The sequence below is a fragment of the Tamandua tetradactyla genome, chromosome 21 (genome assembly GCF_023851605.1).
Source record: "Tamandua tetradactyla isolate mTamTet1 chromosome 21, mTamTet1.pri, whole genome shotgun sequence".
Lineage (NCBI taxonomy): Eukaryota > Metazoa > Chordata > Mammalia > Pilosa > Myrmecophagidae > Tamandua > Tamandua tetradactyla.
In genome coordinates, this window is record NC_135347.1 from 46,129,896 (window position 1) to 46,418,253 (window position 288,358).

At 35.4% G+C, this 288,358-nt stretch overlaps 1 long non-coding RNA gene, 1 other non-coding gene and 1 pseudogene across 4 annotated transcripts; all 3 read left to right on the plus strand.

Annotated features, from left to right (window-relative positions):
* The first annotated feature begins 11,720 nt into the window (after nt 1–11,720).
* Nucleotides 11,721–137,075, plus strand: LOC143665361 (uncharacterized). 3 transcript variants are annotated; one of them, XR_013166910.1, is made up of 5 exons: nt 11,721–11,857; nt 34,708–34,782; nt 85,455–85,546; nt 118,041–118,140; nt 136,983–137,075. It is a non-coding gene; the product is annotated as an uncharacterized LOC143665361 (long non-coding RNA). The 3 variants fall into 3 exon arrangements; XR_013166909.1 differs by lacking the exon at nt 85,455–85,546; XR_013166911.1 differs by lacking the exon at nt 85,455–85,546 and having other exon boundaries at nt 11,721–11,852.
* Nucleotides 137,076–220,426: 83,351 nt separating this feature from the next.
* On the plus strand, nt 220,427–220,877 carry LOC143665204 (protein FAM136A pseudogene; annotated as a pseudogene).
* A 49,151-nt stretch (nt 220,878–270,028) lies between these two features.
* LOC143665832 (U6 spliceosomal RNA) lies at nt 270,029–270,133 on the plus strand. The gene has a single exon (XR_013167230.1). It is a non-coding gene; the product is annotated as a U6 spliceosomal RNA (small nuclear RNA).
* The last annotated feature ends 18,225 nt before the right edge of the window (nt 270,134–288,358 follow it).

A 288,358-nucleotide genomic window follows, 5' to 3' on the forward strand; every position in this document is an offset into this window, starting at 1 on the left:
TTTAAAAATATAGACAGCTGGGTTATTGTTGTTAGGCAAACAAAAAATTACATAAGATATACCTGTAATATAAGACTTTTGACCTACAGAACCATCTCCTTTGAATTATGAAGATACTGATATAGAATTTTAAAAAGTAGGATTCAGTTATCCAATAAGAAAGCCTAAAGAATCCGTGCCACAGGCTAGATTCTTAAGCAGTTTTGGTCAATATTCACCAATCCCAAATTGCTTGGGATGATTAAATTACATTCTGAGTGTACCAGTGTACCGACATCTTTCTAACACAGGAGATTTAACTAAGTATGGACATATTTAAGGAAGTCAAAGCCTGTGTAATATTATGGCATTATGAAATCTTTGTATTTTCAGCATTTTTAATTTTAAGAAAATATTCCCTATTTGAGTTTAGTTCATAATGCCAACTGAAAATGAATCTTTAGTTAGACTTGTAAGTGTATTGATTCATCAGATTATTTCTTTTTCACTGCAGAATTTACATACAGTAAAATACACAAATCTCAATTAATTTTATCTGCATTGGTGTAATTACCACCAAGAGCAAACAGTAAAACATTTCCATCCAGGAAGTTCCCTCAAGCCGCTTCTCAGTTAATACTGCTGGAAGTGTTCACTATTCAGAATCCTTTCACCATAGATTAGACAGGCCTCTTCTTAAATTTCTTTTAAGTGCAATCATAAAATATATACTCTTATGATTATTTCTTTTACAGGACCTCTGAGATAAATTAGTTCCCCCCAAAAATATATACAGACATATTCAGAGTAGTTTCATTAATAATAGCCCCAAACTGGAAAAAAGCCAGATATCCATAAAGATTTAAAAAATAATATGGTGTATGTATATAGTAATATCAGAGAAATAAAAATGATCAACTAACATACATTTTAGAGTAATCTTATAGATTTGCTCTTTGATGTAGAAACTTACTAACTTGCTTATGCCACTATGTATTTAAGAGACTTTGTTTCACCATATTTACAAGTCCAATTTATAACATTTATAAAATTGAGTTCTTGAGGAAGATTTTAATGAAAATATTTAAAAGTAATTAGACACTTTAAATATATAAATACGGTTGGAAATGTTTGATAGTATGCATGGTTTGGTAAGAGCTTAAACACTTACCAAAAGCTTCCTAAAAAATGATTGTTAAGTTGTTAGTGCCACAAACAGAATAAATGTTATATATTGAATCTAGGCTTAGATATCATAATTTCAACCAATTAAAATTTAATTAAACTCAAGAAAACCCCTGAATGCTGATTTCTGCTAGCTAGGCTTCCTGACAGGGTACGTAAAAACAACAAAACAAAACAAACACACAAAAAAATCCTCTTAGATGCAACAGCAAGCATTAAACATAAACTCAAGTTTAAGATGAAGAGAGATCACATTCTAATGGTCCCTTGGATTCTAAAAAGATTTTATCGGAAAACACTTTGCCCTGAAATATTGCTTAATGCTCTATGGGAGCCAGGTCTTTAGAGTTCTATCTCTTCTAAATTTTTTGTGCCTTTTATATTTTATATTCATAAATGCACAGATAATGTTGCCTGCCTTATTGCCACAGACTGTGTACAGTTTAACAATTATGCAGTTTGCATTCTGCTCTGTCTTACAGTTATACGCTGGGATTTTTTTTTTCATGTTATCTTTTCTTTCCTTCTAGTTTATTTCTCTCCTTCTCTATTCTTGTATGTGATACAGTAAATAAATCTAAGTACTAATGGGATCAATTATTTCCTTTTATTAGTAGCATTTTTAATATTTTTACAAAAGCATGGGCTTCACCAAAATATTGTATTTTCATAGGTTATTTTCATAAACTTAATATTCATCTACCAACAGTCTGAAGACAGAGGATGAAAAGGGAAGGAGGGAATCTGAAAGATGAGTTACTGTTAATTATCAGTATGTTTCTGCATGTTTTTCTGCTTACTTTCCATCTCCAAGATTCATAATTTTATGATATTCCATGATGAGTATGAGTTTCTATATTCTCCAGATATAAAGTTGTTTCTCTTAGCAATTATAATAAAATTTTAAAAAGGAAATGAAACAAAAGCTTTAAAGCGGAATTGTTTTAACATTCCTAGAGCTCCCTGGACTCCTGTTAGCGAATCTTATTCTTAGATAGTATCTGCTATAAAAACACATTCCTTCCTTTTTTAATACATTTTAAATTTCCATTACTTCCTTTAAACAATTAAATCACAAAGTAAGCAAAGCCAATTCAATGGTGACTGAACAGCCACCTCCACTACACAGTATTAAAAATTGAAAATGAACACTGTTTAGCTTTACCAGCTAATTTAGTTAGGTATCACCCTAAGGCAGCAACACCATTTATCACTATCACTGTAGCCTGGCATGTAAGCACTATCACTAGTAGCTTTTACAAAACAAATTAAGAATTTTGCTCAGGAAAGGAAAACAAACATTTAACATCCTTTATATATAAGTCCTTTGTGTTTAACTTCAGTGTTGCAATTAACCTTCACATGTGGAGTTAGATGTTCGGATACAAAGATGTGCTGCGGTTTATCAGTTTTTACGGTCCCCAGATTTGTGATAATGAAGAAAATAAAGCATATAAAAGGCTATATTTCTGTTAAAATTTTGAAAAATAGGATTATGTTCTAAGAAGACAGAAAGGAAACTATATTGCTGTGTCTACTATTTAGCACGTAAATGCCTTTATACATCAGTTTTTAAATTATTTTTGACACTTATAAAATCAGATATTGAATGCAGAAAATTGCATTCATTTTTAATATGGTATGACGATTAAGCATTTGAGTTAGCAACACAAAACTGCAATCCATTCCCATAGTTAAGATTTAATAGCAGATTTGAAGTGAGTAGAAGCAGATCATGATTTTTACAAACCATTTACTATATCATAGAAATGCATGATCAAAGCCAAGTTTGGAAAAATAAAATTGTCTCATTCAATGCTCTTGCTTTACAATAAGGAAAATGAAGGGCAAGAGAATTAAGAGACTTGAGAGAATCTCAAATTGCCTAGTTCTGATTTGGAGCTCCTAATTTGATGTCCATTCTATTGTAAAATGTATACTTATTAAAATATATTAAAAAAAAGAAACCTTGACTATTCCAAAACCCTTGACAAATGCAGAGTAAGGGGTTGATCTTCCTTGGCACTATAGAAAATGAACAATTTAGAAGAAAATATTAGCAATTTTCATGCAAGCATTAACTAGAGAAATTGCACCTTTAGCCAATGAGCTTTGATACTTTTATTTGCATCCCGTAACTTTGAGATGGATGCCAATGGTTGTAGTCAGTGGGTCTGTATTCTGCCGGTATGGTTTACAAGGGTGATAGTTATGAAACTTGGATGCATCCAGCTATCATGACCTCCATTTTACACATGTGACTTTTCTAACGCCAATGTTCTGATTCCATGTTTACTCAAAACACTTTGACTTGCCGGAGGGTCTGTCTGTAGAAAAAGAATAAGATGCTCACATGGTCATCCTCAGCCCCCTGATGGTTCTTTCTCATTGTGAATGAAGAGATTGGCATTTTTCTGTCTAAAAGATTGTCTTAGACTTTAATTTTGGGAACAATTTTCTGAGCCTCCAAAGTTGGGTTAGTCTGACCTTTAAGCACTATCCTAGCACCCTGCCAATACACCTACCTCTGTCCCTCCCACAACATTGATCATTTGCTTGTTTATTTGTTGATCACCTCCAATAAACTCTATGTTCATAAGGCATAATCATAGTTTTATATATTTTTTATGACCAGTGCAAAGAATATGACTGATATTACCAGTGCATACACTTTCACATAACAGATTCTCAACAAATATTTTCAAATTCATGAAACACATATTCATGGAATTCTATATCCCAGAAGTATGAAGTTTCTAGAAGACTAACATAAAATAGTTAATATTTTAATTTAAATATCTTGAGTTATTTTTACAAGATACCAATTACAGATAATCAATTCACATTGCAACATAAAATTTTTAAAGTCCTAAAGTGGAAAAGCTGGTATTGAAGTTAGATAGGTAGAAACAATACCGGCTAATGCAGTGTTTAATTTCAAAGCCTGGGCTATGTTTTGTATATGTTTTATGTGATGTGATTGTCTTTATGGGCCATGGACCTCAGTAATAAAAACTTTTTTCCCAGAAAGTTAGGAACTGAATGCAAATATTTTCCTTCAGAGCCTTATTTATCTTTGATGGGTAAATTTACTACTACTTTTCTTACATAAATATATAGTGATTCAAAGTATCAGGACACATAAATTCCAGGTTGAAGTGCAAGTTACAATATGCATACAATTACATCTTTCTGCAGAAAATGTTAATCTAACTCTGTGTATCCGCATTTACCCTGTATAGATCTTTTAATCATATTGCCTTGCTTTACTAACTGTACTGTATGGAAAACATGATATATCACATGTGAAAAATGAACAGAAATGCACACTTGCATACCTATGCATATGCACTAAACCCTTTAACGTGTTTCATTTCTCTTTATCTTAAGTTATAGCATACAATCTCTTTTGGATGGTAACCTTTATCTGTTTTATTATCCTCTATTTTATTTCTGTCATCAAATGAGGACTTTTTACTAAGTTTAAATTCCTCCATCACAGACATTCATGAGCTCATAGATGCCTGATAACTATTAGTGCCTAGTGAGAATTTTTCAGAATAACACATACATAATGATTACTAACACAGGAAAAATGTGAGGAACAATATCTAATCAATATGTATCATGTATCTTGCCAGTATATGTTCTATGTCAATAACTAAACACCCAATATTTGACTAGGAAATAAAGCAGATAACTCAGCACAGTTGAAATTGTCACTACCATTATCAAATAGTTTGTAAGATTTTCCAAGCTCTAAGGTACTTTCTGAATACTACATTAATTCACCAAGCCCATCAGAGTCCTATTCAGTAAGTAATTGCTTCACTCTATTAATTTTTGCCTGAATTATCAAAGGAATCTTATCAATAAACATTGGTTAATGGCATTGAATTCATGCTGTTCCTCTATAATATTTATTGAATTCAGATGCAAAAATGGGATTTTCTGTGTGGGCCATTTGAGATTGATATGTTCATGATTTTAATGTAATACAGTTTCTTACTTTTATTATTAACTAGCTCATCAGTAAACAAGGCATTTACTGATGGATCCTATAAACTCATGAGGCCTTGAAATACATATTTTACTAATCAAAATTATGTATATACTAAAGTCTCAAGATATATCTAAAACTTCTTATTCTAGCACTAGCTTTCAAGTGGGAAGGTTACCCTGATTCAGGGACCCTGAATCACACATAGTCAAGTTCCAGGGCACGAAAGGTTATGCTGATGAATATTTTCTAAGCCAGCTGGGCAGAGCAATAAGAAACCCTATCAAAAAAGAAACATTAGGTTTCTTTCTTATGCTAAGTAATCTCATTAGGTTATCCTTGCCTTAGCAACTGGCTTCCCAAGGTAAGATGTAGGCATTGAATGATGGACATAGTCTGAGAAAGCACATGGCTATTCTATTATTATTTGAGTACAATCTCTGCAGTAGGTTCAAACTCATTTTCTACAGGCCATGCTGCTCTCTACCTAAGATTTACATTAAAATCCAATTGTGTCTATCAAGCCAGAGGCTAAATAAAATACACTTATGATTTCATAAATCTGAATTTTGATGACAGCCAGTTTTTCAGGTACATTTGTGAGGAGATAGATATATCAAAGAGCAATCTTCAAATGCATCCATTTAAATATATTCGAATAAAATAAGAATCAAATGCTTATAAAATCTCTGTGATTTTTAGAAAACAGATCTACAGATTTACAGTTAAATACAATAATTTGGAAGAATCACATTTAAAATATCTACTGCCTTAAAATACATGTTATTTATATTTATTATATAATATCACTTTCTATATCAGCTTATAACAATATGTATGAATATAAAAAATTATTTTAACTTTAGTTAAATAGATATCTATATCTTAAATTTAGTATATTCTTTCAAACTCCCAAGATGAGTGTCAAAAAACAGTGCACCATTATTTAACTCATTCTTTCTTCACCTTCACATTTACCTAAATGTTTTCTTCCCAATGATGATATACCTTTCCATTTTCATCATTCAGAATTCAATCAAATGAACAAAACTACTAGAATAAATGTAACATAATTAATAAGGGTTATGCTACAGGAGTCTCACTTTATAAAATTTTGGAAGCTAGTTAAAATTCTCTAAGAGTTTAGTTTTCCCATTTGATGCTGGAGCTCAAGACTGCAGGAGAAGCAGATGGAAAAGAAAGATCAATGTCAGGAAGTGTAAGAATAAACTGGAACTCATGCATATGAACTAGAACCTACAGGAATGTATTAGAACCCTTTTGTCTCTGACCATGATGACGTGGGTGTCCTGCAGGAGAAATTGCCTTGCTTCGGGATGGAGCTAAACATAACTGCCCAGGAGCAGGAGTAGCTGAACCAGGAAGGAGAGAGAGGAAAATATAACAATCACAAGCCTGGCTGCTCACCCATGTAAAGTAAGCCAGCAGAAAGCAACCAAGTGAGAGCTACAAAAGTACCTGATGAACTTGCAGCTACCTTCTATGAACAAAAGTCCATGATTGTTACTTCGTTTCTACCTCCCAAATCTTGTGCAAAAATGCTTCTTATGGCCCATACTAATAAAAAGCACAGGTAAAGGAATTCCAGGAACTGTAGTTTAACTGTCCTAAATTGACACATTACAAGGTCGACACAGTCGACCTTTTGTCACTTAGTGTCCATCCACATCTCTTTAAAGCATATAAATTTTCAATTAAAGGAATAGCAACTCTATCTAAAATGGATACAACTATAGCTCCCATTTAAAATGATACAACTATACAAGATACTACCAATTACACTCTAATTCTTTTTCCAAAAGAGGATGCAAAATTCCTTTTTTGTCCTTTGGTGAAGTTTATCCTTCTAGCTGATGCACACTCTCTTTAATACCCTATAACTTAAATACTAAGATATTACATAAGTACAATTAATATCTCTTCTATTAGGAAATGGGACATGGGAAAAAAACTAAAGTAATTGGTAAATATATATGCATATACATTCCTAACAAAATGAGGAAGCTCTCCTAACTATTACAGTTCTCATGTCTGTAACTAGTTATGTGGCTATGGCTGGCATATATAAGTGTCTTCTTCTACTACTAATTCCATATGTCTTTGGTTTTCAACAAGCACTTCAGCTGTTCATAGTTTCTGCCTGGTGAAATAACCCAATTATTCATTCCTAAGGCATATGGGCCTCCAGTAGTTCTGCCAAAATTAAGTTATGTCTTTCATTGACTTTAATCACAGAACTTGGGAGCACTATGAGACAATCCAAGAGATTATATGCTTCCAGACTTTGGGGGATTGAATCATGTACCCCAAAAAAGACACATTCAAATCATAAGCTGTTTTTCTGTGGGTATGAACCCATTTCTAAGTAGGACATTGAAGATGTTATTACTAGTTAAGGTATGAACTCATTTGTGAATAGAAATTCAAAGATTCCTTTCATATGAGACCACACTGAATCACAGTGAGCCTTAATCTATATGATTAAAGGTCTTATAAAGGAAAATGAGACAAAGTGTCAATGGCTGAGAGATTCCAAACAGAGTTGAGAAGTTGTCCTGGAGGTTATTCTTATGCAGTAAGTAGGTATCATATTGTTATTCAAGATGTAATGGAGAGGCTGGAGGGAACTGCCTGAAAATGTAGAGCTGTGTTCCAGTAGCCATGTTTCTTGAGGATGATTGAATAATGATATAGCTTTCACAATGTGACTGTGTAATTGTGAAAACCTTGTGTCTGATGCTCCTTTTATCTACCTTGTCAACAAACGAACAGAACATATGGGATAAAAACAAATAATAGGAAAAAAATAAAAGAGAGAAAAAAAGTAGATGTCAGAATCCAGAAGAAACCAAAGAGAAGAGCAAGATTGCCATGTGATGGAGGACTGTCATCCCCAGAACTTCACCAGCCCTAGGGGAGAGCACGGCCTTGACGACATCCTGATTTGGGACTGCTAGCCTTCAAACTGTGAGACAATAAATGCTTCTTATTCAAGCCAACCCAGTGTATGATATTTATCATAGCATCTCTGCCAAACTAAGACACAAACATACTCCTCTGAAGCCACACTTTGTAGTAGAAACTCAATCTTTCCCTCGATTGTCAAGTTCGATTACCAGGTAGGAATGCAGCTATCCATACTTTGCTTGCTTATTCACTGGCATGAGGAAACAAAAGGGTTGGGTCTCAATTTCAATTTCCAGTTAAATCAAATCATTACTTTATTCCTTGGTGGGAACATTCCTCACACTGTAAATAAGACATTTATTCCTATAAAGTCATAGGAACAGGAATTTTTTTTCCTACTAAATCCCTCTGTCAAGGAAGTATTTATCATATTCACCCCTTGATTAAATAGACTTATGATTCTTGGCTATGTGGGAAACACCATTTATAGAGGCTACTAATTGAGAACATATACCACATCCCAGAGAACATTGCTCCAGTTTATCAAAGGTCTGCCAGCTAGACATAAACATAACTAGGTATTCAAAAGACTGGTGAATTGTTTTGTTGGCGAGTTATGTTAAGATAATGAGGATCACGTATCTCCAGTGAATTCCAAAAGTCTGGACCAAGCCATACTTCATTTACTATGGAATAAGTTGCTTGAACAAAAGTAGTGCTTGGTTTTAGTCCCAACACAGTAAATATGGCATTGTGCATATACATGGATAGTGATTTGGGGGAAATTTGGGCAGGGAAGACAAATCCATCTCCAGATTAGGTGTCTATTCCACTTAAGAACAAAGTACTATCTTTTCACCAGTTAAGTTGGCTGTTAATCTTAGGGAATGGTATGTATCTGGGGTTAAGTGTTGTTTTTTGGTGGAATTTGGGAATTTGACAGTGACTGTGTTGTGCTTTGGTGAGTAGAAATCCTACCTCTTCATCCCATGCATAACCTCTATCACTGCTTCAATGGTCACTTTGTTAATGAATCAACTGGGCAGTGGCAGGAGTGGCTGGTGTCTAACATTCATAGAAATGATCATGTTATGAGTATTCATAAAGAACACAAATATCTTCATATTCTGTGGCAATTCAGAGAAATATATCTATCTAACTCTCTCCCATGGATCATGTGCTCTGGGAGAATTCCAGACTTTTGGAATTCACTGGATATACTTGATCCTCATATCTTAACATAAGCCAGCTGCCATATCTTTAGGACAATCCAACAGCTCAATGGATTGCTTATTGACATTTAGTATTTGTCTTGATCCATTAGAATGCAAACTCCATTGAGGGTAGGGTTCATTGACCAATTCGTTCACTGCTGTATTCCCAGCATATAAAACAGTACCTGAAATATGATATATACTCAAAATATTTTGAATGAAAAAAATAAAATTTAAAAAATAACATATATTGCTATTATTTTATTATTAATTAATAAATAAGAAAAGAATGCTACAAAGCTGTTGTCACTTGTCAAATGCCACTCATCTGTCAAGTGATAGAGCTGGAAATCACTCCCTGATTGTCTGTCTTATAAATTGTACTTCTAACCTGTATGATATATTACCTCTAGCTTTGAAATATTGGATTATGTTTATGAAATAGAATAGTCTCAGAAATAGTTTTCTGTTTTGAAATTTTAGTGTGACTGTTGCATGGAGTCATAGCTGTGACAGCTTCTGGAATCATGTATGATTTAAGAAGAGGTGATAAAGTACTTGAACCTACCTATGGAGGTCCCTACAGCCTGGACAGTGCCAATGAGATGAAATTTGGATTTCAAGATATGTCAAGACCATAAGACAGTAGTAAAAATACCATACTATCAATTAGGACTCCTGGAGAGCTACTTGGTAGTAGATAAAAACAAAGTTGGACCAAGTTTTAGAAACCTGCAGCCCAACCACCAAACATCTTAGTGTGATTGGATTAAGGTGAAGTGTTCCCTCATGGAGAAAGATAATTCATATAAAACCTACATGGTCTTGCATTCAGTCAAATGTCATCAGGCATATTAAGAAAAAAAGAGCCAAAAGAAAACCAAAACATATTACAACAAATATATATAGTGAAACAGACATGGTAATGAGCCAGTTATTACAGTTCTCAGAACTAGATCTTCAGTTAGTTGTGATTCACGTTTCTAAGAAAGTAGAAGACAAGAATTACTTGCTAAAGGACAGAAAACTATGAAAAGGATCAACTGAAAATTCTATTACTGGACTTCAGAAACCAACGTTTGGTTTTAATAGCAGATTGGAAAGGAAAGAAGAGAGTATTAATGCACTAGAAGACAGATCATTAGAAAATATTCAAGATGAAGCATGCAGGGGAAAAGGGATGGAAACTGTAGAAGGGAAGGAGAGACAAAGAAAACAGGCCAGAACTATAACCAAAGAATTAATGCCTGAGAAATTCCTTTCACTGTCAAAAACACATGAATTCAGATATTTAAAATCATTATGGAATACAAGTAGGAAAACTATGAGGAAAAACGCAACTAAATATATCATACAAAGACTGCCAAAAACCAAATGAAAATACAAAAATATCACAAGCAACCAGAAAAGAAAGAAAACTTTCAAATGCGCAAAATAAGATTTCTAGTTGTTTTTTCAATAGAAATGATGGAACTCAGAAGAGGAATAAAGATGGGTGACTAGTGAGGGATACTTTCTAAAGCTACAGAAATTGTGACTGTGTGGTTAAAGATACACAATAGATAAACCAGTGAAGCAGAAGAGTGATACCAGAAATAGATCCACACAATATAGTCCCCTGATATGAAGAAGACCTCATTGCTATGCAGTTTGGGAAGACATTATTTTCAGGAAATAACATAGTCAAATGAATATTCCTATGGAAATTAAAAGAACAAAATACAGATGAATTGCACACACATCAAAAGGTGAAATGTGAAACTATAAAAATTCCAGAAGAAAACTTAGCCTAATATCTTCATGAGTTATGACAGTCACAAATTTCTTTAAAGACACGCAAAGCTTGATAAAGTGAACTATATTAATAACTTCTGTTTATCAAATGACAATGTTGTACAGTCTATGAATTGAAAAACAGTAGACTATGTACAACTGAAATAACTTAAATTTAAATATGTAATTTTTTGTAAATAAAAGCTAAAAAAATGGTAAAAATTTGAATAGATATTTCACACACATATGCAAGGATATCCAATGGCCAATAAATCTATCCATCTCTCTCTCTCTCTCTCCATCTATCTATCCATGTGTGTATATAGACTACATATATACACACACACATATATATGTATGTATTCAACAGGGAACTGTAAGCTCAAATGATAATGTATTACTGTTATTCATAAATAAAAGTGGCTAAAATGTAAAAATAATGTACTATTGTCTCAGAACTTTTCAAAAGTCTCAAGGTCAGAAATGCTTAATGACATGTCACCACATTTTAAAATGAAGTGTAGTCACATACTTTAAAGACTTACTAAGGAGTAGTCATCAATCCCAATTGTTGAAGTAAGAGAAGGCTAGCAATGTAATAGAACAGTAGATTCTTTAAAGAAATTCCAAAATCCGTAGCTACTCTGTTTTGTTTTCTTTTTTTAATTTCCCTTAATTATAGGAGGATAAAAGAAGGCTGTATCTCCTATAATTGAAACCAATTAAGAGGGTCCCTAGAGATGCAGTTATGGAGATCCTGATGGTTTACAAGGGTGAGGTAAACATCCTACTGTTTAATTGAGCTTTAGAGATTCCTAGGACAAACCAGCTAGTGCTGAAGTGGGATGTGAGAACGATTGTGATTAGCATTCAACAAGTGTCCTTGGGTATTTGTCAGGGCAGGTGAAAACACAGAGATTGGGACCTGAAGGATGGCAAGCCCATGAGAAAGGGTGTAGCAGCAGGAACAGATACTTTCTGAGGTAGTGGGGTAAGGGAGTATTATTTCCCATGCTGTAAGTCTATGCCATGAAAAGTAAATTGAGTTATCTTGAAAAGATGTTGCTCAAGTGGCTATCTTCTGGGTAAAGAGATAGCAGAGTGGTTGTGTAAGAAATTGAAAGAGTGACATAGGAACTCAGCTGGAGAATACATTGCCTGTGTTGGAAGGTTTTACAGTCCAGCAGGGTCCCCATGTATTGTCTCTGAAAGAGACACTAACATTCCTCAAAAGAGCCAGCTTTTGAATAAAGTATATTTGACTAAGCTGAGAGAGAGAAATTCAAAATTCAGAAGTCAAATTAATAGGCCTCCATTCTTATTCTTAAATTTCTCCATGCTGCTCAATCCTGGAGGAGATAAATTCAACAGATGTGGGTTATATACAGAAAAGGAAGGGGATGAGTGAACAAATAGATCATGTCCTCAGTTTCCTACTTCTCCTACTGAGTCACAGATCAGGCCTACGGTCTTAAGAATTGAAATACCTATTCAATTTTTTACCATTTTTTTCTGAGTTTTTATTTACATGAGATTAAAATTCTGGTTCAGAATGGATAGTCTATTTTAAATCTAGAAAATGACAGTGTTTGGTGTTTTGTTTTTTTTAAATATAAGAGAGTGACCTAATGGCCAGATGCTTTTATTTTCACGTGGTATTTAAGTCAGCATTCATCAGGGAAGCAGAAATAATAACATATATATATTATGAGATTTATTTTAAGGAATTTGCTCAGTGATTGTAGAAATTGGCAAACCAGAGATTTGAAATTCTCCTAAGAGTGATCTTGCAGTCTTGAGTCTAAAATTCTCAGAGGAGGCTACCAGGTTGGAAGTTCAGAAAAGAGTGGATGGTATGGTCTTGAAGCAGAATTTTCTATTAATTCTTTGCTCTTAAGTCCTTCAGCTGATTGGATGAGGCTTACTCCCAATATTGAAAGTTTAAACTTTATTTAAAGTCAACTAATTATAGATATTAATTCCATCTACAAAATACCTCCTCAACAGCATTTGGGCCAGTGTTTCATCAGATAACTGGACATCAGAACCTAGACAAGTCAACACATGAAATAACTATCACTCATGTGGTGGTCATATACTTTATATACTGTTGCCATGGCCATCAATAGTGCACTCGTTCTTCCCAACTCACCTGTTGAGGCTTACTAACGTTTTATATCCAGTAGTAAGAAAATGAGAATTTAGCCCAGTCTCTTTATGAAGAATATTTATTTTTTTCTGCCCCCTTCAAAAAGTTCTCTTAATTTAAACATTTTAATTTTCCCCTTTGCTACTCCTATAGATGCTATGGTAAGTTAAGTTGGGGAGGAAGAATCCATGGACAATTGTCAGAGGGTAAGGTGGAGAAAGAGGACAATTGCTTCAATTTAATCTTGTATTTTGAAGATTATCATACAAGTATTCAAATGGCTTATATATATGAAATTTTGTAATTGCAAGGTGAATATAAAGTCTTCAACTTTGCCTTAGAATTTCTTACTTTTTCCCATTTTAATTGTTTTAGTAGCATGCACTTGTCTTCTAGAATTTCCCTTCTCCACACTTGTTTTGGTAAATTTATTTTACATTTACTGGGTTTAAATTTCATCTCACAGTAAACTTAAGTTTCCTGTACAGAAATTTAGTTCACAACTATTATATTTAAATTTTTCTATAGTAAACCCTAAATGTTGGAAAGAATAGCTGAGTCTTTATGCTATTATTTCCAGCTCCCAGGTCACGCTATTAGAACTCTGAGCTGCTTAGATTTCACAAGTTGTTAGCACCATCATGAGAGGACCTGCCTTTGGCTATATCAAAGAGACATTTAATTAGAGATATTTAGGTTTTAAAACTATCTAGTGCACATGTCTATAACTACTTGTAATGTTTTTTTTAATCAGAAATATTTCTTCTGAAGTTGCATAGAACACATATAGACACAGAAATTATTGTTCAAATAAAAAAATTCATAAAAAATAATTCATTATTGTTTCCAAGAAATATAGAATCATATATCACAATGACTTTTGTCTAACATTGTGAAGTTTATATTGTCTGGGTGAAAGACACATCTATGTCAGGAACTATTTTCCATGCCTTTAAAAATGATCTCGTCTGTTCTATGTGTCCTAGACTTATTTTGGAGTGTCTTCTAAATCCGCATTTCCAAAGGTTTTAACAAAATTCTCAGCTTGCTGATCCGCTTTGCACCCTGACAGTTGGACTGTACTGTGAGATTTGTCACCTGCCACAGCTGACTTATTCAGACACCTGGTTGAAGTCAGGCCAATCTTAAACTTTGTTACCATGAATTTGGAATTGAGACAGAGTAATTTTGGATAGAGAAATAGGACAAAGTCGGGCTGAGACAGCTTATTTGGCTGAGGACACACTAAAATGCAAAACAATCCAGGTGTCAAGGGAGAGGAATGAAGCACTAGTTTGGAAATATTCAGAGCAAAGACACCATCTGGCCCAGAATTGACAGAAAAGCAACATCATTTTCTGATTCAAGAATTTCTGGTTTCAGTTCCTGGTAAGACTTAACTCCCCTTCCTACCTTTGAGTTTCACGAGGATTAGCTATTTGACTGTCATTAAATTATCCTCTTCCCCATCCCTGTTTTAGTAGAATAGGAGTGGATTTCTAATATTTTCATCCAAAAGATCTTTCACTTCACCCTAATGTCTTGACATGGAATGATCTGTTTGTTATCACTACCAATATCAGAAAAAACAGACTGCTTATAAAAACAGGGTCAGGATTTACTTAGAATAACAGAATATTAGAGATGAACTAGACCTCAGAGATAATTTATGGAATGACCTCATTTGCCTTCTCCCCACTCACAAACAGTGAGACTAAATCACAGAGGTGCTACATTCATTTTTCACTTTTTTTTACAATTATTATTGAGTTCACCATCACAGTATATTAGAAATTAACTACTTTCATGGAATAGGAAATAATATTTGCTTCTTTGAAAAATCATAAAAATAAACCTTTTCATCTTGGGTATATAGCTAAATTACATGCCATTTATCACTCTTGAAGGATACTGTCTTCTTCATAAAATGAAAGTATTATTTCCATTCACAAATTGGACATACTTGTGATGAGGAATAAAGTGAGGTTTTGTACATGGATAGTATGTGATCTGATGACATAGATATATTACTGTCTGGGGTGTAGAAAGACAATCAGAAGTGAAAATTGTTGAGTCTTTACAAGAATTTAAGAAAGGAGAGAGGAAACAATAAGAGCTCACTTGAATCCAGTTGGGTCAAGTTGATTGAAATAAATGAGTATTATGATATGTGATGGTGTGTTAATATGTCAACTTGGTGAGTTGATGGTGCCCAGTTGTTTGGTTAAGCAAGTGCTGGCTTGATTATTATTGTGAGGACATTTCATGGACTTAAATCCTCAGTAAGTTGATTACATCTATGACTGATTTCATTTGAAGTCAATGAGGAGATGACCTTTAACAATAAACCAAATCCCATCCGATCAGTGGAAGACTTTAAAGGACAAGTGATGGTTTTCCTCATTCAGAAGACAGAATTTTCATCTCTTCTCCAGTCAGCCAGCTTTTTCTGGAGAATTCATCAAACTCCTCCCTCAGACTTCCCAGCTTGCAGTCACCCTACAGAATTTGGGTTGTGCATCACACAGTCATGTGAGCCAGTTTTTATAAAATCTCATATTTACAGATATTACCTGCCAGTTCTGTTTCTCTAGAGAAACTTGATGTTCTAGTTTGCTAGCTGCTGGAATGCAATATACCAGCAATGGAATGGCTTTTTAAAAAGGGGAATTTAATAAGTTGCTAGTTTACAGTTTTAAGGCCAAGGAAATATCCCAGTTAAAGCAAGTCTATAGAAATGTCCAATCTAAGGCATCAAGGGAAAGATACTTCGATTCAAGAAGACCAATGAAGTTCAGGGTTTCTCGCTCATCTGGAAAGGCACATGGTGGACATGGCATCATCTGCTAGCTTCCTCTCCTGGCTTCCTGTTTCATTAAGCTCCCTGGGAGGCATTTTCCTTCTTCATCTCCAAAGGTCACTGGATGGTGGACTCTGCTTCTCGTGGCTACATAATTCTGCTCTGTTGTCTCTGAATCTCCTGCTTTCTCCAAAATATTTCCTCTTTTATAGGATTCCAGTAAAATAATCAAGACACACCTGAATGGGTCTCCACCTAATCCAGCTTAACAACCACTCTTGGTTGAGTCACATCTCCAGGAAGATGATCTAATTGTAGTTTCTAACATACAGTACTGAATAGGGATTAGAAGAAATGGCTGCCTTTACAAAATGCAATTAGGATTAAAACATGGCTTTTCTGGGATACATACATACTTTCAAACTGGCACACTTGAATAATACAGCTTTGCTATCATGAAGGAGTACTGCTATTTCAGATAAAAATTTTGAAAAATACTTCATAATTAGTCAGGAAGAAATGTGAGGTGCTTGATAGAAAAGGCCCAGATTGCTTTGAAGAAACTGTAGAAATATAGACGGTAACAGTACTTCCAATGAGGCCTTAGATAGAAATGATTACTGTGCCATCTCAATCTGAAAAAAGTGACCTATTTTAGTTTGTTAATGCTGCCAGAATGCATTATAGCAGAAATAGGTTTGCTTTTATAAAAGGGAATTTATTAAATTACAAGTTTACAGTTCTAAGCCCATAAAATGTTCAAACTAAGGCATACAAAGAAAGCTATCTTGACCCAAGAAAGGCTGATCATGTTTGGAACACCTCTGTCAGCTGCAAAAGAACATGGGTGGTATCTGCTGGTCCTTTGGCTTCTGGATTCAGACAGCTTCTGCGGGGCATTTTTTTTTTTCTGGATCTCCAAACATCTCTTTCTGTGTCAGTTCTAAAGCTTTTTCTAAAATTGTACCCTGTCAAAGGAATCTAGTAAATGGATTAAGACTCACCTTGAATGGGTAGAGACACATCTCCATGGAAACTACTTATTCAAAATGTCCTACCCACTATTGGGTGGGTCACATCTCCATGGAAACAACTTAATTAAAATGATCCCACCCTAAACAAGTTTTATTCACACATGGTGCAATCCATCCTAAGTAAATAATCAAGTTCCTGGTATAATCACATAATTATTCGTTCACCACCACAATCTATATGAGGATATTTTCATTTCTTCCACAAAGAAAGAAGAGGAAAAAAATGAAGAATCAAAAATTTAAAAATAAATAAAGTAAAAAGGAAAAACAACACCATCAGAAATATACTCCTCCCTTATATCCCTCTTTTATTACATTTAGCTTTGGTGTATAGACTTTGTTACATTTAATGGACGCATACAACAGTGTTACTGGTAACTCTAGACCTTAGTTTGCATTGATTGTATTTTTTCCAAATATTATGCCATAGTAGTTGGGTTCAGGTATTAGATTAGTCAGGTGATGATGTCCATATGTTTCATTGCTGTGGAATTAAATCGTCAGCATGTGAAATTAATCTATGGCTGATTACATCTGCAGTCAGCTTAAGGGGAGTAGACTTTTGCAATGAGTGATATCTAATTTAATTAGCTGGAGGCTTAAAAGACAGAGGTCAAAAGGGAGTTAGCTGCTCCGTACAGGTCAGCACAGCTCAGCACAACCAGCTCACAGCTGGCTCAGACCCAAACATTTGGAGATGTAGAAGGGAATCACCCTGTAGAAAGTTGTTTGAACCAAGAAGTTGGAGGGAAGGCGAGCAGATGCCACCATATGACTTCCATTGTGACAGGGAAAGCCTTTCCTCTATAGAACTGCAAATCTGTAACTAAATAAATCCCATTTTAAAAAGCCAGTCCATTTCTGCTGTATGCAGCAGGTCAAACATATTTTGGCACCAGAGAGGTGGGATGCTATCATGTTTGCAAATACCAAACATGTTAGAATGATTTTTTTAAATGAATAAGGGGAGGATTCTGGAAGAATTGTGAGGAGCTTGATAGATAAAGTCTAGATTGCTTTCAAGAGACTTTTGGTAAAAACATGGATTCTAAAGATACTTCTGTTGAAGTCTTAGAGGAGTGTGTTGTTGCAAGTTGGAAGAAAGGCAACCCTTGTTTTAAGATGCTAGAGAATTTGGTAAAATTGAATCCTTGTGCTGGATGGAAAGGAGAATTTGAATGTGATGATTTTGGATACTTGCATGGGACATTTCCAAGCTAAATGTGGAAAATGTAGCCTGTTTTCTCCTTGCAGCTTATAGTAAAGTACAACAAGAAAGGGATAGGCTGAAGACTGAACTTTCAGGTGCAAAGAAACCATAAACTGATATTATGGAAAATTCTTGGCTTCCAGAAAATGAGACCCCAGAAAGTACAACCCCACATGAGGATTTAGCCAAATGTGAAACAGTCAGCCATTACAAGACAAGTTAGGATTGAAAATGGAGTTATCCAGAAATGATTTATGCAAGATCCTATGGTATGATGGCTTTAATCCCTGAATGTTACATGCCACATCAACTCTTTTTTTGTGTGAGACCTTTATAAACAGAGCTACTGTTGGTCTGAACAGGAAGGGACAAAAAATGGACAGATATAAAGAATAATAACCTCAGAGACAAAACCACGGAAGCTAAGGTTTGAAGCTAAGAAAACTTGGGACGGGAGAATGGATTAGTTTGTATGCGTGGAGGGGGTGAGTTTGCTCCAGAGGCAGAAGGCAGGCCTTCTACCTTAATGTTTGGGAAGAATTCTGGTGCCCCATGTCTTGGAGAGGGGGCAGCACATTCCCCAGTGATTTAGGGAAGCCTGGCTGCAACCCCATTATTCTGAAGGAGTTGAGCATGTGCCCTAGAGATGGCAGAGAATCTGGGTGCCACCCAGATACATGAGGAGAGTGTGGCTGTGTAAAAGATGGTCTCCCCAATGTTCCCCAATATTACAAGCCTCATATCAGTGTTTGGAGAAAACTCTGCAGTGGAGGGCCACTGCATAGGCCTGTGGAAAGGGTTGGACTGCCACTTTCTAAAGCCCTGATGATGAATGACTCTCAGAATTTGAAATCTAATAGAGTTTTCCCTTAAGATTTTCAGAGGTGTTTAGGTCTGGTGACCCCTGTTTTCCTTCAAATTTCTCCCTATGGCAATGGGATCATTTATCCTATGACCTTTTCTTCTTTGTATATTGGAAGCAGATAATTTGCTCTAAGTTCTCAGATTCACAGCCAGTGGACAATTTTACTTTAGGACTGATCATGCCTGTAACTGATTTTGATGAGATTTGGCACTATTTTTTAGACGGTATTGTATTCGTATTGTTATTGAAATGATTTAAGGCTTTTGTGATATTGTGATTAAATGAAGTTTTTTCTTTTCTTTTTTTTTTTTTTTGCAAAGGCAGGCACCAGGAATCAAACCCAGGTCTCCGGTATGGCATGCATTTTTTATATGGAAAGACTTAGTGCATTGCATGCAAGACAGATAAACATTGTTGGGTGAAAAAAAATATGTCTTTTATGATTTTCTATTTAGAGTTTGTGAAAAATATTTCTGTTATTGTTTTTTATTTAGAGAGTAAGTATGGTTTAAGGTGATATGTATAGGTGTTACACTGACAAGGGATGGATTCTGTAGGAGTTAGGACCAGGTGTCAACATGGCCAGGTGATGGTGCCTAGTTGTTCTATTGCTGTGGACTTACATCATCAGTATATGAAATTCATTATGGCTGATTACACCTGTGGTCAGCTAAGGGGAATGTCTTCTGCAGTGAGTAATATTTAATTTTATTAGCTGGAAGCTGAAAAGAGAGTTTATAAGGGAGCTCAGCACCTCACTACAGTTCAGCTTAGCCCAGCACAACTCAGGTATTTTAAGATGCAGAAAGGATTCACCCTGGGGAAAGCCTTTGGTACCCAGAAGTCAGAGGGAGGGCCAGCAGAAATTGCTATATGCCCCCCTATGTGAGAGAGAGTCAGAGGAAAGCCAGCTTCCTTTCCCCCAAAGAACTATAAATTTGTAACTAAATGAGTCCCCTTTATAAAAGCTATTTCATTTCCGGTGCATTGCATTCTGGCAGCATTAGCAAACTAAAACACATCCCATTTTCAACACCTGACATTGGTTGACATTCATTTGTTCTCCTTCATGTAAAAATTTTATTATATCTGTACCTTTATTCATCATCGTTGTCCACTCTTGTTTCATTAAGTTATATAGTCCCAGTCTTTATCTTCTATCTTTTCTTTGGTGTCATACATGTCCTTAGCCTTTGTTAACTATAGTCACACTCATTTTTATTCAGTGTACTTGCAATATTGTGCCACCATCAGATAGTATTTACTGTTCATTTCTGTATCTTTATAATCAATCCTGTTGAACACTCTGTACTCATTCAGCATCAAATGTCCAAGGTCTGGCCTCCTTCTATCTCCTGATAACCTACTTTCTCAATGTTGACTTTCAAATTTCACTCATTAACGTTCTTTAATATTAGTGAATATATAAGGAATACAATATGTGCCCTGACTAATTTCACTGAAAACAATGTCCTCAAGGTTTACCCACATTGTTGCATGCACCATTACTTTATTCTGTTGTATCATATTTTATTTTCTTCTCATTTTACCATTACTGATAGTCTTCATTCATCTACTCTTCTCCAGACCTCTCTCTCCTGAGTTTTCCTGTCTGCATATAGTGTGTACATTATTATTTCTTGTAGACAGGTCACTTGTTCATAAATTCTTTCAGGGCTTGTTTGCCTGAAAATATTTTAAATTCACCTCCATTTTTGAAGGTCAGTTTTGCCAGATACAGAATTCTTGGCTAGCAGCTGTTCTCTTTCAGTATATTAAAAATATTATACTGCCTTCTTGACTCCTTGGTTTCTGCTGAGAAATATTCACATAGTCTCATGGAGCTTCCCTTGTATGTGATGGATTGCTTTTCTCTTGCTGCTTTTAGAATTCTCTCTTTGTCTTTGACATTTGACAATCTTATTAGTAAGTGTCTTGGAGTAAGTCCATTTTGGAACTATTCCGTCTGGGGACACTGTGCTTCCTGGATCTGTAACTCTATGTCTTTGACAAGAGATTGGAAATTTTCAGTGATTGTTTCCTCCATTATTCTTTCTGCCCCTTTTCCTTTCATTATCCTTCTAGGACAACCATAGCACATATATTTGCATATTTCATGTTGTCATTCAATTCCCTGAAACCCTGTTCACATTTTTCCATTATGTATCCTACTTGTTCTTTTATGTGTAGGATTTCAGATGTTCTGTCCTCTAATTCATTAATCCTTTCCTCTCTCTTCAAATCTTCTGTTGTCTCGATTTCCTTTTCATGTTTTCTGTTATGCCTTTCATTCTTGTAAGCTCTGCCATTTGTTTTTACAAGCCTTCGAGTTCTTCTTTATAATCACCCAGTGTATTCTACTGATCCTTCATCTTTTTTGCCATATCTTCCCTCAACTCATTGATTTGATTTGTGAATGTATTTAGCATGCTTGTTTGAACAACTTTAATTGATTGTTTCAACTCCTGTATCTTATTTATAGTGTTAGTGTTTTCCTTTGAGCCACATCTTTTTTTTTCCAATTATGGCTCATAATTTTTTGCTGGTGCTCAGGCATCTGATTTCCTTGATTAGAGTATTTTGGAGGTTGCTTTTACTCTGTACCTAGGATTTTCTTGTTGATTGGCATTGCACTCTTTCTGGTCTTTGGCATTTAGTTCAACTTATTCTAGACCTCTAACACAGCTCCTATTTAACTGATCAGATTTTTTCAGCTCTTGTTTTTCTGGTTCTTGCCCTGCTTATACGAAACCTTTTTCTGAGGAACACTTCCCAGATATGATCAACTCCAATCAGATTTTCCCAGGTATTGGCAGGTCCAGGCCTCTAGAGAAGGTGGTATCAGTATCAAGTTTCCCTAAAAATGAAACCCAGCAGGTTGCCTGCCTTTCCTGTAGAGCCTATAATTCTCTGCTTTTCTTATCATGACCAGCAGGTGGCTCTAGTCAGTCCACAGCTCCCCACTGGCATAAAGTGTAGAGCCTTCAATTCTCAGTTTACCAGGGACGTGGTTGAGACAATGACTGAGGTGGATGGCAAGCTTAAGTTGTTTCTAATTCCCGGCACCTTGGGTCTGAATTCTGTGAAGGAGTGTTGCTACTTGAGCTGGTCTCCTCCTACCTTTCTCTTGGAGGAAGGTACACACTTTACAGAATTTTCTTTTTATTTGACTTGTTACTTAGTCTCTTAGATCAGTCTTAACTCTGCTGTTGCCTAAGTCAGCACTGAATATTGAAAATGCCTGAGGCATTCTCTGAGCTATTTAGAACACTTTTTAAAGGGCTAATAATAATAATAATAATAAATAATTAAAATAAAATTCTTTTTCAGAGCCACTGCTCAGTCCCCAAGGTTTGCCAGTTGGAGCTGGAGTCGGTACCCAGCTGTATGTACCTCTTTTGTTGGGGCACAACCTTTTTCCAGTATTCTGAATTTGGCTGATTCCAAAAGCCTTCTTTTTCTTTTTCCTTCATCAAACCCTTCTTCTATCTGCTAGGAGAGACCTCAGTGTTACATTCTTGTTTATTCTTGGTTTATCTTATGCCTAGAGCTTGCTTTCAGCAATCCAAATTTGCAAAATAAAACCTCAATTGGAGCTTGGTTGTGCTATCTTCCCTTGCTCCCAGTAGAGAATGCTTCTCTTTCCAATGGGGAACTGTTTCCAACAGCCTGCTGTGCCAGTGGGGGAGGAGCATCAGGTCCACATAGTTTAGGGGCTTTACTTAGTTTCTTGCTGAGATCTTGGCCCTTCCACCCATTCAGGCTGGTGTACAATGTATGCCCCAAACAGTTGTTTCAGAGAGTTCCTGGCTTTACTAGCTGCTCTGGAGAACTAGGTAAATTTCATACCTCCCTATGTCACCATCTTGTTCTGCCTTCTCCTGGGGAACAATTTCTTGCTCATGCATGGTCAACCCAGAAGTCAGGAGAAAGAATTATGCTGCCTGTGAAAAGTCTACTACTGACAAATGTAGGATGGAGGCAAAAGGATAAGCATTTATTCTGATTCCTTGGCAAACAGTTCTGTGATTCAAAGCAGTAGACTTTTTAACAAATTCTCAGGAGAAAAAGCACTAATAATTGTGACTGACATTCCCTCCTCTTGGTGTTACTGCCCTTGTATCTCGCTTGAGCATATGGATTAACTTCCACATAGACTATTTAGTAGTAAGCTGCTTTCAGCCTTGTCATTCAGGGAAACTGAGAGTGATAAAGTCAGTAGCTAGGGGTGGAACTAGAAAGCAGATATTCATACACTCATAATGAGATTGTGGCACTAGATCACTCATAATGATCCTGTTGCTAATAGTAAGGGAATAATCCCTAGTAAACAACAGCAACACAATTGCTAAATAATCTCACTTGCTAGGTTGGGATAATGTATAGGTAGAAGAAAGATTGGGTTAGGTGGCAATTATAGATCTTGAACGGTGTGGGGAAATACTAAAATGACTTTCTCAATTGTCTGTCTTTTGTTCACTACTTATTCTGTTAACCTGGAAAAGAAAATGATAGTGTCAGATGAGCAAATTATTGAATCAAGAAATGCTGTGAAAGATGGAGGGCTTCCATGATAGCATTTAATGAGATGTACATAGATAAACAGGGCCAAGACCTCATTGTAGAAGAGGAAGGATATAAAGAACCCTGGAATTCCAGCTTTGGCAGGTCACTTATGTCAGACCTAGGACTATGGAATTTTAAAAAGTGAGACACTAAGGGCTAGGATGAAGCAGAGAGCTTGATAAACTTATCTTCTTCACTACCTTCCTCCAAGAAAAGTCAGACCACTTGGTCAGATTGGAGGTAGCATTTCTCTAACTTGACAATACTTCTTTTATTCAATCTCAGGGAACACTAAAGACTGCAAATTTTGATGTAATCTAAGACTATAAGAGGGTTCAGTAGTAAATTCAAGTTTCTTGACAATTCAAGCCATATAAACCAAAAAATCTGAGTGGAGTAAAAGTGTGAGTGGAAATAAGAATCTTTTACTGGGTATCTTGTAGCCTGGTAGGAAATTCTCAACACAATTACCTAGGGTTTCCTAGGGTTCTGGAGTCATCATGCCACTTAAAGCTTTCTACTTGATAAAAATGACTCCTCACATACTCTAAAGTCCTAATAGTGACTAACTATCTGAACAAAGAGTCTAGACATGTGTCCAACATGAACTTAATACTATCAGATCCACTGAGTAATAAGGTCAGGCAGGCATAGCAGGCATTCATCCCACTGTGGAAACATGAAGTTAAAACTGGTCAAGATCAGGACTACAAGGCATAATTAAATAACATAAAATAGTGCATTCTTATGGGACCTACTTCTATTGGAGATCTGAGCCCCTACCTCAGACCATGCCCTATGAAGTAATCTATAACCAACTGACAGAGAGAGAAAAGCATCAAGCTTGCTTCACAGGTAGCCGGATCAATATTGTGGCATTAGATATAATCTTGCAGGAAGTCTTAAAGTACTGCAGTGAAGGGAAGGAATGGATAAGACCTCCAAGGCATTCATTTTGAAGGGGGAAGCAGTACGAGAAATCAATATACATGAAACCCAGGCAGTGAAAAATGGCTTGGTTGGTTGGGTAGGCATCTGGAAGGAGCAATGCTAGGATATCAGAGACATTCTTCTCTAGGTAGAAGCATGTGTGTGGTCCTATGGGAGCGGGTCAGAGTGTACAGATCTTTGTCTGTTAGGTTAAGGCCCACCAGAAATTATCTATAGCAGAGGAGTCACTCAACAATAAAGAGATATTAGTCAGCATCTCTTCTCAGCAACTTCAAAGCAGGTAAAATGAGCCCTTAAGAGAATGGCCCTGGTAGCATGGATGGAGACTATAAGGGGCATCAACATCAAGGGTATTTACTCTTCTAATATAATTCAGCTTCTTCTACTGCTGAATGCCTAAACTTCTCAAAGCAGAAATCGATTCTTCACCCTTACTGTGGCACTGTTACTTAAGGAGACCAGCCAGCCACAGGGTTGCCTGATTTCACCAGACCACTTATACCTAATAAGGACAAAAATGTGTCCTTATTGGAATTAGCACATACTCCAGATATGGGTTTGTCTCCTACCTGCAATGCTTGTACTCATGTCATTATCTGAGCACATAAAGAATATATGGTGTCTTACACAAAATTGTCTCAGAACAACAAAGCAGTTTTACAGTCCCTGATTATTGGATCCATTTACAATACAAGGAGCTAATACTAATAGAACCATGAAATACTCTAAATACCAGCTCAGAGACATTTCTTTTTTAAAATATATTTTTTTATTTTTATTTTTTCAAGTGCTTTCACTGAAAAATCTTCATACACATTCATTCCATACATGGTGTACAATCAACGGCTTGCACTATCATCACATAGTTGTGTATTCATCACCATGATCACTTCTAAGAACATTTGCATCACTCCAGAAAAAGAAATAGAAAGAAAAAAGAAAAGATTCATACATACCATAAACTTTACCTCTCCCTCTCATTGATCACTAGTATTTCCATTTACCCCATTTATTTTACCCTTTGTCCTTCCTATTATTTATTTATTTTTATCCATTTTTTTAATTCATCTGTCCATACCATGGATAAAAGGAGCATCATATACAGGTTTTCATAATCACATGATCACATTGTAAAAGTTATATTTCTATACAATCATCTTCAAGAATCAAGGGTACTGGAACACAGCTCGGTAGTTTCAGGTACTTCCCTCTAGCCACTCCAATACACCATGAATTAAAATGGGATATCTATGCAGCACATACGAATAACCTCCAGGATAACCTCCCAACTCTGAAATCTCTCAGCCACTGAAACTTTATTTTGTTTCATTTCTCTCTTTCCCCTTTTGATCAAGAAGGCTTTCTCAATCCCTTGATGCAAGGTCCCAGGTGGACATGGAGATTTATACTCCTGAGAGTCATGTCCCATGTAAGGGGATGGCAGTGAGTTCAACACCCAAGTTGGCTTAGAGAGAGAGACCACATCTGAGCAACAAAAGAGGTTCTCTGGGGGTGGCTTTTAGGCCTTATTGAGGCCTATCCTTGGCAGGAAAAATTTCCATAGGGGCAAAACTCAAGAACGAAGGCTTGGCCTATTGAGTTGGCTGTCCCCACTGCTTGCAAGAATATCAGAAATTCAGAGTCATTTCTTTTGCTTAGAAATTATACTTTTGAATTCAGGTCCAAGGAAATAACCTCAAAGATGAGAAATTGTTTTTCACAGAAATTGTCATAATGATATTCAAAATAGTGGAATATTTAAATTTACATGTATTATGCTGTAAGGTGACAGATAAGCAGCTTGAAATTTCATGATTAAAAATATATTTATGAGTGTATATAAGCAGAAGAATTTATTTTATTTTAATTTGAAATAATGTAATGTAAATTATATATGCATCAAGATTAAAATGTTATTCCAAAAACATTTGTAAACTGATGTTCTCAAATATTAATGCTTATAAATGAGTGTGTTGTTTTTCTTATATGTTTATTATTGTTCAAATATCCTTAATGTATAGATATTACATTTATACTAAAAAAATAAGAATGTAAAACAAGTAACTCCATTTCCATATATGTCACTGGAAAAGGAGATATATAGGCATAATAAGTCCAAATACATTTTTTTATGTGGGGTCATATAAGTTTTTCTCTAAGAATATGATGGTCATAATATCACAGTTTTTTTGTTAAGAGAAGAGTTGAGGCTACAGAAAGGAGGCAATGTATAAAAGGGATTTGGTAAAGAAGCCTCTAGAGTAGAGGTAAATAATATGTTTCCTTAGAAATTGAGAATTTTCAGAAACCTGAGAATATTTTCTCGTGAAAAATCAAATAGCATCAATAGCTATATAACCTGGGTTAGTGAGGATTTTATAATTAGTTCAGGAAATTGTTAATTACCAAAGTCATTCTAAGACTAGATTTACAGAGAGTTTCCTCAGAATCATGAGGGAATATGAAAGAACATGTAGGCCCCTTCCACAATGGTTTTGGGAAACTTTGTTTACAAAGTAGAAGACAAAGATGTCTCAATAATATTTTATGAAGTCCCCTTCAAGAAGTAAACAAGCCGCTTCATCAAAAGTTATTAGAATTTTTTAGACCCACTCGTACAGTTATTGGAAGATCTGTGATAATAATTAAGCCCTACTCCATTAAGAGCCAACCTTTCTTTCTTAGGATAATTCTGTAAAGTTTTAAAATACATTTCTTCAAAAATGTGTTTTTACAAACAAGTCTGCTACCTTGTTACTAACATTATTGATTTGCCTCCTGAGTTTGGAAAAGAGGCTAGGAATGCCCAAATTCCAGTTGTTCTAGTTGTGTGGTGTCATGGTTAGGGACAGGTGTCAACTTGGCCATGTTGTGGTACCTGTTCGTCTGATTGGGTAAGCACTGGCCTGTCTGTTGCAATGAGGACATTTCATAGGATTAGGTTATGATCACGTTAGCTACATCCACAGCTGATTCCATCCAAAGGGGAGTGTCTTCTGCAATTAGTGATGCTAAATGCAATCATGGGAAGCCTTTTAAGGAGGACTCAGAGGAGATAAGTTGCATTCCTGCTTTGGCTGGCGAGCCTCTCCTGTGGAGTTCATCCAGGCCATCCATTGGAGTCATCAGCTTCGCAGCCTGCCCTGTGGATTTTGGACTCTGCGTTCCTACGGTCACGTGAGACACTTTTATAAATTTTATATTTGCAAGTGTTCCCTGTTGATTCTGTTTCTCTAGAGAACCCTAACTAATACATCTTGGTACCAGGAGTGGTTCTTAAGGAACAGAATCTTAAAAATGGGTTTTTATGAATGGTTTTCTACTCTGACTGGGCTCAGAGACACTAAGGACTCTGATTCCCATAATCAGAATGACACTCCCAATCCATGGACTGAGTTGGCAAAGGAGATAGTCAAAATATCATCATTCGATTCTCCTAATGCTTCACTTGTACGAAGCCAGACTCTGGGGGATAATGTTCTTGACACCTTTACAGAGTTTTGTAGAAATAAGAGTTATAGAGATGTTGGTTGGTTGTTGTTAGATACACTGTCTGCATTAAAGGGTGAAAGGGATGGGCTTAAGGCTTCAAACAAGAAGCTTAAGTGCCGTCTGAAAGATGTAGAGGTTTCTATGAGTATCCTCAAGGAAAATTTTATTTCCTGTAGCCGTAGACTTGAGATCTCTGAAAATCAGACTCAGAATCTTATTGTTAGAGTAGCAACTTTACAACGTAAACTGAAATCTCAGTCTTGCATGGTGTCTGCCGTTAAAGTGAGGGCATTGATTGGAAAGGAGTGGGACCCTGAAAAATGGGATGGTGACATATGGATTGATAATGATGTTGGGGGTGAGGTTGAAACCCTAGACCATGCTGAGCCTTCTTTAGATAACCCTGTAATAGTCTGCCCTGAGGACATAGCCGCCCCACCTTCAGCCTGCCTTGAGGAATTGGCCACCCAACCTCCTCCTGAAGGGATTAGCCCTAGAGTTATTAATCCTGTTTCACCAGATGAAACTGCAAATGAAAGCCCTGAAGCAAATGGCTTGGAAGATATTTCTAATTCTTTTCATGACCCACCCCCACCACCCCTCATTTCTTCTAGACCTATAACTAGACTAAAGTCCCAACAGGCCCCTAAAGGTGAGGTACAAAGTATCACACATGAGGAGGTACGTTATACTCCAAAAGAACTGTGTGAGTTTTCCAATTTATATAGACAGAAAACAGGGGAATATGTGTGGCAATGGATTTTAAGAGTGTGGGATAATGGTGGGAGGAATATAAGGCTGGATCAGGCTGAATTTATTGATATGGGCCCACTAAGCAGAGATTCTGCATTCAATGTTATAGCTAGAGCAGTTAGAAAAGGTGTTAACAGCTTGTTTGGGTGGTTGGTTGAAACATGGATCAAAAGGTGGCCAACATTACCTGAGGTTGAAATGCCAGAACTGCCCTGGTATAATGTAGATGAGGGGATCCAGAGGCTTAGAGAGATTGGGATGTTAGAGTGGATTTATCATGCAAAGCCTGCTCTTACACCCCAGGAATGTCCAGAAGATGCACCTTTTACCAGAACAGTGAGAAATAAGTTTGTGAGACTAGCACCATCATCCCTCAAGAGCTCTGTGGTTGCAATTCTCTGTAGGTCAGATATTACTGTAGGAACTGCTGTCACTGAGCTGGAATCCTTAAACACAATGGGGATGACAGGATCCCGAGTTGGCAGAAGCCAGGTGGCAGCACTTAATCACCAAAGACAGGGTAGACGTGGGTATTATAATAGACAACAAACTCAAAGGAGGCATCAAAATTATATGACACGCAGAGATTTGTGGCATTGGCTAGTAAATCATGGGGTGCCTAGAAATACAATAGAAGGGCAGTCTACTAAATTCTTGTTGGAGCTGTATAAACAAAAGAGTTCTAGGTCAAGGGAACAGAAGTCTAACCTGAATTACAAAAACACAGAATCACGGCCCCTTAATCAATTTCCAGACTTGAAACAGTTTACAGACCCTGAGCCCCTTGAATGAAGGGGAGGCCAGGTCCCTATGGGGAAGAAACCTGTTACACTGCCACAAATTTATACTGTTGACCTTCCTCTAAGTCTTCCTCAAGGAGACCGACGGCCTTTTACCAGGGTAACTGTGCATTGGGGAAAAGGAAATGATCAGATATTTCGGGGATTATTAGACACTGGTTCAGAAGTGACATTAATTCCAGGGGACCCAAAACGTCACTCTGGACCACCAGTCAGAGTGGGGGCTTATGGAGGCCAGGTGATCAATGGAGTTTTAGCTCAGGTCCGTCTCACAGTGGGTCCAGTGGGCCCCCGGACCCATCCTGTAGTTATTTCCCCAGTTCCGGAATGTATAATTGGCATAGACATACTGAGCAACTGGCAGAATCCCCACGTTGGTTCTCTAACTCGTGCAGTGAGGGCTATTATGGTGGGAAAGGCCAAGTGGAAGCCACTAGAACTGCCCCTACCAAGCAAAATAGTAAATCAAAAGCAATACCGTATTCCTGGAGGGATTGCAGAGATTACTGCCACTCTTAAGGACTTGAAAGATGCAGGGGTGGTGATTCCCACCACATCCCCATTCAACTCTCCTATTTGGCCTGTGCAGAAAACAGATGGGTCTTGGAGAATGACAGTGGATTATCGTAAACTCAACCAGGTGGTAACTCCAATTGCAGCTGCTGTTCCAGATGTAGTATCATTGCTTGAGCAAATCAATACATCCCCTGGTACCTGGTATGCAGCTATTGATCTGGCAAATGCTTTTTCTCAATAGCTATTAGTAAGGACCACCAGAAACAGTTTGCTTTCAGCTGGCAAGGTCAGCAATATACTTTCACTGTCCTACCTCAGGGGTATATCAACTCTCCAGCCCTATGTCATAATCTTGTTCGCAGAGACCTTGATCGTTTCTGCCTCCCACAAGACATCACACTGGTCCATTATATTGATGATATCATGTTGATTGGACCTAGTGAACAAGAAGTAGCAACTACTCTAGATTTACTGGTAAGGCATTTGCGTGTCAGAGGATGGGAGATAAATCCAACAAAAATACAGGGGCCTTCCACCTCAGTAAAATTTCTAGGTGTCCAGTGGTGTGGGGCTTGTCGAGATATCCCTTCTAAGGTGAAGGATAAATTGCTGCATCTGGCCCCTCCCACAACCAAAAAAGAGGCACAACGCCTAGTTGGTCTTTTTGGATTTTGGCGACAACATATTCCTCATTTGGGTGTGCTACTCCGGCCCATTTATCGAGTGACCAGAAAAGCTGCCAATTTTGAGTGGGGACCTGAACAAGAGGAGGCTCTGCGACAGGTCCAGGCTGCTGTGCAAGCTGCTCTGCCACTTGGGCCATATGATCCAGCAGATCCAATGGTGCTGGAAGTGTCAGTGGCAAATAGAGATGCTGTCTGGAGCCTTTGGCAGGCCCCAGTAGGAGAATCACAACGCAGACCCTTAGGATTTTGGAGCAAAGCCTTACCATCTGCTGCAGATAACTACTCTCCTTTTGAGAAACAGCTTTTGGCCTGCTACTGGGCCTTAGTAGAGACTGAACGCTTAACCATGGGCCACCAAGTTACCATGAGACCTGAGTTGCCTATCATGAGTTGGGTGTTGTCTGACCCACCAAGCCATAAAGTTGGGCGTGCACAGCAGCACTCTATTGTAAAGTGGAAATGGTATATACGAGATAGAGCCAGAGCAGGTCCTGAAGGCACAAGTAAGTTACATGAAGAAGTGGCACAGATGCCCATGGTTTCCACTCCTGCTGCCACATTACCTTCTCTTTCCCAGACCAGAGCTATGGCCTCTTGGGGAGTTCCTTACAGTGAATTGACTGAGGAAGAGAAAACTCGGGCCTGGTTTACAGATGGTTCAGCACGATATGCAGGTACCACCCGAAAGTGGACAGCTGCAGCATTACAACCCCTTTCTGGGGTGTCTTTAAAGGACAGTGGTGAGGGGAAATCCTCCCAGTGGGCAGAACTTCGAGCAGTGCACCTGGTTGTTCATTTTGCTTGGAAGGAAAACTGGCCAGAGGTGCGTTTGTATACTGACTCATGGGCTGTTGCTAATGGTTTGGCTGGATGGTCAGGGACTTGGAAAGACCATAATTGGAAAATTGGTGACAAAGAGGTCTGGGGAAGAAGTATGTGGATAGACCTTTCTGAGTGGGCTAAAAACATGAAGATATTTGTGTCCCATGTGAATGCACACCAGAGGGTGACTTCAGCAGAGGAAGATTTTAATAATCAAGTGGATAAGATGACCCGTTCTATGGATACCAGTCAGCCTGTTTCCCCAGCAACTCCTGTTATTGCCCAATGGGCTCATGAACAAAGTGGTCATGGTGGTAGGGATGGAGGTTATGCATGGGCTCAGCAGCATGGACTTCCACTCACCAAGGCTGACCTGGCTACAGCCACTGCTGAGTGCCCAATCTGCCAGCAGCAGAGACCCACACTCAGCCCCCGATATGGCACCATTCCCCGAGGTGACCAGCCAGCTACATGGTGGCAGGTTGATTACATTGGACCACTCCCTTCATGGAAGGGGCAGCGATTTGTTCTAACTGGAATAGACACATACTCTGGATATGGGTTTGCTTTCCCTGCACGCAATGCTTCTGCCAAAACTACTATCCGTGGGCTTACAGAATGCCTTATCCATCGCCATGGTATTCCACATAGCATTGCTTCGGATCAAGGAACACACTTCACAGCAAATGAAGTGCGGGAATGGGCACATGCTCATGGAATTCTCTGGTCTTACCATGTTCCCCATCATCCAGAAGCAGCTGGATTGATAGAACGGTGGAATGGCCTTTTGAAAACTCAATTACGGTGCCAACTAGGTGGCAAAAACTTGAAAGGCTGGGGTAATGTTCTCCAGGAAGCTGTGTATGCTCTGAATCAGCGTCCACTGTATGGTGCTGTTTCTCCCATAGCCAGGATCCATGGGTCCAGGAACCAAGGGGTGGAAATGGGTGTGGTGCCACTCACTATTACTCCTAGTGATCCACTGGGAAAATTTTTGCTTCCTGTCCCTGCTACCCTGAGTTCTGCTGGTCTACAGGTTTTAGTTCCAAAACGGGGTGTGCTTTCTCCAGGAGAAACAACAGTGATACCACTGAACTGGAAGTTAAGATTGCCACCTGGCCACTTTGGGCTACTTATGCCTCTGGATCAACACACCAAGAAGGGAATTACATTATTGTCTGGGGTAATTGACCCTGACTATCAGAAGGAAGTAGGACTGCAACTACATAATGGAGGTAAAGAAGAGTTTTCTTGGAATATAGGAGATCCCCTGGGGCGTCTATTAGTACTACCATGCCCTGTGATTAAAATCAATGGAAAACTGCAACAACACAATCCAGGCAGGACCACTAATGGCTCTGAGACTTCAGGAATGAAGGTTTGGGTCACCCCACCAGGCAAAGAACCACGGCCAGCTGAAGTGCTTGCTGAGGGGAAAGGGAACATGGAATGGGTAGTGGAAGAAGGTAGTGATAAATATGAACTTCGACCACGTGATCAATTACAGAAACGAGGACTGTAATGCTGTTTTGTTTGTGTTATACTATTTAAGTTGTAAGATATCAAGTTTAAGAATGAATGTTGTCCAAGGATTTGCACCCTATTCTGGAGAGATTTAATGTGTTTCCAGTTATATGCAGGACAGTTGAGTATTGTCAGGTAAAAGAAAAAATGTGTGCTTATTTTTGTTTTCATTTGGAAATCTAAGGTATAGGTGCCAAGTTGACAAGGGGTGGACTGTCATGGTTAGGGACAGGTGTCAACTTGGCCATGTTGTGGTACCTGTTCGTCTGATTGGGTAAGCACTGGCCTGTCTGTTGCAATGAGGACATTTCATAGGATTAGGTTATGATCACGTTAGCTACATCCACAGCTGATTCCATCCAAAGGGGAGTGTCTTCTGCAATTAGTGATGCTAAATGCAATCATGGGAAGCCTTTTAAGGAGGACTCAGAGGAGATAAGTTGCATTCCTGCTTTGGCTGGCGAGCCTCTCCTGTGGAGTTCATCCAGGCCATCCATTGGAGTCATCAGCTTCGCAGCCTGCCCTGTGGATTTTGGACTCTGCGTTCCTACGGTCACGTGAGACACTTTTATAAATTTTATATTTGCAAGTGTTCCCTGTTGATTCTGTTTCTCTAGAGAACCCTAACTAATACATGTGGTAATGCTACAATGTAAAGGGAACAGGGCAACAGAAGACATGAGAGAAGTCATAACAGCATAATATCAGTGCAAAACACTGGCTGTTTGAAATAAGGTGCTAACTTATAAGTCAAAGAAATCAAGACCTTAAACATTGTCAAAGTTATAGTGAGAGATTAGGGGATTCTGGGAACTGTAAATGGATAAAGGAGTTAGAATAGTAAGGAATTTGGTTTCTGAAGAGAGCTATGGACTTTGCCCTGGCTCCTGGGAGGTAACCCATAATATCCTGAAATTTCCTGGGTAATAGTGTCTTTGTTACTTGTGGTGGACATACACCAAGAGTAACAAAGTTTATGCTAATGAGGTTACACAGGCTGGCCAGGCCAGTGAGAAAAGCCATGGTTTTAGAGGGTGGGGGTTCTGTGTGATATGATATCAGGCCCAGGTGATATCTGGGTAGGGGTGGCTGCAAATTGACTTCAGCCATGAGAGCAATAATTTGGTGACTATTTAATGAAGCCCCAATGAAAACTCTTGGGACGAAAGTTTGAATGAGCTTCCCTGGTTGGCAGTTCTCTGTTACTGTTGTCCTTCTGTCGGGAGAGTGAGGTGTCCCTGAGGACAACAGAGCTTTGAATCTCAAATCCTCCCGGACTTCATTAATACAAAAAAAATGAGACTGTAAAACAAGAACATACATTTCCCTTCCTTTTTGCTTTCCCTAGAGTACATGTGACTATTAGTACACTGGCTTTCAGTGAATTGTGTGAGTCTTTCTAGTAAGTTATGAAACCTGAAGGTGGTTCAGTGACCCTCTCCCCATCCCTGTGCTTGCAGTCGGTGCTGGAAGTCTTGGGCAGTCTAGACAGTCTGGAAAATTGTTCCCTTCCCAAGGAGTTCTGTCAACTACAGGTAAGATAGTGCAGCAAATTGGATAAGAGTATGGGCTCTGGCATGACAGATCCTGAGTTCAAATCCAAGTTCTTCCTAACCATATGTACATGGAAAAGCACTAATTATCTACAATTTGACAATAAAATGCACCGCTCGATAACTAAATACTCGTTATGTATTAGTGAGTCAAACTATTGAGCAACTATGAAGATATAAGATATGGAGCGATACCTCTCTCAACCATAAAAAATATAGCAACTGCCACAAAATCATAACAATTAATAGCTTCAGTTAACTTCTGTTATGTTTTAATGAGTATTTCTATAGAAACAAGACAAACGTTTTTCTAAACAGCTTTCTGTTTACTTTTTCTAATGTTCTTCCTTTAAAAAAATGAATGCATTTACTGTCACACCTAAAAATATTACACCAGGCAAAGAAATTTAAAAAGCAATATGTAATATTACTGTATTATTATATAAAGATTGTATATTTTAAATGAAAGTGAGTACAGTGTTTTTCTCAGGGTTAAATTAAAACTTTTACTAAAATAAATTTCATAAACATGAAATGTCTTTCGGCCTATGAATTAATCATCTATGGTTATTATTGATTTTATCGCATCTTATAATCAATCCATGCACGCATTTATAAATATTATTTATGTTTTAAATCCACAGGCAATAAACAAAATGTCATGTCAATACATATAATCCCTATTATGGTTAACATAATGCTTCTTTAAAGAAAGAAATGCATAATAGTGAATAACACATGCAAGTATTTAGCTACTGAGAACTAAAGGTACTGAGTATGACAAGCAAAAGTACCAGATTTTGTATGAAGATGTCAAATCTTGTTCAAAAAGAACAATATTTTTTGGAAAAGCACTTTTCAGCTGAAGGCATTTTTACTATGCCTCATTTAACAAGTCTTATTATGACTCTTTAGAGATGTAACAGTGGCAGGTCATACATTTCTTTTACTTAATATCTATAGTTTATTAAAATATGCAATTTCTATGAAATCTTTTTGAAAAACAAAGTTTCACAGCTAGGAACAGAAAATCATGGAAATTCACTGCACATTTTACAGTTCATTTCAAATTTATTAGAACCTGGCTTTAGCTTTGTAGGGTTGCCAAATTATTGCTAGAACACCTGCATATGAGTCTAGAAGAAAGAACCTCCAACAGCTGCAGGTGTAATCCTACTGAACCAGCCTCAGCACAAGTTCTGTTTGGCAAAGCAAAGATCCAGCAGGTGGATGTAGATTCTTTGCTATTTGCAAGAAGTTTGTAGAACCTCACAGGCTTTCTGAACCCATGGTAACTGCAGGCTTCCTCAGACAGCCCAAAGGAGCCCACTGCTAACTTGGTGATAAGATGATGGGCCTAAGTCACTGAGCCATAAAACCTGAACAAGAACTTCCTTAGAGTAATGTCGCAATGTCCTTTTGAGTCAATGACTGACACAACATGATGTGACAGGAAATGTCACACTGTTGAGAGCTTCTGGTTATTATCTCACCTCTCACCATTTGTGGACTAAATTCACATTGGAATAACCCAGATGAGAAGGAAATCACTCACTTCTCTCATTTAAAGTACTTTCCTATGCTCTTTTCTTTTCGTGAAATATACTCTAACATCAATAATCCCGCAACTTTTAAAGAGAATCTTCTTGTGGAACTTCTTTCAGCCGCTTTTCAAAAGCAACCAGATGTTCCCTACTGCATTTTCTCCTTTAAGAAATAAAAAAGTGTGATGTTCCAAGTATTTATTTCTATGATACCTACAGGATTCCTCAGAAATCCATTTTTAATATTATATTATACTCATTGTATTTTATACCAATCAAGAATGAGATTTTTAAGTACACAACCAATTTGTGCCTTAGTAACTCAAAGAATTAGGCAGGCTGTTCTTGGGTCTTCATGGTTTCACCTGTTCTTTTGTTATTAGTGCAGCTTCAGGTTCTGGCTGAGCTCTTCGCAGATCCTTAGGCCCCTCCCAAAGCCAAACCTTTCCCCTGTGCCTCAGATTCATCCGACTCAACATTAAGTTAAACTGCAGCCTGAGACTTCTGTTCTTGGCAAAGATGGAGAACAGTGACTGGATCTATACTTCACCTGAACCACCAAAATAGACAAAATCTACAAGACACTGGACATCACATGACAAAATCAGTGATCTCTGAGAGATGGGGAACAAAGTAATTAAATCTTATGACTGCTACAGATACCTAGATTCCTGCCTGAAGTGCCCTGGCACAGCTGATTATCTGGAAATACCAAGCTTAGAATTCTTAAGGCAGAGTACAAGACAGAAAAGAGTTACATGGGCAGAGAATTGCAGAAATACACAGAAGGACCTTCTAAGTTTTCTTATGTTACAGATCAAGGCTGGCATGTGAAGAAACTACCCGAAATCTGGGAAGGAATTACCTGAAAGAATATGAGTAAGACAAGATTTTAGACTACACTGGGAAAAAAATATGTTACTACCAGCTAATGTGGAAAACTCCATAATACAGTGCACTTTCCCAAGGATTTTATTTTAGTAGTGGGCTAAGGATTTTCTTTTAGTAGTGGGCCAAAATTAATCTTAGATCAAATGCTATTCTGGTCCCATCTGGCAAAGCTTAAAAGCAAGAACCAAAAAATCAAACTGTTTATAAGTAACATCAGAGAGGAAAGGGTAAAGATTTAAATAAGGACATGGAAGACAATTTTTAAATATCTAAATAAGATTTGTAGAGATGAAAATTACACTGTCTGACATGATAAATGTACTAGATGGTATTATCAGAAGATTAGAAATTGGACAAAAAATAAAGAAAATTAAGATACAAAAGTAGAAATTACTCAAAATGAAAAACAGATGGGCAGAGCTTGCTATTAAGAAAGCTCCAAGCTGCATATTACTGGAGTCCCCAAAGTGGGAGAACAAACAACTATTTGAATAAATAATGACTTGGAATTTCTCAAATTTGATGAACTCTATAAACCCAAAGATCCAAGCATCTCAACAAACCCCAACCTGAAGAAACATGAATGAAGGTGCACCAAAGCAAATCAAATTACTTAAAATCAGCAGCAGTGACAAGAGGATATCTTCTCAGAGGAAAGAAAGCTGGCATTGGGGTTCCTCTGTCACATGGAAAGCCACATGGCGATGTCTTCTGTCTTCTTCCAGCTTCTGGTTTCAAACTGCTCTCAGGTTCTTGTATGTTCTAGGGTATCTTCCTTCTGCATCTCCGATTGTCTGTATCTGAGCTTTCTCCAAAATGTCTCCCTCTTAAAGGACTCCAATAAGCTGGCTGAGACCCACCTTGAATGGACAGTGTCATATCTCCATGGAAACAACCTAATTAAAAGTTCCCAGCCCCCAGTAGGTCTACCCCCACAAGATTGGATTAAATTATGGCTTTTCTGGGGTACATAACAGTTTCAAACTAGCACATTTCATCCTCTGGACTCCCAAAAGACATGTTCATTCCATATGCAAAACACGTTCATTCCATCACAATATCAAAAAAGCCTTACAGCATTTCAATAAAAATACAAACACAATACCAAGTCAAAAACAGTACAAAATCTCATCAAATCAGCTATAGGCATTGATCGTAAGGCAAAATTATTCTCTGGCTGTGGACCTGTGAAACTTATAACAAGTTATCTGCTTCCAGAGGGACAAAAGAGGGACCGTTATAGGTTATACATTTCCATTTTCATAGGGAAATATTGAAAAGAAAACAGGGGTCACTGGACCCAAACTGTTACTAAAACCTGCAGGGCATACTCCATTAGATTTCAAAATTTGAAGTCATTTATAGAATGATGTTTTATCCTTGGGGCTTGGGAGATTGGCAGTTCCATCCTTTTCAAGGACTTACACAGTGGCATTGCTCTCTCCAAACATTGGGATGAGGTTGCAACATTGGCAAGCATTGGACCCACTTGTTCTTGGACCCATTCTCCTCAAACATCTGGTGGCACCCAGACACTCTGCCATCTCTGGGGCACATACTCAACCCTTTCAGAACAGTAGGGTGGTGGCCAGATTCTTCCTAGACCCCAGGAAGTGAGTTCCACCCTCTCTGAGGCCTGAGGTAGCAATACCTTTCTGTGGGCTTTCTGTATGTGGGGAACATACCCTTTCCATGTGTTTGGGTGTGTACATTCTCCTGGCTCTATGTTTCCTGGATCAAGACCTTAACTTCTGTGGTTCTGCCTTTGAAATACATTTTCCTTCAATCTGCCCCTTTTCTGTCCCTTTTAGTCCAGATTAGAAGTGGTTCCATTTATGCAGATCTCAGAAAAACTTTGTTGACTTAGCATGCAAGATATGAATCCAAATTCCATAGGCAGGACACAAGCTGGCAACAATGGTGAAAGTCACTGATGAATTCCCAGGACAGGGTGGCTGCCTGAAGTAGAGATGAAAGTTCTCTCTTCTGATGCTGAAATTGCTACCTCTACCTTAAAAGTTCTTCAAACAACCAGATTGAATTAGATTAGATCAAGCTAATTGGATTCTCTTATTGCAGAAGGCAGTTCCCTTAGTTGATCATAGATGTAATTAGTCACAGATGCAATCATCTGACTGATTATTTTTCCACAAAATGCCCTCACTTTAATGGTTAAGCCAGTGCTTGCCTGAACAGACAACTGGACACCATCAGCTGTCCAAGTTCACAATGCAGACTGTCACCACATCAGTAGTCATGTTCACTGTAAAAAGGTTAAACATACCAATAAAAAAGAAGAGACTACCAGATTTTATAATGAAGCAAAACAATAAAATACTGCCTATAAGAATCGCATATAAAATATAATATGTGAACTAGCTTAAAGTAAAAGAATGGAAAAAAGCTATATAATGTTATGAATAACTAAAAGTATGCTAGGGCAGCTATTCTAATACCAAAAAATTTTTGAGAAGAGCATATTGCCAGGAGTGAAGAAGCACATGTCATAATGATAAGTTTCACTTTATCAAGAGAATATAAATATCTTAAATGTTTATATGTTTAATAATAGGAGTTCAAAAAAAAGCAAAAAGTGATAGAATTTCAAATGGAAATAGACAAATACACAATTATAGTTAGAGATTTCAAAAATGCTCTCCCATTGGCAGGTATAAGTGGTAGACAAAAAATAAGTGACCTTGTAGAAAACTAAAAAATATTATCAACTAACTTGACCTAACTGAAATGTGTAGAGCACCTCACCCCAAAAAAGCAGGACACTTACCAAGATGCACTACATTTTGGGCCATAAAAAAAATCTCAATAAATGTAAAAGGCTTTAAGTAAATCAAAATATATACTCTTATCACAATAAAATTAAATTAGAAAATGAAATCTCTGAAACATCTCAAATATTTGGAAACTAAAGAACACTTATAAATAACCCATAGGCCAAATAAGAATTCAAAACAAAAATTAAAAAGTATTTTAAACTAAATGAAAATAGCATAGCATATCAGAATCCATAGGATGACATTAGGGCAGTATGTTTAGGGAAATTTATAGTTCTTAATACTTATACCTAAAAGGAAGAAAGTTTCAAATCAATGAGCATCCAGCTTGAGAGAAGAAATAGAAGAGCAAAAGAAACTCAATAAAAGCAGAAAAAGGAAATAATATGGTCAGAGTAGAAACTATCTAATAGAAAAGAGAAAATAATGAAATAAAATGGATTTTATGAGAATGTAAAAAATTGATAAATATTTAGCTAGACAAATGAGGAAATAGACACAAGTTATCAACAACAAGAATTAGAAATGTCCCTACAAATTCTTCAGACATTGAATGAATAGTGGAATATTATCAAGAACTTTATGCCAATGAATTCTACAACTTTTTAATAAAGTGAATGAAGTCCTCAAAAGGAAAATTAAGCTATAAATCTCACTAACAGAGTTACAAATAAAACTTTTAATAACAAAAACTACAATCTCAGATTGTTTTTCCAGAGATTTCTGCCAAACATTGCAGAAAGAAATAATACATACTTCTTCCTAATTCTTAGAGAAATTTGAATATAGTTGAATCTCTCTCAAATCATTATTTAAGTTCAGTATTACATTAATCAAAGCCAGACAAAGATGATATAAGAAAAGAAAATCACAGACAACACCTGTTTTAGTTTTTTAAAGCTGCTGGAATGCAATATATCAGAAATGAAAGGGCTTTTAAGAAGGGAAGTTATTAAGTTGCAAGTTTACAGTTCTAAGGCAATTAAAATGCTAAAACTAAGGCATCCAGAGAATGATACCTTGATTAAAGAAAGGCCAATGGGACCAGAACAACTCTGTCAGCTGAAAAGACACATGGTGACATCTGCTAGCTTTTCTTCCCAGCTTCTTGTTTCATGAAGCTCCCCCAGGGGCATTCTCCTCCATTTCCAAAGCTCTGGCTGTGTGGGTTCTGTTGGCACTGCAGGCTCTGAAGTTTTTTCCAAAATGGTTCCCTCTTAAAGGACTCTAGTAAACAACACTACCCTAAGTGGGTGGAGACACGTTTCCATGGAAACTGCCTAACCAAAGGATACCACCCACAATTGGGTGGGTCATATCTCAATGGAAACAAAGATATCCCACCCAGAAATATTGAGTGAAGATTAAAGAACGTCCCTTTTGTGGAGTACAAAACATATTCAAATCAGCACAATACCCCTCAAACATATAGATACAAAAATTTTTAAAAACATTTTCACAATTCAAATCCAATTATATACAAAGATGATAATATTCATAACTTAGAATTACCCAGGAATTTAAAGTTGCAATGCACACAAAGTGTGTCAATAAAATTCACTAGATTAGCAGACTAAAAAATAAAAACCATTCATGATCGGCCTTTCATTTTCCTCACCTCTTTCTTGTGAGAGTACCTGCATGTGCTCTTACATGTGTTCTCAATAAATTTTCTGTCTACTTACTCTTTGGCCTGTGCCCTTGAACTCTTTCCTATGGCATGGCCAAGAACCTGGAAGCCGAAATCCAGCAACATGTTTTGGCGAGCCAGTCAAAGTGAGTTCTCTTTTCTAACCATCCTGGTTGGTAAGTCATGGCATAGACTGGGAGGCTTGACCATGTGCTGTCACTTTCCTTCTTGCTTAGCTCATTGTTTTCTTCTTCTGTGTCCTCATGCAATTTTATGCTGTCCTGAAAGGGTGCAAACATTTTCACTGCTCTCTCTAGGAATCTAGGGGATCAAACGCAGCTCCCCTAGGACATAAATTTGGTTCACCCTGAGCCACCAGCTCCCTCTTTGGTGGTGACGGGGCCCAATTTTCCATGCCAGGTAGATCCAAGGAGGCTCACGGCATTAGGTGATACCACACTTTGGGACCTGATTCGGGGCTTCTCCCAGTGAATCCAGTGGGAGCTGATCGAGTCTCTTTCTCTCTCTCTCTCTCCTCAGCTCTCCAAAACTACCCCCACTCTCTTTTTCCCTCCTCTCTGAGGATCTAGACTCTTCCTCCTACTGAATCTGTCCCTTTTTTTTACCTCCCCCACAGAAATCCTCTGTCTTGTCTCCATAGACTCTCCTTTCTTCTCTCTCTGACTTTCTATGCCTTCTGAGACATCCCATCCTTTATAACACAAATTCTGAGCTAAGGATTCCTGTACCCAATAAAAATGTTGTTTGGCACCACAAGGTGTTATCTTTTTTAAAAAGTTGCCTCTGGTTTAGGCCTGAGAAAATTGGGTAGTTTCCAATGAAAGTGCAACACCCCTCCACACACACACACACACTAAAAGCCAGAAGTGAAGTTTGCAGGGTAAGCAAAATCCCTGGCTATCCTGATTGTAGTGAGCTGAGCCTGTAACAGCTGGTAAGCCCCTGAGCATGCGGGCCCTCTTGCTTCTGCTCACTCATGGCTTCACTCTGATGGCTGGCTTCTCATTTTTTCTCTCCAGGTCTTTCCATCTCTTTGTTTGCTACTACATCTGGAGTCCCCGTGTGTTCTGTTATTAGCTCTCTTAAAGGTTTCACTCAGTGCAGAAAGAAACCATTTGCTAGGGATTATAGGCTGCTGGCTGTGTGTTTACGTTCCTAAAAATGATCTGTGTTTTATAGGATGGAAGAAGACTTACTCCTGGCCCTGCCCTAAAATATGTCCGTACCTAGACCCTTCTGATTGCCTGAAAAGCATCCTAAGTCACATTCTTAAAAGGAGCCCTGTTTTCTTGCTGCATGTTCTTTTCCTCTAGCTAGATTATGGCAACAGCCTGAGCTGGTGTCTAGGAGATCCCCTCCTTAGTTTCTTTGTTTGTGGCAAATCCTTTCTACTTTCTTAGGCAGTAATCAAAGCAGTAAATTGAAAGCAGTAAAACCGAAGAAGACAAACGTGTTGGCTCAGCAGCTTTAGGATGCTACTGGGCAACCCATCTCCAGAGTCTTCGAGGACCCTGGGGACATCCAGTGACAAGGAGCCTGATCCCATGGCACCAAGGGATCAGCACCCAGAAGGGTAGGCCAGTGACCTGGGACACCAGGCACCAGTAGGGAATCTGCCTTTACCTTCTCTGTCTTCCTTAAAAATGGGTGCTGCTCCCAATATTCTGCCTAATAATCCATTGGGCTGTCAGCTATGAATTAGGCAAAGGGGCTTAAGGGTGTATTAGATTTGGCATCAAAATCATGACTTAAAAAAAGGCAAACTGGAAATTATCATAATCTGTTCTTCACTTAGCATTCTTTTCTCATATTTGCATCTGATTATACATCTCAAGTCTCTTACTGCTAAGATTTTATTTCTCCTGGAAGCAGCTCCGGGGAAGGTCTCATTTAAGAAACCTTCTGACTGGTTTTCTCTTTCACAGTCCATGGGAATCATTCATGCATGCTTTGCCTTGATAAACTATGGCAATACTGAGTGCAATCCATCCATATATCTCCTTGCTCTGTTATTCAAACGTCTTGCTTTTATAAACATAAGTTTAACATTAACTACCTGGTCCCCTGGACTCAGGGAACATAGGATGAGCTCTATAAGTAGTCATCTCAGTGTCATTTTCAGGAGACAAACTGAGAAATAACTCCTTTCCTTCTTCTTGGAATGGGAGATAAAAATGCTACCATTCAAATTTGGTTTCCAAAGAAATTTTCTCTCCCATTTCCAAACTTTGTTTTCTTCATATTCAATCCTTCTATGTACTTGAGTGGCAAATTTTTATTTTCACATTTTTTTTTTCTTTTTCATATAACTCATTATCATAATCTATATAAGTGTTGTTGAATATCATGGTGTTTTGTTTTGTTTTTTTTCTTTCTATTGTTTTGTACTCAGCCTTTGGTGGCCTCACAGAAAACAGGACAAAATGTTACTTCATTCAGCATTAGAGTAAAAAGAGTCCTCTGCCCATTGACCAAGTTAACCTGATGAGATCAAAAATGAAGCAGAGAAAAGGGACAAATCAAGTTACATCTAAGACCTCAGCTTAGGTAACTAGACTGATGATGAGGTCATTTGCTTGTATGGAAAAACTGAGCACTAGCTCAGGTAAGGGAAAGGAACCTGGAAAAGTTATACCTTGGAGACTTGATATTTGTTATTTTCTTAGACATCTGTAAATGAATATTTAAAAAGATAATTTGATTCAAGTAAAATGAGGGAAAAGAGGTGGCCATTGGCTGCGTCTACAAAGAAATTGTTGAAGAAATGAAAGGTTTAAGATGCAACAGTTTAAGGATTTAAGACACTTGTTTTAAGAACAATAGCTTGATAGAAAAAGAGATCATAGAGGTTTTTATTTTTTTTTCCTGAATCATGGGCGTTGCCATAGTATAGTTGCATCCTGATCAGAATAACGTAGGAGAGGGAGATGCTGATATACAAGGGGAGAGGGTGAATAGCTGCAAAAGCTGAGTCTTAAAAAGTCAATAGAGTAAGATTCTGACTAAGTTACAAATTTGGTTCAACCAAATTTGATTGGTTCAGACACTTTTAGCCCATTGCAACAATGGAAAAGAAAAAAAAAAGATACGGGTTCAGATGCAGGGGTTTGTATATGGTGATAAAAGGAAAAGGAGGAAGGTTCTTTCCTACTTATTGCATTTTATCAAATGAGTATGAGTTAAGACCATCAATTTAAAATGATGCTTGACATGATAAAGATGTAAAGCAAGACAGCAAGGTAAAAAAAAAAAAAAACTAAAAAAACAATTAGATCAGGGAATGGAAAAGCTAATTAGTTGAACATACAGGAAGTTTAAAATGTCCAACGATATTTATAGTCTTTATCTTAAAATAAAAACAGTCTGAGAGTTTTTTATTTTTTCCAATATTTCTTGAACTAATGCAAACGAAAGATAGTTATCTTGTTTAATCAGTGTTAGAATTTTGCCAGACATATGAAGAGGGAAAAGTGAGCTAAAATCCTTTCCAAAGTAAGTATATGGATGTACATGGAGTTCATAGTTGATAATAGGGAAGTGAGGACACGAGAGAAGTTGATGGGCACTGGAAAAATGGTGGAGTCAATGAATAAGAAATCTTACTTTGGTTGAAGAATTTTTGGAAAGTGGGGCCTATAAAAGGGAGGAGGAAAGATATAAGATGTTGGCTAATTGCATACAAGATTTAATAGAATAAGTTGAAGTTGTACTCACACAGGGAGGCTACTGAAAAAAGGGGAAGGTGGGTAGGCCAAAATCTTGAGAGTTTATTTCTTGGTTGAACTATCCACATTTTTTACTTAAGCTTCAGAGAAAGACAGAAAAATATAAAGAGAAATAGTAAGCCTCTATAGATAAAACAATAAAACTATTTAGCTCTTTGTTGCTAAATCCAAATGACACTCGAAGATAACAGGGAAGAAATTAGAAGTAACTGGTTGGGAGCAATATGAAGCAATGGTATCAAGGGATGTTCATATTTGTAGCCCTTACATCTTGACTTTGTATCTAGGCCCTTGATTTTTCTGGGTTAACTCAATAGATTTCCTATTTTGGGGGGCTGGGAGGTGGGGGAGGTATGTGGTCCAGACATCGAACCTGAGTCTCCCACATGGAAGGCCAGCATTCTACCCCTGAACCACCCATACACCCCAATGTCCTCATTTTTAATATCCAGTTGCTACTTTATTTTCTACTCTTAGCTGGGTCTTAGTATAGTGCTTAGTTCCTGAGAAAGGTGTGCTGGCCTTCCTCCATAAACTTTTATCATAATCAATGGAACCCTAGCCTCATGGATACTTTTTAATAGATAGGCTTGGCATGAGGCAATCTTCCCAGACCTTTATCTATTGCCTGTTATTCACTTATGCAACATACACTTATTTAGTGTCTACTATGTGCCACTATATACTCTCAGCTTATCTGGGAAATTAGGAAAATATTCTTGCTGTTTAACATTTAAAATATGCTTATCCTTTATATCAATAGACCTTTTCGAAAAATGAGTTGAATATCGGAGTATGAACCTTCTTTGATTCCCTTCTCAAAGCAGAATGTTATGCATATACAGGAAATTTAGAGAGTCCAGGCAAGAAAATAACCAGCATAATACTTGTATTTTTTAGTATTATACAGACTTAAGATCTCAGAAACTATGAACAACTCTGGACCTGGTGTGATTTATCCCTTCTGTCATTTCTAACATTGAAAGTAGGGTCTATATGGTTATTACTTCCTTTATGTTTACAATGTCTACATTTGTAACAGTATTTATCATGTTTGTGCAACCAGTGATTTTGTTGGATTTTTACCAAGTTTCATGGTGTTAGTTAATGTCTTTCTATAAATCTCATTTTGTGCTGTTAGGAAATTTTCCACTTTAAAAAATCACAAACCTCTGGTTGAAAGTTTATGTAAAATCCACTTTGATCAGAAGAGCATGCTTTCAACACATCCGGACAGAAAAATCCTTAATGTTTGGGCTTTAAATACCATTTACAGGGAAGTCCTTTAAAAAGAATGGAATAGAGACTATTGGATCATTTTAGTAGTAAATTGCCTTCGTCTTATGCAGGATGTTTGGAATATGCCCTTTATTTGAGTAAGTATATCTTAAAAGGTAGATATGATTTTTTATTTTAGCTAAAACAATTCTTTACATTAACATTTCTTAAAATCTTGTAATTTTCCCCATATTTAGTGCATGTGTTATTTACCAAATATTTTATATAAAGTGATTTTCCTTCTGTTCCAAATCTCTCATGTAAAAGCAGAAACATGGGCTTCTACTAAAAATTTTAGAAAACATTTAATAGTTTATATGCCTATGAACTATGCAACTTAATATTTGAATACTTGTACTTCATTATGTAACTGATGAAACAATGATGTATATTAATGCTAGTTCAACCGTTTATTTATAACATCTAGGAATATGTAGTTGTAATTCTTTAGAAGAAATAATTTGGTAGTGTTGGCCAGTTTGTAATAACTTAGTGCAAGGGCTTAAATATATAAATAGATCATGAAATGCAAAAAGAATAAAAATGGAGGGAAGCTAGAACACTAATCTTTAAAATATTATGTAATAGTGGAAATGAATGAGATTAATTCTAGCGATATTCAAGACAAGTGTCCATGATAGTTTACTAAAAGAAAAGAAAATCAAGTTTTGAAATAACTCTGCTTGAGAATTGATAAATATACTGTGATTTTGTCATGCAAAGAAAACTATCATTCCATAAGACTCAAGCAATTATTTCCATGCCAAAAAACATAGATGACTCTCACAAATAGTAATATTGAGCAAACAACACAAAAGATATTATGAGTCCATGGGTGTCAAACAATAACAAATAAAACTTTTGAAGTATAGTATAAGTTTTGGCCATTTAAAAGATTCTCTGTTTTTTTTTTTGCTTTTGCAATTCTAATTATATACATATATATGGATATATATAAATATCACCCTTTACCCATTCACACATGAATATATATATATACATGCATTCATATATATGTTATATATATATTTTCATGTATTCATATACAACATGTTACACTGATTAAAGAGGTAATTTTGCTAGATACTTGATGGATATTTATGTTTAATGATGAAAATATGAATCTTTAAAATGTTTTACTGAAAACTAGAGAAATGTAATGTCTTCAACTATATTAAAAGTAAAGATAACTGCATTGACCTTGATTTTCCAATTCCTGCAACCTCAGAAATACATTCAAAATAATAAAACATTATTATAGCCTCATTTATGCAAATTTTAATGTTCAATATTTTATAACCAGAGAAGAAAGTTATTAAGGATTTATACTCTTACCATAAAAGCTATAAGAATTATGTACTGAGTGATAAGAAAAAAATTCACAAGGAATTAAAAATTTGGAAACAAACTGATTTGTTGAAATATATCTATTTAGAACTACTGGCATTGTTTGATCTGTAGCATATTTCCTAAATATGGTAACAGTATGCATGTGTGTGTATATGTATTTTGAAGAGAATATCATATAATATAAAGCATAATAATGCTGTGGTTTTTGTAAAAGAAATTACAAGCTTTTTATTAAAACAAAGATTATGCAAAATTTAAAGAATAATTTTAAAATATCATAAAGATTACAACAATTCTATAATTTAACTTAACACTAAAATGGAAACAATACTATTGGTTTTAATATACATATTTTTATGGTATGTAACCTACATAAAGAAAATCTTATGTGTATGTGTCCATGAAGGTAAGCAACTTTGTAACCAGCACTAAGATCAGGAAAGAGAGTCACCTTAGAAGGCTCTTTTACATATCCTCAAATGACTGTCTTGGTTTTCAATAAGATAGCTTTGCTTATTTTTGAGTTGATATATATAGTTCAGCCTTCATGAAACCCTTTCTGAATGACTTTATTCGTTTAATATTTTATTTGTGACAATCTCCCAAAGTTTTGTGAGTAGGAAAAATTATTTCACTCTTCATCCTTCATTTCTATGAATTTTCTACAATTTTGTAGATGACAATTTATTAGTTAATTTTGAAACTGGCAAATATGTCAATGTTTCTGGGAATTTTGCTTGTTTTCATTTTTATCTCATTTTTATACATTGCAAATGCATATTTCTTTTAATAGATACATATCTATTTCTGCTGTATATATAACTACAAGTATAATTGCTAGGTTATGATCTATGTGCATATTTAGCAAGATTATATACTGCTAAGATAGTTTTCTAAAGAGGTTGTGCCATTTTGCATACGACCAGTGTATGGATGCCATATGCTCCATATTCTCAATAGAATTGTCATTGCCCTTTTTATTTTACCAATTCTGATGTCTGTGTAGAGGTAAAATATTTTCATTTTAATTAGAATTTATCTAATGACTAGTAAAATTTTAGCATCTTTTCTTGGTCATTTGGATATTCACTTTTATTTGAAGTACAGTACAAGTTTTGGCCATTTAAAAAAATCTCTGGTGAGTTTGTGTGAGCATTTTTTTTTGTCTTTCTTTTGTTTTGCCTTCCAAAAATACTTGGAAAAGATTATTTTTTTAAGCGATCTCGGCCTGCTTTCTTTTGAGGGGGAAGGTCTTAACAAGCAACATTAATTTAAGAGACATACGACTCAGATATTTTATTTTTTCTTATGTCAGTGTTCCCTATTGTACTCATGTACTTAATGTAAATATACATATGCCCATTCTACTGTTAATAGACATTTGGGTTGTTTACAATTTGGATAAATTACAAAAGTTCAGAATTTTCTCATTCTATATTTGTTTTGACTTCTAGATTAATTTAATTTCAGTCAAAGATAAATTTGGATGAGTTCAGTCTTCTTGACTGTTCAAAGATTTTTTTTTTGAGCTGGTTTTTCAGTGTACCCTTGAAAAATATTAATCCATGTACTTTGGTGCAGTATTCTACGTATGATAATCAGATGATTTTAAAGTGTGTTTTACAAATGTTCCGTATCCTTATTGTTTTTTACTGACAGCCCTATAAGATATTGCAGGAAATGGTTAAATCTCCAACAATTTAAATCAGTTGGCCTATTATTCCCCTAAATTCTGTCAATTTTTGCTACATGTAGTTTATTGCTATGTTACTGTTTGCACATACATTTAAAATTGTTTTATCTTCTTAGTGGAGTGATTACTGTTTTTAAATGTAATGTCTCTCTTTCTTACAATGATCTTGCTTTTGCCCGTTTTGTTTCATGTTTTCTTAGTAGAGCTACAGTTTGGTTTCCTGGCTGCTAAAACAAATATCATATAATGGCTTGGCTTAATGAAAGGATTTATTGGCTCACAGTTTCAGAGGCTTGAACACTTGTTTCCTCCTAGGGTTGTTGTTTCCTGGCAGACGAGCAATCTTTGGGGTTCCTTGGTTTTTCCATCACGTGGCAATGCCGGTGAAAGTATCTTTCCCTTTCTCTTTCTCTTCCTGAGCAGCTTCTGGCTGCTCTCTGTGGCTTCTCTTTTGATGTCTTCATTTTATTCTGTTTACAAAGGATTAAAGCCCAAACTGATTTTGTTGGCCACAACTTAACCAACAATAACATCTAAAATAGATCCTGTTTATAATGTGTTCCCACCTACAAGAATGGATTAAAATTCAGAACACGTTTTCCTGAGGTGCATTACTGTTCCAAATGAGTTAAGTTATACTGAGTCTGGGTATAGGTCAAACGTAAAACAATGAGAAACTCAGGTCATAATTCATGAGAACAGATAGCTGCTTCTCATGGGTCATGGAAAGAGAGGAGTGCCTTGATGGGTCAACAGAAAATATGATGAGCCCAGGTGTCACAACAAGGACTTGGGAGCATATAAGCACAGCAAATGAGACCCGTGGGTTTCTGCCTTTATTGTGGTCCAGCGGTGGAGATTAGTAGACTTCCCATAGGTGTTAAAGATTTGTGTATTTAAAGAAAATACACACACTGAGGGGAGGGAACTGGGGTTCTGAGGGTGTAGCATATCATCAGTGGGTTTTGGGTGAGGTGTGTGGGCCATGTGTGGTAGTCACAAATGTGGGTCTGGACTCTGGAAGAGTTTATACCTCAGTGCTGGAAAGCTGCTTATTATTAGACCAAAAGTCAGAATTGAAGTATGTGACTTAGCCAAAGTAGGATGGATGCCTAGGCAGTACGCAAAATTTTTTATTTATTTTAACAATAACAGCAAACTATCTAGTCTGCCTTCTAGACTGTAGAAAGACATGTTCTTCTCACATGCAAATACATTATTCCATCACAACATGGCAAAGCCTTAAGTGATTTCAGTAACTATGCTAAGTAGAAAGTTTCATCAAAATCAATTATGAGTGTGCACTACACTAGGACAGCAGTCATGTTTCTGATGGACCTGTGAAACTTAGAAAAAAGATTATCTGCCTCTAATATAGAATGGAGGAAGAAGCATAGAATAAAAATTCCCATTCCAGAAGGGTGAAATTGAAAATAAAACTGGAGTCAAGGGTCCCAAACAAGACCAAACCTAGCAGGGCGAATTCCAAGAAATTTCAATCTGAGTCATCTATGGATAAATGTTTTGTTTTATGGGCCTAGTGGAGCACAGACCAACCTTTCAAGTGCCTGCACAGAGACCATGCTTCTCTTAAATACTGGGATGAAGTCCCCATCCTCTCTGAGCATTACGATGGAAGCCTTGCTCTCTGTGAAAGCCAGGACACATACCCTGCTATCTCTGGAAGCATGCTCCTTGAAATATATGACACAGGCCCACCCCCTTCAAGTGTCTAGGAATATTGCCTGTCATCTCCAAGCACAGGGTTGTGCCTGCTTTCTTGGTTGGAGGAGATCTTTTGGTTGAGATACTTTCTTTCATGGTACCACCATTTGAAGACATTCCTCCTTCAATGCATACCTTCTCTGTCCCTGTCAGTCCAGGCTGGCAGTGGATCTGCTTATACAAATTTTGCAAAAACCATCTTGGCTTGGCATGCAGTTCCAGAGGGTCCAAATCTTCAGACTGTGGAACTTTCCAGTGTTCCTTCCTGGATAACTACATATCCAAACTTGGCTGGATGCATGTTTAGTCTCACACTTTATTCTATGGGAAAAAGCTCTTATGCTACATAGGTAACATATTCCCATGTACTGATGATCAAGGCATGGGCATCTTTTGGGCCATTATTCTGCTAATCCTGTGAACATGACCACACATATATACATGTGAAGTGTTTTAAGTGGTTTTATACTGATCCTACATCTCCAAGTTCTCCCAATCACAGGAGTCCTTTATATTAAGATAATATAAACGATCATTATGTTACCGTTAATAGCATCAAAAATTATCAGCATAACAATTAAAATATAAAATTCTTTAAGGTAGTTTACTTACAGGAAATACCTGTATCGAGTTTGTTTTTGAAGTGTAAGTATGAGTCCATGGTAAATTTTCTCTTTTTGAAAAAATGCAAAAACATTAGTATTTCCTAGCTCAGTTGAGTGAAAAGGCCTAGAAAGAGTGATTAAAGCCATCACAATGAGCACTTTTATCATCAGATTATAATCTCTACCTAAAAAGAAACAGCCCTTTGCAGGGGAGATAGAGCCCATGTTTGGAGTAGGAGTTTCATGAAATGAGCATGGAGTAGCTTGTCATTCCAGAAAGAAAGGAAGACAAAGTTTACTAGAGTCATGTCAAAATGATCTAAATCAGAACCTGAAAGGCCACTTATGAACCAAACATGGGACACTTGAGCATCAATAAAAATAAAAATTTCAATGATGTCAAAATTCATTAACTGTTCCTCTTTGCAAAATGCTAGAGAAGCTGTGAAACAGTTAATATCCTCATTCTAATGGAGTAAAGCTAAATAGACTTGGAATTCAGGATTCTCGAGACAGCAAGGACTTGAGGATTTAACATCTTACTATTCTGGACTATAGTAAAAAAAAAGAAATAGTATCTCATGGTAACCAAAGAATTGATAGACTTTCTCTATAGAAATGTTCTAGCTGAAAATGAGTAAAAGTGATTTAGAATATCACAATTTGGCTAACATGTTACAACATTATGAGTCTTGACAATGATTATCAAAGCCTCAATATCACAAAAGGTGGTAAAGTAGATATCATGTGCCATTTTATGGAAATATGTCTCCCAAAGATGTATTCTTGCCAAATAAGGAATATAAATAATATTAAGCTCCTAGTTCATATGGTAATGGCCAATACACAAGTGAAAATTTGCTAAATCTTATTGTTAATAATAAATTCAAAATAAACAACAATGAGATATTCCTACGACTTTAAGTTTGATTAGAAGTAAAAAGAGCTGATAATTGTTTCGATAAGAATGTAAATTACTTCAGATTTTCAATACACTGCTGGTGGAAATAAAATTTAGTACAACTACTTTGGAAAAATGTTGGGAGATAACTACCAAAGTAGAAAATGAAAATACAACTCTTAAATTTCACTCTTAGGAATATAGAAAATATTTTCCAATCACTGGAACTGCCATGAAAACTCCAAGAACTCTACAGGACTATGGATGGTTTGGTAAAATATTTTTTGAATAAACATTTTATTATGATGGAAAGTAAATTAGGAAGGTATACAATCTAAGGAAGGAGGTTAATCAGTTTTTACAGTGTGGAAATATCTGCACCAAAATATATATGCAAGTATGTTCTTACTGGGAATGTTTGTAACAGCAAAATCCTGGAAGCAATTGTAGGGCCTATTAATATTAGAGTGGATAAATAAATTGGGAAATATTCATTCAGTAGAATGCTATGCAGAAAAGAGACTGAACAAACTACTACTACACATAACATGAGCATATGTGAAAAGCTAAGTTTTGAGTGAAATAAGCCTGATACAAAATAGTTCATTTTATAAGACAGTTCATAAATGTAAATTTAGTATACTTTTATATAATAAATTTAAATGTAATATAAATTCAAAATTTAAAGGGGGATAAAAACTCATCATTGACATTAGATGTCAGAAGAGTAGTTACCTATGGGAACAAGAGGAGACGACACAACAAGAGGAATGGGGGAACTACCAGGGATGGGGTATGTTCTGTGTCTTGATCAGAATGATGGTTTCAATTTCTAAAAACCAAGTAAGCTGCCCATTTATGACTTATATACTTCCATGAATTTACTTTACATTTAGTAAAAAAATTTTTAAAATATTTGACCAAGCCTTTCCTAATCCTGTGGAGTTCTTCGAGTTTTCATGGCAGCTGCTGTGATTGGGAGAGCTTGGGAATGTAAGGTCAAAACACAAATAAGAGATTAAGAAACATCCACTAAATGCCGCCTTTGCTTTTTATTTGGATTCTGATTCAAACAAACTGTTTAACTACAAACCTTTTATATGTCATCAGGGAAATTTAAACAGTGACTGGATATATCATGATAAATAAGTACATTTCAGTTAAATATATATATATAGGTTATAAGTGTACTATGATATCTATTAATAAACAAATTATATGTTAGTTTTGAATATTGACCTATCTATGGATGAAATTATATGGTGCATGGGATTTGCTTCAAAATCACACAGTTTGTGGGGAAGATAGAGGTGAGAGGAAGGCTGTGTGAGTATAGATGAAACAAGATTGCCCAAGAGTTGATTGTTGTTGAGACTGTAGTTTCCTTATAATAATAATTTCATTTTTTCAATTAAAATTATATAAAATTAAAATTATCCAATAAAATTTCTTTAAAAACAAGCAAGTATTAAAATACAAGGAGGGAACTATTAAATGAATTGCATAACAATAGCCTTACAAGGTGTAAATGCAGTATTCATGAATTCAGATGTTCAAAAAATTTGAGTTTCAGATATTAAGATTGTAGAGCAATAGGACAAGCTAGTAACTTGAAGCAAATGAGCTTTAATTTATGCTAACTCTTCTCATATAGATATCTTCCTACATATTCTTATACATTAACTGAGAAATACCAGCATTTTAAGCATAAAACTTTTAAGAGTTTTCTAATTTAATGTTACTGAAAGCTCAAAAGTTCCACTGGTCACGCATTGAAATAAAATAGAAAGATATCAGTAACCTTTAAATGACAGCTTCATGGAAGGATATGAAGACTGCTGTGGGTTATTTTCCTACATAAAAAAAAAAGATTCCTCATTTAATTCAAATTCATAAAGAATTAGCAGCAAAATTTCAATAAAATATTTTAATGACAAATTACTTAGAGTAACATATTTTACCAATGGTTTATAACTTTTTATCACATTTTCTACCAAAGTTCTCAAGGATTTATTCAACTTGTAAAACATTGTAAAATTCTTTATTTTAAGATTAACACATTTATAATCATTCTATTACATTGCTTTGTAAGTGGAACAAGACTATAAAGCTTGTGCCAGAAGACAAGTGATCATGAGAAGGCAGTAATATGATGTTTAACAACCACATTTTCTAGTCATCGACTTCCTATTTGATAGAGTCTGTGGCAGAGTTTTACATTTCTGAAAAACTCCACTACAACTAAAAAGTTGAAGGACAAAAAAGCCACTGTTGCAAATAAATGTAGTACATTTTCCATTTTGAGGGATTCTCTGAAAGTTGTGAGACAATTACAGCATCATTTCAAGATTAAACTGGCTATATATACATACACACACATCAAATTTCTATATATATATATAAGAAATAAAATTATTTATCCAAGAATTTTTTAAGCCAATTAAATCTAGATATGATATACTTTATTTTGTTATTTTTTTCTTAAAGCATTTTTGTTTCCTACATCACCTGACATTGAATAGAGTAAACATGCATTTTCATTACTTGGATAAATCTTTTTAGGGAGATAAAACTGTGTGTTTTATTATAAATACTTGAGCAGATGTTAGTGCTGTATTTCTATTACAATGAGACTCAAAAATATATATTAAAACCATAGATGTTAAAAATCTTATTTAACAGACCAAAGCAGACAAGCCAAGTCATTTGCATCTCAGACACCCTAAGATTGTACTGGATACTCCAGCTGGAAATAAAGGGGTCAAGAACATGCAGAAAAATACCAAAAGTATTCAGTCCCAGACATGAAGTTGACAGATATTACTTCTGTTCAAATTCTATTCATATAACTATAGTCATGTCTGCCTACATGAGTGGCTGAGAAATGTAGTCCAATCGGGTTGCCTGTCACATTTCTATTGCTGTTATGGTAGAGGAAGGAACAGATATTGCTGGACACCTTGCAGTCTCCTCAATGGTTAATAACTCGAAGTAGAGGTCAGGTATGTTGGATTAAGAAATGGAAATACAGGGTGGGCCGCGGTGGCTCAGCGGGCAAAGTGCTTGCCTGCTATGCCGGAGGACCTCGGTTCGATTCCCGGCCCCAGCCCATGTAACAAAAACGGAGAAACAGAATACAATAAAACAAGAAAATGTTTAAAAATGTTTCCCTTTCTTCCTTCCTTCCTTCCTTCCTTCTCTCTGTCTTTCCTTTAAAAAAAAAAAAAAAAAAAGAAATGGAAATACAGAAGTGAGTAGAGTGTAAAGTGAGTAGAGAGTCAAAGAAGCATGAACAAATGGGAATAATTTTTTACATAGATCTTTTAGTCCCTGCCACTAACTAAATGAAAGACCTTGATAAAGTCATTTTATGGATCCTACTTCCTACATCTGTAAAATAATCATTTTATAGCTTGTCCCAAATTTCTCAAGCTTTATCAAAGCAAAATCAAAAACCTGCATGTGTACGACTGTATACGTATTTATGCATATGTACATAATAAATCTGGGAACCTGGAGGTTCTAACAATATTTGTTAGATGGGTGGATGAATCTAGGGATGCATATTTTTGATAATTTTCCAAAACTTCTCTAAATTTCTCCCTTAGGATCAGGAATAATACAAGAATGCCTTCATAAACAGGTGTTATTCAGCACAGTACTGGAAGTTCTATACAAAGCAATTAGGAAAGAAAAAAAAATTATCTCAAATTGGAAAAGAAGTAGTAACATTTTCTCTAATTTCACATGGCGTATTCTATTTATAGAAAATCCTGAAGAAACCCACAGCAAAGATCCTAGAGCTAATAAATGAATTCAGCAAAGCAGCAAGGAATAAGATCAAGATTCCCAAATCAGTAGTGTTTCTAAACAACGAAATGAACAGTCAGAACAAGGAATCAAGTAAAAACAACCACCATTTATAAGAGCAACTAAAATAATTAAATATCTAGGAATAAATCTAACCAAGGATAAGTAGGATTTGTGTAAAGAAAAGTATAAAGCATTGCTAAAAGAAATCAAAGAAAACCTAAGTAAGTGGAAGTACATTCTGTGTTCATGAATTGGAAGACTAAATATTGTTAAGATGACAATTCTACCCAAAGTGATTTACAGATTCAATGCAATCCCAATCAAACTTCCAAAAGCTTTTTTGCAGACATAGAAAAGCCAATCATCAATTTTATATGGAAGAGTAAAGGGCTCCAATAATCAAAGCTCTTTAGAGAAAGAATGGAGTTGGAAGACTCATAGCTCAATTTTAAGCTTACTAGAAAGCCACAATAACCAAAACAGCATAGTACTGGCATAAAGACAGACATATAGACCAATAGAATTGAATTGCAACCCTCATATTTATTGCCAAATGACTTTTCACAAGGGAGCAAAGACCACTAAATTGGGAAAGAACAGTCTTTTCAATAAATGGTGCTGTGAAAATTGAATCTCTGTTCAAAAAAGAATGAATGAAGGAGATCCCTATATCACACCATATACAAAAATCAACTCAAAATGGGTTAAAGACCTAAATAGAAGAGACAAAACTATCAAACTCCTAGAAGAAAATGTAGACATGCATCTCCAGGATCATATGTCAGGCAATACCTTCTTTGACTTTACACCCAAAGTACAGGCAACAAAAGAAAAAATAAATGGAATTTGATCAAATTTTAAAACTTTTGTACCTCAAATGACTTTATCGTGAAAGTAAAGTGATAACCAACACAATGGGAGAATATAATATGGAAATGACATATCCAATAAGAGATTAATATCCAGAATATACAAAGAAATACTTCAACTCAGCACCAAAAATACAAACAACCTAATAAAAAATGGGCAAAAAACTTGAATAGACATCTCTCCAAAGAAGATATGAAAATGACCTAAAACACACATAAAAAGATGCTCAGCATCCTTAACCATTAAGGAAATGCAAATTAAGCAACAATGAGATAACATTTCACACACTTAAAATGATTACTATTAAAAGAAATAGAAAATTACAAGTGTGAGAGACGATGTGGAGAAATGGGAGCACTCATTCTTTGCTGGTGGGAAGGTTGAATGCTGCAGCCACTGTGGAAAATGGTTTGGTGGTTCCTCAGAAAGCTGAATGTGTAGTTACCATGTCACCTGGTAGTTACGTTTTTTCATATATAACCAATTGATTGAAAGCAAGGACTCAGACAGATATTTGCACACTGAGGTTCATAGCAACACTATTCACAACTGCCAAAGACTGGAAGCAACCCAAATTTCCATCACCTGATGAATGTATTAAAAAGAATTGGTATATACACACAATGGAATATTATTCAGCTGTGGAAAGGAATGAGGTTCTAATTCATTGGACACATTGTATGAACCTTGAAGACATACTGAGTGGAGTAGACCACCATAAAAGGTACAAATACGGTATGATCTCATGATATGAAATCATTAAAATAAGAGAATTCATAGAGTCAGAATCAAGAATATATGTCACCAGCGGTTGGAATGGGGGTAGGGAATTAGCAAATAGGCAGTTGACCTATTTGGACTGATGGATATGTTTGGCAATGGATAGTGGTGATGCTATTACAATATTATGAACATAAATATCAAAACTGAAATATATATATGAATGTGGTTAAAAGGAAAATGTTAGGTTGGATATATGGTACTAAAATAAAAACTTTTTAAAAATATCAATGACGCTGTACAGCAAAAATAGTGATCTCTAAGTTAAATCATGACCTCTTTTTAATAAAATACAGTCATAAAAATGTTTTCAACAATTGTAAACAAATATACCACATCGATGCATGGTGTTAATAATGGGATGTTATATCGGAATCCTGTATTTTATGCATGATTGTTCTATAAGTCCACAACTTCTTCTAATAAAAAAGAGGCAGTATAATGGACTAAAGCAAATATTATACCAATGTTTGAAAATGGAGAAAGGTGGCTTCTGGAAATTACTACCAATCATACAGGATAAATTGTTATATTTGCTTATCATAAAATTATAAACTCTTTATCAAAAAGCACAAATTAAAAGTAAAAAGACAAGATACAAAGTGGGGAATAGAATTAAAACACCTATAACCAACAAAGGTTTAATATCCTGGATTGTCTCTATCTTTCTATCTCTCTCTCTCTCTCTCTCTCTCTCTCTCTATCTATGTATCTATCTACCTACCTACCTATCTACCTATCTGCATACCTATTGATCTAACAAGAGAAAAAAAGCCATTTTTTTCATAGAAAAAATGAAAGATAATAAAAATTTAGAAATAGGCAAAAAACATAAACCAGTTCCTTAAAGAGTAATTCCTTAACATTCAATAGTAGACAAGTAATATTTCATCTGGAGGCCACTTTCATCCATTTATCAACATTGATATAATATTACCCTGAATCAAGTATGCTGCTCCTTTTTGTTCTGCATCATGTTTAAATAGCCAATGAACCTATGAAAATTTTCTCAACATTATTAAAAGTCAGGGAAATTTAAAATAAAACCAATAGATTACACATCCAGCAGATTGGCAAAGTTTCACATATTTAAATAATACCAAGTGTTGGCAAAGATGCAAAGCAATAAAACATTTTGTACACTGCTGTTGGGAATATAATATAATATTTCAAAATCAGTTTGGCATTGTCCAGAAAAGGTGACGGTCTTCATTATACATGATTTAGTCACATATCCTAGAGAAAGACATGCACGTTTGTACTGAGGGACATGTACAACTAGCATTGCTCTAAATAGTCAAATTTAGGAAGTCCCCAAAAGTCCATCAACACATCTGATTCTTACCAAAGACATTAACAAACATATAACAGCCATCCTTATCAATATATATTTGGCTGGCAATACTAAAAGGAAAAGGGTAATTGAGAGTACAGGGAATTAATTTTCTACTTAGTTTAGATGACCTGAAATTATGAAAGCATTATTGACTAAGAAGAAAGTAGAGCAATGTAAAGTACCACATTTAGGCGCAAAATCTATTAAATACTTGTAGTGTAATCTTGACTCATACATGCCTCCTATGAAAAGCTTTGGTGGACCACTATTGTAATAAAAGTCAACAATGTACTATGATGTCAAATAAGTTCTGACTAATATATTTCAAGTTCTGTTTAAAAAGGCCAAAAGAATCAGATTAAGGAATATAACAGTTGTCTTTTTCTCTTGTCTGGCTCGTCTATATTTGGAACAGCAGTTTCAGTTAAAAGGTCACATTTAGAGTTGCATTGACCTAACACTTGAGGACTCTGGGAATTATAGGAGAAAAGGAACGTCTGAAGGAACAAAAAGATATTTAAGCCAACAGTAGACACTCAAATGTCTTCAGTGTCTTCATAAGTAAAGATAAGGTTTTGTACGTAGCATGTATCATACAGAGCATGAGCAATTTAATAATGGTAAATGCATTTTTCTACCCTTCTACACCTATCCTTCAATGGACAATTAGTTGAGAAGTTTTTTGGCATTTGTAATATTGTACAATCACACCAGAAACTGAAACTTGATGTGAGCTGTTGTCTGCTTTCATGAGGTAGGCAAGATAAGTATGTGAGAGTGTCTAAATTGAAAATTTACTGGAGATTCCCAAAGAAAGTAAATTTTCTTCCTTCCTTTTTTTCTTTCTTTCTTTCTCTCTTTCTCTCTCTTTCTTCCTGTCAGTAAGAAAGGCTGAATAATTAGAACATTCTAATGGAAAATATAGATTTTATCTGTTATTGTAAATGTTCAAATGAAGATGAAATGATCAATTCTGGTGCATGTTTCAGTACCAGAGAAAAGTTTTATTGAATCCTGTATAACTTACCTTTACCTCATAAATTCTATCACTCAGTTTTCCAAAAAACAAGAATTTATATAGTTTTTTTTTAATGCTCTTCTTTAGTTATAATATTAACTTCTTAAAAAGAGTGTGATTATAGTTGTGATCAAAGGAACAATATTTTAAGAAAATAAACATGATTTTATCTAGCAATATTAATTTGCATCATAGTGCCTATGTCAGAAAGATTTTTTTAAAAAGTATGTTTTTAAGCTCTGAAATTAGTTCCATGATTCCAGATAAAATCTCAACACAAATGTATATTCATTTCCTCTCGATTATGGACTATAGAACATAATTTGGTCTGTTTTTAAGTGGGAAGTACAGAGCTACTCATCTGAATGTTGCATTTTAGATTTCAGTTGCTATTTTGCCTATGGTCAAAGCAAATGCTAAGACTTTATCCCAAGTGATATAAACTGTAAGCCAATGATAATTGCACCTAAGTGTTCTTAATTTGATTGAAGTAGAATCTTCAGGTGCTTTCCTTCTAAACCAAATGTAATTGAGATTTAATGTTATTGACTTCAGATTTAGGATCATGTACTTAAGGAGATTAGTGTCATATTCATCTCTACATTTTAAAGTGATTTAAATTTATGAGTAAGTGTTATTTTCTTATGGAGATGTAAACTTTATGCGATTTGTCAGCAGAAACAATTGCATTAAAGAATAATAGCGTAATACATAATGGATAGGGCATTTTAACCTTAAAGCTCTGTTTCCTATTAATTCTCAAAATTTACAATTTTTTTTAGTAAGATAACACAGTGAGCACTTATTAAGTATCAGATATGCTTCTAAAGAGTTTTTGTAAGCTACTTCAGTTAATCCTTCAAATATCTATGAGTAAATAGTTTGTTCTTTTATTCTAGGACTTTAAGCAAACTTTATTAAATATCATTCATAGATCCAGCTTTGTTTATTTATGCTGTTGACAACAGCCCACGTCAAGTTTCAGTTTCTGGTGTGATTGGACAATATTATAAATGCCAAAAAACTTCTCAACTAATTGTCCATTGAAGGATAGGTGTAGAAGGGTAGAAAAATGCATTTACCATTATTAAATTGCTCATGCTCTATATTATACATGCTAGGCTGATATATGCACAAAGAAAGGACATGTGGCCGAGGAATATTAGCATTCATCACAACAGTGACACTCCCGTGTGGTAAAAAATGGAAGTGTAGCTCATTGTTACTACAATGCATTGGATAGCGTACTTCATATGGTTCATCTACTTCTAGAAAAAGCATTTGCCATTATTAAATTGCTGATACTGTTGGGAGGCTATGTCCCATTAAAAGAACACGTGGCCAAGGAATATTAGAGTACATAACAACAGGGATGTCCTTGTGTGGTATAAAATAGGTGGGTCTCTCATTGCTACCGCAATGCCTTGGGTATTCTAGGTGCATACATGTAAACATGCTTCAAACAGCCTGCCCTTTATTAGAGGACAGTTTTATGACCGGGAAAGAAGGTGAATCAATGCAGGACTGCAGAGGTAAATAGATGGCTGGTAGAAAACATAAGGTTGTAGAGATTTAAGGGCCTAAATAATTCTCAAGAATGTAACCCAAAGTAAATTAATGTACACATTTCACAAAATAAGAATGAAAGTTCAGCCTACCATCCCAATTTTTCTGTAAAATATAAAATTCTAAGAAAGCACTCTAACTTGATGTGATTTCCATTCAGGGTTGTTTTTAATAAATCCTGGCACCTATTAAGCAGATTTACAGGTGATCGGTGAAAGGGAATTTGTACTGCCACACATTAACAGAAGGTGGAGGGTAAAACACAGCCCAAGTCTTAACTTTTTGACTTTATAGTATTGAAACTCTTTTAAAGCTGTTTTAAATTTGCTTAATTTCATCCCCCCATTAATTTAAAAGAACATAAAGTCCAATGGTTTTATAGTCACATTTTATTTGCCCTCTGTGGACCTCTATTTTAATTCACATCATGGTAGTTTTAGTCCGGCAAAACGGCTCATCATGCTACACCTCAGTGAACTCACCAATCACTGTGTCACCTGCTAAAATAGAGATACCTGATTTCCCTTTATTTTACTTTGCTCCCATTCTTCTTAATATGCGTAATGGATGCAATAAAAATCAAGGCAGAGAGAAATGCAGTTTTTCTGTATTCTACTTTCAGGCATGCTGTGAATGACTCAAACCTTTCCATCTAGTGGTGAGGGTTAGAAGTGGGGAGGGAACTGATAAAAGAAGGGGCAAGACCATAATTGCTTCTCCCTCCTCCAAATCAGAGGGAAGCTATATGTAATTTATTGTTAATCTCCAAGGAAAGATTACTTACTAATAAATTAGTGACTTCTCTGGAATCCAGGCTATTTGTAAGCAGTATCCTGAGAGTTTTCAGTCAACCTCTGAGGACATAAAACACTTTGGAATTCATTCTTTACTGTAGGACCTTCATTAATGGAGGGTTACATCTACCTGAGATTTAATCTGGTAAATCAGTTACCTCTTTTTTCTGACAATGTTTCTTAAAAGATAACTTGCAAAGAGAATCATGTTTCTTTTCAATCTAGGGGATGTGTAGTCTTTCCATAAGTAACATGTATCTATTAGGATTACAATAGTAGTCATAAACTTTATAGACACTGTACTTTGTACTGAGTTATCACCAAGGAATTTATACATAGTTTTGTATTCATTTCCCACAGTAAAGATATTATCTTTCCATTCTACAGAGTAGCTGTGGTAGTTAGGTTCAGGTCTCAACTTGGCCGCCAGGTGAAGGTGCCTAGTTCTGTTGCTGTGGACATGAGCCAATGGTACATGAACCTCATCTGTTGCTCATTACATCTGCAGTTGGCTAGGAGGTGTGCCTGCTGCAATGAATGATGTTTGATTTAATTGGCTGGTGCTTAAATGAGAGAGCTCAATGTAGCACAGCCTAAGCAGCTCAGCATACCTCATCTCAGCACTTGCAGCTCAGCCTAGGCCTTTGGAGATGCAGAAAGGAGTCAGCCCAGGGAAAGTTGTTGGAACCCAGAGGCCTGGAGAGAAGGCCAGCAGAGACCACCCTGTGTCTTTGCATGTAAGAAAGAACCTCAGTTGAAAGTTAGCTGCCTTTCCTCTGAAGAACTATACCTTAACTAAATAAATCCCTTTTTATTAAAAGCCAATCTGTCCATGGTGTGTTGCTTTCCGGCAGCTAGCAAATTAGAACAGTAGGAAAATAGCATGCAGAATTTCCTGGCTCTCTTGGAGATTTTCTTTTGTAGTTCCTAGGCATCTTCAGCAGCAGCCTATCCCACTAGTAAATCCAAGACTGCCCTATTACCTGTTTCAACAATGACTTTATAGGGGAATGTTACCCCTGAGTTAAGCAACGTTTGAGGCAATCTTATTCCTCGTAGGCATAATTTCTTATCCTCTGGAATTCTTTCTGCAATACTTTTCCCAGGAAATATTTGAATCTGTCCAATAAAATATAATGAAATGATTTAATATAGGTCTCAGATAATACCCCTTAACTATGATGATTCATCTATACACTGGGACAATCCTTTGTAAAATAGATAAGTGGACTCATCTGCAGAAGTAATCAGGTCATAGACATAGTTAAGGAGAAATCTAATTAATTTAAAATGCATAATTGCTAAAACCTAGTAACCCTGTACTTTTTCTTTTAAATCAGTTGTCTTTTTGAAAATTTTCAAACACTTTACACTTTTTAGCATATTTCAAATTGTTCACTTACTTTTAATAGGTCACATGATACAGATTTTTTTTAAAAAAGCATGTCTAGAAATTTAAAGTCATGGGGTATATTTCAAATGAAATCTAAAACACAGGCTGCAGTATGGCTGAATGTGAGTGATAAAATACTAAGTGAAAACAAATCTCAAAAGTTTACATTCAACAGGATACCCATCTCATAAATGAAAAAAATACAACTTTAATACATTTACTATTTAATAGATAAGAAAGTGAGGAGATAATGAGCAATGGGTTAGGAATGTTGCTGACCTCAATGGAAGAAACACAAGGTATGAGATGGAGGAAGACAACCTAGAGAGATTGTTGACAGCTTAGCTTCTGTTTCTCTCGGTAAGTTCCTAGGTTCTTATTGTATTGTAATACAGACAAAAATAAATACATGCAGTCATACTTTTAAAAAGTAAATTTAAAAAGCTATTTATATGGACCAATGATCAGAGTTTCTCGTGAGGCAAAAAGTATGGTTAACCTAAAGATTTCTACCTGAGATAGCAACAACAACGAAACATACATAAATGTAGGACATGAAATATAATTCTAGTTTAGACATTTGCTAGCTGGAACTTCTTGGGGAAGTTATTTAATGTGCCTGACCCTAATTTACCTCATTCATAAATATGTGGGTTGAGCAGTATAAATTATAAGTTGTTATAAATTATCAATCATGCAGATTATCGCACAACCCACATATTGCAGTTATCTTGTTTCCAGGTCAAAGTAAAAAAGTTACTTTCTTTTCTCTTTGAAGAATTTATGTTACTCAATTCTGAACACAATTGTTCTAAAAGACGTATCCAGCTAAAATCTCAAAGTGTTAAAAACTTCCCACAATTTTATCTATTGTGTTTCTTCTATGAGTTGTTCTTCTTTAAGTGAATTCTCTGCATAAATATATCAGATTGTATGAAAGTAATTTATCACATAAAATAAATAGGTGAAAATTCATAATTAGATAGCATTTTGAGACTAGAAACTAAGAAGTAAAAAAAAAAAAACTTCTTACTTTTATGAAACCGAGTCCTTTTGAAAATCATATTCTATATGATATCCTGTAAAAAATTAGCTCGCTTCTACTGAATTCTAAATAGGCTTCCTTTCCTGGGCACGTTTACATATTCTGGAATTATCTATTTTTATCCCAATCAAAATTCCTGTTCCTACATCAAATTTTATAATACTTAGATGTCTTACAAGAAAAAAGTGATAAAATAATTCACGCACAAGTAGAAGGTATTGATACTTCTATGTTTCGTTTTCCTAAGTAAAGTATTTTTAAAAAGAAAATTTGAATCGAATGCTTATAAAAGAATGAGGATGTGTTATGATGTTAGGGATTTTGATAGACTAGTTCGATATCAAGAAAATAGTCAAATCACAGAAAATGACAGTTTAAGTATTTCAGGGTGGGTATTTTTCTATTTTTCAAATTTGCCCTAATGAACAAGCATTACTTTTGTAATTGGCAGTGAAGGTAGGTGGGAAGTGCTTTTTCTCTTTTAGTTTTTTCCATAAATTCAGTCAATCTCCATCTAACATCTCCCTCATTGATATATTTTTAAATTTATTTATTAATTAAAAAAATAAAGAAACAAAATAAAACATACATAATCAGTAATTCACAATATCATCACTTAGTTGCATAGTCATCATTTCTTAGAACATTTGCATCGATTTAGAAAAAGAAATAAAAAGATAGCAGAAAAAGAAATAAAACGATAACAGAGAAAAAAAAGTTATACATACCGTACCCCTTACCCCTCGCTGTCATTGATCACTAGCATTTAAACTAAATTTATTTAAGCATTTGTTCCCCCTATTATTTATTTTTATTCCATATGTTCTCCTTTGTTGACAAGGTAGATAAAAGGAGCATCAGACACAAGGTTTTCACAATCATTGATATTTTGAGAAATATTCTGATTGAAAGCTAACTATATGATGTTAATTAGAAGCAAAGCATAGGGCATAGATTAGTTACCAGAGCAGTGACAATGTGATGGAATAACTCACAATAGAGTAGCACTGAGTGATCAGCTACCCTTCTTTGATGTATTGAGTCATTCCACAAAGCCTTACTGAACTTTAATATGTGCTAAGCAGTATGTGGTACTAGAGATACAAAAGTTTTAATATAAGGTCACCATTTCCCAAAAGTTTATATGCATTGGGGAAGAAAGGTATATGAAATATAAATTCTACATCTAACAAGTGGCAGACGCTATTCACTCTCAAGTAGATACGAGGGCCTACATTAATTAAGATTTGATGATGAGGAGGGTGCTATTAGTAGGACATTACCAGTATACAATTGTGCTGGTTTGAAATTATTGTGTAGCCCAGAAAAGCCATGTTCTTTAATCCTCATTCAATATTGTTGAGTGGGATCTTTTTTATTAAGTTGTTTCCGTAGAGATGTGACCCACCCGATTCTGGGTAGGACCTTTTGATTAGGTGGTTTCCATGGAAATGTGTCTCCATTCATTCAAGGTGGGGTTACTTACTGGAGCCCTTTAAGAGGGAATCATTTTGGAAAAAACTTCACAGCTGACATAGACAAGAGACATTTGGAGATGCAGAAAGAAAATGTCCCTAGGGAGGATTTTTGAAACAAGAAGCCAAAGATCCCAGAAGATGCCAGCCATGTGCCTTACTAACTATCAGAGGTGTTCTGGACCCATCAGCCTTTCTTGTGTCAAGATATATTTAACTGGATGCCTTAGTTCGGACATTTTTATAGCCTTAGAAGTGTAAACTTTCAACTTAATAAATTCCCTATTAAAAAGCTGCTCCATTTCTGTTATATTGCATTCTAACAGCTTTAGCAAACCAAAATACCAACCATCATGTGCTTTTCTTCTCCATCCTGGACACCAGATGACAACCTTCATGAAGTCCTTATAGTTAGATGCAGTCATGTGATTAGTTCTATTTTATGGGCTATGTAAGAAGTGATGCATATAACAGCTAGGCCAAAGCACAGAAGAACAGGGGTGAAACTTACGTGTTCTTTTCCTTAAACCATGGTGGCATAGATTTACACTGAGATAGCAGAGCCTACAAAATCAAAGCACACTCATTGGAAGAAGGAGAGCAGCCAACCAGAAGACTTGGCCAAACTTAAAATGAACATTCCATGAGAAAGAAACTTTCATTGTACTGTCACTGAGATTTGGGATTGTTTGTTATTGCAGCATAGATTAGTCTAACTAGACTGATGCAAATGATTGCCCTTGTATTTTGAAAAATAATGCCCAAGGGATGCTAAGATGTTAAAAAGACTGTAGGACTAAGGAAAAGGAGGCAGGAATATGGGTTCTCATTTCCTGTAATGACTTGCATGTCTTTGGGTAAATCTTTTTGCTCAAGTGATCATCTCTAAAATGACAATATTTTATTATATACTTAAGGTTTATTCTAGCTCTAATAGCTCATAATAATACAGAATATAGTCTTTGAAAATTTTAAAATGGTAGACGTATGAAAAATGTTTTTGAGAGAATGGACATGACCTTTTCTCCTCAAGATAGTGAAGGATATAAAAAAGAATTATCTGAGTTTAATAGCTTTGAGTGCTTTGACAAAGGAGGTAGAATAAATGGTTGGTTATATGTAGTGTGTCCCTATTCCTTAGTTCAAATGAGAGATTAATATTTGACTTAAAGCATAAATAATTCTTGTTAAAGTTATAAAGATTTTTTCCTTATGATAAATCAAATATACTAAATTGCTTGCTATTCAGTGCTTGGTAATAGCTTACATCCACTTCTTAGAACATGCTTCTTACAATATGCTTTATAATTCACTATATAATTTACTAAGGTTAGTAGCTGCATATACTAAATTTTGTTACATTATGAATAGAATTTTATAGATGATACTACAAGTCACCAAAATATTTTGCATACTTTGGTTTGGCAAATTTCTGTTCAGTAACTCCCATTATCTCACAAATATAATAAATAGGGCAAATCTCAAGTAAAATATTTTTTCATAAGTGCATTAGCCTAACTTCCGTGTCCTTCTGGGGAAAGAAGACTCTCGTCTTTGCAGCTAGAGGAAAAGACACAATATTCTCTCTTCCATTTCTCTGCTTCTAAAAACTATGCTTGCAATGCCCACAGAGACTCAGAAATGCAGAATGACAGAGCTGGGCCTAAGTGAGAGGAGGCAGAGAAAGAACAGTGTCTAGAATTGCTATCTCTTTCTAGCTGCTTGGAGCAATCGTCACAAAGCCCTCCACCCCTATTTACTCTTGTGCACAAAATGTATATAGATCATATCTATAAAGAAATAAATCCCTGCATTCATTAGAAGCTTTCTTTATTGTAAGACATAATAGAAAACACTGTTAGCCATTTCCATATGTAGCCTTGAAGCAATTTAGCATCTTTTCAAAGACACCAAGGTCAGCCAAAAATTTTCCTGTCATGTCTATAAATGAGTCTCTGCTGTTTGCGATATTATATTCAAAGACTTAAAACAGGAAAGGAAATATTTTTTCCATTACCTAGCATTGTCAGTAAATATTATTTCCAAGCCAGCTTTTAAAATAATTTTTACATTTTTTTCATTGGACCGTAAATAGCAAGTAGCAAGAACGGCATTACTCTGTACTCACTATAAAATCTTTAAAGTTCATGTTAACAGATTTTTCCTTCTATTTTTTCCAAGTTGCAAAAGGGCTAAAAATGTTGAGAAATTCTCTGTCTCTCTTCAGTGACGCAGGTATCGATTTTAGTTCATCTGAAGCTGAACAAGTGTGTGTGGAGGTTTATTTTTTAGTGTGTGTATGTGTGTATATATGTGGGGAGAGGGAGGTTGTGGCTGCATGTGGGTATGCGTGCTGGAGGTTAGTTGGCAGAAGTACAATTAACTCACTTCACTGTGTTTTTTTTTTTTTTTTAAACATGGGCAGGCACCGGGAATCGAACCCGGGTCCTCGGGCATGGCAGGCAAGCACTCTTACCTGCTGAGCCACCGTGGCCCACCCACTGTGTTGTTTTTAGAAAGCAAGGTATGGAAAGAACTTTTATTCTCTGCCTAAAATATAACAGAGCTAAAAGTGCTAAAGAAGACAGGAACTCTAACAACTATCAGCTTATTCTCACAGAGTTGACTGACAAGCTTTTCACAAAACTAGCTTAATAACACGTTAGCACATACCCAGACTTCTTTAATCAATGATGATGTTTAAATTGCAAACCAATCTAAGCCAAAAATCATTTTTCTTCTCCCTTTATTTACAAAGCTTACTTATAAAAAACCCTGTTTGGTAGAATTTAATGCCACCCCCTTAATTTTCATGGGTTTGTCATTATAATAAGATAACTAAAGGGACATGCATAAAGCAATACATTATTTAAATAACTCAAGTGAAAACCAAAGGCTTGAAATGTTCATCAATGTTTAACAATGTTAAGCAATGTTCATTATTGTTAACCATCTACATGGCTAAACATATTTGTAGATATTATGATCATTTCAAGTGAAGTTGTAAGGAAAGTGAATAGTCATATGCAAGAACTCATGCCTTTTGAAGTCTTAGCTATTTTATTTTATTTGACTCATTTAGTTTGAGAGTTCATGGTCCAGGAATCAAACCCAGGTCTCCCACATAGTAGGCAAACAATCTAAACCACCCAGAAAATTGCCACCAATAAAATTGCACCCAGCAATTTTATTTTGTTAAGCATTTTCCCAGTAATAACTATGGTCACTTTATGTGTTTGAGGAATATAAAAAAGATGAAAAACACTTACATCGTTATGATGAATTTCAAAATGTTAAAGAATCATTCTTTTGTCCTGCCTTTCAAAGTGCCATTTAGATTTGGAAATATCAACTTTAACCAACAAAATTCTTAATGCTTTAAAGCTAACAATGTATTTAGTATAAATTTGAGTCTTCTGCTTTGAAATTCTCTAAACCTTCAAGAAAATGAGTAGAAATGGTAACTCCTAAATATTTTGTAAATTTATTTATCCATATGATAATTCCTGACTCTGTGAGATTCTATTTCTAAATGAGATGAACACCTACTGCTAGCACAGATTTAATAAGGGTTGGGAAAAGGGAGATGGGGTTTAAACTTGATCTGTTATCTTAGGGTCTTGTACCAATCCCGAGTAGAACCTCATAGTGCAATACATATATGGAATAGAAAGAAATCTAAGATGTCTATTATTCTTATATCCAGGCCAGATAAGTTAAAAAAAAAAATTACAGGTTAGCATACTTTTTAAGACAGCCATATATTGCTTCTTTGCCTTTTTCTCCTCCTTTTCATTGGAACTGCACTATATTTTCAATAAAGATTGGTCAACTGGCACTGCTGCATACATCGCTGGTCTTGTTACCCACAATTTGAAGGTAGAAATTATGTACGCAGCCCCTCCAGTTAAAGGAGAACCTCACATTAGGCCTGACACTGAAGGATGCATGAAGAAGACTGCCAGGGTTCAAAAGGGAGATGCCTAAACTTCTTTTGAAAGGTCAGAGAAGATTGTCAGAAGGTGGTACCAGTTGGAAAAGCAGGGAATGTGAAGATTTCTGTTTGAAAATATACAGCTTTGCTTAGTGGAAAGCTTCCTTTACCCCTCTATTTTTCAACTCTCTTTTCCTATGGAACCTACACCAAAGCCCTCTTAAGAACTAGAAAAGTTAATTGATAAAATTTAGTAGATAATTTAAAATAGCTATTGAACCAGTCCTATGATGTGAAATAAATTTCAAAATAATTGAAAGTGGGTAGGTAAATACACCTTTTGAGTATACTATTGTTACCTGACAAAGGCCATGGATTCTTTTCCTTGATGCACTCAATAACCTAATTCCTGAGACACCAGGATTTCAAAGGGAGAAAGAATTTATTACTAGGCATGTAGTAGGAGGGCACATGGCCTATTGGCTCCAAATCTGTCTCCTGAACTGCAGGAATTCTGATAGTTTTATTAGAGAAAAGGTGGGCAGGATTTAGGATAATGAGCACAGTGGCCCCAGATGGTGTAATTAGAGGTATCTGATTATTGAGCATGTGCAGACTGAGTTTATCCTTGGTCACAGAATGCATGAAAGAAAATGGCGGAATGAAGTTTAGGTGACTTGTAGGTTAAAGTCTGAGCTACTGTGCATGCCTGGCAGAACCACTCTGATAAGATCCAGTCTCAGTCATCAAGATAATGCACTTGGGGTGGGTTAGTTCTGGGCAGACCCAAGACCCTTCATTAGTAAAATTAGGGGCTATCTTTGGTGATTACAAGACTCTAAAGTTGAACAACTGGATAAATAGGTACAAATGAAGGTTAGTCACAAAGTTTTTACAATCACAGGACACAAGATAAAGACTATACAATCATTATCAGAGACCAAGACAGCTGGATTTCAGTTCAGAGATTTCAGATAGTTTTCCCTGTCTATTCTAATACACCTAGAAAGTAAAAAAGAAATATCTATATACTGATTTAGCAATCATAAGCATTTGTTAATTCTTAATTTCATAGTTACACTATTACATACACTGACTTTTAAATTTTTCTCATTTTCAGCAATGCTCTATTTCAAAGAAAAAAATTATTAACAGTACTATTGATTTTTCTCCCTGTTTAAGTGAGAGTCAGTCTTGAATTTATACCATGGGCTAAGTATGCTTCCCAGTGCCTGGGATGAATATATTTTGTGATGGTCAAGAGCTTCCCATGTGGCTGAAAGCACCTTAAACATTTTGAATATTAATATTCATCTTATGAGAATATTAATGTCTTTGCTTTTAGAAGAAATACAGAAGTAAATAGTGATATCAATTTTAAAGAGGCATCTATTTATTCATCAGTGCTTCATCCAAAATATATGCAGTTTTTCCTTCTTTAATACAGGTTGTTTTTATTTGATACCTTGGGGCCCCTCTTACAATATGTAACTGGTGTAATAACAAAGCAGGGTTGAATGTGTAAATGGTACCAGACAAAAGCAGTGGATTCTCCACCTCATGCCGTCAAATAGCCAATTCCTGAGACCTGGGGTTTTAAAGAGAGAAGAGCTTATTGCTATGTGAGAACCAAGAGATTAGATGGCCTATTGGGCTAAAAAATCTGTCCCCTAGAGCCTAAGGAGTTCAAGGTTTTTATGGATTTAAACAACGGGATATGGAGTCTTTACCATTTAAACAGCAAATATAAGCAGAATGGAAGGGGGATGGGGTCACTCCTGTCTCAATAGCAAATATAAGGAAACACTTTACAAATGTAAATGAGGGGAGCTGTGCTAGAGCCAAGTTAATGGTTAGTTTTGGACTGATTCAAGTCCCTCTATATGGGTTGCCCTTTTGATTACAAGTTTCTAAAGTTACTGAAAGAAAAGAGAGTGAGCCATGGTGACTCAGCAGGCAGACTTCTTGCCTGTCAGGCCAGAGACCTGGGTTCGATTCCTGATGCCTGCCCATGCAAAAAAAAAAAAAAAAACAAACAAAAAAAAACAGGAAAAGAAAAGAAAAGGATAAAGGGAGTACAATAAGGATCATGGGTCAGTCACCAGGTTTTCATAATTATAAGGTCACAAGATGAAGCTGTGCAATCATTAGCAGAAATCCAAGCAGCAGGATTATAGTTCAGAGATTTCAGGTGTTTCCTTCTGTCTACTCTAATATACTAGAAGTAAAAATGAATATCTACATAATGGTTCAGTAATTATAATCACTCCCTAAATCCTAACTTCTTCTTTACAAAAGCAGCACAAAGAGACTATTGGCTCACTTTAGCGTTACATAGACAGTGAGTTTAAGAAGCACAGATCTAATCTGCATTTACATGTAAATCACAACGTAGACTTAAAAATTAATATAATCTGTTGAGGAAACTTGCCAATTAAATGGAAACAATCATATGCAAATATAATGACTCTAAGAAACAAATACACATATGTTTTAAGTATAGGTTTTTAAAATATCTAAATCATTTTAAGTTTATTTTAGCAAAGGAAATGTATGAAATTTCTTCTTGTTTGGTCAGTTAGTTATATATGATTCCAATTTAAAGATCAGTGCTTTTAACATCTTTTCCTGGCCCATGATCTCTGAGAAATAATATATTCTCCCATCAGCTATAAGGGTGTGGTTTTCAAAGTGAGGCGTGCTGTCATCTCAAGTGCACATGGCAATGGCGGATAAGCTCTATAGAGATGGTATAACTGAGAAATCAGGATTTAAGGGATGATTTTGATTACTGAATCATTATGTAGATAATCCTTTTCTTTTTCTGGCATATTGGCGTAGACAGAGGGAAATTCCTGAAATCTCTAAATTGTAATCCAGCTGCCTTGATCTCTGATAATGATTGCATAGCCCTTATCATCTGCCTCTGTGATTGCAAAAACCTGTGACTAACCTTCCTTTCTACCCAGTTATCCAGTTTTTAAACTTTAGAGTCTTGTAATCACTAAAGACAGCCCCTATTATTTATTAATGAGGGGTCTTGGGTCAGCCCAGAACTAACTCATTCCAAATCTAAAGTTATCTCGAGAACCAAGACTGAATCTAGCCAAAGTGGGCCTGCCTGACATGCGCAGTAGCTTAGACTAGAACCTACCAGTCAGCTTTACCTCTCCGCCATTTTCTTACACACATTCTGTGACTAAGCGTGTAATCAATGTGAGCATACTTGATAATTAAATCACCTATAATTTCATCATCTAGGGCCTGTGCTCATTATCCTAAACCCTGCCCATATTTTTCTCTAATAAAACTATCAGAATTACTGGAGTTTGCGGAGACAGATTGTGGGCCGTTAGGCATCTGCTCTCCTGCTACATGACTAGTAATAACTCTTTCTCTCTTTGAAACCACAGTGCCTCAGGAATTGGTTATTGAGCTCATTGAGCAAAAGAATCTACAGCCTTTACCATAACAATCTGGCGACCCTCTAGGATGAAGGCCCAAATCTCTGGAGCCCCAGCGGGGCAAGTAAGCCAGGTAACCAAGCCTTTTGTGACTGCTGGGCCGATTTGGCAACCACGGTTTCTCTTTCCTGCTGGCACTCCCAAAGCTTTTGATGCCTCAAAAAGCTTCAGAGCTAGAAACTGTTTCCAGTTCCATGTCCCAACATCTGAATGGGTGAGTGGGTTGGGTCATCAGGGTAGAAGTGAATCGGGGAGTAAAGAGACAGTTCGAGTTCCCTTGACCAAGGTGTGGGTCATACTTCCAGAATGATCTCCTTTGCTCTAACCCCTACACCATCTGTTTTTTGGGTACTGTACTATACAGTGGTTTGAAGCCCTGAATTAATCCAACAATTAAGTGGTGTTCAATGAAATTAAGTAGGCCTGCTAGCCAGTGTGTTACCTGGTAAAGTAAGAGTTAACGTTTCTTTAACTGTTAATCGGTTTGCTAAGCATTAAGTGCCAGTTTAATGGTTAGTTGGTGTGTTCAGTCTCGTTATTAATTAGTGTGGTACTTAAATATAATAAGTGTTAAGTGTGTGTTTAAATTTGTGGTTTAGTATGTTCCTGCATTTGCATTGGTCAAATGTTCTTAACTGGTTACTAATTATGGAAATTCTTTAAAAAGAGAAACTTTTGGCTGTATAGGAATTGAAGAAGTTTCAGTTGAGTTTATAATGAAGGCCTCATTTCTGTAACATAATCTGGCCTCAATGATTTAAAATGAAAATACTGCCATTACAATTAAATTAAAAGATATTACAGTTACAATTGTCCTATAAATAAATTAATAGAAATAAAAAATATAAAAAAGGGTGGACCACGGTGGCTCAGCAGGCAGACTTCTCACCTGCCATTCCGGAGACTGGGGTTTGATTCCCAGTGCCTGGCCATACAAAAAATAGAAAAAAAAAATAGTTCCGCAAAAAGACAAAAATGGGTTGAGATAATATACACAATCCTTTATTTTTCCTTTTCAAAAGTATTTCTGTGTTTCTGTTTCTTGTGTAACTAACTTTTATCTGCCTGTCTGCCTGTTCAATGTATATGCTCATACCTCAAGACGGTAATAACAAAGTAGCAAAAATTCTTTCAAAAAGCTCTACTGAAATTGCTTAAGAAAGAAATAGTGGTTTTATATAAATTTTATATAAGTTGGTACTTCTGCAGTAAAAGAGTAATAAGAAAAACTCTGAATGGCAAGATTCAAAACCTCGGTTTTGGAATTACTGTAAAACAAACCTGGATATTGAAAATAAAGCACCACTGGAATTTCCTTAAGGCGACAGAAAGCTGCCTCTGGAAAAAGCAAAGATCTTTTCCAATGGTCCTGACCACAGCTTTTAGTAAAATAAATCTAATAATTGGAAATAGTTAAAGGGCATATGGAACTCTCAAAATTCCACAAGCTAGGCTGCATTATGTCTGTGCAACTTATCCTTGTCTGAAGGTCTAACAGCGTAAAGCAGTTATGGGGGAGGGACAGCACAGAAAGATGTGGAGAGGTGTGGTTTAGCATTCTTTTTTACTGGGGCCTGGAGATTAGGAATGGGCAGCATAAAAATGCTATAGATCCCGGTCCAGGTACTTCCCCAAAAAACAAAACAAACAAGAAACAAACAAAAATTCAACAAATGGTGCTGCAATAACGGGATGCTCACATGGAAAAAGAATAAAATGTGACCCCTCCTATAAAGCATGCAAAAAAAAAAGTGCTATAGAATAGGCTATGTTTGTTAATAATATTTTTTCCAATAATACCTTGCAATGGTAACTAGTAATCAGATAATTATCAAAATATAAATAGCCTTGGGATAGGAGTAACTGAATAAACTCTAACTACCAAATTTCAGTAAGTAAAATTAAAGATTTTTGAGAGATAAGGAAAATTTTTCTGGATTTAGGCTTGGAATAAATAAAACAATTGCAGTATATTTTCCAGAACTTGATAGTCAATATACTTTTAAAATGGAGATTTTTTCAACTTTTGATAAAAGGAATTTTATGATAAATTTTGAATTGAACAAATGCAATTTTATTCTGTTTGAGTGTGTCCTTCCTAAATCTATATAAGCTTACTGATAAAATAAGTTAGTATTATAAATACATTCTCAAACTTCCTCTTCACATAGTCTAATTAGGGTACACAGTCCTGCAGTGATAGAATGTTCGCCTTCCATGTGGGAGAACCGGGTTTGATTCCCAGACCAAAAAATTTAAAAAAAAGAAAAAAACATAGCCTAACTAGATAAGTTAACTTACATAATTTGAGCAATGTACCTGGTAATAGTAGCACTTATATAAAGCATAATAAAATTTAAAATACGCTAATGTTTCAAATATACTCCAAGAAATCAGTTAAGTTTAGTAAGAAATATAAATGCAATATTTTTTATAACCTTGATTAGGTGGATTTCAAAGAATCTGTCTTATTTTTTTGGTTACTTGACCATTTGTTACATCATTCATGTGGATGAATTGTATTTGCAGTGGCTTTGTTAATGTCAATCAGTATATTTCTGCTAGTAAATGCTGTCATAAATAAGGAAAAGCTAATTCTTAGCTTCAAAAAGTTTACATTCTAGTTAGAATATATATGTGCTAGGGTATCATATAAGACAGGGGTAATAAGGAGTCAAAATGCTGGAAAATTTAAAGAGCAGATAAATAAAGAATGACCGAAGAAGACCTCATAGAAGAGATGACACTTGTAAGTCCTCTAAATAAGAAAGAGGCATTTAAATAAATAGAGCTCTGAACTAGTATTTTTAGAAGTCATAACTTAACTTTGTAAACTAATATATCACTGGTATAATTTAGCAGTTGGAAACAAAGTTATTGAAAATTTGAGCTTTTTTTCTAGCTATAAATCTCTTAAATATCAGAAAGCTGATTTTATTTCAAACTTGGGACTTTTATGACCTCTGAAGGTACTGCTGAATTGGACTGAGAGATTTTAGGCATATTGTAAATAATCACTTGTGTATTCTGAATATAAAGTATATAGATGCCTGGCTGTGTTCTAAATCCAAGTATAAATTTCTTTCTTCTTCCTTTATTTTGTGGTAGCTCTGTCTCTTCTCCTCTTCATGAATACTGTGATTGGAAGGAAGTATGCAGGTTCAAAAGCTTTCTGTCTGCATTGTCAGTGCTGACCAAAATTTAATATCTATTTATCATACATTTCAAAAGAGAAAGCTTTGTGTCAAACTCAGTATTCATAGAAAATTAAAGTTTCGATTTCTCCCTGTTAAAATAATGTGGATTGTTTGTCTGTTCTTAATGTAAAGTTTAAGAAAAAAAATGTTTTTCTTAATCATCTGACTACCCTGTCTAGAAAACAAAGATTTGTTAATGTTTATATTGGCATTATCATCCTTTACTTCAGAAAACTAGTTTTCTCAATGTTAAGGGAAAAACTTACAAATAACTTCTTCCTTCACCTTCTATAGGTAAGGTGCTAAAATAGTTTAACCTATTGCATAGGAGGTATTTGGGAAATATTACAGTGCTTCAAAGAGATTTTCTATCTTGTTGCTGATTAAATTATAGTGATAAAATAATACTAGAATGCATAAAATTACTAAAAACATGACAGTGTTCTTACTATGCATGTTATACCCTGGTACTAATCTGTAAGATGTTGAACAATAGCATGATATTGTTAGTTATAGTTTTAGTTATTCTTAAAAAGCTACAGATCATAGAAACAACCAAATTATCAGTTGCACTACTGTGCTCTAATACTTCACTAAAACTATTTGTAGTCAGCTATAGGTGGGAGCACTCTCTATAACATGGAAAGACTTAAAAAGGCAAGACAAATAGATGTTAGTTTTTATCTGTAAATTAACATAACCCTGACAAATATGTAAAAGTGAAACACAACAAAACCTCTGCGATGGTTTCTTAGTATAAAAAACTCTCTAATGTTTTTATTTCTGAAAGTAGTTTCATTTAAAAATGCTTATAAAAATTAAAGCTCAGACTGTAAGTTTAACTTTTATCTTTAAATTCTGAAATGCTTTACTCTTTATATAACTTAGTAGTTCCCTGGAACTTTAAATATGTGTGTGACACCTGAAACTCAGGTTTCTTTCTCCAGCTCTGAAAATCAGCATATATCCATACAGCAAATGTTTTAAAAAACTGGAAATGATCAAATGCTGATTAAAGATGTGATGAAACTAATCTGGTTAAATTACTAAGTTAATCAACATGCAAGGTAAAAAATAATACTGTCTGTATTTTAAAGCTTTAACTTTTGCGTGACATAAAAAAAAGTGTTTATTTTGTCCAAAATTTACACTATTTAATTTAATCTGTCTAATCTCTTAAACAATCTAATTCAGTTTTATTTGCTGTAGAACATGGAATAAGGAACAAAATCTTAAAGTTCTGTACAAATTAATGTTGTACAACAATGCATTTCAGAGTATTTTGGTAATAAAATGAAAAAGTATTTGCAAAAGCTCTTGAGGGACTGGGAAAAATGGAACTATTAAGCTTCCCTACCTGGGGAATTTCAAACATTTTCTTAAGCAAGATGGGCTCCCAATTTAATATGCCAAGGCCTCAATTCTGAGGCTTGCCCTTATGAAACTTATTTCTGTAATACTAAATTGAACCTACAAATGTTAGTGCCTAAGAGTTATCTCCAGAAAATCGCTGCTGTTGCACAAATGTAGTCTCACTCTAAGTCAAACTCTGAGTTTCTCCCCTATGTGGGACATAATTTCCAAGACTGTAAGCCTGGCCCTGCAGCTTGAAACATAACTTGCTCTGTCATCATAGGGCATAACTGGATTTGGCATCACAGGATGTAACTGGCCCTGGTATTGTGAAACATGAGGTCCAAGGGTGAGCCTGGCTAGCATAGTGAATTAGTTGACCAAAGGGGGATAAAGAAATAAAGTTTTAATGGCTGAGAGATTTCAAATTGAGTCGAGAGGTCATTCTGGAGGTTATTCCTATGCAAGTTTCACCCAGATATTGTAAACTGCCACAATATGGAAAACTTCAACCAGGTTTTCAGGCTCCTGGAAACCCTGAAAGATATCCTGTGCTCTATAAAATTTTACTTATTAAGTTTCTTTTTCAGAGACTTGAAAGCTCCAGATTGTTCCAATGCCAGATAAGCTCTGAAACCCAGAGATACTGGACTCTCCAAGAATAACAACTGGCTTTATCATTTCACCCCTTTCCCCTTTAACAACAATGCCCCTTTTCAGCCTTGAAGCAGAGTCATCACCCAAATATCCTTCAAGATTGAGAGATATTTATCAAATAAGAGGGAGGAATTGTAACTGAGACATCAGGATTTAAGAGATGAATTTGATAACTGAATCATTATATAGATATTCCTTTTTGCTTTCTGGTATATTGGAATAGACAGAGGGAAATACCTGAAATCTCTAAATTTTAATTCAGCTCCTTTGATCTTTAGTAATGATTGCATAGCCCATATCTTCTGCCCCTGTGACTCTAAAACCTTTGTGACTAAACTTCCTTTGAACCCAGTTATCCAGTTCTGAAAAACTTTAGAGTCTTGTAATCACTAAAGACAGCCCCCAATGTTTATTAATGAAGGGTCTTGGGTCAGCCAAGAACTAACCCACCCCAAATCTAAAGTTATCTTGATAACTGAGACTGGATCTAGCCAAAGTGGGCTTGTCTGATGTGCAGTAGCTTAGACTTCAAGTCACATTTACCTCTCTGCCATTTTCTTACACACATTCTGTGACTAAACATGTAATCAATCTATACATGCCCAATATTAGATTACCTCTAATTACATCATCTGGGGCCACTGGGTTCATTATCCTAAACCCTGCCCATCTTTTTCTCTACTAAAACTATCAGAATTACTGGAGTTTGAGGAGACAGATTTTGGGCCTCTAGCCCATCTGCTCTCCGATTACGCAACTAGCAATAAACTCTTTCTGTCTTTGAATCCCCAGTGTCCATGACCTTTGTTCAGTAAGAAGGGGGAGAGGGAAAGGGAGAAAGACTATAGTTTATTTTGTTATATCCTTCTAGAATTTTACTATTAAAAGGTTAAATGTTCACTTAAAATGTTTAAGTTTTCTGTGATTCTTTGATAAACAATAATTCAGGAATGCATGCTTTTGGAAAAAAAAAATGAAACAATCACATTAATTATAAGAGACTCAAGAATATTTTCACATCACCTTATTCAACCAATTTAAATTCCATGACTAAGTGCAGTTGGTACATTAGCATACAAATGAATTTTTCATTTGTTTAGATCTAGTATTCTAGTGTATTTGTTTTCTATGGCTGTGTAACAAATTACCACAAATTTAGCAGCTTAAAATGATGCAAATTAATTTTTTCATAGCTCTGTGCAACAAGAATCTGTTTACAGGTCTACCTGGGTCTTCTGCTCAGAGTCTCATGAGACTGAAATAAAGGTAGTTCCATGACTGAGATTGTCATCTGAGGTTCAGGGTCCTCTTCCAAGAGCACTGCTTGTTGGCAGAATTTCTCTTCTTTTATCAGACTTTGACTTCCAGCTTCTCTGTTCCCTGAGATCAAACCTGTCCTTCTTCGGCAATGAAAATCAGCAGATCTTGGTGCCTCTTTGCAATATCTTCTAAGAAGGATTATACTCAAATATTTCAGTCAGTTTGTTTCCCAATATCTTTCTGCTTTGTTATTCCCAGTACTCTCTACATCATTACTTCAGATTCATGGAAAGAAACACAGACTTCAAGGAGTCCCTCAGTAACTGGTTATTGAATGAGTGATTGAATGAATGACTGAAGAGAAGGACTGAAAAGTTAATAGACTTCTTATTAACGAAGTATAAACATCAGAAGGTATTAGCAAATGGCAATATCAGAGTTAAAAGATAACTAGCCTTAATATTTTAATAAACATATTTCAAGCATAAAATAGTCATGCTTTGCAGCCTAAAAAAGTTCCATTTGTAGTCACATTTCCAAAGTAATGATTATTCCCTGTATTTGCATTTTCTCCAAAGATTCTGATGAACACATCAGCTCAGATAAAGGTATTCTCATTAAAAGTAGATGAGTGAATATAAATTATGCATGCCTTATTTTCAGCTATTGTCTTTCATAAGACTAATTTATAATTACCGTTATTCAAAATTCCATGCCCCACATGTAAGTGGAATAGCCCTAGTTAATAGACACTGATTTTAAGATACTTTTGTTTTCTAATTTGAATTTTACATAATTCCCTACATTTTACAACCGAGGAAAGAATAATTTTGACTGTTGAAGGGTTTATAAAATCCTATAATCATTTTACAGATTTCTAAAAATCCCGTCAAATCAGATATCTTTCACATCAACTTAAACTTATGTACACTTCTGCAATACACATGTACACTTTCAATTTCTCAAGTTATTGGGGTAGAATTTCTGACATTTCATCTGGGCTTGCAAAATATTGATAGCATGGAAACTATCAGGCCTGAATTTTTACATTTCAAAGCATAACACCATTCTGAATATATTTTTAGGAAAGAGTTTAAAAATATTTCATCTTTTCTAGAAAGTTCTATAACTACTGTAGAGTACCTGTAAACCTGACAGTGAGACTTGTATGTTACCTCAAAAGGCAATTTGCTTAATATTTTATTCCACTATCTGCATCTTGAGAATTTTGTATTTGAAATGCATATTTTATTATGTATTTATGTTTTATCTTTCTTCCTTTCTAGTATAAGAATCAGAAATGAAAATAATTAGAGAAAAACAAAGACAAGAGACAAAAAACAGAAACCTTACTGTCTGAAAAAAAGTCATTTTTCTAAGAAAAGCTATACATAGAATGAACAGACATGCATAAGATACTGATTTGCTATATCCTTTATATACAAACTTTCTTTACTTCAGAAAGGATTTGCATGATTGAAAAAATGTCTTTATTCCAATGATAAAATAATTTACTTTATCAAAGAGCAGACACCCTTTACTTATAAATTAGTTTTTTTCTTATCACCCCCTGTCAATACACCTGCAAAGTATACAAGAACTCAATTTCTGAATTCTTGACTAGTATATGGATACAGATAAGAGAAATTTTGATTAGTTGACATTGAGGAAAAAATGTTATTCTTGTATTGCAAAAACTAAGTATATTGCATATGTCAAACATGTTTTAAAAGAAATGAAATTTAATTTTGGAAATACAATACAAACTGAAAGATGTCGGATTTATATTAGAATACACTTTTAAGCATATTACATAAAATAAAAGGCTATCCAAAAGAAAACTAAAATTAAATAAAATAAGTTAAATCTTAAGAAAAAATATAGGTTTTTAGAGTAAAACTTTTGGGGGAAAAAAGACTATATATATCTCTAAAATGCTAAAAAGTCATTGAAATCACCATAGCTACAGCTTATGAGAATAAATATGAGAAACTCGTGTTTATGTCAAATAAAGCTCTCATGGGGCTTATTTTCTGCAATCTGTTGTATATTCACTAACTGCCAAAATTTCATTTTAACAGCCAGATAGTTCTAATTGAGAGATGTCCTTAGCTTTCCATTCTCGCTTATGGGTTAATTTAGTTTGTTATGACTCTATTCAAGGCTACCCTATTCATAATCTTTTATATTCAAAACTTTGATTTATGATCTGAATTAGAATCTGAAATGGAAAAGGCTTTCCCACGATTTCCGTGCCTGGATGCGGCAGAAACAGCTCAGTCAAGCACTAGAATTTGCACTTTCAAAATAGTCATCAAAATGCCAATTATTTGATCCAACAAACAGCGAGCAGAGACAGGAAAATTATTCATTTGAGAAGACAGTATGATGAAAGTCAATTCACAGACTAGAACAATAAAAATCTGCAATAGAACTTTTTACAAACTGCTCAGTAGGTTAATAGATTTTGTATTTCATACAAATATGAATTTTTCAGCCATCAAAAACCACTTTGGCAACAAAACCAATCAAGGTTTTTGAAAGTTGTTTTTTTTTTCTATTCTTGGTTTCAAGACTCTTCCCTGCGCACTCAGCTATTTTCATTTTCCATCGGTACTCCTTTATAGAATCATCCTTCTCAAAGCTTCCCAGAACACTCCCTCATCCCCTGCCATCTCAAGTACCCATTTGCCACATCCAGGCCTACCATCCCTCATGTATCTGTTTATGTGCCACTGAAGACCGTATGAAGCACAGAGCCTGGCATATGAAAGTTTGTTAATTAATTCTGAAGGAAATGACTCTTTAGCACTGTAAGATTGTGATAAGAAGTCATCTTTCATTAGCAAACTTTCTTTATTTCTTCAGTTACATTTTTTTCCCCTAACAAATGCACCCTAACATTTCTATGCATATATTAATGCAGGGATTATAGGATCGAAAGTAAAATTCTGATAATTTGGGTAGTAAAGAGGATTTGTCTAGTTTTAATCCAGACCAGAGAAGTCATTGGCACCCCTTTCCTCTCTTTGAAGTCCCACTCTCTCACATCCCCAAATATTTCAAGGATTTCCTGGGATCTGTTTAATCACTACTCATAAACAAATTTTGTTCACCACTTGTCAGCTTATTACCTCTTCTTCAGTGGCTGCAAGGTTTTCTGCAGTCACAGAAGGCACTGTCAGTGCTGCTTATGCCTGCCCTAACAGAGGTACATCTCCCTTTGCCTCCAAAGCCCCTGCTCTTGCCTGCCACCTTTTGTGCCAATTTAGACTAGTTCACTAAAGCCACTTAAAGCAAAGACACTCACTGATTGTACAGAATTTCTATTTGGGCTGATTGTAGAGTTTTGATAATGAATGGTGCTAATGGTAGCATAACAGTGTGAATGTAATTAACAGCCCTGAAGTACATATGTGAATGTCATGAAAAGGGGAATTTTTAAGACATATATATGTTACAACCATTGTTGTACAGAGGACTGTACAACACAGTGAACACTATTGTAAAGGATGGGCTATAGTTAATAGTACAATTATAAAAATATCCTTTCATGAATTATCGCAAATATACCTCAGTAATACAAGGTGTTAGTAAGAGTGGTATATGGGAACTCTGTATTTTATATATTTATATATGCATAATGTATCTGTAAGCCTACAATTTCTCTAATAGAAAAAAAGATAATATGTTTATGAAGAATTATTCCTGGGGGGATTTACTCACTGAGACAATTCCACCAAGATATACTAGTTGAAACCACAAGTGTTGTTCTGCTGATTTATCATAGATTGTGGCTACTAGTCTTAGAACCAATATGTAAACTAATATTTCTAGCTCTTATTGATTCAGAATAATTTGTAGTGTGTTAATAATAAACTGCATTTAATCCTGTTTGATGAAGAAAGAGCAAATTATAAATTTCTCCTTTGTTCTATAGTTTTGTAACAATTTGGATTCATATTTGAAAGCAAAGAAGGCTCACTTGGGAGATTAAACAGAAAAAGAACTTAAAAGGATTCAGGCTAGCTCACACATTTTGAGAAGCTTAGAGAACAGGTTTCAAAGTTATTGCTCTAGAAAAATTCCAAAATAGCACTAAAAATTGATATATTAAGAAGACTGTTGCTGCTACTTCCACTGCAAACTAGATGCTAGTTTTCCATTGTTTTTATTTATGCAGAACCATCAGGTGGTTGCAATCACTGCTACTGTGGCTACAGAGAGAAAGACAGACAGACATGCAGAGAGAGGGAGAGAGAGAGAGAGAGATTACCCTACATTCCTTGTCCCATGACAGTCTGTTGCAGATATGTCAACAGAGATTCAGTCACATGCCTATGCCTTAATTACAAACGATGTGTGTTCACATCACTTTTAACTGCTATAGGGGGAAGCAGTTATTATCGCCTCACCACAACTTATCAACTTGGATATTTCCACACACAACACCATTCAATGGTTGGATGACCAACAGAAATAACAAATATACAAATGCAAACGTATGTGAAATGTCTTCGCTGTTCGGCTCTCTTGCATTTCAGCGTTTCCAAGGGAGAAAATATGAAGAAAATGTTTCCACCTAGACTCCTGGAAAGTTTCCTTTCAGGGAGGAAAAGGATCACTGGAGTTACAGGTTCCATATTTTGTTTGAAATTATTCTTCCCATAACAGACTAAGTTATTGTCATTAAAGTTGGCCCATGTTCCATATGCTTTCTACTTACAGTGAATTCTTTTTTCATTGTAGACTCCAGATTTCTCTTTCAAATAGTCTTCTGATACATTCTTCATTCCAGATATACCTGAATAAGAGGAACTTAGCATAAGTACATGATATCATATTTGATGATTTCTTTAGTATTTTCCATGACTGAATCATGCATTATACTTTTCGTAGTGTAAATTTATTGGGTCGTAATTTTACCAAGAGGGCAGTAGGGAAGAAAGAAAACTTTTGGGTGGAAGTTTTTGCATGCAGAAGATTATTGCAGGAGACTGTAGCATTAATTTGTAATAGCGGCTGAGAGAGAAGTAGTTTACATGTATGCAAGAATAAGTAAAGGTAGATAAATGGAAAAATGGTCATTTATAAAGTTAGTTACTAAGAATCAGCTCAGTTTCTCAAACAAAACTATAAACCATGAAGGTTAGATATTGTTGTATAAAACAAGCGTCTCAATATCTTTTTAACATTGAATATTAGGAAGGATAAGATGAGCATCTGAAACGTGTGATAAAGAAGAGCATAATCACTATGTTTCATCTTACTTAGGACTTTAGCCCCAGCCAAATAGATCAGCTAACATGACTCTTTATTTAGCTCAATTGGTTTTATATACTCCTCATCTATCTTAGTCTTCTGCTACAAATAACTATTTTTTTTAACTCAACGCAGGAACTAAAGGAGTTTTATGATACTGTTTATTCTTTCTGAATTTCTTGCACATACCACATTTTAATCAAGGTTGATTCTCTTCTCAAAAATGAGACCTATGCCTAACAGCTTCAAAGCTTCCATTGATCATCACAGATTTGGAGTAGGTATGTCAGGAATAATTGTACTGCGGCACTGAAAATAGTTAGAAGACCAAAAAACCTTGTCTCTCCTACATGAGTAAGGATAGCAAATGGAAGACATGGAATCCCATAGCGGAATGCCCAACCAAGGGCATTGGAGCAACTAACTGTTAAGAACTAGCCACTTAGAGTGCTGCCTGCACACATCCTTTTCTTCTTATGCCCTTTGTGGGAAAATGAGGCATTTCATGATAACCAGCATTTATGGGGGGGAAATCCATTTGCTGTTAATTAAAAAAATACAACATCCAAAATCAAGACATGGATGTAAGTGAATCCTCTGGTGATGAAAAAATGAAGCTCCATGGGCACTACTCTTCCTAACCTATGAAACCAGATATATTTGGATTGCAGAACTGGGTGACAAAACAGACCCACACACTATCAAAGAATGCTTGGCAAAGGGGTGAGCAGGACATCCTATGCAAATCTCTTCCCAATTATAATACATAACATGAACAGGGCATTATCTCTTGTGGGAACTCCAAGAAGTTGAGAATAGCTGAAGAATGTGACTCTAAGAAAAGTAAGAGCATTGCTGAAAAGTCACAATTGGGGGAGAATAACAGATACTATTGGCTCTCTAAACAGTATCCATCCACACTCCTTCATCTTTCCTAATAGAACCATGACTTTTTTTTCTATAAAAAGTTTGCTGATAATTAATCTAAACTAATAATGATGGTTCCATTTCCTTGTAAGTATTTGACTGAGGCATGAATAATGAGATGAGAAAAATCCTGCTAGAATAAGAATATTCTTCTGTGCTAAAACAGATTCATGGAAAAAGATGCCCAAGGAAGAAGTGGGCTTATTTCTGCCTCTGGTACTGTTTTGTCATAGATGTGATGCTTAGAAAAAAAAAAAAAGAGCTGATAAATGTTCTGTTTATCATTTATCTAAGGATTAGTCCAAACATCCCAAAAAATCTGCGTGAAAACACAACCACTTATATCTAGACAGCTTGTTATATAAAATGATAAATATTTTCATTATTGAATGAAGCTAATTTGGGATTTTTAAAATTATTTGAGCCTAAAAACATCCTGAGACACATACATACCCCACCCAATAGTGAAAGTGAAACATTGTATTTCTGTTCTTAAGTCAAAGAAAACTGCTCACCTCACTTACATGTGGAAATAGAAGGTCAGTCAAACACAGAGAAAACCCAACTTCAAGCTGATCATCTTAGAGAAAGTAGGATAAGTGCTAGGATGAAGCACATTATTCTGAGAGCAGCATCCCACTCCCTAGGAGTGTGTATTGATTTGCCTACCCATCCTTTAGGAAGCTTAGGAAAGAGCTAGAGCATTATGATTACCTTATGGTAGCTGCTGGGCATAGAAATGGGGAGAACATTCAATGGAAATCACTCTTCAGTATTACACCTAACATGAACAAATATGATCAGGACATTTTCCCCCAATCTAAGGAAACCAAGGATTTGAGGATAGGGTGAAGAATGTGATTCAAAGAATAATAAGACTGTAAATGACCTGAGGTTTCCAACCTTTATACACTTTCTTCAAGGAAGCTCCAATTGAGTAATAAGTTTCTTTGTGCAGATGCATCTATATATTGGGGTATCCACTTGTCTGACTTTCAGGATGGTCTCTAACTTTTGCAGCACTTCGAGCAGGAATACACATCAAAGTCGACAAACCATAAGTCTAAATATTTAAAAGTCATGAGTCAAGTTTAAAAATGTTGAAATATATTTTCTTATTTCTTCAAAAAAAATTAATTCTGTGAATACCCAGAAGCCCATATATATATATTTTAACTTAGAAATCTTAGACTCCTTGGAGTTCCACGGCATAACACGGGGAGAACCCACTTCACTGTCCCCTCCTGATTATATCCTCCTGTAACAGACATGCCTACCCATGCAGGCAAATTCCTATTTCATCAATTTTAGGTTCTTGGTTATCTATAACACATTCTAGAAGAAGGAAATTGCAGAAACCATGTATAGAGACATTGTGATACTTAATATTACAGGTCAATTTGGCTAAGAATAGTGTTCAGTTGTTTGGTCAAACACTGGCCTAGGTAATGTTGTGGAGTATTTTGTATATGGAAGTAGTATCTTTACCTAGTGAGTATTACCAATTTTTAAGGTAGAAAAACTGATGTCTAATTTGAAAGCTTGAAGTTAAACTCAGAATACTAGAAACAGATAAACTATAGATCTGTGTGCAAATATAAAATGATACACACCAAATCTGAAAATGAATAAACCACTCTAGATCAACTCAATAGTATGCATTTTAAAATATAACTTATTTTACTCTAAAATAAAATACTAAAGCATTAATTTTTAAGGCCCACAATTAAAAAAATTCTTAGATTTTTTGAAATCTAAGAATTTTCATAGTCACTTGGTGTGTTATATCTTCACAATAAATTAGGAAAGCAAGCATTCATATCATATCACAGCTTATTTTTGAATTCCAATGCTGTTTTCATATTTACAAAATAGAGTTTTCAATAAAGCAGAAAGAATTTTACATTTTAGAAACTTAAAAATGCTACTATGTTGAGAAAGCTGAATACACCCAATGTGTCAGTATAAACCTTCATTTCTGTAAAGAAACCAAATAGAGTATCAGTGTCATTCAGTTGTATCTTTGTATACAAGTAGAGCATGTTTTCTGAGTGAAATTCTTGGCCAGGGGAATTCCTCATGAACAACAACAAGTAAGAGAAAATATCAAGCATTCAATTTCTTTTAAAAGTATAAGCTATTTAAATAAAATCATCTAACCTGTTGGGATAAAAAAAATGTTTGTTGCATTAGCAAATTCTAAAAATAGACTTTCTGAAAATATACTCCATTCCATTTCTAACTCTGCATGCATTATAAAATCACTTTATAACCAGTTTCCCTTTACAAAATACTAGTTTGTTTAATATCATTCTGCCAGAGCTGCAAATGCTGGAAGCTTCATAGAGCTATTAGAATAGCATTCCAGGTCTCCTGAGTTATAAATGGAGCTGAATGAATCTAAGGGTATATGAGCTTGATGATAGTTGGAATATATGACCTAAAGCTGTCCTAGAGTTGAATTATAAGTGCTAATTCTTAGTAGAACACTTTCTTTTTGCTCAACATTTCTTGCCTGTTTAAAGAATATAATGATAAATCTTTATTACAGATTTGCATGGAGCTGTATACATATTCATTACATTTAATATAATGCATAAGGCAATGAGGATAAAGGTAATATATCTTTCATGCTCCCTGATTTTTTGAATCTTGCAAAAACTTGATATACAGAAGATTTAGAATTTTTTTCTCTTCAATGCCTCATTCAGTTTCATAAAATACAAATGACATGACCTGTATCATATCAATAACCATTAGTCAACTGATTTATAGAAAATAGGGATGGCAACTTAGCTTCATATTTCTTACAATACAAAGTCCTGGCACTGGTTTTCTAGCTTCTGCTTTGGGCTAGCTGGAAGAACATTACCCTCACCCTTAAAATGAAAAAAAGAGCTGGACTAAGTTCAGATGAATGAGTTTTTCAAATGCATTAAGCTGCAGAAGTTGTAGAGCAATCTAATCACCAGCAACATAAGTAAGATGGTAGGGAGGGGAGAGAGGGTACATGAGAGCTGACTTTGTGCTGTTGTCCAACTAGACAACAGTATTGAAAGCCTGGCTGGAATAATAACTTAGAATAATCATTGATGGCCATATATGACAGTATGGAACTTTTGAGGTTCTCAGAAATTGTGGAAATCCATATTTTTGTGCTGTTTCTTTTTCTATGGACCCCATTGAGAGCTCACAGATCTCTAAAAGAACGTTATGAAAGGAATAAAGGCCTAGAGAAGAGGAATAGCAGTCCTACAGAAGGTACAAGAAATCTTCTCCCCTAAATACTCCCTAAATACTAACAAATGCCTTCATCTGTGGTGAAAAAGAGCAGCAAGCACTTTCACCAGTCCTTAGGTCACTGGTGAAAACTCATTGCAACTGTGGAGGAGGACAGGGGAAAACTAAATCTTAATGCTGAGGGGGGGCAGGAATTTGTGCTGTGACCAATTTTACACTTGGAAAGGGACAGGAGAAAAACAAATAAACACTATTCTCCTAAGATCTACAAACACATGAATACTTAACATTAGAGCTTAATCCAGGCAGCAGAGAAATAACCCTCTTCTCTACCTCACACTGCTGAGATAACATGCTTTGAATAACAAATGGCAAAATACTGCTGGGAGAAGGACAAGAGAAGAACAAGATCAATAAAACAATCCCATTTTGAGCACAATGCAAAGGGTATATGATATATCCCTATAGGAATTTGAAGGCTATAGTACTTGTAGATTTGGCTGAGATCTAAAACCCAGCCAAATTCCTAACTAGATTAATTCAAACACCTCCTACACTAAATGTCCAACAAAAACAAAGGCATGCTAATTTCCAAGCATAAAAGCTATTTATTTCAAATTCTGCTGTTCTATAAAAAGGACTGGCTTTCAACAAAAACTTACAAAGCAAGTGAAAAAGCAAGAAAAAAGATGCTCATAAGAGACAAAGTACTCATCAAAAGCAGACACAAATATGACACGTTAAAACCAATGAGACAGAAAGTCTAAAATAGTTACATAATTAATATTAGGTGCTAAAGATAGAAAACATGAGAGAATAAATCAGTAGTCTCAGTAGTGCCTTGAAAACTATAAGAAATAATAAAATGAAAATGTTATAAGTAGGCATCAAAACTGTAAGCTAATAAATACCCATCGTTTAAGTCAAACCATTACATAGCATTCGCTTTAAGCAGCCTAGGAAGCTGAAACACACCATGTCCAAGTAGCATTTATTCCAGGAATGCAAGTCTGATTCAACATACAAAAATCAATCTGTATAATATACTACATTAACAGAATAATGGTGGGAAAACACAGTGATTATCTGAATAGAAGCAGAAAGGATGTTTATGAAATCTAATATACATTCATAATAAAACAACCCTTAAAACAAGGAATTGAAGGGAACTTTCTCAACATGATAAAGGACACAGTAAGCATTACATGAAGTGGTGGAAGACTGAAATTTTCCTCCCTAAATCAGGAACAAGACAAGAAAACCCGTTTTATTATTACTATTCTACATTTAACTAGAAGTGCTAGTAAGAGCAATTAGTCAAGAAAAAGAAATCAAAGGCACACAAATTGGAAAAGAAGAAGTAAAACTACCCTTGATGACCATGATTATATATAAAGAAAAACCAAAGAACCCACAAGAAAACTATTAGAACAAACAAATTCAGTACAATTTCAGAGTTCAAAATAAATAGCCAAAAATCAGTTGTGCTTCTATATACCAGCAATGTACAATCTGAAAAGATAATCAAATAAACAATTCCAATTTATAATAGCCTCTAAAAGAGTAAAATATCTAGGAATAAATTTAACCAAAGTAGTGATGACTTGCACACTGAAAACTATAAAACATTGTTGGAAGAAATTGAAGAAGAGCTAAATAAATGATAAGTCTCCCATAAGTTCGTGGATTGGGAGACTCAATACTGTAAAGATGTAAATAATACCTAATGTAATTTAAAAATTCGATGTAATCGCTATCAATTTTTCAACAGTCTTTTCTGTAGAAATGGAAAATACAGAATTGCAAAATGCCCCCAATAGGCAAAACCATCTTTACAAAAAGAATAGTTTTAAGACTGATACTTCTTAATTTCAAGTTTACTACAAAATGACAGTAATTAAAACAGTATGATACTGGAATAAGGATTGACACAGAGACCAATGGAATAGAATTGAGAGTCGAGAAATAAACCCACACATCTATGGCCAGTTGATTTGTAACAGTGATGCCAAGTCTATTCAATGGAGAATATTCTCTTCAAGAAATGGTGCAAAGACAACTGGAGATCCTAGCCACATAAGGTCCTTCTCTGATTCTTCTCTCTTCTAGGAGTTCTTTTGCCCTGCCCCTTTCTAGGTGTGGTGCCCTGCCTATCAATTGCTATCACATGGTCATTTCTTTTCTTTGGGCAACCCCTTAATCATCAATTTCAAATCTACTGATGAATGCTAAAACGTATGGTTGAAAGTTTATCCAAACACAAGGTATTTGCTTAGTCTCAAAGCATCTCCCACAAAATATTCAGTAATTTCAAATGTAACAAAATAGAAACTCCACCATAGAGAATCCTAATGGTCGCTTTAGCCAAATGCTCAAGTTTAGCATTAACAATAATAAGTAAAAATTTCATAACCTCAATCTAATAATGTAAAACATCAAAGAAACCAAATAGAGTAATTCTATAAAAGACCTGTCCAGTACTCTTCCAAAGAGTCTGGTCATAAAATAATAGAAATATTTGAGGAACTATTATAGATAAGAGGAAATGCAATCTAGGATACTGGATTTGACCCTGGAATCAAAATGGAAATGAAAACATATGATTGATATTATTAGACAATAACACTGATTTACTATGTCTAAAATTAGGCACATTTAATACCTAGAAAATTTAATAGTAAATCTTACTTGTTTGCTTATTTAGAAAGTTGGTCTCTAAGCTTTTCTAAATTCATATATGCATTTTCCACAAGAGTTGACCTAGAAGTCTTCCATTATAACTTAACCAAATAACTACTATATTATCTTCCTGAAAAAAAGATTGAAAAAAAAAAACTTTCTGGAATTCATAGACATAAAGTTGAAATAAAAAGACATTATCAGGAAATTTTAAGTGTTTTATACATAGTTTTCTTTTTTATTTCAAACTCTCTTCTAATCAACCTTAGCAATGAATAAATAAAATAGCTGCTGAAAATAAATTGGTAAAGATTCTGACCCTTTCCTACATACATCCATGCACTAGCTATCATAAATGGCACATTTAATAAACATGACCACTCTCAAAGAAATATGACTATAAATATTGGCGTTAAAACTCACGTTCCATGACAATTAACTGTAAGCTTTTCATTTATTCCTTCTGAATTATGCCAACATACATTTGTGTATGATTTGTTGAAATTTGGGAAGTACTGTTTTTTGTCTTTTCTAGTTCATTTCCTTTGGATGTGTGTAGTCAAGGAGGCTCACAATTCTAAGAAGTGACACTTAAAATTTGGGTTTCATGCTGGTCCCCCAGGTTCGATTCCCAGTGCCTGCCCATGCAAAGAAAGAAAGGTTAAAATGCGTGGTTTCAAGGTCAATACTCTCACTGAAATCTGCTATGATTAAAATCTAAGGACCAGATGCAAAATGTGTATTACCAGCTTCTGTATCCATAGCTTTATTTTGAGACTTCTGAGTCTGTTTTCCAATGTCAATGAAGATAACTTCTGTGAAAATGAAGAAAAATCTCCATTTAAAATAGTTTCCCCTAAGTCCTTCAAACAAGTTCAGTGAGTCTTGCATAATAGAAAAGCATTATTTATGCTAGAGATGTCTCTGTATTTCTTTAAAAGTAGACCTATTTAAATTTAAGATTAATATGTCATTCTGTGTTAGACCGAATATCTGTTCTTAGACATTTAGTTCTGCTGACTATGTGTAATTTAACTCCACTACAAAATCTGTTAGATACCAAAATAATGCAGTGCTTAAAATTGTAAATGGAATGTGCTAAATTATGTTCTCAGTTCTCAGAACAATGGTTGTTATATGAATAGATTTATGTGGTGCCATTTTCTGTTTTATTATAGTCTTTGTCACAAGAATGAGGTGGTAGAATTTTAATGTCTCATACGGTGTGTCAATTACAGGATTCTTCTATACAGCTTTGACCTTTACAGTGTTCTATGATTTGATTGGCCACATATTGCATTTTTCCCTTGCTTACTGTCCTACTAACCTGTAGGGAAGATGTAGAAAGGACGACCAATTAAAGAGCAGAATGTTGAAAAGGTCAAAACAGTACAATACGATATCTCTACTTAGAATATGTCAGATAAAAACCAGATGGTGTAGTTGTCTTACAAGGACAAGGATAAGTATGGTTTCAGGGAGGGAAAAAAAGAGCAAAAGATAGTCATTTCACAGTTCACTAGACAAACTACTGAAACCATATCTTCCATTCTGAATGTCTTAATCATTTTCAAAATTAAAAAGTGAAAGCACACTGCAAAAGTGAATAAAACGTACATTTTGTTTTGATAGTTTAATCAACTTTTTTGTAATTTTTTAATATACTTATGCCTATATATTCAAAGACAACATCATTTCCAAGCCCACTTAAAGGTGCTATATAATTTTTTATTGCGTCATTGGAATTGACTAGTTATCATGATTTTATAAAGTTTAGTAAAGAAGTATAAACAATGCTACCAAAAATGTCACATTTCAAAAAAATTAGTCATCTTCCTTCACAGATCTTTTCCATTGTCAGAATAATGAAATCTGACCTTTACAAGAAGATATAATTACCTATGATTGTCCTCAACAACGTATTTTCTAACTGAATGAATGAAAAAATGAAGAAAGTTTCATGAAACAATTCAATAATTAGATAATTTTCCAAATAATACTAACTAAAACAAATTCTAAAAGCATGAGCTCTTACCCATAGCAGTTTCTGTCAATTCTCCTGTATTAGTTAGGGTTCTCTAGAGAAACAGAATCAACAGGGAACACTTGCAAATATAAAATTTATGGAAGTGTCTCACGTGACCGTAGGAATGCAGAGTCCAAAATCCACAGGGCAGGCTGCGAAGCCGATGACTCCAATGGATGGCCTGGATGAACTCCACAGGAGAGGCTCACCAGCCAAAGCAGGAATGGAACCTGTCTCCTCTGAGTCCTCCTTAAAAGGCTTCCCATGATTGCGTTTAGCATCACTAATTGCAGAAGACACTCCCCTTTGGCTGACTACAAATGGAATCAGCTGTGGATGTAGCTGACGTGATCATGACCTAATCCTATGAAATGTCCTCATTGCAACAGACAGGCCAGCACTTGCCCAATCAGATAAGCAGGTACCGCAACTTGGCCAAGTTGACACCTGTCCCTAACCATGACACCTGCTATACAATTTTTTTAGCCACCCATTCTTAAACTTCCATTTTTAATCTTCTCTTTCAAATTCTGTTTTCTTCCAATCATCAATTTCCACTAGTTTTTGCATTAATTTCATGTTCCTGCCTCTTCATTTTGACTTCTGTCATGCTAGTTCAGATCCTATTTACTTCTTAACTATACTACAAATCTAATCTCTAATAGATGTTATATACCAATTTATAGCATGCTCCTGATCTCCACTGCTTATATAATAGATTCCAAACTTCCTATTCTTACACTTGACTCTGGTACTGAATTACCTGTCCCATGCTGTTACCACTAATCCCTAAAGCCTGTATTATTGCTTTATCAGCTATTGGCCCTGCTTTGGCTCACTTTCATATGTTTTAACTCCCTTTCTTTATGCATAACCATTTTTCCCTTTAATTTCATCTATCATTCATTTTCCAGGTGTGCCACTGGAAAATTATGAAATTGGGGAAAATGCTGGAAAAGAGGTATCCATACTCTCTCTCTAGGCTTCTGGAGAAAATTCCTGTTCCCATGGAGCTTCTCCTGGGAGAAAATGACACAAAGCAAGCACAGAAGGAAAGAAAGTATCCAGTGCTAGTTAGAGACAAATGCTGAGACAAAAAAAGAGAGTAAGTGATAGAATGATTGGGGGGTGCTAATTTAGATAAAATGATCAGGGTAAAGCTTTCTGGACTGACACTATTCTCACAAAGGATTGAACTATGTGAAGCATGAGTGATGTGACGATCTGGAGTACGAGTCCACAAACAGGGAAAAGCAAATAGAATGCTTCTGGGGCCAGACTGAGCTTGATTAAATAAAGAAGCAAGAGAACCCGTGAAATAACCATTAAGAAAGAATAATACTATACGCTGCTATGAAAAGGCATAATTAAAATACAAAATTAACTGTGAGATAGTATCAAAGAAAAAAGTAACAGGATTTTAAAATTTTTGACAAAATAATTTATATTGATTTTTACATACCAGGGTAAAAATGTCAGGCTATTCCTAAGACAATTTTTCTCATGTGAAAAATTGTGATTATTCTTGCAGAAATGCAAACTTTTGTCAATATAATAGGTATAAAAGGTATGACAATGTATGTTATTAAATATAATTGAAAATTTAAAGTATACATTTTTTGTATTGAGGCCTGAAGCCAAGAAACATAACTGACAATTTATGCCAAGTTATTGGAGTCCAGAATATTTCCAAATATTTAGAAGCACTTTTAGAATTCTTCAGGTCCACAGATATCTGTTCATACTGGGTATTCTTCATATTACACAGATCCACAAAGCTTTTTGCTGAGTGAATTAATAAGCAAAGGAAGGTAGGTTCAAGAATTTTTCTTGATGATATTTATTTTGTCAAATCATTCCAAACATTTAATTTGAGTGTAAAATCTGTTACACGAGGCATAAACATTTTCTTTTCTATAGTGTGATATTTACAATGATTAATATGCAGTTCCAACAAATCCCTGTTAATGCTAAATATGGACTAAAGGGAATATATGTCACATTTTGCTAGAATAATTCTGCTGTTCCACATTGTCTTGGAGTGATAAAAATGCCATTATTATGTCAAAGTCAACAGACAGAATAAAACCTTCTTAAATGAAGAGTCTAGCTATTTCCTTGCACATTTATTGAACAGTTATAATCTAAACAGCATAAAAAAACTACTCTTTCTATTGTTAGCTAATCTAGGTAGATATATTATTTATTAAACTAAGCTAAATCGACTATGACTGCATATAAATTTAATTTTTAAATATTAAGAGCAAGAATCAAAAATATGTTTTGAATTCCCTCTGACGGCACCTCTTATTACAAGAGACAACTTGGAGTTATATAGCATGGGATTAATATGCTCTCATATTTTGCAATCCAATTAGCTAATTTAATTGAAATGATTGCAATTGAGTCTTTTTGTTAACTATGAATTTCTTTGATTAGCTACGCTCTTCCAGATTAGTGCCATAGGGGCTAGTTAAGTCTGCAATGATGTAACTAATTTTATTTCTCCATAATTGACATTCACTCAGCTTTGGGAATGCTATTTCTACTGGTTTGGGGAGTTCTGGGAAAACAAGCAAATTTCTGTTTGAAATTCATTGTCTTAGTATTGCTCCCCGCTGTCAGTTGTCTTCCCATACTTCTAAGTATTCATATAATACTGGAAGTTACGTATTATTCTGACTTTGGGGAAAAGGAATCTAGAGGAACTATCATCTCCTGTCTTTCCGATCATCCCTGAAGCATACCTTCTTGGAGTAACAATTTGAATTAAGTTTACTGCCATGTATGACAGATATCAGTGGGTGCCTGTCATGGCTTCTCTTCATGAGGTCTAAATACCTTACTTACTTCTTTATTCTAACCCTATGCTCCTTGCATCCAACAACATGCTTTTAGATATCCTGACTAAATAAATGATGGGGGCTTTTAAGGAATATTATTGGAAGATCTCTAACATAAAGTGGCAGGCCCTGGGAGACTATTCTCCTGCTTAGCAATCCAAATACATCAAAAGTATTTACTAATCTATGACCCAGGTGCCATGCTGTTTGTGAAATGTTTGCATGTTTCCTGCAACCATACTTCTTGACCTTGGTGAACAGCTGCAACATCTGGTTAGTAACCATTATATTGAGTAGGCATAACAAATTGCATTCTTTTGACCTTTTTAATATTCTTATGGCTTTCCTGGACTAAACAATGAGTATCAATACACAGGAATTTTTTAAGATCCCCTTAAAACATGTAGAATCTATATTAGGGTTTTCTTTCTTTTTTTTTTTTTTTCTTTCTTGCCAACTCCCTACCTCAAATTATGGTCTTCTGTATCATTCATTTCCCTCTCCTCAATTGTTCACCAGAGATGCTTCCTGTTCTCCATTCTCCAGGCTTTGCTCTTAACATAAAAAGCCACACTTCAAAACTGCAAAGTATTGTTCTTTCTTAGGAGTTTCACTTTTATAAAACAAGAGCATACTGGTATCTGAAAAAAATTCAGATAGTTTTCTCTGATTGATGATTTTGACAGATATCTTTAAAAATTGAAAGAAAGACATAGTTGACCATGTGTTTTCAACTACATCGGACATGAAGTACACAAAAGGGGGAGGCAGGAGGTGGATATAGTAAAAGAGATTTAAGGGACATCTCAATATAATCAATGCTTATTTGGAGTCTAATTCAAAAAAATCAACTATAAAAAATTTCTGAGGCATTTCAGCAAATGTCAATATGAACTGGTTATTTGATGACATTAAACAATATTTTCGATGGTTGGCTTAAGAAAAAATGTCTTTATCAGTTAGAAATAATTATGAAAAATGTTTAAGATAAAACAAGATTTATGAAATTTTCTTTTAAGAAATATAGCCAAAATCAATAATAAAAATGTCTATGTGGAAGGACAGATGATACAAAATTGGCAAAGTATTGATAATGGGTTCATGAAGATTCATTAATTTATCTTACTATTGTGAGGTATTTGAAACAATAGTAAGATAAATTAATGAATTTACAACATTTTTTTATTTCTACTTCTGATAATGGAAGAGTAGTTAATATCAGACTAAACTTCCTTATGACAATAATTAATTCTGCCTCTTTCTCTGTAAAACAAAACAAAAACAACAATTGCTTTTGAAGGCACTGCAAGGTGAGAAAAAGAAGGGAAGAACTGTTGTATATAGAACATTTGAAAAAAGGGAAATACAATATATGAATTGCATATTTAATTGCCTTTTCCATTGAGGATACACCCCAGTCAGTAATGTTTGAAGTGGTGAGAGTTCAAGTAGTAAATGAGCTTAGAGTTCAAGACTACAAGTACAGCTAGTAATTAAAAAGAGGATTCCAGAAGGAGGAACCCTATAAAGAAGTCATAGGTGCTGGATACAAACGCCCACTTAATCCTTGGCTGACTGTTAAATTGTGCATGTTCAGAGTATGTCCCAAAGAAGTCTAATAGGAAATTTCAATCAACATGTACTGCACAGGATAAAAATTTTGATATTTAAATCCTGACAACTAGGATACATTAGTCTTTCCATTAAATTGCCAGGTAAGCCATGGCTTCAGAATAAGAACCATATTGTAGGAATGAGATCTGCCCAGCAGTTCTAAGTGAAATAGCAAAATGGACTTTCCCTAACAAAAGCTATAACAAGCTTTCTGAGAAACAAGGTAATCCACATATAAATTAACTGCCTACTTGAAGATATTTCAGCCTTAAAAGAAAGATAAAAGGCAAACAAACAAAAAACGCGTCTCTAAAATATACCAATAATGGCAAATGTACTAAAGCAAAATGAATTAAGGAACATAACCTCCATGAAACACATGACAGTATCAAGCCATCTAACACTGTATAATTTGGGTCTCAATATGAAATGAAGCAGAGAGAATATAAAAAGGATGTTTATTAACAGAAAACCTCATTTTTTTATTCAAATATCAACTCATGGTTTCAGGACGATTAACAATCCCCAATCAGGAAGCAATGTTTAAGTGTCTCATAGTCAAACTGCTGAAAACCAGTGTAAAATACAGTCTCTTAAAGGTAGACATGAAAGAAAAAAAAAAAGAGAGAGACATAATATATAGAAAGTGTCACTAAAAATGATGCTGATTTATCACTAAAATAAAGGAAGCTCTGAATGAAGAAAAAGTCAAACTAGCAATTGAGAACTCATAAAGCTGTTCTTCAAAAAAAAAAAAAATAGAAATATCTTCAATCATAAACTAAAATAGTCTTTACCAGATGCTGTCACAAGAAACGTGAAAGCTTTTTAGTCAGAAGGGAAATGATACCAAAAGGAAATGTGGATCAAAAAATATGCCAGGAGCCCTAGAATTTTTTGATAAATATAAAAATGGTATTACTGCCTTGAATTCAAGAAAAATTCAATGGCCAGATTAGAGCAAATACTAACAATGCTTTGTGGTAAGAAACAATACATTGAGATAGAGCTAAAATAAATAAAAATATTACCTAAGAATGAGAGGAGTCTGAGTGCCAAAAATACTCTTATAAGTTTCTATGTAGGGAAGAAAGGGAAAAATATTGCTATAAGGCAGTATACGATAAGTTGAGGGTATTTATTGGAATCCAAAGGGCAAGCACAAAAAACTATAAAAAATATGTATCGGATAACCCAAGAATAGGACAAAAGGAAATATTATAACCAGCAAACAAACAAACAAAAAACAAGGTTAACAACAGAATAAAAAGTGGCAGGAAAGGAGGAAAATCCAGACGGGCTATCTAAAAACAAATAGAAGATAAAAGACCTAAACCTTAAATAACAATAATAATATTAAATGTAGTGGATTTAACTGTCTGATTAAAAGGCAGTGATTATCAGCCTAGAGAAAAAAAGCAAATCCAATATATGCTGCTTACAAGAGAGGCACTTTAATTATAACAATTTGAGTTGAGAATAAAAAATACAAGTATAAAGCATAAGAAAATTGAGTAGACTTAAAGACAAGTTATTAACAGAGATTTAAAATATTAACAGAGATTTAAAAGGGGGTAGAGGGTAGGACATTTCATAATGACAAAATTTCTGAATTTAACCCAAGTGTCTCATTGACTAAAGTTAAATGAGATCCCAGGCATTCTTATATTATCTAGAACTTCAAATCCCACTATCATTGTGCCAGGTAAGTTTCCCCCATATCCAGAGCCATCTAATGAAAAAGGAAAAGAAGTAGGATAGAAAAAGAAACTTGAGTTGACTCACCCTGAAAGAATCTAAATTTTAAATCAGAGACTCAATTACTTTGAAGGGCCAACATTTTCCCCTGACATCAGTAAAAATAAGACCTCTTAAGTAAGTAATAAAGGTTTTAAGTTCTGTTATTTCACTATTTTTGAGTTCTAGAATGCAATTTTAACATAGTTCATGTGCATATACTTTTTAAAAAAACCTTTCTATTTTAGAACAGTTTTAGATTTACAGAAAAACTTGTGAACGAGACTGTAAAGAGTTCCCATATCCCCAGCACACAGTTTCCCTTATTATTAATATATGATATGAGTACGGTAGAAAAGTTCAGAAGTTGGAAACTTGACAGGATGGAAGAAGCAATTGCTTCTCAACCAGAATCAGAAAAATATTAACTAAGGAGGCTTTTGCACTATAAAATCTTGCAGAAGGATTAAATCAAGGCTATGGACTTCATGTCAGTTATTTAAAAGTGAATGGACTAATGTATTTTAGAATAAATAACCATCTCATTTGGCAGCACCCAATAAGTCTTTCACTCATAAAAAACTTCAAGGAAAAAAAAGTCTGTGTTGTGCTGTGTGTGTGTGTGTGTGTGTGTGTATGTGTTTGGGTGTGACTCACAAAATCTTATATATTCAACAAAAATTATATTGAGAGAGAGAAGGATAATGCTGTATCTCCTGCATATGCAGCTAATAAGAATAAGATACATAAAATTTCAACAGAGTTTGAGAGACCTTAAAACCTTCTGTCAAAACAAGCATTAGCCTGTTTCCATCTAGTTGATTGTGAAGTTTTGGAAATGGATGGTGGTGATGTTGTGAGTATTTAGCAGCATTGAATTATATAATGTGAATGTGGTTAAAAGGGGACGTTTTAGGTCATATAAATGTTACTAGAATAAAAACTGAAGAATAAAACATAAAACTGTATAACTTACTTAACCCTCATGTATATGATGGATAATAGTTAAGAGTACAATTATTAAAATGTTCTTTTAGTAATTATAACAAATGTCCCACAGCAATGCAAGGTGTTAATAATAGGGTGGTATATGGGAATAAATACACTGTAATAAAACTCTGGACTACAATTCATAGTACAATTTTAATATTCTTTCATCAGTTGTTATGAAGTAACACATTAAGGCAAAGTTTTAACAATAGAGAGGTTTATGGAAGCACTGTATTTTTTTTACATTATTTCTCTGTAAACATACAATTTATATAATTTTAAAATTAAAGAACTTTAACAGATTAAAGAAAATACAAATATTTGTATTTGTATTTGATTAAAAATCAAAATGCCATTTGATTGCAATTCTGGTAATTCTTCTACAAAATATACTCACAGCTGTGGGGAATGACATATTTAGGGACAGGATCATGCAGCTTTGCTTGTCTTAGCAAGAGAAAAAAAAGGTACATAATACATAATTATCAACTGCACACATTCAAAAATTAGAATAAGGCTATCAGAAGCCAGAATGTGGGTACGAAATGGGGAGCACATTCTTAATTGGTCCAGAATTTCTGTTTGGGGTGATGGAAAAATTTCGTTAATGGGTGGTGGTGACTATGGCACAACATTGTAAATTTAATTAACCACTGACGTATATTTGAATGTGAGTAAAAAGGGAAATTTTAAGTTGTATATATGTTACTAGAATAAAATGTTTTAAAAGAAACCACAGGGCTGTACACCACAAACCATGAATTCTAATGTAAATTACAGAATATAGTTAATAGTGTAATGATTATAATATTCTTTCACCAATTGTAACAAAGTTACCACAATAATACAAAGCATTAATAATAGGGAAAACTGTATGTGTGAGTGAAGTATTTGGGAACTTTGTATTTTCTCTAAACCTACAACTTCTCTAATAAAGAACCATAAAATAAAAACAAGCAAAAAAGAAAAGATACAGAAATACTAGCCTGGAATAAAAGACACCTGGAGTCATCACACCGTGTGGGGAAGAATGAAGGTTGGAGAGTGCTGCTGTGTCCCCCAACGAGGCTGCATTCCAGGATGCATATTTCAGATGTGTCCAGAGAAGAATCTTAGAGGCTGATTCCCAGGTAACAATTGACACTAATCCCAGGAAACAGAAAAGGGGGCTAATCTGAAACATTCGTCACTCTCAGAACAATAGGCCCTTGTAAGATTTCCAAATTTCTGGAGAAAATTCTGCTTGCTTTTCATATTTCTGCTTTCTTTCTTTTTTTTTTTTTTTTGCATGGACTGGCACCGGGAATTGAACCCAGATCTCTGGCGTGGCAGCGAGAACTCTGCCTGCTGAGCCACTGTGGCCTGCTGTTATCTTTCTACTTTTCCTGTTTACCTTTTATCTTTCCATTTTCTTAGTGAGTCTGTTTCTTGCAGTCACACTGTCCTTATTTTTCCCATTGTATATTGGGTGACTGGGTTAAGATGACTTGTACTTCTAGTAAGCATGGTCTCTGATTTAAGAGAATGAGTCCATATCCAGACCTGATACAGATTACAGCTGTTAAACTTCCATGAAGAGACTACTGCATGTGACCCAGGAATCCTGGACTGTGAGCATGGTGATGGGAAACTATAAAGGGAGATTGTGGTAGTTGCTGGGGATGTGTATGAGTAATCCAGAAACATGATAAGCTTGCACATCCCTCCCTCCTCTGTAGGAAAATGTGACTATATGCCTTGACTTGATCAATGTAATGTGAGTGGAAAGGATGAATCACTTCCAGGTACAATCTTTAAAAGTTGTCAGCCTGGGTGTCTGGAGTGACTTTAATCTGCGGTGTACAGAAATTTAAGTAAAATACCCAAGTCCACACAATCTGCTACAATACAGAATCAGAACTGAACACTAGTCTCTCTTCATAGAAAAATGTATGCTCTTCATACATTATAACAAATAGAAAAATTTGATAAAGCACAGGAAAAGGTGATTCAAAAAGGAATAACTGACATTGATCCAAAATATATACAATATTTTAGTAAAACATATTAAAATAACATTATCACTACATTGCCTATTATATTGGTAAAGATTAAATCCATGTGTGCAAACATACACAAATACATGTACAGGGCAATATTCAAGATAATGCTGGAAATAAGCAGATGTACCATATATGGTATTATATTAGTATACTTTTTCTGGAAGTGATATGGCAGCATGTGTTCAATATCCTAATTATTGTGTTTTCCCTCAGAAACAGCAAGGAAATTATCATAAACAGATAATTTAATAAGCATAGAATTAATATATATGGATATATAAAATGTATTGTCACTTATGATATTTTATAGGCCAATGTAAATTAGATAGACATGCCATTCATAAAGACAAATAATGCAATGCCATTAAATGCTTGAAATGAGGATAAATGGAACATGCCTTAGTGCTTATCACAGACTGCCCATCTATCATCAAATATTCAGCCCCCATTTTTCTGTTTTGCAAAATATATCATGCTCTCCTTAAGGATGTTAACCTAAAGTCTTCTTAGGTCATGTCAGCAAACTCAAAAGTAAGAATACAGCACAGCTTCCACATAAATTTCAAATATGGTCCTAGGCTTTAAAACCGGTAAATTTCGTCCTTTTCCTTTATCCTTCTAGACACTGTGAAGGAACTGTTAGGGTAGATATCATTCATGGTGTCTGAGTAACTTTATTATGCCAAAAGGTGGTTGTGGATCTAAGGAATTTTTTGGGCTTTGGAGAGTCCTGTTTTTTGTTAATTCCAACTTGTGATTTCTTTAGCAGCACACATCTCTCAAATACTAGGTAAACTTCTCATCTAGGTTTGACTCCAGTCACCTGCAAATGCAAAGATTCATATTTCCATATCTTTTTTTTCTTGATTAGAGAAATTGTGGGTTTACAGAACAATCATGCATAAAATACACATTTTCAAAAGTCGTGCTTTTGAGATTGCTGTATTTGTTTTCTTGCCTCTCAGCTTTTCCCTCAAATTAGATCGGCTGACTTGATCCTATCAGGCTGTTATGGAAAAGCCATTAATTTAGATTCTTTTTTCCATTTGACATATCCAATTAAAATAATTTATTCAGTGTCACAACCATAGTTGGGCCTATGCTTTCAGGCATACTATTCATTCATTCAAAATTTTTAAAAATGAATACAATGGTTTGCCTTTTAATTTGACCATTGCCCTGCAACTTAGCGACTCAACCAGTTTCTCAAATTTGCGCCTTCCTAAGTGGGGTCTAAAATAACTGAATTTTCCAACATTTCATTGCCAGGAATATCTGGAATTAGTCTATAATTACTTTCATCTCTTCTTGCAAAGTAGGTAATTTTTTCTGAATCTATCTGTTTTTATGATTCCTGTCATATATAACAGACAATATTCTATTTTCAAACTTCTGAATAGAATTAATCATTTATGAAGTCAATTATCTGTTAGATTATTTAATAAGTTGCTCAAATCAGGACACCTTTGACAGGAAAGGCAAGACTACTAATTGTAAGGCTAGAGAAAAGGGTTAAAACTGGAACTCTGCTGAGGTAACTTGGATGAAAGGTCACCCTGATTATCTGTTGTCCTAGTTATGGCAGATGAAAGATTTTATAAGGTATTTAGCCAGCATGTAAACAGGTCAGCTTTTCTTAGCTTCTAAAGATAGCTTGTCTATTCTCTGTAAAACATTCCTAATTCAGTGCCAAATATGTTAGCTTTTTGCTATAGTACCACCCACCTTCTATATACTACCTTATATGTCAAAGAAATTGTTTATTTTACAATTATGAAATAATTCTCAAACACATACATTAGCTAAACTGATTCAAGAAGAAATAGAAGACCTCAACAGAACAATAACCATAACAATTAAAGAAAATGAACTAGTCATCAAAAACGTACTCGTAAAGAAAAATCCAAGACAATTTGGCTTCACTGTGAATTTTACTGAACTTTCATAGAATTTCCACAAATCCTTACCAAACTCTTTCGAATAATTAAAGAGTAGGGAAAAGTTCCTATCTCGTTGTTTAAGGCCAGCATTACCCTAATACCAAAGTCAGATAAAGATATCACAAGAGAAGAAAATCACACACAAAAAATCTCTTATGAATATAGATAAAAAACATCCTCAACAAAATGCTAACAAATCAAAGATAGCAGCATATTAAGAGAATTTTATACTACAACCAAGTGGGATTTATACCAAGCATGCAAAGGGTTTTCAACATAAGAAAATCAATGAATGAAATATACCACATTAATAGAATGAAGAGAAAAACTGATCATATCAATTGATGCAGAAAAAATATTAGTAAAATTCAGCACCCTTATCTTGATAAACAAATTCAGGAAACCAGGAATGGAAGTAAACTTCCTCAACATATAAAAAGCATATATGAAAAAAACCTACAGTTAACATGCTACTCAGTGGTGAAAGCAGAAAACTTCCTCCCTAGGATCAGAAACAAGACAAGAATGCCTATACTCAGCCATGCTATTTGACACTGTACTGGAAAGTTCTAGCCAGTGCAATTAGGTAAGAAAAAGAAATAAAAGGCAAACAATTGGAAATAAAGTAAAACCTGCTATTGCCACAAGACGTGATCCTTCATAGAGAACACCCCAAATAATCTATATGGAAGCTACTAGCACTAATAAATTGATGTAGCAAAGTGGTGAGGTACAAGATCAACATGTCAAAATCAGGGCTGTTTTTATATAACAGCAAAGAAAAATGAGAAAAAGATATCTTTGAAAATAACTCCATTTGAAATAGCAACTAAAAGAATCAAATATTTAAGAATAAATTTAACCAAGGATATAAAAGACTTGTAAACAGAAAACTCCAAAACATTGCTGAAAGATATTAAAGTAGTTTAATCAATATGAGTTCACAATTAAATATTATCAAGCATATAAGGGAAATAATTGATATTAGCAAAAGCCACCATATTTTAAAAAAATAGATCTTCTCCTTCAAGTATTTCATTCACTTTAGTTTTATAGCTTTGGCTTTAAAGTGCGTATACATGAAAATTTTAATGGAATAAAATATGAATGAAATGAGTAAAGAAGAAAGGACCATCAAAATTGGAAAACAGATGAAAAGTAAATATTCAATGAATTTTTAGAAATGAAAAACATAATCATTAAAATTAACTCTGAGGAGATTAACCAGCATGTTAGATATAGCTGAAGATAGAAATAGTAAATTGGAAATTTGATATGAGGAATATATAAAATGCAGCATAGAGAAATATGGAGGTTCAAAATATATGAAAGAAGTTAGAGACATAGAGGAAGAATATGAACATATATCTACTTGAATTGTCAAAAGGAAATGACATGAACACTGGGAAAATATCAATATTTGAAGAAATTCTGGCAAATTATTTTCTAGAATAATTCTCATGAATCTTAGGTGTTAATAATAAGACATTGATCAAAATATATTAAAAGAAATTCACAGAAAGACAGACCAATGAACATAAAATACAATCATAAAGCATGTAGAGAAAAAGGTAATTTTAGCTGAGCCTTGAACTATTATCACTCTTCTTAAACAATGGGATTCTGAGAACATTGCAATTGACATATATGTAACCAGTGAAACACTCTTTTGAAACAAAGAGGTGTATATATATTCTTTTTGGATAAAGAGAGGAAATAGAAAATAATTAACTATCTTTTTTGAGAAACTTTGAAGTAAAGGAAAAAGATAATATATATATATATATATATGTATTATATCCAAATATATATATATATATGGATAAAGCATGGCCAAGAGAAGGTCTTCTTTGTTTAATGGTTAATTTGTTTATAGAAGTAGTAAAAGGAGTGATTGAAGCTCCTGAAATAAAGATAGGTGTGATTGGAGTCAGGGGTTATTGTAATAGCCATTTATATGCTCAAAGTGAGAAATTTGAAAGTAGATAACTTTTTAGAAGTGCAGAACTTTGACCAGGAAGATGAGTCTAGCAGAAATTATTTCATCTGAAACATTTCAAGAGTTTGTGGATATAATATTCAGTTTTCCATAAGTTATGTAAGAATTGGGCTTTTGTTTGTGTGTTTTTCTTGTTTTGTTTTGTATATTCATTTTAGGGTAGTCTAAATCTTGTATTTTCCAATTTTCAAGTTAATTTTCAACTCAGACTTTTCATGGAATGCATACTTCACTTTTGTGGTTTGCTAGTGCTGCCACAGTATAATATACCAGAAATGGATTGGCTCTTATAAAGGGGATTTACTAAGTTACAAGTTATAATGCTAAGGCTATGAAAATGTCCCAATTAAGGCACCAAAAGGAAGAGAGTCTCTTGGAGGAAAGGCAGCATCCGTGTTCCATTGTCACATGGCAACGTCATCTGACCCTCCTGGGTTGATTTCAAAATGGCTCTTTCAGCTCCTGTGGGCTTTTCTGGCATCTACCAGGGGGCTTTTCTTCTGCATCTCCAAATGTCTGTGTCTAGGTGTCTGATCACTATATCAGCTCTGAGCCCTTTCTCTCTTTTTGAGCTACTTTAAGGACTCCAGTAAACTAATTAAGGTACACCTTGAATGGGCATGGCCACAATGTCATGCAAATAATCTAATAAAATATCATGCTCATAATTGAATCCATCACATCTCCATGGAAGCAACCTAATCTACAGATCCTACCTTTATGAAAAGTCCTCCACCCCAATAAAGTTGGATTAGGATTTTAAAAGTATGGCTTTCCTGGGGCACATAACAGTTTCAAAACAGCACAACTTTCTTCAAGAAATTTTGCATACAGATATCTATGAAGTCTCGATGTTGCTTGAACAGATGTATACTTGTACATTTGGATTTTTGAGTGTCTGTACTCTACCCAAGTTTCAGAATCATGTAGATAAAATGTTACCTTTAGATGGAGAAGAGCCAGGCAACTTAGAAGGTACACCTGAAGTTAAGTAGCATGCTTATTTGGTGAAGTTAAGATTGCAGAATTTTATAGTATTTTTCAGTGGGACTAATCAGCAAAGGAAAGTGAAGAAAAAAATGTTTTTCAAGGTTTTCTGGTTAACAAGGTAAATTTCTCAAAAGATACAGGGATGTGGGAAAATACAAATTCTTGTGAAATAGCTGGCACTTCCCAAGAGATTCTTAAACTGGATAGACTCAAGGATCATTTTTCTTTAATGCAAAGGCAGTATACAGGCTCTGAGCAATTCAAGGAGAATATGTCAATTCCCAAAATTAATCAAAGGTTTCAGCTCATACTTATCTGAAATCTGACTCCCAATTGATTCCAAAGTATCTAATTGTGAAACACATGCAAAAATTCCATCTTATTGTACTCATATTTCTCAATCTTCTAACCATCTAACCACCACATCTACTCCCTCAAAGGACATTTAAACAATCTAATTCACTTCCCAAACTGGAACAATTTAGAAAGTGAAAATATACATTAGGACTTTCCCAAATATAACTTAATGTTGTACTCACTCCAACAATGGTCTCAAGAGGTACCATCATTTTTTCAATGAATACATGCCAGAAAATGTACAGATATCCTTAATTCTATGTTTCTTTCCTCCACCTTTGCATCCAAGTTTTCAAAAATTGTTTTTCTGATCTCCAAAATATATAAAAATCTCTCAATGCATTTCAGTTTCTATCACTATGGTCCTGGCAGGGAAGATCAAAATTTCTCACGTTGACTGTGCTAACAACCTCCCTGCATCTACTCCTTGGGACTTCAAATGCACACTCCCCAGAGCAATGAAAGTGCCATTAAATGTACATTACATCATGTTAATGACTCTATTAAAATCGTTAATGACTTTTTATTCTGATAAAAAGTCAGTTCTCCTTACCATGGCTCACATGCCATTATTTAGCTCCTACCTAATTTTCCACTTAATTTTCCATGGTTGTTCTCCTCAAGTGCTATGTTGAGCTCAACTGATCATTAAGTTATTCAACCACATCAAATATTTTCCAGGCACAGGGCCAATGTACATACTTTTTCTTCTGTCTGAAATGATCTGCTTCCACTCTTTGCATGGTCAGTGACTTCTCATCCATTAGGTTTCAGCTTAAATATTACCTCTTCTGACAGATCTTCTCTAACACCCACCCAATGTATATGATTTGTTCTACCTCAATACTTAATTTCACTCCATTATCACAAGTATCCTACTTGCAAATACTTGCTTTGTTTTGTAACTCTTTCTCCCTGACTATAATGCAAAAGCCATGACAATAGCATCTAATTTTATTTTATTTACATTGATATTCTGATAACAGTTTCAGGTAAATAGAGGACGTTAAATACTGTTGTCTGCTGGGTAAAATGAGATGCTAATGGTCATTATTTTGACTGTTTCGCTACAATACAATTCTAGTGATACAGGTGAATGTCTTTATATATTTTTGTTTTATCATTAGTCGATGACAAATGTTCTGTCTATTTCATGTGAGAGAAAATCTTTCTGTCAAATTTGTGTCATGATGCCATGAAATCTCTATCTACTTAGCTTCCTCAAGTTTTAACTTTTCATGTCTTTTGAAAAAATTTCATTAGCTCTGAATTATAAAAATGCTTAGGTACTACACTCAGTATGCTTATTATTAAAGCTACTATTGTCTCAGTTTGTCACAGCTGCCATAAAAAAAAAAATCACAAAACTGGTAGACAACCAAAATTTACCAGCTCACAGTTTGGAGAGGAGAAGTCTAAAATTAAAGTATCATCAGGCCTGAACTCTTTAGCTTTGTGGTTATAGCTTGCTAACAATCAATCTCTGCCTCAACCACATGTCAGATTTTCTTCTTTTTGTTCACCTCTGGTTTCTGCTTCTGTGTGCAAATTTCCTTTGCTTATAAGGACTCCAGTCATGCTGGATAAAGGACCACCTATTTCAGTTGGGCGTAATCCAAGTGTTATCTTTGAAGATTCTGTTTACATATGAGTCCACACCCACAGACAAGGAGTTAGGACGTGAATGTGTATTTGTGGGAATATAATTCAATTTATCACAGCCATCATTAATTATAATGTGATCTTCTATAGCTATAGTTCATTATACACTGATTTTCCACTTGAACAATTGTGTATGGTAATAGCAATACTCTAAAACCAGTAAAAGAGATATGTCAGCTGGCATGAACATTTTTTTCTGACATACTTCTCAGATGTTTAATCAATGCAGAATCTGCCATAATAATATACATATTTTTAAATCTAGAAATGAATACCTTTAAGCTCTTTTATCTATACCAGAAATAGATGCTAATCTTTTTAGATTCTGAAATAAGTTGTTTTTGAGTTAATAATTCTTATTGACATACATATCTCTACATGTTTGTTGCCAAATGATGAAGCTTTTTTTTTCAAATGGATCCAATCTATAATGTAAATTCTTCCAAAACATTTCTTTGAGTTCCTGGTTATAATTGTTTTTAATACAAAACTGTTTTTTTCTCATTATTTAAGTTTACAATGTCCTCACATAGTCTTTACTTTATTAAATAGAAATTAAGAAATTTTCCCTTAACTTCCCCCCAAAATTGTATTTATTAAGCATTTATATCAGATACTATAAATGTAAATGTTGAGACCATTAAATTTTTCAACTGTTTAAAAAAACATTAATCAGATACATCTGTCTATTCCAATAATGGCTACTTATCTGATGCCAAAACTCCAGGTTAGTTCAGTTAAAATTACAAATAAATTTTTAGAAATATGATGGCAGCTTCAGTTTCCTGGACTGCACAAACAAATTCCATGAAATTTGTTGAATTTATTCACTTATGTTTTGATGTGTGGAAAAAGTCCAAATCAAGGAGTTATCCTGATTCTTCCCCAAAACGGTGACATTTGGGGTTTGCCTTCCTGGTTCTTAGTTTGTCGTACGACAAGGCACATGGTGGTTTCTGGTGCTTTCTTTCTCTTTCGGGTTCTGTAGATGTTCAAATTATTGCTTCCTATGGTTTTCTCTCTCTGTCTGTCTGAATTTCACTCTGGATATGAATTATTCCAGTAATAGGATTAAGACCCATTCTGGTTGATGTGGGCCCTACCTTTACTAAAGTATTTAATCAAAAGGTCCTACTTAAACAATGGACCCATTCCTAACCCATAGGAATGGATTAAGTTTAAGAATATGTTTTTCTGGGGTACATACAGCTTCAAACCACCACAGGGACTAAAGGAGAACAAAATAACTGTGGACTGGATATATCAATCAGAAAAATGTTAATGAGAATATTTACAAATCTGTGTGTGTTTTGTGTATCTTTACTTGCACGTTTTATGAAGGGAAAGAGTGAATATCAGAGAAAGAAAGAATCATGATGCAGTTTGACTTTTGTTTCATCATCCTGTTTTATTTTATGTATTTTTAAAATTTTAAAATGTGGCAGGAATACTATGCATCTTTCAAAATAAGCTTTTATTTTAATAACTCATGCATATGGACTTTGGGTTGTGTGTATTATCACAGCAAAAAATTTCTATTTTCACAAGCAATGCTATTAACCAGAGAAAATAGTTTCTAAGTAGTTGAATGTATTAAGGCTAGGTATTTTATGCTGTGGTTGTGTTTGAAATATTTACAGCACAAATATTTTCAATTAAACAATTGTGTTTGTTGGCTGTTAAAGTAATAGTGGAAAGGATGTCATTGAAACCATATTTACAATTTTCTATAAAATTAATTCATAATAGTAATAATCTACTTTTATATACAGTTTATATCACTCAATTCCTTTTAATAACAACCTCAACAGTATCAATGCCAATTATATATGTAACATTTAATTTTTCTTGAAAAATAAAATCCATTTTGGTAAAGAAGTATAAATGTAGTTTTGTCTCATTTATCCCAATATTTGAATATATTTTGTGGGAGGTGTGACTCTTAATATATTATCAAGTGAAGAATATGTCAATGTTTACAAGTCAATTTTCAGTTCCATTTAATTAGGAATGGTCTTCGGTTAAACCAAAATTCTCAAGTGGGACATTTTATGATGTCTGTCAACATGAGAACATAGAAAATTGTCACGCCCAATGCTCCTGAAATTTTCATGTTTAAATGATGGTAAGCTTCTCTCACTGCATGGACCGCATTTATGTTTTCATGGTGTTTATTTTATTCAGAGGAAGGAGGCACTACTTGAATGCTCAGGAGCAAATATAGTTTGCCTTTTTTTTTTTTTTTTTTTTTTTTAAAGAGAGAGGGAGGAAGGGAAGGAAAGACAGAGAAGGAAGGAAGGATGGAAGAAAGGGAAACATCTTTAAACATTTTCTTGTTTTATTATATTTTGTTTGTTTGTTTTTTACATGGGCTGGGGCCGGGAATCGAACCGGGGTCCTCCGGCATGGCAGGCAAGCACTCTTGCCCGCTGAGCCACCGCGGCCCGCCCCTGTTTGCCTTTTTTTGAGATAAACTCATGAACATTTTATTTCATCTTAAAATAGCTCAGAGGTATCTACTACAGTTTAATTCTTATTTATTATTTTTAATAATTAGTACCAAAATGAAAAGAAGAAAATCTAAAAGAAATGTGTATTTTTATGGCTTATTCATTTCTTTCAAATTCACAAGTAGTTGTGGTAAGAAGGAAAGAGTCTCTGTTGCGCACTGGGCAGGTAGTCTTCCTGTGCTCTAGTTCTAAAATTGTCTCATTCCTCTCATTTAAATGGCTGAGCATTGTTGAAAGAGAAGCTTGAGTCACTGCTCCCAGAGAGACCTCCATGTTTAAAGAAAAGTGAAATTCTCGTGAATGTTATATGGAAATCTGTCTCAATGTGATAGCTGTCAGAGATGCAGTACATCTGATTCAAATTAGCATCATTAGGCTTAATAAGAAAGCATGCAGCCTTAAAGAGAATGGACTAGTTACACATAGGTTTAACATGATAAAACATGGCCATTTGAAACTTTGCTATAGAGTGAACTATAGAAACATAATGTTAAAACAGTAGGTGCATACTTCTTACCCACTGGCTATTGTGAACTAAAAGCTGTGTAAAGGACAAAAATCTTTTTTAGAAGTGGAGATAACACTTATGATATTTGTATGAATATCTAAAAGCTTATTTTGTTTTGGCTGAATGAATTTCAAGTATAAAACAAACTGGGTTGGGAGGATATGATCTAGAATTCCCAGAGGGAGAAGAATCAAATATATTCATTAATAGCATTAGATTACTAGATGGATAAAGGTGTTATATGTGCAGGGATTTTTTTTAATCTCATTTCTAGTAGTGGTTGACTAAGTAATTTGGAAACATAAAACATTCCCATATAAGAAGAACTTTATATATTTTTAAAATACTTATTCAGTGGATCAGAAATCCAATATAATAGCAAATAATTTTCCATCCTTGCTTTAAGAGAAGAAGAAAATCCAGGCATCTTAGCTATTTTGGACTACTTTTTCCCAGCAGTGTTTGAGCCAATGAAAAGAAAAAATCTACATATTCAGATTGCATAAAAAATGCAACTCCATGTTGTTTAAAGATGACAAATTTTAAACATTATTGCTCAGATAAGTTGAAATTAAAAGGGAAGAAAAAGTTAACATGCATTCCCCCAGAAACATAACAATGTAGCTACAACATTATCAAAGAATGCTCTAAGGCTAGAAACTTGCTGGTGATGTACTGGCTGATTTCATAATGATAAAAGGATCAACCCATCAAGAAGATATCCCAAATATGTACACATTCCAGAACACAACATTGAAAAACAGAAAGCAAAAATATCAAAGGAAAAACAGATAAATAAAAAACAAAATTAAAAAAATATGACTTTCTCATTAGTTGCTAGGGAAATAAACAAAATAAGAACATTGAAAATAAGAACAAACTTGATTAATTGACGTTTTGAATATTATACCCAAAACTGAGATAGTTCATATTTTTTCAAGTATATTTAGTATAACAAAAACAAAATATTTTAGTTTCTAAGGGTGCTGAAGCAAACATCATGAAATCTGTTAGCTAAAACATTGAGAATTTATTAGCTGTGATTTTAGGGTCAGGAAAGTGTACAACTCAAGGCATCTTCCATGATGCTTTCTCTCCAACACTTTGGCATTCCGGGACTAACTGCTGGTGACTCTTGGCCCTTGGCTTATCACATGACAAGGAGCATGGTGGGGTCTGCTGATCTCTACCTTTTCATCAGGGTTTCGTTCATTTTAGCTTCTTGCTTTCATGGCTTTCTCTCTTTCTGCCTGAATTTCATTCTCTTATAAAGGACTCCACTAATAGGATCAAGACCCATCCTGATTAAGAGGGTCACACCTTAACAACAGTAACCTCATCCAAAGACCCTACTTACATGGGCTTACATGCATAGGAATGGATTAGATTGAAGAATGTGTTTTTCTGGGGTACATACAGCTTCAAACCACCACACAAAACACACAAACAAAATAGCTATATGCTGAGCAATAAAGAAAACCTCAGAACTATTTAAATGTTTAAGATAATTCAGCATATGTTCTCTAAGCAAACTAATTCAGCTGGAAATCAACAAGAGCAATAACTAGAAAATACAAACAAGTGCAATTAAAAATACAATATTAAAATTAATAAGATTAATTCAGAAGATAATTTGAACTGAATGGTAGTAAACTTAAGCCATTCAAAAAGTGTGGGATATTTCCATCTCTTTGCAATTGTAAATAACGCTGCTATAAACACTGGTGTGCAAATGTCCGTTTGTGTCTTTGCCCTTAAGTCCTTTGAGTAGATACATAGCAATGGTATTGCTGGGTCGTATGGCAATTCTATATTCAGCTTTTTGAGGAACCGCCAAACTGCCTTCCACAGTGGTTGCACCATTTGACATTCCCACCAACAGTGGATAAGTGTGCCTCTTTCTCCGCATACTCTCCAGCACTTGTCATTTTCTGTTTTGTTGATAATGGCCATTCTGGTGGGTGTGAGATGATATCTCATTGTGGTTTTGATTTGCATTTCTCTAATGGCCAGGGACATTGAGCATCTCTTCATGTGCCTCTTGGTCATCCGTATTTCCTCTTCTGAGAGGTGTCTGTTCAAGTCTTTTTCCCATTTTGTAATTGGGTTGGCTGTCTTTTTGTTGTTGAGTTGAACAATCTCTTTATAAATTCTGGATACTAGACCTTTATCTGAAATGTCATTTCCAAATATTATCTCCCATTGTGTAGGCTGTCTTGCCAAAATGTCCATCAACAGAAGAATGGCTAAACAAACTGTGGTATATACATACGATGGAATATTATGCAGCTTTAAGACAAGATAAACTTATGAAGCATGTAATAACATGGATGGACCTAGAGAGTATTATGCTGAGTGAGTCCAGCCAAAAACTAAAGGACAAATACTGTATGGTCCCACTGATGTGAACGGACATTCGAGAATAAACTTGAAATATGTCATTGGTAACAGAGTCCAGCAGGAGTTAGAAACAGGATAAGATAATGGGTAATTGAAGCTGAAGGGATACAGACTGTGCAACAGGACTAGATACAAAAACTCAAAAATGGACAGCACAATAATACCTAATTGTAAAGTAATCATGTTAAAACACTGAATGAAGCTGCATCTGAGCTATAGGGTTTTTTTTTTTTTTTACTATTATTACTACTTTTATTTCTTTTCTCTATATTAACATTTTATATCTTTTTCTGTTGTATTGCTAGTTCCTCTAAACCGATGCAAATGTACTAAGAAACGATGATCATGCATCTATGCGATGATGTTAAGAATTACTGAGTGCATATGTAGAATGGTATGATTTCTAAATGTTGTGTTAATTTCTTTTTTTTTTCTTTCCGTTAATAAAAAAAAAAAAGTGCGGGATAAATTTCAATCAGTGTGTACAATAAAATTTACTGCCTTAAAATATCTTTTTTTAGAAAAGACAAAGTCCTGAAAATATATTACCTAAATTTCCGTTTCAAAAGTTCATAAAGTAACAGTAAATCAACATCAAAGAAAGAAGAAAGAACCAAACTATGAAAAGGCAAAAATTAATGAAAATATAAAAAATAAAATAGAAAAGAATCATTAGACAAAACTATTTTGTTTAACTTATTAAACTAATTGATTCTTAAAATTATCAAAAAAGTAAGTTAAAAATTACCGATATTAGAAATAAACAAGGGAACAGCAATGCAGTTCCCACAAACATCAAAAAAAGAGAGAGAAAGATATATTTGCTGTAGTAAATTTCATAATATTTATTAAATGGGCATATTTTTCTAAAACAACAATGATATAAAGACAAAATATGAACAGGGCAATATTTATCTCACAAATTGAGTTATTTATGGAAAATCTTCCCACAAAGCAAAGCTTAGGTTCAGATGACTTAATTGTTGATTTTTTTTCATATATTTAAGAGAGAAAAAATGCTACTATTGCAAATAATAATAGTAAAAAAAATTTTTAAATACTACTATTACATGAACAATTCTGGGGAATAGAAAAGAGGAACAATTTCTAGCTAGTTTTAGTAATGCAATCTAACTTCTATCCCAATACCTAACATGAACAATGTTATAACAGAACATTTTAGAACTGTCCCCATTTATCTATTCAGCTGGATGTGGTGCTGTATTTCACTGATGTATCCAAAACTGTATCTCTTGGTTCTCATGCTCTTGTGGAGCCCCTTTTCCTTAAATCTGTTTGAACCTGTGACACAACTATGCAAGTAAAATGTGGTGAAAAACAACACAGTACAATTTCTGGGCACAAGTTTTAAATAATCTGACAATTTTGTTTTTACATTTTCAGGAGCCTTGGACACTATGTAAGAAATCCATTTATCCTGCTGAAGACACCACATAAAAAACCTACATTGACAAGAAGTTCTGTGACTACATGGAGATAGTAGGTCAGCTGTCCTATTTCCCAGCTTATCCTAGCCCCAACCAACATATCTGATATAGATAACTGAGGGCTCTCCAGCAATACCAGTAGAAACCTGCCCAGTCCAGACATCAGTGTCATGAGGAAATGAAAAGGTGGTTGATTAAAACTGTTAAACTTTCAATTGATTTGTCATGCAAACAAGGATAATTAAAATAATAGGTTATGCTATATCTGACACTTCCCACTCTTAGACATATGCTAAATAGAAATAAGTATATAGGTCACTAAATTGCATACACTTGAATATTTATAGCACCATTTTTTATATTAAACAAAAGCTATAGAATGCTCAAATATTCATCAACAGTAGAAAGGATAATACATTTTGTTATATTTAGACAATGGAACACTGTATTGCAGTGCAAAAAGACATTCTAAAGTTACATACATCCAACAATTTGAATGACTTTCTCAAATGTAATTCTTTGCAACTGAAGTCAGACATAGTAGCGTACTGAATTATTTAATTTATGTAATGTAAAAAAAAAAGACAAATTTAAACTATACTATAAGAAGTCATAATAGTGGCTTTACAGGGCAAGAGAATATAATGAATGGAGGACAGCAAAGCAGGGAGTTCTGGGGTGCTGGCTCTGCTTTTGTTCTGGTTCCAGTTGGGGTGCTGATAAAAGAAGTGTTCACTTAGAGAAAATTCATTGAGCTGTACACTTATTTTATATCTTATGATTTATATCATAAGATATAAGAATCATAAGAATAAGAAAGATACTCTTAAAAATGAGCAATGTAGAAAATTTACTCTATCAAATATGGAAACTTACAATAGGACTGTAATAATTAAATAAGTCTGGTATTAGCGAATCAATAGAAAAGTAAACAAGGAAACAGAAAGAATTAAGAAATAGAGCCACTTGTATAGGGATATTTGATTATGACCAAAATGTCATTATAATGCAGTGAAGCAAAGCAGAATAGTTTCAGTAAATAAGGCTGTTTTAATTGGTCATCAATTTGAGAAATTATAGTATAACCATTTATGTCTTGCATTAAATCATTTCAAAATTGATTTCAGATCAAAATATGGAAGTAAAAATAAAATATATTGAAGAGATATAACAGAATATCTTCTTGATTTTAGGATCAAGAGATATGTTTGAAATATCTCTTAGGAAACAAAATAAATGGAATAAGTATAAAGTAAATTTTTATAAATTACTTTGAAAATAGGAACATCTGTTTATTAAAAGAAACCATTAAGATAAATAAGAGTTCCCATGAGAGAAGATATTTGCAGTATGCATACTTAAGAAATGGCTTGTATACAGTATTTTATTTAAATACAAAATTCTATGAGCCATTTTTTAAAAAAGACAGACTGAGAGAACATGAAAAAGCAACAGAAATAGGTCTATAGCAAAAGAAGCTACTCAAATAACATAATAGTAAATAAAAAGGTACTCTATCTCACCAGTCATCAGGGAAATGCAATTTAAAATTACAAAGGATGACTATAAATCTACCGGAACGAGTAAAGTTAGAGATTGACATTGCAAAAATTAACAAGGATATGAAGCAATGGAAACTTCCATATCATACTATTACTTGTGTGGCGGCTTGAAGCCACGTAACCTAGAAAAAAAACATGTTCTTAAATTTAATCCTTTTACAATCCATATAAACTATCATAAATAGGACATTTTGATGAGGTTATTCCCTTTAAAATGTGACCAAACTGAATCAGGATGGGTCTTAATCCTAAAACTGAAGATCCTAGAGGGGAAGTCAGAGAGGGTAAAGCTAGAAGTTAAAAGTCAACAGAAACTAGACAAAGAAAACAAGAGAGGCCAGTATGTGCATTGCCATGTGACAGAAGCACCAAAGACCAAGAATCAGTGGAAGTCATCCCCAGAACACCACAGCCTTCTGTGAGAAAGCATCGCCATCATGACATCATTTTGGACTTCTCCTATCCCCAAAACCATGAGCCAACAAATTTTACCATTGTTTAAGCCAACCAATTTCATGGTATTTGTTTTGGCAGATAGTTTCCTCAATTCATGCAACCACTTTGGAAAAAGTTCAGTAATAGCTACTGAAATTTAAAATTTAAGTACCTTAACAGCTAGTTATACCATATGCAAAAATTCATCCATGTACACTGAAAGACACATGTAGAATTTTTAAATTCAAATTGGAAACTGGAAACAACTTGAATGTATAACCCAAAAATATTGGACAAATAATTTATATATAATAATATTTGTATACAGATGCATATACTACAATAAGATATGTGCTGGTTTGAAAATATTATGTACCCACAAAAAGCCAGACTTTAAAACTGGCTCAATTTTGTGGAGGCATCCATTTCTTTTAGTCCTAATTCAATACTGTAGGTTGGATACTTTTGATTAGATTATCTCCGCAGAGAGTGACATGCCCGATTGTGGGTGGAATCTTTTCATTAAGTGGAGATCGACTCCAACCATTCTAGATGAATCATGGTTAGATTCCTAGAGTCTTTTAAAGGGGAAACACTTTGGAGAAACTTCATAAATGACATAAGCCTCAGAGCCAATGCAAAGAGCAGATATAAATGCTTGGAGAACAGTTACTTCTGAGAACAGAGACACAGATGTTTCAGAGTCTTGGAGCCCAGCAGACATCACCATGAGATGTTAAGCAAGCCAGAACCTGCAGAGAGCAAAGGGAAGCCAATAGATGAAAGCCAGTTCCAGAGAAGCAAAATAAGGAGCTCTCACAGGAAAAGAGGCTAAAATAATGGAGCCTAGGAGAAAGGGACCAGCAGATGCCAGCCTTGTGACTTCCCAATTGACAGAGATGTTTCTGACCCATCAGCCTCTCTTGAGTGACAGTATACTCATGTTGGTGACTTAATTTGCACACTTACACTTCCTTAGAACTGTAAATTGTGACATTAAATTCCTATATTTTAAGGCCATTCCAGTTCTGGTATGTCACATTCCAGCAACTTTCAAACTGACATAACATAGTAAAATATATTTATGTTAATCTTAAATCACAATACAAATGAACTACCAATTGAGGCAAACACGGATTACTCTAGCAAACATAATATTAGAAGAAATAAAACACAAAAGAAGATACAATGTGGAAAGGCAGGGCAAGATGGCATCATAGTGAAGTGTGGAATTTAGTTTGTCCTCCAGAGCAGCTAGTAAATAGCCAGGAACGGTACAGAATAACTGCTGGGAGAGCACCAGGTCTAGACACACAGTGTACACAAATCTGGACCAGGTAGAATGTCTGAGATCCCACACAGAACTGTAAGTCCTCCAAGCTGCAGAGGCTAGTTCCCCTCCCCCATGGGCAGGGCAGGCTAGTTCCCTGAGCAGAAAAGAAACAGTCTTTATGGATAGCAAGGGCTTAGCTCAACCAAGTTCCAATTTCAGAATTGATTAACAATTTCCGACTACTAAAAACAGGCCTAAAGCATAAAGAAATCTGGAATAAGTGCTAAAGTAACTAAGGGGTTTCTTACCTAGGAGAGAGGTTGCAAGCCTGATGGAAAACAAAAGCAGAGGCTTTTTGAATTGGATAGCATAAAATAGTATGAAAAGGATAGACTCCAAGAAAAGGAGGCAGGTAGAGTCTGCAGATATATAAAGCTACATATCAACTCAAGTTCTTGATTGGCAAACCCAAGGAATGAGTTGGGCTCTTTTGCATTTTTTTAACTTCTTAAGCAGATCACTAGCTAGAACTGCAAGCACTCTCAGGCTCCAGCACTCTCCCAGGCAAGGGTGGAATTAAGGCGTCGCTGAGAAACAAAGTAATCAGGTGAAAGTAGTTAACTCCTTAAAAGGTGTAACTTCCCCAAGTAAAAGGGCTCAAGTAGAATCCCTCCTTCAAGAAATTCAGGGCCCAGGGGCTGGAAAACCGAAGCAATTAAAGCCATCATACTACTTCATCTTTGTCTCAACCACACCCCTGGCAGGGAGAGGATGTCGGAATTAAAGGCACCACATCACCTGAAATTGGTAGAAAGTCACAGGCAGACAAGCACCACAAGCTAGGTGGGATAGGAAAGGACAGAGTCTAAAGGCTTTATAGGAAAGTTTGAAAACCTGCTGGGTCTCAACCTCAAAGAAAATGGCTTTTGCCAACTCTCTCCTCCAGAGAAATATGCCTGTCTGGTCTAGAAAAATATAACCAGGTCTATAATATCTAGGGAGACCCTGTTCAAAAAATGGGTTCCATATAAGCAGAACAAGGAACAGAAAAACAGGAGCTGAAAAATGCTGATCAAGCAGAATGCTCATACTAGAGCTCTAGAATAAGTTGAACTGAGTATCAAAGACCAGCTAGTCAACAAAGCCACACCACAAGAAAACTTTAGTTGAAGAGTGAAAACAACCTCAAGAATAAACTAATTAAGGAAATCAAATGTGTAGATGCCAGCCCAAAATAACAGGTCATACCTGTTAGGCCCAATCAAAAGAACCTATCAACTCCTAAATCAGATATAGGAATTGAAATAACTGATTCCTGATGCTTGAACAGATATGCAAAATCTCATCAAAAATCAAATCAATAAATTGAGGAAGGATATAAAGAAGACATTAGGTTGGCATAAAAAGAATTCAAAAGTTTGAAAAAACAAATCACAAAACTTATAGGAATGAAAGGCACAGTAGAAGAGATGAAAAAAATGGAAACCTACAACAATAGATTTGAAGTCACAGAAGGAAGAATTATTGAACTAGAGGGATGGCCATTTTAAATCTGACACACAAAAGAAAATATAGGGAAAAGAATGGAAAAATATGAGCAGAGAATTGAATGACAACATGAAGCACATGAATATATATGTTGTGGGTGTTCCAGAGGAGAAGAGAAGAGAAAATGTGGAGAAAGACTAATGGAGGAAATAATCACTGAAAACTTACTATCTTTTATGAAAGATATAAAATCACAAATCCAAGCATGCCCCAAACAGAATAGATCCAAACAGCTATACTCCAAGACAATTAATAATCAGATTGTCAAATGTCAGAAGAGAAGATCTTGAAAGTAGCAAGAGAAAAGCAATCCATCACATAGAAGGGAAGCTCAATAAGACTGGATTTCTCAGCAGAAACCATGGAGGTGAAAATGCAGTGGTATGATACATTTAAAATACTGAAAGAGAAAAATTGCAAAGCAAGAATTCTATACCCAGAAAAATTGTCTTTCAAAAGTAAGGGGGATTTTGAATATCTTCAGACAAATAACCTCTGAGAAAATTTCTGTCTAAGAGACTGGCTCAAAAAGAAATAGGAAAAGGAGCATTATAAGCATATAGAAAAAGGCAGGAGAGAGAGGCATGGAGAAGAGTGTAGAAATGAAGATTATCAGTAAAGTTTAAAAGAGAAAATAAATTAGAAATGATCTATAAAATCCAAAAGACAAAGTGGTAGAATAAAGTATGGCATTTACAGTAATTACATTAAATGTTAATGGATTAAACTCTCCAATCAAAGACATAAACTGTGCATCGATGGTTCAGTGGTAGAATGCTTGCCATTCATGTGGGAGATCCAGGTTCGATTCACAGGCCATGTACCCCCAAAATGCATAGACTGACTGAATGAATTAAGAAACAGGACTCATCTATATGCTGTCTACAGGAGACTCAATTTAGACCCAAGGACAAAAATTGGTTGAAAGTGAAATGTTCAGAAAAAGTATTTCATTTAAACACAACCACAAAATAGCAGGGGTATCTATACTAATATCTGACAAATTATACTTCAAATTAAGAACAATTCAAAGAGATAAAGAAGGACACTATGTATTAATATGCAGAACAATTCAGAAAGAACACATAACAATCATATATATCTATGCTCCGAGTCAGAGTGTTCCAAAATATATGAGGCAAACACTAACAACACTGAACGGAGAAGTAGACACCTCTATCATAATATTGGAGATTTCAATTTCCCATTCTCATCAATGGATAGAACATCTAGACAGAGGATCAATAAGAAAACAGAGATTTTGAAAAATATGATAGATGAATTTAACTTAAAAGACATTAAAAGAAAATTATACTCCACAACAACTGGATACATATTTTTTACAAGTGCTTATGGATCATTCTCAAGGATAGGCTATATGCTGGGTTTCAAAGCAAGCCTCAATAAGTTTAGAAAGCTTGAAATAATATATATGGTATTTAAACAAAACACCCTTAAAAAAACACTCTGTCAAGGCAAAAATTACAAAAGAAATCAGTAAAGCAAATGAAAATGAAAACACAACTTATCAAAATTTATGGGATGCAGCAAAGACAGTGCTGAGAGGAAAGTGTATTGCCTTAAATGCCTACATTTAAAAAGAAGAAAGAGCAAAAATCGAGGAATTAACATTCATTTGAAAGAGCTAAAGAAAGAACAGCAAATGAACCCCAAAGCAAACCAAAGGAAAGAAATTATGAAGCTCAGAGTAGAAGTAAATGAAATTGAGAATATACAAACAAGAAAATCAACTAAACCAGAAGTTGGTCCTTTGAGAAAATCAATAAAATGGATGGAGAGAGAGAGACAGAGAGGGAGAGAGAGAGAGAGAAGATGCAATTAGATAAAATCAGAAATGGAAGAGGAGACACAAACACTAACCCTGAAGAAATAACAGAGTTAACAAATTGATATTATGAGCAATTACACACTAATAAACTAGACAATGTGGATGAAATGGACAACTTCTTAGATAAGCATGAACAACCAACACTGACTTGAGAAGATATAGATGACCTCAACACACCAATCACAAGTACAGAGATTGAATCAGTCATCCAGAAGCTCCCGACCAAAATAGTCCAGGAGAGAGGGTTTCACATGTAAATTCTACCAAATACTCAAGAAAGAATTAGTACCAATCCTGCTCAAATTTTTCAAAAACATTCAAGAGGAGGGAAAGCTACCTAAGTCATACTATGAAGCCAACATCACCCTAAAACTAAAACCAGACAAAAATACTACAGGAAAAGAAAATTGCACACTAATCTCTTTAAGGAATATAGATGCACATATCCTCAACAAAATGCATGCAAATTTAATCTAATAGTACATTAGAAGAATTATACACTATGACCAAGTGGGATTTGTTACAGGTATGCAAGACTGGTCCAATACAAGGTAATCAATTCATGTATTACATATCAATAAGTATAAGCAGAACTGCATGATCATCTCGATTGACACAGAAAAGGCATTTAACAAAATTCATCATCTTTTCTTGAGGAAAATATTTCAAAGAGTAGGAATAGAAGGCAACTTCCTCAACATGATAAAGAGAATGTATGAAAAACCCACAGCTAGCATCCCCATTGAGGGGAAAGATTGATAGCTTTCCCTCTAGCATCAGGAACAAGACAAGGATGCCAACTGCCACCACTGTTATTCAATATTGTGCTCAAATTTATCTCCAGAGCAATTAGATAAGAACAAGAAATAAAAGCAATAAGAGGCATACAAATTGAAAAAGAGGAAGTGAAACTGTTTGCAGATGACATCAAACTGTATGTCAAAAATCCTGAAAAATCTACAGCAAAACTACTAGAGCTAATAAATGTGTACAGCCAAGTGGTAAGGTATAAGATCAATGTCCAAAATTACTTATGCTTCTATACACTAGGAATGAGCAATCTGAGGAGAAAATCAAGAAAAAAATTCCATTTACAATAGCATTTAAAACAATCAAATATTTAGGAATGAATTTAACTAGGACTATGAAAGATATACACAGACACCTACAAGAAATTGCTAGAAGAAATCATAGAAGACCTAAATAAATGGAAGGGCATACCATGGTCATGGATTGGAAGACAAAATATAGTTAAGATGCCAATTCTAACCAAATTGATTTATAGATTCAATACAATGCCAATTAAAATCCCAACAACTTACTTTGCAGAAATACAAAAGCCTTGAATAGCTAAAAATATCTTGAGAAATAAAAATGAAGTGGAAGGTCTCACACAACCTCACTTTAAAGCATATTACAAGGCTACAGTGGTCAAAACAGCATGCTACTGGCAGAAATACAGATATACTAACCAATGGAATCAAATTGAGTGTTCATAAATAGACTTTCTCATCAAGGAAAACTGAGCTTTGATAAGGTGGTAAAACCAATCCACCTGTGACAGAGCAGCTTCATCAATAAATGGTGTTTGCACAACTGGATATCCATATGCAAAAGAATGAAAGAGGAGTCATATCTCATACTTTATACAAAATTTAACTCAAAATATTTCAAAGATTTAAATATTAGAGTTAAGACAATAAAACTGGTAGAAGAAAATGAGGAAATATATTATAAATACTGTAATAAGAGGTGATTTCCTAGACTTAACCCCAAGCATAAGTATTGAAAAAAGAAATAGATAAATCTGAACTCCTCAAAATTAAACACTTTTGTTCATGAAAGATCTCTGTTAGGAAAGTATAAAAGCAGCCTCTGAAATGGGAGACAATATTTGGAAGCAAGATTTCAAATAAGGGTTTAGTATCCAGAATATATCAAGAGATGCTTCAATTTAGCAACAGAAAGACAAAACCCAATTTAAAAAATGGGCAAAAGACATGAACAGACACTTTTCAGAAGAGGAAATATAAATGGCTAAAGGCACATGAGAAGATGCTGAACTTCACTGGCTATTAGGGAAACACAAATCAAAACCACAATGAGAATTATCTCACATCACTAGAATGGCCATTATAAAAATAAAAAAATAAAACAGAAAACAACAAGTGCTGGAGAGAGTGTGGGGGGAAGAGGCACATTTATCACACCATTGGTGCGATATAAAATGTTGCAACTGCTCTGAAAGACAGTTTAGTGCTTTCTCAGGAGGCTTAGTATAGAATTGTCATATGATCCAGCAATCCCATTACTAGGTATATATTCAGAAACTGAATGCAAGGGCACAAACAGACATTTTCACACTGATGTTTATAGCAGCATTACTTATGATTGTCAAGAGATGGAAACAGTCCAAATGTCCATCAATGGAAGAGTTTCTGAGCAAGCTGTGGTATATATGTATGATGGAATACTATGCAGCTGTAAGACAGAACACAGTCATGAAACATATAGCAGTGTGAATGAACCTTATGGACATTATACTGAGTGAAATTAGCCAGAAACAGAAGAACAAATACTGTATGGTCTTAATAATATGAACTAATATTAATGAGTGAATTTTGAGAGTTAAAATTAAGAACAAAGTTATCAGAAGATAGAAAAAGGGTTGAGTTTGTGCATTTGGTGCTGAAGGAATAAAAAGATATCTGCAAAGTCCCCTGGGGGACTGGGGGAGAAAGGAGGAAATATTAAACGTTCTGATATTCTTGTAAGCAGTGGGTACAACCAATTCAATAAGGCTGAATGCTCTTTATTGGGGCTTGCCCCTTTGAAGCTTATTCCTGAAAAGAAGAGGTTAAGCCTCCTGATAATTATGCCCAAGTGTCACCCATGGAGAGCCTCTTTCATTGCTCAGATGTAACTTCTCTCTCTAGGCCAACTCGGCAGGTGAACTCACTGCCCTCCACCCTATATGGGACAAGACCACCAGTGCAGTAAATCTCCCTGGAAATATGGGACCTGTCTCCTAGGGATAAGCCGGGACCCAGTATCATGAGAATGAGAAAACCTTCTTGACCAAAAGGGGGAAGAAAGAAATGAGACACAATAAAGTCTCAGTGGCTGAGCAATATCAAAGAGAGTCAGGGGGTTATCCTGGAGATCATTCTCATGCACTATGTGGATATTCCTTTTTAGTTTACACTGTATTGGATAACTAGAGGATGATATCTGAAACTGTTGAACTGTGTACCAGTAGCCTTTATTCTTGAAGAAGACTGCATATCTATGTAGCTTTTACAGTGTGACTGTGTGATTGTGAAAACCTTTTATCTGATGCTTCTTTTATCCAGGGCATGGGCAAATTGAGTAAAAAAAAAAAAAGAAGAAGAAGAATACAGAATAAATAATTAATAGCAGGAGATAAAGGGTAAAAATTGTATAGATTTTAACACTATGGATCAAAGAGAAGGAGGAGTGAGGAGTATGGCATGTATGAATTCATTTTTCTTCTTTTCCTTTCTTTTTCTGGAGTGATGCAAATGGTCTAAAAATGATCATGATGAAGAATTCACAACTATGTGATGATATTGTAAGCACTGCTTGATATGGTCAGACTGTACATGTGTCGATGTTTCTCAATAAACATATTTCAAAAATACAACATTTTTCTCTTTGAAATCTACATTACAGAGAGTGAGTATGTGCATGTTTATCTAACACCACATAAACCAGGGGATATTAAAAGCCTAGTCACAGAAGGTCAAAGCTAGACCTGGATTTGATTCCTTCCTTTGCCAGAGTGATGATACTTCTGCACAATAGTTACCCAAGTGATTTGTTAAGCAAAACATGCTTCAAAACTATGAGTCAGAGAAAATATGTTATGTCTGACGAGATATATGTCATAACTAGAAAATAATTATGTCTGACTAAAGAAGAGGAACTAATACTTTTAGACCTCAGTATGCAAATTACTTTCATATGCATTTAATCTTGGCAACTTCATCTGGGAAAATATTATTAGCCCTTTTTTATAGACAAGAAATGGACTTATAAAAGTTAAATGATTTATCTAGTAAATGACAGAACCATACTTAAACACAAGTGACCCTAAAAGCTTATAACAATTTGGAGATGACTTTTGTTAGCAATATACACACCTCACAGCAGTAAATGGAAAACTCAATGATCTCTTCTAAGACAATATGGCAGAGATTGCTTCATCATTCAAGCCATGAAGGGTTCCAAAATGTGACCTCATCTTGATACACAAAAGGAATCAAAAGGAATGAAATTAGAGACAACTCAGTTTTGACTAAAAACACCAGCTTTGACGTCAGACCCGTATCTGAACTCAGCCTCCACCTTTTGTTGGTAACAATATGACCTTCCAGAAGTTATTAAACCTCTCTGGACTTCAGTTTCCTCATTTGTAACACAGGGTTATTAGGGCCTACCTCATATGGTAGTTGCGATAATCAGAGGAGGTCTTATTACCAAGAACTTACTTCATGCCTGGTACATAATATATGCTCGGTATGGTAAGTCAGCTGCCATTTTCTGTTCAAAAAATATGTATTGAGTGTGCATTAGATGATGGGACTATAGAAAGACAGATGGTGTTTCTTGCCCTCATTAATGTTATTTTAGTCCCAGTCACCTCCACAAATTTTATCATGAAGCTCATTATTAAAAATTTCTGAAGAGCATCTCTTTCATATATATGTACATGTGTATGTATGTGCATGCATACATATATTTATAAATTACATGTATATACTACTGTACTAAAATGACCTATTTTATAAAACATACATGATAAATAACAGCAAAAGAGCACAAAATTAAGACCCCAATGGATTAGCTTTGGCTTCCCTTGGAATGCATGCACCCACTTTGAAGATCATTGACCAGGGATCAGCAAACTTTTCCTAGAGGGCCAGATAGGGAATATTTGGGTTTTTTGGATCATACAAAGTCTGCTGCACATTCCTCCTTGATTTAAAAAAAAAATTAAGCAAACTTTTTAAGAATATAAAAACATTCTTAGCTTCAGGGCCGTACAATATCAGGGCTCAGACAACAGTTTGCCTGTTCCTGTTTTAGACCATAGACTTTTCTAAAATTAACAACCCCAGACAACAAACTAGTGAATAAGCAATAATGCAGTAAATGCTATTAATGAAAAAAACAGTTTAAAGGAGTGAAGTCAACTTTAGCTGTGGTGATCGAGAGGCCATATTGAGGTGAGACTTAAAGGACGGGAAGGAGTTCATCGCAGGAAGGGCAGGAAAGCACCAGACAGCGGGGAGGTCATACAAGCACAAGGCCCTGAGGTGTGAAAGAGCTCCTTTGTTCAGGGGTGAAAGGAAGACTATGTGGTTTGAACTTAGTGAGTGAGGGGTAAGAAGCAACCTGTGAGATGCAATTCAGAGTCAGGCAGCTTTGGAGAGATTTGAAGATGATTTCCTTAAAGTAATGCATTCAAGGCAGAAATGGAGTTAGAAAAAATGCAATCAGCAAATTATCTCCCTCAGGAATGTGTACAAAGTGAAATAATAACTAGAAGGCGGTGGACCAAGGGTTGGCTCCTGGGGGAAAAGGAAAGTTAAAGAAAAGTAGATTGTTTTAATTATTTCCTCAAGCTATTTAAAACTATTATTAAACTTGCAAATTCTATATTGCTTTTCAACCTTGAAATAAAGTTATCACCATGGTAGAAAAAAGATTTAATGAAAGATTGGTTTTATTTGAAGTTCAATAACAGTCATAGAGTCTATATAGATTTGGAAGTCTTGGAGTATATATAATTTGTAGGGAGAAGGTGAGAAGCAAAAGGACTGTTTCTGGAGATTTGTGAATATTCACAGCATAGGTGTTTGATTTGCGTTAATTCAGCAATCTAAATTTAAACTTATTGCCTTTTTATACATGCCCATGCTTTAATTCATTCAGAAAGTTAATGTAAATCTGGGTTACAATCAGGGTTATGAATTCTCCTGCAGAATTGCTCTTTTGTCTGAATGCGATTTAATAATGTGCAAGTATGCCCCACTAGATGCAATTTTAAAAGATTGTATTCACAAAAAATCAAAAGAGAAATTTAACCAGCACCTTCTATTTAACCAGCAAAACAATTTTAAATGGAATTACCCTTATTTTAAGTAATCAGTCTAGTTTAAGAGCAAAAGAGATAGAATGAGCAAATGTATTTAAATGCTTTAACTCACTATAATTCCACTTACGCAGCAGCTTTCCATACACTGTTAATTAAAAAAAAAAAAGATCTTCTTATGACAAATTTAATAACTATGGGAGTTGTTCATTATAAATCTCAGACAGAGGAATTTTCATTTCCTTTTGTAAGATCTCTTTAAAGGCACTGCATTGGGAATTCTAAGATGGTCCTGGGTTCTCTGTTGTAGCATATTGGTAATGTATTTAGCACAGACAGATCCATGACACTTTGCAATAAATAAAACCATAAGCACTTAAACATTAGAGAACTGAAATTCTAAAACAATTAAAATGGAAATAAATATGTGCCACATATGAACAAAAGGTCTACAGAGACTTGTTCAGCAAGCCATTATTGTCACTGAAACATAAAATGTTGAATCAAAATCCACCCATGTGTAAACTCCGTTCTATCATTAAGGCCTGTATGAAAGCTATATTAACTAGACCCTTCAAAAGAAAAAACAACACTGATGCTATTATAAGGAATCTTAACGGAATGATCTAGTGATTGTGAAGGTTCTAGTTGGTTAACTCAGCTAAGATGTGAGAAATGGGAAAGAAGAGGATAGTAATTGAAAAACAATATCAAAAGTGTTTTTTGTACCTAGTCTGAAAGAACGAATGTAATTTTCACAATACATTCTTCCCAGAATCTGCTGTTTGTTTTCTTACATTTGCTTAATCTGCCTAATGCCATTGGTACATACAAGCCCCTCATATGTGCAGGGAATGCATTTTAAGCATCAAGGTAATTAACTGAATGAGGGAATGCATTGAGTGAGTTAAAATATTGTGATATGCTCCTTTTTGAATTTTAGTGCCAGACAGTGATTAATAATCATAGGGAATCCTGCGTTTCCAGATTCCATTTCCACAAATTGAAGAAATGAAATCAAAGAAGAACTGATTTGGGAGATATAGAAGATAGAAGACAAAATAACCACAGTTCAGACTTGGATCCTGAATGTTTTAGATAGTAAAGTTCTTTGTTCTCTCTCTCTCTCTCTTTCTCTCTCTTCCCCACCCCTGTCATTTTGGGCTTTAAAAAGACACTTTAACTCACACAAACACACACACACATTATATATATATACATACACGTGCACACATACCTGCATACTAATATCCTAGTTTATGTTTTCCCTTTTTTATATTACAAAATTTTCCTGGAGAAATGTTCATAAGTGTGAAAGAAAGCAAAATAAATTTTAATAACTTGAAAACAAGTTAGTCTAAACTGGGATAGAAAAAGAATTTTGAAAAATAAGCTACAAATGATGTGGGAAGTTAACAAAGCTCACCTGACTTTTTTTTGTACAGAAAAGAAGAAAGTTAAGTGCATGTTTTACTTAGATTAAAAAGGACAAAAAATTTAAAGAAGTCTGACTGTTTATTCAAGTTTTATGGATCTTGGCATCATCTATAAATGAATTATAGAAGCCTCCTTCATTCTGCAGTCAGCCAGGGAGCCATTTAGTTTTATAGTTTTCTCCCTCAAGGTGGTAAAGCTCGCAGGGCACCTTATAATTCAATTATATTATAAGTATCCCTAAGAATTTTAACTATATAAGGCAGATGAGCTTAAGTCTTGAATTTCTATGAGATCTTCTTTAATAAACATGCATTTAGATTTTGAGTCCAGCTTTCCCCTTGAACAAAAGAAGACGGATGAATGATGCTATCTGAGTTATTGAGTTAAGCAAACCATTTTACAGTTCTCACTTCAAGTTCTCTAAGACAGCCTCCCTCAATTGAGCCTTCAAAATTTTTCTGGCAATTCTATTAGATGTAGTTTCATCTGTAGTATGTTAAGAAAGGAGAGAGACTGAGAAGAAATTTCCATTACTTCTCTAACTTTTCATTTCTTTCTCTCTTCATTAACTAATAGAATAGCATTCTCTGGACCTACAAAATCTAAGTATATTAGCAGAATAAACAGGTGACAGCCAGTCCAATATCATTAGGAAAATCATGACCCCTATTTCTCCTATTTCCTTTTATATAAAAAACCAAATCTACTATGAAAATTGAGTTCAAACCAAACAAATTTAAAAAGTCTATATAATTTTTTTTCCTATTTTGTGTGGCAGAGTACTAGTCCTAAGTGGTAATCTCAGAATAAAGCCTAAATAAATTTAGGAAAAACTCTCTTCTACACATAATCCTGTGTAGAGTTTCATAATGCAAATTACCACATTAAAATTTCTAAAGAAATCTGTTTTACTCATTTAACGCATTAGCGCTCAAAACTATTGACTATCCAGTTGTACCAACATTTTATGAAACAAATCTTAGGAAACTTGGTATAGCTCTACTTTGATGTAAACAATAAATGTGTGTAGAAAAGTTCTATGCAAAGCTAAATTTTCTACTTAATTTTTACTTAAACAACCTCTAACATACACTTGATAAGTTTAGGATTTGACCAAATAGTTTTCTTTTATGAGACAACATTTTTATTGTAAAATATTAATAAACAATCAATAATTTAATAATTTTACATCTTTTAATCACACATTTCTTTCCCTTTAAACACAGATATTTACAGTTTTAGGTGTCCTTATAGTGAAGTATATTTTAGTAATATTATGATTTAGTTCTTGTTTGCCTGCATTAAATGAGTTAGTCTTTCAGGGCATGCAGATTCACAATGGCAGGGACTGGAGATGAAATAATAAAAATTGAAATAATAATTTGAATAATAATTCAATAATTTGAATAATTGAAATAATAATTTAAAATAATAATATTGGATGCTTTTTATTTGCTTCAAATGCAAAATACAAACTCATCCTAAATACTGCCCTATGAGCGCAAATAATCATTGTCCCTATTTCCCTGAATAGGAATTAATACAAAGATTAAACCATTTGCTCAATGTCATATCACAATGAAATATATAGCTGGACTTGTACTTGGGCAATGTGATACCACAGTTTTTGCTCTTAGCAATACTATGCAATAGAAACAGGAATGTATAGATAAATAAAATAGCCTTCTCTTTAGTGGATTAAAATCCAGTGAGAGAGCTATACATATCAACTGATTTGTGGAAATAAGCAAATGATGACAGCAAAGTGAAATGAAAAACAAGTGACAATATATAAATTGGTAGAAAAAGTGAAAATTTCCGGGTTGCATATGTCAGCACACAGTGATGGGGGTCAATTGCAATGTTAGCTCTGGGAAGAAGTTAGGGTGAAAATATAACCAAGTTAACAGGATTTAAGTTCAAATCAAGGAGATCACGAACAGAAACGCATTTATATGAGCAAGGATACATCCTGGGGAATACGAACGATTACTCTGCAATATTAAGAAACGGTGGATATTCTTTTTGTTAATGTTCTCGTTGAGCAGGAAACATTAATCAATGCTTTTTATAATGTTCTTATACTAGGGCTGTTGGAAAGGAACAATATAAATGATAAAATAGACGTATTTTCAAAATTCTATGATAAATCTGGCATGCATTTTTATTTAATTCACTTTGACAAATTTAATTTGTAAAAGGAAGGAGCAGAATTTCTTAACAATGTAAGACTATTTTCATGTGATCCTTTCTGTTAAGGATCAAATCAGGCACGATGAAGCTGTCATCTGCCGGTGGTCAGGGAGTAACTGCCAGAATGAGGAAAACTGAATTCCCAGGGCTCTCAACACACGAAAGCAGTTCCTGCATAAAATATTTTATTGAGGTTCAAAGTAACTTAGAAAGAATTCTAAATGAAAGTTGTATTTTACCATAATAGGCAGTATAAATTCAAATCTTTCCTAACCTCCCCTACCAACTTTACAACAGTAGACTGGGTTTTCAAAATCAGCATTCATTTGATGTTAGAAATATGGTTTAAAAGTTAATTTTATTAGACTATAAACTCTGAGTTGAACTTTTTATGTACTGCTCCATAACATAAATTCAACTCCATCTTAACATTGGCATTTGTACATTTGGAAGTGTTTCCATGTCTGTGGGGGGATGCTTTGTATGCGTAACAAAAAATGAGATGGCAATTTTCTGACAGCATGGCCTCCCAGATCTAGCCATCAATGCAGTTTATCATAAATAGTCGTTAAATAAATGATCTTTCCATTTCCTAAAATATAATATTGTACACTCAGTTCTGATGGTTCAGGCTAATTCTCTTCAATGTGTCCTTCTTACATGGAAAAAATGCTCATGTATGTATATGTATTGAAAGCTATGTCTCTTATTATTAGTAAGGCAAAAACAGTACTTCCCACTATCTTTCTTTTTCATTGTTTCTGGAATAACTCTGTCTCCAGTTCCCTTCCCCCCAATTTAATTCTTTTTATATTAACGCATGTACATTATCTTGCATTTTTGTGGGTATTTGTTGTGTCCAATATCTACAAAGCATCCCTCAAATGTTGAATTTAAAAATAGCAGTATAGTGTTTCTTGCTTATCATTGAGTCTAAATATCTAGTTTACATTTTCCTTATTTTGTTATCCATGTGTTACCACCTACAGTGCCTATTTATAACCTCAGAATTCAGATTTGAACCTTCTGACTTGGCCAAATAAAAATCAATCCAGTGAACCTCACTAAATAGTACTGATGGTAAAAAAAATTAATGTGCCAAAACATTTTGTGTTAGTAGTAGTTCTTTGGGTAGCTATGAGTAAAGACAGGCAAGAGATGTGTGAATACAGACTCACATTATGGACACAGTTGAGAGCTCATGTGAACCAGAAAAAAGAAAAGATACCTTGCTGGGAATAAGAGAAAAGAACTACCATATCAGAAATACAGGTTCAATCCATTTAACTATTTCTTCTAATCCATAGAAAATTGGTATTGAGGAAAGATAAAAGTAGCTAGACTTTAAAAAGTAGCTTGGCAATGAGGCATTTTGGTTCAATGAAGATAATACTTTCAGTGATAAAATTCAAAATAATATTACTTCATGCAAAAATAAATATTAGTAGAAAACTTCATTCAGTGGTTTTGATTACTAAATTGCACAGATACGTAAATAATCTATTTCACAGTAAATTAGACTTTGGCAAGTATATCACTCTTTTAGTATGTAGACATTCAGGGAGAAAGTACTAGATGATTTAGGTTAAAAACTGTTCTGCTTTGGAATCAGATATTTGTAAATCTGTTAGTGAAATAGAAATATATCTGGTTCAACTATATAGTTGCACAGGTAAAATAAGTGATGCCAAGCGAGATAAATGGATTGATGGTTCAGCACTAAATGACAACAGTAGGTTTCAAAACTCTTAGAATAGGGAGATTTTTAGTGTGCTGTGCTGCTTGCTACCTGTTTCATTTTCTGAGGCCTTGAGCCCAGATAGCACAATGAATGTTTTTAAAACAGTTCAACTGAAGAATAGATATCGCTGGATTGGTGAATTTATCATTTTGCTAAAGTGATAGAAAAGGAAGATTTCCTTTTTCCTATCATGTGGAAATGTGGGGGGATCGGTTAGAGAGGATGGTACGGGTAGGAGGGGTTGTTTCACCAGCAGATTGGAGTCATTCACCACTGAAAACAAAACACACTGGAAATTTTCTGCAGTGGATTCAACACAAAATTCGGTCCGAACTGAACTCTGTTGGACCCCAATAGTTTTTTATACTTTCAGAAGTCAGCATGGTGTCTGCTTCATAGAATCTGTAGTTATTGAGCAGCTTTCTGAAAAGTTAAAAAAAAGAAAAAAGATCATGGTCTTAGATGCCCGTGCAAGGCTACATTTCAGAAAAGGTGAGTTTCCTGCTGTGAAGGAAAGACATCTTGCTGTGGGAGCCTCCCTCGAGTAGCACTTCAATTTAAAAGCAATCTGTATGATATGTCAAGGTAGGGTTTCCTTATTTTTCACAAATCATTTAACTTAAACCAGTCACTAGCACAGAATAATTCACTTATCATATAGGAGTATATATTTATATGTAACATATATATATATATTTTTTGTACATAGTAAAGTTATTCATGTTGTTTTTTTTTTTTTCAGTATCTTGTGAGAAAGATTGCTTGAGCCTGAGAAGACATACAGTGACAGAAGTTTGCTTATTTTTGGAATAAAGTTTGTCAGGCTTTAACAGTCTTCTATAAGTTGAATTAATTTTTTTATGCTCTAGTACCATTTTATTTTTTTTTCCAAAGCTATTGCTTGACTTACAAAAGATTTGCTTATTTACAGAAATGTTTCATATAAGGGAAAAATGGATTATTCTGACTTTTCTGTGAATATATGAGGTTTCTGTGCTTCAAAAATACACCTTCCACAGTTTCGGAATTTAATCTGAATAATAACTATAACTCTTTAGAGATCCACAAATATCCTTCAGAGGTATAGAGAGCTATTCATGTGATTGCCCATGTATGGAATGTGAACATAATCGGTAGCTTGGAATGTTAGAATAACAGCAGTAGTACGTTCTAGACAAATACACTGAATTCTGAAGAAAATCATTGCCAAATAATCAAAGAATAATATTAAATGAAAGCATTCATTAGTAATTAGAACTATAGAAGTTTCCTTTGATTTTTTTTTAAATTAGGCTTGAAGTAAAACAAATAAATCACACAATTTATCTTCTTTTTATAAATGTGGGAATGGTATCAATTGTTATAAATCATTGTGTTTGTAATGGTAGTTAAAATAAAAATTCGTACTATCATCCAGCATCATATCATCTAAAAACCTTAAAATGGAATAAAGTTTTAATTAACTGAACATCAAACCTTAAAAATAAAAGTCAAAATGTTTTTAACCACAAAAGTGAACAGTTATCAAAATATAGAGTTTGAAATTGGCTAGAATTCCAGGGAAGATGGCAGAGTAGGGAGCTCTGGGACATAGTCCTTCCACCAAAATAACTATTAGATAGGCAGGAACTGTTTGAAACAAGTATTTTGGAATTCCAAGACCAGAAAAACATTGTACAACATCCAGAGAAAAGCAAGAGGAAAAGGCTGATAAACTATAACAAAAAAACAGTAAATTTCTATCTCCTATAGCTGCCCAACCTCCATTCTCATGACAGGTCACTTTGGGAAACAATCTGCGGCTCATTCTTTGGTGACAGAAAGTGACATAAAAGTCCCCTTCCCCAAGAACAGAAGTGGGCATGGCTGATCACTGATCATGGCTTTTAATTAACGAATTCAAATCACAGGGTCCTAGATCTGAGGGCAGCCATTGCTTCAACCCTCCCAGGAGAAGGGTGGAGGTGGGGGAAATTTTAAGTATATAGCTTCCTTATAGTGGCAGGAGAAAGCCATCTGAGGGGTTGCATTAGCTGCACAGGCCAGAAAAGCTAAATTTAGGGGAGTCATTGGAGAAACATCTGGCGCCCATCTTGATGCCCTCTCCAGAGCACATTGAGCCAGTCTGCATCCCCTCTGGGGGACCCTGGCCTTGATCTGACTGGGATGGACGGAACAGAAAGATCCTCCCTGGGGCCACCCTCATCCCAGGAATTGCCCTCCAGTAAAAGCAACTAGTAATAACAAAAGGAGTGTAAAAAGTGGTAGAGGAGGGCACTCTGGGACAAAGTCCTGCTGGCTTCAAATACCTGGGAGAGGGAGAACTGTCTGCTGGGAAACATATGGGACAACCAAACTTCTGTATACAGGGGAGCTCCAAAACAGCTAACAAGCAAAAGTCCAGGAAAAGACAGAGGCAGAGAAAGACAGGAAAAACCCTGCACACTGCATTTGCCCTGGGCAGATCTTCCTGATAGGAGGGCTGACATTTAAGAAAATCTATCATACCACTAGCTGGGGACCAATTCAAATTCAAGAAATGGCATCTCAGGGAATAAAAACCAGAGTCAATGTTTGAAGATATCAAAATGTACAGGGTACGAAAAAAGAGTACAAGACAAAGAAATAGGAAATGATGGCCCATCCAAAGAAAGAGGATGAAAATGCAGAAAACACCAGTAAAGAATTTGAAACAGTGAACATAATAAGCAATGTCTTTTAAAATATGATCTGTTGTTATAAAAATGCTCTCATTCATAATAACAAATGCTCCATACCAATGAAAGTTGTTGGTGGAGTGGTGTATGGGAATCCTGTATTTTATGGATGGTGGTTCTATACAACCACAACTTCTCTAATAGGGTATGTTTTTTTAATTATGAAGCTTGAGACCTAGATTGTTAGCTCTCCCCTCCTTTTGATTTTCATTTATTCTATACTTGGCACCAATTTTTAATTCAATTTTATTAAGATATATTCACATGTCACATAATCATCCAAAGTATACAGTCAATGGTTCACAGTATTACCATATAGTTGTGCATTTATCACTGCAATCAATTTTTGAATATTTTTATTACCCCCCCAAAAATAAAAATAAAAAAGAACAACAAGGAAATCACCCTTATTCTATTTTTATCCATTTTTTGTCTTTATTTTTTTACTTATCTGTCCATGCACTGGATAATGGGAGTGTCAGTCACAAGGTTTTCACAATCGCACAGTTACACTGTGAAAGCTATATATTCATACAAACATCTTCAAGAATCAAGCCTACTGGATTACAGTTCAACAGTTTCAAGTATTTCTTCCTAGCTATTCCAATACACTAAAAACTGAAAATTGATATCTGGGTAATGCATAAGAATAATCTCCATAATGACCTCTCAACTGCATGAAATCTCTTAGCCACTGAAACTATTTTGCTTAATTTCTTTTCTCCCCATGGTCAAGAAGCCTCTCTCAATCCCACAATGCCAGAGCCAAGGAGATGTACACCCCTGAGATTCATGCCTCATGTAGGGGAGAGAGCATTGAGTTTACCTGCAGAGTTGGCTTAGAGAGAGAGGCCAAATCTGAACAACAATATTAGTTCTTTGGGGGTAACTCAGGCATAATTAGTCTTAGCTTTTCCTTTGTGGAAATAAGTTTCATAAAGGCGCACCCCAAAATCGAGGGCTTGGCCTATTAAAATGGCAGTCCCAATGCTTATGAGCTTATGAGAACATCAGGTCTTCTCCAGGTGGAGAAGTTTAATATTTCCACCTTTTTCCACAGTCCCTCAAGAGGACTTTGCAAATACTTTTTTATTTCTGCCCAGATTATTCTGGGATGTGTTGCGGCATCACACAAACCTGTAAAAATAACAAGTTCTCACTCCCTATTCAAGGCTCCATGTAATTATGGTGTTCAAATAAACCTTCCAAAGAAGTTAAATTAGATAGTGTGCTACAAAAAATATAAATTTTGCAACAAATAACGACCAGTTCCTTTGGTCTCACACAAACCTTGCTCCTTACTCAAGGTTCCATGTAGTTATGGTGTTCTATTGAACTGACCATACAAGTTAAATTAGTGTGCTAGAGAAATATCAATTTTTCACCAGATAAACATCTCTCCCTTTGTTCTCACACAGAAGTTAAAATTTTAAAACACAATCACTATCATCCTTTACGCTTTAGTCTGATTTACCTTAGTTTTAACCAGATCAGCTTCATTCATATCTCCACTTGTGGTCTGGTCTCTTCTTTCAGCTTTTAAACAGTTGCTGCGTGTGGTCACACTGACTTTCAGAACTACAGAACTCTGACTCTGAGTCACAGATGCCATACAAATAGCCAAAGTTCCAGCAAACAACCAAGTTATACACGAAGAGCTCAGAATCTCAGAATTTAGAAAAAACAGTTACAACCCAGGAACAGATGTGACTTCTGTAAGAGTTTACAATCTAGGAGGCTTTACAATAACCCTTCCCCCTGATAAGCTATGCTCTCAATTTCAATTGCCAGAGTTTGTACATTATACTTAATCTATATTAGTGAAATAGTATAATATCTGTCTTTTTATTCCTGGCTTATTTCACTCAACATACTGTCCTCAAGTTTCATTGCCTACTTGCATACCTTACAACTTCATTCCTTCTTGCAGCCATTCAGTATTCCATTGTATGCATACACCACAGTTTACCCTTCCATTCATCAGGTGATGTGCCCTTAGGCCACGCCCATCCATTACAAATCATAAATACTACCACTACAAACAACAGTGTGCAAATGTCCATTCATATTCCAGCTTTCGGTTCTTTTAAATTGTGCTGGTTTGAAAATATTATGTACCCCAGAAAAGCCATGTTTCAATTCCTAATTCAATCTTGTGGAGGCACCTGTTTCTTCTAATCCTCATTCAATATTGCAGGGTGGAAACTTGATTAGATTTTATCCACTGAGATGTAATCTTTTGATTGGATGGAGTTCTGAATTCATCCATTCTAGGTAGGTCTTCATTAGATTACTAGAATCTTTTAATAAGTGGAAACATTTTGGAGAATGACAAAGTAGACAGAAACTTCAGAGCAGAGCTGACAGGCAGAGAACAGAGACAGATGTTTGGAGATGCTTGGAGTCCAGCAGATGTTGCCATGAAATGTTAAGCAAGCCAGAATCTGGAGAGAGCCAAGGGAAGCCAAGAGATGAAGGCCAGCACTGGAGAAACAAAGTGAGGAATCTCCACGGGAACAGAGGCTGAAAGCAATGGAGACCAGGAGCAAGGAGCAAGAGTCCAGCAAATACCAGCCATGTGACTACCCAGTGGGCAGAGATGTTACTGACCTTATGCCTTCCTTGAATTAAGGTGTCTTTTCTTGGATGCCTTGGTCTGGAAATTTTCGTAGGCTTAGAACTGTAAACTTGTAACTTTTTAAATTCACCTTTTAAAAAACCATTCCAGTTTAGTATATCACATTCTGGCAACCTGCAAATTAATACACAAGTATATACTGAACAACGGGGTTGCAGATCACATGGCTACCCTACACTTGGCCTCCTGTGGAGCCACCACACTGCCTTCCAGAGGGGCCACACCTCTCTACTTCACACCAACTGTGAATAGGTGCATCTCTCCACATTTTCTCTAGCACTTGAATCTTTCTGTTTATTTTTAAATAGTTTTATTCACACAGCATACAATCCATCTTAAGTAAACAATCAATGGTTCCTGTATAATCACATAGTTATACATTCACCACCACAATCTATGTGAGGACATTTCCTTTTCTTCCACAATGAAAGAAGAGAGAAGAAATGAAGAATTAAAAATTAAAATTAAATAGAAAGGTAAACCAACAACACCAAGATTTCCATACCTTACCCTTATATCCCACACTTACTGATATTTGTCTTTGATATATTGCTTTTCTTAGATTTAATAGAAGCTTATTACAATGTTACTGATAACTATAGAACCTAGTTTGCATTGACTGTATTTTTTCTGTACATCATTCAATTTTCAACACCTTTCACTGTTGACATTCATTTATTTTCCCTCATGTAAAAACATTTATTTGTGCATTCAATTACCATATTGTCCTCGCTAGGTTTCACTAAGCTATACTATTCCAGTCTTTATCTTCTATAATTCCTTTTGGCTTCCTCTTCAATCATTGTAGGATCTGGGGTTAAAACAAGACCTGTGGAATTAGTTGGGAGCAGCTGGCATCAGGGTGGTGGCGGCAGTAAACTGTGGTGATTGTAATCCACTTTATGTTATCTGCTTAATGTAGAACAGTCTAGGGGGAAGAGAATGTTTGTTTACCCCAAATGGTTAGCTTAAGTATGAAGGAAGAGAGCACTGAAAGATAAGCACTGTGTTCCCTCAGGAAATACATGCATGTCTTTTGTCACCCTGCAGTATATAAGCAGGATCTGGTTAAGAATAAAGTTGTCTGTTGTCTGTTATCACTGATCTTCAGACTCCCTGATCCCATCTCTTTTTCATCATTCCTTAATATCCTTCAAGCTCCAGTCCATGGAAGCAACAAACCATACTCATACTAAACTTTGTTCAGTGTACTTACAGTACTCTGCTCCCATCAGATAGTATTGAGCTATCCATTTCTGGGTCTTTACAATCAATCTTTTGAACATTCTATATTCCTTCACCATCAAATGCCCAATTTCTATTCTCTGTCTCCTGATAACCTGTGTTCTAAACTTTGCTCCAAAGATCACTCATTAATATTAGTTCATATTAGTGAACCCATACAGTATTTTCCCTTTTGTTTCTGGATAATTTCATTCAACATAATGTCCTCAAGGTTCATCCACATTATTGCAGGCATCATGAATTTAATCTGATATCTTTTTCTCTCTCTTTTTACCCTTATTGATAGCCACCATTTCAACACTCTTCTCTAGAGTTCTTTCTCCTGTCTTTTCCTATTTCCTTTAGTGTTTTCTTTACAGGTCAAGTTTCTTGTTTGCAAACTCTCTCAGCATTTGTTTTCTGAAAATATTTACCCCACCCCCACCCTGCCAGTTTTTGAAGTACAGTTTTCCCAGATATAGATTTCTTCATTGGCTTTATTTTCTTTTTCAGTATCTCAAATATATTATATCACTGCCTTCTTCCCTCCATGGTTCTTGCTGAGAAATTTTCGCCTAGTCTTAAGAAGCTTCCATTGTATATGATGGATCACTTTCTCTTACTGCTTTCAAAATTCTCTTTTGTCTTTGATATATAGTAATCTAGTCAGTAAGTGTCCTGGAGTAGATCTATTTTGAACTCTTTTGTTAGTAGTGTGTTGTGCTTCTTGGATCTGTAATTTTATGTCTTTCATAAGAGATGGGAAATTTTCAATGATTATTTCCTTCATTATTCTTTCTATCCTTTTTTCCTTCTGGGACATCTATTCCCATATATTCCACATATATTCATATGCTTCATGTTGTCATTTAATTCCCTGAGACCCTGCTCATATTTTTCCATTATTTTTCTTATCTGTTCTTTTATGTGTAGGTTTTTGTATGTCCTGCTCTCTAGTTCACTAATCCTTTCTTCTGCCTTTTCAAATCTGTTCTTGGAAGTCTCCATTGTGTTTTTTTTTTTTTTTTTTTTTTTTTTTTTTTTTTTTTTTTAGAGAGAGGGAGGAAGGGAAGGAAAGACAGAGAGAAGGAAGGAAGGAAGGGAGGAAGAAAGGGAAACATCTTTAAACATTTTCTTGTTTTATTATATTTTGTTTGTTTGTTTGTTTTTTACATGGGCTGGGGCCGGGAATCGAACCGGGGTCCTCCGGCATAGCAGGCAAGCACTCTTGCCCGCTGAGCCACCGCGGCCCGCCCTCCATTGTGTTTTTCATCTCTTCCATTATGCCTTTCATTCCCATAATTTCTGCCACTTGTTTTCCCAAGCTTTCAGGTTCTTCATTATGGTTACTCAATGTCTTCTTTATATCCTTCATCTCTTTTGCCATATCTTCCTCCAACTTGCTTATTTGATATTTGAATTTATTTAGCATGTTTTGTTTGAATATATTTAATTTGTTGTTCAATTCCTAAATCTTGTTTAAAATGTTGGTTTGTACCTTTGATTGGATCATATTTTCATTTTTTTTCTAATATTACTAATGATTTTTTGCTCGTGTCAAAACATCTAATTTCCTTGATTAGTTTATTCTAGAGATCATTTTCACTCTTTTGCCTAGGGTTTTCTTGTTGGTAGTCTTTGTTCTCTATCTATTTTTTGGCATTCCTTTTAACTTATTCTATGCCTCTATCTACTCCTGTTTAACTGATCAGAATTTTTCAGCTTATGTTTTTCTGGTTCTTGTTTTCATGGAACCCTTTTTGAGGAGGGTCTTCTCAGATACAATCAACCCCAATCAGATTTTCTCAGAAAAGTCAAGAAGAGGTCTCAGGAGGAGGGTGTAATCAGTGTCAAGTTCCCCTGAAGATGAGACCCAGCAGGATGTCTGATTTTTCTGTGAAACCTCTTGAATTTTCTTATTCTGCCAAGCAGATGGCATTTTTCAGCCCATAGCTCCCCACTAGCGTAAAGTGGTGCAGTGCTTTTAATTCTTAGCAGACCCTGCCCCTGCCAAGGGCATGGCTGAGACAAAGGCTAATTTGGAAGGCAAGCTTAGGTTCTTTCTGCTTCTCATACCCTGGGGTCTGAATTCCCTGAAGGGTGAGTTGGTTCTGCCTTACCTTTTCTTGGGGAAGATACATCTTTAGTAGTTATCTCCTTCACTGGACTTGTTACTTTGTCTCTCGGATCTTAAGTTCACCCTTGCCTGGATCAGTACTGAAAAATGAAAATACCTGGGGCTTTCTCTAATGAGCTGCTTAGAATACTATTTTTTAAAAAAAGAGAGTGAAAATATCCCTTTTCAGAGCGAATCCCACTCCCCAAGTTTTGCCAGCCGAGAGCCAGAGTTGGTATCTGGCTCTATGTGCCACTTTTCTTGAGGCACAGCATTTTCCATTATTTTGAGGTCAGACAACTCCAAAAGCATCTGTTTTTTTCTCCTTCTTCTTCTTCTTCTTCCTCTTCTTCTCCTTCTTCTTCTTCTTCTTCTTCTTCTTCTTCTTCTTCTTCTTCTTCTTCTTCTTCTTCTTCAGCCTTTCCTTCTTTCCTTCTCTCTGCTGGGAGAGACCTCAGGGTTACTTTTCTGCTTCCTCTGTGTTATTCTGTGTTCAAAGTTGTGTTGATTAGTCCAAATTTGTTCATTAAAAACACAATTGGAGTTTGGTTGAGCTACCTTCCATTGCTCCTAGCATTGGCTGCTTTTTTTTCCCCATGATAAAGTATCTCCAACACAGACTGCTGTGCGAGTGGGAGAGAGGTTCCAGTCTGTGCAGTTTGGGAGCTTTACTTACAGTCTTGAGTTGTGATCTTGGCCCTTTCACTGGTGTATGATGTGTGTCCAATCAGAGATGTCCTCCAAACAATTTTTCTGAATAGTTACTGGCTATTTGCTAACTTTTCTAGGGAACTAAATCCTGATACTAATTCTTGACAAAACAAATTGAAGTTTCTTTTAAAAGAAATTCTGCTTTTATAAAAACTCTTCCTGTTTTCTATACCCCATACCTTTGAATTTATAATGAAAGAAGAAGAAAATATTCAGAAAATTATATTATGTAATCACAGAATATAATAAATATTTGAGCAAAATTGATTATCATTAATTGAAACAATCTCTTACATTTGTTATAATTACTTTTTATACATTGTTTGTTTTATGCATGTAACTTTTTATATCATTTAAAAAGTCTCAATTATATTGTGAAAACACTTGAGGAATTGTCTTTGTTTTTCAATTAGAGTTATTCACATAATTGCTTTTATCTCTATCTGTGTTCCCTGGTAAGGTTGGTGGAATAATCAAATTGTCCATTCACCAAGTTCCTTCTTGATCTGATGTGTCATATTCAATGTTGCTTGGGTAATATGTATTTTGTGACAAAATAGTTATTCCTGTGTATGATCTTTCATAATGTGTTACAACCACTATGATATAATTGTAGAAATGTTTCTATATTTGAAAAAAAAATCATGATTCCCATTCAACATTGGCTATCATGGTATAATATGAAACAAAACACATTTCTGTAATTAAAGATGTCTAAAATGTTCTTTAGGTTTGTATAGTTATTTTTAATTTAGATTGTGTAATTTGTTATAGGTATCTCAAAGTGTCCAACTATATAGAATTATATGGTTGATGGAGTTTCATGTTCAATCTCTTTTCCTATGCATTTGTGGTATTTTGAGAATTTTCAAAGACCTGTTCCAGGTCTTTTGCCAAGACTTTATTTCTTCCCCAGTCTAGCCCTCAAGTGTCCTATAGGTGCCTAGAGTCTAAGGGAAATATGGGTAGGAAACAAATGAGTACATGTCCCAGAAGTCTTCTTCATTGAATAATTTCAGTGAGTATAGTTAAGCTTATCCACAAAGGAGAGGAAAGGCTCTATATTGTGATCAGTACCCTAACAACCTTTAAATGTGTACTTCACAGCCTAATAAAATCTTCATTTCCTGTTTTGGAGTGGAGAGAATTTTCCACTCACTGTTATATATGAAGATGATTGTCCACCAGAATGGTTTATGGCTCATCCAGTGGGGAAATAGAAGACTGTCAAATACCTTAGAGAATATCAAGTGATAAATGAGCATTGGTTCACAATAACAGACACATTTTTTCCTCACCTAACAATACTCAACTGTTCCACTGGAAATGCTACTAAATATCCCCAGAATAGGGTAATATTCACTCTTTAATTTGATATCTTGCAATTTAAATACTATAACTTGAACAAAGCAGCATTGCAATCCTTAATTCTGTAACTGATCAAGTGGTCAAACTTCATATTTATCACTACATTTTCCCACTACCCATTCTATGTTTTCTTTACCTTCAGCAAGCACTTCAGCTGGCCATGGTTTTCTGCCATAGAGGGGTGACACAAATCTTCATTACTGAAGTTTAAGAAGCACTGATAGTCCTGCCTAGATTGCCTTGTTGCAGTTTTCCATTGATTTTAATCACAGGGCATGATAGTACTAAAAGACACCCTAGGGGATCTCCCATATTTCTTCTTTCCTCCATAGGACTCCACTGAGTCCTATACTCCCTTATAGTCAGGGTCAATCACCCCAGACAGTAAAATATTCCCCTTCTTGGCTTGTTGATCCAGGGTCATGAGTAGCCCAAAGTGACCAGGTGACAACCTTAGATTCCAGCTCAATGGAATCATTGTTCTTTGTCCTGGTGGAAGCACTCCTCTTTCTAGAGCTAAAAATCTGTAGACCAGCAGAGCTCAAGGTCACAGGGACAGGAAGCAAAAATTTTCCTAGTGGATCACTAGGGGTAATAGTGAGTGATGCCACTCCCATTTCCACCCCTTGGTTCCTGGATCCATGGATCTTGGCTATGGGAGAAGCAGCACGATACAATGGACACTGATTCAGGGCATACACAGTCTCTTGGAGGACATCACCCCATTCCTGGTACCAAGCTGTATTAGCTAGGGTTCTCTAGAGAAACAGAATCAGCAGAAGGTATCTATAGATCCAAAATGTATAAAAGTGTCTCATGTAACTGTGGGAATGTAGAGTCCAAGGCCTGTGGGGCAGGTCACAAGCAGGTAACTCTGATGAAGTTCCTCAACGAATCTCAGGAGAGGCTGATTGGACAACTGTAGGAATGGAAGAGTCCAAAATACATAGGGCAGGCTGTGAAGCTGGTGACTCTGATGATGGGTCTGTTCAAAACTCCATAGGAGAGGCTCACCAGCTGAAGCAGGAAGAGTGACTGTCTCTTTTGAATCCTCCTTAAAAGCATTCAGTGATTAGATTAATTGTCACTCATGCAGAATACACTCCCCTTAGCTGATTACAGATGCGATCAGCTGTGGATGCAGGCAATGTAATCATGGTTTAAGTCCATGAAATGTTTTCATAGCAACAGACAGGACAGCACTTGCCCAACCAGACCAACCAGGCACCACAACCTGGCCAAGCTGACACATGAACCTGATCATGACATTCACTCAGGAGATATGATAACACACAAGCCTGTGTCTTTATTTATTTTTTTATGTGAACTTTAAAATCTTACAAAAAGTGAAACTTTGGAGTGATAAAACAGTTTGGAACTGGATCATAATGATAGTTGTGCGGCACTGTTAATGTAATTAATACCACCAAATTGTACACTTTAAAATGGTTAAAATGGTAAGTTTTAGGTTATCTGTATTTTACCACAATAAAAAAGGGAAAAAATGAAATAATTCTTTCTCTACCACAGAAACAGTTTCCTGTGTGGCAAATATTAAGTCCTGGATAAGAATGCATAGTTCATGACAGTAGAAAGAACATTGGTATTTGAGGGGAAATGTGCTAATTAACTGCACTCCCTCATAACTAGCTTTCAACAAAAATTTTGTTCTACTTGAATAGGTTCTAATTTTATATGAACTTTATTTGCTTAATTACTTTTGCTTCTGAAGTTATTTCTTTAAAGAAATTACTAGCAGTTTGGGAAGCTGTTCAGAATTGTTTTGACATATGTGGGTAGAAAAAATGATGCTAAAAATTTCAAACAAATGCCTTTGTTTTGAAGCATTCAGCCTTAAACATCTGTTAATACGACTCGTATCATAAGAGAATACAAACAATGTCTCAATCTTGAACTCTGCTAGGTTTGAAACATATAAAATATGTAAGAAGTCAGATTAATCTTACTCTAAGTTCCTAAGAAAGCTTGGTCCAGGCTAATCAAGCGATCACTTGGAACAATAAAACCTCCCTGATAAAAACTGCATCCTACAACTTCCTATAAAGGCATGAAAATCTAACATTGACTCAAGAAGGAACAGACATTGTCAACATACAAATAACAAGTAAAGAGATTGACTCAGTCATCAAGAAGCTCCCAAGAAAGTCCAGGATCAGATAGCTTCACATGTGAATTCTACCAAACAGTTAAGAAAGTATTAGTACCAATCCTGATAAACACTTAAAAAAAAAATCAAAGAGGAAGAGAAGCTACCTAACTCATTCTATGAAGCCAACATCACCCTAAAACCAAAGCCAGAAAAGATACTACAAGAAAAGAAAATTTCAGACCAATCTCTTTAATGAATATAGATGCAAACAAAATATTTACAAATTGAATCCAGCACCATATTAAAAGTATTATACACCATGACCAAGTGGGATTTATTCCAATTATGTAAGGCTGGTTCAACATATGAAAATCAATTAATGTAATACATTGTATCAGCATATCAAAGCAGAAAAACAACATGAAAATCTCAATTGATGCAGAAAAGGCATTTGACAATTCAATATCTTTTCTTGAGAAAACACTATGGAGCATAGGAATAGAATGGAATTTCCTCACTATGAGAAAGGGAATGTATGAAAAGCCCACAGTTAACATCATCCTCAATTTGGAAAGAATGAAAGATTCCCCCTAAGACCAGGAACAAGATAAGGATACCCACTGTCACCATTGTTATTCAACGTTATGCTGGAATTTCTAGCCAGAGCAATTAGGTAAGAAAAATCAATAAAATACGTCCAAACTGGAAAGGAAGAAGTAAAACTCTCACTGTTTGCAGATGACATGGTACTATATCTCAAAAATCTTGAAAAGTCTACCACAAAACTACTAGAGCCAATAAATGAGTACAGTCAAGTGGCAGGGTACAAAATCAATGCCCCAAAATTATTAGAGTTTTTTTTTTTACTATGATCAGCAATCTGAGGAGTAAATTAAAAAAAATCCATTTACAATAGAAATGAAAAGAATCAAATATTTAGGAATAAATTTAGCATAAGATACAAAAGACCTATACACAGAAAACTGTAAGAAATTGGTAAAAGAACTCATGGAAGACTGAAATAAATGGAAAAGCATAATGTACTAATGGATTAGAAGACTAAATATAATTAAGATGTCAATTCTACCCAAATTGATTTATAAATTCAAAGCAACACAAATTAAAATCCCAACAACCTATTTTACAGAAATAGAAAATGAATAACAAAAATTTTTTTCAAAGGAAAGGGTGCCCTAGGTAACTAAAAATATCATGAGAAAGAAAATGAAGTAGTAAGTCTCACACTATCTGACTTTAAAGCATATCATGAAGTTACAGTAGTCAAAACAGCATGTACTAGCATAAAGATAGATGTACTGATCAATAGAATTGAACTGAGTTTCACACACAGACTCTCTTATCTATGAACAGTTAATCTTTACTAATGCAGTCAAGTCAGCCCAACCCAGACACAGAAGCTTCTTCAATAAATGGTATTTGGAGAATTGGCTATCCATAAACAAAAGAAAGAGGATCCATAACTCATACCCTATACAACAATTAACTCAAAATGGTTGAAAGACATAAACATTAGAGCTAAGATCATAAAACTTTCAGAAGAAAATGCAGGGAAATTAATAATAAATCTTATTATATGAGGTGTGTGCCAATTTGAAAGGATGTACATACCCTAGAAAAGCCATGTTTTAATCCTAATCCCATTTTGTAAAGGCAGCCATTTCCTCTAATCCCTATTCAGTACTGCATGTGTGAAACTTTATTTAGATTATCTCCCTGAAGATGTGACTCAATCAGTGTGGGTATTAAACTTACTAGGTGGAGACATGTCTCCACCCATTCTAGGTGGGTCTTCATTGGTTTTACTAGAATCCTTTAAAAGAAGAAGCACTTTGGATAAAGCTAAAGAATGACAAAAGAGAAAGCCATGAGATTCTGAGAGAGCAGAATGCCAGAGAACCCCAAAGCAGAGAGTCAACCAGCCAGTAACTTTTGGAGATGAAGAAGGAAAATGCCTAGAGTGAACAAAGTTGGTGATTAAATGTACAAATATAAAAGATGTTTTTGCATGAGGGAGAACAAATGAATGTCAACATTGCAAAGTGTTGAAAATCGTTGCTATACAGGAAAAAGTACAATCAATGCAAGCTATGGTCTGTAATCACCAGTAACATTTTAATATGATTCCACTGAATGTGACAAAAGCATTATGCCAAAACAGTGTATGGATTTTGTGGAAGAAAAGGAAATCTTCATATTCAGATCATGGTGGCAAGGGCATGTCTATTTGGTTAGGTTGGATTGTATGATATGTGAATAAAACTTTAAAAATGAGCAGAGAGAAACAAGTGTTAGAGAAAATGATGAGAGAGAGGTGGACTGTTGGTAGGGAAATCGGGAGGTGCAGCCCCTTAGAGAGCAGTGTGGTGGTTCCACAAGAGGCTAGGGATGAGGCTACCATATAATCTCGCTACCCCATTTCTCAGTATATACCTGGAGGAACTGATTGTGGGAACATGAATGGATATTTCCATTTCACAGCACACTGGTGTTTGTGGCAGCAGTGTTCCTGATTCACAATGGATGGTGATGACCTAAGGGTGCAATGACTGAAGGAAGGGAAGGAAACTGTGGTTTATACATACAATGGACTACTGAGCAGCCACAAGAAGGAATGAAGTTTGAGGCATGCAACCAGGTGAATGAAACTTAAGGACTGTATGCTGAATGAAATGTCAGAAACAAAAAGACAAGTATTATTATGTTTCACTCATATGGACTAACTGTAATATAAAAACTCTGTGAATTGAAGTCAAGAGCATGGGTTGTCAGGCTGAGACCTATTCTAAATCTTCCTAGACTGTAAGCTCTTACATCAGTCACATCCATTCTGAAGTTGTGTAACTGCTATCTCTAAATTCTGAGATACTGAACTGTTTGTATATACCATGGTCATTCCCAGGAACTTTGAGTATTTTTGTGACCCCTGATACTCAGAGTTAGAGCTCTGAAGCTATGAATGTCAGCCCTAATCAACACATGAACTATTTAAAAAGCTGAAAAAGTGATCAGACGTTGACTAGAGATATGAATGAAGCTAATCTGGATAGGACTAAGGGAGATGCCAGAATGTAGGGTAAAGGATGATATGGTCCATATTTTAAAATTTCAACTTCTGTGTAAGACCAAAGGAAAAGATGTTTATCTGGCACAAAATTTATATTTTGGTTAGCACATTACCTAATTTAACTTACATGGTCAGTTTAGTTGAACACCTTAAGTACAAGGAATATTGAATAAGGCATGAAATTTTATTGGTTTGTCTACTTTAGTGTGATGCCCCAACATATCCCAGAGTAATTTGGGCAGTGAAAAAGTAACATTTGCAAAGTCCTCTTGGTGGACTGAAGAGAAAGGAGGACATATTCAACTTTATTCTAATAAAAACAGGGGACAACCAAATCAATAGACTGAGCCCTTAATCTTGAGGTTCACTCCAATGAAACTTATTCCTGCAAAGGATAGGCTAATCCTACTTATAATAATGCTTAAGAGTCACACCCAGAGAACTTGTTTTGTTGCTTTCTAAGCCAACTCAACAGGTGAACTCACTGGGATATGTCTCTCAAGGGTGGAAATTTCCCTGGCAATGTGGGACAGAATCCTTAGGATGAGGGACCTGGCCTCAAGTGACTGAGAAAGCTTTCTTGACCTAAAGAGGGAAGAGAGAAATGAGGCAAAATGAAGTTTCGGTGGCTGAGAGATTTGAAACACAGTTGAGAGGTTATCCTGGAGGTTATTCTTATGCATTATATAGATATCCCTTTTCAATTTATGGTATATTGGAGTGGTTGGAGGGAAGTACCTGAAACTATTGAGCTATATTCCAGTAACCTTGAGTCTTGAAGATGATTGTATAATGATATAGCTTTTACAATGTGGCTGTGTTATTGTGAAAACCTTGTATCTGATGCTTCACACTTGAATTAAATGATATTGTCTGTAACATCTCTAATAATACATATTTCAAGTGCCTCTTTTTTTCACTATGTATAGAATGTGTTAAATAAAGAAATGTCAAAGACAGTGAAATGTAAGAGAAAAAAGAGAAGGTGAGTCCCACCCCTGAATTTTCTTTTCTCCATGAGAAGGGGATTTTTATTTCTTAACAACCATATTCTATGCACCATTTGTATTTACCTCTTTCTCTTCTTGCTCATTATGGTGTAGTTATCATAATCATCATTTTAATATATGACATTTTTATTGAGTTTATTCACTATGTAAATGTATAATTTTGTTAAGGTGTAAATTATGTATGATAGCTGCAGAAATAAAAGCATCATCAAATAAATGCATAAATCAACTTTGCCTATGGAAGAAAATACAACTTTAATTGCAATATTGAGTGATATTATTATAAAATGTAATAAAATTTGTATTGAATATTATATAACCTTATTTAATTGCTCTTTTCTAGGACTGGTCAAAAATCCACCCTCATTAAAATTAGTATTCATATCCACACTTCCCACATAATCAATATATAATTCTCTATTTCTATCAATAGGAATAGATTAAAGAAATGGTTACATTTTTATTAGGAGAAATTTTGTACAAGTACATATGACAATTGCAGAATGTGTGGAAAGCAGATTCCTTATAAATACATTGGGCTTTTCATGTTTGCTTAATGATTAACAGGATGAATATATTTTATTAGTCTTTAAATTTGGTTTTAAAAAAAATCTCTGTGATAATTTTATGGATAATTATTGAAGTAAGATAAATAAAGCAACATTTTAATCCAAATGAAAAAGTAAATAGTGGATACTTTAGAGAAGAGTAAGAATAAAGGTGTGTGCCTGTGTGTTTGTGTGTGTATATACATAATAACTTATACATAATATAAATTATTCCTCTAGTTTCACATCTCTGTTTCAGGTTATAGCAGACTTCTATTTATATTTTGTAGAAAAATAAATATAAAACATTATCTCATAAAATCTTTAAAGTTTTATTTTCTATGCTCCATTAATTTTCTTGTCTAAATAATAATAACATTTTGCAGTAACATTTTGTACAATTTCCTAAATTAGTTATATTTAGGAAAATCTCATTTTGTAAATCCCTAACATCTTTTTTAGACCAACATTTCTCACACAGTGTGATGAACTTATGAATTGATGCAAATAATTGCTCACCAAATGATTAAAAGCCAAAGGGCATACATGATTTACATATTTGAACATTTGTTGGTTAGCCCCAATAAAATAACAGATACTGATTTCACCTTTGCTGTCATTGTTCCTTTAAGCAGAAGATTCAGGAAACAGCAGTCAATCTCATTCATTAATTAAAAAAAATATTTGAAGCTGTGTTATTTTTCATATGTCATAGCAAAGGAAAACAATATTTCTAGGGCTTGGAATCAGGTAGTTAAATCTGATCCATCATTTATAACTAGAACACTGTTATAGCTTAAACAGTGATGGTATCAGCAAACTATTTATCTATCATTTGAGCCATAGAGTCATCATATGTTTAGTGTTAACCAATCCTATCCCAAAAGAGAGAACAATAAGTATGACTCAATTAATACTACATACAGCCTTTGGAGTTTGGAAAAAATGTTTGTTTCTTACATTATATGATATTTACATTGTGTAGAGAGATGGAGATGAACAGTGCCAATGGAACAAAAAAGATAAAAAATTGCGTAGATAAAGTACTGACATACAGAGCCACATAGGATGGTGGGTTTTCTAGCGATGGAGGGAAGAAAGCTAGAGAATGACAAATGCATTCAAGCAGGGACAGGGTAAGCACAAATCCCAAGAACTCCAGAGACTGAGAGTCAATCCAAGATGAGGAAAGACTTTAATCAAGAACCTAGTAATAGTAAATAAGGAGGAATGCAGTCTTTGTTAGACTCTAGCATTTTATTCTTGACTTGTATTTAAAATGCAATTGTTGTGGAGTATATTTGATTTTAATATTTTTCTTAAAACTAGAAGAAAGGGATGACATTGTTTGGAGTCCACTCCCTGATACAAGCTCTTGTAAAGCTTATCCTCTAGTGAGGAAGGAAAACAAGTTTAATACATAAAAAAAAAAAAAGATGGTTGTAAGTATTATGGAGAGAATTAAAGCAGGAAAGGACAACCAGCAAGCCAAGATAAAGTGGGGAAGCAGGGTAAATTTTAAACCGAATGGTCAAAGTGGGCCTCACTGTGAAGTTAATATTTGAGCAAACACCTGAAAGACATGAGGAAATGAACCATTATAAAACATGAGAGAAGAAAAGTACAAAATTCCTGATGTGAGTGCATGGGGTGTGTGCATAGGGTGAGTGCATGGGGTGTGCACATAGGGTGAGTGCATGAGGTGTGCGCATAGGGTGAGTGCATGGGGTGTGCGCATAGGGTGAGTGCCTGGGGTGTGCGCATAGGGTGAGTGCCTGGGGTGTGCGCATAGGGTGAGTGCATGGGGTGTGCGTAGGGTGAGTGCCTGGGGTGTGCGCGTAGGGTGAGTGCATGGGGTGTGCGCGTAGGGTGAGTGCCTGGGGTGTGCGCATAGGGTGAGTGCATGGGGTGTGCGTAGGGTGAGTGCCTGGGGTGTGCGCGTAGGGTGAGTGCATGGGGTGTGCGCGTAGGGTGAGTGCATGGGGTGTGCGCATAGGGTGAGTGCCTGGGGTGTGCACGTAGGGTGAGTGCCTGGGGTGTGCGCGTAGGGTGAGTGCATGGGGTGTGTGCATGGGGTGCTGTTCCTACAGCACAGAAACCAATATAGGTAGAATGAAGGGAGTACAAGATAGGAGATGGAGTCAGAGAAATAGCAAGCAGAGAGCTCCTGAAAGATATAAAAAGGTCATTAATGAGTGTATAGGAGTTAAAATAAGATGAAAAGATACATGAGAGATTTATGAGTAGAATTTGAAGCCAATGCAGGCAAAATATTTTAAATATTTTTGCAAGCCTCTGGATTGGACAGTTTCTTTTCAATGTGCTTGTTAAGATTTTAAAATGACTCCAAACTGGGATCTTAGTAGCACATGGAAAACAAATTAGTGATATAGCAGTATAAAAGCAGAGAAATATTATAATTTATTTTATTTGTAGTTCCTGATTTTCTTATTCTTTTAATTTAATCAAAATTATGACCAATACTTTAAACTTCCTTTCTATGTTGGACCTTATAATTGTGATGCACTATAGAATCATTGGGTTAAATTGTACGAAGATTCTTTGACAAAGCTGTTGAATTTCAAAGCCTTGCAGTAAATTACTACTTGTGTGAGTTAAAACAAGTTTATGGCATCTCTATTCCCTATTTCTTCATCTGTCAAATGAAGATAATATTAGTTTTTTTAAGATGCTATAATTCTCCTACCAAAAGCTGACAAGAACATTAAAACAACAAACAAAAGAATATCATGTAATATTCAGAGCAATACCACTCATGGCCATTGATATAAAATTCCTAAATAAAATGTAAGCAATTTTGATCCAGCTATATAAAACACAAATACTGCATTACAATTAAATGAGGTTTATTCCAGAATTGCAAGGTTGCTTAGTGTTTGAAAATTATTCAATGAAATTCACCAGTTCTCCTCAGCACTGTATTGTAAGTCTTAGCCAATGCCATAAGGAAAAAAAAGGAAAGACATCAATATTGTAAGGGATGTCATAAAACTGTCCATAGTCATATACATCATAATTGCATGGATGGAATATCTTAAGGAATATGAAAAATAATTCTCAGAACAAATGATTGGATTTAGAAGAGTCACAGGGTATAAGATTAGTATAAATATGCAATTGTCTTTCTATACAATGAATTTTTGGAGAAAATGGTTTAAAGCATTATTTGGTGTAGTATCCAAAAACAGAAAAAAAATAAAATCTTTGGGATAATTAAAAATAAACATGTTAAGAACTCTACCATGAAAAGTAAAAATCATTGATGGCAGAAATTTAAGAAGACAAATAAATGGGAAGATACATTTAAGGGCATGAATTGGAATATATCAGTATTCAAGTGATGATATTTATGTCAGTTTTCTCCAAATTTATCTAAGGACTCAAAGTGGTATCATTCAAAATTACAACAAATATTTTTGTAGCAATTAGCAAGCTGATTACCAAGCAAGACAGCTTGATAACCTTCAAAAGGAAGAAAAAGTCTTGATTTCAAGACTCAGATTGAAGGTTTAATAATCAAAATATTGTGGCATTAGAATAAGAATAGACAATGGTACAGAAAGGTAAGTTAGCTGTAAACCTATATCCATGCAATAAATCAGTTATTGACAATTGAGTCAAAGTACTTCAATCAGAGAAAGCAAAATTTTTTCAATAAATGTTGTTAGAAAAATTTGATATTTTTATGGAAACAAAATGAACAGAGTCTCCTATCTCAAGTCACATAAAAACTTACTCATATTAAAAAATTCTCAGACAAAAAGTCACTGAGAGAATTTGTGACCAAGAGACCAGCACTGCAAGAAATACTAAAAGGAGCACTAGAGTCAGATACGAAAAGACAGAAGAGAGAGGTATGGAGAAGAGTGCAGAAAGAAGGAAAGTCAGATATGATATATATATGTATATATATGATATATATATATGATATATATAATACAAAAAGGCAAAATGTTAGAGGAAAATATTATCCAAACAGTAATAACACTAAATGTTAATGGACTGAATTCCCCAATCAAAAGACATAGACTGGCAGAATGGATTAAAAAACAGGATCCTTCTATATGCTGTCTACAGGAAACACATCTTAGACGCAAAGGTAAACATAGGTTGAAAGTGAAAGGTTGGGAAAAGATATTTCATGCAAATAACAACCAGAAAAGAGCAGGAGTGGCTATACTAATATCCAACAAATTAGACTTCAAATGTAAAACAGTTAAAAGAGACAAAGAAGGACACTATATACTAATAAAAGGAACAATTAAACAAGAAGACATAACAATCATAAATATTTACGCACCGAACCAGAATGCCCCAAAATACGTGAGGAATACACTGCAAACACTGAAAAGGGAAATAGACACATATACCATAATAGTTGGAGACTTCAATTCACCACTCTCATCAACGCACAGAACATCTAGACAGAGGATCAATAAAGAAATAGAGAATCTGAATATTACTATAAATGAGCTAGACTTAACAGACATTTATAGGACATTACATCCCACAACAGCGGGATACACCTTTTTTTCAAGTGCTCATGGATCATTCTCAAAGATAGACCATATGCTGGGTCACAAAGCAAGTCTTAACAAATTTAAAAAGATTGAAATCATACACAACACTTTCTCGAATCATAAAGGAATGAAATTGGAAATCAATAATAGGTGGAGTGCCAGAAAATTCACAAATACATGGAGGCTCAACAACACACTCTTAAACAACAAGTGGGTCAAAGAAGAAATTGCAAGAGAAATTAGTAAATACCTAGAGGTGAATGAAAATGAAAACACAACATATCAAAACTTATGGGATGCAGCAAAGGCAGTGCTAAGAGGGAAATTTATCGCACTAAATGCCTATATCAGAAAAGAAGAAAAGGCAAAAATTCAGGAATAAACTGTCCACTTGGAAGAACTGGAGAAAAAACAGCAAACTAATCCCAAAGCAAGCAAAGGAAAGAAATAACAAAGATTAGAGCAGAAATAAATGAAATTGAAAACATGAAAACAATAAAGAAAATCAATAAGACCAGAAGTTGGTTCTATGAGAAAATCAATAAGATTGATGGGCCCTTAGCAAGATTGACAAAAAGAAGAAGAGAGAGGATACAAATAAATAAGATCAGAAATGGAAGAGGAGACACAACTACTGACCTCACAGAAATAAAGGAGGTAATAACAGGATACTAGGAACAACTTTACGCTAATAACTACAACAATTTAGATGAAATGGACAGGTTCCTGGAAAGACATGAACAACCAACTTTGACTCAAGAAGAAATAGACGACCTCAACAAACCAATCACAAGTAAAGAAATTGAATTAGTCATTAAAAACTTCCTAAAAAGAAAAGTCCAGGACCAGACGGCTTCACATGTGAATTCTATCAAATTTTCCAGAAAGAATTAGTACCAACTCTCCTCAAACTCTTCAAAAAAATATAAGTGGAGGGAAAACTACCTAATTCATTCTATGAAGCCAACATCACCCTCAAAACCAGGCAAAGATATTACAAAAAAAGAAAACTACAGACCAATCTCTCTATAGATGCAAAAATCCTCAATAAAATTCTAGCAAATCGTATCCAACAATGCATGAAAAGAATTATACATCATGACCAAGTAGGATTCATCCCAGATATGCAAGGATGCTTCAACATGAGAAAATCAATTAATGTAATACATCATATCAACAAATCAAAGGAGAAAAATCGCATGATCATCTCAATTGATGCAGAGAAGACATTTGACAAGATTCAACATCCTTTCCTGTTGAAAACACTTCAAAAGATAGGAATACAAGGGAACTTCCTTAAAATGATAGAAAGAATATATGAAAAACCCACAGCTAATATCATCCTCAATGGGGAAAAATTGAAAACTTTCCCCCTAAGATCAGGAACAAGACAAGGATGTCCACTATCACCACTATTATTCAACATTGTGTTGGAGGTTCTAGCCAGAGCAATTAGACAAGAAAAAGCAATACAAGGCATCAAAATTGGAAAGGAAGAAGTAAAACTATCACTGTTTGCAGACGATATGATACTATACGTCGAAAACCCGGAAAAATCCACAACAAAACTACTAGAGCTAATAAATGAGTACAGCAAAGTAGCAGGTTACAAGATCAACATTCAAAAATCTGTAGCATTTCTATACACTAGTAATGAACAAGCTGAGGGGGAAATCAAGAAACGAATTCCATTTACAATTGCAACTAAAAGAATAAAATACCTAGGAATAAATTTAACTAAAGAGACAAAAAAACCTATATAAAGAAAACTACAAAAAACTGCTAAAAGAAATCACAGAAGACCTAAATAGATGGAAGGGCATACCGTGTTCATGGATTGGAAGACTAAATATAGTTAAGATGTCAATCCTACCTAAATTGATTTACAGATTCAATGCAATACCAATCAAAATCCCAACAACTTATTTTTCAGAAATAGAAAAACCAATAAGCAAATTTATCTGGAAGGGCAGGGTGCCCCGAATTGCTAAAAACATCTTGAGGAAAGAAAACGAAGCTGGAGGTCTCGCGCTGCCGGACTTTAAGGCATATTATGAAGCCACAGTGGTCAAAACAGCATGGTATTGGCATAAAGATAGATATATCGACCAATGGAATTGAATAGAGTGCTCAGATACAGACCCTCTCATCTATGGACATTTGATCTTTGATAAGGCAGTCAAACCAACTCACCTGGGACAGAACAGTCTCTTCAATAAATGGTGCCTAGAGAACTGGATATCCATATGCAAAAGAGTGAAAGAAGACCCGTATCTCACACCCTATACAAAGTTAACTCAAAATGGATCAAAGATCTAAACATTAGGTCTAAGACCATAAAACAGTTAGAGGAAAATGTTGGGAGATATCTCTTGAAACTTACAATTGGAGGTGGTTTTATGGACCTTAAACCTAAAGCAAGAGCACTGAAGAAGGAAATAAATAAATGGGAACTCCTCAAATTAAACACTTTCGTGCATCAAAGAACTTCATCAAGAAAGTAGAAAGACAGCCTACACAATGGGAGACAATATTTGGAAATGACATATCAGATAAAGGTCTAGTATCCAGAATTTATAAAGAGATTGTTCAACTCAACAACAAAAAGACAGCCAACCCAATTGCAAAATGGGAAAAAGACTTGAACAGACACCTCTCAGAAGAGGAAATACAAATGGCCAAAAGGCACATGAAGAGATGCTCAATGTCCTTGGCCATTAGAGAAATGCAAATCAAAACCACAATGAGATATCATCTCACACCCACCAGAATGGCCATTATCAACAAAACAGAAAATGACAAGTGCTGGAGAGGATGCGGAGAAAGAGGCACACTTATCCACTGTTGGTGGGAATGTCAAATGGTGCAACCACTGTGGAAGGCAGTTTGGCGGTTCCTCAAAAAGCTGAATATAGAATTGCCATACGACCCAGCAATACCATTGCTATGTATCTACTCAAAGGACTTAAGGGCAAAGACACAAACGGACATTTGCACACCAATGTTTATAGCAGCGTTATTTACAATTGCAAAGAGATGGAAACAGCCAAAATGTCCATCAACAGACGAGTGGCTAAACAAACTGTGGTATATACATACGATGGAATATTATGCAGCTTTAAGACAGGATAAACTTATGAAGCATGTAATAACATGGATGGACCTAGAGAACATTATGCTGAGTGAGTCTAGCCAAAAACTAAAGGACAAATACTGTATGGTCCCACTGATGTGAACCGACATTCGAGAATAAACTTGGAATATGTCATTGGTAACAGAGTCCAGCAGGAGTTAGAAACAGGGTAAGATAATGGGTAATTGGAGCTGAAGGGATACAGACTGTGCAACAGGACTAGACACAAAAACTCAAAAGTGGACAGCACAATAATACCTAATTGTAAAGTAATCATGTTAAAACACTGAATGAAGCTGCATCTGAGCTATAGGTTTTTGCTGTTGTTTTTTTTTTTGTTTTTGTCTCTGGTTGTTTGTTTGTCTTTTTTTTTTTTTACTATTATTATTACTTTTATTTTTTTTCTCTATATTAACATTCTATATCTTTTTCTGTTGTGTTGCTAGTTCTTCTAAACCGATGCAAATGTACTAAGAAGCGATGACCATGCATCTGTGTGATGATGTTAAGAATTACTGATTGCATATGTAGAATTGTATGATTTCTAAATGTTGGGTTAATTTCTTTTTTTCCGTTAATTAATTAAAAAAAAAAAAACATGGGACTGTATAACACAGTGAACCCTGTTGTGAACGATGACTGAAGTTAATAGTACAAACATAGCAGTGTTCGTTTATGAACCAGAACAAATATACCCACTATTACAAGAAGTTAATATTATAGCGGTATTTGGGGGAAAAAACACCTAACGCAAACTATGGGCTTTAGTTAATAGTAATATTTTAATGGTTTTCATCAACTGTAACAAATGTACTTTACCAATGCTAAGGGCCAATAACGGGGAGGGAGTATAAGGGATATAGTGTTCTCCTTTCTGGAATAGTGAAAGTGTTCTAAAATTGATTGTGGTGATGAATGCACAACTCTGATTATATTGTCAGCCATTGATTTTATACTTTGGATGGACTGAATGGTTTGTAAATATATCTCAACAAAACTGCTTTTAATAAAATGCCTATCATATTAAAAAAAAACTTACTCATAATAGACAAAATGTAAAAATATAAAACTATAAATCTTTTAGAAGAAAACATTGAAGAATGTCTTTCCAGCATTTCAGCTGGACAAAGGCTTAAATACTCAAAATCCAAATAAACATAAAGGATAAAATAGTGAAAATTTGAGCTTCATCAAAATTAAAACTGCTGTTTTTCAAAATACACTACTAAGAAAGTGAAAATGTGAACTACAAACTGGAAATAAAATCTTCCCTGTGTATATCAGACAAATAATTCACGGGCAGAGTTTATAAAGAACTCTTACAACTCAATAATATAATAGCAAAGAATAAATAAAATTTTGAGCAAAATCATGAATAGGCACTTCATTAAAGGAGAGAACATTTTGATAGACAAAATAATGGGCCCCAATGATATCTAAAACCTAATTCCTGGAACCTGAGAATATGTTACTTTACAAGGCAAACTGGACTTTGCTGGGGTGATTAAATTAAGGACTTTAAGATGGGACAATTAGACTGGGTTATCTGGCTTGGCCTAATGAAATCTCAAAGATTCTTTTAAATGAAAGGGGAGGCAGGAGGGTCAGTATCTGTGCCGGTTTGAAAGGATTTATGAAACCTAGAAAAACCATGTTTTAATCCTAATCAGGTTTGTGGCAACAGTTTCTTCTAATCCCTATTCAGTATTGTAGGCTGGAAACTTGATTAGGTTATCTTCGCAGAGATGTGACTCGATCAGCTGTGGGTATTAAACTTGATTAGATGGAGATATGTCTCCACCTGTGCTATGTGAATCTTGATTAGTTTTCTGGGCTCCAATAAAAGAGGAGACATTTTTTGGAGAGAATGTCTTTTGAGAACGACGAGAAATCCACAGCAGAGCTGAGCAGAGTACGAGGCTCAGAGAACCACAGGGTCCACCAGTGAGCAACTTTTGGAGATTCTGAGTGAGCAGAGAATGATGACAGAATGACAGGAGCCACGAGGTAGGGTCCACCAGCCAGAGATCTTTGAGGATGAAGGAGAAGACCCATGGGACAGCTTCATGAAGCAAAAGGCCTGGAGAGGAAGCCAGCAGACGGTGCCATGTTCACATGTGCCTTTCCACTTGAGAGACCCTGAACTTCATCAGTCTTCTTGAATCATGGTATCTTTCCCTGGATGCCTCAGATTGGACGTTTCTATAGACTTGCTTTTAATTGGGACATTTTCATGGCCTTAGAACTATAGATTTGCAATTTTTAAAAATTGTTTGTTTTAAAAAGCCACACCATTTCGGGTGTATTGCATTCTGGCAGCTAGCAAACTAGGACAGTGTCAGAGTCAGAGAGAGAGCTGACAAGGCTATGCTGCTGGATTTGAAGATTAAGAATGCAGGCACAAACCAAAGAAGGTAGGCAGGCTCTAGAACTGGAAAAGGCAATGAAACTAATTCTCTCATAGAGCCTACAGAAGGTACCACCCCTGTTGGCACCTTGATTTTTGTCCAATGAGACCGATGTCTGATATTTGAACCACAGAATATAAATTGATGCTGTCTTAAGCCACCAAGTGTTTGGTAATTTATTATAGCAGTGATAAGAAACGGATATAATAATCTATCACAACATATCAAGGTATGCTTTGCAAAATAAGCAGCATGAATACTCATGCCATGTTCAACAAATCTTAAAAGATGGTGATAAAACTGGTATTTTTCAAAGATATAAAAGTTTTGTTATTCAATATCTATAATTCCTTATCTTTTGCCATTACATAAATAAATATTTTTATTGAATTAATAGTAAGAATACTTCTTTTTAGTGATTTTGTTGAAAAATACAAAAGATAAATTTCCTGTTACTGCAAGAATACAATTGTTTTAGCAAAGTGAATGGAAAAAATGAAAAAATGAGTACATCTTTTTGCATGCAGTTCCTTTCTGTTCCTTGGTACGGACCAGGGGAATGAAGTATTTCTCTATTAAAGTCATTTATTTAACAGTTGTAAATAAAGACTTTCAGATAAATTTGTTTAAAATGCAGCTCTTTTAGAATGTTGACCCTTGTCCTATTTAACTAGATGATGTTTACTGATACACAAAATTAGGTGACATGCATTAACTTTCTGGTGACTTATAAACTGATAAATTCCACTTTTATCTGTCATTATATTATGTACATAAAATCAAATTGAATTCTAAACTTCTCAAACTCTTACAATTATTACGGTAACGACGTAGACTCTAAGGATGACTAGGACTGACACTTTGAAAGCTGTTACCTTATTATCTGGTTGGGTGCTTTGGGTTTCTTAGGCTCTACTAATTACTGACTATGAAAATAATGCCTTGTTAATGAAGAGGGCTTTATGATTTGCAATGTATTTCCCATACTATGTATGCTAGTTTGTTAGAATAGGAGTTACTCCACTTATTAATATGAAAAATGCAAGTTACAAAGGATGAGTAACTTGTCAAATCAAGCTTTAGTTAATGATGTAGAGCTAATTTTGAAGTTAGCTTGTTTTACCATATCATATTCTCTTTCCCTCAGATTGTTAAAATTTCATAAAATTTGGAATCTTGCATAAGCATTAAATAACCTAGGGAAAGGATAATATAAAGATGCATTTTCTTTATAATAATATTGTATGAGTCAGAGTTCTCTAGGGAAACAGAACCAACAGGAGATATCTGTAAATATGAGATTCTATAAAAATTTCTGACACAACTGTGGTGATGTATGAGTCCAAATTCCACAGCGAAGACTGTAAACTGGCAACCCCAATGAAGATTTTCAATGTATTTCCCAGGAGAGGCTAGCTGGCTGAAATACAGATGAAAATTCTCTCTTCTGACTACTGAAGTCATCATTTCCCCTTTTAAAACCTTCAACTGATTGGATTAGATGCCTTTTGTTGCTGAAGACACTCTCCCTAGCTGATTGTAGATTTAATAATTCATAGATGCAATTGACTTATTGATGATTAAAGTCCACAAAATGTCTTCATAGTAAAAGACAGACCAATTCTTGCTTGACCAGACAAGCAGACATCATTAACTGGCCATGTCGACGCTTGGCTCAACCATCACAACCCACCCCTTGTCAACTTGGCAGCTATACACATCTCCTTAACCCATACATAATCTGTAAACAAAAATAATAACAGATATATTTTTCACCTAAAAATATTCAACACTCCTGCATATAACCAGTTTGCTAAAGCTGCCCCAAATACAATATACCAGAAATGGACTGGCTTTTAACAATGGGGATTTATTGGTTTACAAATTTATAGTTTCAAGGCCATGAAAATGTTCAAACCAAGGTATCAAGAAGATACCTTCTGAAGAAAGGCTGTTGGCATGCCATACGACCTCTGTGAGGTGGCAAGGTACATGATTAGCATATGCTGGTCCTTCATTCGTGGGTTCCATTGCATTTTAACTTCTGGTCTCAGTGGCTCTCTCTCTCAGCTCCTCTGGGTGTTTCATTCTGAGCTCTCTGGGTGTTTTTCTCTTATCCTCTCATAAAGGACTCCTGTAAAGGATTAAGATTCACCTTGAATTGAGTGGGTCACATTTCTCATGTGAAACAACCTTCTCCCACCCACAATAGTTCTGCACCTACATGAATGATTACAAGAATATGCTCTGCACAAATGTACATATTATTTATCATTGTAAATTATCATAAACTAACCTAAAAAATCCAAAGGAGAATATTGAACAAACTAAAAGAAAAAGTTAACAAATTAATTTAATTATATAACAAATGAATAACAACCATGCATGAGGGATAAAAATAACCAATCCAATGAAATTATGAACACAGTATTTATTATAACTTGAGTCTTTATTAGTGGGGAGAAATGGAAACAATTCTGAACTTTTGAATTTATTTTAATGATGGTAAATCAATTCTGAAACTACTTAGCATATGTTATGGAATTACATGAATAAGCAAATGTGTCAACATTTTTGGGAGACAGATTTCTCACTGTAGTAGAAAGAATATAAAAATATGCAGAGGGAGAAAACAAGGAAGAAGCCTGTGGAGATTGATTAAATTGTAGTTGCCATGTGGACTCATGAGTTTTAAAATATGCATATATCCAAAGTCGTACTTTTGAGATGAAAATCAAAATGCAAAATGAAATATACATTTGATAGGATTAACAACCACTTAGTGACCACAAAAGGAAACAGTAGCAGAATTTAACAGAGTGACAGAAACTATCCAAAATGAAACATAGAACAAAAAAGATAAGAAAAGAAAACAAGCTTTGCATTAGCAGGCTATGGGATAGCATCCAGTGCCCTAAGGTACATATAATAGAATCCTAGAAAAGGCAAGAAAAGAAATATAAGAAAAGAAACATGAAGGTAAAACTTCTAAAATATTCTGAAATTGAAGAAAACTCTACATCCATAGATTCTCAAAAATCAATATAACATAAGTAGGAAACACATGAAGAAAAAAACACCAAGGCACATCAAAATCAAAATGATGAAAACCAGGAATAAAAGAAAACAGTTAAAAGTAACCAGAGTGGTGGCTCAGCAGGCAGTTTTCACCTGTTATGCAGGAGACCGGGTTCAATTCCTGGTGCTTGCCCGTGCAAAAAAGAAAAAATAAAAGGAACCAGAGAGTGTGAGACTAAAGCATGGAATGTTTATTTGGTGTAAAATTTATATTTTGACTAGTGTATTTGCTAATCTAACTTATATGAACAGTTTAATTGAATACCATAAGTACATGGAAACTTGAATAAGGATGAGATTTTGTTAGTTTGTCCGAGTTAGCGTGGTGGCCTGATAAATTCCAGAGTGATTTGAACAGTGAATAAAGAAATATTTGCAAAGTCCCTCTTGGGGGAATGGGGAGAAAGGGGAAGAATTCAACTTCCCCATTTGGAAAATTCCTGATATTCTCGCGAACAGTGGGGACAACCAAATCAATAGGCTGAGCCTTCAATCTTGGGGTTTGTTCATATGAAACATATCTCTGCAAAGGATAGGCTAAGTCTACTTAAAAATAGGCCTAAGAGTCACCCCTAGAGAGCCTATTTTGTTGCTCAGATGTGGCCTCTCTCTCTTTCTCAGCTTACACATCAAGCGGGCTAGCTGCCCTGCCCCCTCTGTGCTGGACTAACTCCCAGGAGTGTGAACCTCCCCAGCAAACATGGGACAAAAATCCTAGGATTAGCTGGGACTCAGCGTCAAGGGATTGAGAAAATTTTCTTGACGAAAAGTGGGGCAGAGAAATGAGACAAAATAAAGTGTCAGTGGCTGAGAGATTTCAAACAAAGTCGAGAGTTTGTAGAACAAAAATACAGTTCTTATAATACATACTATACCCATAAAGTCATACTGACAGTGTTGACATCCCATCCAAAACTACTGGGCATGCCAAAATGCAGGAAAATATGGCCATATTAATGAGAAAAATCAATCAAACTGGCCCCTATGTATAACAGATGATAGTATCAGTAAACAAGGTATTTTAACTCAATTCCATATGTTCAGTAAGGTAGAGGAAAGAAAGATCATGTTAAGCGAAGACAAGGAAGCTATGAAAAATTCAAACTGAAGTTCAACAGAAGAAGCTACAATAAGTGAGATGAAAAATGCACTGGATGGTATTAATGGCAGATCAGACATTAAAAATGGAAAGATTAGTGAATATGAACACACACACCAGTTGTACTGCCAAAAGTAAAACACAGTGAAAAAAAGAAACTGAGAGGTAACTTCAAATGTCATTGGAACCCCTGAAGAAAAGAAGAGGTGAGGATGATAAGTAGGGAAAACCAAAAACATTTGAAGAAATAATATCCAAAAGATTTCCACAACTAATAAAAACTGTAAGTCTACAGAGCCAAAAAGAACAATAAACCCAAACACAAGAAGCCTAGAAAAATGGACACCAAGGCACATCACAAGAAAAGTGCTCAAACCCAGAGGCAAATATAAAAATATAAAAGCATCCAGAATAGAGATGTGGTATAATTCTCTAATTCTTGACCCCAGGGAAATTATATTTCACAAATGAAGGCAAGATAAATTTTTCAGATGCATAAAAGCTAAAAGAATACCAAACCAGCAGAATTGCAGGGAAGAAATGTTAAAAGAAGTCATTTAAATAGAAGGAACATGAAACCAGATGGAAATCCAGTTCAAAACAAAAAATGGCAAGAAGTGGTAACTACAAATATAAATGTAAATATTTTTTAATTATTCTGTAAGGTCTTTTAAATGAAAACTAACAATTTTATAACATATAAAATTGAAATGTGTGATAACAATAGCACTAAGTTTAGTGTTTTACTTTGCTAAAGCTGCCAGAATGCAAAATACCAGAAATGGAATGGCTTTTAAAAAGGGAATTTATTAAGTTGCATGTTTACAGTTCTAAGGCCATAGAAATGTCCAGACCAAGGCATCCAGAAAGATTCCTTAGCTCCAAAGAAAGATTTAATGAAGTCTGGGATTTCTCTCTCATCTGGGAAGGTATATGGCAACATCTTCTAACTAAATCCTGGCTTCTACAAGCAGCTTCCCCAGGGACACTTCCATTCTGCATCCCCAAAGTTCTCTGGCTGTGTGAGCTCTCTCAGCCCTTTCCAAAATGATACCTTCTTAAAGGGGTCCAGTAAGCATCCCCACCTTGACACATCTCCAAGGAAACCAACTAATCAAAAGTTACCACCCACAATTGAGTACATCACATCTCTATAGAAACAATAAAAAAGATCCCATCCAGCAATATTCAATGAAGATTAAATAGCATGGCTGTTCTGGGGTACACAATAATTTCAAACCAGCATATTCTACCCTTTGGAACCCAAAAAGACAATACAAAATCAGAAACAGTACAAAATTTCATCAATGTCAGCTACCAAAATGGTCTGACCTAAGGCAAAATTCTCTGGCTGTGGAACTGTAAAACTCAGAATTAGTTATCTGCTGCCAATATACAGAGTAGGGACAGCATAAGATACATATTCCCATTTCCCTAGTGTGCTTGAAGGAAAATGGGTCATAAGGACCAAACAGTCCTGAAAACCTGCATGGCAAGCTCCATTAGATTTCAAAGTCTGAGTCATTTATCCTCTGAGCTTTAGGAAGCATCATTCCCACCCTTTCCACGGGCCTACGCAGGAGTCATGCTCTCTCCAAATGCTGGAATGAAAACTGCAACCTTGAAGGACATTGAAGAGTCCACCTTTTTTCTCGGTTTCACTCTCTCCAAATATTGAGGCAGCATACAGGATCTCTGCCATCTCTGGGGCACATGCTCAATCCCTCCAGACCAATAGGATGGCAGCCTGGGTCTCCCCAATCATCAAGGAATATGCTCCATCCTCTCCAAGGCCTAGGATACCAAAACCCCTTCCCTCTGCCTTCAGGGCAAACCCACACTCTCCAAGTGCTTGTGTGGGTCCACTCTTTTGGAGTTTTCTTGGCTTCAGACCTTAGCTTCCATGGTTCTACCTTTGAATTCACTTTTCTTTCAATCTATCCCTATCTGTACCTTTTAGTATAGATGTGCAGTGCTTCTTTTTATACAGATGCCACAAAACTTTTGTTGGCTTTCTAAGCATTTAGCTGGAATCATGACCATCAGACAAAAGGGCATTCCATGAATACTTTCTAGGTAACTCTATCTCAAATCCTACCTTGTCATGTAATGGCTGACTGCTTCCATGTTTGGCGAAATCTTCATGTGGGGCACTATTCTCTGGGGTCTTCCTTTCTGGAAACCCAGATTTTTTCAAATCATCAATTTCTTTGTACCCAAAATTTCAGTTCAAAGATTATCTCTTCTCTTGCAAGGAGAAGCCAGGCCACACATTCCACATTTAATTTAAAAATCTCTTCTGCTAAATTTCCAAGTTCATGGCCTTTAAAATCTGCCTTCCAAAAGCAGTCAAAAGTATTCAATTTTGCTTAATTTTCCAAAAGCAAAAGTAGTCAATTTTGCTTAATTTTCTGCCACTTTAAACAAGGATCACTTTCCTTTCAGTTTGCAATAACACATGCATCATTAATGAGTACACCTGTTTACATCAAGTTCATCCAGGATTATTTGACTTTGAGTTCATCGAAGGGCTTAATTATATATACAATTCTTCATATTTTCTATGTTATGCAAATTTAATTATGAGAGTAATATCATACTCATAGGTTCTACCTATATTCACAAAGAAAGGCGAATATACAAGGGTGTGGCCCATTGGAGATCAACTAAGAATTCTGCCTACCACAGAAAATAATCCAACAAAAGAAATAAATGCAATCTTAAAATATTCTCGATTAGACCTGGGTTCAGTTCCCAGTGCCTGTTCATGCCAAAAAAAAAAAAAAAAAAACTTCAGTTAATACAGAAGGAGGAAAAAAATTAAAAAGAAAACAATGACAAATAGAAAGCAAATAGCAAGATGACAGATTTAAACACAATCATATCAATGATCACATTAATTGCAAATTAGGCATGTAAATTAAAAGCAGATTGGTAGAGTGGATATAAAAACAAGATTCAATTATATGCTTCCTACAGAAACACACTTTCAATATAAATATGCAAATAAGTTAGGAGTGAAGGGGTAGAAAAAGATCTGCCATGCTAACAATACTGGAAAGTGGGCAGGAGTGGCTTTATTAATGGGGGAAAAACAATTTTCAAAGAAAAGTATATTACTAGAGATAAAGGGAATCATTTCATATGATAAATGTGTCAGTTGATCAAAACAAAAGAAGGGTACTAAATATTCATGTATAAAACCACAGTGATACAAAATGAATATACGTATATACATGTGTACATATTTATCTGCTTTTATCAGTCTGATAGGATTGTAAAGAGAAATAGATAAATCCACAACTATAGTCAGATTTCAATCCTTCCCTCTCAATAACTGATAGGAAACGTTGACAGAAAATCAGTAAGACTATGGAAGACTTGAAAATGTTATTCAACAATTTTATCTAATATGCATTTATAGAAAATTCCATACAACATCATAATATATATTCTTCTATATAGTAAACACTTTCCAAGATAGGTCATATTCTGGGGCTCAAAACAACTTAAAAGTGTTTAAGTCATTTATACATAATTTACTCTGATGATAATGGAATTTAATTAGAAATCAATAACAGAAAGAAAACAGAAATAACCATTATCAGGAATGAAATTAATAATTCATAATAACAGAGCTTTGAAAGTACATCTAGCAAAAACCAAGAGAAAAAAGAGAGAGACATATTCATGATCATAGTTCCAAATTAAAATAGCATTTTATATTTGATAGATGCAGCGTGCATACAGTAGGAACATATAGAAACATCAGAATAGTCACTAAGGATCTAGAAGATTTCAACACTAAAAAAATTTGACCTCCTTGATAATTTTCAAATGCATCATACAACAACAGAATACACATTTGTTAAAAAGAGCTTGGAACTTTCAACAAAATAGACTATGAGGTAGGTCATAAACTATCTCAATACATTTTAAAAAACAATTGATCTATTACAGAGTTTGTGTTCTCTGATCAAACAGCGGTAAGTTAATAATGAATAACAAATTATCTAGAAGATATTCAAGTTTTTGAAAATCAGTGACACATCTAGTATTCCTTGTGTTAAAATAGATATCACAAGGGAAATTATTTTGAGTGGAACAATAATGGAAATACAATATATTGCAATTAATGGAGGCAGAAAAGAAACAATCTATCAAAGGAAATGTTTAGGTTTAAATGCTTATATTAGCTGATAAGAAAAGTGTAAAATCAATTTTCTGTTTCCACCTTAAAATTAAGTAAAGAAAAAAATTAAAAAATCAATATACATTGAAGATTAATTCTAATGGCTCAATAACTGCACAAAACCCAAATATCCATCAATAAGAGAATAAGTAAATATATTTTTCTACATATGATGAATACAAGCCAGCAACAATTATTTTTAAAAATCTATTGAAATGCTCAATAGCAAGGATGAATCTCCAAAACCTTATGTTGAATAAAAGAAACCAGATGCAAAATAGTATGCAATGCATGGGTTCATTTATGTTAAGTTTAAGAACAGAACTTGAAACTGAACCCTGATAACAGACATAATAACACTGATTTCCTGTGGGGATTGGGGACTAAATGGGATGGGCATGAGGATGCTCTTTGGAGTGATAGAAGTATTCTACAACTTAATTAGGTTGATGATGACTTGTGTATATACATTTCTCAAACTTGACTAAATTGCATAATTAAAATGTCTTTATTTCACTGTATTTAAATTTCAGTTCAGTATTAGCCTACTTTAAATAATGATGTCAAGTAAGTGATATGAAATTGACATCCGTAGAATCATTATTTCATATATTTATCATAGCATTATGCATCCTTTTTCCAAAGTTTTCATGCTTTCTATAAAATATGGTGACAGCAAAATATTAGCAGATCTTTCGTAGGGAACAACTGTCTAACTAGTTATACCAACATGACTTTTGGAGATAAAATGAGGGTCTTAGTATAGAAATCAAGAGTGCTCATTTTAAATATTTAAAGAATTTGATTTGATTTGATTTTGGACTTAAATCTCTATTCTAATGTTGTCTATCTCTATCTCTATCATCTCCTTTCAAGTGATCAATAGATCATCAGCTACACAGCTCTGAGCCCTGAACTCATTTAATTAGCTGTGGAATGTAGGGAGATGTTCTTGCACTCATTCATTCATTCATTCACTCAGTAAGCAAGCATTTGAGCTCCTGTGATTTCCTGGCCTTGTTCAGGCACCAGAGAGAAATTGATGGGCAAAATAAGGAATACATCACTATAGTATCATTTTTAATCTGTATAAAATAAAGGAGATGTAATCAGAATGAAGCTCTCCTACCTGAGACCTAAAGATAAGTAACAGCAGGCTTTCTTATTTGTTAAAGTTTCTCTGAGTACTCAGTGAAATTGTGTTTATATATATATATATATGTACGTATGTGTATATATATGTGTGTGTGATACATATATGTGTGTGTATATATATAATTTTGAAATCTATTAATATAAGACATTGGACTATGTACACATTTATATTTCAGAAAGTAAATTGTTTTACAAGGTAACAAAACCTTCACTTGGTATGTAAGAGGTTTTGCTACAGAGTTTATCCCTTATTTCTTAAGGGATACTAAAGTCTATTTGGGCTGTTGCAGAAGCAGAAATAATATGACAGTGTATATTTAAAAATGAGGCTCTGAGTGTATGCTTCCATCAGTTAAAATTGTGTTAGCCTTCTATCTGTTTGGTCTGAATAATCCCCCTATATTTTCATGGGATGGCTAATAACAAGAGGAAACAAACATATACGTAGAATAAATTCTTCGTATTTTCATAGTTTTTCTCTACCTTCCTATCAAATGCATTTAGTATTTACAAACTCAAGTTTCTATGCATATGGAATAAATAAATATGCATTGTTTGCTATTTATGCTATTGGTAACATTACCAATATAAACAAATGGAATCTGGCCCTGTCTTTAAAACAAAAGAAAACACAGAGTATGAAATCTAAAATTAGGAGATCTCAAGCTCTATTTGCAAAACTGTCATTTCTTCTTTATAATTACACTTTTTACTGTTGTGACATACAACAATAAAATGTTAAAAATATTTTTAATATTTAAATATCAAGCAACTGCTTAGAGAAAGTGTGGAATATTTAAGAAAATCACTTATTTAACTTTTCTCAAACTTTACCCAGAAGAAGAAAAAAGAAACTTGTCACTAGGAATTTTTATTCACCAAAGTGTTTTACATTAAAATATAAATCATAAAGATAAATCAGTGCCATGGTGTGCAATATTGATATTGTATCAAATTGAATTTAACTCCATGGTGCTGTAGATAGCACCCTGGGCTAGAGTCAAAATTGCTGCTGATGCATCTATAATTTTAAGATCAAAAAGGAATAAATTGATGTGAGTTTATAAAATGCTTTTAAGCCATTCAAAAATTTTTGGATAATATATGATATAACAAATAGGGAATTTATGTTCCTCTTTAAAGAAATGTTTTAGTAATGCTCCTTCTGTTTTGCCTAGGTTTACACATAATAAAGGGCACAGTTGGCAATTACCCAGAAATGTCAATACATTTTAGATAAATTACCCAATTTGACAAGAAATGCAGGTAAAATTTGCTACCTATTCACCAACTATGCAATTCAATCTGTGTCATATAAATACAGCTAAAGTATACTGCTACTTTCTAGTCATAGTTTACCTTTCATAAGTAATCTAAATATGGCTAGAGTATCGGTTATAGGGATTAAAAATTGGATTCAACAATGTTACCTCCTTGGAAATCATCTTTTATCATGTATAATTTGTCAATATCCTACATTTCTCTGTGTCACTTACTATAATTGTCTTTTAATTATTTTTACATTATTTATTTAATGCCTATCCATCTTTCTAAATTTTTAATTCCCTGAATATAAAGTTTGTGCATATCTTTATATGTTATTTACTAGTGCATTTCCAATGTCTGGCAGAATGCCCTAGCAATGAATAAGCCATCAATAACTATGTATTGAATGACAGATTGCTAACTGAATTAGCATGGAAGAACTTTCTTTTTCTTTCTTTCTCTTCCTTTCTTTTCTCTCTCTCTCTCTCTCTCTCTCCCTCCCTCCCTTTCTTTCTTTCTTAAATGTAGAGTTCCATCAAACATGGGAAACATGAGCTAGCTAGCTGCTTTTCTGCACTATTGCTATCCCAGAAACAGGCAGAGGCCAGGGTGGGGGTGGAAAAGATTAAAGTGGAATAAGATAATTGAGTGTATTTTAGTGTGGTATCCGGGGACAGAGAGAAAACAGAGGGAAGGGGTACATAGTTATTGATAGAAGGGAAAAAGAGAGTGGAAATAGGAAATGAAGAAAAATTTATAAAATCTAAAACTAGAGAGAGGCTTTGCATTGACCAATGAGGATTGTGGAGAACAATTAGCTTAAAGTTCCTGCATTTAATATATATTTTAAAGAAAAAAATAAATGAAAAAAATGAAAGGATGAGTTGATTCAAAACTTGAATAATAAGTTATATCTATATGTAATGAGCTTAGATCTCCTTTGTCTGCCAATCATACCATTGACAGTAAATGAAAGTGCTTATTATGGAAATTAAAATCACAGTGAGGTACCACTTCACACCCACAAGAATGACTTAAAATCTAAAAGACCAATAATTACAAGTGTGGTGAGGAAATGGAGAAACTGGAACCCTTATCAATCACTGGTGGCAAGTATAAAGGTCTAGCTATTTTCATTTTTTTAATTAAAAATTTTTTTTTCACATGGGCAGGCACTGGGAACTGAACCCAGGTCTCCAGCATTGCAGATGAGAACTCTGCCTGCCGAGCCACCATGGCCCAGTTCTAACCATTTTGAGGCACAATTAAAACAAATGCTATGTTCACTATAATATCTTGCTTTGGGGGGAAGGTTTGGGAAATAGGAGGCTAGTAAGGGCAGGAATCCTTGTTGGTTGGGCAGGGTATCAGAGTAAAGTCTCCTATATAAGTAGAAAATGGTCATGGAGCAAAGAAACTTAAGCAACTCTGACTAAGATAGCTAAGAAGATACATGCCTATGTGCAGTCACAGATACCAAAGTTTTTACAAACTCATCAATCACTAAATAGGCAACTCTAAGACAAATAACTCAACCAAATATCTGTTAAGCTGAATCTGAATACATTGCTTGTCTTGCTTTCTCATGATTTGGGCACCAGGAGAGATTGATCATACTTGTAAATAGCATGATGACTGCTGATGAAAAGGACTAATATTTGGTTGTGACTACAATTTTTGAAAGCATCATGGCAATGGTGGCACAAATAAACTACTCTGTATTTTTGAGAACTGCATTTTCTAGAAATATATTTTATGTGAAAAATAAATCAATGTTTAAGTGAATTTGAGTAATTGTTATCCACATGCGTGGTGCATCACAGGAAGAGATCCAGAAATCTGTATGCTCATTTAATATAGTTATAGCTTATTCTTCAAGTGTTGCATTGAAACATTCCTTCATTTTTTGGTAGTTTTCTTTTATTTATTAACTGCAGGAATTTTGAGGTAATCATTCTCCACAATCCTCATTGGTCAATGTAAAGCCTCTCTTTATTTTTATTTTATAAAGCCTTGTAAAAAGTAGAAAGCTATCAATGAAAAACTCAAATAAAGCTGGAGCCTATCTCCAAAGAAAGCCCACTTATTGGTAAGAAGATTTGACTGGTTTAGACTGGGTATTTTGAGAGAAAAAGAACATTTCCCTTAAAATATTCCCTCAGCCATAGGAATTTTATTTGTACATTAAGCACAGCTTGTTATGAAAATTCAACAATAAGAATTCTAGAAACTAAATATAAAATTAATATTAAGTTCAAATGGAGGTTAACAGGAAATTAGACAGATGCAGAGAGAGAGTTTGATAATTGCAAAATAGATCTGACAAAACAACACAATTCAACAGGGGTGAGGAAGGAGGGAGTGAGAGGGGAAAAAAGAATAGGAATCGATAGTAGACATGGAGAAAGAGTGTAACTAATTGAAGTTCTAGAAGAAGAACTAGAGAAAGATTAGATAGGCAATATTCAAAAAGAGGATGGATAAAAATCAAGAGTAAATGAATAATATGACTTTTCAGGGTTTTAATGTAACTTTTTCAATTTAATTGTGGAATAATTTACAATATAATAAGTGAATTTAAGTCTACTGCTTGTAGAGTTCTGACGAACTGCCACTTAAACATAAAGACCATTTTCATTGAAACAAAAGTTCTCCTTGTGGCCCTTCCCAGTTATTCTGTTAACATCTTTCCTGCTGGCCCTAGGCAACCTCATATCTACTTTCTCTAATGGTAAAGTAGATTTAACTTCTCTAGAGTTCATAATACTTGAAAGCAGCATTTATACTTTTTGTGTCTGACTTCCATACAATATGACAGTTTTGAGATTCGTCCATGTTCTGTGTACAAATGGTTTTCTATTAGTGTTGAGTAGACCTCTACTGAGAGTTTGCTCATGTACAAACATGCTCACACAGACACACACACATATTTATTTATATGTTTACTTGTTGTTGGATATCCGAATTGTTTTTAGTTTCTGGATATTCAGACTAAAAATCATTTAGATAAAAGTCTTTTATGTGGACATGGTTTTTCATGTCTTCTGGATGGAATTGCTGGATTGTATGTAAAAATTTTAAAAAACTACCAGTTTTCCAAAGAGGTTGTTATATTGTACATACCTGCCAAGAATATGTGAGTTCCAGGTATTCCTCATCTTTTACCACACTTGATAGAGTCATTTTATTCTTTGCCATTCTAGCAAGTACACATTGCAGCTATATAACACTGATATTAATTTTCATTTCCTTGATGACTAATGATGCTGAGCATATTTTTGTGTGTTTGATAACTACTTCTTTAATTTCTTATGATGTGCCTATTAAATCTTTAATTCATTAAGTTAATTGTCTTATTACTGTTAAGTTGTAGGACATTTTTTTGTATATTTTGGACACACTTTATCATATGTGTGAACCATAATTATTATCTCTCAGTCTGTGCCTTGCGTTTTAATTTTCCTAAAATTGTCTATCAAAAGTTTTATTTTGGGGTGGTGTGACAGTGGTTCAGTGGTAGAATTCTCACCTGCCATGCCAAAGACATGGCACCGAATCCCAGCACCATCCTATGAAAAAAAAAGTTTTATTTTGATAATTTCCAATTTATCTACTTTTACTTTTATGACTGATGTTTTTCTGTCCTATGCAGGAAATCTTTGCTTACCCCAGAGATAATTTTTGGGTAACTTTTGTTTCCTTCTTAGAAGTTTCAGTTTTACATTTTAAGTTTAGGTCTATGATTCATTTCAATTTCATTTTTGTATATGATGTAAGGTAAAGCCCAAGGTTCATTTTATTTTTATTTTTATTTTCTTTTTTTGGCTTATGGATATCCAGTTGTTCTAGCATCCTGGTATCTGTGAATTATAAATTGACTATATATGCATGAGTTTATTTCTCACTTCTTTACTCCAGTCTATTTATCTGCATATCTATCCTTATGTGGAAACCATACTTCATTACTATGGCTTCCTAGTGAGCCTTAAAATCAGGTAGTTTTTTTTTTTTTCCCAACAACTATTCCGACTTTTCTAGGTTCTTAGAATATTGATATAATTTTTTAAAAATTAGCTTTTCAATTTCTCCCTAATTCTTGCTAGTATTTTGATTAAGATTGAATTGAATCTTTAAATCAGATTAGGGATAATTTCCATCTTAACAATATTATATGTCTTCTAAAACAAGTATCATGCCATTTATGTAGGCCAACATTAATTTCTTTCATCAATCTGTATAGTTTTAAGTATATATTTCTTGCACATATTTTGTAAAATTCATCCTTAAGTATTTCATATTTTGGGATGTTTGTAAATGGCATCATTTAAGCAATTTTAATTTCCTGTTGTTCATTGCTAGTATATAGAAGTGCAATTGCTTTTTTTTTCAAATTGTGTTATTGAACTCACTTATAAGATCTAGATGTTGTTTGTGGTTTCCTTATGATTTTCTGTGGACATCTGTGAAGATGGCAATTTATGTCTTCATTTTCAATACGTAGCCCATGAATGTATACAGGTATATATGTATGTATTTATGCATTTTGTCTCATTGCTAGTACCTCAAGAAACATACTAAATAGGAATGCTGTGAGTATACATTTTTGCCTTTTTCCCAATCTAGGAGGTTAAGTGGGCAATCATTAACTATTAACAAAAATATTCCCTGCAGTTTTTCTGTACAATACTCTATCAGATTGAAGAAGTTTATTTCTATTCTTAGTTTTCCTAATGATTTACAATAATAAATATGCATTGAATATTATTTAATATATTTTTCTGAGTATTATGAGATGATCAAATAGGTTTTCTCCTCATTGGATCTTCAGATTTGGAGGTCATTATTAATCCCAAGAGGGATGAATTTAATGATTTTCATACCAAACTAGACAAAATGTAACAATTTAGAATACCGAAAGGCAAAGCAATTGATGTTAAACCCAATCAAAGAGAAGAGAGCTTATACATAGGGCACAGGAAATTTACACACAGGACATATCTTAGCCGTAAATATGTAAAAAGAGAAAATGAAAAAAGATAGCTTCAAAATACTCAGAGAAAATAACCATCAACTTTCCCTTTCATTGACAGCAAAGGGTTCTTTGTAGCCAAGATTGAAATAGAGACTAAAAACTAAAAAAATAAATAAAATTTTAAAATGTGTGCTTCAGGAAGAAGGAAAATGGAAAGGAATGCCAAAATATCTGAGATTCAAGAGAAATGGTAAAAAGGAAGAATGGTAGACATGGATTAAATAGCAACACTTGGTAGTTCATACTAACATAAGTATCTCCAAACACTGAAGTAAAAAAGCAAACAAAACAAATTACAGTCCAGAATAAGAGTGAGGATAGTTGACTGAAGCGTTCTAAACTAAACAGGAGAAGAAGAGTGATAGTAGTTATCTTTGGTCATGGCTGAACATGTATTTTAAAATTTTAACAACACAATGGATAAAAATAGAGTATAAAGATTCCAAACTAGTGGGAGAAAAGTGAAATCAGAAATTAGTCCAAAAGACAGAAAAGGACAGAAATATATATGCATAGCAAAAGTTTAGGATGAAGGTAGAAAAAGGATCATAGAAAACAAGTAAGCTAGAACATATAAATTAATGAGTCATTCATAAATCTAAGTGTCACAGTAATTAAAATAAATGATTAAAACAGGCAAAATAAATAAAAATAGCTACACTTTGTTTAGAAAGTGGTAGTATAAAAGTGAAGACACTTACATAAAGAAAGCAAAACATATATGGCGAGATATGCCAATCAAGTACTAACAGTAAAGAAATTTTTGTTTTTAGGGCTAAAATGCAGTAAACAAACAAACAAAAAGCAAAATATAATTCACCAAAAAAAAAAGCACAGAGATTCTATTATAATGGTAAAGATAAAGATTCAACTTCGAGTGTTTAAGACATGTCTCTATTACCCTATGCTCTTGTTAACCCCTACATCGTATTTCATAGCGTATGCCCACAAACTCCAACTTATCCTTTGTCTTAATAATGGATTCCCCCCCGAAAAAAAATCTTCATTTTTCATTAGGTAGTGTATTAGTGAAGACTCTCTAGAGAAACAGAATCAACAGGAAATATCCGTAAATATAAAATTTATAAAAGTGTCTCACGTAACCATGGGAGTGTAGAGTCCAAAATCCATAGGGAAGGCTGTGAAGCTGAGGAGTCTGATGGAGGGTCTGGGCAAACTCCACAGGAGAGGCTCGCCAGATGAAGCAGTAAGAGAGCCTGTCTCTTCTGAGTTCTCCTTAAAAGGTTTCTAGTGATTACATTAAGCATCACTCATTAAAGAAGACACTCCCCTTGGCTGATTATAAATAGAATCAGCTGTGGATGTTGTCAATGTGATCATGATTTAATTTTATAAAATGTCCTCATAGCAACAGACAGGCCAGCACTTGCCCAACCAGACAAACAGGTGCCACCACCTGGCCAAGTTGACACATGAACCTGACCATGATAGGTAGTAAGGAAATTTCGCTGGAGAAAATATCCAGATGTGGATTTCTGAAGAATGGATTTCAGTATATGGTATTTAATTTTGCCAAGTTCTGCAGTTTTTAAAAGAATGTACAGCCAGTTTACAATCCCACATCACTAAAATTTGATAACATTTAAAGTTTGCCACCTACATCATTTTAATGTATTATATCATTATTATATTAATCTAAAATTCTGTTGATGTGAACTAACTTGTTCAGTTTTAATTTCATTTGAAATTTCAAGTTTATTGTACCTTCTCATATTCATATTCTTTGCTCAATCTCCTACTGTTTCTCCTGTCTTATTAGTTGATTTGCAGAAGTTCCTCCTGTGCCCTGATTCTAATCCCTTGTGGCTTGTGGATGTTGTAAATTTCAAAGACCAGCCTATCATACCATCTGTTAAATTTGTTTATGAGCATCATCAAATTGAAATCCATGAATCTTAAGATTTGTATTTTTTATATTTTTTATTTAAAAAAATGTAAATTTTCTCGACTCCAAGTTCACAGAGTCCTTCGTCCAGCTAAAGCAAAAAGACAATATTGATTTCCCTTCACTTCATTCCTTAGTTAGTGCTCACAGCATTTATTAGGAAAAGCGTTTTCCTGTCTTTAATTACTCTAGTCATTTTTTCTCCCATAGGAACCATCGCCCATATATGATAATCAGGTGTCTCCTCCAAGCTCAAAAGCCCCTGCTTTATGATATGATTTTAATGGATAGTCTCAGGGAAGTTGTAAACTTGGGGGAAATGAGCTGCTGCTAATGGAATACATAATGCTATTTGTGTTACTAAAAAGAGTTTGTGAAGTTAGTAAACACACAAATCAATTCCATGCAGACACACAAAAAACAGAATAGTGAATAATTTGCTGCCTTATAGTTGTCATGTATATGCAGTTAACTGAAGTTTATATTTCTGGAATTTACGTTCCATATTTTCAAATGAATATTATTATGTATGTACAAAGCAATATGCTTAATGAAAGAAGTATGGACTTGATAAAAAGTTTTGTGCCTGAAAACTGACTCTGTCACGTACTAAATAAACGTGGATAGTTGGGCAAGTTACTTAACCTCTTTGGTGCTGAACTTTCCCATTAATAAAATGGAAATAAAATAATTTTGGCAATAATGTATGAGAAAAAATAATTATGATTTATAGTGCCCCAAGTTTTTTGCTAAGTCTTTAACATATAATAGTGTAATTGTTTCTTTCTGTAATAAAATGAGGCAAATCATGAGACCCTTTATATGGATAACAGAAGTTTTGGAGATGCTAAGCAACTTTCCATGCAATACTTGTAAAAGCAATAATCAAATAATGAAGGAAACAGTTACATTTACTAAACTGCAAAGTTAATGGTTTTAAAAATCATGCTACACTGGTACGCATTTTGAAATGTAGTTGCTTCACTAACATCTAAACTTAACTGATAGAATAAAACTTCTCTTGCTTCAGCACCTTAATTCCTGGTCAATTACTGCTAAAAATAGTGTTATACCATCTCATAAATTTTGCAACATAGGGCTCAGTTATGGCTTCTTATTCTTCGTGTTCACTAATCAGCAATCACCTCCCAATAATATCATGTTTAAATGCATTTCTGTAATTCAGTCTTTTGAAAAAATTATGTCTGGGCACAAAACTGCATGTTTTAGAATAATAACCTCCAAACTTTTATCTATGAAAGAACTCTGAGTTCTTCTACAGGCAATCCATTCTGTGTTTTCAAATCCTTTTCCCCTTTTCAACTGAGAAATTTGTCTTTTTATTGTTGAGTTGTAAGCATTTTTTATATCTTCTATATATATTAGTTTATTAGATAAATGATTTGCAAATATTTTCTCCCATTCAATGGACTGTTTTTCCACTTTCTTGGTGGTAATTTGAAACAAAAGCTTTAAAATTTAATGAAGCCCATTTGAACAATTGAAACACAGGGAGCACAGAATAAGAAAGAGGTCCTTTAATCCTGTATAGATTATTGCAATGCCTGGATACATCCTAGAGTATATTATGCAGATAATTAAAATGTATTGGCAAAGTCCTTGAGGGATGGGAGAAAGAATATGGAATTATTAAACCTTACCATCAAGGAATCCCGATACTGTGCTAAACTTTATGGACACCCAAATCAATATGCCATGGCCTCGATCATGAGGCTTACTCTTGTGAAGCTTATGTAGGTAGCAGAGGAGCAATAGACATGCCTAAGAGTTGCTTCTGGATGATCTCTTTTGTTGCTCAGATGTGGCTTCAGTCTCTTTAAGTCCAATTCTGCAAGTGAAATCATTGCCACCCCCTCCAGGGGTGAAAGCCTTCCTGGTGACGTGGGAGATGACTCCCAGGGATAAATCCAGACCTGGCACCATGGGATCAACAATTCCATCCTGAACAAAAGGGGGGAAAGAAGTGTAAATAATAAAGTATCAGTGGCAGAGAGACTTCAAATAGAGATGAGAGGCCACTCCGGAGGTTGCTCTTATGCAAGCTTCAGTTAGACCTTGCTACATATCATAACCTCCCAACCCCCAACCAGGACCATTTCAGCCAATCCTAAAGAACACCTAGAGCAATATATAAGATTCTACAAGGTTCCATGCACTAGAGCAACTTTCCAGAAAACTACAACCTCCAGAAGTGTCCCTGGTCCAGATAAGTCCTGAAACGTAGCCCAACCTCTCCAGAACATCAGATAATTCCATCTCCCTACCCCATATTAATGACAGACCCTTCCAGTATCAAAAATTTAGAATTGCCATAACCCAAATACCCTTAAAGAGAGGGATGGAAAGATCAATGGAGTTATACAGAGAAGACAGGATTTAACAAATGAATATGAATGCTGAATCATTAAATTGATATCTGTTTTAGTCTCCAGTATTTTAGAGCAGCTAGAGGTAAAACCTAAAATTGTGAAATTGTAACCTGTCAAACTCTGAAATATGTTCTACAACTAATTGTGGTGCTGTGCTTTGAAATTTATTGCTTTGCTGCATATATGGTATTTTTCACAAAGAAAGAAGGAAAAAAAGTTGATTGTGATGATGAAATAATATTTAAGCCCTCTAACCTCCTATATTCTGGAGCAGCAAGTTCAGAAAAGACTAACCTGACTTAAGATAAACTTCGGCAGCTGTCACAGTAAATTTCCCACCTATAGGAGGAGTTTAGAAGCCATTTTTTGAACATGCTTAGGTGTATGCATAAAAGATAGAGTGGTAAGCAAACATGTGGTAAGCTGGGGAGGGAAGATAATGGGTAGAAGAGGGGAAGTAGAAATTAGCTCAGGTTGCAGCATTAGGATTGACTGTTGGCCCCTTGCCTCTGCCAAAGTAAATAATAAAACTGCTTACCTCACCTCCGTGTTTGACTTCCTTTATCAACGGCACTGACAGGTGCCCACCCACTCCCACCCCCTACTCAGGTCTGGATATCCCTGGTAACAATACTTCTGCTTCTAGATATCCAGCAGTCCCAGAACCATTGTTGAAAAGAATATTATTTTCCCATTGGATTGTCTGGACTTCCCAGTCAAAAAACAATTATCCATAATCATAGGGGTAATTTCAGGACTCTGTATTCCATTCCATTGATCTATGTGTTTATACTTCTGTTAACACCACACTGTCTTGATTACTACAGTTGTGCAGTGCATTTTTAAATTGGGAAACATGAGTCCTCCCATGTTTAATTTAATTGCTTTAATTTTTTTTGTAGATTGTTTTGACTATTCAGGGTCTCTAATATTTCTATTTGAACCAGTCTGTCAATTTCTGAAAAGATCAAGCTGGGATTTTGATAGGGATTGCATTGAGTCTGTAGATTAATTAGAGGATCAGTGTCATCTTAACAATATGTAAATATTCCAATCCATTAACATGGGATTTTTTTCCATTTACTAAAGTTTTCTTTAGTTCCTCAAATGATATTTAGAAGCTTTCAGTGCACAAGTCTTGCACTAATTTTGTAAAATTTATTACTAAGTATTTTATTCTTTTATTTATTTATATATTTTGCATGGGCAGGCACCAGGAATTAAACCCGGGTCTTCAGCATGGCAGGCAAGAACTCTGCCACTGAGCCACCATCACACCGCCAAATTTTATTCTTTTTGATGCCATTGCAAATGGAATTTTCTTAATTTTGTTTTGGATTGTACCTTGCTAGTATATAGAAATATAATTGATTTCTGTATATTGATCTTATATCTGACAACCTTTCTGAAACTATTTATTAGTTCTAGTATTTTTGGTGGGTTTCTTATGACTTTCTATCTACAAAATCATGTCACCTGCCAATAGAGATGGCTTTGCATCTTCCTTTCCAATTTGGATGTCTTTTATTTATTTTTCTTCTTTAACTGGCCTGTCTAGAATCTCCAAAAGACTGTTGAAGTAAATAATGAAAGCAGATATCCTTCTCTTGTTTCTGACCTTGGGAAAGTATCCAGTCTTACAATAGTGTGCTGTTTAGCTGTTTGGGTTTTTTTTGCAAAATCCTCTTAATATGGTGAGGAGGGTCCCTTCTGTTCCTAGTTTTTATAAAGCTCTTTTCATGAAAGTTTTTTGGATTTTGCCAGATTATTTTCTGGTGTCTAATAAAATGATTATATTGCTTTTGTTCTTCATTATATTATTATGCTGTATTGCATTGATTGATTTAGTATGTTGAACCAGCCATGCGTTCCTGAGACAAATTCCCCTCAGTCATGGTGTATGCTCTTTTACAGGTTGGTAAATTTGGTTTGTTGTCTTTTTATTTAGGATTTTTGCATCTATTTTCAGAAAAAACTTCCTGAGCTTTTTGTTTGTGTTGTTTTAGTTAGTACTCTGGGTTAATTTAGAACAACCTAGTTCAGATTAATACTAACATAACTTTTTAAAGTTTGGTCCAATGTAATTCCCCTCTTTGATTATGGTTGTTATATAAATCACATAACACTACATTTTAAGCCTGTGGACATGTTATTATTGCCTTAAGCAGGTGTCTACTAAGTCAGAGAAGGGAAGAAAAGTGTTACAAAATATGCATTTTTTTTTTATATTTATCCATGCAGCTACCCTTGATGGTGCTCTCTATTTATTTGTGTGTTTTTTAGTTATTTTATAGTGTCCTGCATTTCAGAATAAGGGACTTTCTTTAATATTTTTTGCAGGACAAGTATGCTACAATAAATTCTCTCATTTGTTGTTTATGTGGGATGTCTTGATTTCTCCTTCATTTTTGAAGGATAATTTACTTGGCCAACAGTATTTTTTTTAGTACTTTGAATATGATGACATCCTATTGCTTTCTGACTTCCATTATAGCAGGATAAATAGGACAACTGCAAGACCTTGGTTTCCAATCCAGCTCTGAATGAGTTAACAGACAAATCCCTAGTTTCCTATCCAACTCTCAAGAGAGTTAATGAATAATGGGTCAAGTCTTGTGTCTTATTTAGAGCAAAGGAATTACTGCAAACTGGAAACTGCAATTGGAAACTGCAGACTTCATGGGACAAAAATTTTCCCTAAAGCCCCCAAACTTCCCCAAACCATAAAAACTTGTAAAATCACGGGCCTGAAGCAAACTTGTGGTTAATTACAAAAAGCCTAGGGTCATAAAGGTTGTTAAGCATCTGCCCAAAGACAAACTTTGAATACATGAGGGGTTGGCCACAACCATCAATGATTGTCTCTTCTGAAACAAGGCCATCCCTGTAAGCACCTTGGTTAATGCAAACCATGTAAGGCCCTAATGTTCGAAGGTCACTACGAAAACCTGCACAAAGAAGACACCTCATATTCAAAGGTTACTACAGAAACAATAAAATCTTCCTATAAAACAAGGTAATCCACTCCATTTAGTGCATTTCTCTCTTGAACATATCCACAGTAACCTCTTTAAAGTGTACTCTCTCTTTCTCCTTAATAAACTTTACTGCGTATTCTTACTGGCACTCTCATCTCTAAATTCTTCTAGCATCAAGACTAATGAACCCGGAACAGTGCTCAGTGGCACCACTGCCAGCCAAACTGATTACACCATGGTTTCAGATCTACTAGGAGCATTGAAATTCAACTATTTACAACCATTCTTTATAAAAGAAAATTCAATGACCCATGCCCCTGGAAAATATACTCTGCCCTCCTCATTTTTTTCTGATTTTAATACTGCCTTAGTTACTTGCTACTTCTTCGAATTCTGACCATACTTGAAGGACTAATTCAAGTCACATCAAAACTTTCCACTTCACTCCAGATCCTCCATATTTTCCCAGGTTAGTATTCAGATGAAGCTAAGGATACTTTCTTAAATAGTATATTATTAATTTTATTTTAATTTAGCACAGCTATTCTTCCTGCTGTACTTTGCCATTTCTTTCTGTTTCTAAAACTATGGCCTTACTGAACCCAGAGTTGAAATGGGGCTCAAATTGAATGTATCCTTAAATTTGTTTTGAAGATATATAATTACTTCTAAAATACCTATTACCATTTATCACTCAATATGTATGTGTAACACTATGTTTAACAAACAATAATATTAGTACTCCCTATCTTGCCACCAGAATGTATAATTTGAGGATATCAGGCCTTATCACAGAGGAGACCCCAATGTCATTATCATTATTAACATATGCATATACACACAGGTGTTGCAAGTTAATTGACTAACAAAACCAAATTACCAGCTGGAAGGAAATAGTTAAAAGCAATTAGTGTCGGATTGTAATAAGAACACAGGTAATGAAGATGGTGATTGATGCAATATGGTCTTTGCATAGATTTAGATCCTATTAAATACAAAATTAATCAAACAACATCACCATTTAAGAGTCCTTGAAGAGAGTCCAGTGAAATAAGAACTTGTTGAACCAGACATGGTTCGCATTGAACATCTACCAAGATGTAAGAGAACCACAGAAATGTCACTGTGCTGGTTTGAAATGATGCATGTACCCTAGAAAAGCCATGTTTTAATCCTGATCCCATTTGGTAAAGACAGCTGTTTCTTCTAATCCCTATTCAGTACTATATGTTTGAAACTGTAATCAGATCATCTCCCTGGAGATGAGATTTAATCAAAAGCAGTTGTTAAGCTGGATTAGGCGAGGACATGTCTCCACCCATTTGAGTTTTTCTAGATAAATTTCTGGAGTCCTATAAAAGAGGAAATATTTTGGAAAATGGAAGACATTTGGAAGGAGCAGAGAATGCTGCAGTGCCACGAAGTAGAGAGTCCACCAGCCAGCGACCTTTGGAGATGAAGAAGGAAAATGTCTCCCGGGGAGTTTCATGAAACAGAAAACCAGGAGAAGAAGTTAGCAAATGACACTGTGTTCGCCATGTGCCCTTCCAGATGAGAGAGGAACCCTGACTGTCTTTGCCATGTGCCTTTCCACTTGAGAGAGAAACCCTGAACTTCATCAGCTTTCTTGAACCAAGGTGTCTTTCCCTGGATGCCTTTGACTGGACATATCTATAGACTTGTTTTAATTGGGACATTTTCTTGGCCTTAGAACTGTAAACTAGCAACTTATTAAATTCCCCTTTTAAAAAGTCATTCCATTTCTGGTATGTTGCATTCTGGCAGCTAGCAAACTAAAACAGCCACTTATATTCAATAACCACTCATCTCAGGCAATTAAGTTGAGAATGCCCCGTCTTGGTCATCCAGCCACAATTCATTTACCTTTTAGGTGCACACATAGACACAAAATCACTGGGTTTGAATCAAAGATATGTTACTATCTGAACATGGAAAAATCTTTTAAATTTCTCTGTGTCTAGGTCTTTTCAACAGTAAAATCAGGATTGAAAATCCTGCTCCATCATATTTTCATGTGTAATAAATGAAATAAATGTAAGCGATGCAAACTAGCTAGCACATTTCCAAGCTGCCATCTGGTGCAAATAAACATCAAATCCTCTGTCCCCCATTTCCTTCCCTGGGGAAACGAATGTTGAACGATTGCAACAGGGGAGTGTATTCAGCACAGAGGTGACACAGTCCTTCCCTTTCTTTTCATATCCAGGCAATGTGCTCTGCATATCATTGCTGTTCCTATAGTGCTGCTGCTTCAAGTTGACTAATACATATGTGAGCTTCAAAGGTAGGGTCCACTGTACACCTCTCAGATCCTCTCCATTTCCTTGGTCAATGCCTTTGAATACGATACATGCCTAAGGTATAGAGGTAAATGTAGATGGCAGTATCATAGATGCATAGCAAAAACGTCAATAAGACCCCCGTTTGCTACCTGCCAGAATGCAATATACCAGAAATGGAGTGGCTTTTAAAATGGGGAATGTAATAAGTTGCTAGTTTACAGTTCTAAGGCCGACAAAATGTCCCAATTAAAACAAGATTGTAGAAATGTCCAATCTAAGGTATCCAGGGTAAGGTACTATATTAGTTAGGGTTCTCTGGAGAAACAGAATCAACAGGGAACACTCACAAATATAAAATTTGTAAAAGTGTCTCATGCGACCACAGGAATGCAGATAAAAGGCTTCCCATGATTAGATTAAGTATCATTCACTGCAGAAGACACTCTCCTTTGGCTGATTACAAATGGAATTAGCTGTGGATGCAGCTGATGTGATCATGATCTAATTCTATGAAATGTCCTCATTGCAACAGACAGGCCAGCACTTGCCCAACTAGACAAACAGGTACCAAAACTTGGCCAAGTTGACACATGAACCTGACCATGACAGATACTTTGGTTCAAGAAGGCCGATGAAGTTCAGGGTTTCTCTCTCAAGTGAGAAGACACACGGCAAACATGGTCAAGGTTTCTCTCTCATCTGAAATGGCACGTGGTAAGCATGGTGTCATCTGCTAGCTTTCTCTTTTGACTTCCTGTTTCATGAAGCATCCTGGGAGGCATTTTCTTTCTTCATCTCCAAAGGTCGCTGGCTGGTGGACACTCTGCTTCTTGTGGCTACATCGTTCTGCTCTCTCAGAATCTCCTGGCTTTCTCCCTTGTTGTTCCCTTTTACATGATTCCAGTAAAGTAATCAAGACCTACCTGGAATGGGTGGAGACATGTCTCCACCTAATACAGTTTAATAACCACTCTTGATTGAGTCGCATATCCAGGGAGATGATCTAATTAAAGTTTCAAGCATACAGTACTGAATAGGGATTAGAAGAAATGGCTGCTTTTACAAGATGGAATTAGGATTCAAACATGGTTTTTCTAGGGTACATACATCCTTTCAAACTGGCACAACTCCTTATTGTATATTACTGAATAAGAAAAATAGTAAACTGTAGCTTTCTAGGTAGAGAAGGGGAAAACTTCTACACATGAATAAATTCAGCACTGTTGCAGCTTTCATTAAATAAATGAGAAATTCTAGACAAGAAATGCTAGTTCTCTTAAATCCTGCATTCCTCAATGTCCAGAATTAGGTGATCACCAACATGATTTTTAATGTGTATGTGAATGAATGTCCCTGTACTTTACTTCAAAAATTTGGAAAATGATACAAAAGCAGTTGGTTAACTTATAAAGGCAGAATGCCTATTTGCATCAGCTATAAAAATCTACTTCTATATTACAGATAACATATTTATAATAAAATTTAAATGTAATTAGGAGATCCATAGTCATTTCTGTGGGTTTAATTAATGAAAACTGTGTGCCATCTATACATAAGGCTGCATCATCATCCTTTAAGAAAGATTCTCCCTTTATTAGCAGTTTTTAGGTCCACAGTTTTTTAATAAATAATTTTCCTTCAACAAAGATTGAGTCTTAATTCTAAGTCCTGCTATCACCTTAAAGCAAGAAGCTGCACAATACTTGTTCTTCTTTCAAATCATGTCTATTTAAATGAATCAAAACCTAAACTGCATTATAAAATGCATATGCCACAGGTAGCCACAAGATGAAGCATATAAGAGAAAGAAAAAAATTATTTTAAAATGTCATCAAAATTACTTCATAATTTCAACTACCTCCTTTTTCTCATCTGATTCCTTTCCTGGATTTTTTTTTTTTTTTTTTTTAAAGAGAGAGGAAGGAAGGGAAGGAAAGACAGAGAAGGAAGGAAGGGAGGAAGAAAGGGAAACATCTTTTAAACATTTTCTTGTTTTATTATATTTTGTTTGTTTGTTTGTTTTTTACATGGGCTGGGGCCGGGAATCGAACCGGGGTCCTCCGGCACGGCAGGCAAGCACTCTTGCCCGCTGAGCCACCGCGGCCCGCCCCTTTCCTGGATTTTTATCAGACCGATCTTGCTCTAACCTCAACTGGACTGTTAATTTCCTTTTCACATGTGCACAGTTTTCTTCACAGCTCTGTGAAGATGGAAAACTTGTCTCTGACTTTCTAACTGAAGATGAACTCTGAGAAAGTAAACCCCAATCTCCATTTTTTAAAGATTACTTTTGCTGTTTAAACACCGCATCCATGCACATTTAGTTCACCAAAAGAAGGTGAAATAATAAAGCAGTCAAAAGAAACAATATAGCAGGAGAAATACATTTTGAATCTCAATGAAATAAAAAAGATTTTGCTACAATGACTTAGATAAATCGAGCAAAAAATAGGGGAAAATTGCTTAAACATCACTATGTAAACTGGTACTGTTACTGCCTGTGTGTGCAAGCATTCGGAAACCGATGAGGGGTAAAAAGAGCAAACATCATCACCCCATATTTTAACTCTCTAACCTAATACAAGATTCAGTAGTAGAGGTTAGGAAGTAGAGGTGGGAAATAGGCTTGAACCTCTAATGCAAAATTCAATTCTTATCCTTTCAGTTCTACCCATGTAATCAATAAATCACTGGGCTTGGTGATAACACACGCATATGGAAAAGAACTAATTTATTTTCATGAACACTATTAAAAGGTTGCAAGAGAGGAAAAGCAATTAACCATTACTTCCACCCTTATAATAACCATAAACTTATTAAACCTCAATAATATTTAAAGAATACTGATGGCTTTGAAGATCAAGTTGTGCTGGACTTGCATGCAAATACTGTAGAAGTCAGAGAGAGTGTGAATTATTTTTGAACTCTGATGCTGGTTACTTTGTCAGAATAAATTGCAATCAGAATAAATTATAATTATTACTTAAGCATCCATTGTTTTTTTCTTCTTTTTCCCTAGTAAGCATTGTCCAATCATACCAGTCTTTTGCCCTCAAAGTTCAATGCCACTTGTAGATGTCTTAGTTTGGATTGCAAATTTGAAGAAAAGTGCGTTTCACCAGTTTCTTCTTTTCTTATTAACAAAAGATACAAATTTACACTTTATTATTTGTCATATATGTATATATCAAATGTAATCTGATATTTTTAAGGTTACAGTAAGGTGCTTCTTCTATATTTCTTCCCATTTTTAAGGATATGTAATGACCAGATGAATCTTGAGCCTACAACTAACTACAAGAGAGCAATTAGTGGTTTCTAGTGATTTTTTTTATAACTTATTCTCACTGTATTAACCCCCTAACCTTTAGTATCCATATCTATATAATCAGAACAAAATTAGAATAAAACTAAGCATGACATAGCAATAAAGATGATTGCACTTATATGTTCTGCTTTAAGCTCAAAGTAGTTGGTTCCTTGATGTACAAAGTATCACCACAGCACCCACCACAGTTTACTATATGTTCCACAATGCTTATCATTTACATTCAACTGAATCTTTGTTCCAAAAATAATCTGTATTAGCAAACATTTTGACAAAGGTCAATAATGAGCATCATAAAGATTTATACTTTTATTTATTTATTTATTTTATTTACCTTCCTTGGTTTTTATTGTAGTAAGGTTTAGCAAGTTAATTAGCCACAAAACTGCTTTCATTTCTGTCTAAACATAAGAATTAGCATCATTAATAAATTCGCATATTTTAATAAATAAATAAATTCATACTATTTTTAATGCAGACATTTGTTATGCACCAACACAATATGAAAGTCTTAGAAGAAAATACAAATTAGTGGAATGAGTTGCACATTGATGGTTTTAATCTAAAACCATTTCTGTCTTAAGTTCTAGCTTGTTGCAAAGCTATTATTTAAAATAGAGATTTGAATTAATCCTGAAAAATATATTCATTTGAAGAGGTCACCTGATACCCACTTTTAAAAGAAATACCAAAATTCCCCAACATTAGTGGTTGACTGGTGTTGATTTATTCAACCAACCATTTAAGAACCAACTTAGTTCTGAGGATTTAAAGATAAATGAAATGTTCATGCCCAGCACTTGAGAATTTTTTTCTTAGCTATGAAAAGAAGAAATGAGGCAAGAAAACAAGAATTTAACCATTTTGTTTCTACTGTGGTCGAAGTTGGAAGTTTTCAATTTTGTTTGCTGCTTTGTACTTTTTTTGTAATAGGCAGGATTCACTTTACTATCAAACTAAGCAAAGTCACCCCAAAACTTTATTTTACAGAAAAGAAAATTGCTGCTCAGAGATGGACAGTAGCTTTTTAAAATTGCATATAGCTTGCTACAATATATCCAGAATGAAACTCCAGCTCTTCTGTCTTAGTTTCCTAGTCTGCTGGAAACAGATACCATGAAATGGGTTGACTTAATAATGGGGACTTTAGTTTTGTGGCTGAGAATAATGTTCAACTCAGACATCATCAATGTGATGCTTTCTTCCAGAAGACTGGCTACTGGTGATCCTTGACTCTTCTAACACATGACAAGGCCATGGTAGCATATGCTAGTTTCTCCCTTCTCTTGTAGGTTTTGTTTCTTTCTACTTCTTGCTTCTATGGCTTTCTCTTTCTTTGTGTTTATTTCATTTTCTCATAAGAGGATTAATACCCATCCTGAATGAGCTGGGTCATACTGTAATTGAAGTAGACTCATCAAAAGAACTGACGAATAATGGGCCCACACCCACAGGAATGGAAAATATTTGAGATCATGTTTTTTGGGGGGTACACACAGCTTCAAACCACCATATCTTCCAACTTACTTTCAATATATTCCTATCCAACTTCATGACATCTACCTTGACACCTCTCCCTCAGATTCTCTTCTGTCTTCTATAGATTTCTATGGAATCGAAAGCAGATATGTGATTGTGGACACTAGCAGAACATCTCTATATATGGGAACAATCTCCTTTTTTTGCTATCCTGATTTTTGAAGTTGTGTATGGTCCCTATGGTCTATCTTAACTGTATTATCATTTTGCTTGATGTTGATTAAATATACAATTGCTAGATTAAACTCTGCTGTAAATTAAACCATCTTGATCTCTTCCTTTCTTTTCTTCAGTTTATTTTAGTAGAGGTTTTTTCAATCCATTCAAAGCAGTGCATCACAAACATATATTGGCTTATAAATAGCCTGAGGTATTAATAAAATGCAAGCCCTAACGTAGTAGGTCTTGGATGGGAACTAAACTTTTTACTTTGGTTTAAATAAGCTTCTAAGTGAAGCTGCTTGGATGTGGTATGAACACTATTTTATCGAATAGCAAAGCTTTAAAAGAGCAGACTGATAGAGATTTAGTGTGCTTCTACTTTAAAATTAAAGCTGACTGGTTATTCCACTTCTTGGGTCAATTTGGGATTTGGAATTGTCTATTTTGTGGGAATCTGCCTCAAATCAAGAAAATAAAGAGAACTGTGACTCAGGCACAAGTGTAAAATAAGGCCATTATATAAGGCAACTTAGGAACAAAATCAGCCATTGGACTTCCATGATTCCATTTACTTTTTTATAGGTAGGCTTTTGGCTTATAGTTAATACTATATAGCCAAAAACAAGAGAGAATGTATTAAAACATCAGTTCTGGTTTCTGGATTCATTTCATATGAATAACTTTAGAATTATTTTTAACTAATAATATAGCAGTAATTAGGATTGATTGCATCAATAAACAGTTATAAATTATGAGCTATTTAGAAGGGACTGTCTTTGTTGGTGTATTAGTTAGGGTTCTCTAGAGAAACAGAGCCAACAGGGAACACTTGCAAATATAAAATTTATGAAAGTGTCTCACATGACCGTAGGAACGCAGAGTCCAAAATCCACAGGGCAGGCTGCGAAGCCGATGACTCCAATGGATGGCCTGGACGAACTCCACAGAAGAGGCTCACCAGCCAAAGCAGGAATGCAACCTGTCTCCTCTGAGTCCTCCTTAAAAGGCTTCCCATGATTGAATTTAGCATCACTAATTGCAGAAGACACTCCCCTTTGGCTGATTACAAATGGAATCAGCTGTGGATGTAGCTGACGTGATCATGACCTAATCCTATGAAATGTCCTCATTGCAACAGACAGGCCAGCGCTTGCCCAATCAGATGAACGGGTACCACAACTTGGCCAAGTTGACACCTGTCCCTAACCATGACAGTCCACCCCTTGTCAACTTGGCATATATATATATATATATATATATATATATCACCTTAGACCATACTTAATTTCCAAATGAAAACAAATATGCACACATTTTTTTTTTTTACCTAACAATACTCAACTGTCCTGCATATAACTGGAAACACATTAAATCTCTCCAGAATAGCGTGCAAATCCTTGGGCAACATTCATTCTTAAACTTGATATCTTACAACTTAAATAGTATAACACAAACAAAACAGCATTACAGTCCTCGTTTCTGTAATTGATCACGTGGTCGAAGTTCATATTTATCACTACCTTCTTCCACTACCCATTCCATGTTCCCTTTCCCCTCAGCAAGCACTTCAGCTGGCCGTGGTTCTTTGCCTGGTGGGGTGACCCAAACCTTCATTCCTGAAGTCTCAGAGCCATTAGTGGTCCTGCCTGGATTGTGTTGTTGCAGTTTTCCATTGATTTTAATCACAGGGCATGGTAGTACTAATAGACGCCCCAGGGGATCTCCTATATTCCAAGAAAACTCTTCTTTACCTCCATTATGTAGTTGCAGTCCTACTTCCTTCTGATAGTCAGGGTCAATTACCCCAGACAATAATGTAATCCCCTTCTTGGTGTGTTGATCCAGAGGCATAAGTAGCCCAAAGTGGCCAGGTGGCAATCTTAACTTCCAGTTCAGTGGTATCACTGTTGTTTCTCCTGGAGAAAGCACACCCCGTTTTGGAACTAAAACCTGTAGACCAGCAGAACTCAGGGTAGCAGGGACAGGAAGCAAAAATTTTCCTAGTGGATCACTAGGAGTAATAGTGAGTGGCACCACACCCATTTCCACCCCTTGGTTCCTGGACCCATGGATCCTGGCTATGGGAGAAACAGCACCATACAGCGGACGCTGATTCAGAGCATACACAGTTTCCTGGAGAACATTACCCCAGCCTTTCAAGTTTTTGCCACCTAGTTGGCACCGTAATTGAGTTTTCAAAAGGCTATTCCATCGTTCTATCAATCCAGCAGCTTCTGGATGATGGGGAACATGGTAAGACCAGAGAATTCCATGAGCATGTGCCCATTCTCGCACTTCATTTGCTGTGAAGTGTGTTCCTTGATCCGAAGCAATGCTATGTGGAATACCATGACGATGGATAAGGCATTCTGTAAGCACACGGATAGTAGTTTTGGCAGAAGCATTGCGCGCAGGGAAAGCAAACCCATATCCAGAGTATGTGTCTATTCCAGTTAGAACAAATCGCTGCCCCTTCCATGAAGGGAGTGGTCCAATGTAATCAACCTGCCACCATGTAGCTGGCTGGTCACCTCGGGGAATGGTGCCATATCGGGGGCTGAGTGTGGGTCTCTGCTGCTGGCAGATTGGGCGCTCAGCAGTGGCTGTAGCCAGGTCAGCCTTGGTGAGTGGAAGTCCATGTTGCTGAGCCCATGCATAACCTCCATCCCTACCACCATGACCACTTTGTTCATGAGCCCATTGGGCAATAACAGGAGTTGCTGGGGAAAGAGGCTGACTGGTATCCATAGAACGGGTCATCTTATCCACTTGATTATTAAAATCTTCCTCTGCTGAAGTCACCCTCTGGTGTGCATTCACATGGGACACAAATAGCTTCATGTTTTTAGCCCACTCAGAAAGGTCTATCCACATACTTCTTCCCCAGACCTCTTTGTCACCAATTTTCCAATTATGGTCTTTCCAAGTCCCTGAACATCCAGCCAAACCATTAGCAACAGCCCATGAGTCAGTATACAAACGCACCTCTGGCCAGTTTTCCTTCCAAGCAAAATGAACAACCAGGTGCACTGCTCGAAGTTCTGCCCACTGGGAGGATTTCCCCTCACCACTGTCCTTCAAGGACACCCCAGAAAGGGGTTGTAATGCTGCAGCTGTCCACTTTCAGGTGGTACCTGCATATCGTGCTGAACCATCTGTAAACCAGGCCTGAGTTTTCTCTTCCTCAGTCAATTCACTGTAAGGAACTCCCCAAGAGGCCATAGCTCTGGTCTGGGAAAGAGAAGGTAATGTGGCAGCAGGAGCGGAAACCATGGGCATTTGTACCACTTCTTCATGTAACTTACTTGTGCCTTCAGGACCTGCTTTGGCTCTATCTCGTATATACCATTTCCACTTTACAATAGAGTGCTGCTGTGCACGCCCAACTTTATGGCTTGGTGGGTCAGACAACACCCAACTCATGATAGGCAACTCAGGTCTCATGGTAACTTGGTGGCCCATGGTTAAGCGTTCAGTCTCTACTAAGGCCCAGTAGCAGGCCAAAAGCTGTTTCTCAAAAGGAGAGTAGTTATCTGCAGCAGATGGTAAGGCTTTGCTCCAAAATCCTAAGGGTCTGCGTTGTGATTCTCCTATAGGGGCCTGCCAAAGGCTCCAGACAGCATCTCTATTTGCCACTGACACTTCCAGCACCATTGGATCTGCTGGATCATATGGCCCAAGTGGCAGAGCAGATTGCACAGTAGCCTGGACCTGTCGCAGAGCCTCCTCTTGTTCAGGTCCCCACTCAAAATTAGCAGCTTTTCTGGTCACTTGATAAATGGGCCGGAGTAGCACACCCAAATGAGGAATATGTTGTCGCCAAAATTTAAAAAGACCCACTAGGCGTTGTGCCTCTTTTTTGGTTGTGGGAGGGGCCAGATGCAGCAATTTATCCTTCACCTTAGAAGGGATATCTCGACATGCCCCACACCACTGGACACCTAGAAATTTTACTGAGGTAGAAGGCCCCTGTATTTTTGTTGGATTTTTCTCCCATCCTCTGACACGCAAATGCCTTACCAGTAAATCTAGAGTAGTTGCTACTTCTTGCTCACTAGGTCCAATCAACATGATATCATCAATATAATGGACCAATGTGATGTCTTGTGGGAGGGAGAAACGATCAAGGTCTCTGCGAACAAGATTATGACATAGGGCTGGAGAGTTGATATACCCCTGAGGTAGGACAGTGAAAGTATATTGCTGACCTTGCCAGCTGAAAGCAAACTGTTTCTGGTGGTCCTTACTAATAGCTATTGAGAAAAAAGCATTTGCCAGATCAATAGCTGCATACCAGGTACCAGGGGATGTATTGATTTGCTCAAGCAATGATACTACATCTGGAACAGCAGCTGCAATTGGAGTTACCACCTGGTTGAGTTTACGATAATCCACTGTCATTCTCCAAGACCCATCTGTTTTCTGCACAGGCCAAATAGGAGAGTTGAACGGGGATGTGGTGGGAATCACCACCCCTGCATCTTTAAAGTCCTTAAGGGTGACAGTAATCTCTTCAATCCCTCCAGGAATACGGGATTGCTTTTGATTTACTATTTTGCTTGGTAGGGGCAGTTCTAGTGGCTTCCACTTGGCCTTTCCCACCATAATAGCCCTCACTGCATGAGTTAGAGAACCAACGTGGGGATTCTGCCAGTTGCTCAGTATGTCTATGCCAATTATACATTCCGGAACTGGGGAAATAACTACAGGATTGGTCCGGGGGCCCACTGGACCCACTGTGAGACGGACCTGAGCTAAAACTCCATTGATCACCTGGCCTCCATAAGCCCCCACTCTGACTGGTGGTCCAAAGTGACGTTTTGGGTCCCCTGGAATTAATGTCACTTCTGAACCAGTGTCTAATAATCCCCAAAATATCTGATCATTTCCTTTTCCCCAATGCACAGTTACCCTGGTAAAAGGCCGTCGGTCTCCTTGGGGAAGACTTAGAGGAAGTTTAGCGGTATAAATTTGTGGCAGTGTAACAGGTTTCTTCCCCACAGGGACCTGGCCTCCCCTTCATTCAAGGGGCTCAGGGTCTGTAAACTGTTTCAAGTCTGGAAATTGGTTAAGGGGCCGTGACTCTGTGTTTTTGTAATTCAGGTTAGACTTCTGTTCCCTTGACCTAGAACTCTTTTGTTTATACAGCTCCAACAAGAATTTAGTAGGCTGCCCTTCTATTGTATTTCTAGGCACCCCATGATTTACTAGCCAATGCCACAAATCTCTGCGTGTCATATAATTTTGATGCCTCCTTTGAGTTTGTTGTCTATTATAATACCCACGTCTACCCTGTCTTTGGTGATTAAGTGCTGCCACCTGGCTTCTGCCAACTCGGGATCCTGTCATCCCCATTGTGTTTAAGGATTCCAGCTCAGTGACAGCAGTTCCTACAGTAATATCTGACCTACAGAGAAGTGCAACCACAGAGCTCTTGAGGGATGATGGTGCTAGTCCCACAAATTTATTTCTCACTGTTCTGGTAAAAGGTGCATCCTCTGGACATTCCTGGGGTGTAAGAGCAGGCTTTGCATGATAAGTCCACTCTAACATCCCAATCTCTCTAAGCCTCTGGATCCCCTCATCTACATTATACCAGGGCAGTTCTGGCATTTCAACCTCAGGTAATGTTGGCCACCTTTTGATCCATGTTTCAACCAACCACCCAAACAAGCTGTTAACACCTTTTATAACTGCTCTAGCTATAACATTGAATGCAGAATCTCTGCTTAGTGGGCCCATATCAATAAATTCAGCCTGATCCAGCCTTATATTCCTCCCACCATTATCCCACACTCTTAAAATCCATTGCCACACATATTCCCCTGTTTTCTGTCTATATAAATTGGAAAACTCACACAGTTCTTTTGGAGTATAACGTACCTCCTCATGTGTGATACTTTGTACCTCACCTTTAGGGGCCTGTTGGGACTTTAGTCTAGTTATAGGTCTAGAAGAAATGAGGGGTGGTGGGGGTGGGTCATGAAAAGAATTAGAAATATCTTCCAAGCCATTTGCTTCAGGGCTTTCATTTGCAGTTTCATCTGGTGAAACAGGATTAATAACTCTAGGGCTAATCCCTTCAGGAGGAGGTTGGGTGGCCAATTCCTCAAGGCAGGCTGGAGGTGGGGTGGCTATGTCCTCAGGGCAGACTATTACAGGGTTATCTAAAGAAGGCTCAGCATGGTCTAGGGTTTCAACCTCACCCCCAACATCATTATCAATCCATATGTCACCATCCCATTTTTCAGGGTCCCACTCCTTTCCAATCAATGCCCTCACTTTAACAGCATACACCATGCAAGACTGAGATTTCAGTTTACGTTGTAAAGTTGCTACTCTAACAATAAGATTCTGAGTCTGATTTTCAGAGATCTCAAGTCTACGGCTACAGGAAATAAAATTTTCCTTCAGGATACTCACAGAAACCTCTACATCTTTCAGACGGCACTTAAGCTTCTTCTTTGAAGCCTTAAGCCCATCCCTTTCACCCTTTAATGTAGACAGTGTATCTAACAACAACCAACCAACATCTCTATAACTCTTATTCCTACAAAACTCTGTAAAGGTGTCAAAAACATTATCCCCCAGAGTCTGGCTTCATACAAGCGAAGCATTAGGAGAATTGAATGATGATATTTTGACTATCTCCTTTGCCAACTCAGTCCATGGATTGGGAGTGTCATTCTGATTACGGGAATCAGAGTCCTTAGTGTCTCTGAGCCCAGTCAGAGTAGAAAACCATTCATAAAAACCCATTTTTAAGATTCTGTTCCTTAAGAACCACTCCCGGTACCAAGATGTATTAGTTAAGGTTCTCTAGAGAAACAGAATCAACAGGGAACACTTGCAAATATAAAATTTATGAAAGTGTCTCACGTGACCGTAGGAACGCAGAGTCCAAAATCCACAGGGCAGGCTGCGAAGCCGATGACTCCAATGGATGGCCTGGACGAACTCCACAGGAGAGGCTCACCAGCCAAAGCAGGAATGCAACCTGTCTCCTCTGAGTCCTCCTTAAAAGGCTTCCCATGATTGGATTTAGCATCACTAATTGCAGAAGACACTCCCCTTTGGCTGATTATAAATGGAATCAGCTGTGGATGTTGCTGATGTGATCATGACCTAATCCTATGAAATGTCCTCATTGCAACAGACAGGCCAGCACTTGCCCAATCAGATGAACAGGTACCACAACTTGGCCAAGTTGACACCTGTCCCTAACCATGACAGTCCGTGACCAAGTGGATTATTCCAAGTATAAATGGTTTGTTCCACACTCATAAATTAATTAATGTAATCTACCATATCACTGGAAGAGATATCATATGGTTATATCAGTTGATTTAGAAAAGAGAAGTATTTGATATAATCCAACACCCTTTTATGATTAACACACACACACACACTGAAAACTAGGACTAGAGAGGAACTTCCTCAATTTGATAAAGAATTTCTACAAAAAACTCCAGCTAACATTACAGTCAATAGTGAGGTTAAAGATTCTTTCCCTTCATGTTGGTGAATAAGGCAAGGTTATTATCTATCCCCTCTTCTATTTAAGAGCACAAGCTAAAAATTTCAAATAAAAAGGAAGTTAAAGGTATACAGATTGGGAAAAAACAACATAACTGTGTCTACTCATGGATGATATAACTGTCTGTAGAAACTCCCAAAGAATCAACATATACACAAAGACACAAACTCTGGAACAAATAATCAAGTATAGAAAGAAGATTGTAGGATACTAGGATAATATAAAAGTCAACTGCTTTCTTATATACCAGGAAGCAAAAATTGGAGTATGAGACATCAAAACAATTACAGTAACACCAAGAAAATAAAATATAGAGATGTAACCTAATATAACACATGGGTCAAAAGATTCATGGGCAATAACCATATCTTCATTCAAGACCTGCACACAAAAGTTTATAGCAACTTTATTCATATTTGTTAACATCTGGAAGCAATCAAGATGTCCTTTTATAGGTGAATGTATAAAGAAACTGTAGTAAAGCCATACAATGGAATATTGTTACATGATGGAAAGAAATGAGCTAATAAACCAAATAAAGGTATGGATAAGTCTTAAATGCATATTACTAACTGAAAGACGCCAGTCTGAAAAGGTAACTTGCTATATGCTTTCAATTATAAGGTATCATGGAAATGACAAGAGAAAAAAGTGCTGAACTAAGTATCTGGAGATGGAGTGAGTAAAAGAAAGTGAGTATACCAATACACTCTGGTTGAGAAAGTCATTTCCCATGGGTGTATGGGTTCATAATTCTGATAATGCTATACATGTATCTTGGAATTAAAAAATTAAATACATGTGTTGTGGGTTTTGAAAGACAGGTTTCTCACAACTGAGGTGGGAAGTTATAGTTAAACAAGAGCAGACACTAGAATAATCATGCAGTAATGGATTAGAGTTAGAGTTATTAGTATGGATTCATGCTTAACTTGAAGTAGATAACAAACAGTTATACACAGAATAATTTATAGATAGATGTATACACACAGCTCTGAAGAAAAATGTTAACATAGTCATCCTGAGACTTCTGTGATTAAAAAAGCCCTGCTTGTATGGTTACCCCTTGGCTGGATCAAGAGAATTTTCACTATTCCCTAAATTATAAGGCTCACTGATGCCTAACCTGTTTGAGCAACAGTATGGTTTATGCTAACAACTGCTTTCCTTTAGGAGTCTTGAATTCTGGACTGTGCTAGGCAAGCATTGTTTATATAGCTAGTCTCAGGCATGGAGTCTCTGATGAAATTCCCAGGGAACCAACATTTTCATAGGTTTTCCCAATTCATTGCTGGAGGACTTAAATACCTTCTTGTGAAGGACTCTTGGAAATATGGTCCTGATTTCCTTTAGGTTTTACCCTATGAGCTTTACCCTTTGTCAATTTTGCTTGGTGTCTTTTTACTGTACATAGCTCTGAGAATTAATATATGTTAAGTTCTGTGAGTCTTCCTAGTGAAACATAGAATCCAGGGGTAGTCTTGAGGACCCATGACACAACAAGTCAGTAGACACATATGTATTTCCTTCTGCTGTCATCTGAGATGGCCTGGAAACAAAAACATGCCAATAGCAATGAGTACGCAGAGTGTTCAGACTTCATTTCCAATAAAAAGGAACAAGGGCTCTCTGGAGAAATGATTGATTCTAGGACTAGAGCAGGAGATTTACAAATTGAACAGGAACATCTTTTAGTGCCATAAAGTAAGAAAGTGCTAAAACATACACATACACACACACACACACATACAAAAAAACCCCACAATGATGAGGTTGTGTCAAAGCTCCCAATGACCCAAGCTAAAACAATTTGAGTAACAAAAATGAAGGAGTATTTTATTATAACCCAGCATATAAATAAATATCCATGAATCCTGTGGTAGTTAGATTCACTTGTCAACTTGCCCAGGTGAAGGTGCCTAGTTATGTTGCTGCGGACATAAGCCAATGGTACATGAACCTCATCTGATGCTCATAACATTCACGGTCAGCTAGGAGGCATGCCTGCTGCAATGAATGATGTTTGATTTAATTGGCTGGTGCTTAAATGAGAGAGGTCAGTGTAGTATAGCCCAAGCAGCTCAGCATACCTCATCTCAGCACTCGTAGCTCAGCCCAGGCCTTTGGATATGCAGAAAGAAAACACCCCAGAGAAAACTGTTGGAACCCAGAAGCCTGGAGAGAAGGACAGCAGAGATCACCCTGAGCCTTTCCACATAACAAAGAATCTCAGATGTAAGTTAGCTGTCTTTCCTCTGAAGAACTAATGAAATAAATCCCCTTCTATTAAAAGCCAATCCATCTCTGGTGTGTTGCATTCTTGCAGCTAGCAAACTAGAACAAATCCATACTGACATAGATTAATAATTGAATAAATAAATATATGGTGGGAGGAGACACATCTCCTACGCAGAAAAATATCAATGTTTTTATTAGACACTCCACCCTCAAGGAGATGGAGCATGACTATCCATTTTTGAAGTATGGGCTATAGTGACCTATAGTGACTTCTTTGAAAGAGAATAAGATGGAACACTAGAGGACAAAAAGAGTATTTCACAGCACAGAAAACTTACAAACACTATCTCAGCCAGGAGATCAAAGTTAGTATCAACAGAGGTAAGTCATGTCGATGGTGTGCACTCTTTGTCTTAGTTTCCATGGTGGTATGACAATTACTACATAATGGGTTGGCTTAACAGCAGAAATTTATTGGCTCATAGATTCAGAAGCTAGAAGCCCTCCTTAATTCTTCCTGAGGTCTGAAGCATTCTGACTGGCCAACAATCCTCAGGTTCCTTGGCTCTCTTCTCACATGGTAATGTTCGCCTGTCTCTCTTTCATGATCCTGCTGACTTCCTGCTTCTCAGCTCTTGTTCATGACTCTCTCCCTGTGGCCATCCTATAAAGCCTCCAGTGAAAGGATTAAGAACCATCCTGATTCAACTGGCCACACCATAACTAAAAATAACATTTTCAAAAAGTCTTATTTACAAGGTCTTTATCCACAAGAATGGATAAAGACTAGCATGCTTTTTCTGGGATAAATAAGTCCATCTGCCATACCTTCACATTATATGATTAAAAGGATACTTTGTGTATGTGATCTTCCTTTCAAAAAGACACAGTCCCACTCTATTTACAAGAAAAATATGATAGATCCCAGTTGCAGGTCATTCTACAAAATAACCTGACCAGTATTTCTCAAAACAGTCGAGGTTATCAAAATCAACAAAAATCTGAAGAACTGTCACAGTAAATAGCAGCCTAAGAAGATATGATGACTACATGTTTTATGGTATCCTAGATAGGATCCTGAATTGAAAATAGATGTTAGGTCAAAACTAAGGAAGTATAATTAAAGCATAGCTTTTACTTAATAATCTCATATTAGTATTGGTTCATAAATTGTGACAAATATATTATACAAATATAGGATTTTAATAATAGGGGAAACAGGGTACAGGATACGTAAGGAGTCTCTGTGTTATTTTTTCAATTTTGCTGTAAATCTGAAGTTGTTCTAAGGTAAAATGTGTATTTAAAAAAATAAATATATAATATACCCAGTAGAATACATTGTTCAGATTCAATGCAAACATGATTATAGTTATGAATACCTAAGTGTCAATGAGGGAAAAGGATCTAAGCCTCTAATTCTAGGTCTGCAATTCTACATTAATATAAGTTCTTAATGTGAGTGCTGAAAGATGAAATTAAAATACCTCCGAAATGTCTAATTTATTCTGGGGCACATACACAGTGAAGGTATGTATTTCCTCCAGAGAGCTGTTTATTTTAAAATGAAAAAAGATGAAGGCACTTCTCATAAATGTTTGCTTAGAGGTCAATAATGCAATCTTACAACATGACAGAAGGTAATGTGTTTACTAATCAAAATACCACAGTAATATTAATCAAATATGAAGAAATAAAAAAAATCTAGTGACGACCATATGGTACATTGAGAAAAGCGTTCCAACTGTTGGGGGCAGGGGGGAAATTGTCTCCTAAGAGACAACATAATTAGAAGTGAGAAGAATGTCCTTCTCATCCAAAAAGTAATTTATAAGAGCAGAGAACATTCAATATAATTGCAGGGAAAATGTTAAATATACTCTATATGAGAATATGGGATGCACATAACATATCAGCAAATGTCATATAGAAATAGATACATAAAACCATTAAAATGAATGAGTAAATGTTAACAAATGAGAATAAATATAGCAGACAATGTTCATATTCATTAAATAGGGGCCATACAAAATGCTAGAAAGAAAACCAAACCACTCAGATAAGAAATAATTGTAACTCTATGTAATTATTCTTCTGTCCTTGAAAAGCACATAAAAGAAATCTGCCAATATGTCTTTGAAGGATAATTTTTACAGTAGGAAGATGGATCTTGCCCAGCTGTCAATGTTGGGCAGAAAATGGGTGTGATATGGTGTACATCACGGAAAGGAGAACCTTGTCCCTCTTCAGGGTAAGATTTTGATGTAGAGTAAAATGTAATTAAGATAAATGTTGTAATTCTAAGTGAAAATGTACCCTTGAATTATTCTTCTGTTTTCCAGATTATATTGCAAATCCTCTAAAAAGCTTTGGAATATGATCTTTACACTCTGTGGAAATTACTTTATGGCAATTGTCATAGAGAACCAAAGTTTATAAAACATAATATACAGGTACTGTCATGACAAATTGAAAAGATATATAATTTCACTAGTTTCATTAACTTATAAAAAATTATTTAAAACTATGTTGACATATTAAGCAATGCCCCTTGCCCAGCCTTCCAAGTACACCATCCTACTTGATTTTTACTCCTTCCCAATCCATTTGAATCTCATTATTATCTTGAAATGTCCTTATCAGCCTTGAGAGGAAGACAAGATACCCCTAGTGGAATAAGAAGGACTTTACTTTATTGGTTCTTTTCCCCCCAATTCATAGACCAAAGGTACAAAAATAAAAATAATTTAAAGGAATTATAATCCACTTTTATTTTCTTTCCACCCAGGGTTATTGACTGGCAAATTGAGAGTTGGGAGGGCCAAAGTGAACTGATGACATGTCTTCAAAGAGAGACTATATATATTTGCTAAATTTAACAGCACAAATTACCTACCTCAGCAATATAGTTGGACACTGTCTTGTCACAGTATGAATGTTAATTCTATATTGTACCTGGAAGTTCCTTGAATTGTCATCAATGAAGACTTGTCACTGACATTATTCTGCATATTTGCTACTTATCTTCCATCTGGGTAATTAACTTTCACTTCTTATAATTTCTTCCCTTCCAACTGTTCTAGAAAACACCTGTATTTAATCTCCAGAACGTGATAGGTCCTATGCATGTAAGGTGGGTCCCCAGACCCACTGCATAGTAGTGTTGGTTGGAAATGAAAACTCCAAGCTTTTAGGCAAGTAGCAATACCTGGAACCAACTCTAGTTTTCCTCCAGAACAGAAACACTTCAAAACTAACCCCATTATCACCACCCTCCTCCAATACTTGAAGTATAAATAGGGGAAATAAATTTGTATTAGAAATTGATGCATGCCAGAAACATGAAATTTGATATGCAAAATGGCAATATGACAACAGTTAAAGTAGAGCTGAGTGATGATTTCTTTCTAAATGTAATGCAGTTTATCCAGGGGTTTAGTATATGGGATTCTTATATAAGCTAACATCTGTATCATAAGAGCAAAGGTCTAGAGAAGAGGCAGACAATGGGCCATCTTGGATTAAGTTAGTGACTATGGGCATCCTTTTGATGCCAATGGCTAGTTTGGTATCACATGGTGATTCTCCCTCTAGTTTACACTCTTTAAGTGAGCTAGGCAAAGAACAAAACACTGCCAATCTTCTAAATCCATAATGGCCTCTGTGCCAAAAAATTGGTGACTCATTTTTTGCTACTATGTCTAACAAGGGAAAATAAAAATGGTTTGGCCAAAAAGACAATTCTCCTTAGTATGAATGTCTATGATGTAGGTGTCATAGACTTCTTCCCTTCCTTAAGTTACTGGGGAAAGTATACAGAAAAAGTATCTGAAACTACACTAGTATGCTATTACCATTGTTAAAAATGTTTGTTAACATTCTTACAGAAAATTCTAAATTTGTCCACACCACAAACACACACACACACTTTCTCACCAGGATCACAAAATGAATGCTATTTTGGTATACTATACTTGAAATGCTTATTACAATGAATCTTAACCTGAGCAAATAAAAATTGTCAAGCTGACTCAAGAAGTAAGATGAGATTAAATCTTAGTTGCCTACAGCATTAAACTGTTTGTTGCAGCATCTTTAATTGACTTCCCTTACTTCTCCATCTATGATTCTTAATCCCTCATATTTCCTCATATTTCCAAATAAATCATTTTCATTTAATCTTGAAGAAATCAGAATTTGCTAGTTGGTGCCAAAAATGACCTTAGAAAGAAGACACATGGTATAAGATTCTGAATTTGAATCATTCACTGGTCTGAGAGCAATGAAGTTTCCACCACTAATTACGAATGGGATAGAGTTCCCACCAGTTTTCTTTAGGATTCCTTTTAGTAATATGTCGACGTATGGTACTTTAGGAAGTGATATGGGTAGCAAAAAGAGCATTAGTTTTTGCAACAGCTCCAGCCATTGAAAGAAATTGAGATGTAAGTAATTATATGACTGACTCTAATTAACTGCATAGGAGCCTTGAAAAACATGATAGCATCACATCACTCAACTATCATCTCAGAGCACACTGAGGTGAAGAAAAGTCATTCTTGATGGACATCCTTATCTCCTCTTGCAGTTGGTAGGAGGGCTGTGCAGAAAATAAGACTTAAGATTTGATCAGGTGGGACCCACGGAGGAGGCGCCCATAACTCGTGGAGTACTTGGGCCATGTGCAATATTACACCAGTGGGATCTCCTGCAAGATGATTCAAGTGAAGCCTCAAACAAAAATAAGCTTCCCTGGACTTCCGGAGAAGATGGCGGCTTAGTAAGACGCGCGGGTCTGGGTTCCTCCTCCAAAACAGCAACTAGGGAGGTGGAAACGATACAGGACAGCTCCTGGAGCCATGACAGAGACCAAGAGGACAGCGTACCCCATTCTGCAATGGCTGACTGGCTGGGAGAACCTGTTCCGGTGAGATCGCCGAGGTGCGCGGGCTTCCCCAGGCTGGGGTGGCAGGAGGCCGGAGTTCCTCCCTCCCTCCTTCCCAGGCAGGCTGGGAGAATTGGAAAGGTGGTCCCCTCAGGCTGCGGCAGCTGGCACCCCCCCAACGCACGGCCCCCCGGACAAGCTGGGAGAATTGGATCGGAGATCCCCAAGCCGCGGAGAATGGCGACCGGGATCCCTTCCAAACACGTGGCTTCCCGTTCTGGCTGGGAACGGTGGATAGGCACTCCCACAAGCCGTGGCGGCTGGTGCCCCACCGCCACACTTGGCGCCCTGGGATGGCGGGGAAATTTGGACAGGCGCTCCCCCAAGCCACGGAGGTCGGTGCCCCCCCACCATGCTTGGCGCCCCGGGCCAGCTGGGAAATTTGGACAGGCGCTCCCCCAAGCCACAGAGGCTGGCGAACCTCCCCGCGTGTGGATCCCCGGGCTGGCTGGGAGATTCGGATTGGTACTCCCCCAAGCCGCTTTGGCTGGTGACCCCTCCCTACAGCAAGAGTTTTCCAAAGTTAAAGGAGCCACAGCATCTTTTACAGGTGGGACCCGCAGACAGATGAGCACCATGAGCACCACCTACTGGGCAGGAGAAGAAAAACAGAGCCCAGAGATTTCACAGAAAAATCTTTCAACCTGCTGGGTCTCACACCCAGGGAAATCTGATTAAATGCCCAGACGCCAGGAGAAGATAATGGATCACGCTCAGAAAATTGAAGATATGGCCCAGTCAAAGGAAAAAACCAATAGTTCAAATAAGATACAGGAGCTGAGACAACTAATGCTGAATATACGAACAGAAATGGAAAACCTCTTCAAAAACCAAATCAATAAATTGAGGGAGGACATGAAGAAGACATGGGCTGAACAAAAAGAAGAAACAGAAAAACTGAAAAAATAAATCACAGAACTTATGGGAGTGAAGGACAAAGTAGAAAAGATGGAAAAAACAATGGATAACTACAATGGTAGATTTAAAGAGACAGAAGCTAGAATTAATGAATTGGAGGATGGAACAATTGAATTTCAAAAAGAAACAGAAACTATCGGGAAAAGAATGGAAAAATTTGAACAGGGGATCAAGGAATTGAATGACAATATGAAGCGCACAAATATACGTGCTGTGGGTGTCCCAGAAGGAGAAGAGAAGGGAAAAGGAGGAGAAAAACTAATGGAAGAAATTATCACTGAAAATTTCCCAACTCTTATGAAAGACCTAAATTTGCAGATCCAAGAAGTGCAGCACACCCCAAAGAGAATAGACCCAAATAGGCGTTTTCCAAGACACTTACTAGTTAGAATGTCAGAGGTCAAAGAGAAAGAGAGGATCTTGAGAGCAGCAAGACAAAAACAATCCATCACATACAAGGGAAACCCAATAAGACTATGTGTAGATTTCTCAGCAGAAACCATGGAAGCTAGAAGACAGTGGGATGATATATTTAAATTACTAAAAGAGAAAAACTGTCAACCAAGACTCCTATATCCAGCAAAATTATCCTTCAAAAATGAGGGAGAAATTAAAACATTCTCAGACAAAAAGTCACCGAGGGAATTTGTGACCAAGAGACCAGCTCTGCAAGAAATACTAAAGGGAGCACTAGAGTCAGATACGAAAAGACAGAAGAGAGAGGTATGGAGAAGAGTGTAGAAAGAAGGAAAATCAGATATGATATATATAATTCAAAAGGCAAAATGGTAGAGGAAAATATTATCCAAATAGTAATAACACTAAATGTTAATGGACTGAATTCCCCAATCAAAAGACATAGACTGGCAGAATGGATTAAAAAACAGGATCCTTCTATATGCTGTCTACAGGAAACACATCTTAGACCCAAAGATAAACATAGGTTGAAAGTGAAAGGTTGGGAAAAGATATTTCATGCAAATAACAACCAGAAAAGAGCAGGAGTGGCTATACTAATATCCAACAAATTAGACTTCAAATGTAAAACAGTTAAAAGAGACAAAGAAGGACACTATCTACTAATAAAAGGAACAATTAAACAAGAAGACATAACAATCATAAATATTTATGCACCAAACCAGAATGCCCCAAAATACATGAGGAATACACTGCAAACACTGAAAAGGGAAATAGACACATATACCATAATAGTTGGAGACTTTAATTCACTACTCTCATCAATGGACAGAACATTTAGACAGAGGATCAATAGAGAAATAGAGAATCTGAATATTACTATAAATGAGCTAGAATTAACAGACATTTATAGGACATTACATCCCACAACAGCAGGATACACCTTTTTCTCAGGTGCTCATGGATCATTCTCAAAGATAGACCATATGCTGGGTCACAAAGCAAGTCTTAACAAATTTAAAAAGATTGAAATCATACACAACACTTTCTCGGATCATAAAGGAATGAAGTTGGAAATCAATAATAGACAGAGTGCCAGAAAATTCACAAATACGTGGAGGCTCAACAACACACTCTTAAACAACCAGTGGGACAAGGAAAAAATTACAAGAGAAATCAGTAAATATCTCGAGGCAAATGAAAATGAAAACACAACATATCAAAACCTAAGAGACGCAGCAAAGGCAGTGCTAAGAGGGAAATTTATGGCCCTAAATGCCTATATCAGAAAAGAAGAAAAGGCAAAAATGCAGGAATTAACTGTCCACTTTGAAGAACTGGAGAAAGAACAGCAAACTAACCCCAAAGCAAGCAAAAGGAAAGAAATAACAAAGATCAGAGCAGAAATAAATGAAATTGAAAACATGAAAACAATAGAGAAAATCAATAAGACCAGAAGTTGGTTCTATGAGAAAATCAATAAGATTGATGGGCCCTTAGCAAGATTGACAAAAAGAAGAAGAGAGACGATGCAAATAAATAAGATCTGAAATGGAAGAGGACATAACCACTGACCTCACAGAAATAAAGGAGGTAATAACAGGATACTAGGAACAACTTTACGCTAATAAATACAACAATTTAGATGAAATGGACAGGTTCCTGGAAAGACATGAACAACCAACTTTGATTCAAGAAGAAATAGATGACGTCAACAAACCAATCACAAGTAAAGAAATTGAATCAATTATTCAAAAGCTTCCTAAAAAGAAAAGTCCAGGACCAGACGGCTTCACATGTGAATTCTATCAAATTTTCCAGAAAGAATTAGTACCAACTCTCCTCAAACTCTTCAAAAAAATTGAAGTGGAAGGAAAACTACCTAATTCATTCTATGAAGCCAACATCACCCTCATACCGAAACCAGGCAAAGATATTACAAAAAAAGAAAACTGCAGACCAATCTCTCTAATGAATATAGATGCAAAAATCCTCAACCAAATTCTAGCAAATCGAATCCAACAACACATTAAAAGAATTATACATCATGACCAAGTAGGATTCATCCCAGGTATGCAAGGATGGTTCAACATAAGAAAATCAATTAATGTAATACACCATATCAACAAATCAAAGCAGAAAAATCACATGATCATCTCAATTGATGCAGAGAAGGCATTTGACAAGATTCAACATCCTTTCCTGTTGAAAACACTTCAAAAGATAGGAATACAAGGGAACTTCCTTAAAATGATAGAGGGAATATATGAAAAACCCACAGCTAATATCATCCTCAATGGGGAAAAATTGAAAACTTTCCCCCTAAGATCAGGAACAAGACAAGGATGTCCATTATCACCACTATTATTCAACATCGTGTTGGAGGTTCTAGCCAGAGCAATAAGACAAGGAAAGAAATACAAGGCATCAAAATTGGAAAGAAAGAAGTAAAACTATCACTCTTTGCAGATGATATGATACTATACGTCGAAAATCCGGAAAAATCCACAACAAAACTACTAGAGCTAATAAATGAGTACAGCAAAGTAGCAGGTTACAAGATCAACATTCAAAAATCTGTAGCATTTCTATACATTAGTAATGAACAAGCTGAGGGGGAAATCAAGAAACGAATCCCATTTACAATTGCAACTAAAAGAATAAAATACCTAGGAATAAATTTAACTGAAGAGACAAAAAACCTATATAAAGAAAACTACAAAAAACTGCTAAAAGAAATCACAGAAGACCTAAATAGATGGAAGGGCATACCGTGTTCATGGATTGGAAGACTAAATATAGTTAAGATGTCAATCCTACCTAAATTGATTTACAGATTCAATGCAATACCAATCAAAATCCCAACAACTTATTTTTCAGAATTAGAAAAACCAATAAGCAAATTTATCTGGAAGAGCAGGTTGCACCGAATTGCTAAAAACATCTTGAGGAAAAAAAACGAAGCTGAAGGTCTAGCGATGCCGGACTTTAAGGCATATTATGAAGTCACAGTGGTCAAAACAGCATGGTATTGGCATAAAGATAGATATATTGACCAATGGAATAGAATAGAGTGCTCAGATATAGACCCTCTCATCTATGGACATTTGATCTTTGATAAGGCAGTCAAGCCAACTCACCTGGGACAGAACAGTCTCTTCAACAAATGGTGCCTAGAGAACTGGATATCCATATGCAAAAGAATGAAAGAAGACCCGTATCTCACACCCTATACAAAAGTGAACTCAAAATGGATCAAAGATCTAAACATTAGGTCTAAGACCATAAAACAGTTAGAGGAAAATATAGGGAGATATCTTATGAATCTTACAATTGGAGGCAGTTTTATGGACCTTAAACCTAAAGCAAGAGCACTGAAGAAGGAAATAAATAAATGGGAACTCCTCAAAATTAAACACTTTTGTGCATCAAAGAACTTCATCAAGAAAGTAGAAAGACAGCCTACACAATGGGAATCAATATTTGGAAACAACATATCAGATAAAGGTCTAGTATCCAGAATTTATAATGAGATTGTTCAACTCAACAACAAAAAGACAGCCAACCCAATTACAAAATGGGAAAAAGACTTGAATAGACACCTCTCAGAGGAGGAAATACAAATGGCCAAAAGGCACATGAAGAGATGCTCAATGTCCCTGTCCATTAGAGAAATGCAAATCAAAACCACAATGAGATATCATCTCACACCCACCAGAATGGCCATTATCAACAAAACAGAAAATGACAAGTGCTGGAGAGGATGCGGAGAAAGAGGCACACTTATCCACTGCTGGTGGGAATGTCAAATGGTGCAACCACTGTGGAAGGCAGTTTGGCGGTTCCTCAAAAAGCTGAATATAGAATTGCCATACGACCCAGCAATACCATTGCTGGGAATCTACTCAAAGGAATTAAGGGCAAAGACACAAACGGACATTTGCACACCAATGTTTATAGCAGCGTTATTTACAATTGCAAAGAGATGGAAACAGCCAAAATGTCCATCAACAGAAGAGTGGCTAAACAAACTGTGGTATATACATACAATGGAATATTATGCAGCTTTAAGGCAGGATAAACTTATGAAGCATGTAATAATATGAATGGACCTAGAGAACATTATGCTGAGTGAGTCTAGCCAAAAACTAAAAGACAAATACTGTATGGTCCCAATGATGTGAATCGACACTCGAGAATAAACTTGGAATATGTCATTGGTAACAGAGTTCAGCAGGAGTTAGAAACAGGGTAAGATAAATGGTAATTGGAGCTGATGGGATACAGACTGTGCAATAGGACTAGATACAAAAGCTCAAAAATGGACAGCACAATAATAGCTAATTTTAAAGTAATCATGTTAAAACACTGAATGAAGCTGCATCCGAGCTATAGGTTTTTCTTTTGTTTTGTTTTGTTTTGTTCTTACTATTATTACTTTTATTTTTTTTCTCTATATTAACATTCTGTATCTTTTTCGGTTATATTGCTAGTTCTTCTAAACCGATGCAAATGTACTAAGAAACGATGATCATGCATCTATGTGATGATGTTAAGAATTACTGATTGCATATGTAGAATGGTATGATTACTAAAAAAAAAAAAAATGGACAGCACAATACTACCTAATTGTAATGTAATTATGTTAAAACACTGAATGAAGCTGCATCTGAGCTGTAGTTGTTTTTTTTCTTATATATTTTTGTATTTTTTATTTTTATTTTTATTTTTTCTCTATTTTATCATTTTATTTCTTTTTCTGTTGTCTTGCTATTTCTTTTTCTAAATCAATGCATATGTACCAAGAAATGAGGATCATACATCTATGTGATGATATTAAGAATTACTGATTGCATATGTAGAATGGAATATTTCTAAATGTTGTGTTAGTTAATTTTTTTTAATTAATAAAAAAATGTATTCTAAAAAAAAAAAAAGATAGGAATACAAGGGAACTTCCTTAAAATGATAGAGGGAATATATGAAAAACCCACACCTAATATCATCCTCAATGGGGAAAAATTGAAAACTTTCCCCCTAAGGTCAGGAGCAAGACAAGGATGTCCATTATCACCACTGTGATTCAACATTGTGTTGGAGGTTCTAGCCAGAGCAATTAGACAAGAAAAAGAAATACAAGGCATCAAAATTGGAAAGGAAGAAGTAAAACTATCACTCTTTGCAGACGATATGATACTATACGTCGAAAATCCGGAAAAATCCACAACAAAACTACTAGAGCTAATAAATGAGTACAGCAAAGTAGCAGGTTACAAGATCAGCATTCAAAAATCTGTAGCATTTCTATACACTAGTAATGAACAAGCTGAGGGGGAAATCAAGAAACGAATCCCATTTACAATTACAACTAAAAGAATAAAATAACTAGGAATAAATTTAACTGAAGAGACAAAAAACCTATACAAAGAAAACTACAAAATCTGTTAAAAGAAATCACAGAAGACCTAAATAGATGGAAGGGCATACCGTGTTCATGGATTGGAAGACTAAATATAGTTAAGATGTCAATCCTACCTAAATTGATTTACAGATTCAATGCAATACCAATCAGAATCCCAACAACTTATTTTTCAGAAACAGAAAAAACAATAAGCAAATTTATCTGGAAGGGCAGAGTGCCCCGAATTGCTAAAAGTATCTTGAGGAAAAAAAACGAAGCTGGAGGTCTCACGCTGCCAGACTTTAAGGCATATTATGAAGTCACAGTGGTCAAAACAGCATGGTATTGGCATAAAGATAGATATATCGACCAATGGAATCGAATAGAGTGCTCAGATATAGACCCTCTCATCTATGGACATTTGATCTTTGATAAGGCAGTCAAGCCAACTCACCTGGGACAGAACAGTCTCTTCAACAAATGGTGCCTAGAGAACTGGATATCCATATGCAAAAGAATGAAAGAAGACCCGTATCTCACACCCTATACAAAAGTTAACTCAAAATGGATCAAAGATCTAAACATTAGGTCTAAGACCATAAAACAGTTAGAGGAAAATGTAGGGAGACATCTTATGAATCTTACAATTGGAGGCGGTTTCATGGACCTTAAACCTAAAGCAAGAGCACTGAAGAAAGAAATAAATAAATGGGAGCTCCTCAAAATTAAACACTTTTGTGCATCAAAGAACTTCATCAAGAAAGTAGAAAGACAGCCTACACAATGGGAGACAATATTTGGAAACGACATTTCAGATAAAGGTCTAGTATCCAGAATTTATAATGAGATTGTTCAACTCAACAACAAAAAGACAGCCAACCCAATTACAAAATGGGAAAAAGACTTGAACAGACACCTCTCAGAAGAGGAAATACAAATGGCCAAAAGGCACATGAAGAGATGCTCAATGTCCCTGTCCATTAGAGAAATGCAAATCAAAACCACAATGAGATATCATCTCACACCCACCAGAATGGCCATTATCAACAAAACAGAAAATGACAAGTGCTGGAGAGGATGCGGAGAAAGAGGCACACTTATCCACTGTTGGTGGGAATGTCAAATGGTGCAACCACTGTGGAAGGCAGTTTGGCGGTTCCTCAAAAAGCTGAATATAGAATTGCCATACGACCCAGCAATGCCATTGCTGGGAATCTACTCAAAGGAATTAAGGGCAAAAACTCAAACGGACATTTGCACACCAATGTTTATAGCAGCGTTATTTACAATTGCAAAGAGATGGAAACAGCCAAAATGTCCATCAACAGACGAGTGGCTAAACAAACTGTGGTATATACATACCATGGAATATTATGCAGCTTTAAGACAGAATAAACTTATGAAGCATGTAATAACATGGATGGACCTAGAGAACATTATGCTGAGTGAGTCTAGCCAAAAACTAAAGGACAAATACTGTATGGTCCCACTGATGTGAATGGACATTCGAGAATAAACTTGGAATATATCATTGGTAACAGAGACCAGCAGGAGTTAGAAACAGGGTAAGATAATGGGTAATTGGAGCAGAAGGGTACAGACTGTGCAACAGGACTAGATACAAAAACTCAAAAATGGACAGCACAATAATACCTAATTGTAAAGTAATCATGTTAAAACACTGAATGAAGCTGCATCTGAGCTATAGGTTTTTTTTTTTTGTCTGTCTGTTCGTTTGTTTGTGTCTCTTTTTTTCTTTTTCCTTTCCTTTTTTTTACTATTATTACTATTTTTATTTTTTTCTCTATATTAACATTCTATATCTTTTTCTGTTGTTTTGCTAGTTCTTTTCCTAAATCGATGCAAATGTACTAAGAAACGATGATCATGCATCTATGTGATGATGTTAAGAATTACTGATTGCATATGTAGAATGGAATGATTTCTAAATGTTGTGTTAATTTCTTTTTTTTTATTTAATTAATAAAAAAAAAAAAGAAAATGATTTGACCAAAAGAATGTCAGGGTTACAAAGAAAACTGAATTCCCTGTCTTGGCAAGTGTCTCCTATATTAGTCAGGGGCCTGATATGGGCTTAGTGGTATAGGGACTGAATACCAGGATGAAAACATTAAAGAAAATGTTCTAGAAATTCATGACCCACCAGATTCTTCTGAAGATTATGGCTGGCAGAAGTGAATCCCTTTGCTGTTTTCAGAAGAGAGCAGCTTCCTTATGTCTGACTAATGGACAAAGGCATACCAAGATAAATACCCTTCATGCTAATCCTTACCTTCCTGAGGATCAGCCCTGACTTCCCCTCTTGCTCTAACAAGTGAAGAATACAATCCTTCTTTCTGCAAGAAATGGATTATTCACTAAAAAGTTGCAGGACCCACTAATTTTATTAGGAATTGGGATGACATTTATGGCAGTGGAGCTTGAGAATATAAGACAGAAGATGGATCAAATATAGGGCTGGATAGGGAAGAGCTTATTAATGTTGGTTCAAATTGATTCAAGATTTATTAACCTGGCAACGATGCCTGAAGTCAGTTCTAATACTCTGCTAGGATGGCTCATTGAATCTTGGAAATGATGTTGGCCTGTAAACAATGAGATTGAGATACTAAACTGTTTACGCAGCATTTTGAGGAACAATTAGGAAACTGAGAAGTTGCCCTGCTATAATAGATTACTAATTTAAGCTAATTTTGTCCTTCAGGAAAGAAGAACCCTGACTTTACGATAATAATAAGGATGCTCTATGAACAGATACACTGATACTGTTGAGAAGTAAGTAGTGACTGTCCTCTGTAGGTCAAGGTTGTTAGTGGGACATACTGCCATAGTACTGAGCTTCTTAGCATAAATAAGAATAACAGAATTCCAGAACTGTAGAGATCAAGAATGTACTTACTTGTTGCTTAAGTGGGTGAAATTACTCTCATAGGCATCAATTCTAGAATGCAATTAAGCAATTGAACAATCTATGGCAATGATAATAGCCCATGATGCTACAAGGGACAGAAAAGTTAGTTGATGATGGTATTAATTGAGGGTGTGTGTGTGTGTGTGTATGTGTGTTTTATATATATATATATATATATATATATATATATATAATGTGTGTATGTGTGTGTGCGCAATTGAAATCTGGCAAGGAAATCTGGCAAGGAAAAGGCTGATGTCAACCACATATTTGAATGTCATTATCTCTCACCCAGCTTTCAAAACTGAGTCATATGTCAGAACAGAGTCCATGATTGAAAGGGAGGCCAAGTCCATTTTAAGAAAAGAACTTTAGACATCACAACAGGTATATATAATAAATAGTTCTCAAAACCGTATCCAAAGGGGTCTAAGACTATCATAACTAGGAATAGTGAAACCAGACGTTTCAGGAAATTTTAGATACTGGGGCTGAGCTGACACTGATAGCAGGGCACCCAAAACATGTCAATATGATACTGATTAGAGTGGGAGTTTTCAGAGTTTGGATGATATGGGGTTTTCTGTACCAGCTCTCTCCCATCATTTATCTAATGGACCCATTGAACCACCCGGTGTTCATTGTTCTGGTCATCAAGTCCATGATTCAAATGGATTTGCATAACAATTGGCAGAAGCTTTACATTGATCTGATGAACTATAGGGAAAGAGCAATTATGATAAAAAGACTAAGAAAATTTCCCACTCAGCAAACAAAATAGTATATTAGGAGCAGGTAAAATGGCAGAGATTTCCGAACTTCTCAGAGATAAAGGAGACACCATCACATTCCTATTTAATTTACTGAGATGGCTGTGCATAAAAACATGTTGTATATGGAGGATGATGACAGATGATTATAAACCTAATAGATTGATAATGCCTATTGCATTTCTGTGCCCATTATAGTGTCTTTGCTAGAATAGCTCAACATAACCTCCGACTCAGTTTGGCTTCTGTGATCTAGCAAATGTTCTTTTCCATCCCTTTCATGAAGGAGTTTAAGGTATTTCCATTCACCATGCATAGCAGAACGCATTTGCTGTCTTGTCCAGAACTATGCCTGTTCTCTGTCATAATAGGGCTTGAAGTAATTTTAAACAGCCTTAAAATTACGAAGAATACAATCTTGAGCATTTTGGGGGACTAAAACCAGGCCTCAATCAAATCGTAACTAATATCTTTAATATGTACCATGTCTTAGGCACAGGGCTATATCCTCTATAATACTATTTAACTCTCACAATCATCTATTATCCAAGTTTTAGTACAATCTCATTTAATTTTCACAATGTATCTAATGTATAGGTATTATTAGTGTCACCATCTTATGGAGCAGTGGCTCATTATCAAGGATGATTTTGCCTCCAGAAAGCTTGGCACTATCTGGAGATAAAAGTGGTTGTCATAACAGGGAAAACAACACTGGCATTGTGCTGGTAGAGATCAGGGATGTTCTGATCATAAGATCATAAGATGCCCAGGACAAAAGCCTCAAACAGAATTTTCAAGTCCAAATATAATAATACCAACCTTGAGAAATGCTATTATAGAAGAAGAAACCTAGGTACTGAAAATTTATCTTTGCCCCTATCCACCAAATAATAATGGCAATCTAATAATTTTGGGGAAAATGTTTGATGTTTAAAAATTCTTAATTCTAGTAATTTTTTTTGTTAAATCGTGTAAATAGTACTTTAAAATGTCTGAAATAGGTGGGTACCAGCATGGCAGGGTGTGTGGGATTGCAGTGGCAGAGCTGCAGCTGCTCCAGGTCAGAAGCTGATGGACTTCAAGGTGAAGAGTCTGGAGAGAGAAAACATCCAGAGGATGCAGTGCCTCATGTTGCGTGCAGGGCCAGCTGTTACGAGGACATTCATGCATCCATGTAACAAGTTCATCAATGCATTGAGTACTGCCATGAGCCTCTGGCTCAAGCTGAGGCCCTGGCAACGAGCAAGTTAGAGAAGTTCCAGGTCTGCCTGGGTGCACTATGCATTGCAACAACAAAACCTTGATGGATACAGGGAGTAAGGAACTGCAGATGAACTACAGTTGGAGAGCTGTGTGACCAAGTGTACGTATGACCACATGAACCCATCCCATCCATAATCAAGAAAATGAAGGTGTCTCTCTCATCCATGGGAATGTAAGAGTCTTTGCCCATCCCACCCAGAGAAGGGGAGGAATCTTTACAAAAGAAGACTGGAAATTTTGGCCTTTTTTTTTTTTACGTGGGCAGGCACCAGGAATCGAACCCTGGTCCTAGGGCATGGCAGGCAAGCATTTTTACCTGCTGAGCCACCGTGGCCTGCCCTTTTTTTTTTTTTTTTTTTTTTTAAATTTTGGTCTTTTAAGTGAAGTTTATGAATGACCAAATAAGGATGGATGGCGACAGGGTTAAAGATACTGTCACCAGTCTCCTTTATATACTTCAGTCCATAAAACTGAAATGGAAAAAAACTGGTGCTAAAATTCAGATCAGAGAAAACACTGGAGTATTTTTTTAAAGTCTAAGTTTCAAACTCAAGTGCTTGTCCTAGTAGTAGGGTGCTTCCTTGCTGTACCAAGCCAAGCCCTTCAACATGCCAGTCTTCTTGGTGCACAGGTTCCAACAGGCCAGTGGTTTCCTCTCACTGCCTGTCATTATGGCCCCTGAGGCTGTGAACAGAAAGCAAAGGAAGATCTTGCAGTGGCTCTGTTTCCTTGACAGAAAAGGGAGTTTTTGACTTTTTTTTTTTTTTAATACATGGTCAGGCACTGGGAAATGAACCCGGGTCTCCAGCATGGCAGGTGAGAACTCTGCCACTGAGCCATTGTCACACTACCCAGACAAGGGAGTTTTGATAATGATTACTAATATCGACAATATCTGGGAAAGAACAGTGAAGGATGAACTGCTGGCTGCTTAAGAGAATTCTGAATTATCAGATTTGGAAGGTTTGGTTTTACGTAGAACAGAATGGAATGAAAGCCTAAACCTGTCCTTATCAGCTTAGCCCCCTAAAATAATCAAGCCCTCTTGAGGCATACTCAGCAGTAAAATTAAGGGAGGAAAATTGGCAACTCACGGGCTTGAGTGAGCTGCAACTCCCTTAGTGCAAAGCCAGGTGCCACATTCCGCCGGGGCCTCTGCAGCATGCCATGCTCCTGCCCCAGTACTGACACCTTAGCATTTTAATAAGGACTTTGTCTTTCTACTAACTTATTACTTGAAGTGATAATATAGTCTGTCTGTTTGCTGTTTCAAGACTGTGATATATTTTCCTAGTGATTTGGTTTGAAAATAAGCAAGCTTTAATTTTCCCCCTATGCCCAACCCCTAAAATTTTCTGAAATAATATTCAACTCTTTTAGTCTGCCGACATTTCTTTCCCTTTAATAACATAGCTCATGAAATAGCCTTTGCCTTTATAACTAAGAAATTAATTTCCTCATCTCTCTTATCAATTAAATGCTATAAAATCCTTCCCATTTAGTATTAGCAAATATTTGAAGATTCTTATTACTTGCTTGATTTGAGCACTGTTTAAGCATACTATGTTTTTTTAATCATGTTTTGTGAGGTAGTATTGTCATCTTTAACTTTCCCTGATCTAAGAATACATGATCTTTAAATCATGTAAATTTATGCCTAAATTAGCCATATTATTTTTTTCTTACCTATATGTTATTTTAATATACCTTTTCTGCCAGGAATATTTTCTTGTTTTTAATAACTCAATGTATATTGCATTTCATATTATAGATAATTGTGTTCTATCATTTTTTTCTCCCAAAGTAAACCAATAATATATTAAGGATATGAGGCATCTGTTGAACCTTACATTTATATCAAGTATGTTGAATTCTGCAGGCTTTTTTTTCCATTACTCAGTTTGTTATTGAGAATACATAGCAATATGCAGTGCATGAATGTCAATAGTTGGAGATTAATTTTGAGCTCATTGGTCTTAAGCCATGGGTGACTCTTGTCCAGAGAGTTCAGGAATGAAGGAATGGCACTGATTGCTGTCCAATATAAGGTAAGTACATATATATAATAAAATATAAAAATATAAAATATTGGCTATATAATGACACAGTTCTGCCTAAATTTATCTGATCTTCCTATAGAATATTAGAATTTTATGAAGAAATGTTTAAATTGCCATAATTTCAGATGCTTTATAAGATCAGATAATAAGCCTATAATTTAGTGTAGATAAAAACTATTCTTTAAGTAAAATGGGCCACACTAGAAAGAACCATTCTTATACATTAGATACAGATGAATATGTAGTATAATTTATTGATCACTAGGGTAATAGTGAGTTGATTTATCACATTTCCACGCTTTGTTTCTTGAACCCATGAATCCCGGTTGTGGGAGAAACAGCACCATGAAGTATATGCTGATTTAGAATATATAGAGCCTCTTGGAGAGCATTACCCAGCCTTGCAAGGCATTTCCATGTGGTTGGCTCTGTAACTGAGTCTTCAGAAGGTGAGTCTGAGTCACCAAGTTAAAGTCATAAAGGAAGTTTTATCCACTGGGGCCAAGGTTATCAGAGCTACTCCTCTCTGTTCCTGGGAATTTAAAAATATGTTATGGAACATGGTGATATAAACATGAACTGAAAGCCTTTCCTCAGAGATTCACAGAAGAAAAAGGACAATTCTTACTTGTTCAGAATTGTGGAGGAAGCTATAGACTGGAAAAGGATCTTGTAGAAGTTGAATCAAAGAAAAAGCTAAAATACAAGTAGGAAACTTCTAGAAGCCAGTCCTCTCCCCTCCCCCTCATTAGGTCCCACACAACTTGACAAGTGCACAGAAACAGTGGCCACAATCTTTCACAACTCCCGCCAGGGTCAGAGAATAAATTTTTCACAGCAGTGAGACAGATCTCCACTATATCCTGACATAGAGACCCCCAGCAATGGCAATACTTGAGCTATGGGACAAGGAAGAATTGAAAAGGGCAGCTGGGAGGATTTTCCAAAATGGAGGAGTAGGGAGAAAATATAACTGCAAATCTTCCCTAAAGGCAGCAAGTACCCAGGCAGAAAATACCTAAATCAACTGTTTGGGGACCAGGGGTAAAGGGGAGGATACTGCAAGGCCCAGATCAGTGAGGAACAAAGAAAACATGGACAAGTTCATGTTTCCAGCCCTGGATCCCGCTGCTCATTCCCCACCTCTTAGGGAAACAGTGGCAGGAAGTCTGATCCTTGCCTGGGTGTGGCTGCACACTGAGGCAGCTGGGGAAAACTTTGTGGCAGGTAAAGAAGTGGGCATGTCTCCACATTTAGTCAGATTTTGGCTGGTGAAGTAAGGGCACAGGAAACCAGCAACTTCAGCCTCACCTGGGCTCCACAGGGTAAACCGCCTCTGAAAATGATTAAATCGCTGAGCAGTGCTATATGCTCGGGAGGCCTGTAAGTGCAGGGAAATTATAGGGATTTCAGAACTTCTCCAGACACTATTGTAGGCACATCAGAGCTGGTTTATATCCCCTGCTCCATTACCTGGCCCTGTTTTGGTTTAGAAACATGGGTGACTCAACTGTCTAAGCAGTTCCGTAATACAAACCCAGGTCTTGCTGGCTAGCTGCTGACTGAGGAAGTGGAAAATTCTCACTCTCCCAGCCCAAGGCCTCACCATATGGGAGCCTGGTAATCACCAGACACATTGTGCCCACAGGTGGATCTTAATCAAGGAGAACAGTGTCCATCCCTTATGCTCAGAGAAAACCAGAGCCCAGCCTGTCTCAAACTTGTTACAACTACAAAACTGTTTCATCTACAAAAATCTGAGCCCAGCCTGTTTTCAGACTTGCTCCTGGGAGAGGGGTGGGGGAAAGGTGGATGCTTAAAAGTTCTGTAATTTTCAAGCCTGTAGGGAATGGGGGCTGAAAAGCTGCTTCTCTCCCCCACAAGCACAAGAAAAATAAGAGAAGGGTGTGCTGGTTTGAAATGATGTATGTACCCTAGAAAAGCTATGTTTTAATCCTAATCCTATTTTGTAAAGGCAGCCATTTCTTCTAATCCCTATTCAGTATTGTATGTTTGAAAATGTAGTTAGATAATCTCCCTGGAGATGTTATTTAATCAAGAGGGATTGTTAAACTGGATTAGGTAGAGGTGTATCTCCACCCATTCGGGTGGGTCTTGAGTAGTTTCTGAAGTCCTAAAAAAGAGGAAACATTTTGGAGAATGGGAGATTCAGAGAGAGCAGAGCAGAATGACATAGGCACGAGAAGCAGAGTCCACCAGCCAGTGACCTTTGGAGATGAAGAAGGATAATATCTCCTGGGGAGCTTCATGAAACAGGAAGCCAGGAGAAGAAGCTAGCAGATGATGCTGTGTTTGCCATGTGCCTTTCCAGATGAGAGAGGAACCCTGACTGTGTTCCTCATGTGCCTTTCCAGATGAGAGAGAAACTCTATGTTTGCCATGTGCCTTCTCACTTGAGAGAGAAACCCTGAACTTCATCAGCCTTCTTGAACCAATGTATATTTCCCTGGATGACTTAGATTGGACATTTCTATAGATTTGTTTTAATTGGGACATTTTCTCAGGCTTGAAACTGTATACTAACATCTGATTAAATTCCCCTTTTTAAAAGCCATTCCATTTCTGGTATATTGCATTCCATCAACTAGCAAGCTAGAATAAAGAGGAAGGGCAAGGCACATTGCAGTTGGTGACTGTTATTTAGAGAATTCAGAGTGCAGGAGGTGAACAATAGAAACAATTTAAGCCTGTCTTCAACAAAACATCTGTCACAACCATGCCCTTGGCAGGGACAGGGTCTGATGAGAATTAAAGGCACTATACAACTTTATGCCTGTGGACAACAGAGGGCTGACAACCACCATCCTCTTGGCAGGGCAGGAAAAGTGCAGAATTAAGAGGCTTCACAAGAAATACTTGAACCCTGCTGGGTCTCATCTCCAGGAAACCTGGATTATGATTACATTCCCTTCATGAGTTCTGGGTCTGATTTGCTGGGAAAATCTGACTTGCTTCAATCATATCTTGGAAGATCCTCTTCCCAAAGCCAAGTCTCCAGGTAAAAGTTACTAGAGATAATGAGAGGAATATTAAAAACATATAGAGGCAAAAAACAAAACAACACAAAATAAACAGCAGATCAGCATTCCTTGAAGAGGATCAGGGAAGGCAGAGCTTTTCCAAGGGTGGAAAGAACTGCACACACACACATGCAAAAAGAGTAAATCTCAAACAAAACTTCCTTATAGCAGAACAAGAATCAGAAAATGAGAGCTGAAAAATTCTGATTGGCAATAAACAGAAACCATGCTAGAGGCCTAGAATAAGTTGAACCAAATGTTAAAGAACAAAGCCAACAAATAAGAAAACCTTAGGCAAAAGAGAGGGAAAAAAACTCCATAGTAAACTAATCAAGAAAATCAGATGCTTAGACACCAGTAAAACATCATGACTCATACTAGGAAACATGATGATATGGTCTAGTCTGAGGAACAAACTAAGGCTTCAAGTGAGATGCAGAAGTAGGAACAACTAATTAAAGATGTTCAAACAAATCTTCAAAATCAATGCAATGAACTGAAGAAAAATGCAGCAAAGGAGATGAAGGATATAAAGAAGAAACTGGGTAAACATACATAAGAACTTGAAAGCTTGAAAGACAAATGGTAGAAATTATGGGAATGAAAGTCACAATAGAAGACAGCCACAATAGAATGAAAGCCTACACAATAGAGATATGTAGCAACAGATATGAAGAGGGAGAAGAAAGGATTAATGAACTAGGAGACAGGACACCTGAAATTCTACGCATAAAAAAACAGGGAAAAGAATGGAAAAATATGAGCAGAGCCTCAAGGAACTAAATGACAACATGAAACACATTAATAAATATGCTGTTGGTGCCCCCAAAGGAGAATAGAAGAAAAAAGGGGAAGAAAGAACAATAGAGGAAATAATCACTGAAAATTTCCCAGCTCTTATGAAAGACATAAAATTGCAGGTCTAAGAAGCACAGCTTATGTCAAATAGAACAGATACACATAGACCACTCCAAGATAATGACAAATTAGATTATCCAATGTCAAAAACAAAGATACTGAAAGCAGAAAGCGAAAAGCAACCTATCACATACAAGGAAGCTCAATAAGACTATGTGTGGAAATCTCAGCAGAAACCATGGAGGCAAGGAGGCAGTAGGTATGCCCTTTAAATGGGATTATTTGCATGGAGAATGACACACCCAATTGTGGGTTGGACCTTTTAATTAGGTAATGTTCATGTAGATGTGTCTCCTCTCACTCAAGGTGCATCTTAATCCATTTGCTGGAGTCCTTTAAGAGGGGAACCACTTTGGAAAAATCCTCAGAGCTGGATATAGACAGAGATGTTTGTAGATTGAGTCAGAAATAGCTCAGGTGCTAAGGAAGGACTCACAGAAATAGTGAGAAACTGAAGAGAAGAATTCTCCAGCCCTGGTAAATGCTCAGCTAAGAGATGTAACCCAGAGTTTTGCCCAGAAGAGCTAAGTGTGGACCCACAGATGCTTAGAGAAGAAGTCACTGGAATCAGAAGATGGAAGCAATGGAACTGGAAACAAGGACCAGTAGATCACTGCGACATGCCTTTCTATGTGATAGACACTGGCCTTTCTTTGGAGTCAAGGTATATCTCTGTGGATGCCTTAGTGTGACATTTTTCTGGCCTTACAACTGTAAATGTGTAATTTAATAAATCCCCTTTATAAAAGTTCTGTTCCTGGTATATTGCATTCCAGCAGATTTAACAAATGAAAGCAGAGAAAAAAAAAAATAAGGTATGACATATAAAATCCAAAAGGCTGTAAGGTAGAAGAAAGTAAAGCCTTTGCAGTATTAGCACTAAACATTAATGGATTAAACTCCCTAATCAAAAGACATAGACTGGGGGTGCAAGGGTAGTTCAGTGGAAGAATACTTGTCTGCCATATGGGAGATCCAGGTTCGATTCCTGGCTCATGCAGTTCCCAAACAAACAAACAAACAAAATCAACAAATGATGCTGCAATAATGGGATACTCACATGGATAAAAAAAGAATGAAATGTGATCCTGCCATACATCATATAAAATAAAAAAAAGACAGCCAAATGGATAAAAATATATATCCATCTATAGGCTGTGTACAAGAACATTTTAGACCCAAGGACAAAAATAGAATTATTGTGAAAGTTTGGAAAAAGAGATTTCATGCCAACAACAACTAGAAAATATAGAAGTATTGTAATAATTTCAGACAAATTAGACTTCAAATGTAAAACAGTTAAAAGAGACAAAGAAGGACATTATGTTTAATAAAATGAACAACTCTTCAGAAGACATAACAATCATAAATACTTATGAAAAGAGCCAGATTATCCCAAAATACATGCAGCAAATACTGACAACACTGGAGAGAAAAACAGACAGCTCTCCAGTACTATTTGGAGACTTAAATACACCGCTCTCTTCAATGGACAGAACATCCAGACAGTGGATCAATGAGGAAAAAGAGATCTTGAATAATATGATAATATGATCTTGAATAATATGAACTAGACTTAACAAACATTTACTGAACATTGACTCCCAAAGCAACAGGATATACATTTTTCTCCAATGCTCATGGATTATTCTCCAGGATAGACCATATGTTGGGTCACAAAACAGGCCTTTATACATTTTAAAAGATCAAAATTATACAAAACACTTTCTTGGATCATAATGGAATGGAGTTAGGTATTTTTTCAAGCCTGAAAAATTCACAAATATATGGAGACTAAACAGCACACTCTTTAACAACCAGTGAGTCAAGGAAGAAATTACCACAGAAATCAGTAAATACCTCTAGCAAATGAAAATGGAAACCCAACATATCAGAATTTATTGGGCAGAGCAAAGCTACTGCTGAGCAGTAAATGTATTGCCCTAAATGTCTAAATTAAAAAAAGAAAACAAGAAAAAGCAAAAATTGAAGAATTAAACACTTACCTGGAAAAACCCCAAAGCAAACAGAAGGAAAGAAATAACTAAGGTTAGAGCAGAAATAAATGAAATTGAGAACATGAAAACAATAGAGAGAATCAAAAAAAGCAGAAGTTATTTTTCTGAGAAAAATCAATAAAATCAATGGATCTTTAGCTAGGCTGAGAAAAAGAAAAGGAGAAATGATGCAAATAAGTAAAATCAGAAATTCTAATGGGGCCAAAACAACTGACACTTCAGAAATAAATAAAACAATGAGAGAATGCTATTAGCAACTATATGCTAACAAACTCGATAATTTAGATAAAATGGGCAACTTCCTCAACAAGTATGAACAACCAACATTGAGTTGGGGAGAAATAGAAGACTGCAACAAACAAATCACATGTAAAGAGATTGAATCAGTTAACAAAAAACTCCCAACAAAGAAAAATCCTGGACAATATGGCTTCACATGTAAATTCTACCAAACATTCAAGAGAGAGTTACTATGAAACCTGCTCGAAAAATTGAACAGGAAGGAAAGCTACCTAACTCATTCTAAGAAACCAACATCACCTTAATAACAAATCCAGATAACGATACTACAGGGAAAAAAAATTACAGGCCAATCTCTTTAATGAATATAGATGCAAAACTCTTCAACAAAACACTTGCGAGTTGAATCCAGCAGCACATTAAAGGAACTATACACGATGACCAAGTGTGTTTTATCTCAAGTATGCAATGGTGGTTCAACAGAAGAAAATTAATCAGTGTAATACACCATGTCAAGAAATCAAAGAAGAAAAAAACATGATCATCTCAATTGATGCAGAAAAGGCATTTGATAAAATTCAGCACTCTTTCTCGGTAAAAACCTTTCGAAGGATGGGAATAGAAGAAACTTAGTCAACATAATAAGAGGTATATATGAAAATCCCACAGCTAACATCAAACTCAAAGGGGAAAGACTGAAAGCTTTCCCTTTATGATCAGGAACAAGGCAAGGATGCCCATTGTCACCATTGTTATTCAACATTGCACCAGAAGTTCTACCTAGAGCAGTTAGACAAGAAAAATAAATAAAAGGAAACCAAATTGGAAAGGAAGAAGTAAAATTTCACTGTTTGCAGATGACATATCTTATATGTAGAAAATCCTCAAGGGCAGTGCAATGATGGCTCAGTGGTAGAATTCTCACCTGCCATGCCAGACACCCATGTTCAATTCCTGGAACCTGCCCATGCCAACAGCAACAAAAAAAGAATATTCCCCAAAATCTACAGCAAAGCTACTAGAGCTAATACATGAGTACAACAAAGTGGCAGGATAGAAGACAACATGAAAAATCAGTAGGGTTTCTATACACGGGGAGTGGGCAGTCTGAGGAGGAAATCAAGACAAAAATTCCATTTCCAACAATAAATTTAACCAAAGACAAAAAAGACTTATGTACATAAAACTACAAAGTTCTGCTAAAAGAAATCCAGGAAGTCCTAATAAATAGAAGAGCACACCAGTCATCAACTGGAAGGCTAAATATAGCTAAGATGTCAATTCTATCCAAATTGTTCTATATCTCCAATGTAATACCAACTAAAATCCCAACAAATTACTTTGCAGAAGTAGAAAAACAATAATCAAATTTATTTGTAAGGGCAGGGTGCCCTAAATAGCTAAAAATATCTTAAGAAAGATAAATAAAGTGGGAGGTCTCACACTACCCAACTTTAAAGGATATTACAAAGCTACAGTGGTAAAAACATCATGGCACTGACATAAGGATAGATATACTCCCCAATGGAATCAGAATGAGTGTTCAGAAATAGACTTTCATCTACAGACAATTTTTTAATAAAATATTCAAGTCTAAACTCAACTAGGACAGAACAACCTCTTCATGCTTGGAGAACTTGGATATCCATATCCAAAAGAATGAAAGAGGACCCTTATCTCATACCTTATACAAAAATTAACTCAAAATAGAACAAAGTCTTAAACATTAAAGCTAAGAACATAAAGCATTTAGAAGAAAATGTAGGGAAATATCTTAAAGATCTGTTATAAGAGGTGGTTTCCTAGACCTTACACCTAAAGTGCAAACAATAAAAGAAGAAATAAACAAATGGAATCTCCTCAAATTTGAATACTTTTGCACATCATAGGACTTTATGAGGAAAGTAAAAGGCATCTTATACAACGGGAGACAATATTTGGAAATAATGTATCAGATAAGGATTTGATATCCAGAATGTATAATGAGTTTCTACAACTCAACAACAAAAATAAAAGAATCCAATTAAAAAATGGGCAAAAGACACAGATATACACTTTTACAAAGAGTAAATGAAAATGGCTCAGAAGCATATGAAAAGATGCTCAACTTCATTAGTTTTTAGAGAAATGCAATCAAAACCACAATAAGTTATCACCTCAATAGAATGGCCATTATAATAAAAGTAAACAGAAACTACAAATGCTGGAGAGGATGTGGAGAAATAGGTATACTAATTTACTGTTGGGAATGTAGAATAGTACAGCCACTTTGGAAGGCAGTTTGGCAGTTCCTCAGGAAGCTAAGTATAGAATTTCTTTAAGATCTAGAGCAATCCCATTACTAAGTATATACTCAGAAAACTTGAAGTGAGGACACAAACAGGCATTTATACATCTATGTTTTTAGTGGCATTTTTCATGATTGCCAAGAGATGTAAGCAACCCAAATATCCATCAATGAATAAGTGGAAAAACTAACTGGTATCTACATGTGATGAAATATCACACAACTGCAAGATAGAATAAAATCATGATGCATACAATAATGTGGATGACCCTTGAGGACATCCTGTTGGGTGAAAGTAGCCAGAGACAAAAGCACAAATACTGTATAGTCTCACTTAGATTAACTGACTATAATAAGCAAACCCTGAGATTCAAATTTGTGAACACAGGTTATCAGGAGATAGAAAGAAGGTAGAGATTGCAGTTGATGCTGAAGGAGTACAAAATGTTAAATAGAATTGATTGTAAAGATTCAGACATGGATAGCACAGTACGTTGTTATATAGCACAATATTGTAAGTATAATGAACAAAGTTGAGTGTGAATGAAGTTGAATGTGGAAGGCTGGGGCATGAAGAACACCAGAAAGAAAGATATAGGGTATAAAAACTATGACTGTATAACTTAGAAACCTAGAGTGGACAATGATGGTGATTAAATGTACAAGTACAAGAAAGTTTTTACATGAGGGAGAATGAATGAATGTCACCAATTCAAGGCAAAAATGCAATTAACATAAACTGTATTGTATAGTTAGCTGTATTCTTCCATTAATTGTAAAAATTGTCTTAAAAAATAAAAATAATTGTAAATAAAGAGCTAAATGTCAATAAGAGGAGAGAATAAGGGAGGGGGTATGGGATTCTTGTTGTTAGTGTTTCTACTTTTTTTTCTCTCTCTCATTTCTCTTCTTTCTTTGTGAGGAAAATGGAAATAATCTCATAGAGACTCTGGTGGTGAATACATAACTGTGATTACACTGGAAGCCACTGATTATAAAGTTATGATGGATTATATCATGTGTGACTATGACTGTTTAACTTCCTTAAAAAAAGGTGTTTCCACTGTTCTATCAACAGAACCACTTAAGGATGATGGGGAAACATGGCAAAAACAAGTGAATTCCATGTTCATGTGACCATCTCCATACTTAATTTGCTGTAAAATGTGTTCCTTGATCAGAAGCAATGCTGTGTGGAATCCATTACAGTAGATAAGGCATTCTCTAAGTCTAGAGATGGTAGTTTTGGCAGAAGCATTATATTCAGGGAAAGCAAATTCAGTCCTGAAGTATGTATGCATTCTGGAACTGGGGAAATAAGCACAGAATGGATTCAGAGACCTACTAAACTCATTGTGAGATGGACCTGACCTAAAACTGCATTGAGCATCTGACTCCCAAAAGCACCTCCTCTGACTAGAGGACCATAGTGATACTTTGGATCTCCTGGAATTAATATGACTTTTGAGTCAGTGTCTAATAATCCCTAAAATGTCTGGCAATTTCCTTTTCTCCAATGAACAGTTACCTTAATAAAAGGCTGCATGTCTCTTACTGTCTGAAGAAGATTAACACTGCAAAATTTTGGCAGTGTATCAGAGTCCTTCACCAAGGGGATCTGGGTATCTCTTCATTCAAGGGGTTCTGGGCCTGTAAACTGTCTGAAGTCAGGGAATTAATTAAGGTGACATGACTCTCTACTTTCACAATTCAAGTTAGACTTTTGTTTACTTGAACTGGAATTCTTCTGCTTATGTTACACAGATCAAGTAAGAATTTAGTAGACTTCCCTACTTCTAGGTACCCCATGATCTACTAGCTGATGCCATAGGTTTCTGTGAGTCAAACTATTTTGATTACTGCTTAAGTATTCTGCCCTTTATGGTAACCACACCCACGTTGTCTTTGACAATTAATTGCTGCCTCTCAACTTCTGCCAGTCTACAGTCTGGTCATCCCCACTGTGTTTAAGGATCCAAGTTCAGTAACAAGAATTTCCACAGTAATATCTGACCTACAGAGAAGAGTAACTCCAGAGCTCTTCAAAGATGATGGTGATAGTATCTCAAATTTATTCCTCACACTCCTTCTGAAATATATGTTCTCTGGCATTCTGACAGTGTGTAAGCAGGTCTTACATGATAAATCAACTCTAGCATTCCACTCTCTGGATCCCCCATCTAAATTCTGAAATTCTGATCTCAAGTAATACAGGCCACCTTTTGGTTCATATTTCAGCCAACTGCACATATTAACTGTTAGAGCCCATTTTAACCCTCTTAAATACAACATAGAATCCAAAATTTCTACTTAGTGGGCCTATATCAATGAATTCAGACTGATATAACTTTATGTTACTTCCACCTTTATCCCACACCTTTAATTTCTATTCTCACACATATTCCCTGAATTATATATATATAAATTGGAAATATCATGAAGTAATCTTGGAGTTTAGCATACTTCCTTATGGGTTACACTTTTGCCTCACACTTTGAGACCCATTGGGACTTCAATCTAGTTTCAATCTGGAAAAAAAAAAAGAGAAATGGTAGGGTTGGGTTAGAGAAGGATTAGAAGTGTCTTGCAGGCCAACTCCCTCAGAACTATCCATTGCAGTTTCACCTGGTGAAACAGGAGTAATCTCTTTACATAGAGGAGTGGAGTCTATTCCCTCAAGGGAGGTGATTACATGTTTATCAGGCACAGGTGAGTTAATATCTTCAAGTGGCTGTCACATGTCAGATTCCTCAGGGAAGACTGGAGGTTTGGGTGACTGATAATTCAGAGCAGATCATTACAGGTCTATTTGGAAAAGACTTAGCAGAACCTAGAGTTTCATTGTCACCACTGCTATCACTATCAACCTATATGTGCCCGTTGTAACTTTCAATACCCCATTCCTTTCCAGTCAATGCCCTCACCTTAGTAGTAGACACCCTGCAAGCTGGGAATTTAATTACCATTGTCATTCAGCCACTTGCATAGTAAGACTCTGGATCTGATTTTCAGAAATCTCAAGTTTGTGGCTACTTGACATAAGATTTTCTTTCAGAGTACATATAGAAACTTTTGCATCATTCATGCAGCGCTTAAGATGGGAATTTGAAAGTTTCACCTCATCCCTTCCTTTTACAGCTGTAGCCAGCATATTTAAGAATAACCAGCCAACATCATTATGCTTTTTAACTCCACAAAGTTCTGTTAAGGTGTCAAAAACACTCTCACACAGAGTCCTCTCTCTTATAAGTATTTGAGTAGCTATATTCAGTGGAAATATTTTGCATATTTCTATTGCCAACTCATGCCATAGACTGTCAGTGTCATCTTGATTGTTGGAAATAGAATCAATAGTGCCTTTGAATCAAATCAGATTAGAGAACAAACTCCAAAAAACCCAGAACCAATCCAGATATTTGTTTTTTTAAGATTCAGTTTTTCAAGTACCGCTTTTGGAATAGAAGCTGTATTAGTCAATGTTCTCTAAGGAAAGAGAACCAACAGGATATATAAATAACATAAATATACCTAATAAATATAGTGTAAATATTATTAATTTTGTAAGAATTGACTCACATAACTGTGCAGTTGGACAAGTCTAAATTCTGTAGTGCCAGCCACAAGTTGGGAATTCTGATGAATGCTTTTGATGAATTGTTTATGAGAAGCAGACTGGCTGAAATAGAGATGAACGTTCTCTCTTCTGACTGTGGAAATCATCACTTCTCTTTTTAAGGCCTTCAAGTGATTGGAAGAGACTTCCTTGTTTTTGAAGGCAATCACCTCAGTTGTTTATAGATTTCATCATCCATAGATGCAGTCAGTTTACTGATAATTCAAACCCATGGTATATCTTCACAGCAACAACCAACCCAATGCTTCTTGGCCAGAAAACTGGACAGTATAACCTGGCCACGTTGGCACATACACTTTACCATCACATTATGTATGTATTCTTCTAATGAGCTGTCTGTTCAGATCCTTTGTCCATCATCCATTGGGTTTTTCATTTTGTTATTGTTAATGTTTATGAGTTCTTTGCCTATTTTGAATAAAAGACTTCTATCAGATATGCACTTGGTCAATATTTTCTCCATGTCTTTTGTCTTACCACTATCTTTCTCAGAGAAGAAGGTTTTTAATTTAATAAAGTCCAACTTATCAATATTTTTCTTCATGAAGTATGCTTTTTATACTGTATCTGCAACTCTTCACCAAGCCCAAATTCATATAGCTTTATACCTCTCTATATACAGTTTTGCAATTTCTAGTTCACCCTTAATCAGCATATTTTGAGTTGATTTTTGTTGTAGGGGTAAGATCTGTGTTTAGATTAACTTTTTGCATGTGGATGCCCAGTTGTGCCAGCACCATTTGTTAAAAAGTCTATCCTTTCTCCACTGAACTATCTTTGTTTCTTTTAATTGAGGAGTTTAATCCATTAGCATTTAATGTTATTACTGTAAAGGTAGTACTTTCTTCTACCATTTTGTCTATTGGCTATTTTGTGTCAAATCTAATTTTTTTCTCTTTTTATCTTTATTTATAGTCTTCATTTCTACACTCTTCTCCAGACCTCTGCCTCCTGCCTTTTCCTATCTGCCCATAGTGCCCCCTCCAGTGTTTCTTGCAGAGCTGGGTCCTTAGTCACAATTTCTCTCAGTGATTGTTTGAAGATATTTTAGACTCCCCTTCATTTTTTTTAACTTTCTTTATTGTGTAGTCTAACATACATGCAAAGCAAAGAAATAAAAAAAGCAAATAGTTTTCAAAGCATTCTTCAACAAGTGGTTATAGGACAGATCTCAGAGTTTGTCATGGGCTACCACATGATCTTCTCATATTTTTCCTTCTTGCTGCTCCAGAATATAGGAGGCTAGAGGGTTTAAATATTTTTTATCATCACAATTGACTTTTTTTCCTTCTTTCTTTGTGAAAAATAACATATATACAAAAAAGCTATACCATTCAAAGTACAACACCATAATTAGTTATGGAATATATTTCAGACTTTGACATGGGTTACAATTTCACAATTTTAGGTTTTTATTTCTAGCTGTTCTAAACTCCTGGAGACTAAAAGAGATATCAATTAAATGATTCAGATTTCATTTGTTAAATCCTATCTTCTATGTATAACTCCACCATTACCTTTGATCTTTCCATACCCCTCTTTAGGGTTGTTTGGGCTATGGCAATTCTAAATTTTTGATATTGGAAGGGTCTGTCATTACTATGGGGTAAGGAGGTGGAGCTATGTAGGGGGGCTGGGCTAGGTTTCAAGACTTATCTGGACCAGGGACCCATTTGGGGGTTATAGGTTTCTGGAAAGTTATTCTATTGCATGGAACCCTTGGTGTTTTTTAGGATATTGCCCTTGGTGTTCTTTAGGATTGGTTGGAATGGTTCTGGTTGGGGTTTAGCAGATTATGATAGGTAGCAAGGTCTACCTGAAGCTTGCATAAGAGCAACTTCCAGAGTAGCCGCTCAACTCTATTTGTACTCTCTCTGCCACTGACACTTTATTAATTACACTTCTTTTTCCCCTTTTGTTCAGGATGGAATTGTTGATCCCTAGTGCTAGGTCTGGATTCATCCCTGGGAGTCATCTCCCATGTCACCAGGGAGACTTTCACTCCTGAATGTCATGTCCCTTGTAGGGGGGAGGGCAGTGATTTCACTTGCAGAGTTGGACTTAGGGAGACTGAAGCCACATCTGAACAACAACAGAGGTCCTTCAGAAATAACTCTCAGGCATGCCTATAGATAGTCTAAATTTCTCTGGTACCTACATGAGTTTCACAAGAGTAAGCCTTATGATTGAAGGCATGGCCTATTGACTTGGGTGTCCCTAAAGTTTGACACAGTATCAGGGGATTCCCTGATGATATAATAATAGTTTCATATTCTTTCAACCATCCCTCAGGGCCTTTGCCAATACTTTTTGATTAGGTGCTCAATATACTCTAGGATGTCTCCAGGAGTACAGTAATCTATACAGGATTGAAGAACCTCTTTCTTATTCCTTACTCCTTGTGTTTCAGTTGTTCAAATGAGCTATACAGATAGGTTGAAATAGATTATGCACTGCAAAAATTTCAGTTCCAGACCAAATAAACCTTTCTTCCATTGGACTCAAAGAGTATATGTGGTTCTAAAATATACACACTGTCTTCCTTACCCCTATGTTCTGAATTACTTTAACCCCAACCTGTTTGGCTTCATTCTTGTCTCTAAATATCAGGTTATATATATATATACAACCTCTCAAAATCCAGAAATAATAATCATCACTCTGGAACTAACACGTCTGCTCTAAAAGCTTACAATTTACACCCCGTTTTCTTATCAGCATTTTCTAAAGTATGGTAAAGAATAGTATGGTAAATGACCATACCTTTGTTGCTCTTTTATTTCTGGCTTATTTTGTCTCATCAAATATCCCACATGTTCATTCACATAGCTGCATGCCTCATGACTTTGATCCTTTTTGTAGCAGCACAACCTTCATTCGTAAGTATACACCATCATTCACCAATCTACTTCTCCATCAGTGCATCTGTCAGCTACCTGCATTCATCGGGCATCACATAGAAGGCCCAAAGTCCACAGTCCCTCAGCGTTCTTTATGCTGGTCATAAAAGTGGAATCATACAGTATTTAACCCTTTGTATCTGGCTAATTGTGCTCAGCATTATGTCCTCAAGGCTCATCCATCTTATCATGTGCTTCAGGATGTCATTTTGTCTTACTGCTGCATAATATTCCACTGTATGCATATACCACATTTTGTTGAACCACTAGTCTGTTGATGGGCATTTGGTTTGTTTCCATCTTTTGGTGATTGTGAATAATGCTGCTATGCATATTGGTGTGCAAATGTCTGTTTGTGTTGTTGCTTTCAGCTCTTCTGGGTATATACCAAGTAGTGCTATTGCTGTGTCATAGGGCAATTAGACACAATATTTAGATTCCTAAGGAATTGCCAAATAGTCTTCCAGCAGCTCATAAGTGTCCCAGTTTCTCCACATCCTCTCCAATATTTATAGTTTCCTGTTTGTTTAATAGTAGCCATCCTTATAGGTGTAGTCTTAATCTGCATTTCCCTTATAGCCAATTAAGATGAGCATGTCTTCATGTGCATTTGAGCCATCTGTATTTGCTCTTCAGAAAAATGCCTATTCATATCTTTAGGCTATTTTATACTTGGGTTGTTTGTTCTTTTGTTGTTGAGTTGTATGATTTCTTTGTATATACAGGAAATCAAACCTCTATCTGATATTTGATTTACAAATATTTTCTCTCATTGAGTTGGCTGCCTCTTCATGTTTTTGAATCTTTTGATTTGCAGAAGCATTTAATTTTGAGGAGTTCCATTTATCTATTTTTTCTTTTGTTGCTTTTGCTTTGGGTGTAAAGTTTAGGAAGCTACCTCCTACTACTAGATCTTGAAGATGTTTCCCTAGATTTTCCTCTATAAACTTTATGGTGCTATATTCTTATTTTAGGTGTTTGATCCACTTTGAGTTAATTATTGTGTAGGGTGTAAGATAGGGGTTCTCCTTCATTCTCTTGACTATTGATATCCAGTTCTTCCATGTTAAATTATTGAAAAGACTATTTTGTCCCAGCTCAGAAGATTTGGAGCCTTGTCAAAAATCAGTTGACCATAGATTTGGTAGTCTATTTTTGCACTCTCAATTCGATTCCATTGGTAAATGCTTCTGTCTTTGTGCCAGTACCATGCTGTTTGACCACTTTGGCTTTATAATAGGTTTAAAAGTCAGGGAGTGTTAATTCTCCCACTTTGTTCTTCTTTCTTAAGATACTTTTACCTGTTCAGGGTCCCTTCCCCTTCCAGATGAATTTGGTAGTTAGCTTTCCCAAATCTTCAAAGTAGGTTGTTGGAATTTTGATTAGTACTGTTTTGAATATGTAGATCAATTTGGAGAGAACTGACATCTTAACTATATTTAGCCTTCCTATCCATGAGCAGGGAATGTCTTTCCACCTATTTAGCTTTCCTTTGATTTCTTTTAGCAATGTCATTTGGTTTTCTGTTTCCAAGTCCTTTATGCCCCTAGTTAAGTTCATTCCTAAGTATTTCATTTTTTTAGTTGCTATTTTGAATGTATTTTTTTTTCCTTAACTGACTCCTCAGCTAGGTCATTGCTTGTGCATAGAAATGTTACTGATTTTTGCACATTAATTTTATGTTCTACCACCTTGCTGAGTTTGTTTATTAGCTCAAGTAACTTTGCTGTAGACTTCTCAGGATCTTCTAAGTATAGTGTTACATCATCTGCAAATAATGAGTTCTACTTCTTCCTTTCTAATTTGGATGCCTGTTATTTCTTTGTCTTGCCTGATTGCTCTAGCTAGAACTTCTAGTATAATGTTGAATAATAGTGGTGACAGCGGACCTCCTAGTCTTGTAGGGGGAAAGTTTTCAGTCTCTCTCCATTGAGTACAATGCTGGCTATCAGTTTTTCATATATTCCCTTTATCATATTGACGTAGTTACCATTGATTCCTATCTTTTGGAGTGTTTTTATCAAAAAGGGATGCTGAATTTTATAGAATGCTTTTTCAGCATCAATTGAGATGATCACATGATTTTTCCCTTTTGATTTGTTAATGTGCTTTATTACATTAATTGATTTTCTTGTGTTGAACCATCCCTGCATTCCTGGTATAAACCCCATTCAGTCATGTTGTACAATTCTTTTAATGTGCTGTTGAATTTGATCTGTTAACATTTTATTGAGAATTTTTCATCTACGTTCATTAGGGAGATTGGCCTGTAGTTTTCCTTTCTTATAGCATCTTTATCCAGTTTTGGTATTAAAATGACATTAGCTTTATAAAATGAGCTAGATAGAGTTTCTTTTCCTTCAATTTTTTGGGAAAGTTCGAGCAGGATTAGTGTCAGTTCTCTATGAAATGTTTCATAAAATTCCCCTGTGAAGCCATCTGGACCTGAGCTTTTCTTTGTAGGAATATTTTTGGTGACTGATTGAATCTCTTTACTTGTGATTGGTTTGTTGAGATCTTCTATTTCTTCCTAAGCCAGGGTGGCTTGTTTGTGTGTCTCCAGGAATTTGACCATTTCATCTATGTTGCCTAGTTCATTGGCGTATAGTTGTTCATAGTATCCTCTTATGATTTCTTTTATTTCTTCGGGGTCTGTGGTAATGCACTCTTTCTCATTTCTGATTTTGTTTATTTGTATCCCCTCTCTTTTTTTCTTTGTCATTCTTTCTAGTGGTCCATCAATTTTATTGATTTTCTTAACGAACCAATTTTCAGTTTTATTGATTCTTTCTATTGTTCTTTTGTTCTCCCATTCATTTATCTCTGCTTTAATCTTTGTTATTTCTCTTCTCCTATTTGATTTGGGGTTGGTTTGCTGTTCTTTCCCAGGTTCCTAAAGTTTTGCTATTAAGTCCTTGATTTTTGCCCTTTCTTGATTTTTTAACTTATTTATTGCATTTAGGGCAATAAATTTCCCTCTCAGTGCAGGCTTTGCTGCATCCCATAAGTTTTCATAAGTTTTATTCTCATTTTCATTCATCCACGGGTAGCTATTCATTTCTCTGGTAATTTCTTCCTTGACTCACTGGTTGTTTAAGAGTGTGGTATTTAATCTCCATATATTTATGAATCTTCTCATTCTTTGGTGGTTATTGAGATACAGCTTCATTCCATTGTGATCAGAGAAAGTGCTTTGAATAATTTCAATATTTTAAAATTTATAAAGACATGTTTTGTGCCTCAGCATATGATCTATCTTGGAGAATGTTCCATGAGAACTAGAGAAGAATATATAACCTTGTGTTTCAGGATGCAATGACCTATACATGTCTGTTAGGTCTAATTCATTTGTAAAGTTATTTAACTTCTCTATTTCCTTGTTGACCTTCTGTCTGGTTGTTCTATCTATAGAGGAGAGTGGTGTATTGAAGTCTCCTATTATTGATGTTGAAGTATTTATCATTCCCTTCAGTTTTGCCTATTTCTGCTCATGTACTTTGGAACTCCTTGATTGGGAGCATAAACATTTATGATTGTTATATCTTCTTGGTGAATTGACCCTTTAATTAGTATATCGTGTCCTTCTTTGTCTCTTATGATGTCTTTACATTTAAAATCTATTTGTCTAATATTAGTATAGCTACTCCTGCTTTCTTTTGGTTACAACTTGCATGGAAAATCTTTTTCCATCCTTTCACTTTCAACCTATTTGTATCTTTGTGCCTAAAATGGGTCTCTTGTAAGCAGGATATAGCTGGATTATGTTTCTTAATCCATTCTGCCAGTCTGCATCTTTTAATTGGTAAGTTCAGTACATAAACATTCAAAGTTAGTACTGAAAATGCATTTCTTGATTCCACCATCTTATCTTTTTTTAGTTTATTTGTCAGATCTATATATTCTTTCCCCTCTTTCTCTTTGTATTCTTTAAATTACCCTTAGTGGTACTCTTCAATTCTGTGTCCTCATCTAGACCCCTCCCCCCCCCTTTTTTTAGCTGGCAGAACTTCTTTTAGTATTTCTTGTTGACAAATTCTTTCAGGACTTCTTTGCCTGTGAAAACTTTAATCTCTTCCTCAATTTTGAAGGACAGTTTTGCTGGGTACAGAATTCTTGGCTGGAAGTCTTTCTCTTTCAGGATCTTGAATATATCATACCACTACCTTCTTACCTCCAGGGTGCTAGTTGAGTAGTACGAACTCAGTCTTATTTGATTTCCCTTGTATGTAGTAGATTGTTTTTTCTTGCTGCTTTCAGGATTTTCTGCTTCTCTTCAACATTTGACATACTGATTAGTATGTGCCTTGGGGAAGGCCTATTTGGATTTATTCTGTTTGGAGCTCTTTGGGCTTCTTCGACTTGTATATTTATGTCCTTTATGAGGGTTGGGAAGCTTTCCACCATTATAGTCTCAACTACTCTTCCTGGCCCTTTACTCGTCTCTTCTCCTTCTGGTACACCAATGATTCTTTTATTTGTGTGCTTCATTTTGTCTATCATTTCCCTGAGTTCCCACTCAATTTTTTCCATCTTTTTTTGCCATTTGCTGTTTTGAGTCTTCAAAGTCAATTATCTTGCCCTCTTTATCACTTATTCTTTCTTCTGTTTCTTCAAATATGGTGTAGTGTGCCTCTAGTATGTTTTTTATTTGGTCAATAGAGTCTTTAATCTGTGTGATATCTGCTATTTTTCTATTTATTCTTTCAAATTCCTCTTTATGCTCTTCTACTGTCTTCTTGACCTCCTTTATGTCATTTGCCATTGCACTTACTTTATAAAGCAGAGTTGTATGAACATCTTTGATTAGTTGTTCCAATGTCTGTTTCTCCTCTGAACATTTAATTTGGTCATTAGGCAGGGCCTAATGGATGGATATACATCGGCATTGTGATATGCTTAGTGATCTTCTGTCATATTTGTGGAATGTAAAAATCTTGATTGATTTACTTTGGGAGTTGATTTCTTTCAGTAGTCTAAGGCCATGCATTTGCAAGATGGTTGTACAACAGGAATCAGTGCACAGTGTGAGCATTCAGTGTGGTGATTTATTTCAGGGCAGGTATAGGTGCAGGTTGAGGATGATACACTAATGCTTGTGAATATGGGCCTCCAGTGGCCAGGGAGTATGTAGCTGTGTGGGTGCACTTTCTGGGGGGCATAACCCTGGTGTGCACTAGTCTAAGGCACAGGGCCCTTAGTGCACATGCATAGAGCTGTGGCAGCAGGTCAGCCTTCATGGATTGGGGACAGTTGTAACCCAGATGTTCAGGTTAACACTTTCTCAGAGCTGGGAAGTATAGCTGAGGGTTTGTGCATGCACGATTCTAGGATGGCTGTAAAGTGCATGATTGAGGGTCCCTGCACATGGGTGGGCCTAGGAGTGCCATAAACGGATGCACAGTGCTCAGGTGGGGCGGAGTGTGTGTGTGCAACACTATGGGCCTGTGGCAGAGTAACCTATATATGAAGGTTAGTGTCCTCAGCCTTTATGCACTGGCAACAGTCTGCCGGGAACAGTGAGGGGGAGGTAGTGCTCAAGACAGGTGCAGGAGAGTGGTTTGGGCTGCACTAGGGGTAGAAGTGTGGGACAGGTGCATGCACTGGGGGATGGTGGGGTGGGGGGACCTGGATCATGGGGAATAGGAGCAGATGTCAGGGTTCAGGTGCGTGGGGTGTGGGATGAGTCATGGGGCTGCTCTGGTAAGGGTAGCACACCCAAGGAATGCAGCCTGGCTCACTTCATAGTCCCGAACCCATACAGACAGGCTAGTCTGCACACTCCCATGTGCTCAGTGGCTCCATGCCTCTCTACCAGGCTCCAGCTTTCTGTCTCTCAGTTCCTCGGGCTCTGCAATCAGGGCTGCTGCATGTGTTGCAGAAGGCTCTCCCAGGTCAGCTGCACTCCTGAATTGCCACCTCAGTCACCCTCTTGTTCCTTCGCTAACTTTTCCATGGAGCTGGGCTAAGTTTGAGCTGCTGTATTTGGCCATCTTCCTGGAAGTTTACCTCCCCCTCATTTTTGAAGGAAAATTTTGCTGGGTATAGATTTCTTCACTGGCAGTTTTTTTCTTTTAGAATCTTAAATATATCATACCACTACTTTCTCACCTCCATGGTTTCTGCTGAGAAATCCACACACAGTCTTATTGAGCTTCCTTTGTATGTTATAGCTTGCTTTCTCTTGCTGCTTTCAAAATTCTCTGTTAGTCTTTGACATTTGACAATCTGATTAGGAAGTGTCTTGGAGTATGTATATTTGGATGTGTTCAGTTTGGGGTAGGCTGTACTTCTTGGATATATAATTTTATGTTTTTCATAAAGACATAATTATTCTTTCTCTTCTTTTCTCCCTCTGGGACACCTACAACATGTATATTTATGTGCTTCATTTTGTCATTCAAATCCTGCTCATATTTTTTCCAGCCTTTTCCCTATATATTTCTTTTGTGTCCAGTCCTCTAGTTTACTAATCTTTCTTCTGCCTCTTCAAATCTATTATTGTAGCTTTCTATTGTTTTTTTGTTTGTTTGTTTGTTTGTTTGCTTGTTTTATCCTTTCCATTGTTCCTTTCATTCGCATGAGTTCTGGGATTTGTTTTTTCAAACTTTTGAGTTCTGTTTTTTAATTGACCAATGCCTTCTTTATATCCTACCTCAACTCATTGATTTCATCTTTGATGAGACTTTGCATGTCTGTTCAAACATCCAGAATTAGCTGTTTCAACTCCTGTATCTCACTTGAAGTATTGGTTTGTTCCTTTGACTGGGCCATATTTTCAATTTTTCTAGTATGACTTGTCATTGTTTGCTAGTGTCTAGGCATTTGGTTTCCCGAACTAGTTTATTTTGGGAGCTGTTTTCACTCCTTTACCTAGGAATTTTTTGCCGGATGGCTTTGTTCTTTTTCTGTTCTTTGATATTCATTTCAGTTTATTCCAGACTTCTAGCATAGGTTCCATTTAACTGATCAATTTTTTTCAGTTCTTGTTTTTCAGTTTTTTGCCCTGCCTATATACACTTATTTTCTGTTGTGGTTGCTTTGCTTTTTAAAGAAGGGCCCCCTCAGATATTTTAGGCCACAGTCAAATTTTCCCATATCAGACAGGCCCATGTCTCAGAGGAAAGAATATCCAGCAGTTTTCCCTAGTTAGACCCAGAAGCTTGTCAGACTTTCTTATGAAGACTTTAGACTCTGTGTTTTTCTGTCCTGTCCAGCATGTGGTGCTTGTCTGCCTGCAGCTTTCCACCAGCTTAAAGTGCTTTTAATTTCAGCAGACTCTCACTGCCATGGTGTGGCTGAGACAGATGTGCTATAGTAGGATGGTTTTAATTGCTTCTATTTTCCAATCCCTGGGGCCTGAATTCCTTGAAGGAGGGATTATACTTAAACTGGGTCCCACCCCCTTTTTCTTATAGAAGAAGACAGACCTTTCACTTGACTACTCACTTTGTCTTTCAGGCCAGCTTAATTCCACCCTTGCCTGAGGCAGTACTGGAGCCTGAGAATGCTTACAGTTCTATCTAATCAGCTGTTCAAGGAATAAAAAAAAAATGTCTTTAGAGAGTCAGACCCCTGCTCCTTGGGTGTGTCAATCAAGAGTGAGTTGTTACATGCTGTATGTATCTCCAGGCTCTGTGTGCCCGCTTTTCTTAGTGTCTAGCCCTTTTCCAGTATTTTGTGCTGTCCAACTAAGAAAGCTTCTAATTATTTCTCCTCCTCTCTGCCAGGGCAAAATCTCTTAGTTTCTTTAGTGCTTATTCTAGGTTCATGTGTGCGGGGGCCTTTTTTCAGTAGTTAGAATTTGTTCATTAATTCCACAATTGAAGCTCGGTTGAGCTAAGCCCTTGCTGCTTGTAAAGTCTGTTTCATTTTTCCTTGGGGAACCATCCTGCTATGACAATGGTGGTGGGGCACTGGCCTCCACAGCTTGGGGGACTGACAGTTCTGTGTGGAACTTCAGATACTCCGCGTGGTCCAGAGTGGCTGTGTTTTCAGTCAATAATGTTCTCCCAGCAGTTTTCTGTACCATTCCTGACTGTTTACTCACTGCTCTGGAGGACAAACTAAATTCCACAACTCACTATGCCACTATCTTGCCCCACATCTAAGGAAAAGGCCTACACTACTTCTTCAATGATCAAACCAATGGATGAACAAAATGTGCTACATACACTGAATGAAATATTAATAGTCCATAAGAAGTAATGAAGTAATGAGGCATACTATAATATGGATGAACCTGGAAAACATTATGCTGAATGAAATAAGCAAGGGACATAATTTCAAATACATTTGATTTCATTTATATAAATATGTAGAAATAACAAATCTATAGGCATGGAAGCTGGATTAGCAATGATCAGGGAATCTGGCAGGGGTTTAGGAAATAAGGACTTACTTTTCATTTTAGAAATTTTTTAACAAAAACAAGTAACTTGGTTGAAAAAAATCTTTTTTATCATGTATGGATCTTTGGGATCTTAATTCTGTTCCATTGATTGATTTGTCTATACTTTGATCAATACTACACTGTCTTGATCATTGCAGCTTTATAGTATATATTGAAATCAGATAGTGTGAGTCCTCTGATTTTGTTCTTATTCAGTATCGTCCTGGTTATTCTGGGTCTTTTGCCCATCTGGATAAACTTTAGAATCAATCTGTCAATATCTACAAAATGACTGATATTTTGATTGAGATTGCATTGAATCTATAGATCAAGTTTGTAAGAATTGATACCTTACTAATATTGAGTCTTCCTATCTCCAAATATGATATACCTCAGTTTATTTAGATGTATTTTTCTTTCTTTCATAAAATGTTTGCACTTTTCTGCATATAGATCCTGTGGATGTTTTGATAGATTTATAAATATTTCATTTTTTTGTACCAAGGCAAGTTGTATTTTTAAATTAAAATTCCAGTTGTTCATTAGTGATACATAGAAAAACAATTGTCTTTGTATATTGAGCTTGCATCTTGCAAACTTGACATGTTGACTAATTTGTTCCTTGAGATTTTTAATATAGACCATTTTTTCATCTGCAAATAAAGAATGCTTTATTTCATCCTTCCATATATAAATAAATACCTTTTATTTCATTTTCTTGTCTAATTGTAATAGTGAGGATTTCAAATAGAACGTGGAATAGGTGTGGTGAAAGAGGAATCCCTCCCATGGTCCTGATATTAAACTGTAATGTCCGGATTCTCACCATTAAGTTTAAAGTTAGCCTTAGGTTTCTTTGTAGGGGTTCTATATCAGATTGAGGCAGTTCCCCTCTATTCTTAGTTTGCTGAGAGTTTTTGTGATGATTGTGGATTGGATTTTTCAGAAGCTCTTTCTGCCTCAATTAACATGATCGCGTCTTTTCTTTATCATTTTGATGTGGTAGTTTGCATCAGTTGATTTTTAAATATGGAACCAGCCTTGCCTACCTGGAAAACATCTGATTTGGTCATGGGATATATATCTTCTTATATATTGCTGGGTTTGATTGATTTGCTAATATTTAATTGAGGATGTTTGTATCTATGTTAATAAGAGGTATCAATTTATAGTTTTCCTTTTCTTCACTGTATATATCTGGATTTTTTTTTTAATTAGGGTATTGCTGGTCTCATAGAATGAAATAGAATGTATTTCCTCTACTTATGTTCTCTGAAAGGGATTGTGGAGAATTGGTATAATTTCTTCCTTAAACACTCAGAATTCACTTATGAAACCATCTGTGTCTTATATTTCATTTTTCAGATGAATACTATTCCAGTTTGAATCTGTCGTGTGCCCACAGAAAAGCCACGCCCTTTAATCCTTGTTCAATATTGCTGGGTGGATCTTTTTCATTGTTTCCATGGATATGTGACACAACAATTTTGGGTGGTAACTTTTGTTTAGATGGTTTCCATGGATTTGAGTCGCCATCCATTCAAGGTGTGGTTCTTACTGGAGCGTTTTAAGAGTAAAGCAATTTGTAAAAAGCTTTGGAGCCACCAGATCTGCTGAACCTAAACAGTCCACATTGCCAGAGACCTTTGGAGCAGAAGGAAAATGACCCTGGGGAAGCCTTATGAAATGAGGAGAGAAACTAGCAGACATTGCCTTGAGCCCTCCAAACTAAGAGAAAAATCCAAAACTTCATCACCATTTCTTTGACGTTAAGGTGTCTTTCCCTTGATGCCTTAATTTGGACATTTTCATGGCCTTAAATTGTTAACTTGCAACTTAATAAATTTATCTTTTTAAAAGGAGTTCTGTTTCAAGTATATTGCATCCTGACAGCTTATGAGCTAAAACAGATATTCATTATTGATTTAATTCTTTAATATTTATAGAACTATTTGGATTATCTAATTCTCCATGTGTGTGTTTTGGTAGTTTATGCCCTTCAAGGAATTAATCCATTTCATCCAAGTTATTAAATGTGTGGGCATATACTTGTCCTAAGTATCCATTATTGTCCTTTTGGTGTTCATGAAATCAGGAGTGATGACCCATCTTTCATTTCTGACCCTGGAAATTTGTTTTCTCTCATTCTTTTTTCCTTGATTAGTTTGGCTAGAAGTTTATAAATATTATTTTTTACTTTCAGAGAATCACCTTTCATTTACCTTGGACTTATCTATTATTTTCTTATTTTCAATTTCACAAGTTTCTACTAAATTTTTTTATTATATCTTTGCTTCTGATGAATTGAGACTTGCTCATCTTTCTCTAATTTCCTAAGTTGCTTGCTTATATTATTGATTTTAGAAGCATTTACTTTTCAAAATCATTCATTTAATGCTATAAATTTCCCTCTAAGCTCCACTTTCACTGTTTCCCACAAATTCTGGTATAGCATAGTAATGACCTATGTTACTAAACACATGGAGATAGATAATCCAAATAGTTCTATATATATTAAAAGAATTAAATCAATAATGGATGTCTGTTTTAGCTTCTAAGCTGCCAAAATGTTTGGATTCTTTTGGTCGTTCATTTTTAAATGTAATTTTATTGAGATAAATTCACACAAAATACATTCCGTTTTTTAATGCTGATAATCCTTTTTAAATTTTTTATTGTGTAGTATAGCAAATATACAAAGTGGAGAAATAAAAAAACAGTTTTCAAAGTACTCTTCACAAGTAGTTATACGACAGATCCCAGAGTTTGTCATGAGCTAACAATTGATCCGCTCAGATATTTCCTCCTAACTGCTCCAGAATTCAGGAGGCTAGAAAGCTTAATTTTTTTAAGCAACACAATCAACTTTCTTTTTTTTTGCTTTTTTTAAATGAAAAATAGCAGATGTACAAAAAAGCAATAAATTTCAAAGCACACCACCACAATTAGTTGTGAAACATATTTCAGAGTTTGACATGGGTTGCAATTATAATTTAAATTAGCTTTGCTATAGTAATTACCTATGTTACTAAACACTTTGAAATTTTTGAAATTTTTGAAAACTTCATGAAGTCTCAGTTTAAGCCCAAGGTGCTCTTAAGAGACAATAGGAATGATGTTGATTGGAGTGTAGCAAACTATGACCAGTAACACTATCTAATTGCCTGTTAACTACTGGCCAAAGCACACATTTTCAATTTTCCCCCTATGTCCCTCCACCATTGCCTCATCCACTATTGAGCCACTGAAATAGTTCATGTGAGAACTTATTTATAATCATAAATTTAACCATTGGGATACATGGCAGTATACATCCCTTCAATCATATTCATCTTCAATATGACAATGTTACTTATAAACCCACTAATTAGTTATCTTTACTTCTACCCAACCCTTGCATTTAGATTCAACCTCTTTGGGTAGCCTTTCCTCCGTATTTAGCTTCTGTGTATCTCTAGATATGCTCTTTTCTATAGCACAGCCTCTGAGATTAACTTTACCAGGGTCATCCTAGAGAAACTGTACAGTATCTGTCCTTTTGTGTCTGACGTTTCTCTCAGCATTATGTTCTCAATATAAATCCACATTGTTATATGTTTTAGGGCATCATTTCATATTATTGTGACGTAATGTTCCTTTATATTTATATATCACATTTTTTTAATCCATTTGATGAGCATTAGGATTGTTTCCATCTCTTGGCAATTCTGAACAGTGTCACTATGAACGTCAGTGTTCAAATGTCTGTTTGTGTCACTGCCCTCAACTCTTCTGGGTATATACTGAGTATTCATAATGCCAGACCATGAGGCAATTCAATATTTAGTTTTCCGAGGAATTGCTAAACTGGCTTCCACAGTGGTAACACCATTATACACTCTTACCAGCAGAGAATAAGTGTTTCAATTTCTCCATATCTTTATCCTTATTTGTGGTCTCCTGTTTGTTTAATAGCAGCCATTCCTATATGTGTGAGCTGGTATCTCACTGTCTTCTTAATTTCAATCACCCATATAGCCAATGAAGGTGAGTAGATCCTCTTGTGCTTTTTAGCCATCTCTATTTGCTCTTCAGAAAAATGTCTATTCATATTCTTTGCCCATTTTATAGTTGTGTTGTTTGTTATTGGTTGTTGAGCATATAAATCTTTATGTACACCGATTATCAAGCCTTTATCCAATATGTGGTTTCCAAATATTTTATCCCACTAAGTTGGTTGTCTCTTCACGTTTTTAACAAAGCACTTGAGTCACAGAAGTTCTTTTTCTTTTAAAAAAAAATCTTTATTGAGAAATATCCACACACATAAATTCCAACCATATTATATAATCAATGACTCACAATATCATGAAAATAGTTGTGTATTCTTCATCATGATCATTTTTAGAACATTTGCATCACTCCAGAAAAAGAAAGAAAACCAAGAAAAGAGAACTCATACATCTTATACCCCTTACCCAACCTCTCATTGACCCAAAGTATTTCAGTCTACCCAATTTTACTCTTTTTCTCACCCATTATTTATTTATTTTTATCCTTTTTTTTTTACTTATCTGTCCATACCTTGGATAAGAGGAGCAGCAGACACAAGGTTTTCACAATCACACAGTCACATTGTAAAAGTATACAATTATACAGTTTCTTCAAGAATCAAGGCTCCTTGAACACAGTTCAACAACTTCAGGTACTTTCCTCTAGCCACTTCAAAACACCATAAACTAAAAAAGGGATATCTATGTAATGCATAAGAATAACCTCCAGCATAACTTCTCAATTTTGAAATCTCTCATTCACTGAAATGTTATTTTGTCTCATTTTTCTCTTTCCCCTTTTTGTCAAAAAGGCTTTCCCATTCCATGATGACAGTTCCCAGTTCATCCCTGGGAGTCAGGCCCCATGCTACTAGGGAAAGGAGTCATGTTGCATGTAGGGGGCATGGCAATGAGTTCATCTGCCAGGTTTGCTTAGAAAGAGAGGCCACATAATGATAAAGAAAAGAGGTTCTCTGCGGGTGACTCTTAGGCATGTTTATAAGTAGGCTTAACTTCTCCTTTGCAGGAATAAGTTTCATAGGGAAGAATCCCAAGATTGAGGTCTCAGTCTATTGATTTGTTTGTCCCCGCTGCTTGTGGGAATATCAGGAATTCTCCAAATGGGGAAGTTGAATATTTCCTCCTTTCTCCCAAGTCCCACAAGGGAATTTGCAAACATATCTTCATTCACTGCCCAAATTACTTTGGGATATATTGTGACCATAGCACTAACCTGGACAACCCAACAAGATCTCTTGCCCTATTCAAGTCTCCATGCACTTGTGGTGTTCAAGTAAACTGACCATACAAGTTAAATTAGACAATGTGCTACCCAAAATATAATTTTTGCGCCAAATAAACATCTCTCCCTTTGGACTCACACAGAAGTTGAAGTTTTAAAATGTGAACAATATCATCCTTTGCCCTGTATTCTGACCTACCATAGTCCTACCCAAATCAGCTTCCTTCATATCTCTAGTTGACGTTTGATCCCTTCTTCAATTTTTTAAACATTTCCTATATGGTGTAGTGCTGACTTTCATAGCTTCAGAGCTCTAACTCTGAGTCTCAGGTGTCACATAAATTCCTGAAGTTTCAGGGAATAACCATGTTGTAAAGAAATAGATGAGTAGCTCAGAATTTAGAAATACCAGTTACAACGCCTAAACATATGTGACTACTGTAAGGGCTTACAATCTAGGAATCATTGCAATAGGCCCCAACCTGATAACTCATGCTCTCAACTTCAATTCTCTGAGTTTGTAAGTGATGGTTAATCCATATGAGTGAGGCATGATAATATGTGTCTTTTTGTTTTTGACATTTTATTCAACATACTGTCCTTAAGGCTCATCCACCTAGTTGTATTCCTCACAACTTCATTCCTTCTTGCGGCAACTCAGTGATCTATTGTATGTAAACACCATAGTTTTCCCTTTCATTCCTCAGTCACTGTAGTGTTAGGTCACCTCTAACCACTGCAAACCAGGAACACTGCCACAGTAAAAACCAGTGTGCAAATTTCCATCTATGTTTCCATGTGTATACCTCCAGGTGTATACCTAACAATGGAGTTGCAAGATCTTGTGGCAACTCCACCCCTAGCCTTCTGTGGAACCACCACTCTGCTCTCTGGAAGGACTGCACTTCTCAGCTTCCCAAGCAACACTGCATAGATTCACATCTTTCTCCACATTTTCTCTAGCACTTGTTTTCTCTCTGTTCATTTTTAAACAATTCTATTTGTATGTGATACAATCCAACCTACATAAGTAGGCATGTTTTCACCACCATAATCTATATGAAGACATTTTCTTTTCTTCTGCATAGAATCCAAACCCCTCCTCTATAACTCCCATTTGTTGACATTCAATTTTGGCATAATGCCTTTGCTACATTCGGTGGAAGCATATTACAATGTTACTGTTACTATAAACTCTAGAAGCTCTTATTTAAAGAGTTCCCATTTGTCTAATTTTTCCTCCACTGCTTGGACTTTAGGTGAAAAATTTTAGAAGCTATCTCCTATTACTAGATCTTGAAGATGTTTCCCTTCATTTTCTTCTATAAGTTTTATGGTACTGGCTCTCACAGCACATTGACAAATCAAAAGGGATAAATCACATGATCATATCTATTGATTTGATCATTCAACAAAATCCAGCATCCTTTCCTGATTAAAAACACTTCAAAAAGTTAAGATCAGAAGAAAACTTTCTCAATATCATAAAGGACATATATGAAAAACCCATAGCCAGCATCATATTTCATGGTAAAAAATTGAAGACATTCCCCCTAAAATCTGGAACAACAGAAGGATGACTATTGTCACCACTATTTTTCAACATTGTAGCAGAATGTAATTGCTCCTAGTTGGAACAATTAGAGATGAGAAAGAAATAAAAGGTATCCAAACAGGGATGTAAAAAATAAAACTTTCATTATTTGCAGATGGCATGATCCTACACTAAGAAAACCCTGAGAAATCTATAGCAAAGCTACTTGGGTTAACAGTTCTGCAAAGTGGCAGGATACAATACAAATGCACAAAAATCAGTAATGTTTCTATACACAAGCAATTACCCAGTGAGGTGAAAATTAAGGAAAAAAATCCATTCAAAACAGTGACAGAAGAGTCAGGCATCCAAGAATAAGCCAAGCCAGGGATGTCAAGGATTTACACAAAGAAAATGACAAAAAAATGCTGAAAATAATTTTAGAATGATGTAAAGGATGGGAATACATTCCATGCTCTTGGATAGGAAGGTTGAATGTCATCAAGATGTCAATTCTACCGAAACTGATCTACAGATTCAATTCAGTACCAATAAAAAATCCCAACAACCTACTTTGAAGACTTGGAAAAGATGGCTATCAAATTTATATGGATGGGGGGTGAGCCATAGTAGCTCAGCAGGCAGAGTTCTTACCTGCCATGCTGCAGATCAGGGTTCGATTCCTGGTGCCTGCCCATGCAAAAGAAAAAAAAAATATATATATATATATATGGATGGGAAAGAGACTGCAAATAGCTAAAGATATCATTTAAAACAAGAGCCATGTGGAAGGACTATCACTTCCTGACCTTAAGGATTTCTATAAAGCCACAGTGGTCAAAACAAAATGGTACTGACACAAAGATGGACTGACCAATGGAATAGAGTCGAGAGTTCAGAGATAGACGACCAAAAGACATTTGATTCTTGATAAGGCCCCAAATCCACTGAACTGGGACAGAAACGTCTTTTCAATAAATGAGCATGGGAGAACTGAATTTCAGTAGCCATAAAAATGAAAGAAGATCCCTACATTACACCTATACAAAATTTAATTCAAAATGAAATATCTATCACTTTACTTTTAGCACATTTGTCTTTATGTTTAATGTGGTTTTCTTTTAGAACATATGTACTTTGATCATGTTTTTTATCCATTCTGACAGGCTTTATATTTTAATTTATGTATTTAGAACATTCACATTTAACTAATGATAGCATTGGATTCTATCACCATGTTTGTAACTTTTTTCTATCCATTACAGTTGTTCTTTTGTGTATTTTCTCTCTTTCCTTCTTTTTATATCCTCTCTGGCTTTAGTTGCACATTTTATATATTTTCATTTTCTGTTTTTTCTCTGAATATCTTAGAAAAAAATATATTCCTTTTACAAATTCATTATAATGTTTTTCCCTATAATTTTCGAAATGCTTTTGCAACCAATAGAAACCCACCTGTAAATAACCCTATATCACTTCACGTGAAGTAATTGTACTTCCTAATTCTCCCCACCTATCCCTCATAACATGCTGTAATTCATTCCATGTTTTAATACATTGTTACTATAATAGCTTCAGTTAGTTACCTTTTAAATCAGTTGAGAATAATGAAACTAAAGATTTTATTTAGCCTTCATATATTCCTGCTCTGAAGCTCCTCATTTTTTTGTGTGGTTTCAAATTTATGACTTATGTCATGTCCCTTCTCACAGAGGAACTTCTTTTTAACATTTCTTGGAATTCAGGCCTAGAGTCAATGAATTCCTTCAGCTATTGTTGCCTGGGAAAGTCTTTACTTCTCTTTCACTTTTGAGGGATCATTTCTTTCGTTGGAGTATTTTAAGTTTGTGGATTTCGTTCTTTCAACAATTTAAATATTTCATTCCACTCCTTCTTTTCACGGATTCTGTTGAGAATTTTTCTGGAATTTTTATCCTAGAAGCTCTAGATGTACGATTTCTATCTCACCTGAATGCCACCACTTCTTTCAAGATTCATATTCTTTGAGTTTCTGTAGTTTGACTATGATATGCCTAGGTGTAGATATGGTGGTATTTATCCTGCTTGTTGTTCTTTGACTTACCTGGTTCTGTGGTTCAGTGTCTCTCTTTTATTTTGAAAAATTCTCAGCCATTACTACTTCAAATATTATTTTCTTCCATTCTTTCTGGTATTGCAATTATGCATATATTACTGCTTTTGAGATTTACCACAGTTCATGGATACATTGTTCTTTTTTTCCATTCTTCTTTTACCTCACTTTTCAGTCTGCGGAGTTACTATTGACATATCTCCACAAGCACTGATTATTTTTTCCTTAGCCATGATCATTCTACTGATGATCCAATCAAAGGCATTTTTCATTTTGGCTATGATGCTTTTTTTATTTCTACCACTTTTCTTTGAGTCTTTCTTAGAGTTCTGATCTCTCTGCTTACATTACACATCTGTTCTTTCATGTTGTCTACTTTTTCCATTAAAGCACTTAACATTTTAATCATAATTATTTTAAATTTTATGTATCTTAAGTCCATATCTCACTGATTCTGAGGCTTCCTTTTGCTCTTCAGAGTGTGTTTTTTCCTTGCTTTTACCCATACCTTGTAATTTTATGTTGAAAGCTTGAGTTAATGTATCAGATAGGTGTTTATTGGGAGGTTTTATATTAATCTGGCTAAGAGTCATGTTGCATTTGATATTTACTCTAGCTGTAGAGGCCAGAAGCTGTAAATTTCTCTGGTTTCCTTGTATTTGTCTACCTTAAGAATTCCTCTTTAAAAGACTCTGTGCCTTGTAGCTCTTTCAGCTCTAATGCTCTGTTACTATATTGGAACCTTATTGATATGGTGGTAAAGTGTGGGAGCGGATTCCATGACCTTATCAATAAATCTCAGACAATTTTAATGGGTATATTTCCTGCATTTTCCCCTTCATAGGTGTTTCTTAGCTCCCCCCGCCTCATAGTTGAGACAGCAAGGTTGGAATTATATTAATGTTCTTTCCCTTAGGGATTATTAGGCTCTGGTAAATTCATTTTCCCTGCAGAGCAGATATTTTATATGGTGCATGCTTTTTGTGTTTTTCAAAATGATACTTTGACCTCCCCTTGCCAGAGCCACAAGCTTTCTAAGACTGATCTCCCATTGCCACCATTCTCATGCTAGTCCACACTTTACTTCTAGCAGTTTATAAGCGTTACCATTTCAGTATTCCTATGATCTTATAGTTCCACTGTCTTCTGCTCCATGCAAGTTTATTTCACCTAATGTCTGTATTTGCTTGTCTCTCCAGACTTTGGGATGGCTATCTGTTCTGCAACCTCAAAATGCTTTGATATAACCAAGAAAAATCATTCATACTTAGTCTATTTAGCTTTTTCATTTTAACGATGAGAGTGATAACTTAGAGGCTCTTTACATATCAAAGCTGAAACCCTATTTTCAATCATTGCCTTTAGGAATTTTATTTATTTATCCTTTTTTGTACTTTCTTGCCAAGATTTTCTTTCAGAGAGATGTAGATTTGTAGTTGAATTTAAAACTGCTTTCTTTGTATTATAACATTCATTTTGTCTCAAGTTGGATTTCACCAAATGAAGGCTCTGAGGAAGGATTTGTGTGCAAACATTTGTTCAGGCGGTAATTCCAGGAACCCTGGGAAAAAAGGTATTAATGAAGAAAAACCAATCAAGCATGGACTCATGAGTTGGTTAGATACAGTGATAAACTGGGACTCAGTCCCGCTGGGAAACCTGTGAGAGTGTTGAATACACTAAGAAGTGAAGAAGCCTGAGTATATATACACCAATCAGGTTCCTCATTGCTTAATATTTGCCCTTGAAACCTTATTGCCCCTGACTTTTATTATTCTTTATTCATCAGTATGAATATGTCAACAGCTAAAGAACTTCTTCAAGCATAAGGATAAATTTTTAAATTTATTTGAAATCAGTAGGGATGTGCAAACGCAACACTAGAAGTCAGGCACGGGTTTTTTGACTTGCATTTCAGAATCGTTCTTTAATAACTCAGAGTTATTAATTATTTATAATTATTATAATCTGAGTTATTAACTCAGAGTGCACTAATGTGGAATCAAGGGGATCTGGTTCATGAAAGACTGCCTCACCCAAACTCAGCATTATGCCCCACTGCAGTCACATTCAATTTAAGAGTAATACTTTGAGCATTTAAGAGTGCAATACAGCATAAATCCTGGAATTTCCAATTTATAGATTTTTCTATTCCCTTAGAAGCTTCCTTTATACTATCACTAAACACCACATTTTTGGTAGACAGAAATAATAATCAAAGTATATCAATTTTTATTAAATAATAATATTTTATTATATATGTAAGTAAAATAAAATATTATTACTATCAAATAATACTCAAATTATCAACACATAACTGATATGTGAGATTTGTCTCATTCTTTTGTGCTTTCATTTATTAAGCAAATATTATTCATAAGCATCTATATATAAAGCAAGTACTCTTATTTGTATTGGAGAAAGTGCACTGAAAATTAAAAGAAAATATAAGTGATTATGGTCTTTATATTCTGGAGTGCTAGTACATTTATTATTTTGGGGTCTTGAAATTTTATCATAATTGTGCTAGATAATTTTCTTCATTAATCTTATTAATTATTCTTTAGACCTTCTTATTTGAGGACTTGATTCTTTCTTTGACAAGGCAGTATTTCTACATGATTTTCTTCCAGAAATAAGGCTTTCAAGATATATTGTCATGTCTTAACTGTTTCAAATATTTTCTATCAAATGCTTTTCTGGTGTATTCTAGGAGAGAATATTTAGCTGCATTTTCCAGCTTACTATTTCACTTTTCAAGTATAAGACAATATACATAAATTTCTTCTTCCATCTTTTCTTTAAAAATTGTCATCATAATTTACACATCATTTTAACAACTATATAATCCTCCAGGCTTATATCCCCTATCTTTCAGATAGATAGATGCATAAATGGATGATAGTTAGATTAATAGAGCTCAAAACTCAACCTTTTTATTCAATTTTTCTATATTATGAATCCAACATAATCATACCAATTATATGCTGCCGATAGATATTCAGACTGCTTCAAAATGTGTGGTCATTATAAGTAATTATAAGTAATGCTTCAACTTTTACTTTTTATTTATGTATTTTTCATTTTTATAGATTCCCCAAAGAAAGCATATAGGAGATTAATTGTACAATTTTCGTTAAAATATCGTAAACTGTTAGGCCACATTTGCATAGGTAAGACTGACTTGGGACAGTTTGAGTAGATCAAGATATTAGGGCTCCATATTAAATGTTGTCTAGCTCAGTCAGTAAATTAAAACCTACAAGGATAGGGTTAAACCAGTATAGTAGGCTATTATGTTGGAATCTGGAGAAGTAATTTATAGTCCTTATAATTATGGCCATAAAACCTAGAATGAGCTGAGACTTATGAAGTACTAAGTGAGGGCAGCACCTATGCCTTTTTCAATGAAGGATGATGCCTTAAAAAGTGGTGAGTTCCTGGGTGCACAGGTAGTTCAGTGGTTAGAATGCTCACCTTTCATGCGGAGACCCAGGCTCAATTTCCGGACCATGCACCCCCCCCCCCCCAAAAAAAGTTCCTTATCATCAGAAGTATTCAAAGTTTAACCAGCCATCTATTAAGAGTGTATTAGAATTATTGCTACATTATATTAAAGACTGAAGTCCCTGTCCTCTATGATCCCTTCCATTTCTAAGGTTCTGAGGTCTAAGAAGTAATATAAAATTGGGAACACCTGTTAGTCTTTATAGGACTACTTTATAGGACTAGATTGCACTCCGGTAATTAGGTAATGACTGCTTTATCCCTTATGGCCATTTTAATTTTACTGTATTATAGTTATTATATAATTTTAATGAGGCATCATGTGAGTAAAGATTTTGAAGATTACACACTGACTTATAATTGCATCTTCAGGTGTTTCACAAACAATTGTACAGAACAAATATATGTATGATAAATATAACATATAAGTGAGAATAAGGGTTTTGGCATGAGGTAATTTTAGTTTCTGGCCATTCCATTAATATTTGTGCAATTAGAGAGTAATTTAACATATCTAAGCCTCATATTCCTTATATGTACAGTGAAAACTAAAAATGTCTACGTCATGTGGGAATAAAATTCCCATAACTCACTGTTACAGATTGGATTGTATCCCTCCAAATGATGTCCTCAATCTTAACCACCAGTCCTAGAATATGACCCTATTTAGAAATAGGTTCTTTGAAGGTGTTGTTAGTTAAGATGAGGCCAATGTGTATCAGAATGGGTCAAAATGCAATATGACTACTGTTCTTATAAGAAGAGGAAATTTGTGCACATATAGACAGAGATGGAAGGTGACCATGTGACAGAGACAGAAACTTAGTTTTGCCTCAAGCCAAAGAACACCATGTGTTGCCCACCAGCCACCAACATATCCCTACAGACTTCAGAGGAAGCATGCCTCTGTTGACACATTAATTTCATACTTCTACACTTCAGAACTGCGCAATAATAAATTTGTTATTTTAAGACTCTTGTGTTTCAGTTTGGTGAATCTGCCAGAATGTAATATACCAGAAATAGTTGACTTTTATAATGGAGATTTATTGACTTACAATTTACAGTTCTGAAACCATGAAAATATCCAACTCAAGGATATCCACAGGATGATACTTGGACTCTGAAGACAGGCTGCCAGCATCTGGGATACCTCTGTCACATGAGAAGGTGCATTGCTGGCATCTGCTGGTCCTTCTCTCCCAGGTTTCATTGTCTTCAGCTACAGGCTTCAGTGGCTTCCTCTCTGTTTTCTGTGGGTCCTTTCTTGACTCCTCCAGTGCTTTTCTCTATACTTCTCTGGGCTTCTTCTGTTTTTTATTCTCTTACAAAGGACTCCAGTAAGAGGATTAATACCCACTTTGAATGTGGCTTTGAATGTGGTCACATTTCAATTAAAATAATGTAATCAAATGGTTGCACCTACAACAGGTCTGTATCCACAGGAATAGATTAAAAGAAATGGCCTTTCCTGGGATATATATCAACTTCAAACTACCACAACCTAATTTGTGATACTTTGTTATGTCAGCCCTAGGAATCCAAGATTCACTTAACAGTGTACCTTGAATAATTGTTCTAAGTGGTAGCTAATATTATTTTTGCTACACACGCAAATATGATCCCATATGATAACTTTTTCATAAATATCTCACTTTCAGACAGGCTTTTAAAAAGCAAATTGACAGATGTAAAATACACTCCAGAAATAAGAAATAACAGAATTAAAAAGTTCTGAGAAGCGAAAAAGATCTTATAAAGTCTTTGGTTTAAAGTTGATAAACTTACTCAAAGATCAAACTCTATAGGATCTCACAGTTACTTCCATAGTGCTCAATTATTATTGTTCTTTAAAGTATGGCTGTCTGTTTCCTGTACACCCTGTGTTCAAAGTGGGCAATTAAAGGTATGGTTTGAGAGGAATGATGACAATGCTGGTCCAAAGACATCATAAGAAAGGATATCTAGGGAGATACTCTCATTGAGAAGACATCAAATGAAGTTCTCTACAATTTTGCAACCACCATCATTCTGATTGACTCTACTCCTATACGCTATTACTTCACTATTTTTTGAGATTTTCATTTCATGTCTCTTTTGCTTGCATTTGCTTCTGGACACTTCACTATCCTCCCATAGTAAGGCTGCTATCATAAGCAGATTTAGAATATTTATGTATTTTCTTAAGTTTTGGGTGTAGGATAACAAGCAATATTAATCTACTCAGATCCTCCAGTGCTTTATATTTTCCTTAACAAATATTTCATTTCTTGAAAAATAAAATAAAATGAAAGAATGAAATAAACTCCTCTCAAGTATATAATTGTATTTTAATATGCAGGAATTGATTTTTCTGAGAAAGGTTGTTGAGGGGCAGTGTATTGTAAAGGAGCCTACTAACAGGAATAGAGAAAATTTATAAATTGAACATTAAAGAAAGTTAGTTTGATCACTGTAGAATATATGCAAAATACTGCTTTTAATTTGATTATTAATATAGTTTTCAATGTGAAGGGTGAGAAAACGAGAATCCTGAAATGAAAGTGAAAATATTTATGCCTAAGTGGTGGTACTGACTTTTCAAATGACTAATGATGTTTAAATCACTTGTATAACAATTCAGGTGAATAGTCTTATTTATTTTTTAATAATTTTTTTAAGCTGTAAAATAAAAATATCTGACTCCCCAGTTTGTCAGACCTACCCTTCCATAAGTACATTATTATTCATTAAAATATTGAAATATTTTAGAAAGTATGGAATTAAATAGGAAATAAATGAATATCACTCAAGGGCAAAAACTTTGCAACAATGTGTATACATCCTTGAAGACTCAAATAAACTTCCATTTCCTCTTGGAGCCTTTGATTAATTATATCACATTAGAATGAATTGTTTTGACTTCTGATATTTCTAATAAAAGACATCATAGTTTATGTTACAATTATGTCAGTAAAGTTACATTGTTTCTCCAACTCTAATTGTCAAGCTTGAAGTAAGCAATGACGTCAAATTTGTCTTTGAAGATTGGTTGAAATTTAGGTGGTGCTGAACTAAGATTTATTGAATTTAATTTTCATTATCATCTACATCATCATAATACTCATGATTTGGAAGATATACTATTACAAACTTGTTATTTCCTGATGTTTCCACATAAAGCTCATTCTATATTTATAATCTATTTGCTGGTTTGAAAGGATTATGTACCCTAGAAAAGGTATGTTTTAATCAAGATCCACTCTTGGGGGAGCAACCATTTCTTTAATCCCTATTCAACAACGTAGGTCAAAATCTTTTGAGCAGATTATTCCAAAGAGATGTGACACACCCAATTGAGGGTATTGACTTTTTGATTAGATGGAGATGTGATTCCATTCATTCCAGGTGGGTCTTGATTAGTTTCCTGGACTCCTTTAAAAGAGAAAGCATTTTGAAGAGAGCTGTGAGAGAGCCACAAGATCTATGAGAGCACAGGGTCCACCAGCCAGTGACCTTTGGAGATGAAGAAGGAGAAAACCCCCAGGGGAGCTTCATGAAACAAGAAGCCTGGAGAGAAGGTTAGCAGATGTCACCATGTCCACCATGTGCCTTTCCAGTTGAGAGAGAAAACCTCAACTCAACAGCTTTCCTGAGTGAAGGTAACCTCTTGTTGTTGCCTTAATTCGGATGTTTTTATAGACTTGCTTTAATTGGGACATTTTCATGGCCTTAAAACTGTAGACTAGCAACTTGTTAAATTCTCCTTTTTAAAAGTCATTCCACTTCTGGCATACTGCATTCCGGCAGCTAGCAAACTAGAACAACAGGCTATAATTTGTGTTTAGGCTTAAAATGACATGTTCACTGATGTTAATTAACTTTATGACAGGCAAGATACTACCAGAATTTCTAAATCAACTTTAATTTGTTGGGCTACACGCAATAAAACTCTAGGCCCTGGAAGTGTTTATTTTAATTATATTAGCCCACTAAAGGAAGTAGCATCAGATTATTTTAAATTTTTAATGTGGTATAATTATGGTAAATGAAATCATTTTTTCCCAATTAGTTTCTTTGTTACTACTTTATTTTGAAAATGTATTGAAATCTGTTGTAAATGTATTAATTGTGATGTGCTTAATTTTTGACAGGTCAGTTCCAAGAGATTTGCAGTTGCTGTCTTTGAGTTTTCCAAGTAGATAATTGTAATGTATGTAAATTGTGATTATTTTCTCTCTTTTTTCAATATTTCAACCGTGCATTGTTTTCACATCTAATTGAATTGAATAAAACTTTCAAAGATGTGTAAAATAACAGCAGATATTGAGGGTATAGTGGTCTACTATTTATGTTTAATTACAATAATCCAATGATTTATAACTGAATATTAAGTTGATTTTAATTCTGAAAGAGCATGCCCTTTTGGATGAAAGAATTATGCTTTCAAATCCTACATGTCATTTTTTTTTCTTATTTGGAATCACCATTAATTTTAATTGCATATTATTTAAAAGCCTTTTAAGATTATTATATAACTCCTTTCACCTACTAAATGAAATTTATTCATAATAGTAATACTTTAAAAACATTTAATACATTTCTATATTAAAATCTTCCTTAGATGTTCGATTATTTCAAATATACCTGGATTCATCTTTATAATGCTTCTTAATATAGGTACCGTATCTAGGGTAATTTTTGGTTTTCTAATCTCATGTGCTCTAATGCTACCATCTTTAGCAAAGAAAAACATAAAAATACACATTCTAGACAGATGCTTTCACCAATTATATTTTTAGTGTGAACTCAGACAATTTCAGATAAAAATATGCATTCATCAGAGTTGTAAGCACAATACATAAATTCAAGACTCTGAGCTGCAACATGATTCATTACCTGGATTCCCAAAAGACAAAAATAAAAAGAAAGAAAGTATATGTACTGTCATTATTACTTAGTATTGTTTACCTTTACCAAATAAATTGCTGAAATCCATCAAAGCATCACAGTCTATAAAGAGGAGGCAGCAGGATCCAGTCTCCTTAATGTTGTAAGGAAAGCTTGGACTGTGACAATGATTCCATGATTAGGCTTTTGGTAATTCCAACATAAATCCCTATTACTATTCTTTGTTGAGTTTGTTTTGAAATAGTTTGGTATCAAAAGTCATAAGAACATGAGCAGGTTGATTTCAGCTCATAGTGGTGCATGAGGTGATTGTAGAAATTCTCATAAAATTGGTTTCTGGTCTGTATGTTAAGGTATAGAGATAAAATGATATAAACTTTAAAATGGAATATTAAAGTTTTAATTTAGAATGTAGAATTAGAAACAATATAAATATAATATTGTTGTTTAGAGTTTAAGATAACTCACACTGACATTAGAAAACAAAGAACAGCAGGTGACATCATCAGCACAACATAAAAAAAAACTACTGAAAACCTCTCCTCAGATATTCAGTGAAAAAAGGACAAATCTCACTTTTTCAGGAATGTAAAGACTGGAGAGCTATTCCATTTATATCTAGATACAGAGACCCAAGCCCACAAGGACCCAAGTTGCTGAGGGGGGCAAAATGTAGAAGGGTGGGAAGGAAGAGCTTCCAAATAGAGAATTAGTGAGGGAACTTCTGAAACTTTCCTCAAGTAGCATGTAGCCAGGCAGACATTGTCCAAATTAGCTGTTTGGGGACTCTGGAGACAGGGATGTGTATTTAAAGGCACAGGACAGTGAGGATCAAAGAGTAGGAGAAAAAATGAACAGACACTGTAAATTCTGTCATCCTCCATCCTTGAGGAAAACAAACATGGAAGCCTGATCTTTGCCTGGCAGATGGCTGCAGACTGGCACAGGTATGGGAGTCCTTTGCCTCAAGTATAGTGGGGGACACATTCCCACACTGAGCCAGGTTTTGGCTGGTGAAATGGGAACAAGGGAACACTATAGTTTCAATCCTACCCAGTCAGACACTGTGGGGCTCCAGGAGGCAAACAGCTTCTGAGGATGAATAAGTAACCAAAAATGTCGTCTACCAGAAAGACTGGGAAGTGCAGGTGAAGATAGCAGTTTTTTTCAGAGCCTCTCCAGAACCTATTCTAGGCTCATCAGAGCTGGTCTATACCCCATGCATGGATCTACACCCCAGCCCTGTTTTGATTGAGTAAAACTGACAACTCACCTGTCAAAGTGATGCCTTAATACTAACCCAGGCAACAACTAAATCTTAGATAAGAGAGAGGAGCCAACTTCAGAATAGATCCATCAAGATAATCAGATTACCAGATATCAGCAAAAAATAACAATGCACTCTAAATCACAAGAAATAATGGCCCAGTCAAAGAAACAATTACAAAGTTGAAACAGACACAGAATCTGGAACAACTAATCAAAGATGTTCAAACAAATTTCCCAAATCAACTCAAAAAGGTGAAGGAAAATACATACAGGAAATAAAGGACATTAAAAAGATAGTAGAAGAGCATAAAGAAAAATTAGAAAAAATACAGAAAAATAACAGACATTATGGAAATAAAACCCTTCAGATGAAGTTGAAAATACACTAGAGAAACACTACAGAGGAAAGGATCAGCAAGCTAGAAGACAAAGCAACCAAATTGAAACAGACAAGAGAACTGATAGAGAGAAAATGGAAAAATTTCAACAGAGTCTCAGGGAATGATTGACAATACAAAGCACAAACATATACATCATAAGTATCCCAGAAGGAGAAATGAAGGGAAAAGTGCCAGAAAGTATATTTAAAGAAATTAATGGCTGAAAATTTCCCATTTTCTGAAGGACATAATAGATGACTCTACAGTAATGATGGAATATTTCAACACACCACTCTCTCCAATAGATAGAACACTTAAAGAGAGGATCAATAAAGAAACAGAACCTAACCTACAGACCTGAAGAGTTAGTAAGGTAACTAAAAGGATGAATGGAGAAAAAAAAAGAAATCTGACAAAGATGAGATGGTTGTAATAAATACTAACTTTATAGTTATAACTTCTAATTATAACTTTAAAATTATAACTTTTAATTCCCCAGTCAAAATACACATACTGGCAGATGGATAAAATTGAATGATCCATCTGCATGCTATTTATAAGAGACTCATTTCATACCCAAAGATTCAAATAGATTGAAAGTGAAAGAATGGAAAAATATCAATAAAGAAACAGAACTTAAATAATATGATAAATGGGCTAGACCTCACAGACATATATAGAACATTGCACACCAAAACAGCAGGATATACATTCTTCTCAAATATTCATGGAAAATTCTCCAGTATAGACCATAAACTGGGTCACAAAACAGGTCTTGGTAAATATAAAATATTGAAATTATACAAAGCACTTTTTCTGACCATAATAAAATGAAGTTGGAAATCAATTACAAACAGAGAACCAGAAAACACAGAAATATATGAAATTTAAACAACAACAAAATCCTAAACAATCAGTAGATCAAAGAAGAAATTGCAAGATAAATCAGTAAATATCTTGAGATGCATTAAAATGGGAAAACAATGTATCTAAACCTATAGGATGCAGCAAAGGTAGTGCTCAGAAATAAATTTAAAGTGCTAAATTCCCACATTAAGAAGGAAGAAAGAGCTAAAACTAATACCTTAATGGAACAGAGAAACTGGAAAAATAGCAGCAAACTAATCATAAAGGAAGCAGAAGGAAAGAAATAACAAAGGTTAGAGAAGAAATTATGAAACGAAGAATTAAAAAATTAGAGAGAATCAATAAAAGCAAAAGTTCCTTCTTTGAGATCAATAAAATTGACAAATTCTCAGGTAGACTGATGAAGAAAAAAGAGAGAAGATGTAAATAAATAAAATCAGAAATGAGAGGGTGAGCATTACCACGGACACTGAACAAATAAAAAAGATCATAAGATGTTACTATGAACAACTTTCGCCAACAAACTAGACAACTTAAATGAAAAGAACACTTTCCTAGAAATACACAAACAACCTACACTGACTCAGAAGAAATAGAAGACCTCAACAAACCAAACGCAAAGATATTGAATCTGTCATCAAAAATTTATGAACAACAAAATGCCTTGGATCAGATGGCTTCATAAGTGAACATTATCAAGCATTCTAAGAAGAATTAATGCCATTTCTGCTCAAATTCTTCTAAAAATTTGAAGAAGGAACACTACTTACCTTCTTCTATGATGCCAACATCACCTTAGTACAAAAGCCAGATAAAGATACTGTAAGAAAACTTCAGATCAATCTCTTTAATGAACATGGATGTAAAAATTCTCAACAAAATACTTGCAAATCAAATCAACACCACATGTAAAAAAATTATATACCATTTTAAGTGGGTTTTATTCCTGGTATGCAAGAGTGGTTCAATGCAAGAAAATCAATTAATGAATACAGTACATTAACAAAGCAAAGATAAAGACCACATAATCATCTTGACTGATGAAGAAAAGGCATTTGACAAAATTCAGCATGCTTTCATGATAAAAACACTTCATAAGATAAGAACAGAATGAAACTTCCTCAACATGATAAAGACCATGTATGAAACACTGCTAACATCATACTCAATGGTGAGGGACTGAAAGCTTTCCCTTTAATATTAGGAAGAAGATAAGGATGCCCACTAACACAGCTATTCAACATTGTGCTAGATGTTCTAACTAGAGCAATTAAGCAAGGAAAAGAAATGAGGCATTCAAATTAGAAAAGAAGAAGTAAAGCTGTCACTATTTGCAGATGACATGATCCTATATTTAGAAAATCCTGAAAAAAACACACAACAGAACTACCTGAATAAACAAGTTCAACAAGCAGAGGGATACAAGAGCAACATGTAAAAATCAGTGGTGCTTCTTTGCAGTTGTAATGAGCCATGTGAAGAGGTCATCAAGAAAAAATTCCATTTTCAATAGCAACTAAAATGATCCAATATCTAGGACTAAACTTAACCAAGGATGTAAAGGATTTGTACACAGAAGACTATGAAACATTGCTAAAAGAAATCATAGTAGATCTAACTAGATGGAAACAAACCATGTTCATGGATTAACAGGTTAAATGTCATTAAAGTGTTAATTCTATGTAAACTGATCTATAGATCAATGCAATACCAATGCAAGTCCAACAGCCTACTTTGCAGAAATGTGAAAGCTAATTTTCAATTTCTTTGGAAAGGTAAAGAACCTCAAATACCTAAAATCATCTTGAAAAAGAAGAATGAAGTGTGTGTTCTCACTTCCTGACTTTTAAATTATATTATAAAACCACAGCGGTCAAAACAGCGTGGTACTGGTATAAAGATAGATGTATTAATCACTGGGAGCAAATTGAGAATTCAGAAAATGACCCCTAATATGGTCAATTGATTTTTTTTAAATTTTAATTTAATTTAATTTTGTATGCTATATGGCAGGGTTCACAGTTCATTCTTTTTCTATGTGAGTATCCCATTATTGCAGCACCATTTGTTGAAGTTTTGTTTGTTTTGTTTTTGTTTGTTTGAGGAAGTACATGGACCAAGAATCAAATCTGGGTCTCCCACATGGCAGGTAAGAATTTGACAAATGATCTACCTTCACATCCCCAAGGTCAATTAATTTTTGATAAGGATCCCAAGTCCACTCAGCTGAGACAGAATGGGGTCTTCAATAAAAGGTGTTGGGATATTCAAATCAAATGATGCAAGTGGACCCCTATCTCTAACTCAATACAAAATTTAACTAAAAATTGATCAAAGACCTAAATATAAGAACCAATACTATAAAACTCCTAGAAAAAAATATAGGGAAACATCTTCAGGATCTAGTGATAGATGGTAGTTTTTTATACTTTTCTTCCAAAGCACAAGCAGTGAAAGGAAAAAAAAAATAGGTAAATGGAAACTCCTTAAAATTGAATACTTCAGTGGTGTAAAGGACTTTGTCAAATGGGTGAAAAAGCAACTGACTCAATGGGGAAAAATATTTGGAAACCACATATTTGTTAAGGGTTTGATATCAAGAATATATAATGTGATCCTACAACTTAATGATTAAAAGACAAACAATCCATTTTAAAAGTTAATAAAAGACATGACTAGACATTTTTTCCAAAGAGGAAATACAGATGATTAAGAAGAACATGAAAAAGATGTTTAGCTTCATTAGTTATTAGGGAAATGCAAACAAGATGCAAATTGTAAATGAAATGCAAATTTTAGATGGTTTAGATGGTTTCTACAATGAGAAAGCATCTCACAATTACCTACAATGTGCTGCTATTAAACAAATAGCAGCCTACAAATGTTGGAGAGGATGTGGAGAAGTTGGAATACTTACTCAGTGTTTGGGAGAATGTAAATGGTATAGCTGCTGTGGAGGACAGTTCAGTGGTTCCTCAGGAAAAGCTAAGTATAGAGTTGCGTTACACCCAGCAATCCTGTTACTTGGGATACACCCAGTAGATCTGAAAACAGGGATGTGAGTAGACATTTGCACACTGATGTTCATGATGACATTATTTACAATTACAATTGCCACAAGAAGGGAACAACTCAAGTGACCATCAACAGATGAAAGGATTACAAAATGTGGTGAATACATACCAAGGTATGTCATTCAACACTAAGAAGAAATGGAGTTCTGATGCATACAAGAACATGGACGAACCTTGAGGCCATGTCAATTGAAAAAAGTCAGACACAAAAGTACAGTTATTGTATGATTTTACTGATATAAAGTAAAGATGAGAACTTTATAAGATGAAAACTCATAGATATAAAATAAAGAATATTGGTTACCAGGTTATAGAATGAGGCTACAGAATGGGGAGCAGATGCTTAACATGTGCAGAATTTTTAATGAGGTTGAACATAAATGTTTGAAAATGGTTTCAGATGACGGGGGTCCATTATTGTGAGAATAATTAACAGTACTTAATGGTGTGTAATTGTAGTGGAAAGGGGGCATTTAAACCCATGTATGTCATCAGAAGGAAAACTGGAGGTTAAAACATGGGAATGTATAAGACAGTGAATCTTGTGGTGGACAACGTCTGTAAATATATAAGAAAGTTCTCTCATGAATGAGAATAAATGTATGACATGATCACACAGAATCAATAATTGAGGGGTAAATGGGGAAAAATGTACCTATTGCAAATTATGGACATTAACACATATTTTAATGTTCTTTCATCAACAGTAACAAATGTAAGCACACCAATATATGTGTCAACAATAGGAGGTATGGGGGTAGGGAGGGTTTAGGTTTCTTTTTTTTCTTTTTATTTCTTTTCTGAAGTAATGAAAATGTTCTAAAATTGATTACGGTGATGTGTGCACAACTACGTGATGATTCTGTTAGCCACTGATTGTATACTTTGGATTGGTTTGTATAGTGTGAATAAATATCAATAAAGTTGCATTTTGAAAAAAGATGTTACATTAAGTGCTCACTTGGGCAGTACATATATTGATTTTGGAATGACGCAGGGAAGATCAACATGGCTCCTGCGGAAGAATGCTGTAAATTTGTGAAGAGTTTCGTATTTTGAATAATATCTCAATGAGAAATAAAAGATAATACATTAAAATTCTATTTATCTTGGATACTGAGTTGTTTGGTGCCTTTTTTGGGGTTGAATTATGTCTCCCATATCATTTATACTGAGAGCTGTTTATATAAATTATCAGTAGAACTGTTTATATAACAAAAGAACATAATATATAATTAATGAGTGTACAAATTATATATACAATATATAATTACATTATATTTTCTGTTATATCATTAAAGGTCATAGAAACATAAAGTACATATGTGTTATAGTTAGTCATATTATTTGCATAATATATGCTATACTCATTTAAGATTTATAATATAAGTTTAATGAACAATTACTTGTATAATTTAGCATTTCAGACATCCTGGCTATATCTATGATTTTTTTATGGAAATTTGCATTATTTATAAGGATATATTAATTAAGATCAGTGATTTTAAGGCCGATAACTTGATAAAAATGCCTAGCTCACAATACTGTCTCACTACTTGCAATATGTTGCATTGATATAAAAATAAAAAGCTTTCCAATCATGAAAATTAACTAAAGAATTAAAAGTGCACTTTTACTATAAAAGAATATTTAGATATGAATAAAGGATTACATATTTGGATGAATAGTTCTTAATAAAAATACAATATTAAATTAGGATATTGGAATTTTCATTCATAGACATTCATAAATAGATAAATTAACTTTTTTGCTTAACCATAAGACTAATATGACAGTAGAATTTTTTCAGTCATGTAAATATTCTCTTTATTTTTCTACATAAATATACATTTATTCTTTATTATGTATAAATTATATATGCATTTATAATTCACATGTATACACATAAATTAAATGAATTTGCTTTTATGATAACAAATTCGTTAATGAGTATTTTGTATGCCATACCCCATCATAACTGTGTAATAGTATAAATGGTCTCTTTGTCAGTACTTATTCTTTGATTTATTTATTTGTTGAAAACAGTTTGAATGTCTGCTACCAAAAAATAATCATCTTTGGAAAGGTCCAGTTATTTCCCACAAAAATCATGTCACAACATTTGGATAATCATTTTGAACCTCCCTTTCTCCATCAAAACCAAGTTGTTTCTATCACCTTACTTCTAATATGATACTTAAAAGAAAGTAATAAATGTAGAAAAAGGTAAGGCACATAATGATTGAACAAATATCTGTTGAAACAGTTACTGTGAATTTAAAAAGAATGAATGAGTTTACTGTTGGGGTTATAATTTTGGAGCATCTTTACTAAACATTTAATATTTATAAATGTGTATGTATGTAATGTGACATTAATATTTGTTTTAGTTTTGCTAGGCTGCAATCACAAAAACCACAAAATATTTTTGGCTTTACCCAGAGGAATTTATTGGCTCTTGGTGTGAGAGGATAGAAGGTTTGCTTTCTCTAAGGCTCTGAAGCATTCTGACTGGTCCTCAATCCTTGGATTCCTTGGCTTTTCCAGTTCTTAGCAGTGTTCTCTTTTGGATTCTGTTGACTTCTATCTTCAGCTTCCAGCTCCTCCCTGTGGCTTTCTCTATGCCTAAATTTATCCTGTTTTTTATAAAGGACTTCATAAATCCAAGTAAGATTCTCTCTCATTCAGCTGAGCCACACCTTAACTAAAAATAACATCTTCAATAGGTTCTATGTATAATGGTTTGCACCCACAAGAATGCAGTTAAGAACTTGTGTTTTGGGGGGTACAAAATTTAACCATAATATCTTAAATCTCTGAAATTTTTGTTTTTAATGAGATTAAAGAAGAGATGAAAATTATGACCAAAGTATGTCCATTTCAGGAAAACATTATGAAATCAATCCCATTTTAGATATATTTAAGAGCTGAAAAAAATTGGTAGAATAATTCATTGGTGTTTGCCTAAACAGTTTGTTAAAAACTATCTTAGCAAGGAATGTGAATAAAAAAAGAAATTAATTACTGCCAAGTAATTCCTTTCATGTATGTTGCAAGAGAAAGAACTTTACTCGCTTGCATTTTTAATATTTACTTTTGGTGACAGACATTGGAGAATGGGTAGGAATCATTATGTTTCAAAAATTAAGTAGACTAAGCTTTTCATGTATATGGACTGGTTTTTAAATAATTCCTATGGGCTTTGCTTCTGCTTAAGGCATTTATTGAAATTTTCAGAAAGTATAAAGAATGTTGCATGTGTGATTCCAGTAGAAAACTATAAGTTAAGTGTTATGTGCCCTGTATTGTACAAATGAAAAAAAAAACGAGGTGAAGCAAGAGTAATTATTGGCCTATGGGCACCAAACTTATAAAAGCTGTAGTTATGGTACAAAACCAGCTTGTCTGAGCAAATAACTCATGGTTTTAATTATGTACTTCAAGTAGAATAGAACTATGGTGAAATGACAATTTTAGAAGTTCTATTTGATGACAAGGAAACAAAAGAGTTTAAAAATACTATCACATATTTAAAACTTGTGCTAAACTACATTTTATTCATTTACCATTCAAATTGTGTCCAAAGATAATTCCATGGTTGTGCTGGTTTGAAAGGAAGCATGCCCCCTAAGAAAAGCCATGTTTTAATATAAATCCCATTTCATAAAGGTAGAATAATCTCTATTCAATACTGTATGTTTGAAACTGTAATGAGATCATCTCCCTGGTTGATGTGATTTAGTCAAGAGTGGTTGTTAAACTGGATTAGGGGATGAAATGTCTCCACCCATTTGAGTGGGTCATGACTGGTTTATTGGAGTCCTATAAAAGAGGAAATATTTTGGAGAATGAGAGATTCAGAGAGAGCCACACTATGAAGCAGAGAGTCTACCAGCCAGAGACCTTTGGAGATGAAGAAGGAAAATGCCTCCCTGGGAGCTTCATGAAACAGGAAGCCAGGAGAGAAAGCTAGCAGATGACGCTGTGTTCGCCACGTGCCCTTCCAGCTGAGAGAGAAGCCCTGACTGTGTTCGCCATGTGCTGTCTCATTTGAGAGAGAAACCCTGAACTTCATAGGCCTTCTTGAACCAAGATATCTTTCCCTGGATGCCTTTGATTGGACATTTCTATAGACTTGTTTTAATTGGGACATTTTCTCGGCCTTAGAACTGTATACTAGCAACTCATTAAATTCTCCATTTTTAAAAGCCATTCCGTTTCTGGTATATTGCATTCCAGCAGCTAGCAAACTAGAACAATGGTATTTACTTAGAATTTTTAAATTGTGATTTACTAATGAGCTTTATAATTATCTACATCTTAGACTGAAAAATCCTAGTCTGAGTATGAATAAAGTGATTCATATAATCTCATATTTATAATAAGTAATATCAATATTTTATTATATTGAAGTTGAATCCAATAGTTTTGATGAGTAATACTTTATTTTGATATGAACACATTGTTTTTTGAAAATCTGAATTTTTTTATATAATATTATTCATTGATTAGAGCACTTTATTTTTTATGAGGTTTTACTCTTCATCTAGACATAAAATCTAATTGGAACTAAAATACTTTCAAATTAATGTGCACATAAGTATAAAACAAAGTGGAAATTGACAACACTTTGAAGAAAATAATGTAACCTTAGAATTCATAAGTATATTAAATTTTTCTTTTATGGGAAGTCATGTAATATTTCTTATTTTTATTCTAAATCACACCTAACCTATTATTGGAGTTTAATACATCCTGTAATAGTGAAGTTCAGTCATGTATTCAATGACTACTAATTATTTAGCCTTACTGATATGACAAGAATTCCTTTAACATTCATCTTCATTTTCATTTAAAAGTCATATTTGCACCATATTATATAGTGGCTCAGGTAGTGAATATCCCATTCCTGCAGGTTACAAAATAAATAAATTTTCCATAAGACCACCAAGTTAAAACTCAAAACATCACTCAGTGGACAGTTTTGACAATAAGTATGACATTGAATCTTTGCCAGTTTAGTTTCCTAATATATTCAAAATACTTAGAAGAGACTCTGGCATGGAGTTGATATTCAATAAATATTTGCTCAATAAAGGACTTTCCTTCTTTTTTTTCATTAATTTAATATAAATTTTTACATTGCCCATTTGTTCACCAGACCTTTTGTTGACCACTGTGAATATAAAAAAGATTTTAAAATACATTCTACTTGTTACTTACCTGTGAAATAACTTTGATATTGCATGTTATTATAAAGAAAGCTAATTACTCAAAGCTTTATTTTACAAAAAAAATCACATATTCAAAGCAGAATTCTCTGAAATTGTAAAGTTAAGAAATCTGAGTTAAACGTTATTCAAGTCCCAATTATTTGAATGGGCACAACTCATTAGATATCTGATGGAATTTCATTCCTCTGTGAATTAAAAGTCAAAATAACTCAACTGTCTATAATGTTTCATGTACTGTAGGTATAGTAATTTCTTGTGCTCTTGCCACTTGATCCTTCAAGGGAAAAAGAAGCTCTTAATAAGAGGCTAATAAGTGCACTGTTTGTTTTCTTGAATACAAATATTAAAAAAAAAACAAGAGGCTAGTCACAATTCAAGCCATGATTGTCAAACATTATTTAGTCCCAACTGTGATAATGGTATCTAAGAACTTTTTTTGCTCATTGTTTTTATTCTTCCTTAAATATAGCAGGTAGCTCTCCTGCCTTGTCCTTTTATCCTGTCTGACCCACAAAGCCGTGCACGGGTGGTCTGTGGGAGTACTTGTCATGGCACCTTCAGGAACTCCTGAGATCCTTACACTGATTCAGTGGGTGACAAGCTTTCCTTGGACTCAGGTTCTAGCGAAGGTGCTTCTCAAAAAAAAAAAAAAAAGCCAAACTACCTAACATTTCCAGCAAATGGGAAGATCAATTATGCTGAAATCCCTTCTTGGCTCAGAAAGGGCATGCTGCAGTGTAAATGGTGTGCTAATAGATGGGGACCCTTCACGATGCACTAGGCAATTTCCAGACAGCATAGCAATAAATGCAGCTGTCAATTCCATATCTCTTTTTACAGAAAGGTGAATACATTGATAAACAGGTAAAATTAAGAATGAAAAACAGCTTGTGCCAAAGGGAGGCACTTACATCTCACTCGGGAATTTACCAAAAAATAGAAGTTGAAGCAGTTGTGAAAGGGAGAAACAATTTGAATTTTAGGGTCCAAAATCCTGTGCTTTGAATTAGCTATATAATGCCAAACTCTGTGAGCCTTTGCTTCTTTCAGCAGTTTGGCCCTTCAAGAGGATAAATGAGCTCTTTTACACTGTAAGGTAAGTTAGAAAATATGCTGTCATTATTATCTTGTTTAACAGAATCTAATTGTGCCTCCCATATACACGTACAAAATGAAGGGACCTTTTTTTTTTGGCCATCTATATTTTCTGCAAAACAACCCAAAGACTGACTAAAATATTAATATTTCTTGGTAATCCTTTATAGTGTGTTTTAGTCAGCCCTTACTCTGCACCGTGAAGCTGAGATAAATGGTTTCTTTTATTGGCACATTTCATCCCACTAACATTTACTCTTTCTTTATTATTAAAACCTCTCCTTGCCTAAAAATCCTCCAGAAGCAACATTAATTAAAAGTTGAAAAAAGTTATAAAATTGTAAGATAAATCTCTGCAGTAACAAGAAGTAAGCATTAAAAGGGATACAAAACACTAGGAAATATAGGCCAAGAAAGCTATTTCAAATAGGATGATTTTTTTCATAAAGATATTATAATACCTATGGTAATCTTACATATTACAAAAATTTTGGAATTTTAGAATACATTATGAATTTTTATTATTTTTTAGAAAAAAATTAATTTATCTTTCTGTAATGGACCTGATGAGACTATTCCTAAATTATGAACACATGTAGGCATTTTAAATAAATATATGCAAACACGCACTCACACACACACACAATTCTACTTTTTCTCTTTCACAATGTCTGATCTGAATCTTTTGAAAATGAGATGATATATTTATCTTTGTATATTGGCATAAAAATAGGTTGACAAAGCTTTTAGCTCTCTATTAATATGCTGAATTATTTAAATAACATGTTAGACTAGGATTTTTTTTTGTTTTCTCAAACATGAAGTTGTATTCTTAATTGTTGTAGGGGAAAATTGACTTCTCTGGCTTGCTGCAATCTGTAATACACACTAGAGAATTTTCCAGCTGTTACTCAGTTGTCCAAAAGTAGGACCAATTATGCTTAATCAGAGGGAGGATAGTAAAGTAGGACTCAGAGAAATGTAAATAGCACACATATCCCAAGTGGATTCAGTAACTATGGCCAGCTCTTTTCAAGGAAAGCCCAATGGCCACAGTGTTAACTGATTGAATGTGCTGACAACAGTTCTGCCAAGGAACTGTTGGCTTCATTGGTTCATAGTTTAGTAACCTCAGCCGTATGCACACTGCCTGCCTCTGTCTAGTTTTACACTCTTTGGAAAGAGAACATTAACATGTTTTTCCAGCTTAAATCTGTATATATATCACCAGTCAGATATAATTGTAGAAGTCTCAGCAAATAATTTGTCAACACAAATGAACAGATTCTACCTTTTCTATTTCCCACTACCCCCAAAATGCATAGATACATATACGCAGTCCAGATACAAATGCTCCAAGAAATGTAAACAATGGTAAGACTAAAAAGATCATAATACAGAACAAACTGAGACACCTACAATGTTGCTCAAGGTTATGAGACGCTTTCAGTCTACAATTTGCAAATATTTAATTGACCGATCAGATGACAAAATATCCCTTTAAATGATTTGAAAGATATCCGTATGTTGATGAACGCCAAGGGAACATCTCCACACCTACGCCTCACTGGTATGAAAAATCCCAAAAATGAAAATACCAAATTTTGATTATTTGTTTTCATGCAAAGTGACCATAACTCAAACTAAAAATTTGGTCACACACAATTTTGTTTTGTAATATGATTCATAATATGATTGCAAAAGCAACCAAAGAAACATGATGATATACTTGACAAAATAAGTAAATGAAGCAAAATCCCCAGTAGCAGAGAATACAGTCATTATATTATAGCAGACATTTGTCTCAGTTAACCTATGATGGTCTGTATTTATGTTGTTACCTCTGTTATTAGTAATAGAGCCCCTGCTTCAATTATCTATTGCTGTCTAAAAAACCACCCCAAAACTTAGTAGTCTAAGGAAATAAAATTGTTGCATTTTGTTCCATTATTTGTGCATGCTGTATTTTGCCTACCATTCCTCCCCTGCACAGTTAAATCATGTTCAGTGTTTCATTAAGGTACAGAATGCGGTGAGAAGCCATCTTTTGCCATAAGTTTCCTCCCTTTTCACACTGTTTCTTAGGCCAAAATCCTTGAAATAGAAGTTTCCATTCAACCAGTAAAAACTTTTGCACTTACTGCATGTTGCCAAGTTGTTTTCCAAAAGATTATTCTTATTTATATTATCATTAGCAAAGCATAGATGTGAAAGGTTAATATACTCTTGCCAAAATTGGATATTTTTAAACAAGTGTGTTTTAATAATTGAACATTGAGGTCTCATTTGTATGACAATTTTATTATGTTGAATGCTTTATAAAAGCAATATGTGTTCAATTAAAAACTGCATACTTCCCAAGAAGGAAATAAAATGACCAAACATTGACAAATCTTTAGAAACAAAAAGCGTATTAGTGGTTGCCAGGAATTAGGAGGGGACGGGCATGAGGGGTGATTACTAAAATGGTGTTGGGTGTTCTGCGACCATGAAAAAGTTTTGAAACTAGAGAGAGGTGTGGGTTATGTAACATTGTAAATAAGTACCACTGAATTCTACACTTTAGAATGGTTCATTGTATCTTATGTGAATTTCACCTCTTATAATAAAAAGGTAATGTATCCCGGAAGAAGTAAACACTCACACAAATGACCAGCATCTTATAACTTAGAGATCAACAGCATTCATAATGAAGTATCTATCAGCTCTGTCCCTAGGACTTTCCAGATAAGTATATAAATTTAGTCCTTATTTTCCTCAAGATAATTAAATTAGGTTTTAGTCACTTGCAAGTGACTAAAGTGTTGATACAAAGAAAGATGAAAAAGAGAATCACTTGTGATAGCTTTTATATAAATGCTTAAAATGAGCATCCCGCCGTGTCTGTTCTCGTAAGTTCTGGTTCACCTTTCAGGTTCGATTGAAGACAACTTTTGTCTGAGCCCCAGGCTATGTGGTACCCATGACGAGTCCAATAAGCCCCCACCTGCACCAACGCTTAGTCTCTGTTAGGAGAGAAAGTGCATTTTCTCCTGCTCCCGGTCTGAGACAAGTCTTCTGGGATTTCTGAGTGCCTCGTAAGTCTTTCCTTAGATGGACTGAGAGTGATAACAATGTCTCCTGTTCTGAGGGTAGAACTCTCTCTTGTGAGAATGTGGCCGCACACTGTGGCCCTTAATGGGCCATCATAAGAAAGCAAACAGGCTCAACTACAACACTTTCCTCAAAGTCTAAGACATCATCTTACTTAATCCACAATCTTCTTTTAAAACATTTTTTTCTTTTAAAAAATAATACTTGATGAAATTAAAAACAGGGTGCAAAGATGTAATAAAATTTATAGACTCACATGCATACATACATGGCTACATGTCAGGGGAGGACATATATATATGTGTGTTACATGAGAAGAAAGAGAGAAAGAGGGAAAAAGGGAGGGAGGATGGAAAGATGGAAGGAAGAGAGGATGGAAGGAAGGAAGAAGATAGAAATAGAGATAGATATATATCCTCTCCTCTCCCGATATATATATATATATCAGACATATACATATATATTTTCTGATATGTAGTCTCTCTGCAGGAAAATATTGTTAATAGATTTTTTGAACCCATATAGATATCTTGTTTTTCCTGCTTGTCCAATTCTTTTAACCGAAAAAAAAAAAATCAAACTATGCCTACTGTTTAGTAATTTGATTTTTTTTTTCCATTTCAGAGCATTTGTGATAGGTTTGCATTTCATTGTATGTGGAACTTTCATATACTTTTAAGTAACTGGTAAACTGCAAAATTTTCCCTTTATCTAATGCTCGTATGTTTTTACCTTTTTATTCTAGAAGTAATTTTGAACTAACTGCAAATTTGTAAAAACGATACAAGATAATACAGAGAACTCCAATATACTCCCTACACAGATGCCCAGATTTACTTTTAGCATTTTAACACATTGTTAAATCATTTTTCTTTCCATTTTCTATAATCAATTTATATTTATTCTATCTATCTTATATATGATATGTGTGTGTATATATATATTTTTCTCTTGACAATTGAAAACATGTTGCATCTATTGCGCTCATTTAACATTCAATACTTCCATGTATATTTCCTAAGAACAAGAATATTTATTTATGCAACTATATTCTGTGCAGTTATCAAGTTCAAGAAACTGAACAAAAACGAAGCATAGGTCCATAATTTTTGTGTGAGTTTCTTATCATTGGACTTTCAGGTTGTTTCCATTTGTTTTTGCCTTTTACGAAAATGAATATCTTTGTTCACAAATATTTACACACCTGTACAAATAGATGTGAAGGATAATTTGATAAAAACAAAATGACTGAGTCCATGTGTACACATTAAAAATTTAGTTATAGATTGACAAGTAGCTCTGTCTGAGAAAGATGCATTAATTAAATATTCATTTTAGAGTGTGAGTATGCACAGTAGCGTGCTGGTAAATGTTTAACAACTGGTTCTCTGCATTAGAAACAAAACAAAACAAAAGATCACCATTATTCATAAGAATTGACAATTCATGTTTCATATATTCCCACTGTTGTCAATTTCAAGCTACCAACCTGATTTCACTGAAATCAGAGCTGGGTGGAATGAACATGATGTGCTCATAATGGGTAAGAGCCGGCTCCAGCAAACCACTGACAGTGCTTCCCTCCAACCCTTTTAATATTGGATGCTATTCAAATTTTAAACCTTTTTCATTTGACAGATGAACAGAGATATGTCTTTTTTTTAATTTTAATTTGCATACATTAAATAACAAACCAGTAGCTTTCCAGGATTAATGGGTCATTTCTTTTTCTATCTGTCCATGCCCTTTGCTCCATTTCTACAGGATTTATTTAAACCATTTTTGTCAGTAGTAAGTAAAATACTCTTTTTCTTTATGTTGTCATATAAATGTTGTTTGCCATTTATCAGTTGACTTGTATTATGATTTTGCATTTGGGTGCTGCAGAAGTTTTAATTTTTTACATAATCAAATATATCACTCTTTACTTTCAGGCTTTTTCAGATTCGTGATAATTAGCAATGAAAACATAGGCGAATTAATTAATGACTTGGGGCATCAGTTTCCTTATCTGTCAAATAGGGACGGAGGCTAGAAGGTATTTCTCCATAGCTTAAATAGCATATATGTCTTGGTAAACACTTCTACTTTGGAATTTTTTAGCTGGGTTATTTCTCTGAGGATCGTGGCTTGGAGAGAAAAGTTTGATTCAGTGAAATAATTCACTATTCACTGGGAATACTTGAGAACAAACCATTGGTTGTGTCCTGTTCCTATTTCTTGCCAAATGTATTAGTATTTGGAAATTTCCCCAACCAAATGACTAGATTCTTTCTTGATGTGAGAGCAGTGCCCTTGTAGTTACGGTTTTCATGGGGTTAGGGGGTGGACGCCTCCTCACGTCCAACTAGAATTTCTATTTCTTTGTGAAGTCTCACCAAATAATCCTTCTCTAGTGTATACAGTAACTTTTTTTTCCATATAACTTTCCAAAATTCTTTGCATATAGGCAAGGGAAGATGTAAACATAAGCAAATTTCAAATCATGACTTATTATAACTATAGAAGAACTGTTCTAGATAATGAAGATAGATGCAAGAACAAGTAATTGTTTCTTTACCTTCAAATTCATATTCTGTTTTTCTTCCAGAATCTCAGGATCAGAGGAGGTTACATGTAAGATGACGGACTAGCTTATACAACATAGATAAAATACAGTCACAATGGAAAATACGTATAAAGATCTACTCAGCTATAATCGTCTTCAACTTGCAAACTAATCTGGTTAAGTTTGGAAATGCTGTTCAGAGTTTTGGAACTAATAATGTATTTACTTAAAAAAATAATTGTGATTAGATTCCCAGCTGAGTTCATAAAATTCTACCTAACAGATAAATTATATTTTAAAAAATATTAGAAGTGATTAAAAGGAAAAATATATGGATTCTGGGAAATCAAGGAGAAGTGGTTGGAGCGAGCTTTCCCTCTTAACTCCCTATTGGCATTCTCAGTCTTGCTGCTCAAGCGTATTGAAGTAAGCAAAAATGAATGACCAGCTGTCAGCAGTAAGTAGTGGAGAAATGCAAACCAATGAAGTCCTTTACCCGTTCACTCTAACACAGAGCTGTTAGTTGATAAAAAGCAGATTTAAGGTTTGAAAATAGTGATGCTTCCTTGCTTTTGCTTTTCCTCAATACGCCTCCCTCTACTCTATCCTACCACATTAAAACAAAAATTTTAATTCACTGTGCAAGATAAGTATGAAGAACCAGGCGAGTGCAGATGTGATAGAGGGATAAAGTGCATCTCACAGGGAGAGGAACTACAGTAATTAGGAGAAAGTTGAGGGAGAAGCAAAGATTCTACAAAGTGGAGAGAAGGAAGAGAAAAGAAGTCAGAGTCCATAAAAACAAGTGTTTAAAGGGTTTTAAATGTTATATAAACATAACTGATGATGCTATAATAGCCTTGGTTAAACAAGTTGGGGCTTTTCTTTCAATATAAAATGTTGTCTATCCTAAAGATAAGAAATCTTCATTTTTAAATTGAATATCATATGTGATTTTGTCCTCAAAAGTATTTATAGAATGGGGTAGAAATACTACAACTTAGAACTTTAAAAGTAGCTTTAAGTCCACTTTGCTCAATCTTTCACCAGATTTAGGGATCCACTCTAAAAAATTCTTCAGAGTCAGTCATTCAGACATTGCTTGCCTAATTTCACTCATGAGACAACTTCTTAACAGGGGCAATGCTAACCTCCAGCAGCAACGAGGGAGGCAGTAAAGTGATAGGGCACCTCGGTTCTGGGAACAGATTGTTTTGTTTCAACTTCTAGTCTCAATGCTAACAAGACTTTAGGCCACTGTGCTAGTTTGAAAGGATTATGCACCCTAGAAAAGCCATGTTTTAATTCTGATCCAATCTTGTGGGAGCAGCCATTTCTTTTAATGCCTATTCAATGCGATAGATTGGAAACTTGATTAGGTCATCTCCACAGAGAAATGACTCACCCAATTGTGGGTATGAACCTTGATTAGGTGAAGATGTGACTCCACCCATTCCAGATGGGTCTTGATTATTTTTACTGAAATCGTTTAAAAGAGGAAACATTTTGGAGAGAGCCACAGGAAAACCACAAGCACCACAAGAGCCCATGTAGGCAGAGATCTTTGGAAATGAAGAAGGAAAATGCCCCTGAGGGAACTTCATGAAACAAGAAGCCAAAAGAGGAAGCTAGCAGATGTCACCATGTTCATCATGTGCCTTTCTAGTTGAGAGAGAAACCGTGAATGTCACTGGCCTTCTTGAACCAAGGTATCTTTCCCTGGATGCCTTAGATTGGACATTTCTATAGCCTTGATTTTAATTGGGACAATTTCACAGCTTTAGAACTGTAAATTTGCAACTTAATAAATTCCCCTTTTAAAAGCCATTCCGTTTCTGGTACATCACATTCCAGCAGTTAGCAAACTAGAACAAGCAGACATTGGACATCTTTTTATTGTCTCCACACTCCCCCAAAATTGACAAAATAATAGAGAATTTTAAGCACTGAAACAGAAAATGCATGTAAAGTGGTTAGAAAATGCTGGTACTTATGTAAAACTCCATACTTTTCAGCTATTTTATGAACTACAAATAGATGAAAAATGACATTTATTTTATCACTCGAAAATCCAACTAATTCCTCTTATGGATTGTCAAGGTTTGTGCATAAAGGATGGAAAGAAGACCTATGAAATAATTAATAACTCATGACAGATCAGTATTTTTCTCTTTTAATTCTATATTATCATGTATTAGTAAAGCAGGGGATGCCACCCACCTGCTCCCTGGTAATTGAAATACAGTGCACGTGCAGGTAAGTATTATGGATATTGTGCCCAAAGATAAGCCATATTACAAAATCAATGTGTCTTCCTCACCCCCAGTTCATTATCTGACAATCATTTCAGAAACTTCCAATGCCAAAAAAAGCAGAGAGAACTATTAGAAGGAAAATCAAAAGAAATAAGATTTCCATGCGTTTCTTAGGGTAATCACATTTTCTGGATTTTTATGATCTCATATGTCCAGTGATAGTCTACACCAAGCAATCAACATTTACATTGTCAGTAATATCTCAAAGCACTGCACACAACTTGGTACCAGGGACAATGTTTGGAAGCAGATTTGGCCTTACAGTCAGCCCACTAATATTAATACAGCAAATGTATGGTGCTCAAGATCCCAGCAGGATGAATGTTATAAGATGTGTTAAGATAAGAGAGAATCTGTGATGTGATATAGAATGTCAGCCACATGATAGACAATGTAGACTAGGATATTTTTTGTGCCTTTTTCAGGTAATACAGCTCACACATCTAAATAATCACTTTTTTTTTTTCCAATTTTTTTTGCATGGGCAGACACCGGGAATTGAACCTGGGTCTCCATCATGGCAGGCAAGAATTCTGCCTGCTGAGCCTCCGTGGCCTGCCCTGAATAATCACTTTTTAAACACTCCCATCACAGTATTAATTTACCTCTATTATAGTAATGCATAAGTTTTCTTTGAGTAGTGCATAAACGGCAAATACTGACATTGTTGCATCATTTTATTTGCACATTAACATTTGAAGTCTTTTCTTGATTAACTAGTCTCCCTGCATAAGTTTACTGATAACAGCGACCATCAGTTTAACTACCAATGCTTTTCTTTGTTTTGCTTTTTTTCTGGTTTTTATTTATTTTATCTAAGATTTATCAAGTATTTTTCCACCATACATGCTATTCTGTAACACTGGTAGTACTCCAAAATTTCATATTTTACCTGGATATCTTTTAGTATCCCTATCAAAATCCAGATGTGATCTGCTTAGAGAGACACATATACTACCACATTCTGGATTTGTAGGAGTCATTATTTATATGACAAGATCTAGTTGCTCTATATGACATGTCTTCACCCAACTTAGAGACTTCTTGGTAAGATATTCCCTTGAGGTGTCTGAGGTCAGCTCTGAGCTTCAGATCCAGGGCAGTTTTTCAGAACACTGATATCTATGGAATCTAACATGGACTTCATTTAAAGAAACAGAATATTCATGGACGAAAATACGAATCAAGTTGATTTGTGGCTTTCAAATCGTAGCACTTTGGGAGAGTTAATAGAGGACTTCTGGAGAAGATGGTGGCTTAGTAAGATGCGCGGATCTTAGTTCCTCCTCCAGAACAGCTACTAGGGGAGTAGAAATGATACAGAACAGCTCCCGGAGCCACGACAGAGATAAAAAAGACAGCGTACCCCATCCTGGAACAGCTGACTGGCTGGGAGAACCCGCTCCGGTGAGATCACCGAGGGGCGCGGGCTTCCCCAGGCCGGGGCGGCAAGCGGCCAGAGTCCCTCCCTTCCTCCTTCAAGGGCCAGCTGGGAGAAGTGGACAGGCGGTCACCTCAAGCCGCGGCGGCTGGTGACCCCCCCACGTACGGCCCCCCGGACCAATTGGGAGAATTGGATTGGAGATCCCCAGGCCGTGGAGAATGGTGACCGGGGTCCCTTGCAGACACGTGACTTCCTGGTCTGGCTGGGAACGGTGCTCTCTCCCAGGCCGCGGCGGCTGGCACCCTCCCACCACGCTTGGCGTCCCGGGCCGACTAGGAGATTCAGACGGGCGCTCTCCAGGGCTGCGGCGGCCGACGACCCTCCCCGCGTTCAGATCCCCGGGCCAGCTGGCACTCTTCCAAGCCACTTCAGCTGGCGAACCTCCCCCAGGGCGAGAGTTTTCCAAAGTAAAAGGACCCACAGTACCTTTTTACTGGTGGGACCCACAGACAAACGTGTGCCACGAGCACCACCTACTGGACAGGATAAGAAAAACAGAACCCAGAGATTTCACAGAAAAATCTTTCAACCTGTTGGGTCCAACACCCAGGGAAATCTGACTAAATGCCCAGACGGCAGCAGAAGATAACGGATCACGCTCAGAAAATTGAAACTATGGCCCAGTCAAAGGAGCAAACCAATAGTTCAAATGAGATACAGGAGCTGAGACAACTAATGCTGAATATACGAACAGAAATGGAAAACCTCTTCAAAAACGAAATCGATAAATTGAGGGAGGACATGAAGAGGACATGGGCTGAACAAAAAGAAGAAATAGAAAAACTGAAAAAACAAATCACAGAACCTATGGAAGTGAAGGATAAAGTAGAAAAGATGGAAAAAACAATGGATACCTACAATGATAGATTTGAAGAGACAGAAGATAGAATTAGTGATTTGGAGGATGGAACATCTGAAGTCCAAAAAGAAACAGAAACTATAGGGAAAAGAATGGAAAAATTTGAACAGGGGAAAAGGGAACTGAAGGACAATATGAACTGCACAAATATACGTGTTGTTGGTGTCCCAGAAGGAGAAGAGAAGGGAAAAGGAGGAGAAAAACTAATGGAAGAAATTATCACTGAAAATTTCCCAACTCTTATGAAAGACCTAAAATTACAGATCCAAGAAGTGCAGCGCACCCCAAAGAGAATAGACCCAAATAGGCGTTTTCCAAGACACTTACAAGTTAGAATGTCAGAGGTCAAAGAGAAAGAGAGGATCCTGAGAGTAGCAAGAGAAAATCAATCCATCACATACAAGGGAAACCCAATAAGACTATGTGTAGATTTCTCAGCAGAAACCATGTAAGCTAGAAGACAGTGGGATGATATATTTAAATTACTAAAAGAGAAAAACTGCCAACCAAGACTCCTATATCCAGCAAAATTGTCCTTCAAAAATGAGGGAGAAATTAAAACATTCTCAGGCAAAAAGTCACTGAGAGAATTTGTGACCAAGAGACCAGCTCTGCAAGAAATACTAAAGGGAGCACTAGAGTCAGAAACGAAAAGACAGAAGAGAGAGGTATGGAGAAGAGTGTACAAAGAAGGAAAGTCAGATATGATATATACAACACAAAATACAAAATGGTAGAGGAAAAAATTATCCAAACAGTAATAGCACTAAATGTTAATGGACTGAATCCCCAATCAAAAGACATAGACTGGCAGAATGGATTAAAAAACAGGATCCTGCTATATGCTGTCTACAGGAAACACATCTTAGACCCAAAGATAAACATAGGTTGAAAGTGAAAGGTTGGGAAAAGATATTTCATGCAAATAACAACCAGAAAAGAGCAGGAGTGGCTATACTAATATCCAACAAATTAGACTTCAAATGCAAAACACTTAAAAGAGACAAAGAAGGACACTATCTACTAATAAAAGGAACAATTAAACAAGAAGACATAACAATCATAAATATTTATGCACCGAACCAGAATGCCCCAAAATATGTGAGGAATACACTGCAAACACAGAAAAGGGAAATAGACACATATACATAATAGTTGGAGACTTCAATTCACCACTCTCATCAATGGACAGAACATCTAGACAGAGGATCAATAAAGAAATAGAGAATCTGAATATTACTATAAATGAGCTAGACTTAACAGACATTTATAGGACATTACATCCCACAACAGCAGGATACACCTTTTTCTCAAGTGCTCATGGATCATTCTCAAAGATAGACCATATGCTGGGTCACAAAGCAAGTCTTAACAAATTTAAAAAGATTGAAATCATACACAACACTTTCTCGGATCATAAAAGAATGAAGTTGGAAATCAATAATAGGTGGAGTGCCAGAAAATTCACAAATACGTGGAGGCTCAGCAACACACTCTTAAACAACGAGTGGGTCAAAGAAGAAATTGCAAGAGAAATTAGTAAATACCTTGAGGCAAATGAAAACGACAACACAACATATCAAAACTTATGGGACGCAGCAAAGGCAGTGCTAAGAGGGAAATTTACTGCCCTAAATGCCTATATCAGAAAAGAAGAGAAGGCAAAAATTCAGGAATTAACTGTCCACTTGGAAGAACTGGAGAAAGAACAGCAAACTAATCCCAAAGCAAGCAAAAGGAAAGAAATAACAAAGATTAGAGCAGAAATAAATGAAATTGAAAACATGAAAACAATAGAGAAAATCAATAAGACCAGAAGTTGGTTCTATGAGAAAATCAATAAGATTGATGGGCCCTTAGCAAGATTGACAAAAAGAAGGAGAGAGAGAACGCAAATAATTAAGATCAGAAATGGAAGCGGACACAAAACTACTGACCTCACAGAAATAAAGGAGGTAATAACAGGATACTAGGAACAACTTTACACTAATAAATACAACAATTTAGATGAAATGGATGGGTTCCTGGAAAGACATGAACAACCAACTTTGACTCAAGAAGAAATAGATGACCTCAACAAACCAATCACAAGTAAAGAAATTGAATCAGTCATTCAAAAGCTTCCTAAAAAGAAAAGTCCAGGACCAGATGGCTTCACATGTGAATTCTATCAAACATTCCAGAAAGAATTAGTACCAACTCTCCTCAAACTCTTCAAAAAAATCAAAGTGGAGGGAAAACTACCTAATTCATTCTATGAAGCCAACATCACCCTCATACCAAAACCAGGCAAAGATATTACAAAAAAAGAAAACTACAGACCAATCTCTCTAATGAATATAGACGCAAAAATCCTCAATAAAATTCTAGCAAATCGTATCCAACAACACATTAAAAGAATTATGCATCATGACCAAGTAGGATTCATCCCAGGTGTGCAAGGATGGTTCAACATAAGAAAATCAATTAATGTAATACATCATATCAACAAATCAAAGCAGAAAAATCACATGATCATCTCAATTGATGCAGAAAAGGCATTTGACAAGATTCAACATCCTTTCCTGTTGAAAACACTTCAAAAGATAAGAATACAAGGGAACTTCCTTAAAATGATAGAGGGAATATATGAAAAACCCACAGCTAATATCATCCTCAATGGGGAAAAATTGAAAACTTTCCCCCTAAGATCAGG